The sequence below is a fragment of the Coregonus clupeaformis genome, chromosome 13 (genome assembly GCF_020615455.1).
Source record: "Coregonus clupeaformis isolate EN_2021a chromosome 13, ASM2061545v1, whole genome shotgun sequence".
Lineage (NCBI taxonomy): Eukaryota > Metazoa > Chordata > Actinopteri > Salmoniformes > Salmonidae > Coregonus > Coregonus clupeaformis.
Window position 1 is genome coordinate 50,250,892 of NC_059204.1, and position 288,358 is coordinate 50,539,249.

Genomic DNA, 288,358 nt, shown 5'->3' on the forward strand with positions numbered 1-288,358 from the left:
AGATATTACTGCACTGTCGGAGCTAGAAGCAAAAGCATTTCGCTACACCCGCAATAACATCTGCTGAACACGTGTATGTGACCAATAAACTTTGATTTGATTTGATTTACTAGGTATAACCTTCATAAGTAAGCTTCAGTTCATATTTCAGTTCAGAAGTGCGGCAACAATGAATTGATCACAAAGGGTGGTGGGAGCCTCGTCCCATGCAAATACTTATACCCCTTTCACACCACGAACTAGGGTTTTACCCTGTATATTTGAATTGGGTTTAACCCGTATCAGATCCATTCATACTTAACCTACGACACAGGTAATAAGCATGCAGGGCCGTTCATGGAAAATACCTGTTCAGCACACAAGTAGTGCTGTTGCGCTTGGACATTACTGACTACGGGTCAGTGAACACAAATCGACCCATACAGACCAACGGCTCACCCATTTTTTACACGTCTTATTAGGCAGGCCCTAAATCCATCTTGTCCCTCTGACCAGACAACTGAAAAGGTGAAAATGTAGATGCTGAAGATGAAGATCAAGATGGAGGCTTTGGAAGAAGAGTGGGACTTCCTCTGCAAAACTGTTAACCAGTTGTATGGTAAGATAATGTCAGTAGTCTGTTTCCATATGTGTCTGGGTTTTTGCCAACATAATTGCTGTCAACCCAATATGTCATTAAAGAAGAGAAGGTGTCTTATATCACAGACAGTCACTGATAATGACTGTAACCAATCATCTGTTGGCTGACATTAGCCTGAATGTTCTCTTTATTTCTCCTTTTACTGTAGGACAACGGGGTCAGACAATCTCCCTAGGACCAAGTCCTGCCTCTTCTGTCGGTAAGTTTGTTTGCATTGTTTAATGGCATCTTTAAAGTTTTGTTTTAAAGTAAGGGATAGAGAACTTTCACATACAATAAGAGCGATAGTAATAGATGAGGATAATGATGTTAGTTACAAGTTTGACTCTAGAGCTGTGTCTCTAAACCTCACTAGCTGTTAAATCATTCCTCTGACCTTGTTTCCTCAGACAGGGTTTAAGAAGTCTTCCTAAGTGTCTTGGTTTTGTTCACGCCAAATTAGGCAAATATGACTCTGTGTATGTGACGTGAACAAACTTGTAACTACCATCATGCCTGCGGACCTGGCATCTTTTCACTCCCTCCTCTCTACATTTTCTTCATCTGTTTCTGCTGCTAAAGCCACTTTCTACCACTCTAAATTCCAAGCATCTGCCTCTAACCCTAGGAAGCTCTTTGCCACCTTCTCCTCCCTGCTGAATCCCCCCCTCCTCCCTCTCTGTGGATGACTTCATCAACCATTTTGAAAAGAAGGTTGACGACATCCGATCCTCATTTGTTAAGTCAAATGACACTGCTGGTCCTGCTCACACTGCCCTACCCTATGCTTTGACTTCTTTCTCCACTCTCTCTCCAGATAAAATCTTGCGACTTGTGACGGCCGGCCGCCCCACAACCTTCCCGCTTGAACCTATCCCCTCCTCTCTTCTCCAGACCATCTCCGGTGACCTTCTCCCTTACCTCACCTCGCTCATCAACTCATCCTTGACCGCTGACTATGTCCCTTCCGTCTTCAAGAGAGCGAGAGTTGTACCCCTTCTCAAAAAACCAACACTCGATCCCTCTGATGTCAACAACTACAGACCAGTATCCCTTTTTTATTTTCTCTCCATAACTCTTGAGCATGCCGTTTTTAGCCAACTCTCTTGCTATCTCTCTCAGAATTACCTTCTTGATCCAAACCAGTCAGGTTTCAAGACTGAGACTGCTCTTCTCTGTGTCACGGAGGCTCTCCGCACTGCTAAATCTAACTCTCTCTCCTCTGCTCTTGTCCTTCTAGACCTGTCTGCTGCCTTTGATACTGTGAACCATCAGATCCTCCTCTCCACCCTCTCCGAGCTGGGCATCTCCGGCGCGGCTCACTCTTGGATTGCATCCTACCTGACCGGTCGCTCCTACCATGTGGCGTGGCGAGAATCTGTCTCCGTACCACGTGCTCTCACCACTGGTGTCCCCCAGGGCTCAATTCTAGGCCCTCTCCTATTCTCGCTATACACCAAGTCACTTGGCTCTGTCATATCCTCACATGGCCTCTCCTATCATTGCTACGCAGACGACACACAACTAATCTTCTCCTTTCCCCCTTCTGATAACCAGGTGGCGAATCGCATCTCTGCATGTCTGGCAGAAATATCAGTGTGGATGACGGATTACCACCTCAAGCTGAACCTCGGCAAGACGGAGCTGCTCTTCCTCCTGGGGAAGGACTGCCCGTTCCATGATCTCGCCATCACGGTTGACAACTCCGTTGTGTCCTCCTCCCAGAGTGCGAAGAGCCTTGGCGTGACCCTGGACAACACCCTGTCGTTCTCCGCTAACATCAAGGCGGTGACCCGATCCTGTAGGTTCATGCTCTACAACATTCAGAGAGTACGACCCTGCCTTACACAGGAAGCGGCACAGGTCCTAATCCAGGCACTTGTCATCTCCCGTCTTGATTACTGCAACTCGCTGTTGGCTGGGCTCCCTGCCTGTGCCATTAAACCCCTACAACTCATCCAGAATGCCGCAGCCCGTCTGGTGTTCAATCTTCCCAAGTTCTCTCACGTCACCCCGCTCCTCCGCACACTCCACTGGCTTCCAGTTGAAGCTTGCATCTGCTACAAGACCATGGTGCTTGCCTACGGAGCTGTGAGGGGAACGGCACCTCCGTACCTTCAGGCTCTGATCAGTCCCTACACCCAAATGAGGGCATTGTGTTCATCCACCTCTGGCCTGCTGGCCCTCCTACCTCTGCGGAAGCACAGTTCCCGCTCAGCCCAGTCAAAACTGTTCGCTGCTCTGGCACCCCAATGGTGGAACAAGCTCCCTCACGACGCCAGGACAACGGAGTCACTCACCACCTTCCGGAGACACTTGAAACCCCACCTCTTTAAGGAATACCTGGGATAGGATAAAGTAATCCTTCTACCCCCCCTTACCCCCCCCCATTTTAAAAAATAAATAAAAATAATACATATTGTAAAGTGGTTATCCCACTGGCTATAAGGTGAATGCACCAATTTGTAAGTCGCTCTGGATAAGAGCGTCTGCTAAATGACGTAAATGTAAACACAGCTAGTCATAAAGGTGTCCCTCACTCTCCCAGCAAAATGTTGACGTTTGAAGTGCAGCTAGCCTACTCCTGCACAGGCTAGCCGGCAAAGGGGTGTTAGATGGTCAACTTTGAGCTAGCATGAGTTAGCCTTGTTTCGTTGCTTGGGTTACCCTCCTGTCATAAAATAGTGCATTATGGGTAGAGTTGTGAAACAAGGTCCAGATGCAGTAGAAAAATATGAGGGACAATCTACATTTGACCTTTAAAACACTTAAATAAATGTGTACTTTTGGGAAATTTCAACTGCTTAGGGGTTCTGTAAGTGACCTACGTTGTTACTTTTGTGGATATTTTAGCATGGAACCTTGTCTTTAAGGGCAAGTTTAAGGTATAATGCACATTGGCAGTTGTCACTTTAAGGCTAAAACGCACCAACCGGACGGTTGGCTGACTGCTCCTCACCCCGCATAGGATAGAACAGACCAGAGTTAACCACAAAATCATTATATAAACACAGTGTTCACACAGCCCCAAAGTTAAGTTATCAAATCATTTGAACAGCTTGTTCTGCGCCTTGCCACGAGTGGAGCCAGCTGGCAATTCACATTACTACTACCACTTGGTTATCCAGCACCGTAATTAAGTTTACGCTACACTCTGATAATTTTGGGCCCAAAAACCCCATATGGCATATTTGATATAGCTTAAAGTATAAAATGAACAAATTACCTGAGTATTAATAGTAACTACTTAGTATTCTTTACTAGATAGTAATTATGTTATTAACATTTTAGTTTTATTGGAATTGCAACTATGTAATTACATGGTAATATTGTTTAGAGCCATAGGTTATTACACAGGTGGAACAAGGTATGGGGGAGGAGGCTTTAGAGGGAGGCGTCCTGTAATAACATGTGTCAAACTGTAATTACATTGCAATTACTATTTACCTACATTGTTGTTACTAACAGCATTACTATGTAGTTACTATATAACATCAACTTAAGGATAAGCGTTATCGTGTTTTCTAATTAAACATACTCAATCATTCTGTACATGCTGAAGTTGATTTGGTTTTCTAGCTTAAGCTTTATTTGAGTTATGGCAGAAGGAAAGATATAAATATGTATGTTTAGAATAAATGCAATTGTGTTCAGATTTCAGCAAGCACATTAATAAATTGCTTTATGTTTTATATGTTTACAGCCAAAACACCGGACGACATAGCAAGAAGGTCCTGGTGACGTACAAATAGAAGGGAAGCATATCCACTGCTTTCCACAGCGCCGGTGTGGATCGCAACACTGTGGCGATGAGTGCCCCTCTGGCAGACATCATGCTAGTGGCGCCGGTGTTCCTTCATTCACAGCCAGCGTTTGACAACTCTAAAGAGACTCAACCAAGGAGGATCACCAAAAATGCAACAGCAGAGGTGAGACGCTATAAAAGAGAAGAGGTGTAATTAACTGCTCCCTATCACTTATAAGTTCAAATAAACACTGATTATGCACACTCATTCACACACACACACACACACACACACACACACACACACACACACACACACACACACACCACACACTAGGTAGAGATAATGTGAGAGAAAGTAAGAGTAAGGTAAAGTGTGTTCCCGCTGTGTTAGTCTGTTTTCGGAAACGAGGCGCAGGGAACTACTCCATATCCCCTATAAATGTGATTTTGCACACATTTACGTTTAACTGTTAAGGATACAGCATGTTCTGGCTGTAAATTCTAATAAAAAATTATACAAAATATTGTGAGTGGTTGACTCTTGCTCTAGATGTGCAGTGGAGAGAGCAGTCTGTACACATTCCACGAAAGATAATCACAGAATTTACATTAAGTTGCTTGTTCCTGTGTAGAAACATTGTAATTACAATACTTTTCTTTATAACGACATTGTAATAACTGAAATTGTGATATACCCTGCAAAATATGTAATAATATTGGAAGTACACAGTAATTACACTTAAAGGTGCTGTAACAACGCGTTTCCTAAATTGAGATGGATTCCAATTGATCACAACTACAAGTACTGTACTGGGTGTCTGCCATCATTGTCACATAGTAACTACATAGTAATTACTTGAGTAATTCACAATGTGTTTCACTTTACATTAAGATGCTTGTTCCTGTGTAGAAACATTGCAATTACAATACTTTTCTTTATAACGACACTGTAATAACTGACATTTTGACATATCCTGTGAAAAATATAATTGCATTGAAAGTACATTGTGTTACACTTATAGGTGCTGTAACGGTTATTCTACATTGAAGTGTATTTTCAAATCAAATTGTATTGGTCACATACACATATTTAGCAGATGTTATAATAATATAATAATAATATGCCATTTAGCAGACGCTTTTATCCAAAGCGACTTACAGTCATGCGTGCATACATTTTTTTGTGTATGGGTGGTCCCGGGGATTGAACCCACTACCTTGGCGTTACAAGCGCCGTGCTCTACCAGCTGAGCTACAGAGGACCACGTTATAGCGGGTGTAGAGAAATGCTTGTGTTCCTAGCTCCAACAGTGCAGTAGTATCTAACAATTCACAACAATACACACAAATCTAAGAATGGTAAAACAATGGAATTAAGAAATATATCAATATTAGATCCAGCACATTTCCTGTTGCTGCAGGGTACATTTCCTGCTGTAGCAAACTGGCTCACATTAAGATCCTACATCTGTATAATATTATATGCCATTTAGCGGATGCTTTTATCCAAAGCAACAGTCATGTGTGCAGACATTTTACATAAGGGTGGTTAACTATGTTAGGGGGAGGAGAAAAGAGAGAGAAAAAGAGAGGAAAAGAGAGGAAAATAAAGAAAAGGGGAAAAGTGAGGGTTCTTCTCCATAATATGTGTTTATTAGAAATTATTTATTATGAGCAGTGTTTGTGGAAGGGGAAGAGTGGACCCAAAGGTCCCAAGTTCAAATGCCGCCTCAGCCAGAAATAAGATCTCTTAACAACCGCTATAGTCTCTAAAAGTGATCTTATAAGTATAACATATAGAAGTGTTGTTCTGATGAGGTTACCTTGCTCATGCAATGATTATCTTGAATCAGTTATTGTTTCTTGTTGACTGCATATTACCTGATAAACTGTATAAAAAATATATAAAGTATAAAAATGTAGCATATGACAATTTACTCTGAGAGCCACATATTTTAGTTATTAAATGTGAAGAATGATTGACCTACATATAAAAGTAATTCAAAGAATTGTATGAAATATAGAAAAATTTTTTATTCATGACAAATGGCCTGAAGGTAGTGAGTGGGCATTGCAACTAAGTGATTCTGAGTGACAAAACAGTATCCAAACATAGGACAGCATCCATCCAAACAGAGGAAAACACTCCTAAAAGTTCTGATTTCAGGAAGAAGATAAAGAAAGGGGTGGAGTACGGCTATATGGAAACTAGTGACGAGTTGCCACATCAGACCAATCAAGTATTTTGCATGGGTGGGGTTGGCTGGCAGTAGACAGGTATGGGGTGGCAGTAGATTTTGGCTCAGGAGGACATGCACTGGACGTGGTCTGGCCCGCTGTTTTTTTCATCAAACAAATCTGGAGAGCTCCACGATTCATCAGTTTCTCCCTCTGCACCCTCATGACGTGTCTGAGAGAGAAAGGGAGAAAGAAAGCAAGAAAGAGATAGAGAATGTTCAATCTCAACATACTGTAAATGTCACTGTAGCTACTACTGGAGAGAGAGAGATGTACTGGTTTGATTACTGGAATAGAGATGACACATGGAGGGTGGGTTATGGTGTGTTCCACTCGCCCTCTAGGGCCATATGTTTCTTATGTGCCTCACGATGAACCACAGGAGCTGTGTGTCGTACTGGTCTCAATGGCAAACCCTGGCCTTGTCACGCTCACACTTGTTCTTCTTCATCACCTGAACAACCACAACAACAGTTACATAAAAACTCAAGCTTTGGTATGCAGTATCCAAGCAGTGGTATGGGTTGCGATAATAGTGATACAGTGAGGGAAAAAAATATTTGATCCCCTGCTGATTTTGTACGTTTGCCCACTGACAAAGACATGATCAGTCTATAATTTTAATGGTAGATTTATTTGAACAGTGAGAGACAGAATAACAACAACAAAAATCCAGAAAAACGCATGTCAAAAATTTTATGAATTGATTTGCATTTTAAAGAGGGAAATTAGTATTTGACCCCTCTGCAAAACATGACTTAGTACTTGGTGGCAAAACCCTTGTTGGCAATCACAGAGGTCAGACGTTTCTTGTAGTTGGCCAGCAGGTTTGCACACATCTCAGGAGGGATTTTGTCCCACTCCTCTTTGCAGATCTTATCCAAGTCATTAAGGTTTCGAGGCTGACGTTTGGCAATTCGAACCTTCAGCTCCCTCCACAGATTTTCTATGGGATTAAGGTCTGGAGACTGGCTAGGCCACCTCAGAACCTTAATGCGCTTCATCTTGAGCCACTCCTTTGTTGCCTTGGCCGTGTGTTTTGGGTCATTGTCATGATGGAATACCCATTCACGACCCATTTTCAATGCCCTGGCTGAGGGAAGGAGGTTCTCACCCAAGATTTGACGGTACATGGCCCCGTCCATCGTCCCTTTGATGCGGTGAAGTTGTCCTGTCCCCTTAGCAGAGAAACACCCCCAAAGCATAATGTTTCCACCTCCATGTTTGACGGTGGGGATGGTGTTCTTGGGGTCATAGGCACCATTCCTCCATTTTGGTCTCATCTGACCACAACACTTTCACCCAGTTCTCCTCTGAATCATTCAGATGTTCATTGGCAAACTTCAGACGGCCCTGTATATGTGCTTTCTTGAGCAGGGGGACCTTGCGGGCGTTGCAGGATTTCAGTCCTTCACGGCGTAGTGTGTTACCAATTGTTTTCTTGGTGACTATGGTCCCAGCTGCCTTGAGATCATTGACAAGATCCTCCCGTGTAGTTCTGGGCTGATTCCTCACCGTTCTCATGATCATTGCAACTCCACGAGGTGAGCTCTTGCATGGAGCCCCAGGCCGAGGGAGACTGACAGTTTGTTTGTGTTTCTTCCATTTGCGAATAATCGCACCACCTGTTGTCACTTTCTCACCAAGCTGCTTGGCGATGGTCTTGTAGCCCATTCCAGCCTTGTGTAGGTCTACAATCTTGTCCCTGACATCCTTGGAGAGCTCTTTTGTCTTGGCCATGGTGGAGAGTTTGGAATACTTATTTCCCTCATTAAAATTCAATTTATAACATTTTTGACATGCGTCTATTTTTTTGTTGTTATTCTGTCTGTCACTGTTCAAATAAACCTACCATTAAAATTATATACTGATCATTTCTTTGTCAGTGGGCAAACGCACAAAATCAGCAGGGGATCAAAACATTTTTTCCTTCACTGTATGTTGAGGTTTGTATGAGTAGAATGATAAGTACCTTATGCCTTCCTGGCCCTTGAGCCCTGTGGGGTTTTTGACAGTGGGGGCCAACAGCTAAACGTCATGATCCAGACCACTGCAGACCCTGCGCCAGAATGAATCAGTTGGACGGGCATTTGATTTCCATAGGCGGGCCCATTTTTTCACGGGACCTCCTATGTGTGCACGCGCTTCCACACATTTTTTTTAATGGGTGTAATATTAAAAACTATAGGCAGCTCATGAGTTTCAAGTTTGGGAAGCTTACTATTTATCCTACTATTTCTACTGATCAGTTATGAATATTTATATACAGTATCTCACAAAAGTGTGTACACCCCTCACATTTTTGTAAATATTTGAGTATATCTTTTCATGTGACAATACTGAAGAAATGACCATTTGCTACAAGGTAAAGTAGTGAGTGTACAGCTTGTATTACAGTGTAAATTTGCTGTCGCCTCAAAATAACTCAACACACAGCCATTAATGTCTAAACCGCTGGCAACAAAAGTGAGTACACCCCTAAGTGTAAATGTCAAAATTGGGCCCAATTAGCCATTTTCCCTCCCCGGTGTCATGTGACAGGTGTGAATGGGGAGCAGGTGTGTTACATTTGGTGTCATCGCTCTCACACTCCCTCATACTGGTCACTGGAAGTTCAACATGGCACCTCATGGCAATGAACTCTCTGAGGATCTGAAAAAAAGAATTGTTGCTCTACATAAAGATGGCCTGGCCTATAAGAAGATTGCCAAGACCCAGAAACTGAGCTGCAGCACGGTGGCCAAGACCATACAGCGGTTTAACAGGACAGGTTCCACTCAGAACAGGCCTCGCCATGGTCGACCAAAGAAGTTGAGTGCACGTGCTCAGCGTCATATCCAGAGGTTGTCTTTGGGAAATAGACGTATGAGTGCTGCCAGCATTGCTGCAGAGGTTGAAGGGGTGGGGGGTCAGCCTGTCAGTGCTCAGACCATACGCCGCACACTGCATCAAATTGGTCTGCATGGCTGTCGTCCCAGAAGGAAGCCTCTTCTAAAGATGATGCACAAGAAAGCCCGCAAACAGTTTGCTGAAGACAAGCAGACTAAGGACATGGATTACTGGAACCATGTCCTGTGGTCTGATGAGACCAAGATAAACTTATTTGGTTCAGATGGTGTCAAGCGTGTGTGGCGGCAACCAGGTGAGGAGTACAAAGACAAGTGTGTCTTGCCTACAGTCAAGCATGGTGGTGGGAGTGTCATGGTCTGGGGCTGCATGAGTGCTGCCGGCACTGGGGAGCTACAGTTCATTGAGGGAACCATGAATGCCAACATGTACTGTGACATACTGAAGCAGAGCATGATCCCCTCCCTTCGGAGACTGGGCCGCAGGGCAGTATTCCAACATGATAACGACCCCAAACACACCTCCAAGACGACCACTGCCTTGCTAAAGAAGCTGAGGGTAAAGGTGATGGACTGGCCAAGCATGTCTCCAGACCTAAACCCAATTGAGCATCTGTGGGGCATCCTCAAACGGAAGGTGGAGGAGTGCAAGGTCTCTAACATCCACCAGCTCCGTGATGTCGTCATGGAGGAGTGGAAGAGGACTCCAGTGGCAACCTGTGAAGCTTTGGTGAACTCCATGCCCAAGAGAGTTAAGGCAGTGCTGAAAAATGATGGTGGCCTCACAAAATATTGACACTTTGGGCCCAATTTGGACATTTTCACTTAGGGGTGTACTCACTTTTGTTGCCAGCGGTTTAGACATTAATGGCTGTGTGTTGAGTTATTTTGAGGCGACAGCAAATTTACACTGTAATACAAGCTGTACACTCACTTTTGTGAGATACTGTAAATCATATTTTATTAACTTATTTTAATTATAAAACAATTAATGCATTTAAGGTATTCAGACCCCTTAACTTTTTCCACATTTTGTTACGTTATATTCTTATTCTAAACATGATGAAATTGTTTTTTCACCTCATCATTCTACACACAATACCCCATCATGACAAAGCAAAAACAGGTTTTCAGAAACATAGCAATTTTTTTTTTAAATAAAAAACTGAAATATCGCATTTACATAAGTATTCAGACCCTTTACTCAGTACTTTGTTGAAGCACCTTTGGCAGAGATTACAGCTGACTCTTCTTGGGTAAGTCTCTAAGAGCTTTACACACCTGGATTGTGCAATATTAGCCCTTCATTAATTTCATAATTTTTCAATCTCTGTCAATTATTAAATCTTGCTATAGATTTTCAAGCAGATTTAAGTCAAAACTCTAACTTGGCCACTCAGGAACATTCACTGTCTTCTTGGTAAGCAACTCCAGTATAGATTTGGCCTTGTGTTGTAGGTTATTGTCCTGCTGAAAGGTGAATTCATCTCCCAGTGTCTGTTGTAAAGCAGACTGAAGCAGGTTATCCTCTAGGACATTGCCTGTGCTTAGCTCCATCGTGTTTATTTTTATCCTGAAAAACTTCCCAGTATTTGCCGATGTCAAGCATACCCATACCATGATGCAGCCACCACCATGCTTGAAAATAAGGTGGCAGTTACTCAGTTATGTGTTGTGTTGGATTTGCCCCCAAAATAAGGCTTTTCGTTTAGGCCCAATGTTTTGGGGGGTTGCAGTATTACTTTAGTGTCTTGTTGCATACAAAATGTATGTTTTGGAATGTTATTCTGTATAATAGAACTAGAAAAATACATCTCGTATTTGAAATTTGAGAATATTTAAGTATACTTTTAATATATTAAAATATACTATTTTTTTGCTTGGGTCCAGGCAGTTTACCTGGGACCAGAGGTTGAGATAAAGAGTGAAGTGACAGATTGAGATTAGTGAGTGAGAATAAAACTGTGAAACTATACAGTTTTATTTGAGGGTATTACTTGTGCCCACCCATTTCCTCAAGCAGCGAGGCCCTTTTTATCATCATACACCCATCTTACCTCCCACCATCCCTCCCTCTCCCTCACCACTCCTCCTATGTCTCCCTCCATGAACTGGATGATGCGAGCGGAGTTTGTGGTCAGTGGCAGCACAGCCGCTGCCACTGACCACAAACTCACTGCAAGGGCCATAGAAATTCACCCCCTTTACTGTGAGATGGAGAAATAGAGAGGGATAAATAGGAAGAAAAGAGAGACTGGGAGAGCAAATATTACACTGGAATTCTAAGTTATAACATGGTAATACACTATTGTTCATGTTTCTTATAATTGACTAGGTCATAATCATTCCTTCCCCTTTTTGTCCCAGTACCTGCAGCTTGGGATGGCCCTTGTTTCTCCTGTGGTAATCTGCACCTTCAGAGCTCTGAATAGACAGACAGACATGGTTACTGATGGGAATGACAGACATGAGAAAAGAGTCAGCGCAATTAAGATATGAATAAAAGTGTTTTTAACTCATTGTGTTTTAGCTGTGCCGTCATGACTGTAGTGTACATTAAGCAGGTAATGTTTGTTTTGGACTAGCTGGACTACAGGTGAGATGGACAGAACTTCTTCAGTATGCCATCATTATCATCAGTCTTCCTCTGGTCATAGATCCTACAGAGGTAGAAGGTAAGGAGAGGTAAGAGAGAGAATCCAAGACAATTCACTTTTTACTTATGCCTTACAACACACCTGTGAGAGGGTCTCAGCTGACATAATAATAATAATAATAATATGCCATTTAGCAGACGCTTTTATCCAAAGCGACTTACAGTCATGCGTGCATACATTTTTGTGTATGGGTGGTCCCGGGGATCGAACCCACTACCTTGGCGTTTCAAGCGCCGTGCTCTACCAGCTGAGCTACAGAGGACCACATACTGGTTGCTCACACCCACAGCAAAGGGAAGAACAATAAGCAGTACATAACAAACCTAATGTAAACTAGGCGAATACAGCCAGCCTACAAGAATACATGGTGTTATTGGGAAATTGAGTCAGTAGTCACGCAATTAAGCTAATCAAGCATCATGGCAAATGAGTGAACTTAGGCTATATCAGATGGCCACAGTAGCTATCTTATACAGCTGTATCTATAGCTTTCCACTAAAGTTTTAGCTGGCTTGATATTTAACTTGTCATGTCAAAATGAATGTAGATTTCGATTCTCAGTAAATCTGACAGCTGCCAGTGTCACCAAAAAATTATTTCTAGCTTCTACTTCTGTCATGACAAATCAACTAGCTAGCTAACTTAGGTGCTACTGTCGAACTAGTGAACTCATTAGCTAGATATAGCAACTTCACGGAACTGAACAAACAGTTCGACAGTAGCACCTAAGTTAGCTAGCTAGTTGATTTGTCATGACAGAAGTAGAAGCTAGAAATAATTTTGTCATCCAAACGCAGATGACAATTTGATTGGTAGCTAGCTAGAGCCACCACAACTCCTGGCTATCTATCTACAGTATCTTGCTAGTAAATTGTCGATGACAATGGCTATCCTTTAGTTAAATTGGCAACTATTAGCATGCAACAATTTAATGAATTACAGTATGATTGATTAGCTATTACTCTTGGATCTTACCTTGTAATTTGAAAAGTGGAATTCGCCCCCACTTTCTCTATCAGGATTGCAATTGGTCGCGCTAGCTCCAGCCAACCAGCTTGCATTTTCATTCACATCATCCATAATTCAAAGATGGACGGGTGAGACGCTATTGTTTGTGTCCTTCTTCCAAAGAACAAGAAGCTATACATGATTGGCTTATGATACATGGACAACTGGATGGTGATTGGACAAGTTTGACAGCCTGACGTGAGTTAAGTGGCACCATGGTTTACCAACTGCGCTTCAGAGGATCAGGAAGGTACAGTAGGTTTGAACTTAATGTTTTGTAATACAGAAACATGCACTGAACATTGACATGTGTAACCTATAGAGCACGGTTAGTGGCGTTGGCAGAAAGCGGATGTTTCTGGTTTTCAGGGATACAGTTTTTTCAACCTAACTTCCGTTTCCTCTGAAAAATGGAAGTGAGGACACCGCTCCGTTTTTTTCTACGCCTGCTACAGTACACTAGGTTACCTACACCAGTGGAGGCTCCTCAGAGGAGGAAGGGGAGGACCATCCTCCTCAGTGAATTTTATAAAATTAAAAATGGAAAAACATAACAAAAGTTATGATCTTTCGGTAAACTATACTAAATATAATCACGTCACCAAATAATGGATTAAAACACTCTATTTTGCAAAGGTCTACACTAGCCTCAACAGCACTCTGTAGGGTAGCACAACGGTGTAGCCGGAGGACAGCTAGCTTCCATCCTCCTCTGGGTACATTGACTTTAATACAAAACCTAGGAGGCTCATGGTTCTCACCCCTTCCATTGACTTACACAGTAATTATAACAACTTCCGGAGGACGTCCTCCAACCTATCAGAGCTCTTGCAGTATGAACTGACATGTTGTCCACCCAATCAAAGGATCTGAAAGCATAAGCTACAGCTAGCTAGCACTGCAGTGAATAAAATGTGGTGAGTAGTTGACTCATAGACAGGGAAAGACAAAAGTTGAACAGTTTTGAAGAAATACATTTCTTCCAAAATGAAGGAGAAGCAATAGTGAAATAGAGAGAGAGATTGTCATTTTTTTTCACTTTCAGTTTCACTTACTTAGCTAGCAAATGCAGATAGCAAGTTTAACCTACTCAAACACTCTGCTCAAACAGAGGGATGCTATGTTAGCTAGCTAGCTGGCTATGACTAGCCAACACAACACTGGAACTCTTCCAAGTCAAGATAAGCTTTTGGTTTTACTAATTTATTGCAACCGGGGCCCGCTGGTGTAACTGCTTACTGTCTGTACACTGTAACGTTACTGCATGATTGTAGCGGGTTTACTAACACGTTGGTTCTATTAGCTATGCTGACTATGACGTGTACAGACTATGACGTGTACAGACACTATGGCTGTGTTAAGCTGTTTGGCTTGGAAAGGTTTTTTCGCCTGGTCGCATACAGCTTATGTGTTGTGCATTGATTTGATTTGATTGAAGTCCACAAGCGAAGGGACAAGGTGAGAGGAGGACAGTGCATAGATGTGAGAAGGAATACAATGTGGCTGCTATGAAAGTGAACTGTGTTTACGAGGGATCAGGGGTGTATTAATTCCGCAGATTCTGTTGAAAAAAAGTTTCTTAAACGGAAGCAAACGGAACAAAACGGGGATAAACATACCTGAATTTGTCCAATAGAAACTCTTGTTTGCAACTGTTGGACTAATGATTACACCCTATATCAGCTAGATGCAGGCAAGAGTGTGCAAGGCGGTATTGAATGTAACTGTCTGCCAATGTGTCACTGTCTGTCACCTCAAATGTTTCTCTCGACCTGTGTGCACCTACGTTGTAAACTTTAATTCACAGGCTAGGTTGTAGCAACCTCATGATGGGTATAGGTAAATTTGAGTATCATGTAGTAGCCTAAACCTATCACTGTTACATTGATCTAGGTGAATGGAATATGAATGACAGTCACCTAATATGCTGTAATAGAAATAAGGCCATGCTCATGAAAAAAAAAAAATGTCATCCCTTATCTTAAACGGCACTGACCGCCACTGACCTACACAGTTAAGGACAATGTTAGCTAGTTACAATCATTTAGCTCAAGGGAACAACAAACACAACAAACGTAACAAACTGCCTGGGTTTTTGTGTCTGCCTGGATGTTTTTCTGTGCGCTGCTTGGTGTGTCAATGCATTGCAGTTAAAGACCAGTCCTGCCTGGTTTTCTGTCTGCACAGAAATAATGATTTCAAATGTTTTTCAATCTCTCCCTCTCACCCGTTCTCTCTCTCATTCCCCCATCTCTCCCACCTCTGAGTTCTCTCTTTCCTCTCTCTGGCCCCCTCATTTCTATTTTTCCTCTTTCCCCCTGTTTTTTTCCTTCCTTTCTTTTATCCTCCTTCTTTCATCCAGTTGAACTCGATTGCCTTTTCTTTTCATTACTCTCCAAAAACCACTTCCTTTCTTCCTCCTCTCCCGTCTCCCCCCCACCATGTTCTCCAACACCCTTTCTCCCTCCCTTTCTCCCTCCCTCCCCACACCTCTTTAACACTTCAGAGCCCACCTATCTTTCTCTCATTACTGTACCTTTCCATCAATTCCTCCTTTCTTCCCCTCCTGTTACTCTATACCTCCATACATAATTCCTCCTATTTCCTCCTTCTTCTCTTCCTCATCCTCCTTGTCTCCTCTCTCTGTCCAATCATACATGATGGCATGCCCTGCCAGTGAATTGCCCAGTGAAGTGGCAGGTCTAGGAGGGCATCAAATAAAACACTGAAGAGGTGAGCTCTGTTTCTCTCACAGGTAGATGCTCTTATACACAATAAAGACCTGTGCAAGAAGATAGAGTCAACAGATGAATAGATGTAAATACACTATATGACCAAAGGTATATCAAATTCCTGCTCTTCGAACGTCTCATTCCAAAATCATGGGCATTAATATGGAGTTGATCCCCCCTTTGCTGCTATAACAGCCTCCACTCTTCTGGGATGACTTTCCACTAGATGTTCGAACATTGCTGCAGGGATTTGCTCCGTTCAGCCACAAGAGCATTAGTGAGATTGGGAAATGATGTTGGGCAATCAGGCCTGGCTCACAGTCGGAGTTCCAATTCATCCCAAAGGTGTTCGATGGGGTTGATGCCAGGACTCTGTGCAAGCCAGTCAAGTTCTTCCAAACCAATCTAGATAAACCATTTCTGTATGGACCTCGCTTTGTGCACGGGGGCATTGTCATTCTGAAACAGGAAAGGGCCTTCCCCAAACTGTTGCCACAAAGGTGGAAGCACAGAATCGTCTAGAATATCATTGTATGCTGTAGCGTTAAGATTTTCCTTCACTGGAAATAAGGGGCCTAGCCCGAACCATGAAAAACAGCCCTAGAACATAATTCATTCTACACCAAACTTTACAGTTGGCACTATGCATTGGGGCAGGTAGCGTTCTCCTGGCATCCGCCAAACCCAGATTCGTCCATCAGACTGCCACATGGTGAAGCGTGATTCATCACTCCAGAGAACGCGTTTCCACTGCTCCTGAGTCCAATGGCGGCGAGCATTACACCACTCCAGCCAATGCTTGGCATTGCCCATGGTGATCTTAGGCTTGTGTGCAGCTGCTCGGCCATGGAAATCCATTTCATGAAGCTCCCGACAAACAGTTATTGTGCTGACATTGCTTCCAGAGGCTGTTTGGAACTCGGTAGTGAGTGTTGCAACCGAGGACAGACGCTTCAGCACTCGGCGGTCCCGTTCTATGAGCTTGTGTGGCCTACCACTTCGCGGCTGAGCAGTTATTGCTCCTAGACGTTTCCACTTCACAGTAACAGCACTTACAGTTAACCGGGGCAGCTCTAGCAAGGCAGGAATTTAACGAACTGACTTGTTGGAAAGGTGGCATCCTATGACGGTGCCACTTTGAGTTCTTCAGTAAGGCCATTCTACTGCCAATGTTTGTCTATGGAGATTGCGTGGCGGTGTGCTCGATGTTATACACCTGTCAGCAATGGGTGTGACTGAAATAGCCGAATCCACTAATTTGAAGTGGTGTCCTCATACTTTTGTATATAAAGTGTAGCTTTAGTAATCACACATGCATACACACAGACACAGAGACATGGGCACACACACAGAAGACCACAGGCACACACGCACGCATGCACACACACACACTGTAAAAAGGTCTGTCCTGCTCCCCTCCTCTCTACCTAACTTTCCCTCACAGTCCCCTTAGTTTCCCTTAAGTCCTGTTAGTTTAGCTCCTCAGCCTACCTTAGTTGTCACTCACCCATAATAGCCCTGCTATCCCAACCAATCAGAGCGCTTGGACATGTGCATCTGGACACTGCACGCCCTCACTCAGGCCAGAGACTAATCGTTGTCTGAAGAGTGAAGGCGTAATGTTATTCTAAGGATTATTAGTGTGAACATTATTACGAATGCTCTGGAATGTTGTGCGTACATCTACCTGTAAGTTGCAACTGCTGTGCAGTAATTAAGTACCAGTAATTAAGTTTAGTTCCTCTAATACGTTTGCGTGCTGTTTTCTACTGTATTGCCATACTAGTCTGTAATGTTATTGTGTTTTCCAATACTGCTGCGCATATTTTGTATTGAGTTTATTGCATTTTGCCTATAATTGCATTGGTTCCACAGTGCCCTGCAAAAGTATTCATCCCCCTTGGCCTTTTTCCTATTTTGTTGCATTACAACCTGTACTTTAAATTGATTTTTATTTGGATTTCATGTAATGGACATACACAAAATAGTCAAAATTGTGAAAGAAATAACTTTAAAATTATTTTAAATAAATAACGGAAAAGTGGTGCATGCATATGTATTCACCCCTTGCTATGAAGCCCCTAAATAAGATCTGGTGCAACCAATTACCTTCAGAAGTCACATAATTAGTTAAATAAAGTCCACCTGTGTGCAATCTAAGTGTCACATGATCTCAGTATATATACACACATGTTCTGAAAGGCCCCAGAGTCTGCAACACCACTAAGAAAGGGGCACCACTAAGAAAGGGGCACCACCAAGCAAGCGGCACCATGAAGACCAAGGAGTTCTCCAAACAGGGCAGGGACAAAGTTGTGGAGAAGTAAAGATCAGGGTTGGGTTAAAAAGAATATCCAAAACTTTGAACATCCCACGGAGCACCATTGAATCCATTATTAAAAAATTGAATGAATATGGCACCACAACAAACCTGCGAAGAGTGGGCCGCCCACCAAAACTCATGGACCAGATAAGGAGGGCATTAATCAGAGAGGCAACAAAGAGACCAAAGATAACCCTGAAGGAGCTGCAAAGCTCCACAGCGGAGATTGGAGTATCTGTCCATAGGACCACTTTAAGCCATACACTCCACAGAGCTGGGCTTTACGGAAGAGTGGCCAGAAAAAAGCCATTGCTTGAAGAAAAAAATTTGCAAACACGTTTGGTGTTCACCAAAAGGCATGTCGGAGACTCCCCAAACATATGGAAGAAGGTACTCTGGTCAGATGAGACTAAAATTGAGCTTTTTGGCCATCAAGGAAAACACTATGTATGGCGCAAAACCAACACCTCTCATCACCCCGAGAACACCATCCCCACAGTGAAGCATGGTGGTGGCAGCATCATGCTGTGGGGATGTTTTTCATCGGCAGGGACTGGGAAACTGGTCAGAATTGAAGGAATGATGGATGGCCCTAAATACAGGGACATTCTTGAGGGATACCTGTTTCAGTCTTCCAGAGATTTGAGACTGGGACGGAGGTTCACCTTCCAGCAGGACAATGACCCTAGGCATATTGCTAAAGCAACACTTGAGTGGTTTAAGGGAAAATGGAATGGCCTAGTGAAAGCCCAGACCTTAATCCAATTGAGAATCTGTGGTATGACTTAAAGATTGCTGTACACCAGTGGAACCCATCCAACATGAAGGAGCTGGAACAGTTTTGCCTTGAAGAATGGGCAGAAATCCCAGTGGCTAGATGTGCCAAGCTTATAGAGACATACCCCAAGACACTTGCAGCTGTAATTGCTGCAAAAGGTGGTTCTACAAAGTATTGACTTTGGGGGGGCTGAATAGTTATGCACGATCATGTTTTCCGTTTTATATCTTATTTCTTGTTTGTTTCACCCCAAAAAATATTTTGCATCTTCAAAGTGGTAGGCATGTTGTGTAAATCAAATAATACAAACCCCCCAAAAATCAATTTTAATTCCAGGTTATAGGGCAACAAAATAGGAAAAATGCCAAGGGGGATGAATACTTTCTCAAGCCACTGTATTTGTTTTCTTGGTAAACATAGCCTTTCATATGTGCACGCTTCCGCAGTGCTTTTCATAGTGGCCTTTGCTAGAGTGTTTTATTGCGCTACCATGGGCGAGCTTCTGGAATCTTCGAGAAAGGTTTCCAAGCCGATTCTCGGGAGCTCACATACACAGAGAGATTTATGATTCTGTGGCACCCAGGCAGATCAGATAAGATCTCAGCCCGGCAGATTCAGATAAGAGCTGCACCATGTCGGGTGTCATAAATCTTCTCTTGTCTAGCTCAGTAATTTGTCTATCTGTCTCCAGCGAGATGTGAATGTTTAGGTTAATGTTTATGCTGCTGTGTTTATAGCCCTTTACAGTTGTGTTTTGTGTCATGCCATATGCCATTCATTCATGTATAAAACCTACTTAAATTGCACAGTTATAACACCTAACTAATACTGTTTGTATGCTGTGCATATCTTTGCCTGACAGAACCACAACAGTTCAAAACTGCTATTCCAAGTCCAATTGTCAATCCAATCCATTGTAAATAACCAAAGTGTGTGTGAGTGTATAAAAGAAAAATGAATAAAAATCCTGAAAGGAGAAGCATCCACCTTGTTCTAATTGGACATCCTGTAGGGTCAGAACCCAAGTCAGAGTCAGCACAAGTGTACTAGCGGGTGAGGGCATACCGGCCAACCTGTTTTCCTGGTCCTTCAAGCTGGATTTATGACTAACTACAGGTAGGATGGCTTGGTATTCATAAAATTAGCCTTCTCTCTGCCCCAGGAGTCAGAGGACTCTTCCTGAACAGCTTGCAGTGTATATCCTCACAGACCAGAGGCGGCGGTCACCACCACACCAACGAAGCTGCCACACTGAAGAGGACGCTGCGGACTGCCAGGTGCGGCGGAGAGCTGAGGACCGTGACTGCTTGTCATCTCCAATCAGTAGGATCCTGAGATGGACAGAATAAGGTGTGAGATTGACGAGTTGCACCGCCAATAGGAACAACTGCTTGCTACTATGCAGGCGATGAGTGCGGAGTGCAGAACAGAATCATTAGATAGATTATCAGGAACGTCAGAATGCCTATGATAAAGAAATCCTACTCTGACAGGTAAGAGAGGTCCAGATGCAATGGCGATGCCTAGAACAGCCATCTCCACCCTCAGAGCCATATTCCCGCCAACAAGCTCAAGAGGAGAGCAAGGATGAGGACTAGTGGGAAAGGCCTGGGCCAGCACCAGCACTCCGAGCCTCAAGGCACTGCCGACCAAGAAGAGTGTGGTCAGACCAGCGTCGGCCTCCCAACCACATTCCATCACGCAGGAGGCCCCTAGAGAGCAAGTCCCATATCCAATCGGACAGCATGTACATATTACCTCAATTACCTCGACTAACCTGTGTCCCCACACATTGACTCTGTATCCCCTGTATATAGCCTCGCTACTGTTATATTACTGCTGCTCATTAATACTTTTTTTATTTTTACTTATCCATTTTTTTTACTTAACACTTATTTTTCTTAAAACTGCATTATTGGTTAAGGGCTTGTAAGTAAACATTTCACTGTAAGGTCTACACCTGTTGTATTCGGCGCATGTGACAAATACAATTTGATTTGATTTGATTTGAGTAGGGACGATTACCCAGCCTCCTGGTTGGAGCGTTCCACACCTCCACCGATAGGTTGGGTCCACCACTACACACAGAGGCAAACCGCCTACTTCTCTGACTGGTGTTACTCCAGGACCACCTATGTAGAGCATTTAAAACCCCTGAGGAGGGCTACTATGCCTCTAGTGAGTCCAGCTACTCCCCCGTCGAATGCCGCTCTAAAGTCTCCCGACAAGAGTCCACGACATCGCCACAACACCGCCGAGAGGGCTACTACCTGTCAAGACAGCCCTGAAACACCCCAGGCCAACGTCATTCCAGGGCGCAGCGAGACGATCAGCACCAGATCTCACCAAGACCAGCATGCAATAGACCTGCTGGAGGCCAAGACCGTCAGGGTGGAAGTCCAACTTTACGCGACTCCCCTCCTTAGTGTCAAAAACAAACCCCAGTTGCGAGCCCCTAAGGAAGTCGTGCTCCCATTGCTGATGGCCACAGAGAAGAGGCTGGTGAAGTCACCAGCGCAGGCAGCTGCCTACCAAGCAGAGATCTAGAAGTTGGAGCAGGCCGGCTACGCTGTCAAGCTAGCGCCAGGCGCTGAAGAGGACACTGCCACCCACAAGCCATGTACATCCCACACCACATGACGCATAACGGCAAAAATTGTGTGGTGTTCCAGTAGAACTTGTTCCAGTAGAAAGGGGACACATACTGGGCTCCTATCTGCTTGCAGTGCTCCTGCAAAACTATTAACCCCTACAAAAATGTTGATTTAATTATAATCCACATAGTAATTCACATTTCCTGTTGCTGCAGGACTATTTTCTGTTGTAGCAAACTGGCTCAAATTAAGATCCTACATCTGTAGTTGTCACTCACCCATCATCCTAGCAAACAGGGGACGTCCTAAGGACATTAGGCAATGCTCCCATTAGGTCCATTTAAGGGTTTTGGTGAGATGTTATCCCACTGACGTTCTCAGAACATTCTAGGAACATTAAAACATGGCGTTAACCTCGGGACCATAAGAGGACATTCAGTACATGTCCCGGTTTGCTCGCAGTATAAGGTTATAATAAAGTATTTTGATGTCCATTAGGGAATGTTACGAAACATATGGGACATTATCCATGGGACATTCAATGACCACAAGGGGACGTTTCATTATGGTCAAGAGGATGTCACATGATGGTCCCAAGGGAAAGTTCTCTGGGGGACCTTTGTGTAGTTACCTGTAAGTTACCAGGACGTTACTAAGGACCATATCAGGACATTTTTAGGACGTTCTCAGGACTTTAATTTTACTAGTCTTCAGGACATCGTGTGATGGTCTCAAGGGAACGTTCTCTGGTGGACCTTTGTCTAGTTCCCTGTAAGTTACTAGGATGTCATTGAAGACCAGTCGTTTTACCAGTCGTCAGGACGTCACGTGATTGTCCCAGGTGTCCCAAACCATTATAAGTAAAGTAATGAAATGGAATGGGGGTTTTAAGGTAAGTGGTAAGCTGGTCATCTGAAATAGTGTAAAAACCTTTAATCAATGACAACATTTGACATGATCACTTAGTACCGACTTTCCAATATGACTCCACCTGGGATTTCAACTCACAAACTCAGGATTTGGAGTACACTTTTTCCGCTGTCTTTCCGCTGCGCCACAAAGTCTGCAGCAGTCTCTGAAGTCCCCAACACATTAATTACCTATAATACATCTCTGCACTTTCAACAGAGCTGAGAGTCACTTTGAGGTGCAAAGTGTAGGAATACAGGTGAAATCAATCATTAACACAGACATGGAGGAGTAGCAGGAAGATCAGATGCCGTGAACCAAGAGGTTGTGAGTTCAAATCCCAAGTGAGGACATGCTGAATAATAATGACTGTATAAATAAACATACACAATGTAATCATGTATGTCAAATATGTAAGATGAAAACACTGTATGTTAACCCTTTGATGTGTGAGAGCACACTGGTGTGATCTTTCCACAGTGGTCACTGCAGCATACACTCAAACCAGCGTGATTAGAACATCTAGTTACGATTGATGCAACAGTCAGTGTTTGAGCTCGCCACACTGTTTTTCACAGAAACATTTTGCACAAACATATTCTTTACAACGTTATGCCCTCAATGTGAGCAGTTTGTTTTTGGTTACAATGTTCAGACAATCACAGAAGTAGAAACAGCATAACACAATTCTCATCCAAATCGGAAAATGTAGGCTACATTAGTCCTAGCGCTAACTGAGGAAAGAGTGAGCTAACACAAGCGGTCATATTTAATTAACTTTCGGCTGACAGAAACCATAATATGAATTAGCTAATAGCAAATACTATTTATAATTCATCACATCACAGGTGAGCTCACCCGTGATTGAAATAATTGAGTAAAACACTTTCTAAAAGTTGAAAGTAATCCGACGGTGGGTAGTTTGTGGGCTCCGCCATGTTTGTTTTTCTGCATCAACCAAAGAAAAGAAGAGGTGACAAGATGAATTGGGTCTGTTTGCAGTTTGCATGTTGAAGAGGGTGTGTCGTCTACCATCATTCACTTCCGGAAGTTTACTCGAAAGACGAGTGAACCATCCTTTCACCTCGTTCTGTTCTAAAATCTTTGGTCTGACAAACGTTTAAGTGACACCCAGAAAACATTGTATGATGTCAACAAATATGTCTCCACACATAGCTGGTAATTAGCTTAGCATTAACTCAACATAATCAGTACAACCTTCAAAAAAGTATTTTACACACATCATACAGTGCCTTCAGAAAGTATTCATACCCCTTGACCTATTCCACATTTTGTTGAGTTACAGCCTGAATTCAAAATGTATTAAATATATTTTTTTATCTTACCCATCTACACACAATACCCCATAATGACAAAGTAAAAACATATTTTTAGAAATCTTTGCAAATGTATTGAAAATACAATTCTGAACTACAGTGACGGGCCTGCGTTCTTGAGCAGGGGGGACCTTGCGGGCACTGCAGGATTTCAGTCCTTCATGGCGTAGTGTGTTACCAATTGTTTTCTTGGTGACTATGGTCCCAGCTGCCTTGAGATCATTGACAAGATCATCCCGTGTAGTTCTGGGCTGATTCCTCACCGTTCTCATGATCATTGCAACTCCACGAGGTGAGATCTTGCATGGAGCCCCAGGCCGAGGGAGATTGACAGTTCTTTTGTGTTTCTTCCATTTGCGAATAATCACACCAACTGTTGTCACCTTCTCACCAAGCTGCTTGGCGATGGTCTTGTAGCCCATTCCAGCCTTGTGTAGGTCTACAATCTTGTCCCTGACATCCTTGGAGAGCTCTTTGGTCTTGGCCATGGTGGAGAGTTTGGAATCTGATTGATTGATTGCTTCTGTGGACAGGTGTCTTTTATACAGGTAACAAGCTGAGATTAGGAGCACTCCCTTTAAGAGTGTGCTCCTAATCTCAGCTCGTTACTTGTATAAAAGACACCTGGGAGCCAGACATTTTTGTTTTTTTTGTTGTTATTCTGTCTCTCACTGTTCAAATAAACCTACCATTAAAATGATAGACTGATCATTTCTTTGTCAGTGGGCAAACGTACAAAATCAGCAGGGGATCAAATACTTTTTTCCCTCACTGTATCTACAAAGTATTAACACCTCTGAGTCAATACATGTTAGAATCACCTTTGGCAGCGATTTAAGCTGTGAGTTTTTCTGGGTAAGTATCTAAGGTTTGCACACCTGGATTGTACAATATTTGCACATTATTCTTAAAGACATTCTTCAAGCTCTGTCAAGTTGGTTGTTGATCATTGCTACAGTATATATTTTGCCTTATTTTTAGGTTACTGTCCTGCTGAAAGGTGAATTTGTCTCTCAGTGTCTGTTGGAAAGCCGAATGAACCAGGTTTTCCTCTAGGATTTTGCCTGTGCTCTATTCCGTTTCTTTTTATCATAAATAAACTCCCAAGTCCTTGCCTATGACAAGCACACCCATAAAATGATGCAGCCACCACCATGCTTGAAAATATGTATTATGTTGGATTTGCCCCAAACATAACGCTTTCTATTCAGGACATGAAGTTCATTTCTTTGCCACATTTTTAGCAGTTGTGCTCTAGTACCTTATTGCAAACAAGATGCGTGTTTTGGCATGTTGTGGAATATTTCCTTCTTTTCACTCTGTCATTTAGGTTACTATTGTGGAGTAACTACAATGTTGTTGTTCCAACCTCAGTTTTCTCCTATTACAGCTATTAAACTCTGTAACTGTTTTAAAGTCACCATTCACCTCATGCTGAAATCCCTGAGCGATTTCCTTCCTCTCCAACAACCTACCAATAGGTGCCTTTCTTTGCGAGGCATCGGAAAACCTCCCTGGTCTTTGTGGTTGAATCTGTTTTTGAAATTCACTGCTCGACTGAGGGACCTTGCAGATAATTGTATTTGTGGGGTACAGAGATGAGGTAATCACTCAAAAAGCATGTTAATTAAACACTATTATTGCACACAAAGTCCACGCAACTTATTATGTAACTTGTGAAGCTGATTCTTACTCCTGAACTTATTTAGGCTTGCCATAACAATGGGGTTGAATACTTATTGACTCAAAACATTTCAGCTTTTCATTTTTTATTAATTTGTAAACATTTCTAAAAACATAATTCCACTTTGACATTATGGGGTATTGTGTGTAGGCCAGTGACACAAAATCAAAATGAAATCAATTTTAAATTCAGGCTTTAACATAATTTTTTGGGGAAAAAGTCAAAGGGTGTGAATAATTTCAAAGGCACGATGTGTGTCCATTACAATCTATGCAAGAATCGGAATGCATGATTTGTTACCAGTACTTGAAAATTTGAATAAAACAGTAAATGAATAAAATATTACCACACAAAACATAAGAAACGGCTCCCTCCCTATCCTGTACCCTATCCTGTACCAAACTCACTAAAAGTGGCAGTAATAAAGCTTCTGCTGAAAAGGCAAACCTTGCCCCAGAAAATGGAAAAACTGTTGGCCTATATCGAATCTCCCATTCCTCTGAAACATTGTAGAAAAGCTGTTATGCAATAACTCACTGCCTTCCTGAAGACAAATAATGTACACGAAATGCTTCAGTCTGGTTTTAGACCCCATCATATTACTGACACTGCACTTGTGAAGGTGGTAAATTACCTTGTAATGGTGTCAGACCAAGGCACTGCATCTGTCCTTGTGCTCCTAGACCTTAGTGCGTAAAAGTTGTTGCCTGGTTTCGATCGTAGCTGTTGTAAAGATATCAGTTCGTCTCTAGGGGTGGTTTGTCATCTGACAAATCAATTGTACGTTTCGGTGTTCCTCAAGGTTCCGTTTTAGGACCACTATTATTTTACATTTACATTTACATTTTAGTCATTTAGCAGACGCTCTTATCCAGAGCGACTTACAGTTAGTGAGTGCATACATTTTATACTCTACCTCTTGGTGATGTCATTCGGAAACACAATGTTAACTTTCACTGCTAGTAATTATAATACAATATCAAGATACAGCAATAAAACAATATTATAATGAAGTAACATATTAACCCTGCTATAAAAATAATAAGTTGCATTGACCGCATCAGTACAATAGACCACAATTGAGTATAACACCATAAAGGTTCTGAAATTACTACCTTGCATGTCTACGGTTGAAACGGAATACACACAATTACATTTACGTCATTTAGCAGACGCTCTTATCAATTATTATTATTATTTTTTTTTTTTTGGGGGGGGGGGGTAAGGGGAGGTAGAAGGATTACTTCATCCTATCCCAGGTATTCCTTAAAGAGGTGGGGTTTCAAGTGTCTCCGGAAGGTGGTGAGTGACTCCAATGTCCTGGCGTCGTGAGGGAGCATGTTCCACCATTGGGGTGCCAGAGCGGAGAACAGTTTTGACTGGGCTGAGCGGGAACTGTGCTTCCGCAGAGGTAGGGGGGCCAGCAGGCCAGAGGTGGATGAACGCAATGCCCCCGTTTGGGTGTAGGGACTGATCAGAGCCTGAAGGAACGGAGGTGCCGTTCCCCTCACAGCTCCGTAGGCAAGCACCATGGTCTTGTAGCAGATGCGACCTTCAACTGGAAGCCATTGGAGTGTGTGGAGGAGCGGGGTGATGTGAGAGAACTTGGGAAGGTTGAACACCAGATGGGCTGCGGCATTCTGGATGAGTTGTAGGGGTTTAATGGCACAGGCAGGGAGCCCAGCCAACAGCGAGTTGCAGTAATCCAGACGGGAGATGACAAGTGCCTGGATTAGGACCTGTGACACTTCCTGTGTAAGGCAGGGTCGTACTCTTCGAATGTTGTAGAGCATGAACCTACAGGATCGGGTAACCTCCTTGATGTTAGCGGAGAACGACAGGGTGTTGTCCAGGGTCACGCCAAGGCTCTTTGCACTCTGGGAGGAGGACACAACGGAGTTGTCAACCGTGATGGCGAGATCATGGAACGGGCAGTCCTTCCCCGGGAGAAAGAGCAGCTCCGTCTTGCCGAGATTCAGCTTGAGGTTGTGATCCGTCATCCACACTGATATGTCTGCCAGACATGCAGAGATGCGATTCGCCACCTGGTTATTAGAAGGGGGAAAGGAGAAGATTAGTTGTGTGTCGTCTGCGTAGCAATAATAGAAGAGACCATGTGAGGATATGACAGAGCCAAGTGACTTGGTGTATAGCGAGAATAGGAGAGGGCCTAGAACTGAGCCCTGGGGGACACCAGTGGTGAGAGCACGTGGTGCGGAGACAGATTCTCACCACGCCACTTGGTAGGAGCGACCTGTCAGGTAGGACGCAATCCAAGAGTGAGCCGCGCCGGAGATGCACAACTCGGAGAGGGTGGAGAGGAGGATCTGATGGTTCACAGTATCAAAGGCAGCAGACAGGTCTAGAAGGACAAGAGCAGAGGAGAGAGAGTTAGCTTTAGCAGTGCGGAGAGCCTCCGTGACACAGAGAAGAGCAGTCTCAGTTGAATGACCAGTCTTGAAACCTGACTGGTTTGGATCAAGAAGGTCATTCTGAGAGAGATAGCAAGAGAGTTGGCTAAAGACAGCACGCTAAAGAGTTTTGGAGAGAAAAGAAAGAAGGGATACTGGTCTGTAGTTGTTGACATCGGAGGGATCGAGTGTAGGTTTTTTGAGAAGGGGTGCAACTCTCGCTCTCTTGAAGACGGAAGGGACATAGCCAGCGGTCAAGGATGAGTTGATGAGCGGGGTGAGGTAAGGGAGAATGTCTCCAGAAATGGTCTGGAGAAGAGAGGAGGGGATAGGGTCAAGCGGGCAGGTTGTTGGGCGGCCGGCCGTCACAAGTCGCAAGATTTCATTTGGAGAGAGAGGGGATAAAGAAGTCAAAGCATAGGGTAGGGCAGTGTGAGCAGGACCAGCAGTGTCATTTGACTTAACAAACGAGGATCGGATGTCGTCAACCTTCTTTTCAAAATGGTTGATGAAGTCATCCAAAGAGAGTGAGGAGGGGGGGGGGAGGATTCAGCAGGGAGGAGAAGGTGGCAAAGAGCTTCCTAGGGTTAGAGGCAGATGCTGGAATGTAGAGAGGAGGGAGTGAAAAGATGCCAGGTCCGCAGGGAGACTAGTTTTCCTCCATTTCCGCTCGGCTGCCCAGAGCCCTGTTCTGTGAGCTCGCAATGAGTCGTCAAGCCACGGAGCAGGAGGGGAGGACCGAGCCGGCCGGGAGGATAGGGGACATAGAGAGTCAAAGGATGCAGAAAGGGAGGAGAGGAGGGTTGAGGAGGTAGAATCAGGAGATTGGAGGGAGAAGGATTGAGCAGAGGGTAGAAATGATAGGATGGAAGAGGAGAGAGTAGCGGGAGAGAGAGAGCGACGGTTGTGACGGTGCATTACCATCTGAGTAGGGGCAGAGTGAGTAGTGTTGGAGGAGAGCGAGAGAGAAAAGGATACAAAGTAGTGGTCTGAGACTTGGAGGGGAGTTGCAGTGAGATTAGTAGAAGAACAGCATCTAGTAAAGATGAGGTCAAGCGTATTGCCTGCCTTGTGAGTAGGGGGGGACGGTGAGAAGGTGAGGTCAAAAGAGGAGAGGAGTGGAAAGAAGTAGGCAGAGAGAAATGAGTCAAAGGTAGACGTAGGGAGGTTAAAGTCACCCAGAACTGTGAGGGGTGAGCCATCCTCAGAAAAGGAACTTATCAAGGCGTCAAGCTCATTGATGAACTCTCCAAGGGAACCTGGAGGGCGATAAATGATAAGGATGTTAATCTTGAATGGGCTAGTGACTGTGACTGCATGGAATTCAAATGAGGAGATAGACAGATGGGTCAGGGGAAAAAGAGAGAATGTCCACTTGGGAGAGATGGGATTCCTGTGCCACCACCCCGCTGACCAGATGCTCTTAGGGTATGCGAGAACACATGGTCAGACGAGGAGAGAGCAGTAGGAGTAGCAGTGTTTTCAGTGGTAATCCATGTTTCTGTCAGCGCCAAGAAGTCGAGGGACTGGAGGGTAGCATAGGCTGAGATGAACTCTGCCTTGTTGGCCGCGGAACGGCAGTTCCAGAGGCTGCCGGAGACCTGGAACTCCATGTGGGTCGTGCGTGCAGGGACCTCCAGGTTAGAGAGGCAGCAGCCACGCGGTGTGAGGCGTTTGAATAGCCTGTGCGGAGAGGAGAGAACAGGGATAGACAGACGCATAGTTGACAGGCTACAGAAAATGGCTACAATAATGCAAAGGAGATCGGAATGAAATGAACTAAACATCTGGGAAAGCAAGAGAGCGGGGCCTCCCTCACTTACGTTTCACTGAAACACCCAAATATAATTCTCCCAACTTCCACCTCAGAAACTATAATTGTTGTAAACTACAGTGGTTCAATGTTTTCTAGGAATAGACTAACTTAGTTTACTCAGCTAGCTAACTTGGTACAGTATTCTTCCGTGAAAACCGTCCAGGGCACTGAATCCTATGACGCCACAGCCAACTAGCATGCCAGCCTCCAACAACATGGTTTAGCACCAATATTCGGCCACAACAAACCACCAGTGTGTCAACACTCCAAGCAGATCATTCGTGTCCGTGTCTAACGTTGTGTAAAGTTCTGGGTTAGTCCCGACAGCTTGAGCGAGTCCGTCGTCAACTTATTCAGCAAGTTAGTTAGCTAGAATAGTTAGCATACTAGCTAGCCATTGCTTTCTGCCAACGAAAAAATCCCTCCTCCCACGGCACGAACACACAGAGAGAGCCAAGCTAACGTTAACTAGTCACCCATGTCCCGAATTCCCTTGAACGACTATGGTTACCAGTATGTAAAAACAAAACACAAATGTAGGTTATAACTTACCCCTAGCAGCTACTATTAGCTAGCCAAGTGCAAAGCTAGCCACTGAATCGACTCAGCCAGTTCGCGTCTGTTCGCTAGGTCGTTCCAGCTATTGTTTAGTTAGATATCCAGGTAGCAACAAGCTAGCTACATTTCGAGCACAGTAGCTACTAACTACCTAACGTTAACGCTTCAGACAATGAGGTTAGAAAAACAGCTGAATGGTAGGCATCTAGCTGGCGTAATTACAGGTACTCTCAAGCGTGAAACAACTATCCATAGTTGCTAATAGTTACCAGTAGCTACCCGCTAGCTAGTCCAGGTAGTGGGTTAGCTGGCCTCGTGCTTCACCGGGCTCAGCCGAATACAATACTTACCTACAATGATTGCATACAATAACTATAATAACCTACGATAACTACCTACAATACCTAACTACAATCTAAATACATGGTTTAAGCTTTACTCAACACCATATAAGCCATACAAGCCAAGCTTACCTCCCAAGCTTACCTCCTGCCAGAGAGAGACACAACCTCACCCGACGACTTGTTAGTTAGTAACATTGTGCTCCATACATAGCTACATACAGTGTGCTACAGTAGAGACGACATAACACGATATAAAGAAACTATTACGATAATGTAATAAGGCATTTACTTTGATAGGAAACCACACATGCCCAAAGTAATCATTAGTAAGGAAAACAATAATGAAGGCAATGCGGGCGCCAGCCAGAAAATGCACCGGGGGGGAAAAGTTCAGGCAGGTTGTGTTCTGACTGGAGATGCCAAATGTCAGAATAATTGACTTGGGGAAACACTGGGGGAGTGTTTGAGCTCTCATCGAAGAGAGAAGTTTGTCTGGCTCATCTAGCTCATCTAGCTCATCTTAAAATAGCAAGGGCAGCGCGGGTTAACTGTCCTGTTGCGTATCAATAGAATTTTGGAACAGCGAGCGCATTCTGACATTACGCTCACAAAATAAACTCATGCTGGGGGGACTGTTAGAGATATTTGGAACTCACGCATGAAAAGGTTAAAAGTACTTTTTGTGTTTGTCTGTGTGTGGTGTCCCTAACATTGCCAACAGACAAAGACCTGTGAATGGATCAGTGGTTCACCAATCAGGGCCTTGATGGGCTTGGCAACAGTAACAAGGGGTGATGTGTAATGAAACTAGGGTGCCCATGCCCTTCGTAGAATACAAGGAACAAGCCGGGTACTAAACAAAAAACTCCAGGGGACCATGACACAACATCCCCAGAACGTCCTAAAATCGTCCTCAGGGACATCCCCGGACAAACCAGGAACTAGACAAAGCCTTGAGGGCCAAATTGTATCTATGATCGTTTGTTTTCCATTCATGCTTTTAATATGTTCTATTTATATCTGGAAATCAACCAATGACATCAAGCCACACCCGGCCATGATTACAGACACCTGTGTGTCCTTCCAAACTATATAAATTAGTGACCCGAAGTGTTTGTCATTATACCCTGATGAAGACAGTTTATCTGTCGAAACGTTGGTTATTAAATGATTGCATCTGAGCTCCTAGTGTGTGAGGCTCTTCTTTTCTTTTTCAAATGTTCTACTCTGCTAGCCAGCACCTCGCCTAAACAGCTGTGCGTTTCTTTCGCCTCCAGAAAGCCTCCAGGGGACCCAGGAAAAAACGGGGAACTAGACAAAACTTCCAGGGTACCATGACACAATATCCTGACCGCTTTAGGAAGACCATTTCGACAGATATCTGTTTGCAGGGATAGCCCTGCTATCTCCAACAAATCAGAGCGCTTGGAAACGCGCATCTGGACACTGCGCCAGCCCACTCAGGCCACAGAGTAATCGTCGTCCGATGTGTGTGCATCTACCTGTAAATTGCAGTGGGTTTATTATTGAGGGGAGGGGGGGGGTTATGCTGTGCGGGGGAGTGAGGGCATACCAGCCAACCATTTTTTCACACACATACACACACACCCTACCGCCCAGTCACGTATTCCAGCAATGGCCAAGAATTTCGTGGCTGAGGGATCAAGGTAAGTCTTCTGAGTAACCACGGCAACTCTGACCACCAACAGAATGCCAGGTGTCTGAGTTCCATGCTTCAGGCCCAGCAGGGTTTCCCATCCCTCAATGAAGGGGTTCCCATGCTGCCCCATACCCCTGTAAGCCTCCCCGGCCCTCCCTAGATCAGGGATTAGAGACAGAACAGGGTACGCCACTCCACCACATTTTCACACCACTCTGGGCAGAGAAACATGCAGATAGAGAAATTTCTGGATTTAGAGACAAAATGTAGTCTGAAGTCTGACCATACCACCATGGTTTATGTGGGGTAAAAGCATAGTTGGGTAGAAGATTGTGCTTTCACAAGATAAGACATTAACGTAGACCTGAACCTGAACTCCCATTAATTTTAACTTGAGCTTGAATGTGAACACCTTGTCCTGTGTATATCCCAGACTTAGTTTCCCTCTTGCCTTTATAGAGACTGTATAATGACTCTGTGGTCCTCTGTAGCTCAGCTGGTAGAGCACGGCGCTTGTAACGCCAAGGTAGTGGGTTCGATCCCCGGGACCACACATACACAAAAATGTATGCACGCATGACTGTAAGTCGCTTTGGATAAAAGCGTCTGCTAAATGGCATATTATTATTATTATTATATAATGGCTTCACCAGTCTGGCATTCACCGGGATTGCATCCCAAATGGCACCCTATTCCCTATTTAGTGCACTACTTTTGACCAGGGCCCCACAGAGCCCCTCCCTGGTGCTGGTGCTGGTCAAGGAGGGCTGTTTTTGTTCCGAGGTCTTCTGCGCTGCGGTCCGTCCGACCGACCCGGGGCTCTTTTGGCCGGGCTCCACGTGGCACAAAAGGGATGCAGCATTCCTGATGTCTGAGGCTAATCTGTGGTGTCAGCTCGTGTTAACGCCGCGCAGCCAAATCTGAGGGCACACAGGGCCGTGGAATATTAAAAACCCCACCGGCAGAATTCCTCCAGAGGACGGAGGGCGGTGCAAGGGCCAGGGAGAGGAGAGGAAGAGTGAGAGGCTGGGGATCAGCGGTTGGGCAGGACAGGTATACTGTCATGGACAAAAGGCGAGGCGAAGTAAGGAGAGAGGGAGGAGGGGCGAGGAGAGAGGGAGGAGGGAGGAGATGTGATGGAGGGAGGAGGGGTGAGGTGAGGAGAGAGGGAGGAGAGGCGTGGCAAGGTGAGGAGACAGGGAGGGGGGGCGAGGTGAGGGAGGAGGGAGGGAACGCATATCAAAGACTAGACTAGGACTAAATTAGCCTTGTGTTTTTTATCGTTTTGTTCCTTCAGTTGATCACCCAGATTCACTGGATTCCACTTCCCAAATGTTTTCTGCATGCTACCACAAATGTGTCCCAGTCACAAGTTAAACATCCTGATTAATTTTAAGCATACTATCCTGATAGTTTCTGTTAGTATCCTGTTATCCTGCAAGTTCTATCATTCTTCTCTCCTTGTTTTCATAGGGCAGGTAATGTGACAGACGGAGTGAGTGACTCATTATCAGGGTGGTGTCACCAATGTCAGTGGCCGTGCCCTGATAGCCATACTAGTGTACTACATACTTAAACTGCATACTATTTACTCATTGTCACATACTATTTAGCACATAGCATTTAGTAAAAAGTATGCAATGTCACTCAGCCAATCAGTGGCTCCTGATTGGCTGAGTAGGTGAGGCGGGGCCGAGTGCGGGTGGATTTTTCCAAATTCAACAGATATGCGTCGCATGGACCAGCCTCATAATAGCTCATTTCCAATTTGATTAATTTCTCTAAACTCTGAAAAGAATAGGAATTATGTAATAGGCCTACTCAGGCTGGTTACAGGCAGACTATCACATTCAACCTATATCGTACTAGACCATGTAGCCCATCTATCATATTAAAAAAGGACTGAAGACAGAAACAGATCATTTGGTTCCATTTCAACATATTTATTAGTGAAACCAAAGTGTGCATCGAATTCTACTAGATGAAGAGCCGAAATGAGTATAACATCCTGGCGGTTAAACCATACTCGATTTTCGAAATTTTGCATACTACTAAACATTATATTTTCGCATACTGAGAATGTGTCATGGGTGATTGCGTTCTTTCCCGCTTTTTGTTGATTCCGGTAGGGCATCCTCATATCTAATTGATCAGCTGTTGTCAAAGACGAAATGGGAATGAGATCCGGGCATTTAAAGTATACTCGATTTTCGAAATGTTGCATACTATTAAACTTTATTTTTTCATATACTCAAACAGCCTACTATTTATGACACAGGTATGGGCATTCGGGCACGGCCACTGATCAGAGAAAGAGAGAGAGGGGGGAGAAGAAAGAGGGAGAGCAGAGGTGAAAGCACAGAGAATAGTGGGTATGGGGGACAGAGGTGAGTTACTGATGTCAAGTGAATGAGGCTTTGTCAGACTAAGTATATAAGACTACAGTGTGCTCTTACTCCATGCCAATAAGACTGGCCCCTCAATGCAGTCTTTGTACCAATGAATCGTCATTGACACTGAGGGTCAGAGCTCAGCAAACACCAGGTTCAACCTCTCACTGTATGTAAGTTACACTGTGTCCATTCTCAAAACACACATAGTTTTATATTACATTTACAGTATATCAATATACATATATACGGAATACAGTATAGTATAGGCACATATACAGTACAGTATTAGCAGAGCCAGATAATACCCATGGTACTATTGTAGTACAAACAGCAAAGCACCAGCAGAGATCCCACCAGGAGAAAAGCTATCCTAGCCATCAGTGTGGGTTGTGACTGCATGTGAGGGATAGCTTGTCTCTGGCCCTGTGAGGTGTTTGGCAGTTCACAGTACAGTATGAGACTCATGGAATACAACATAGCTTCACACACAGGGGCATGAAAGAGGTGACAAGGACTTGCTGAGTGCTGCCACTGTAACAGCAATTGGTGCTAGTTTACTTACCAGCCAAAAGACAAACACATGACAGACCCCTGGTACTATAGGCCAAGGCAGGCCTTCAACAAGATTCTAACTCTCCCCAGTCACAGAGGGAGACAGGCAGGCAGGCAGAGAGGCGGGACCAGCAAGGCAGACAGGCAGGCAGGCAGGCAGGCAGGCAGATGGGCAGGTGGACGGATGGACGGACAGACAAACAGACAGGATACTAAGAACACTGTAAAGGAAGGGAGTCTGTCAGAATAATGGTTACTGTGTAACTTGTGAAAAATAAGACACTATTTCTGATTCATGCGAAAGCAGAAAAAAACTTCCGTCATAATAATAATAACCAGACTTATTTTCCCTTGCACTGTAAAACCCTAAACTTTTGAGGAAACCTGTTGCACTTAATATACAGTGCATTCGGAAAGTATTCAGACCCCTTGACTGTTTATACATTTTGTTACATTACAGACTTATTCTAAATTTGATTAAATTACTTGTTTCCCTCATCAATCTACACACAATAATGACAAAGCGAAACACAGGCTTTTTGGATTTTTTGCAAATTTATAAAAAAGAAAGAAGAGAAATACCTTATTTAAGTATTCAGACCCTTTGCTATGAGACTCGAAATTGAGCTCAGTTGCATCATGTTTCCATTGATCATCTACAACTTGATTGTGTCATGGCACAGATCTGGGGAAGGGTAACAAAAAATTACTGCAGCATTGAAGGTCCCCAAGAACATAGTGGCCTCCATCATTTTTAAAAGGAAGAAGTTCGGAACCACCAAGACTCTTCCTAGAGCTGGCCACCCGGCCAAACTGATCAATCGGGGGAGAAGGGCCTTGGTCAGGGAGGTGACCAATAACCCGATGGTCACTCTGACAGAGCTCCAGTTCCTCTGCGGAGATGGGAGAAACTTCCAGAATGATAACCATCTCTGCAGCACTCCACCAATCAGGCCTTTATGGTAGAGTGGCCAGACGGAAGCCACTCCTCAGTAAAAGGAACATGACAGCCTGCTTGGAGTTTGCCAAGAGGCACCTAAAGGATTCTCAAACCATGAGAAACAAGATTCACTGGTCTGATGAAACCAAGATTGAACTCTTTGGCCTGAACGCCAAGCGTCACATCCGGCGGAAACCTGGCACCATCCTTACGGTGAAGCATGGTGGTGGCAGCATCATGCTGTGGGGATATTTTTCAGCAGCAGGTACTGGGAGACTAGTCAGGTTCGAGGGAAATATTAACAGAGCAAAGTACAGAGAGATCCTTGATGAAAACCTACTCCAGAGCACTCAGGGCCTCAGATTGGGGCGAAGGTGCACCTTCCAACAGGACAATGGCTTCGGGACAAGTCTCTGAATGTCCTTGAGTGGCACAGCTAGAGCCCGGACTTGAACCCGATTTAACAATTTGTTTAATCAGCTGTGTTTGCTAGGGATGGAGAAAAGGTGTGACACCACTCCGGCCCCAGAGTACTGGAGTTGCCCATCCCTGCTGTAGGGGTCCATATTTGAGTTCTATCAGCTTGAAAATGTTGAATAATGCCCCCACTAAGCCATGCCTCCAATAAAATTGTCCAGTACGTCTTGCCTTTTCAAGTGAATTGTTGAGTTACCACCCATGACTGTATTTGTTAGTATTTGTTAGTAACAGAGACATGGCCTTCACCAAGTGAGTTCCTAGGTGAATGCTATCATTATAATTAAACTCTTTATGACAATACATTAAATATCTCACAAGGCCTTATTTTGAGGCCTAGTATTACCCTAATACAGTAGCCTGAAACTCATGGTTTACAGGCCACATTAGGCCTGCAAGTATGGTTGCAAAATTCCAGTAACTTTCGCAAAATGTTCAGATTTCCTAGAAATCCTGTTTGAAGGATTTTCAGGAATCTTCCAATTGGGATTTCTGGAAAACCTGAGAATTTGAAAGTGAGTATTGCAAAGTGATGTGTAATTCCTATTGGAATCCAGCCAGAGATAGGATATCCAACAGTTTACATTTTTATTCACCCACAACCTGCATTCATAATGACTGCCAGGGTTCCCAGTATGAAAAAAATATATTTAAAAAAATAATGAATGCACTCACTAACTGTAAGTCGCTCTGGATAAGAGCGTCTGCTAAATGACTAAAATGTAAATGTAAAAAAAATGTAAAAATGCTAGGAACCGTGGAACAACCATTTCATTAACCTCTAAAAGTCTAAGCCATTAACTCTGGCCTTTGCTACTATAGCCCATAGAAACACATTGAATAACACATTCATAAATGGCAAAAAAAGACAGTAAAAAAATGGATCATAAGAAATAAGGTTTTGAAATGTTATCTAGGAGTTCAGGAAATATTAGTTATTTAACCCCTTGTTTTTGTTGGCACAAAACTACCTCCATACTTCCATTTGTTTGTATGAGTTACCTTCAGACGAGTTGTAGAGCAAAACGGAGAACACCATCGTGTTCGTGAGAGTGATCATAATAGTTTGTAGGCCAAACCATTCGGACGATACAGACCTGAGAAGACCTATGGTTCTGGATGTCTCACGGTCTGACAAACATCACTATACCTCGGCCACCTTCCACCGCTGATGCGGAAGGCTGACATAGGCGGATGCGGTGGTGTCACGATCGTTGAGAGACGGGTCAGACCAAGGTGCAGCGTGAAAAGCATACATGTTTATTTCCTCAATAAACATACAACAAAACAACATAACGTGAAGTCCAAAGGGCTATACACACACACACACACACACACACACACACACACACACACACACACACACACACACACACACACACACACACACACACACACACACACACACACACACACACACACACACACACACACACACACACACACACACACACACACACACACACACACACACACACACACACACACACACACACACACACACACACACACAAGCCTACCAGGAACAATATCCCACAACTAAGGTAGGCAACATAGCTACCTAAGTATGATCCCCAATCAGAGACAACGAGCGACAGCTGCCTCTGATTGGGAATCACACCCGGCCAAACATAGAAATACATATTCTAGATCCTAAACATAGAATCTAATAACATAGAAATTCACACCCTGACCAACCAACAAGAGTTCTCTCGATCAGGGCGTGACAGGTGGATTGACTCACGGGTGTGTCAATAGACTGTTATGCAAAAAAATCTAACTAAATAATTGGATTTGTTTGAAAAAAATTATGTTATTTATCTTTGTGTAGCATAAGATTAATCAATCAATCACTCAATGTACATGCAAAAACACAGATATTAAAAACAATTTTTAAAAATCTACCTGCAGTAGTGCATGATGGGTAAAAACACAATTTTCTATCATAACTTTTTTTTTTTTATGTATGATGTGACTTCTCATTTAGTTTTGTAAGTTCCCACATGTAAGTCCTCACATTTTGGTGTACAAAGCACTCTGTGAAAGCCATAGGATTCCTAGCCTTATAGTGCCAAAAAGCTCTATCTACTCTTTGTTTCAACTTTCAGCGGTGCGGACTTGAAGTGTCAGGTTTCAGACCCCACATTTGCATAGGGAGTGATGTGTCATATTTTCTGGCCTATCCAGACAAATAATACATTTTCTCTTCCTCTGAGCGAGTGAGCCCAGTCTGGGAGACGGCATATGAATGGTGACAGTCTAACCTAACGAGTCCAGCCATTTTGGTTTCATCTCGCTGTGATATTCTCAGCCGGATTTAAAGCTCTGAACATGAAAAAATACTAAATAATTTCATAGAATTGGTCACAGACAGACAAAATCACTTCCTGCTTAAAGCTGAAATTGTAACAAGTTTGCACACATTTGAATGGTGTTTCTGTGCCACTCAGTGGACATTGAGGGGAAAATTCTCTGTCGTCAGTTATATGAAATAGTGCCAATATTGTACTGTCACTAAGTATGATATATTTACAGTTATCAAATTCACTTTTGTTGAATACGAAAAACATCATTTATGATTCAATTTTTCATATTTTCATAATATTTGTACTATGTACCTGAGCTTGTGTCCTCAAAAGTAAGTACACCTCAGCAATTTATAACTATTTTTACCAGAAAGGTGAGTTCCAGACCTTTCTAAAACTATGCAACAGTACCAGTTATTGTTAATAGCCAATTCATGAACAATTATTACGTTTGAGTATGTCTCTTTAGGCGGAAATCAAAATGTTGCCTTATCATTCAAGATGACTTTTCATTGACTTTGAGTACAACTTACTAGAAGTATTTGAGTTAAAAATGCCTTTGGGTTTACAGTGTGTGTATCCACCAGGGCATGTTTTGAGGTCAATATTACAATTCATACAATCATGCATGAGAAGTGGAATGAGCCTGTAATGTAAACTGTGTATTGAGAGAGAGAGAGAGAGAGAGAGAGAGAGAGAGAGAGAGAGAGAGAGAGAGAGAGACTCCTGCCCTCCTCCCTCCGTCTCCAGCAGGGCTGGCTGTCTGGCCATACAGTATCTCAGGGAAGTGATAGCCTTCCCTGTGCCGCGTTTCAGCATTCCTCCTTCCTCCCTCCAACCTCTTCCCTCCTCCTCCCTCTCTTTCCCTCCGTCCCCCTCCTCCTCCCCAAGAGAGGCCCCATGGCAGTGCAGCACCATTGGGTCAACGAGTGCAGACCATTACCCACAAGTTACCCATTACCTCTGGCGCAACCCAAATTTGAATATGCAGCGCTGCTCCTTTAAGACGCTGAAACAGGAGTCGACTGAATGCACTTGGACTGAGACAGAGAGGCAGCCAAGATGGAGAGAGAGAGAGGAAGAGAGATTGAGAGAGAGACAGAGAGAGTCCAGTAGGGGAGGGAGGGAGGAAAAAGAGAAGCTCATTCCTTCCCTGCCCCCCGCTACAAAGCTGTTAAGTTGCCATTATTCATGTGGTAATATGGGTGTCGGTTTGCTCACTGCACCACTTGCAGAGAAAAGGAGTATTGTTGCTAGGATAGGAGAGGCGCAGGAGGGCTCTCATTGGGCCATTGAACGCTTCCTAGTGGCCAATGAGAGCCCTCCCTAGCATCAGTAGGACAGTGGAGCAGAGCAGCCCGCACATGCAGACCTGATTAATATGTCAGACATGTTTTATGGGTTATAGTGAATCAGAGACTAGATGTATTGAAAAGACTGCGGTAGGGAGGGATGGTGTGGATGTGTGTGCGTACATGCAAATGTATGCATGGATGTGTAGGAATGCATGCATGTATGTACAATGTGCCTATGGCCTATGGATGTACAAATGTGTGTGTCCACAGTTTGTAAGTGTAGGTGTGTTTGGATGTGTCTGTCCATGTTCCCGAGTGCTTGTGGAGAACCTGGGTTTATGTACTTCCAATAGCTAACACACATGTAGGCACACGTAGGCTGATACACACATACATGGACCGCAGGCACGCACACCTACACACACAGACACACACGCAGACACACACACACTACTATACTGTGTCATGTCTGGGATCCTCACATGAGCTTAGTCATGAGTGCTGCACAAAGAGATACAGATGTCAAATCATGAGCATTAGGAGGTCATGTGCTTTGTGGGTAATTACATTTTCCGTGTCATCGCACTGACCAGATCCAGATTCCTTTGCCTAAACGAGAAAGGAGGCACATGGGGTCGAAATACTTCCTCGATTATTCATCGACCTTATTTAGAAAAGTTCCATTTATACTCAAAGTTCTTTGGGTTTGGCACCTTCATCTCTGAGCCCACATCTACATCCCTCTGGGCAGCTCAGCTCTGGTCTATGTCCATGGACCATTCCTTCCCACAGAGTACACCTCAGGGCCAACTGGCTACAAGACAAGTTGGTAGGCTATAGCTCTCACTGTGATGAAGACCTCACTCTCAACCCTGTCTGTCGCTATGGCCTGGATAATAACAATATATCACAGACTATTATACTTTTTTTAACTTAGAGTTGTAAGTTTAAATGTACTCATCGAGCCCTGTTGGCAGTTTGAAAATACATGAGACTACAGATCCCTCCTTTACTTACAAGAAGCGTTTTATTGCCATTTTATAGATGTCTCATCAAGCTGGTCCTGTTCTATTTTTCCCAACTTGATTTTCATAAAGTTACATAATGATAGTGATATTAACCTGAGTGAGTGCTGCTCATTCCCAAAGCTACCTTCTTACAGAGAGACATGCATCCTTAGAAAAAGGGTTCCTAAAAGGGTACTTTGGTTGTGCCCATAGGAGAACCCTTTGAAGAACCTTCTTTGGTTCCATGTAGAACCCTCTATGGAAAGGGTCCTGGAACTAAAAAGGGTTCTACTATGGGGACAGTCGAAGAACCCTTTTAGGTTCTAGATAGTACCTTCTTTTCCAAGAGTGTAGATGTACTCCTATTATAATCTCTCAATAGTTTGTCTGTTTTGTCCTCCTCTGCATCACCACGGCAACACCCGTTATGTGAGACAGTTACAGCTCTTTCTGTCTGAAAGGTCAAGGGTCGAGTGTCAGGGATCAGGGTCAAGGCCATGAGGTCGCATGTGCCTGTTTCAGTAAGATCACTTGACTATTCCTTCCCCATTTACAGAACAGGACTATATATACTAGTACAATTACATTACAAATGTTGTACATTATTAAGTCTTGCTAGAAATTATTTGTATGCCAGTATACTGTATGTGTAATATAATAATATAGTAGTATAACAGCAATATAATCACTCTAAACAAAGAATACATGTTTATTATTTTTAATAACAGTTATACCATTGTGTGTGCTCTGTTCTAAGAAGCTCCAGTCAAGGCACATTTCTATAGCACTCCCCAAAGTTTGAATGGCAGATAACAGTGAATGTGCTTATTTGGCAGAAAAGATGCAGCCAGCATTATTAGCTAGATTTAGAGCTTTGATTCTTAAGTGGTCGCATTCCGGAGCTTAAACTAGCGGTGAGGAAAACGAGAGAAAGCGTTCAATCCTTTTTCTCTCTTCTTTTGTTCTCTCCTCTGTGGACATGTGCTTCCGTTCTGTGTGGCGAGATGTGTATGTGTGTGTGTGTGTGTGTGAGGTGGTGGTAGGACGGCAGTAGGGGGGCTCCCAGTGCAGGTGTTTGGCTGGGATTTGCAGGGCAGCAGGGTACAAACACACACACACACATATACACACACACAGAGCTGTGGTTACCTCCAGCTTCACCTCCTCAATGCTTTACCACCAGATCCTGAACCTCATTCTGCTATGCTGCTTCCTTTTATTATTTCTGGCCCTCTCTCTCTCTCTCTCTCTCTCTCTCTCTCTCTCTCTCTCTCTCTCTCTCTCTCTCTCTCTCTCTCTCTCTCTCTCTCTCTCTCTCTCTCTCTCTCTCTCTCTCTCTCTCTCTCTCTCTCTCTCTCTCGCTCTCTCTCTCTCTCTCTCTCTCTCTCTCTCTCTCTCTCTCTCTCTCTCTCTCTCTCTCTCTCTCTCTCTCTCTCTCTCTCTCTCTCTCTCTCTCTCTCTCTCTCTCTCTCTCTCTCTCTCTCTCTCTCTCTCTCTCTCTCTCTCTCTCTCTCTCTCTCTCTCTCTCTCTCTCTCTCTCTCTCTCTCTCTCTCTCTCTCTCTTTCAAGTTCAACACCATCCCTCAGCTGCCTGAACACATTCTAGTACGGGGCATCTGTACGTTGAGCCTACTCTACTTTCATACATGAGAGAGTAAAGTCTTTGTTTGATACTTCATAGTCAGACTTACAGGCACAGACTGATCTTCTTCACACACATTACAGACATCAGCCCTGCACATCTGCTCACCCACCCTGACCTCTAGTGGCTATATAGTGAATCACACTGTAGTAATTCAAATTCTTTGCTGGAGGATCCTGAGGTTAGATTCAAATGGGTTTTCATGGAGATCTTATCCATAGACCCATTTATACCTGGTGCTAACATGGGTCCTTTGTCTTGATTTTGTCCACATTCTGATTGTGTCCAAAAATGTGGGCACAAAAATGTGGGCACAATCAGAATGTGGATCAGGACAAAGGACACGTTAGCACAGATATAAGCAGGGCTCATGAAAGTAATGAGTTGCCATGAGTGGTATCAGATCAATCACTATTTATAATGTGTTGATTGAGAATGGAAGTAGTGAATGTATGAGGAAAATGAGAGGCAGAGTTTTCGCCAGTCGTCAACAAAGCACCTTTCTGTCTCTGTCTGTCTGTCTGTCAGACAGATGGCAATGTGTGACCAAGGCTCACCTCTCTGTCTGTCTTTGATGATGTAGATATATGGCAGTGTGCGACCAAGGCTCAGTTCTCTGACTCATCCCAGCACTCTGTGTCTGTCTGTCTGTCTGTGTTTGTACCCTGCATTCTGATATATGGGTGACAGTGAGAACTCAAAATAACCAGGGAAAAAAGAGAAGCACTGTGTAGAAATGGAAGAACAAATACAGAATAGAGGAGACTGACTCTTCAGTCCTGGGTCATTCCACGAAAAGAGTGCCTTTGATATTTTAAGTAGAAATTGTGCACCAATATTGCATTTCAAAAGCCTGTTATAGTAAGACCAGGCACCACACACTCATTGTCTTTTCCCCCTTAATCATATCACAATCACCTTTTACTAGTTGAATGTAAATACAAATATAATGTTAAAAAAATATATATATATATATGTTATCGCCTCATTTGCATATTTGTATAACATATTTCAGATTTGTTTTAATTAACAAATTATTCTATTGAATATGCCCATATTTGCATACTGCACAAATACATTTTTCGGGACACTGGATGAAGTCAGCCTAAATATTTTGGTTACATTTTATTAAGACACCCTAGGATCGGACTTGTCCAGAGCAGATTGTGGATGAATACTTTTTAATCTTTCTATCTGTCAAATACTAAAGACATATAGGTAAAATCAATTTTTGGGCACATTGTTTAAAATAACATTTTATCTAGACATTTTTTTGGGACAACATATCAACAATTACCTCTGGACAAGTCTGGAGACTATATCTAAGGATAACCACACAACATTTGATGAATGCAGATGCTTCTGAAGCTGAGAAAAATTAGTTGGTGTGTGGGAAGAGTCTGACTTTCGGGAAATGGCAGTTAAAGACAAATTTAGACTACCAAACAACAAACGCCAATTTAGACCCAATCAAATCAAATTTGATTTGTCACGTGCGCCGAATATAACAGGTGTAGACCTTCAGCAATGCAGTTTTAAGAAAGAATACCTGGGGGTAGAAGCTGTTTAGAAGCCTCTTGGACCTAGACTTGGCGCTCCGGTACAGCTTGCCATGTGGTAGCAGAGAGAACAGTCTATGACTAGGGTGGCTGGAGTCTTTGACAATTTTTAGGGCCTTCCTCTGACACCGCCTGGTATAGAGGTCCTGGATGGCAGGAAGCTTGGCCCCAGTGATGTAGTGCCTTACGGTCGGAGGCCGAGCAGTTGTCATACCAGGCAGTGATGCAACCAGTCAGGATGCTCTTGATGGTGCAGCTGTATAACTTTTTGAGGATCTGAGGACCCATGCAAAATATTTTCAGTCTCCTAAGGGAGAATAGGTTTTGTCGTGCCCTCTTCATGACTGTCTTGGTGTACTTGGACCATGTTAGTTTGTTGGTGATGTGGACACCAAGGAACTTGAAGCTCTCAACCTGCTCCACTACAGCCCCGTCAATGAGAATGGGGGCGTGCTCGGTCCTCTTCTTTTTCTTGTAGTCCATAATCATCTCCTTTGTCTTGATCACGTTGCGGGAGAGGTTGTTGTCCTGGCACCACACGGCCAGGTCTCTGACCTCCTCCCTATAGGCTGTCTCGTCGTTGTCAGTGATCAGATGACTGTTGTGTCATGAGTGAACAGGGAGTACAGGAGGGGACTGAGCATGCACCCCTGAGGGGCCCCCGTGTTGAGGATCAGCGTGGCGGATGTGTTGTTACCTACCCTTACCACCTGGGGGGCGGCCCGTCAGGAAGTCCAGGATCCAGTTACAGAAGGAGATGTTTAGTCCCAGGGTCCTTAGCTTAGTGATGAGCTTTGAGGGCACTATGGTTTGAACGCTGAGCTGTAGTTAATGAATAGCATTCTCACATAGGTGTTCCTTTTGTCCAGGTGTGAAGGGGCAGTGTGGAGCGCAATAGAGATTGCATCATCTGTGGATCTGTTGGGGCGGTATGTAAATTCGAGTGGGTCTAGGGTTTCTGGGATAATGGTGTTGATGTGAGCCATGACCAGCCTTTCAAAGCACTTCATGGCTACAGACGTAAGTGCTACGGGTCGGTAGTCATTTAGGCAGGTTACCTTAGTGTTCTTGGGCACATGGACTATGGTGGTCTGCTTGAAACATGTTGGTATTACAGACTCAGACAGGGAGAGGCTGAAAATGTCAGTGAAGACACTTGCTAGTTGGTCAGCGCATGCGCGGAGTACAGGTCCTGGTAATCCGTCTGGCCCTGTGGCCTTGTGAATGTTGACCTGTTTAAAGGTCTTACTCACATCGGCTACGGAGAGCGTGATCACACAGTCGTCAGGAACAGCTGATGCTCTCATGCATGTGTCAGTGTTACTTGCCTCGAAGCGAGCATAGAAGTAATTTAGCTCATCTGGTAGGCTCGTGTCACTGGGCAGCTGGAGGCTGTGCTTCCCTTTGTAGTCTGTAATAGTTTGCAAGCCCTGCCACATCCGACGAGCATCTGAGCCAGTGTAGTACGATTAGATCTTAGTCCTGTATTAACGCTTTGCCTGTTTGATGGTTTGTCGGAGGGCATAGCGGGATTTCTTATAAGCTTCCGGGTTAGAGTCCCGCTCTTTGAAAGCGGCAGCTCTACCCTTTAGCTCAGTGCGGATGTTGCCTCTAATCCATGGCTTCTGGTTGGGGTATGTACGTACAGTCACTGTGGGGACGACGTCATCAATGCACTTATTGATGAAGCCAGTGACTGATGTGGTGTACTCCTCAATGCCATCGGAAGAATCCCGGAACATATTCCAGTCTGAGCTAGATAGTGTGGTCTACAGCTTATTTTGAGATACTCTACCTCAGGTGAGCAAAACCTCGAGACTTCCTTAGATATCGTGCACCAGCTGTTGTTTACAAATATACATAGACCGCCACCCCTTGTCTTAGCAGAGGCTGCTGTTCTATCCTACCAATACAGTGTATAACCCGCCAGCTGTATGTTAGTCATGTCGTCGTTCAGCCACAACTCGGTTAAACATAAGATATTACAGTTTTTAATGTCCCGTTGGTAGGATATACATGCTTGTAGTTCATCCACTTTATTATCAAGCGACTGTACATTGGCCAATAGTACCGATGGCAAAGGCAGATTAGCCACTCGTTGCCAGCTCCTTACCAGGCACCCCGATCTCCTTCCACAATATATTTGTCTCTTTCTACTGCGAATGACAGGGATGAGGGCCCTGTCGGGTGTCTGGAGCAAATCCCTCTCGTCCGACTAATAAAAATTATCCGTCCAGTTCAAGGTGAGTAATCGCTGTTCTGATGTCCAGAAGTTATTTTCGGTCATAAGAGACGGAAGCAGCAGCATTATGTACAAAATAAGTTACAAACAATGGGGAAAAAAACTAACAAAATAGCACGGTTGGTTAAGAGCCCATAAAACGGTGCCATTGCACTCTTCAAAGTAAGTTACTAAATATAGTTCAGTTTGTAAAACTTTATGAAATGGGCTTTTAAATCATGTGTAATTTAATATAGTGAGTTTTTAAATTATTGATGTACGTCCATTTTAAAGTGGTTGAAATTCATTACCTCTACAAGATCGGTGTCCCTATACTGGGACGGTTGCTGCTCAATATGCGGTATGTGACTAGAATGAAGATGTAAACATCAGCCAACTTTCCGGGACATAGACATGTCTTATATGGGTAGGAAGCTTATATTAATGTTAATCTAACAGCAGTGTCCAATTTACAGTAGATATTACAGCTAAAAAATACCATGCTATTGTTTGAGGATTGTGCACAACAACAAAACACTTTTGTCACGGCAACTGGTTTGATACATTCACCTCTGAAGGTAAATGTACTTACATTCTGTAATCTTGCTCTGTCATCCTGAGGGTCCCAGAGATAAAATGTAGCATAGTTTCGTATGATAAAATCCGTCAGTGTAACGCTTTGAACACACCGATTGCGTCATTGCACAAAATAGTATGCAGCATCATCTAGATATGTGTGCAACAAAAGTTCAACATTCACCTTCTGCTACCATTTCTTTCAACCCGTTTACGCATACAGTTTGACACATACGTTCGATAAATCCAAGGTATGCACCACACAGAACGCACTACAACTGCCTCTGCAACGCAATGCTGCAAGGCAAACGCAGCGTTCCATTGGAAATGAATGTACTTATGGTGTACCAAAATGCAATGGCACAGTCGGTGTGTTCGAAGCGTACGCATTTACCTATGTAACACTTCCGCATCTGCGGTGAAAGGTGACAGAGCTAGAGCGGTGTTTGTCAGACCATGAGACATCCTGAAAATCGTTCTTCTCACAAAATCAGCTGTAGCGTCCGAACGGTTTGGCCTACAAACTACTATGACCCCTCTATCGAAAGATGAGGCTCTCACGAACACGATTGTGTTGTCCCTTTTGCTTTACGATCCCAAGCGTTTTGAGACTCGTCTTAAGTTGGTACAGGTAATCTGACAACTTCTGTCTTTAGCGTCCAAACAGTTTGGGCTATACACTAATATGACCCCTCTGTGTAAAGGTGAGATGCTCACGAAGACTCGTCTGAAGGTCCCTGTACCAGTCGAACAAATGTTTTTTGGAAGTATATATGGAGACTGTTTATTGACAAAGATGAGGGGTTAAATATATGAAGAAAAAAACAAATGTTTCCTGACCTTTCTTATATCTCTCAGATATAGGATAGACACTTAAGAACAAACTTCCTATAGAATTTACTAGCTGTTGTTCCATGAAGTGAATCTGTTATTCATTGCGTTTGTATGGGCTAATAGCAGTAAGGCCAAATACATTTTTTTTTCTTTTTGGGATACTTCAAGGGGTTTTAAGCAAATTGAAACTCCTGAACTTATTTAGGCTTGCCATAACAAAGGGTTTGAATACTTATTGACGCAAGACATTTCAGCTTTCAATTTTTATTATTTTGTAAAAATCTAAAAACATGAGTCCACTTTGACATTATGGGGTATTGTGTGTAGGCCAGTGACACAAAATATCAATGTAATCCATTTTAAATACAGGCTGTAACACAACAAAATGTGGAAAAGGTCAAGGGGTGTGAATACTTTCAAAAGGCACTGTAGATACAAGTTACAATGTGATCATATAGTTTTACAATGTGTTCAATCAAAACCTCAAAATAAAATACAAAACTTCTGTGTGATCGTATAGTTTTAGCTACCATAGTTGGGCTGTGAAGGTCATGGAATTTTTGGTGATGGTAATTGGCCAGCCAAATGACCGCGGTCACCATAATAACAATTGGAATAGCAAGAAACGAAAACTTTTTAGACACACATTTTCTCCTCTCCTCCACTCCTGGCTGCCTGTGCTGCCATAAAAATAGAAGGAATTGAACGGGCATCCCCATTCAAGTCGTTGATGCCATAATGGGTGGACTGCGAGGGATCAACAACATTGCATTCACTCCATATTACTGGCCTGTATGACAAAGGGAAAAGAAAGAAGCCGGTGTTAATAAATCCACTCCAAATCATCCATTCTGTTTGCAACAAGGCTGTTAAGTTATAATGCAAGGCAACACAGCAAATAAATGTACTTTTTGGCCTAAATTAAAAACTACAGGGTTGGGCCAAATCCAATGCAACAGAACACAGAGTGAAAATGTCTCTATTTGCAAGTATTGTGGTGGCAGTTTGTCAGGATCAAAATAAATATGAAAGGAGCAAAGCCCAGGTAAAAATATGAAAACCTAACCCTGAGAAAGTTGTATTTTCCAGCGAGTCAATTACACACATTTTAATGCCAAAGACACACCGCAATGGCTTTCCAAGAGGAGTTTAGTGTTCCTGAGTGGTCTAGTCTCAGTCCTGACTTAAATCCGCTTGAAAATCAGAGACAAGGTCTAAATGTCACTGTCCATCAATGATCCAAAATCAAATTTACTGAGCCTGAGCAATTTGGACAAGAACAAAAGACACATGTTGCCCTAAGAGTTGAACAAAGTTGGTAGAATCTTAATGAAAATGATTCACAGCTGTAATGGCGGCCAAAGGTGCATCCGCCAAGTATTAACTCAGGAGAGTGTAGACTTATCCAATTATGATATTTCAGTTTTTTTTTAGTTGTTCTTAATTTGGAAAATGTTTTATAACTTTCTTTCCCTTTTCAAATGTGGAGTAGGTTGTGTAGATCTGTAGGGGAAAAACATGTAATTTAATCCCTTTTCAGATTTAATTTACAGCAGCAAAATGTGAAGGTGTAGACTTTCTACAGGCATTGTATGTGCTAAAATACAGGTATGTGCTGTGATTTGTTGATTCAACTCAACTGACATTACAAAGAATACATTCCATTGCATGAGCCACATCAGTTAACATCATTTGAATGAACATTCTACATTACCATGGAAATTATTGCATCACAACACCAAGCAGCCATTGAGCCCCATAAAACCTAGTGGTCAAACACGGAAATGGTTCCAATCGTTTTTCACCATTCATTTGATCCATTGTGGATTTTAGAAAAACTTCAAATAAGGGCTGTGTTTTGTGTAGGCTTATCTTGGACAAGGTGACTTGTATAAATATATTTGGCTCTATTTACTCTCAGATTTGAAAATGCTAATTAGTATAAAAGTAGAAATCATGCAAGACTACGAATCCCTGCAAGCTTCTGCATGTCATCTCTAACTGACACCTTTGCTGTCAGCTAGTTACAGTTGAAGTCGGAAGTTTACATACACTTAGGTTGGAGTCATTAAAACTCGTTTTTCAACCACTCCACAAATTTCTTGTTAACAAACTATAGTTTTGGCAAGTCGGTTAGGACATCTACTTTGTGCATGACACAAGTAATTCTTCCAACAACCCAATTCCAGTGGGTCAGAAGTTTACATACAGTAAGTTGACTGTCCCTTCAATCAAAAGAAATCAGCTAAGACCTCAGAAAAAAAAATGTAGACCTCCACAAGTCTGGTACATCCTTCGGAGAAAAGTCAAAATGCCTGAAGGTACCATGTTCATCTGTACAAACAATAGTATGCAAGTATAAACACCATGGGACCACGCAGCCATCATACCGCTCAGGAAGGAGACTTGTTCTGTCTCCTAGAGATGAACGTACTTTGGTGCGAAAAGTGCAAATCAATCCCAGAACAACAGCAAAGGACCTTGTGAAGATGCTGGAGGAAACAGGTACAAAAGTATCTATATCCACAGTAAAACAAGTCCTATATCGACATAACCTGAAAGGCCGCTCAGCAAGAAAGAAGCAACTGCTCCAAAACCGCCATAAAAAAGCCAGACTATGGTTTGCAACTGGACATGGGGACAAAGATCATACTTTTTGGAGAAATGTCCTCGGGTCTGATTAAACAAAAAATGAACTGTTTGGCCATAATGACCATCGTTATGTTTGGAGGAAAAAGGGGGTTGCTTGCAAGCCGAAGAACACCATACCAACCGTGAAGCACGGGGGTGGCAGCATCATGCTGTGGGGGTGCTTTGCTGCAGGAGGGACTGGTGCACTTCACAAAATAGATGGCATCACGAGGAAGGAAAATTATGTGGATACATTGAAGCAACATCTCAAGACATCAGTCAGGAAGTTAAAGCTTGGTCGCAAATTGGTCTTCCAAATGGACAATGACCCCAAGCATAACTCCAAAGTTGTGCCAAAATGGCTTAAGAACAACAAAGTCAAGGTATTGGAGTGGCCATCACAAAGCCCTGACCTCAATCCTATAGAAAATGTGTGGGCAGAACTGTAAAAGCGTGTGCGAGCAAGGAGGCCTCCAAACCTGATTCAGTTACACCAGCTCTGTCAGGAGGAATGGGCCAAAATTCACCCAACTTATTGTGGGAAGCTTGTGGAAGGCTACCCAAAACGTTTGACCCAAGTTAAACAATTTAAAGGCAATGCTACCAAATACTAAATACTAAAACTTCTGACCCACTGGGAATGTGATGAAAGAAATAAAAGCTGGAATAAATAATTCTCTCTACTATTATTCTGACATTTCACATTCTTAAAATAAAGTGGTGATCCTAACTGACGCAAGACAGGGAATTTTTACTAGGATTAAATGTCAGGAATTGTGAAAAACTGAGTTTAAATGTATTTGGCTAAGGTGTATGTACACTTCCGACTTCAACTGTAGCTACCTTGATCCAAAATGAAAGATATATTGATTTAAATTTATTGTTCCATATTTTATTGAACTAATATTTGTTGTTTTATTTATGCATTAGGTCTTGTATCATGTACAGGATACTATCCTAGTAGCAGTCAGATATTTATAATGTTCCATGAATACTAGGCTAGTTTTTTGCAAATAAGTTATATAGCTAGCTAGCTATCTACCTACCTAGAAGATATTGGCAACATACCCTTATTTTACCAGATCTTCTTCTTTAGCCGGTGGAGGTCTTTATTTAATCAGTTATAATTTCTGCCAACTACATGAACAAGGTGAAATCTAGTTCAATTAATGGTGTCACAATACACTGCTGTAATACAGCAATTCAGAACTAACTTGTTGACATGTTCTGTTGCAGATTCAAAGCCAGATTAAATCATTGCAGAATGTATCCATAATCATGAATGCATAAACATGTTTATTTGACAAGAATGCACCAATCACCCATCAATCACATCAAACACCTGAACTCCAACAATTACGTTGTTTTAAAGTAATCAAAATAGTAAACAATACATACACATGCCTTTTATACATAACATATAAACATCTGAATTTAAGTAAACATTACATTATTTATTCATCAATGCCACAAACCCGGGACATCGTAAATCACCATATTAACTATTATTACTATCAAAGAGCGCACAGATTCTTCTGCTTTTCCATTTTAGGAACTAAAACAGCATATTATGATTTTGGTGGGTGAGTTACAAATGAAAAAAACTGGATGCATAAGGTAGGTTTCATATAAAATACTAGGTCAACTTCAGCAGAATGAGAAACACACTTAACAGACTCAAAACAAGGAAGCCATGCCTAAACGCAGCTACACTACCTGACCAAACGTATGTGGACACCTGCTCGTCGAACATCTCATTGCAAAATCATGGGCATTAATATGGAGTTGGTCCCCCCTTTGCTGCTACAGCCTCCACTCTTCTGGGAAGGCTTTCCACTAGACGTTGGAACATTGCTGCGGGGACTTGCTTTCATTCAGCCACAAGATCATTAACGACGTTGGGCACTGATGTTAGGCGACTAGGCCTGGTTCGCAGTCAGCGTTCCAATTCATCCCAAAATTGTTCGATGGGTTTGAGGTCAGGGCTCTGTGTAGGCCAGTCAAGTTCTTCCACACCGATCTCGACAAACCATTTCTGTATGGACCTCGCTTTGTGCAAGGTGGAAGCACAGAATCATCTAGAATGTTATTGTATGCCGTAGCATTAAGATTTCCCTTCACTGGAACTAAGGGGCCTAGACCGAACCACGAAAAACAGTCCCAGACCATTATTCCTCCTCCACCAAACTTTACAGTTGGTACTATGCATTGGGCAGGTAGCATTCTCCTGGCATCCGCCAAACTCAGATTTGTCCGTCGGACTGCCAGATGGTGAAGCGTGATTCATCACGCCAGAGAACACGTTTCCACTGCTCCAGAGTCCAATGGCGGCGAGCTTTACACCACTCCAGCTGACGCTTGGCATTGCGCATGGTGATTTTAGGCTTGTGTGCGGCTGCTCGGCCATTGAAACCCATTTTATGAAGTTCCCGACTAACAGTTCTTGTGCTGATGTTGCTTCCAGAGGCAGTTTGGAACTCTGTTGTGAGTGTTGCAACAGAGGACAGGTGAATTTTACGCGTTACGTGCTTCGGCACTCGGCAGTCCCGTTCTGTGAGCTTGTGTGGCCTACATTTCACATTTACATTTTAGTCATTTAGCAGACGCTCTTATCCAGAGCGACTTACAGGAGCAATTAGGGTTAAGTGCCTTGCCTACCACTTCGCGGTTGAGCCGTTGCTGCTCCTAGACATTTCCACTACACAATAACAGCATTTACAGTTGACCAAGGCAGCTCTAGCAGGGCAGAAATTTGATGAACTGACTTGTTGGAAAGGTGGCAACAGGTGTGGCTGAAATAGCCAAATCTACTAATTTGAAGGGGTGTCCACATACTTTTGTATATATAGTGTATATCAACACCCTTCTTGTCAATTTTACAGGTCCATGTTGCTGCTGTCAATTGTGAGCTGCACATTTGCCACTGCATTCAGTCTGAACCCCAGAATATGCAGGAGCAGAACAGCATTACACAGGTGGAAAAAAGGTAGCTAAAACAGTACACCACAACACTTTTAAACGTGTCACGGAATCTAGATGTTATCAAATCAGGAGAAGAACATATGAATGAAGCAGCATAGGGAAAATGGGTGATGTTAGGGTGGGTTTATTGAGATAAGATGGAGAGTTCCAAAGTGTCTGCAGTTGAGGGACCAAGGGGCATAAAATACATAGTGTGGAATAAGCGGTAGCTAGAGGTATGGTTGGCCATGGAATAAACATAAAATGGGGTGCTGGTGTGCTTCTGCACCCCTTCTAGGTCTTTGTCACAAATATCCGGCCCATGTCTAGTCATACTCAGGTGTCAGTGAATCACAACAATAAAGACAATGAGTGACCACAGCATTTCCACAAATTAAGCCATAGACAATACATCTTAAGCATTGAGGACAGCATTTTGTTGACAACATGGTGGTTTACACTATGTCTACTGTGTGTGAATGATTGAAGAGTCTTACCCCAGCTGTAGGTCCATTGAGTGTGTGTGGTCACTTAGGCCTGCGCATCAACCAGTACTGGGACCATTGGAGACATGGGATGCTTGCTCTCAAAGTGCTGCTTGAGTGTCTTCGGGTCTGAATCTATAAAGGTCAAGTACAAAATGGAGGAAGTTAATCTGTGGTTTAGATTGAATTCAAAGTTGACACAAATGATAAACTAAGCAATAGGATGCAACGAACTACCACACTGTAACACTCTGGCTCTATGGACGTTTATATTGAGCCAGGGTTGTTCATTTTCTTGTGTTTGGGTGTATTTCATTTGGTGGTGTTGGGGATGGGTGAGTTTCATTTTGTTTGTGTCATGTGGTGATTGGTCGATGACTCCCAATCGGAGGTAACGAGTGTCAGCTGTCGGCTCGTTATCTCTGATTGGGAGCCATATATATTCTGTGTGTTTTCTCCTTTGTTTTGTGGGTTATTGTTTCTTTGTTGCTGTTAGTCGTATTTCAGTTTAGAACTTCACGTATCGTCATTTGTTGTTTTCTTCGTGGTTGCTTTAAGTTAATAAAGTCATCATGTTCACTCGCAACGCTGCGCATTGGTCTCCTCCTTCAGACGATCGTGACAGAATAACCCACCACAAGAGGACCAAGCGGCGTAACAAGCGGCAACAGGACCTACCTACGCAGGATTTATGGACGCCTCCTAAGGATTTTGGACATGGGAGGAGATTCGGGCTGGAAAGGGTCCTTGGGCACAACCGGAGGAATATCACTGCCCTCGTGAAGAGCTGGAGGCAGCTGCAGCCGAGAGGAGGTGGTATGAGGAGGAATATCACCGCCCTCGTGAAGAGCTGGAGGCAGCTGCAGCCGAGAGGAGGTGGTATGAAGAGGAAGCGCGGAGTCGAGGCTGGAAGCCCGTGGTTACTCCCCAAAAATTTTTTGGGGGGCACATGGCTTGGCGCCTGGGCAGCAGGAGGCTGCCACAGGAAGAGCTGGAGAGAAGGCTATCGGATTACGGGAGCCATTGGCGAGTAGAGGGAGGGAAGTTGTTGTGGCACGGCATGAGAGACTGAAGTGTGTTCCCAGTCTGGTCCGGTCCGTTCTTGATCCCCAGTTAAGGCCAGTGGTGGGTGTTCCCGGTGCGGACCGGTCTGTTCCTACTCCACGCACCAGGTCCACGATGTGCGTCGCCAGCCGGCCAGAGTCTGCCGTCTGCCCTAGGGCGTCTGAACTGCCCGTCTGCCAAGCGCTGCATAAGCCGCCCCGTCTGTACTGAGCCTGCAAAGCCGTCCGTCTGCCATGAGCCTTCAGAGCCGTCCGCCAGACAGAATCATACACCTGCTATGGAATCAGCAGGAGCCGACGCAGCCCATACTAGACTGGAAGCTCGGGTTCGGGACCAGAAAGAGCAGATCCTGCAGATGGGAGCCGCCCTGCTGGAGGTGATGACTGCAATCCGAGGCTGGGGTCCGCCTCCACCGCCAGCCTCCCAGCCAGCACCATCAGCTAGCCATGAGCAGCGAGATCCGTCAGCCAGCCATGAGCAGCCAGATCCGTCAGCCAGCCATGGGCAGCCAGATCCGTCAGCTAGCCATGAGCAGCCAGATCCGTCAGCCAGCCATGAGCAGCCAGATCCGTCAGCCAGCCATGAGCAGCCAGATCCGTCAGCCAGCCATGAGCAGCCAGATCCGTCCAGCCAGCCATGGGCAGCCAGATCCGTCAGCCAGCCATGAGCAGCCAGATCCGTCAGCCAGCCATGAGCAGCCAGATCCGTCAGCCAGCCATGAGCAGCCAGATCCGTCAGCCAGCCATGAGCAGCCAGATCCGTCAGCCAGCCGCGAGCAGCCAGATCCGTCAGCCAGCCATGAGCAGCCAGATCCGTCAGCCAGCCATGAGCAGCCAGATCCGTCAGCCAGCCATGAGCAGCCAGATCCGTCAGCCAGCCATGAGCAGCCAGATCCGTCAGCCAGCCATGAGCAGCCAGATCCGTCATCCAGCCAGGATTCGCCAGAGCCGTCGAGCCAGGATCCGCCAGAGCCGTCCAGACAGGATCAGCCAGAGCCTTCCGCCAGACAGGATCAGCCAGAGCCTTCCGCCAGACAGGATCAGCCAGAGCCTTCCGCCAGACAGGATCAGCCAGAGCCTTCCGCCAGACAGGATCAGCCAGAGCCTTCCGCCAGACAGGATCCGCCAGAGCCGTCCAGCCGAGATCCGCCAGAGCCGTCCAGCCGGGATCCGCCAGAGCCGTCCAGCCGAGATCCGCCAGAGCCGTCCCAGCGGGGATCCGCCAGAGCCGTCCAGCCGAGATCCGCCAGAGCCGTCCAGCGGGGATCCGCCAGAGCCGCCCAGCCGGGGATCCGCCAGTGCCGTCCAGCCGGGATCCGCCAGAGCCGTCCAGCCGGGATCCGCCAGAGCCGTCCAGCCGGGATCCGCCAGAGCCGTCCAGCCGGGATCCGCCAGAGCCGTCCAGCCGGGATCCGCCAGAGCCGTCCAGCCGGGATCCGCCAGAGCCGTCCAGCCGAGATCCGCCAGAGCCGTCCAGCCGGGATCCGCCAGAGCCGTCCAGCCGTGATCCGCCAGAGCCGTCCCGCCAGGATCCGCCAGAGCCGTCCCCGCCAGGATCCGCCGAGCCGTCCCGCCAGGATCCGCCGGAGCCAGCCAGCCAGGATCCGCCATCTAGTCAGGTGCTGCCCCTTAGCCCGGTGCTGCCCCTTAGTCCGGTGCTGCCCTTTAGCCCGGTGCTGCCCCTTAGTCCGGTGCTGCCCCTTAGTCCGGTGCTGCCCCTGAGTCCGGTGCCGCCCCTTAGCCCGGTGCTGCCCCGTAGTCGGTACTGCCCCTTAGCCCGGTGCTGCCCCTTAGTCCTGTACTGCCCTTTAGTCCGGTACTGCCCCGTAGTCCGGTGCTGCCCCTAGTCCGGTGCTGTCCCTTAGCCGGTGCTGCCCCCTTATCCCGGTGCTGCCCCTTATCCCGGTGCTGCCCCTTAGGCCGATGCTGCCCCTTAGTCCGGGGTTGCCCCTTAGTCCAGGTGGGGTTAGGTGGAGGGTGGTCATTGGGAGGAGGCTACCGAAGCAGGTTGTGACTGTGGTGGGGTGGGGATCACGACCGGGGCCAGAGCCGCCACCATGGACAGACGCCCACCCAGACCCTCCCCTAGTCCTGATGTTGGTGCGCCCGGAGTTCGCACCTTTAGGGGGGGGTACTGTAACACTCTGGCTCTATGGACGTTTATATTGAGCCAGGGTTGTTCATTTTCTTGTGTTTGGGTGTATTTCATTTGGTGGTGTTGGGGATGGGTGAGTTTCATTTTGTTTGTGTCATGTGGTGATTGGTCGATGACTCCCAATCGGAGGTAACGAGTGTCAGCTGTCGGCTCGTTATCTCTGATTGGGAGCCATATATATTCTGTGTGTTTTCTCCTTTGTTTTGTGGGTTATTGTTTCTTTGTTGCTGTTAGTCGTATTTCAGTTTAGAACTTCACGTATCGTCATTTGTTGTTTTCTTCGTGGTTGCTTTAAGTTAATAAAGTCATCATGTTCACTCGCAACGCTGCGCATTGGTCTCCTCCTTCAGACGATCGTGACACACACCTATGAAAGATTATACCACACAGGCCAGTACAATAGCCTACACATGGAGATGAACCTAAAGGCACATACAGTACCAACCAATATTATTCACCCAACAGACAGAGCATGTGTGGACCAGTGCTGCCTTGGCTGCAGTCTTCTGGTTCGCAGCTGCTCCCTTCTTTGCAGCCGCCGCCATGGCCTTAGTGAACAAGTTCAAGTTCAACTTGAAAGTGGAGCATGCGTTATATATCAATACCACATGTTTGATTATGTGTGTGTGTGCAAGTGTGAGAGTTAGGCTACATGGAGGGGATTATTAGGTAGTTTGGTTCATCATGCTGACCCTCAGTCTTCGCTTGAAGTTATTGAGGGGTGATGAGGTTTTAGCAATGCGAAAATAAGAATTCCAGAGTATGGTACCTCTGTATCTGTTAGAGAATTGACTATGTGAGGTGCGGCATTGGGGAGGGTGAAGGTTATTGCAGTGTCTTTTGTTATATAGATGGATTTCAGAATTAACCTGGAAGAATCCATTGAAGGGTTTAGGTAAACTGTCTGGGAGGTATGAGTATTTGTAGATGAAAGTACATAATTGGCGTACATTAAAGTTGTAAATAGACAAGATATTGAGTTTCTTAAACAGATGGAGCCAGGTAATTAGAGGATTTCATTTGTATGATGAGTAATTTGTGTAGGTAGGAGGCATATGTACTGGTCCAGACAATATTACAGTAAATGAGATATGGGTAAATTAAGCTATAGTATAGAGTTAGGAAGCAAGCTTGATGAACCAAACCACTAATCTTTCTGATGATACCAACAGATTATCACTTTGCTACAGACAAATTGAATATGATCTGTCCAGGATAACGTTTCATCAATTAGAACTCAGAGGAATCTAGTGGATTTGGATGTGACTTGTTCCATTTCATTCCCATCAATTGAGATTCTGGCTTTTATTTCTTACTCTTACTAGTGAATAAAATTAAGTTAGATTTTTTAACATTTAAAGACTATTTGTTTCTCTGGAACCATTCAGAAAATGTGGCCATACCAAAGTTCGTTTCATTAATTAGTGAATCACAATTCAGGAGACAAAGGACTGTGAGACATAGGTTTAACCCTAGACAAATGAAAAGTGGGATGTATACGGAGGGTACAGGGCAACAGAAGACGAACAGCAGAGGGGCTAATGATCTTGGAGATGGGGAAAGGGCCGATAAAACGGGGGGAAAGTTTGCGGGACCGAGTGGACAGCCTTACCCTCTGCCCGAGACGATACCGGGGAGCCGGGGTCCGGTGGCGGTCCGCCAGTCGTCGATACCTGGAGGTGGTCTTGAGAAGAGCCGACCTGGCTCTCTTCCAGGTACAGCAACAGCGGTGGATGAACATCTGGGCCGAGGGTATGCCGACCTCTTCCTTTTGCTCTGGGAAGAGCGGGGGCTGATCACCCAGGGAACAATCAAAAGGCGAGAGACCAGTGGCAGAGCAGGGAAGGGTGTTGCAGGCGTTCTCAACCCACTCGAGTTGCTGGCTCCCGGTGGTGGGGTTGGCGGAGACAAGGCAGCGAAGAGTCGTCTCCAGGTCCTGATTGGCTCGCTCCGACTGGCCGTTAGACTGGGAGTCCATGGATCCGGAGGATGTGCTGCACCATGAGCTGGGCCATCTCTTTGGAAGAGGGTAGTTTGGGAAGAGGAATGAAATGGGCGGCTTTGAAAAACCGGTCCACCACAGTAAGGATGACGGTGTTGCCATCAGATGGGGGGAGACCAGTGACGAAGTCCAGGGATCTGTGTGACCAGGGATGGAGAAGGACAGGAAGGGGTTGAAGGAGACCAGCCGGAGCTTGCCGAGGAGTCTTATTCTGCGCACAGATCGGGCAGGCGACGACGAACACGGAGACGTCAGGGACCATGGTAGGCCACCAAAAGCATTGTCGCACAAAGGCCAGGGTCCGACGGGAACCTGGGTGGCAGGTAAGCCTGGAGGAGTGGGCCCACTTCAGGACCGAGGGGCGGACAGCGTCAAGAACAAACATCCGTTCGGCTAGGAATGCTGCTCCTCACGGACCTGCTTCTCAATTCCCCAGCTGAGAGCCATGTCGGACGTGGAGCACGTGTTCTTGGCCTGAGCGGGAGAAAACAAGGAAGACATCAAGGTAGATGAAGACAAACCGGTTCAACATGTCGCGGAGAACCTCATTAACCATGACCTGGAACACAGCTGGAGCGTTGGTTAGACCAAATGGCATGACCAGATATTCGTAGTGACCGCTGGTCGTGTTGAAGGCAGTCTTCCACTTGTCCCCTTCCCGTATCCGCACCAGGTGGTAGGCGTTCCGCAGGTCCAACTTGGAGAAAACGGTGGCCCCCTGGAGCGGCTCGAAGGCTGAGGCGATGAGTGGTAGTGGGTAGCAGTTCTTTTGGCCTTCTCCACAAAGAAGAACCCTGCGCCGGCGAGGGAGGCAGAAGGCCGGATACACCCTGCAGCCAGGGAGTCCTTGATGTAGGTCTCCATAGCCTTGTCTCCGGACCCGACTGTGAATACAGTCGTCCCCGGGGTGTTGTGGTGCCCGGGAGAAGGTCGATCCCGCAGTCATAGGGTCGGTGCAGAGGAAGCGAAGTGGCCCGGGCCTTACTAAAAACCTCCCAGAGATCCTGGTACTCTGCGGGAATGGAGGGGAGGTCCAGGGCAACTTCCGAGCCCACAGGAATACGTCACAGGGCAGGCTGCGCCGACTTCAGGCAATGGGCGTGGCAGAACGGGCTCCAGCCCATGATGGCACCAGCAGTCCAGTTGATGAGAGGATTGTGTCGCTGGAGAAGACAATCCCAATACCATGGGAACCTGAGGGGACTTAATAATCAGGAATAGGATAGCCTCACTGTGGTTCCCTGACACTCGTAGGTTGATGGAGTGGTATTGTGGGTGACCCTGCCTATAGTGAGACCGTCCAGCACTCTAATGTCCATGGGAATGGAGAGGGGCTGAGTTGGGATTTCCAGCTCGAACGCCAGGGTAGCGTCCATAAAACTCTCATCGGCCCCGAGTCGATGAGTACCTGGGGAGATTTCGACTGGTTCACCCACAACAGGGTGGCATGGAGAGGGCTGTGAGTAAGGGGAGAGGGAAAGTTCTCCGTATGGCCCACCAGAGTACTCGCTCCTACCGGTGAGCCTGGTCTTTTTAGTGGACAGGAGGACATGGAATGACCAGTAGTCCTGCAATACAGACAACTGTTAGTGTTAAGCCTGCGTAAACGTTCGGCTGGAGACAACCTAGCTCTGCCTAGTTGCATCGGCTCGGGAAGAGACGAATCGGCGGACTTCGGAGACTCTCTGGGAAACTCGGGTAGCCTCGTATTCTCTTGGAGACGGAGACGTCGGGGACTTCTGGGATGCCTCGGAGGTGGAATCCTTGGGCTGGCGAGTGGAATCAGACCTCCTCTCCTTCCTACGTTCCTGCAGCCATCCATCGATCCGGATAGTCAAGGTGATAAGCGAGTTGAGATCCGTAGGTAGTTCCCGGGCTGCTAGCTCGTCCATAACTTCCTCCGATAATCCGTGCAGGAAAGTGTCGAACAGCGATTCCGGGTTCCATGCACTCTCAGCCGCAAACATGCGGAAATCCGCTGCCTAGTCTGCCACACTGTGGGAGTCTTGCCGAAGCTGGAGTAACTTCCAGGCAGCCTCTCACCCGGACAATGGAGAATCAAAAACCTTCTTCACCTCGTACACAAACTCCTCCAGACTGAAACACACAGCAGACTGTTGTTCCCACACTGCCGTAGCCCAGGCGAGAGCCCTAACGGACATCAGCGTGATGAGGTACGCTATCTTTGAGCGGTCCAAGGGGAAGGAGGAGTGCTGCAGCTCAAAGATGAGGGAACACTGAGTGAGAAACGCCCGACAGCTTCCCGACTCTCCAGCGAAGAGTTCCGGTGGACGTAAGCGGGGTTCTCGGGAAGCCGGGGTGGCCGGGCAAGACGCGCTGTTGACAGCCAGGTTACTGAGGGTCTAGGAGGTTACCATCATGGTAGGCTGCCTAACAGACAACCCGCGGAATTGCTCCAGCAATGTATTCAACTCACGGTCATGGCGTTCGGTCAAGGTCTGGAAACCCTCCATAAGACTACGAAGCCACCTCATGTCTCCCAATGGTGGCTCCTTGGGAGGAGACGGCATTGTGGAGCTGGTCTGAGTCTGCTGGGTCCGTCATGGCCAGTTCGTACTATCAAGGCTCAGGATAAGACCCAGATGCAGACAGTTCAAAATAACAAAAGTTTATTTACAAAAACAGGGGGCAGGCAAACGACAGGTCAAGGGCAGGCAGAGTTCAGTAATCCAGAGCAGAGTCCGAAAGGCACAGTAACAGCAGGCAGTCTCAGGGTTGGGGCAGGCAGAATGGACAAAAACAGGAAAAACAGGAAAACAGGGACTAGAGAAAAACAGGAGTATAGGCAAACCGCTGGTAAGCTTGACGAGACAAGACGAACAGGCAACAGACAAACAGAAAACACTGGTATAAATACACAGCAAAGCACCCCCACACCATAACACCTCATCCATGCTTTACGGTGGGAACTGCACAAGCAGAGATCATCCGTTCACCCACACTGTGTCTCACAAAGACACAAATGTTGGAACCAAAAATCTCAAATTTGGACTCCAGACCAAAGGACACATTTCCACCGGTCTAATGTCCATTGCTCGTGTTTCTTGGCCCAAGCAGGCCTCTTCTTATTATTGGTGTCCTTTAGTAGTAGTTTCTTTGCAGCAATTCAACCATGAAGGCCTGATTCACACAGTCCCCTCTGAACAGTTGATGTTGAGATGTGTCTATTACTTGAACTCCGTGAAGCGTTTATTTGGGCTGCAATTTCTGAGGCTGGTAACTGTAATGAATTTATCCTCTGCAGCAGAGGTAACTCTGGGTCTTCCATTCCTGTGGCGGTCCTCATGAGAGACAGTTTCATCATAGAGCTTGATGTTTTTTGCGACTGCACTTGAAGAAACGTTCATATTGACTGACCTTCATGTCTTAAAGTAATGATGGACTGTCGTTTCTCTTTGATTATTTGAGCTGTTCTTGCCATAATATGTATACCCCCCTACCTTGTCACAACACAACAAATTGGCTCAAATGCATTAAGGAAAGACATTCCACAAATTAACTTTTAAGAAGGCACACCTGTTAATTGAAATGCATTCCAGGTGACTACCTCATGAAGCTGGTTGAGAGAATGCCAAGAGTGTGCAAAGCTGTCATCAAGACAAAGGGAGGCTATTAATTAATAAAATATATTTAGATTTGTTTAACACTTTTTTGGTTACTACATGATTCCATATGTGTTATTTCATAGTTTTGATGTCTTCACTATTATTCTACAATATAAAAAATTGTAAAAATAAAGAAAAACCCTTGAATGAGTAGGTGTGTCCAAACCTTTGACTGGTAGTGTATGTATAATCATGAAAACCGTAATAATGCAATTTAGAAAGTAATATTTCATGATCAACCGTGCCAAACGCTTTGGATAAATCTAAAAAGATGCCAAGAGCGAATTTCATTGTTTTTAAGAGCTGTAAAGATTTTGTCCACAAGTTGCAAAAGAGCCATATCTGTGGAGTAGTTTTTATGAAAACCATATTGGTGCTCATATAGAATACAGTGTTGAAACCATATTAGTGCTCATATAGAATACAGTGTTGAAACCATATTGGTGCTCATATAGAATACAGTGTTGAAACCATATTGGTGCTCATATAGAATTCAGTGTTGAAACCATATTGGTGCTCATATAGAATACAGTGTTGAAACCATATTGGTGCTCATATAGAATACAGTGTTGAAACCATATTGGTGCTCATATAGAATACAAATGTTGATTTAAATGTTTCAACATTCTCTTATACACCAATTTTTCTAGGATTTTAGAAAAACATGGTAGTACAGATATTGGGCGATAATTTGTAAAAGATCTTGGATCCCCAGATTTATAGAGGGGGATAACTTTGGCAATTTTCAAATATTTAGGTACAATACCAGTTTACATAGATTTGGTGAAGATATACGTTAGAGGCTCAATAATCGAGGAAGACATTGTTTTCACCAAAGAGGCATCAATCTCATCATGACCTGCTGCTGATACCTTTAAGTTACCAATTACCTCCATCACCTCCATTACATCAGGACGATCAAACTGAAGCAGAGAAGCCAGGCTAATGTTGCTAACTAACCATGAGCTAGCTAGCTAGATAACAGGCATTTGCAATTTAAAACTTGCCCAAGACAGTTCACAGAATTGTCCATTTAAACAACTTTAGACAATTTATTAACTACTAAATTTAGCTGGCATTAGATAGTTAATCCAGAGATTCTTACCTTTGCCTTGATTTGGCAGTCTAGTCCAGATCATCATGGCCCTGGTGATTGACGTAAAGCTTGACAAAGGCATTTGTAGTTCTGTATGATAGCCACATTAGCAGCTAATTATCATTTCATTTTTGGGGGGTAAATACAGGTGAATACATTGATAAAAGTCACCTTGTCCGAGAGAGATTTACACGGATATCAAAACGTTACGCCCGGGTAAGCCTACATGAAACATCGACCTTATTTGAAGTGTTTCTAAAATCCACAATGGATAAAATGAATGGTAGAAAAAAGATTGGAACCATTTCCATGTTTGACCGCTAGGTTTTATGGGTATTATGACTCATATTGTGGGGCTCAATTGCGAGTGTACCCATGAGTCAGTGGAAGCTGGTGGGAGGAGCTATAGGAGGACGAGCTCATTGTATTGGTTGGAATGGAATAAATGGAAGAGTCAAACGTGGTTTCCATATGTTTGATGTGTTTTATACAGTTCCATTTATTCCATTCCAGCCATTACAATGAGCAGTCCTCCTATATCTCCTCCCAACAGTCTCCTCTGCCATGAGTTTACCAGTCAAAATGCAAGTCAAGCCTGTTCTTTTCATTCTATGTGTGCCACTGCTTCATTGTTGGGGGTGTTGCCTAAGCAACCAAAGGCTCATTTGCTACAACACCTTGCTGGCACTGTAGTTGCGTGCCTATCTTTGTTTGCTGAAATCCATACTTTTTCAATAAACCTTAATCAAATACAACCACCAACTGTTTGCTCATTGCTGTTGCTCTAAGATTGGAACTCAGCGCACGTGCCAATTGAATCTCAAATAGGAAACAGTCGGTGGTTGTATTTGATTAACGTTTGTTGAAAAAGCCTGGTCTCGGCTCCACACCGTTGGTGAAGTTCATCATAAACTTCCTTCACCATGGAGTGGAGTTTAGTCCGCTAGCTGACAGAATACATTAATGATGAAAATATACATTTAAATACATGAATGACATACCTGGAAATAATGCCAAGAGTGTGCAAAGCTGTCATCAAGGCAAAGGGTGGCTACTTTGAAGAATCTCAAATATAAAATATATTTTGATTTGTTTAACACTTTTTTGGTTATTTCGTAGTTGTGATGTCTTCACTATTATTCTACAATGTAGAAAATAGTAAAAATAAAGAAAAACCCTTGAATGAGTAGGTGTGTCCAAACTTTTGACTGGTACTGTATATATATATATATATATATATATATTTTTTTTTAAATATATATTTAAAAAATATATATATAGATATAGGGATTGGAAATTATGCAGAAAATTACATTGATGGAAGCTACAATCTATCTGCAATATTAAAGCTGATCTACCCCCTAAAACATATACATATATATAAATAAATAAAACATGGGATTTGGGATAAATGCAGAAAAAAAGGTCAGAGGTTAACATAGGCTTAGAATATCTCAAATGTTTTGTTCTATGATATCATATCAGTCAGTTAACATAAACTTTATGAAGACTTTATTTTCGGCGTTTGTCCAAAACCCCACAAAAAACGCCATTAATTTTCCCATAGGCTTTGTCCAAAAAGACGCAATTACTATTTCTCTAAGTATAAGCAAGTGCCTACCTCGTCGAGCTGCGACGAAGTAGGCCTATTCGTTTAGCACTTATAAAATGGATTCTGTCAGAAATTCAGATAGATGTTAGTTCAGATAAATTCAGCAAGATGTTGAGGCCTTGACTTTACTCTTCTTTAAGCCACCACAGAGAGAGAGACAGAGAGAGAGAGAGAGAGAGAGAGAGAGAGAGAGAGAGAGAGAGAGAGAGAGAGAGAGAGAGAGAGAGAGAGAGAGAGAGAGAGAGAGAGACGGTTAGCCTACCATTTCAAGTATTTTATTAGGCCTCTGTGGTCTAAAAAGGAAGGAAAATACAATCACAAGGATCCACTTTTAAAGGCAATATACCGACACACAGACCCTCGCAATATCAGCTATACTGAACAAAAATATAAACGCACCATGTAAAGAGTTGGTCCCATGTTTCATGAGCTGTAATAAAAAATCCCAGAAATTTTCCATACACACAAAAAGCTTATTTCTCTCAAATGTTGTGCACAAATTTGTTTACATCCCTGTAAGTGAGCATTTATCCTTTGCCAAGATAATCCATCCACCTGACAGGTGTGGCATATCAAGAAGCTGATTAAACAGCATAACCATTACACAGGTGCTGGGGACAATAAAAGGCCACTCTAATATGTGCAGTTTTGTCACATAACACAATGGCACAGATGTCTTAAGTTTTGAGGGAGCATGCAATTTGCATGCTGACTGCAGGAATGTCCACCAGAGCTGTTGCCAGAGAAATTACTGTTCCTTTCTCTAACATAAGCCGCCTCCAACGTTGCTTTAGAGAATTTGGCAGTACGCAGAACCGGCCTCACAATCGCAGGCCACGTGTGCTGATGTCAATATTGTGAACAGAGTGCCTTATGGTGGCGGTTGGGTTATGGTATGATCAGGCATAAGCTATTGACAACGAACACAATTGCATTTTATCGATGTCAATTTGAATGCACAGAGATACTGTGACGAGATCCTGAGGCCCATAGTCATGCCATTCATCCGCCGCCATCACATCATGATAAGGTGACCAACAGATACAGTTGAAGTAGGAAGTTTACATACACCCAAATACATTTAAACTCAGTTTTTCACAATTCCTGACATTTAATCCTAGTAAACATTCCCTGTCTTAGGTCAGTTAGGATCAACACTTTATTTTGAGAATATGAAATGTCAGAATAATAGTAGATAATGATTTATTTCAGCTTTTATTTCTTTCATCATATTCCCAGTGGGTCAGAAGTTTACATACACTCAATTAGTATTTGGTAGCATTGCCTTTAAATTGTTTAACTTGGGTCAAACGTTTCGGGTAGCCTTCCACAAGCTTCCCACAATAAGTTGGGTGAATTTTGGCCCATTCCTCCTGACAGAGCTAGTGTAACTTAATCAGGTTTGTAGGCCTCCTTGGTCGCACACGCTTTTTCAGTTCTGCTCACACATTTTCTATAGGATTGAGGTCAGGGCTTTGTGATGGCCACTCCAATACCTTGACTTTGTTGTCCTTAAGCCATTTTGGCACAACTTTGGAAGCATGCTTGGGGTCATTGTCCATTTGGAAGACCCATTTCCGACCAAGCTTTAACTTCCTGACTGATGTCTTGAGATGTTGCTTCAATATATCCACATGATGCCATCTATTTTGTGAAGTGCACCAGTACCAGTGAAAAGCACCCCCACAGCATGATGCTGCCATCCCCGTGCTTCACGGTTGGGATGGTGTTCCTCGGCTTGCAAGCCGCCTCCTTTTTCCTCCAAACATAACAATGGTCATTATGGCCAAACAATTCTATTTTTATTTCATCAAACCAGAGGACATTTCTCCAGAAAGTACGATCTTTGTCCCCATGTGCAGTTGCAAACCATAGTCTGGCTTTTTTATGGCGGTTTTGGAGCAGTGGCTTCTTCCTTGCTGAGTGGCCTTTCAGGTTATGTCGATATAGGACTTGTTTTACTGTGGATATGGATAATTTTGTACCTGTTTCCTCCAGCATCTTCACAAGGTCATTTGCTGTTGTTCTGGGATTGATTTGTACTTTTCGCAACAAAGTACGTTAATCTCTAGGAGACAGAACGCGTCTTCTTCCTGAGCGTTATGACGGCTGCGTGGTCCCATGGTGTTTATACTTGCGTACTATTGTTTGTACAGATGAACGTGGTACCTTCAGGCGTTTGGAAATTGCTCCCAAGGATGAACCAGACTTGTGGAGGTCTACAAGTTTTATTCTGAGGTCTTGGCTGATTTCTTTTGATTTTCCCATGATGTCAAGCAAAGAGGCACAGAGTTTGCATACATCCACAGGTACACCGCCAATTGACTCAAATTATGTCAATTAACCTATCAGAAGCTTCTAAAGCCATGACATCATTTTCTGGAATTTTCCAAGCTGTTTAAAGGCACAGTCAACTTAGTGTATGTAAACTTCTGACCCACTGGAATTGTGATACAGTGAATTATAAGTGAAATAATCTGTCTGTAAACAATTGTTGGAAAATGTACTTGTGTCTTGCACAAAGTAGATGTCCTAACCGACTTGCCAAAACTATAGTTTGTTAACAAGAAATTTGTGGAGTGGTTGAAAAACAAGTTTTAATGACTCCAACCTAAGTGTATGTAAACTTCCGACTTCAACTGTACATATATGCATTCCCAGTCATGTGAAATCCATAGATTAGGGCCTAATTCATTTATTTCAATTGATTGTTTTCCTTATATGAACTGTAACTCAATAAAATCTTTGAAATTGTTGCATGTTGCGTTTATATTTTTATTCAGTATACATGGGTCTATTAGCCTACTGAACTTTTTTTATTTATATATATTGTAATTAGCTCATGTGCTTTTCTTCACGAGGAGGGGATACTATATAATGTTGTTGGGTCTGTAACCATGTTTTGTCTTCCTCTTAACAAACATGGTTACAGACTCAACAACATTATATAGTATCCCCTGCTCATGAAGAAAAGCACATGAGCTAATTATATAATACACAAAGTAAGCAACACAATGAAATGGATCATTTCAACATTGCCTAAAATTATGCATAAGATACTAATGAGATGTAACAATTGAGATGTACAAACTATGGCATAAGTGAACGATGAGCGGATAAGAGGCAAGCCGTAATTTAGATTAAGACATTGAGCAAGCTAAGACGGACGTAGTCGACATGCCTATTTGTTCAGCTTACTAACAGCTTACTACACAACATAAACTTGGTATGACTTTCTTAGCTATAGTATACATACACAATATATACACAAGACACCCATTCAATTTAGTGGATTCGGCTATTTCACCACAACTGTTGCTGACAGGTGTATAAAATCGAGCACACAGCCATGCAATCTCCATAGACAACCATTGGCAGTAGAGTGGCCTTACTGAAAAGCTCAGTGACTTTCAACATGGCACCGTCATAGGATGCCACCTTTCCAACAAGTCAGATCATCAAATTTCTGCTCTACTAGAGCTGCCCCGGTCAACTGTAAGTGCTGTTATTGTGAAGTGGAAACATCTAGGAGCAACAACAGCTCAGCCATGAAGTGGTAGGCAACACAAGCTCACAGAACGAGATCGCAGAGTGCTGAATCGCGCTCCGCGTAAAAATTGTCTGTCCTTGGTTGCAACACTCACTACCAAGTTCCAAACTGCCTCTGGAAGCAACATTAGCACAAGAACTGTTCGTCGGGAGATTCATGAAATGGGTTCCCATGGCCGAGCAGCCGCACACAAGCCTAAGGTCACCATGCGCAATGCCAAGCGTCAGCTGGAGTGGTGTAAACCTTTCCGCCATTGGACTCTGGAGCAGTGGAAACGCATTCTCTGGAGTGATGAATCACACTTCACCATCTGGCAGGCCGACGGACGAATATGGGTTTGGCGGATGCCAGGAGAACGCTACCTGCCCCAATGCATAGTGCCAACTGTAAAGTTTGGTGGAGGAGGAATAATGGTCTGGGGCTGTTTTTCATGGTTCGGTCTAGGCACCTTAGTTCCAGTGAAGGGAAATCTTAACGCTACAGAATACAATGACATTCTAGATGATTCTCTGCTTCCAACTTTGTGCCAACAGTTTGGGGAAGGCCATTTCCTGTTTCAGCATGACAGTGCCCCTGTGCACAAAACGAGATCCATACAGAAATGGTTTGTCGAGATCAGAGTGAAAGAACTTGACTGGCCTGCACAGAGCTCTGACCTTAACCCCATTGAACATCTTTGGGATGAATTGGAACGCAGACTGCGTGCCAGGCCTAATCGCCCAACATCAGTGCCCGACCTCACTATTGCTCTTGTGGCTGAATGGAAGCAAGTCCCCGCAGCAATGTTCCAACATCTAGTGCAAAGCCTTCCCAGAAGAGTGGGGGCTGTTATAGCAGCAAAGGAGGTACAGTACCAACTCCATATTAATGCCCATGATTTTGGAATGAGATGTTCGGCGAGCAGGTGTCCACATACCTTTGGCCATGTAGTGTATCTCCCTGGCACATTACATCATTTATGCAGTAGCATACAAGACAGTCCAACATCTAGTGGAAAGCCTTCGCAGAAGAGTGGGCAGAATGATCATTACACAGGTGCACCTTATGCTGGGTATATTTTTTTAAACATAATTTGCAAACTGATTTGTGACATGAATAAATGCTAAACAGGTGCCCCACCTGCCCCATCTGCCCTGAATGACGGGTTGCCACTGTGTACCATTATTATCAGTGGATTAGTGGATCTTGCAAGCACTGACCATAATGTAAGTATTAGAGTTTGATGAGACTGACACGGTGGCTGTGGCTGTAAATGTAGCTGCATTAACTTGACGGTATTTTCTTTAACACACCTGATAGTCACTATATGGTTTTTCTTCTTCCATCCCCTACATTGAGTGTGAGAACTGCCAGCAGATAGCTGACACGAAGGAATGTTGCTCACAAAATTAGTTGTGGTGTGTATAGAATTTGTAATTTTCCTCTGAATATCATATTTTTTTCCATTCCATTGTGTGGGTTACAAATTGTACGAATCAATGGGGGTCCTGCACACCGTAGGGTGCCCGGGTGCCTATATTAGGGTTATGGCTTTAATAAAAAAAGGTTTCTGTCAAATGATGTCTCCATTATTTCTCTCCTTTATTTCTCATGAGTGTTTCTGTTGATCAATATTTTGGCTATGCTATTATAAATTATCAAATAAATATCTGATCAATACATACAATTCTGAACACAGTCATTTATAATGCAGAGGCACCAATAAATTGTCCAGTACACTTATTGTATGCTGTTTTCATGTAAATTCCTGTATGTCTAAGTTTCTAAGGCTTTACTTAGTCTTGTGAAGAAGTGTATCAGTGAACTGTATTCTGTAATTAGTTACAAAACAATAGAAATGCAATTGTGTATTGATGCTGTCTGATATCCAACAGTCCATGACCAGCTCTGTTGACCATGAGAGCATTTTGCAGAGAAAATGATCGTCAATCATTGTGGCCTATTGTTTACCTTGTTACCTATCAATGACCACAAGGGTATTTCAAAGAGCTGTCAGTGAAGGCAAGCTCATGAATATAAGCTCCCCACCCAATCAGCCTGTTCTTTCAGGCTTCCTTATAGTTAGAGATGAGAGAAAATGTGCAATTTCTTCAATTTTGAGCATTTTAATAGTGTACAAATAATATGGGTGATGTTTTGGTCATTCAAAGGCTATTTTCACTTGGGAAATAGGATGACTCTGCAGGACCTTTAACAATTAAAATAAACTTTAAACACTTCACTTCAAAGAATCAACACTTCATCACATCAAAATGTACAAATAAGCTACTCGTATGTAAAGATTAGATATCTTAGTCTAAACAACAATAAATAATTGTTTAGTAACAAGTAGGCTATTATTACTAAAGCATCATTTCGGGTGAACAAAAAACCACTGCGACGCGCACCACTGGCTTGGTGCGAGGGACAGGAACAGGCCGGACCGGGCTGGCGAGGCGCACCACTGGCTTGGTGCGAGGGGCAGGAACAGGCCGGGCCGGGCTGGCGACGCGCACCACTGGCTTGGTGCAAGGGGCAGGAACAGGCCGGGCCAGGCTGGCGACGCGCACCACTGGCTTGGTGCGAGGGACAGGAACAGGCCGGACCGGGCTGGCGACGCGCACCACTGGCTTGGTGCGAGGGGCAGGAACAGGCCGGGCCGGGCTGGCGACGCGCACCACTGGCTTGGTGCGAGGGGCCGGAACAGGCCGGACCGGGCTGGCGACGCGCACCACTGGCTTAGTGCGGGGAGCAGGAACGGGCCGAACCGGACTGCGAAGGCGGACTGGAGGTCTGGAGCGGAGAGCTGGCACAACCCGTCCTGGCTGGCTACCCACTTTCGCACTACACGTGCGGGGCGCTGGCACAGGACGCACTGGGCTGTGCACGCGTACTGGCGATACAGTACGTAGAACCGGCGCAGGATATGCGGGACCGAGGAGGTGTACTGGAGACCAGGAGCGTTGAGCCGGCACACCCCGTCCTGGCTGGATGCCCATCTTCGCACGGCACGTGCGTGGTGCAAGCACAGGACGTACAGGACTGTGCCGGCGCACTGGCGACACAGTACGTAGCTCTGCATAACACGGAGCCTGCCCAGTTACACGCCTCCTCGCGTGAGTATGGGGAGTTGGCTCTGCTCTAACACTAGGCTCCGCCAACCACCCTTTTAGCCCCCCAAAAAAATTTTCTTGGGGCTGTCTCTCGGGCTTCTTCCTCGGCCGGCGCCTTCTGCATTGCCGCTGCTCCTCTCTATACCGTGCCTCCACTGTCTCCTCCCAAGGACGGCAATCCATCCCGGCCTGAATCTCCTCCCATGTCCAGGAACCCTTTCCTTCCAGGATCTCCTCCCATGTCCAGGCTGTCTGCTCCTGGACACGCTGCTTGGTCCTCATTTGGTGGGATCTTCTGTCACGTTCGTTTACAGACGGGACGGACCAAGGCGCAGCGTGATATGCGTACATGTTTATTAAATATTATCCACAACGACAAAATAACAAACGAAACGAAACGTGAAGTCCAAGGCAGCACAACACAACATACCTTACACGGAACAAGATCCCACAACCCACTAGTGCCAATAGGCTGCCTAAGTATGGGCCCCAATCAGAGACAACGAGCGACAGCTGCCTCTGATTGGGAACCACACAAGCCAACATAGATCTATACATACTAGACTGTACAACATGGACAAACACAGCAAGGAAAATACACACCCTGACTCAACATACAAGCGTCCTCTGAGTCAGGGCGTGACATGGAACTGGAAAATCTTTTCATAATGTCCTCCCACAAAATGACCTGCCCTATCCAGTACAGTAGCCTACACTCTCCTTGACTGACAGCTGGAGCTGCATTTTTACCCTCTTCCATGGCTGTTATCTACAAATGCATTTGGAGACTGTGTTTTTAATTTACAATGATTACATCAAGATAGCTAGCTGATGACATTTAATTAACTTAACTAAACAGTGTGTAAAGTTATCTAGCAGCTCAGTTGATTTAGCCTACAAAGTGACCTACTATAGCCAGCTAGCTAGCTAATACTAAATAGTTTAACATTTAAAAATTGTATTTACTTACTTGAATAGGTTACCCTACTGCCACCGTTTTTTGGTGTCCTTACAAAAACAAAATCATTATTTTCATTATTTTCGGTGGTAGAAAAGCTCAGCCTGCAGCCATGTGGATTAATTGAGACAAGGAAAAAAGTATGTTTGTCACCAGAGCGGTTTAAAACGTGTTGTGACGTTTGACTTTTTCAGCGTAATCCACTTTCAATTTCAATAAATATAAATTGCAGACTGTCGGCCACACTTAATAACTTGAAAACTAGCACTTCAAACTAACATAGGCAACAAATAACCGTAAGGAAAAAAGTAACGCACATAACACACAGCACCCCTTCTACGGGTGTCTGGGGGAGGTTTCTTGAAATGTAACATCCAATCAAAATCCATTTTTGTAATACAAAAATTCTCCAGACCTCCAAGGGAGGTGTGACAACAATGTGATGTGAGACTAAGCTAATCCTAACCCTAACCCTTTTCCTAACCTTAACATCATTCTCCTAACCTGCCATGTTAATTATCCTAACCTGCTACGCATTATAGCTAAGCCTAACCTTTATCCTAACCTTAACCTCATTCTCATAACCTATCACATCAATTCTCCTAACCTGCCACTTTAATTATTCTAACCTGCTATGCATTTTAGCTAAGCCTAACCCAAACCCTTTTTCTAACTTTAACTTAATTCCCCAAACCTTCCACATTAATTATCCTAATCTGCCACGTTAATTATCCTAACTTTCTATGTTAATTCTCTAAACCGGCTACATTAGTTCTCTTAACCTGCTATGTAAACATTAAGCTGACCCGTGGTGCACCTGGCTATGGCCGGTCTAACCCACTGAGGTATAATAAGAATTGGACACACTGTTGTTTTCAAGGTAATCTAATCTACTCACGTTCGCATAGGCCGATTCATGAACCGTCTATATCTGGGTTGCATCCTGTTAATACTGAACAACATCACATGAGCACTAGCACTCAGCATGCACAGGGAGCAGAGCGAGCATCCAAAAACATTACAGACATTGGATGAATATAAAATGTTAATATCTTCAGCTGTGAGTGATTAAAAAAAATCAATTTATATAAAAAAAAAACCATCTGAAATACCACATTTACATACGTATTCAGACCCTTTAACTCAGTACTTTGTTGAACCACCTTTGGCAGTGATTACAGCCTCGAATCTTCATGGGTATGACGCCACAAGCTTGGCACACCTGTATTTGGGGAGTTTATCCCATTCTTCTCTGCAGATCCTCTCAAGGTCTGTCAGGTTGGATGGGGAGCATCGCTGCACAGCTATATTCAGGTCTCTCCAGAGATGTTCGATCGGGTTCAAGCCTGGGCTCTGGCTGGGCTACTCAAGGACATTCAGAGACTTGTCCCAAAGCCACTCCTGTGTTGTCTTGGCTGTGTGCTTACGGTCATTGTCCTGTTGGAAGGTGAACATTCGCCCCAGTCTGACGACCTGAGCACTCTGGTGCAGGTTTTCATCTGTACTTTGCTCCGTTAATCTTTCCCTCGATCCTGACTAGTCTCCCAGTCCCTGCCGCTGAAAAACATTCCCACAGCATGATGCTGCCACCACCATGCTTCACCGTAGGGATGGTGCCAGGTTAACCCCAGACGTGACGCTTGGCATTCAGGCCAAAGAGTTTAATCTTGGTTTCATCAGACCAGACCAGATAATCTTCTTTCTCATGGTCTGAGTAGGTGTGTAGGTGTGTCCAAACTTTTGACTGGTACACTTAGGCTGTAATGTGCCTTTTACTGAGGACTGGCTTCCGTCTGGACACTCTACCATAAAGGCCTGATTGTTGGAGTGCTGCAGAGATGGTTGTCTTTCTGGAAGGTCCTCCCACCTCCACAGAGGGACTTTGGAGCTCTGTCAGAGTGACCATCGGGTTCTTGGTCATCTCCCTGACCAAGGCCCTTCTCCCCCGATTGCTCAGTTTGGCCGGGCGGCCAGCTCTAGGAAGAGTCTTGGTGGTTCCAAACTTCTTCCTTTTAAGAATGATGGAGGCCACTGTGTTCTTAAGGACCTTCTGTGCCTCGACACAATCCTGTCTCGGAGCACTAAGACAATTCCTTCCCTCAATTTCGGGTCTGAATACTTATGTAAATAAGGTATTTCTGTCTTATTTAAATAAGGTATTTCTAAAAACCTGTTTTCACTTTGTCATTATGGGGTATTGTGTGTAGATTGATGAGGGAAAAAATAATTGAATCAATTTTAGAATAAGGCTGTAACGTAACAAAATGTGGAAAAAGGGAAGGGGTCTGAATACTTTCCGAATGCACTGTATGTGGCCTTGTATGGAAATTGTCTTTCTGGGCCAGGCGTCAGTTCAACTGCAGTACCAAAGCAAAACTGTGATTCTAAACCGGAACCCTGGCCGCTTGGTCTAACCTATGTGTGTCAAACTCATTCTATGGAAGGTCAAGTGTCTACGGGTTTTCGCTCCACCCTTATACTTGATTAATGAATTAAGGTCACCAATTAGTAAGGAACTCCCCTCATCTGTTTGTCTAGGTCTTAATTGAAAGGAAAAATCTAAAACCTGCAGACACTCGGACCTCCGGGAAATGAGTTTGACACCCCTTGTCTAACCAATAATGGAGCGCTGACGTTACACCCATCGGTGTTGATCCAGCCATTTATGTTACACCCATCACTGTTGATCCACCCACTTATTTTGCAACACCCACTTTCAGACACACTCTAAGAATGCAGTTACCCATTAAAACCTAGCGGTCAAAAACAGAAATGGTTCCAATCGTTTTTCCACCATTCATTTTTCCCATAGGGGAGTTTAGAAACACTTCAAATAAGGGCTGTGTTTAATTTAGGCTTACCCTGGCTTGACATTTTGATAACTGTGTAAATCTCTCTGACTTCCATCAATATAATGTGACTTTTAAAAATATATTTGGCTGTATTTATCCCCCCAAAAATGAAATGCTAATTAACTGCTAATGTGGCTATCATACAGAACTGCAAATGACTGTCTTAAGCTTCACGTCACTCACCAGGGCCACGGTTTGGATGAGATTGAGGCAAAGGTAAGAATATCTGGATTAACTATCTAATGTTAGCTACATTTAGTAATGAATAAATGGTCAACATATGTTTAAATTGACAATTCTGTGAACTGTCTTGGGCATGTTTAAACGTACACAATACCTGTTATCTAGATAGCTAGCTCATGGTTTTGGTTACTACATGATTCCATATGTGTTATTTAATATTGTTGATGTCTTCACTATTATTCTACAATGTAAAAAATAGTAAAAATAAAGAAAAACCCTTGAATGAGTAGGTGTGTCCAAACTTTTGACTGGTACACTTAGTGTACAACACATTAGGAACACCTTCCTAACATTGAGATGCACCCCCTTTTGCCCTCAGAATAGGCTCAATTCATTGGGGCATGGACTCTACAGGTGTCGAAAGCGTTCCACAGGGATGCTGGCCCATGTTGACTCCAATGCTTCCCACAGTTGTTGTAAGTTGGATGGATGTCCTTTGGGTGGTGGACCAGTCTTGATACACACAGAAAACTTTTAAGCAGCATTGCAGTTCTTGATACACTCAAACCGGTGTGCCTAGCATCTTCTACCATTCAAAGGCACACATACACGATCCATGTCTCAAGGCTTAAAAATCTTTCTTTAACCTGTCTCCTCCCCTTCATCTACACTGATTGAAGTGGATTTAACAGGTGACAGCAAAAAGGGATCATAGCTTTCACCTGGATTCACCTGGTCAGTCTATGTCATTTACATTTACATTTACGTCATTTAGCAGACGCTCTTATCCAGAGCGACTTACAAATTGATGGTCCTGTACTTTATACTGTTTACATTAACAATATAAAAAAGTACCTGTACTTGTGTGCCAATGATACTGTTGTGTATGCTATTGCCCCCATGGTTGACCAGGCTCTATCTGAACTACAGTCTGCCTTCACTGTATTACAGGAAAACTTTATTGACCTGAAATTAATATTGAATGTAGGTCAAACTAAGTATAGTTGTTATCTAGAGCACATAAAAATAACTCTGCTTTAACCATACGTACTTTGGATGGTGTCCATACTGATCGTGTCCCTGTTTACAAATATCTGGGCAGCTGCATAGATGAAAAGCTGTCTTTAAAAAAAAACATATTGATGATTTAGTTAAGAAGCTGAGAAACAGGTCCTGCCTCTTGCTAAATAGTACAAAGCAGATTATTCCGTCCTAGACTGTGGCGTCATCATCTATTTGAACGCAGCTACCACTTCATTAAAGTCGTTAGATGCAGTTTATCATAGCGCACTGCGCTTTATTATGGATGACAATTTTAGTACTCATGTAATTCAGGGCTCATCTGTAAAAGAGACCTTGGTCTCAGTATGACTCCCTGATAAAATAAAGGTTAAAAAAATAATAAGAAGAAGAAATGGAAAGAGCAGGTGTTGCTAATGTTTTATACACTCAGTGTAAGAAGGGAGCAGCTGCAGACCAGAAAACTGTAGCCAAGGCAGCACTGGTCCACACCTGTCCTGTCTGTCAGCTGAGTAGTATTGGTTGGTCCTGTATATATGTCTTTAGGTTCCTCTCCATGTGTAGGCTATTGTTATTTGTGCTGGTCTAATTCATAAATGGAAAAGCAGAATAATCTGTGCACTCTCGGATAGTAATAACAGTTCATATGGTGATCTTTGATGTCCGAGGTTTGTGGCATTGACTAATAAATAATTTCATCTAGACTTCAAGTCAGATGTTTATATGTTATGTATGAAAGGCATATACAGTGGGGAGAAAAAGTATTTGATACACTGCTGATTTTGCAGGTTTTCTTACTTACAAAGCATGTAGAGGTCTGTAATTTTTATCATAGGTACACTTCAACTGTGAGAGACGGAATCTAATTAGCATTTTATTGCATGACATAAGTATTTGATACTGTACATCAGAAAAGCAGAACTTAATATTTGGTACAGCAACCTTTGTTTGCAATTACAGAGATCATAAGTTTCCTGTAGTTCTTGACCAGGTTTGCACACACTGCAGCAGGGATTTTGGCCCACTCCTCCATACAGACCTTCTCCAGATCCTTCAGGTTTCGGGGCTGTCGCTGGGCAATACGGACTTTCAGCTCCCTCCAAAGATGTTCTATTGGGTTCAGGTCTGGAGACTGGCTAGGCCACTCCAGGACCTTGAGATGCTTCTTACGGAGCCACTCCTTAGTTGTCCTGGCTGTGTGTTTTGGGTCATTGTCATGCTGGAAGACCCAGCCACGACCCATCTTCAATGCTCTTACTGAGGGAAGGAGGTTGTTGGCCAAGATCTCGCGATACATGGCCCCATCCATCCTCCCCTCAATACGGTGCAGTCGTCCTGTCCCCTTTGCAGAAAAGCATCCCCAAAGAATGATGTTTCCACCTCCATGCTTCACGGTTGGGATGGTGTTCTTGGGGTTGTACTCATCCTTCTTGGCTGTATTCCTTTGGATCATCCAGATGGTCATTGGTCAAACTTCAGACGGGCCTGGACATGCGCTGGCTTGAGCAGGGGGACCTTGCGTGTGCTGCAGGATTTTAATCCATGACGGTGTAGTGTGTTACTAATGGTTTTCTTTGAGACTGTGGTTCCAGCTCTCTTCAGGTCATTGACCAGGTCCTGCCGTGTAGTTCTGGGCTGATCCCTCACCTTCCTCATGATCATTGATGCCCCACGAGGTGAGATCTTGCATGGAGCCCCAGACCGAGGGTGATTGACCGTCATCTTGAACTTTTTCCATTTTCTAATAATTTTGCCAACAGTTGTTGCCTTCTCACCAAGCTGCTTGCCTATTGTCCTGTAGCCCATCCCAGCCTTGTGCAGGTCTACAATTTTATCCCTGATGTCCTTACACAGCTCTCTGGTCTTGGCCATTGTGGAGAGGTTGGAGTCTGTTTGATTGAGAGTGTGGACAGGTGTCTTTTATACAGGTAACAAGTTCAAATAGGTGCAGTTAATACAGGTAATGAGTGGAGAACAGGAGGGCTTCTTAAAGAAAAACTAACAGGTCTGTGAGAGCCGGAATTCTTACTGGTTGGTAGGTGATCAAATACTTATGTCATGTAATAAAATGCAAATTAATTACTTAAAAATCATACAATGTGAATAGACTCTGAGATCATAAGGCAAATAGGAAAAACTGCAAAATCGGCAGTGTATCAAATACTTGTTCTCCCCACTGTATATGCGTTGTTTACTATTTAGATTTCTTTAAAACAATCAAAATTGTTTGATTTTGACATGATTGATGGGTGACGGTGCATTCTTGTCAAATAAATATGCTTATTCATTCATGATTATGGATACATTCTACAATGATTTAATCTGGCTTTGAATCTGCAACAAGTTAGTACTAAATTGCTTTAATGTATCAGTGCATTCTGACGCCATATAGTTGGCAGAAATTTTAAGGAATTAAAAAATTGCTTAAATACTGTAGCTCAATTGGTAGAGCATGGCGCTTGTAACGCCCGGGTAGTGGGTTCGATCCCCGGGACCACCCATACGTAAAATTGTATGCACACATGACTGTAAGTCGCTTTGGATAAAAGCGTCTGCTAAATGGCATATTATTATTAAAATAAGGGTATGTTGCTAACATCATCTAGGTAGGTAGCCAAGTAATTATTGCAAATTGTAAATATATGACTGCTACTAGGATAGTATTCTGTACGAGACCAAATGCATAAATAAGCCAACAAATATTAGTTCAATCAAATATGGAACAAATGAAAATGTTCAATATCTTTCGTTTTGGATCAAGGTAGCTAGTAGCTAGTTAGCTGACAGCAAAGGTGTCAGCTAGAGATGATGAGCAGGAGCTTGCAGGGATTTGTAGTCTTGCATGATGTCTACTTTGACACTAATTAGCATTTTCGAATTCGGAGAGTAAATAGAGCCGAATATATCGATAAAAGTCTCCTTGTCCGAGAGAGATTTACACGGTTATGAAAATGTCACGCCAAGGAAAGCCTACATGAAAAACAGACCTTGTTTGAAGTGGTAAAAAAAAATTGGGACCATTTATGTATTTGACTGCTAGGTTTTATGGGTATTATGATACATCCACTGTGGGGTTCTCTGGTAAATGAAATTAAAAGCCAATTTATGCTTGATCCAAAAAATGTGGTCGGAGGCTTCGTATGAAAGCCCTGATGTCTGCGGAGGGTACGGCCATTGAAGACGTTGGATTGACCATACAGAGCCTTTTAGCTGGAGATTAAATCCTGGTTTTTGCAACCACATAACTACAGTACCACATTACGCAAGTAGAGGTCACTCATAACACATTAATTACATGAAAAACAAATATTTTTCGAGAAAGTCACAACTTAACAGGGACATTTCTAACACTGTTAGACCTGGACCACCAGGACTCTTTCAAGGCTTCTCTGAATGCCTGTTTGATGTCAGGGATTAGAAGACATATGATTGCTTTCATTTACAGGGGACATGCATGTAGGTTGGTAGGCAGAACATTCAGCACTGTACAATAATAACATGGAACTCTCAACAAGGTAGGAACATATGATGACTGAGTTTTTCCACAGAACTGATGGCTTTTTTTTATTGGGTAGGATAGAGAGAGACAGGAGAGGCAAGAAGAGTGTACTGAAAGACCAGTGGGTCAGATTTCAATTCATACCTGCAGACTCGCAGTGCTACATAGTGTTCTAGAGGAAGCAGCTTAGACTGTTAGAGCGGCTAGACTACACCAGGCCACTGGTGGCTTTATTATAAATTATATTGATCTCAATTGATCTATCAATAATATAAATGACTGATAAAGGTCAGAAAAAAGATTATAAACTTTTTATAGTCACACTTTTTATTAAAATGTACCACAGAACACAGTAAAACAATTTGTATAAAATGTACAAAAAATACAAAAGATTCTTAGTGGTTAAAGATTAACCCTTGACTTTGGGATATGCATGCATAACTTAATGTACAGTAAGGCATCAGATACTGCACTGAAAAAAAAGTAATTAGTTCTGCTAACAATTATTTTTGTGGAAACCAGTTGCCTAGAACCATTCAAGTTACCCAACTCAAAGTGTTTCAGTGTTCAATACTTAAAGTAATAAAGTGAAATCACCACCCATATGGTCATCTTTTTAAGTTGTAAATACTTAAATGTTTTGTGTTTTATTAACTTGTTGAAACTAAATTGCATGATGTATTCTGATCTATAATGATTGAAGTTACTTGAACATGGATATTTGTTGTAGTGAATGTACACATTTACGGTCCCTTGTACTTAAATGATTAACCTTTCTACATTTTTTTTTTGTGCAAGTAGTAAGTAGTAAGTAGTTCTAATTAGTAATTTTCAGTGGTCGTGTCTTAATGTTTGACATTGTTGTATGTATTTGACGATTTGTAATTTTAACCCACCTTAGCCGGCATTGTCGAGCACAGTGCTCATTCCTCTAGCAGTAAGTGGAGGAAGGGTTCTAAGCATTACATTAACCTTGTTGATGGTTGGAATGGCTTGTCTCATTATTGAACATCAATTTGCCTGACGGTTTTGATATCCGTTCATCATGATCAATTACACCTCATAGCACAACAAACGGCTTAACACTTGATTAAAATGACGGTCATCCATGATTCACGAAATTATATTTTGAAAGAGGAAGCAAAATATTTTAAGCATATGTTTTCTTTTCAGAATGATGTTAACTGTACGTATTTCTTTCCAAATAATAATAATGTAAAATTAACAGAAAGACCTGTGTGAAGGCCAACTTACAGAGGAGGAACTTTTTGAGGCAATTCAATATTTTCAGTCTGGAAACCAACAGGGCTTGATGGTATACCAGTAGATGTATATCAGACCTTTTTTGATGTACACATACAGTGGGGAAAAAAAGTATTTAGTCAGCCACCAATTGTGCAAGTTCTCCCACTTAAAAAGATAAGAGAGGCCTGTAATTTTCATCATAGGTACACGTCAACTATGACAGACAAAATGAGAAAAAAAATTCCAGAAAATCACATTGTAGGATTTTTTATGAATTTATTTGCAAATTATGGTGGAAAATAAGTATTTGGTCAATAACAAAAGTTTCTCAATACTTTGTTATATACCCTTTGTTGGCAATGACACAGGTCAAACGTTTTCTGTAAGTCTTCACAAGGTTTTCACACACTGTTGCTGGTATTTTGGCCCATTCCTCCATGCAGATCTCCTCTAGAGCAGTGATGTTTTGGGGCTGTCGCTGGGCAACAAGGACTTTCAACTCCCTCCAAAGATTTTCTATGGGGTTGAGATCTGGAGACTGGCTAGGCCACTCCAGGACCTTGAAATGCTTCTTACGAAGCCACTCCTTCGTTGCCCGGGCGGTGTGTTTGGGATCATTGTCATGCTGAAAGACCCAGCCACGTTTCATCTTCAATGCCCTTGCTGATGGAAGGAGGTTTTCACTCAAAATCTCACGATACATGGCCCCATTCATTCTTTCCTTTACACGGATCAGTCGTCCTGGTCCCTTTGCAGGAAAACAGCCCCAAAGCATGATGTTTCCACCCCCATGCTTCACAGTAGGTATGGTGTTCTTTGGATGCAACTCAGCATTCTTTGTCCTCCAAACACGACGAGTTGAGTTTTTACCAAAAAGTTCTATTTTGGTTTCATCTGACCATATGACATTCTGATGGTAGGCTTTGTTACTTTTGTCCCAGCTCTCTGCAGGTTATTCACTAGGTCCCCCCGTGTGGTTCTGGGATTTTTGCTCACCGTTCTTGTGATCATTTTGACCCCACGGGGTGAGATCTTGCGTGGAGCCCCAGATCGAGGGAGATTATCAGTGGTCTTGTATGTCTTCCATTTCCTAATAATTGCTCCCACAGTTGATTTCTTCAAACCAAGCTGCTTACCTATTGCAGATTCAGTCTTCCCAGCCTGGTGCAGGTCTACAATTTTGTTTCTGGTGTCCTTTGACAGCTCTTTGGTCTTGGCCATAGTGGAGTTTGGAGTGTGACTGTTTGAGGTTGTTGACAGGTGTCTTTTATACTGATAACAAGTTCAAACAGGTGCCATTAATACAGGTAACGAGTGGAGGACAGAGGAGCCTCTTAAAGAAGAAGTTACAGGTCTGTGAGAGCCAGAAATCTTGCTTGTTTGTAGGTGACCAAATACTTATTTTCCACCATAATTTGCAAATAAATTCATTAAAAATCCTACAATGTGATTTTCTGGATTTCTTTTCTCATTTTGTGTGTCATAGTTGACGTGTACCTATGATGAAAATTACAGTCCTCTCATCTTTTTAAGTGGGAGAACTTGCACAATTGGTGGCTGACTAAATACTTTTTTCCCCCACTGTATAACCATTATTAGCATGTTTTAATTACTCCTATAAAAATAGTAGACTTTCAGGTACTCAACAAGGCCTGATTTCATTACTACTGAAACCCAGGTGGTAAGTTTAAAGATCCATTCAATAAAAAAAACTGGAGGCCTCTTACTCTTCAATGTTGTGATGCGAATATCCTGGTGAAATGCATAGCACCTAGAATAAAAAAGGTTTTACCATATATTGTTCATCCTGATCAGACAGGTTTTTTACATGGACGATACATTGGAGATAATATACGACAATTACTTGTAAAAATTGAACATTATGAAACATCAAAGATACCAGGCCTGGTCTTCATAGCAGATTTCGAAAAGGCGTTTGATAAAGTACGACTAGAATTTATATATTAATGCCTGGATTACTTTAATTACTTTAATCTCTTATACAATGGGTTAAAGATATGTACAGCAAACCCAGGTGTAAAATAGTAAATAATGGTTACTTAGAAAGTATTGATGTTTTAAGAGGAGTAAAAGAAGGCTGTACGTTGTCTCAATATCTATTTATTATGGCCATCGAAATGCTAGCTATTAAAATTAGATGCAACAAGAACATCAAGGGGTTAAAAACCAAAAAGTGTCAATGTATGCCGATGACTCAAGTTTTTTCTTAAGTCTGCAATCTGGATCCCTGTCTCATTGAAGATCTTAATCTCTGAACTAAAACCTAATTATGACAAGTGTAGCATATTACGTATTGGATCGTTAAAAGTCAGTGTTTACACTACCTTGTAGTTTACCAATAAAATGGGCGGAAGGTGAAGTAGACATACTTGGTATTTATATCTAAAAAAATATAATGAACTTACCAGAACCAATTTCAATAGAAAGTTTGCAAAAATAGATAAGATTCTGCAACCACGGAGAGGTAAATACTTGTCTCATTATGGAAAAATCACATTGATTAACTCTTTGGTCCTGTCACAGTTTACCTACTTACTAATGGCGTTGCCTACTCCAGACAACATTTTTTTTTTATCATATGAGCAAAATATATTTCACTTTATTTGGAATGCTAAGCCAGACAAAATTAAACATGCCTATTTATATAATGAATATGAGTTTGGAGGACTAATATTATTCAATATTAAAGCATTAAACCTCTCACTAAAAGCTTCACTCGTACATAAATTATACTTAAACCTTCTCATTTCCGACTAATTGAAAATGAAACTTTTTTTAAAAGTATCGTCCTTTCTTTAACAAGCCATACTAAACTGAGGGTGGTCTATGGTGATAAGGGAATTGGGCTGAGAGTGGCTGAGGGGTGGGATTAAAGAGTTTATGTTTGGTCATGTATTATTATTATGTGATTGCTGTATATAAAAGTACCATGTATGTAAAATGTATATGTAAAATGTGTACAGTGCATTCAGAAAATATTCAGACCCCTTCACTTTTCAACATTTTGTTTTGTTACATCCTTATTTTAAAATGCATGAAATAAAAAAAAATCCTCTTTAATCTAAACACAATAGCCAATAATTACAAAGGGAAAATAGGTTTTTAGACATTTTAGCAACAAAAAAATTACTACAAACAGAAATACCTTATTTACATAAGTATTCAGACCCTTTGCTATGAGACTCGAAAATTGAGCTCAGGTGCATCCTGTTTCCATTTATCATCCTTGAGATGTTTCTACAACTTGATTGGTGTCCACCTGTGGTAAATTCAATTGATTGGACATGATTTGGAAAGGCACACACCTTTCTATATAAGGTCCCACAGTTGACAGTGCATGTCAGAGCAAAAACCAAGCCATGAGGTCGAAGAAATTGTCCGTAGAGCACTGAGACAGGATTGTGTCGAAGCACAGATCTGGGGAAGGGCACCAACATTTCTGCAGCATTGAAGGTCCCCAAGAACACAGTGGCCTCCATTGTTCTTAAATGGAAGAAGTTTGGAACCACCAAGACTTTTCCTAGGGCTGGTCGCCCGGCCAAACTGAGCAATCGGGGGAGAAGGGCCTTGGTCAGGGAGGTGACCAAGAACCCGATGGTCACTCTGACAGTGCTCAAGAGTTCCTCTGTGGAGATGGGATAACCTTCCAGAAGGACAACCATCTCTGCAGCACTCCACTAATCAGGCCTTTATGGTAGAGTGGTCAGACGGAAGCCAACCCTCAGTAAAAGGCACATGACAGCCCTCTTGGAGTTTGCCAATAGGCACCTAAATGACTCTCAGACCATGAGAAACAAGATTCTCTGGTCTGATGAAACCAAGATTGAATTCTTTGGCCTGAATGCCAAGCGTCACATCTGGAGGAAACCTGGCACCATCCCTACAGTGAAGCATGGTGGTGGCAGCATCATGCTGTGGGGATGTTTTTCAGCGGCAGGGACTGGGAGACTAGTCAGGATCGAGGGAAAGATTAACAGAGCAAAGTACAGAGAGATCGTTGATGAAAACCTGATCCAGAGCGCTCAAGACCTCAGACTGGGTGCGAAAGTTCACCTTCCAACAGGACAACGACCCTTAGCACACAGCCAAGAAAACACAGGAGTGGCTTCGGGACAAGTATCTGTATGTCCTTGAGTGGACCAGCCAAAGCCTGGACGTGAACCCGATCGAACGTCTCTTGAGAGACCTGAAAATAGCTATGCAGCGATGCTCCCCATCCAACTTGACCGAGCTTGAGAGGATCTGCAGAAAATGGGAGAAATACAGGTGTGCCAAGCTTGTAGCGTCATACCCAAGAAGACTTGAGGCTGTAATCGCTGCCAAAGGTGCTTCAACAAAGTACTGAGTTAAGGGTCTGAATACTTATGTAAATGTAATATTTCAGTTTTTTATTTGTAATAAGTTTGCAAAAATGTCTAAAAAGCTGCTTTTGCTTTGTCATTATAGGGTATTGTGTGTAGATTGATGAGGACAAAAAACAATTTAATACATTTTAGAATAAGGCTGTAACATAATTTTTTTTCGAAATAAGTAAGGTGTCTGAATACTTTCTGAATGCACTGTATGTAGCAGAAAAGCTGTAAAAACTCAAAAAGATATGAGTCCTCTGAAGTGGGTTGATAAAAAAAATATATGCCGGACTCTGATGTGTCTCTGACTGGTTATGTTTTTAGATCTGACAGAGTTGACAGAGGAGGGGGTGTCACTGTATACATAAAGAGCAATTTAAATATTTCTGTATCCATTACCACCTCTCTCCCTAAGCAATTTGAATATCTAGTCCTAAATGTTGACTTGGTAATAATGCCCATCTGACGCTAGTGGGAATATATCACCCTCCCTCTGCCTCCATATGTGATCTTAGCAAATTGTCTGACCTGCTGTATAACTGTGCTAAATCCGAATTATTAATAGAGGGTTATCTTAATCTGGATTGGTTGATGCCAGTATCTGATGGGCTGAAAGATATTTGTATTGAGCTTAATCTCATTTAGCTAAATTAACTAAACCAACTCGCCCCAACTTTAAACTCCCTGAAAAATCTACTATTTTAGTTATTATTCTAACAAATGCCCCTCATAAGTTTACAGCCAATGGGATTTTTGCTAATGAGTTCAGTGATCATTGTCCTGTTGCCTGCATAAAAGACGTTAAACTACCTAAATCTCGCTCACGCATTATTACAAAATTATTTTCTGGGAATTTTAATGAGAACAATTTTTTGTCTGAGCTGGGGTTGACTAACTGGTGGGTTTGTGTCAATTATCACTGACTCATATCAGGCCATAATTGTTTTATTTTCCTGTTTAACTATGTTGCAGATAAACATGCACCATACTAAAAACTTTGGGTAAAAGACAGGTCTAATTATTGGTTCACACATTAATTTTCTGAGAAATTACAGGAAAGAAATGTGGTTTGAGCTAAGGCTAGACTGACTTATTCTAAGTCTGATTGACAGTCCATACATTTGAGAAATACAGTGAATTCCAAAAGTATTGGGACAGTGCCACATGTTTTGGTTGTTTTGGCTCTGTACTCCAGCACTTTGGATTTGAAATGATACAATGGTTAAATTGGAGACAGTCAGATTTAATTTGAGGGTATTTTCATCCATATCGGGTGAACCGTGTAGAAATTACAGCACTTTTTGTACATAGCCCCACCATTTTAGGGGACAAAAAGTATTGGGACAAATTCACTATTATTATTGTGTATTAAAGTAGTAAAAAGTTAAGTATTTGGTCCCATATTCATAGCACGCAATGACTACATCAAGCCTGTGACTCTACAAATTTGTTGGATGCATTTAATATTTGTTTTAGTTGTGTTTAAGATTGTTTTGTGCCCAATAGAAATGAATGGTAAATAATGTATTGTGTCACTATAGAGTCACGTTTACTTTAAATAAGAATATAATATATTTCTAAACACTTCTATTGTATATTAATGTGGATGGTACCATGAATACGGAGAATCCTGAATGAATCATAAATAATGATGAGTGAGAAAGTTACAGACACACAAATATCATACCCCCAAGACATGCTAACCTCTCACCATTACCATAACAGAGTAGTTATCATTTTCTTTGGGGGGAGTATGATATTTGTGCGTCTAACTTTCACACTCATCATTATTCTAGATTCATTCAGCATTATCTGTAATCATGGTAGCATCCACATGAATGTAGAAGTGATTAGAAACATATTCTATTCTTATTTACAGTAAAAGTGACTTCATAGTGACACAATACATTATTTACCATTCATTTCTAATCTGAACCACAACCAAAACAAACAGCAAGGGCATCCAACAAATTTGTAGAGTCACAGGCTTGATGTAGCCATTGCGTGCTATTAATATGGGACCAAATACTTAACTGTTTACTACTTTAATACACAAGTGAATTTGTCCCAATACGTTTGGTCCCCTAGAATGGGGGGAATATGTACAAAAAAGTGCTGTAATTTCTAAACGGTTCACCCAATACAGATGAACATGAAATTAAAGCTGACAGTCTACACTTTAACCTCATAGTCATTCTATCATTTCACGCTCAATCAGAACTTGAGACCTCTGTGGCATTGTGTTGTGACACAAAACTACACATGTTAGAGTGGCCCTTTATTGTCCCCAGCACAAGGTGCACCTATGTAATGATAATGCTGTTTAATCAGTTTCTTAAAATGCCACACCTGTCAGGTGGATGGATTATCTTGGCAAAGGAGAAATGTTCACTAACAGGGATATAAACAAATTTGTTCACAAAATGTGAAAGAAATGCGCTTTTTGTGTTCATTGAACATTTTTGGGATCTTTTATTTCAGCTCATGAAACATGGGACCAACACTTTACACCTTGCTTTTATATTTTTGTTCAGTATAGATAACTACCGTCCAATTTCCAAATTATCTTGCCTTTCCAAAGTTATTGAATCCCTGGCCAACTCTCAGCTAATAACTTTTTTAACGTCTCATTCTATTCTTAATGTATACCAGTCGGGTTTTAGACCTGGACATAGCACCGTTTCAGCTGCTACACTTGTTTTAGATTATGTGTTCAATTTCTTAGATCATAAAAATCATTGTGCTTCCTTATTAATAGACCTTCCAAGGCCTTCGATACTGTTGAAAATCACGTTCTCATTAAAATATTGACTGAAATAGGCCTGGATCAGGCTTCTTACAAGTGGTTTGAGAATGATCTGTCAGACAGGACACAGGACCTGGATATTACAAAACGTGTACCGCAGGGGTCGGTATTGGGACCTGTTCTCTTTACTTTTTATATAAATTATATTAGTCTATCTGTTAACTTGTAATATTCATCTGTATGCCATTGACATTTCTGTTGACCAGGCTATGTAAGAGCTGCAATCTGACATTGTTACCTTACAGAAAGCCATGGTTGGTTTAAAACTTGTACCTAATGAGGGCAAGACTAAATACATGTTGTTCATTGAATGGTTCTCCCATCGATCGGGTTCCCACCTATAAATATCTGGGCATTTGGATTGACAAAGATTTCATGTTTTAAAAACATATGGAAGAGCCAGTTAAAAAGCTAAGATTTAAAGTGGGCTTCTTTTTTAGAAATAGATCTTGCCTCTTCCTAAATAGCAGGAAGCAGATGGTACAGTCATTTTGCGGCCAGTTCTTGACTATGGTGACACCATTTACCAGATTGCAGCAGCCACTACTCTTGAAACTTTGTATGCCGTCTATCATAGCACCATTCGTTTTTTATCACAGGTCACAGTTTTAACACTCACCAACTGCATCTTGTATCAAAAGGTTGACTGGTCCTCATTAAAGTCCCGTAGATCACTTCATTACTCCCTTTTTGTTTATAAAGCTATACTACACAAGCTTCCAACTTACTTAACTTTATTGTTAAAGTATAAAAACATGATATATCAAACCTGTTCACAGGGTTGGTTAACTCTTGAGGTTCCTCGGCTCTCCACTAAGCTAGGTAAATCTGCCATTGCTGGATCAAACTTCAAAATATATTACAATTGGATGTTCTGGTGACTCTCTGGCAATTTACAATATTGATTGGGGAATTTCTTACTGAGGAATATAACTGTTTTTCTTGAATATTTGTGTTGTGCTGTATTTTAGTTTGTTACATTGTATTACATTTTAATTCGATTTTGTCTCATTAATTGTATATGCAAGGCTCCCTTGTGAAAGATACCCTGGTCTCAATGGTGACTCCCTGTTTAAAAAAAGGTAAAATAAAATATAATACAAAAATCATTAGAAAAATGTAAGGAAAAGTATTAGTCAATAATGTATAACATTGTATAGTTGTTGTATTTGTTCTGATACTACTGCAGTCTTTTGACTTTAAGCAACCTACAGTCGACATTCTGACTGGCATAATTTGGCATATTATTATCATACAGGCACATTTAACAATCTTCTGTCCGGTCTGTGTGCGAATAGAGACAAAAGATTATGCATGTTTTTTGAATCTTTGTAAAGCGCATCAGCGCTTTGTGGAATCTCTTCTACTGAACATGTCACTTAATTACAGTCATTTTAATATTATGAAGAGTGGCTCGGTCTGATTTACTTCATACTGCACTCGCCCGCTCCCGTTGGATTTCTGTCTGACTCCCACCTGCTACCAAGAACTGGTCCCGAACCCAGTCCTTCAATGTTATTTTAGGCGTGTGTGACAGCTCGCTTGCCAGTCATTTTCCCAGTCATTTTGCACCCTATAGGCAGGGGCGGTGTGTTCATTAGGGCGATAAACCTGGCTAGCAGTTTGCGATGTAGCTAATGCAGTCTTCTGCTACCCCTGCTTACTCTTTCACCCTGAAGGTGGCACGGCAGACAGCACCGCTTGGACAGCGACTGGTGTAACGGACATGCACCATCTTTCAGAAAAGATTAAGAAACATGAGCTGTCAAAGACCCACATGGATAGCTGTTTGAGATTGTCTGCTTTGGGGAGAGTGAACATTGCCACTCAACTGGATGAGGGATACAGGCTAGCTGTCCGCCGCCACAACGATGAGGTTAGCAAGAACCGCCACATCCTCAGCCGGCTAATCCAGTGTGTGAAGTTTTGCGGAGTGTTTGAGTTAGCTTTGCGAGGCAAAGATGAAACTGAGGGCTCCACCAACCCTGGTATTTTTCTTGGACTTGTCAACTTTGTGGCACAATTAGATGAGGTGTTTTATGGAAATGCATATTGTTTATGCAGTGTTGAGGAATGTGAAAGAACACCCTTGATTATTTTTGCTTTTGTAAGCCAACACTTTTGAGATCAGTCAATAAATGCTTCTGGTATTGACTTATATGCTGCCCCTGTCTTCATGTTGTTGCTGGACATATATTTTTTAAAATGTGTGTAGGTCACCTAAATCATCAGAAAAATTGCCCCCCCTGAGAATTTTTTCAGGAGCCGCCACTGCCTATAGGCAATATCAAAATGCACAAACATATCCTAAGAAATAGGTTAAATTACCAAAGATTCTCGTGTGACTCAATATATTAGGCTTACCCAGTATTACTGGGCTATACCAGCCAATAGTCTAGACCTAGTATGAAGAGAGCAAAGTTGGAGAGAGAGCAGACACTTGCACTTTCTCTTGAGCTATGTTTTATAGCCCATCTTTCAGGAGCAGGATGATTTTCAAACGGAGAGAAATATGGGTGATCAATATTTATTTCTAGGCAATGTAGTAAACTATAGCCTAATCATATTTAGGACGTTCATTTCCTTGGAGGGAAGGGGGTGATTGGTAGGTCAGTAATGCAGATCTAGGCGGTGGGGTTGAAGGCCCCATGGAAACCATAGGGAATGTTGACAGGCACCTCGGCTCTCCCCAGCTCCTCCCATGTCTTGGCATCCAGAACCAGGAGGAATGTACTCTTATCCTGCACAGAGAGATAGAACCTTCAAGATGCATCTACATCAACACTGTAGAACATTCTAGATTAACCTCTATCAACACTCTAAAACATTCAAAATGAATCTCTATTAATATCATATCAGTATGGCAAGGTTCTGAAATGATGTAACTTGTGTCTAAAATAACTGAGGTTGATGCCCTGTGAATGTCACCATATGACCCTAATGAATGGGTGAAAAAGGTGATCAACCTGAACAGGTGTGAATATGATTGATGACAAGTTCAAGTTTTTTTAAAATTGACAATGGTTGTCAAAACCACCATGTTTAAAATAAAAATGCACATTTTCTTACATGATGTTAGACCTCAGTCTCTGCTTCACAGCTCTGTATGGGTTTTGACTGACAGCTGTTCTGAACTTGAGCACCGCGGGCTGCAAGAAAGTTGCCCCCATCTCTCCCGGTAATTGGGCTACTTTTGGAAAATGTTTTGTTTAGAGCCCTACTGATAAATCGGGTGACCAATATTATCAGCTGATATTTGCCATTCACAGAAATATGTGTATCGGTCTTTATTCCACAGATAAAGCGCAGATATTACTAGTTAGTTTTCAGAAATCTGCTATCTGGCACAGATCTATGATGCTGATGATGACATCTAGTGGTGACTTTACGAACTTGTGAACAGTGCAGTTTCAGATTTACTTATAGACAAAGTTCAATTCATTCAGCCCTTCTTGTTTATTAGTGTGCTTGTGGTGCTTCAACATAAACAATTCTGCATTCTTATCCACTTCCAAAAATAGGTACACCTTAAAAATATTTCTAAAAAAGTGTTTTGTATTTACTTTCGTATTTATAGAGGATATAAAATGCATTCAGAAAGTATTCATACCCCTTGACTTATTCTACATTTTGTTGTTACAGCTTGAATTCAAAATGGATTGAATACATTTCTCACCCATCTACACACAATACTCCATAATGACAAAGTGAAAACATGTTTTTTAGACATTTTTGCAAATGTATTAAATTAAACAAAGAAATCTAATTTACCAGTCAAAAGTTTGGACACACCTACTCATTCAAGGGTTTTTCTTTCGTTTTACTATTTTCTACATTGTAGAATAATAGTGAAGACATCAAAACTATGAAATAACACATATGGAATCATGTAGTAACCAAAAAAGTGTTAAACAAATCTAAATATATTTTATATTTGAGATTCTTCAAAGTAGCCACCATTTCCCTTGATTGTGGAGTAACTACTACAATGTTGTTGATCCATCCTCAGTTTTCTCCTATCACAGCCATTAAACTCTGTTTTAAAGTCACCATTGGTCTCATGGTGAAATCCCTAAGCGGTTTCATTCCTTCCAGCAACTGAGTTAGGAAGGACGCCTGTATCTTTGGAGTGACTGGGTGTATTGATACACCATCCAAAGTGTTATTAATAACTTCACCATGCTCAAAGGGATATCCAATGTCTGCTTTTTATATTTTTATCCATCTACTATGAGGTGCCCTTCTCTGCGAGGCTTTGGAAAACCTCCCTGGTCTTTGTGGGTGAATCTGTGTTTGCAATTCATTGCTCGACTGAGGGACCTTACAGATAATTCTATGTGTGGGATACAGAGATTAAGTAGTCATTCAAAAAGCACGTTAAACACTATAAGTGCACACAAAGTGAGACCATGCAACGTATTATGTGACTTGTTAAGCACATTTTTACTACTGAACTTATTTAGGCTTGCCGTCACAAAGGGGTTGAATACTTATTGACTCAAGACATTTTCATGTTTTATTAATTTGTAAAAGAACATCTAAAAACAGAATTTCACTGTAACATTATGGGGTATAGTGTGTAGGCCAATGACACAACCTCTCCGGCTGTAACACAACAAAATGTGGAAAAGGTCAAGGGTTCTGAATACGTTCTGAAGGCACTGTAGTTGCTTTTTAGTGGTTATCATGTAAACCACAAATAAAATATTCTTAAATGTACATTTTAATATTTAGTTAATAAATCATAATTTGGAGCAGATGTTGTGTAATAAAAACATTTTGTTATGCATTCCATGTCTAAAAAAATCTTATATCGGCAGGTGTATTGGTAATTGGCGACTTTTGCCTCCCTAAAATCCCAAATCGATTGGGCTCTAATTTTCTTGTCTGAGTGAGGGGAATGCTGTAAATTACAAGGATTCTGTGCATTTTGGAAGATGAGATGTTGAGGATTATAATAAATACAGCTTTGATGTCATACAAGCATGTGCCAAACAACTGAGTCCAAATGTGCACTTCACATTTCCATATTATAAAACTCAAGTAATACATAGTGTCAACATTGATGATCACTACCTTTGATGTACAGTTACAAGATGAGATGATGTTATCTCTGGGTTGTCCTGAACAGAACAGCCTATGTTTGTTGTATTGTGAATAAAATTTGCTGTGGGCCACACATCAGAATACACTCATGACTCCATTCTATGCACACCAAAATTACAATCTGCTTCTCTGAATTACCTTGTGAAAGCTTAACACTGTAAGATCATATTTTATAATTTAGCTAGTCATGTGGGCGATAGAATGACCCATGACCTTTACCTTAGTGGGCGTGACCACCACGGACAGGATGACCCCATCGTCCTCCTCCACGGCGTCCGGCGAGGGAACAAACACAGGCTCTGAGGGGAACAAACCCTTCTGGTACCACACCTTGAGACAGAGAGACAGCAAGGATGCAAACTGGTGAGGATCCAAAAAGGTAAACATGGAAGAATCTTTGTAAAGCGGAAGAAAAAAAAGTTGCCTATTTTCAAAGAATAACAAGTACATAATACACATTTTATTAATCTCAATACTCCTAACTTTCCAAACCACAATAGACCAAGAAAATAGTGTCCTGGGTAGGGGGGAGTTGGGCTCTTTGGTCTGCGTTTAAGGTTTATCATGACATGTAACGATAATCTCAGTCTTCCCATACAGTAATACAAAAAGCACAATCACATCTGTTATTTATTTTGCCAAAATACCTTTTGTCTGTTTTGTTTGGGATTTTTTTCGGACTTTCACTCTCGTAACCACACTTTTCCCGCGCTACATACTGCTATATCGGTCCACTAATATAGGACAAGTAAAGGGCCTGTCACGCTCTGGCTCCGGGACTGTGTATTTTGAGCCAGGGTGTGTTCATTTGGTTGTGTTTGGTATTGGTTGTGTTGTATTTGGTTGTGTTTCCTTGTTTGGTCGTGTGACTCCCAATCAGTGGTAACGAGTGTCAGCTGTCGGCTCGTTATCTCTGATTGGGAGCCATATTTAAACTGTCAGTGTTCACCTTAGTGTTGTGGGTTTTTGTTCCGTATCAGTCATTGTAACTGAGGACTTCACGATTCGTCATTGTTTGTTGTTTTGTATTGAGTACTTTAATTGAATAAAGTCATGTTCGTATCGCACGCTGCGCCTTGGTCCACTCACTTAGTAGACGTTCGTGACAGGGCCCACTACATTACTTTTGTACAAAATATACACATTTAAAAGAAAATATATACAGTGAGGGAAAAAAAAGTATTTGATCCCCTGCTGATTTTTTACGTTTGCCCACTGCCAAATACAGAGGCAATCACAGAGGTCAGACGTTTCTTGTAGTTGGCCACCAGGTTTGCATACATCTCAGGAGGGATTTTGTCCCACTCCTCTTTGCAGATCTTCTCCAAGTCATTAAGGTTTCGAGGCTGATGTTTGACAACTCAAACCTTCAGCTCCCTCCACTGATTTTCTATGGGATTAAGGTCTGGAGACTGGCTAGGCCACTCCAGGACCTTAATGTGCTTCTTCTTGAGCCACTCCTTTGTTGCCTTGGCCGTGTGTTTTGGGTCATTGTCATGCTGGAATACCCATCCACGACCCATTTTCATTGCCCTGGCAGAGGGAACGAGGTTCTCACCCAAGAAATGACGATACATGGCCCCGTCCATCGTCCTTTTGATGCGGTGAAGTTGTCCTGTCCCCTTAGCAGAAAAACAGAAAAAAGCATAATGTTTCCACCTCCATATTTGACGGTGGGGATGGTGTTCTTGGGGTCATAGGCAGCATTCCTCCTCCTCCAAACACGGCGAGTTGAGTTGATGGCAAAGAGCTCGATTTTAGTCTCATCTGACCACAACACTTTCACCCAGTTCTCCTCTGAATCATTCAGATGTTCATTGGCAAACTTCAGATGGTCCTGTATATGTGCTTTCTTGAGCAGGGGGACCTTGCGGGCGCTGCAGGATTTCAGTCCTTCACGGCGTAGTGTGTTACCAATTGTTTTCTTGGTGACTATGGTCCCAGCTGCCTTGAGATCATTGACAAGATCCTCCCGAGTAGTTCTGGGCTGATTCCTCACCATTTTCTTGATCATTGCAACTCCACGAGGTGAGATCTTGCATGGAGCCCCAGGCCGAGGGAGATTGACAGTTATTTTGTGTTTCTTCCATTTGTGTATAATCACACCAACTGTTGTCACCTTACCACCAAGCTGCTTGGCGATGGTCTTGTAGCCCATTCCAGCCCTGTGTAGGTCTACAATCTTGTCCCTGACATCCTTGGAGAGCTCTTTGGTCTTGGCCATGGTGGAGAGTTTGGAATCTGATTGATTGATTGCTTCTGTGGACAGGTGTATTTTATACAGGTAATAAAATGAGATTAGGAGCACTCCCTTTAAGAGTGTGCTCCTAATCTCAGCTCGTTACCTGTATAAAAGACGCCTGGGTGCCAGAAATCTTTCTGATTCAGAGGGGGTCAAATACTTATTTCCCTCATTAAAATGCAAATCAATTTATAGCATTTTTGACATGCGTTTTTCTGGATTTTTGTTGTTGTTATTCTGTCTCTCACTGTTCAAATAATCCTACCATTAAAATTATAGACTGATCATGTCTTTGTTAGTGGGCAAACATACAAAATCAGCAGGGGATCAAATACTTTTTCCCCTCACTGTATATATATACAGTACCAGTGCAAATCGTCAGGTTAGCCATGATTAGCTGTTCAGGAGTCTTTTAGCTTGGGGGTAGAAGCTGGTAAGAAGCCTTTTGTGCCTAGACTTGGCGCTCCGGTACCGCTTGCCATGTGGTAGCAGAGAGAACAGTCTATGAATAGGGTGGCTAGAGTCTTTGACAATTTTTAGGGACTTCCTCTGACACCGCCTGGTATAGAGGTCCTGGATGGCAGGAAGCTTGGCCCCAGTGATGTACTGGGCCGTACGCACTACCCTCTGTAGTGCCTTGCGGTCGGAGGCTGAGCAGTTGCCATACCAGACGGTGATGCAACCAGTCAGGGTGCTCTCGATGGTGCAGCTGTATAACTTTTTGAGGATCTGAGGACCCATGCCAAATCTTTTCAGTCTCCTGAGGGGAATAGGCTTTGTCATGCCCTCTTCACGACTGTCTTGGTGTGTTTGGACCATGATAGTTCGTTGGTGATGTGGACACCATGGAACTTGAAGCTCTCAACCTGTTCCACTACAGCCCCGTCGATGAGAATGGGGGTGTGCTCAGTCCCCATTTTTTTCCTGTAGTCCACAATCATCTCCTGAGGGGCCCCCGTGTTGAGGATCAGCGTGGCAGATGTGTTGTTACCTACCCTTACCACCTGGGGGGCGGCCCGTCAGGAAGTCCAGGATCCTGTTGCAGAGGGAGGTGTTTAGTCCCAGGGTCCTTAACTTAGTGATGAGCTTTGAGGGCACTATGGTGTTGAATGCTGAGCTGTAGTCAATGAATAGCATTCTCACGTAGGTGTTCCTCTTGTCCAGGTGGGAAAGGGCAGTGTGGAATGCAATAGAGATTGCATCATCTGTGGATCTGTTGGGGCGGTATGCAAATTGGAGTGGGTCTAGGATTTCTGGGATAATGGTGTTGATGTGAGCCATGACCAGCCTTTCAAAGCACTTAATGGCTACAGATGTATGCAAATTGGAGTAGGTCTAGGGTTTCTGGGATAATGGTGTTGATGTGAGCCATGACCAGCCTTTCAAAGCACTTCATGGCTACAGGATTTGTGTTGTAGACATTGATGATGATGTGCTCCGGTGGCTAGCTGGTAAGGTGGAAGCACACCAAGATTTTAAGATCTGCATCACCAGGGCCAACATTGTCCAAAGAGGTCTAACACAGTGGCAGAGGCAGAAGAAAGGGTCCCCCATTAACAAACTTGAGGTGTTCTTTATCGGTAAAGCAGGAACTGGCAACGGTGCTTTAAATAAATAAATGTTGACTGGTGTTGGAGACTCTGATTTGAGCACGTTTAATCTGTTTATACTTGCAATTATACTGAACAAAAATATAAAACGCAACACGCAACAATTTAAAAGATTTTACTCAGTTCCAGTTCATAGAACGAAATCAGTCAATTCAAATGAATTCATTAGGCCCTCACAAGACTGGGCAGGGGCGCAGCCAAGGTTGGGCCTGGGAGGACATAGGCCCACCACTTGGTAGCCAGGTACAGCCAATCAGAATGAGTTTTCCCCACAAAAAAAAAGAGCTTTATTAGAGACAAAAATACTCCTCAGCACCCTCAAAACTTGAGACATCTGTGGCATTGTGTTGTGTGACAAAACTGCACATTTTAGAGTGGCCTTTTATTGTTCCCAGCACAAGGTGCACCTGTGTAATGATCATGCTGTTTAATTAGCTTCTTGAAAAAAATAATGTTTTAGAGTTAATTTCGTGCAATTGTACACATTTTGCCATGGGGCAGAGAAAATAATTAGCTGTTTCACAGCATAATTCCTGCAATTTAACACATTCTTTTAAAATGTTTGTCATTTAGCAGACACTCTTATCCAGAGTGACTTCCATACTGGTCTCCTGTGGAAATTGAACCCACAACCCTGGCGTTGCAAGCTCCATGGTCTACCAACTGAGCTACACAGGACCATTGGGTGGAGAGAAATGTTTGCAGTTTTTAATATGATATCTGAATGAGACTGACTAACAAAATCAAATTCGACCATGATAACAAGTTTAGATAGCTGGCCTCTAAACAAATGTATCAATGAAAAAAATGTTTTGCGTACATGGGCTAATTGACTGACTATCATTGATTGACATAAGAGAAACTGCTGATACACAAGCAAATATCGAAATTGCACCTTGTGTATTCTACTATTCTAACTCACAACAAGTCGAGACCCTGACTGAGAAATGTTTGCAGTTTTTAATGATATCTGAGTGAGATTGACTAACAAAATCAAAAGTTGAGACCCCGACTGAGTTGGGGGGAATTGATCCCAGGGCCTTCAAAAGGGATGAGAGTTGACCGTGATCAGTATACGTTTCAGCGCAGAAAATATCCTCTCAACGGATTCTGTTGACTTGTCCACAGAGCCAGTCTTTCCGTAGATACCACTCAGATTGAAATGATCATGTTATTTTCTGTCCATTCCTTTGATGTAGGTCCCTAAGCTCAGATGCTGGTCTTCCATTCCTTATCACCCCGTTTCGCTAGAAAATCCAACTTTTAACTGTTTCAGATGCTATATGTTAGCCATCCTGATCAGCTTACTTTTAACTAGCAGTAAAACAAACTGAACCGCCAAAAGGCGGCAGATGAAGAGTGACATCCATAGGTAGGACAGAGCTCTGCCTTCCCTATCACATGTCATGGGATGTGGACTTGAGTTGTGTCTGACTGTTGGATTATGCATCTGATTCAGAGGAAGAGAATGCTGAGGACCAAGTACAAGAGGAAAAGCAGGAACAAGATGAATGGGAAGAATACGCATGTCTGGACCAAGAAGAAAAACCAGAAGACAAGAAAGAAGAGGCCTTCCACCAGTCTGTCCCAAAAGTAATGCAGTGCATTACTGGCCAAGGGCACAAGCCTCTTATTTCCGAACAACAACATTTCAAAATTGTTATCAAATTCGATCATGGATGCAAAGAACGGATGCCAGTGCATCACGTCTGTTAACCCCTTGTTAGTGCGTGTACTAATACCATCACATTTCCTGCAGTACATATGGATACCTATGATGAATTCAGAGCAATAAAGATGGTTAGGGGTTATCACAGTGTTGTTTGAAATGTGAGGTCCAGGACCTCAGCAGGGGTTAAATGAGTTGTATTATGAGACACTAGTAACCTATGGTGTTCTTTGTACAAGTCTGTTCATTTCACGAGAGGCTACACACTGCTTTCATGTCCTGAGGTTGAAGTGATGTTGGTAATGTTGGCCACCGTTACACCCTATTTTCACATGGCCCTCTAGTCTCAAATAGCCAGAAAGCGTCAGAGTGGGAGTGCTGATCGAGGACCACCTGTCCATATAATCTTATCCATTATGATATGAAAGGCAAAACTGATCCTAGATCAGCACTCCTACTCTGTGACGTTTCTGAATACAGGCCCTGGAATTACCTGGTCTAAACCTCACAGCCTGAAGAGAGTATTATCTTTCCGTGCCTATATAATGTGTTGAATTCATGGGAAATGGGAATGCTCTTTGCCTTCTCTTCATTAGAACATTTTACATTAGTAATTCAAATGGTCACAGTTCGACTTGAATGCTGTTATTCATTCTCAAGTAATGCTTCCATCATTCTTTGTACAAGCCCATGTATTTCTTGTCTAACGGTTACATAGTACCCTTATGTCCTGAGGCTGACCTTATCTTGGAATTGTTGGCCACCTTTACTCCTGGAGTTATGGAGTCTAAAACTCACAGACTGAAGAAAGTATTACTGTTCCATGTCAATGCAGTGTTCCAATGCAGTAACTCAATGGAAATGTGACTGCCTTCTATTCATTTGAAAATGTTTCATCTCCTGACAATGATCTTCTCATGAATGGTCATAAAGGATATTACTCTCCAAGATGAGATTATTAATGTGCATATAGTGGGCATTGACACATTGTTTTGTAAAGCATTAAAAAAATATATATATATATCATGGCTGGATTATTTTATATTCATATACACTTCTTTTTTTACATGTTGCAATGATATTGCATGGGTTGGTTTCTTTGAGCCTACTCTGTGTGAAGTAGAACATATACTTAACAAAAATATAAACGCAACATGTAAAGTGATGGTCCCATGTTTCATGAGCTGAAATAAAAGATCCCAGTAATGTTCCATATGCACAAAACGCTTATTTCTCTTAGATTTTGTGCACAACTTTGTTTACATCCTTGTTAGTGAGTATTTCATATTTTGCCAAGATAATCCATCCACCTGACAGGTCTGGCATATCAAGAAGCTGATTAAACAGCATGATCACTACACAGGTGCACTTTGTGCTGGGGGCAATAAAAGGCCACTCTAAAATGTGCAGTTTTGTCACACAACACAATGCCACAGATGTCTCAAGTTTTGAGGGAGCGTGCAATTGGTATGCTGAGTGCAGGAATGTCCACCTGAGCTGTTGCCAGAAAATATAATGTTCATTTCTCTACCATAAGCCACCTCCAATGTCATTTTAGAGAATAAGAGAAACCGACCTCACAACCGCAGACCACATGAAACCAAGCCAGACCAGGACCTCCACATCCAGCTTCTTCACCTGCGGGATCATCTGAGACCAGCCACCCAGACAGCTGATGAAACTGAGGAGTATTTCTGTCTGGAATAAAGCCCTTTTGTGGGGAAAAACTCATTCTGATTGTTTGGGCCTGGCTCCCCAGTGGGTGGGCCTGGCTCTCCAGTGGGTGGGCCTATGCCCTGCCAGGCCCACCTATGGCTGTGCCCCTGTCATGTGAAATTCATAGATTAGGGCTTAATGAATTTATTTCAATTGGCTGATTTCCTTATATGAACTGTAACTCAGTAAAACAATTGAAATTGTTGCATGTTGTGTTTATATTTTTGTTCAGTATAGATATTGAGACCCCAGTGATGACTCCCCTCAACATAGCATAAGCACCAGGGACATGGCTTTTAATCTTCTTTCCATTAAGCTTTTCCATTTGCAGAATCTTCCTTTGCTTAGCCCGGCTACCACAAAATATGAATAATCTACCATTTCCAATGAACCTGGCTAATTTGACTTCACCTATCTCTTTCTCTATAGCATTGGTTAGTCGGATAGGGTGTAAATGAGGCCCTGTGGTCTCATCAAACACCAACCTTCTTCATGCTTTCTTTACTAGATGCTCCCCCGCTTTCAGTATTATGATCTCTCTTCTTCCTATGTCTTTCCACTACAGACCATTCCGGTCCTTGAACCTGAGCCTCCCGCTCCATATCACCAGAACTGACACCCATGCTGTTTGTATTCCAGCACAGCTGTTGCTTCTCCAACCTTTTCTCCATTTCATCCGCACTACTCGCCGCAATTTCGGCTGTCAACTTCAACACTTCTCACGCACCAACAACTCATTCACCCAGTTCGGACTCCGCACTCTGAATTCTCCAGACATGAAGTCATTCAAACAAAACTCAAATCTTGCACGCCACAACACAACCCCCAAGCGAGCATTTTCTCCGGTCTCCCATGTCACCAATGAGGCCCAATCGCGATCACCGATTAGCCCGAGGCAATAGGTTATGCTGTAACTCCAAGGCGGTGGCTTATTGGACACGCCCATTCCCCCTAACCCCACATCAATAGAGTACCAAAACTTGGTGGAGAGAAAAGATGACTTGAAAAAATTGTCATCGCAAGGACAAGAACCGAGAGTGAAAATAACTTGTTTGACCAAATAAAAAAAATTGTAAGCAAACATCGACTTTCAAAATAATTTTGAATACATTTGAATTCCACACAAACAATTTTTTTTAAACATTTTCAGTTTCAACGTGCATTACTGGGAGACACTTCACGCCACTTCGATACAACTACATGATTCCATATGTGTTATTTAATAGTTTTGATGTCTTTACTATTATTCTACAATGTAGAAAATAGTACAAATAAAGAAAACCCCTTAAGTAGGTGTTCTAAAACTTTTGACCGGTAGTGGAGATACAACATTTCAATGGTGTTAACACACAGTAACCAAAAACCTGATCTAATTTGCATATTCATACTGGGTTTGCAACAAACAGAATGTGGATGTGAAAATACAGTGGGGAGAACAAGTATTTGATACACTGCCGATTTTGCAGGTTTCCCTACTTACAAAGCATGTAGAGGTCTGTAATTTTTATCATAGGTACACTTCAAATGTGAGAGACGGAATCTAAAACAAAAATCCAGAAAATCACATTGTATGATGTTTAAGTAATTAATTTGCATTTTATTGCATGACATAAGTATTTGATACATCAGAAAAGCAGAACTTAATATTTGGTACAGAAACCTTTGTTTGCAATTACAGAGATCATACGTTTCCTGTAGGTCTTGACCAGGTTTGCACACACTGCAGCAGGGATTTTGGCCCACTCCTCCATACAGACCTTCTCCAGATCCTTCAGGTTTCGGGGCTGTCGCTGGGAAATACGGACTTTCAGCTCCCTCCAAAGATGTTCTATTGGGTTCAGGTCTGGAGACTGGCTAGGCCACTCCAGGACCTTGAGATGCTTCTAACGGAGCCACTCCTTAGTTGCCCTGGCTGTGTGTTTCGGGTCGTTGTCATGCTCGAAGACCCAGCCACGACCCATCTTCAATGCTCTTACTGAGGGAAGGAGGTTGTTGGCCAAGATCTCGCGATACATGTCCCCATCCATCCTCCCCTCAATACAGTGCAGTCGTCCTGTCCCCTTTGCAGAAAAGCATCCCCAAAGAACGATGTTTCCACCTCCATGCTTCATGGTTGGGATGGTGTTCTTGGGGTTGTACTCATCCTCCTTCTTCCTCCAAACACGGCGAGTGGAGTTAAGACCAAAAAGCTCTATTTATGTCTCATCAGACCACATGACCTTCTCCCATTCCTCCTCTGGATCATTCAGATGGTCCTTGGCAAACTTCAGACGGGCCTGGACATGCGCTGGCTTGAGCAGGGGGACCTTGCGTGCGCTGCAGGATTTTAATCCATGACGGCGTAGTGTGTTACTAATGGTTTTCTTTGAGACTGTGGTCCCAGCTCTCTTCAGGTCATTGACCAGGTCCTGCCGTGTAGTTCTGGGCTGATCCCTCACCTTCCTCATGATCATTGATGCCCCACGAGGTGAGATCTTGCATGGAGCCCCAGACCGAGGGTGATTGACCGTCATCTTGAACTTCTTCCATTTTCTAATAATTGCGCCAACAGTTGTTGCCTTCTCACCAAGCTGCTTGCCTATTGTCCTGTAGCCCATCCCAGCCTTGTGCAGGTCTACAATTTTATCCCTGATGTCCTTACACAGCTCTCTGGTCTTGGCCATTGTGGAGAGGTTGGAGTCTGTTTGATTGAGTGTGTGGACAGGTGTCTTTTATACAGGTAATGAGTTCAAACAGGTGCAGTTAATACAGGTAATGAGTGGAGAACAGGAGGGCTTCTTAAAGAAAAACTAACAGGTTTGTAAGAGCCGGAATTCTTACTGGTTGGTAGGTGATCAAATACTTATGGTCATGCAATAAAATGCAAATTAATTACTTAAAAATCATACAATGTGATTTTCTGGATTTTTGTTTTAGATTCCGTCTCTCACAGTTGAAGTGTACCTATGATAAAAATTATAGACCTCTACATGCTTTGTAAGTAGGAAAACCTTCAAAATCGAGATTGTATCAAATACTTGTTCTCCCCACTGTATGAGCTTGCGGCAAATTGTTCCGGGATGCTTCCAAGGCCCTCCCCGGCCCTCCTTTTGGCAAATCTGAACACGACTCCATTTTGCTTCTCCCTTCCTATAGGTAGAAACTCAAACAGAAAGTACCTGTGCTAAGGACTATCCAACGCTGGTCTGACCAATCGGAATCCACGCTTCAGCATTGTTTTGATCACGCGGAATGGGATATGTTCCGGGTAGCTTGCGAAAATAATTTAGACGAATACACTGATACGGTAACAGAGTTGATCAGGAAGTGTATAGGAGATGTCGTACCCACTGTGACTATTAAAACCTACCCTAACAAGAAACCGTGGATAGATGGCAGCGAACCACCGCATTTAACCATGGCAAGTTAACTAGGAATATGGCAGAATACAAACAGTGTAGTTATTCACTCTACAAGGCAATCAAACATGCAAAACGTCAGTATAGAGAAAAAGTGGCGTCACAATTCAAAGGCTCAGACAAGAGACGTATGTGGCAGGGTCTACAGACAATCACGGACTACAAAAGGAAAACCAGCCACGTCGCCGAGACCGACGTCTTACTTCCGGACAAGCTATACACATTATTCGCCCGCTTTGAGGATAATACAGTGCCACCGACGCGGCCCGCTACCAAGGACTGTGGGCTCTCCTTCTCCGTGGCCGACGTGAGTAAAACATTTAAACGTGTTAACCCTCGCAAGGCTGCTGGCCCAGACGGCATACCTAGCTGCGTCCTCAGACATGCACAGACCAGCTAGCTGGTATGTTTACGGACAAATTCAATCTCTCCCTATCCCAGTCTGCTGTCCCCACATGCTTCAAGATGTCCACCATCGTTCCTGTACCCAAGAAAGCAAATGTAAATGAACTAAACAACTATCGCCCCATAGCATTCACCTCTGTCATCACGAAGTGCTTTGAGAGACTAGACAAGGATCATATCATCTCTACCTTACCTGCCACCCTAGACCCACTTCAATTTGCTTACCGCCCCAATAGATCCACAGACGATGCAATCGCCATCACGCTGCACACTGCCCAATCCCATCAGGACAAGAGCAATACATATGTAAGAATGCTGTTAATTGACTATAGCTCAGCATTCAATACCATAGTACCCTCCAAGCTCATAATTAAGCTCGAGGCCCTGGGTCTGAACGCAGCCCTGTGCAACTGGGTCCTGGATTTCCTGACGGGCCACCCCCAGGTGGTGAACACCTCCACTTCGCTGATCTTCAACACTGGGGCCCCACAAGGTTGCGTGCTCAGCCCACTCCTATACTCCCAGTTCACCCATGACTGCGTGGCCCCAGTCACGTCAGTATAGAGAAAAATCACAATCACGCCTTCAACTCAATCATCAAGTTTGCAGATGACACAACAGTAGTAGGCTTGATTACCAACAATGACGAGACAGCCTACAGGGAGGAGGTGAGGGCTCTGGGAGTGTGGTGCCAGGAAAATAACCTCTCACTCAACATCAACAAAACAAAGGAGATTATCGTGGACTTCAGGAAACAGCAGAGGGTGCACCCACCTATCCACCTCGACGGGACTGCAGTGGAGAAGGTGGAAAGCTTCAAGTTCCTTGGCGTACACATCACTGACAAACTGAAATGGACCACCCACACAGACAGTGTGGTGAAGAAGGCGTATCAGAGCCTCTTCAACCTCAGGAGGCTAAAGAAATTTGGCTTGGCACCTAAAACCCTCACAAACTTTTACAGATGCACAATTGAGAGCATCCTGTCGGGCTGTATCACCGCCTGGTACAGCAACTGCACCGCCCGCAACCGCAAGGCTCTCCAGAGGGTGGTGCGGTCTGCCCAAAGCATTCCCGGGGTTAAACTACACTGCCCTCCAGGACACCTACAGAACCCGATGTCACAGGAAGGCCAAAAAGATCATCAAGGATATCAACCACCCAAGCTACTGCCTGTTCACCCTGCTATCATCCAGAAGGCGAGGTCAGTACAGGTGCATTAAAGCTGGGACGAGAGACTGAAAAACAGCTTCTATCTCAAAGCCATCAGACCGTTAAACAGCCATCACTAGCACATTAGAGGCTGCTGCCTGTAGACATAGACTAGAAATCACTGGCCACTTTAAGAAATGGAACACTAGCCACTGAGCTACAGGGTGGTCCTCTGTAGCTCAATTGATAGAGCATGGCGCTTGTAACGCCAGGGTAGTGGGTTCGATCCCCAGGACCACCCATACGTAAAAATGTATGCACACATGACTTAATCGCTTTGGATAAAAGCGTCTGCTAAATATCATATTATTATACATATCTTGCATTACTCATCTCATATGGATATACTGTATTCTATACTATTCTACTGTATTTTAGTCCATGCCGCTCTGACATCGCTTGTCCATATATATGTATATATTCGATATTAGATTTGTGTGTATTGGGTATATGTTGTGAAATCGTTAGATATTACTTGTTAGATATTACTGCACTGTCGGAGCTAGAAGCACAAGCATTTCGCTACACATGCAATAACATCTGCTAAACACGTGTATGTGACCAATAAAATTTGATTTGATTTGATGATAGACTTAACAATTGCATGTGAGATTTGGTTCTGGGTGCTGAGATTATCCTTGCCATGACTTGGGTACAGCAAAGCTCTCTGTGTGTATGACAGCAGTAAAGCAGTCTGTGACAGAGTAGCATCAAGAGAGAAGCACACATAAGAATACTATTGTTACAAAACTCACCTTGACTTTCTTTTCCTCCAGGTCGATCTTGAGGAGTGAGTCTCCCACTAGGTGCCTGAAGCCACATCCGTAGAAGTAGCGATAGGGCCGCGTGTTGAACTTGCTGTAGTTGATCTGGGGGAACTCCAGACCGCCGTACTCATAAAGGTCCTCTCCATGGAGATCCTCAAACTGGCACACCACCTGACCAGGACACAAAAAGACCAAACTGATTAATGGCTGAACAAGAGTTAATAAAAGGTAAAAACCGGCAACTTAATTTCCTTCAATGATTTAAAGAAAGCTGAAACTTTTCAACACAAGCTCCTTCATCAGTGATTGAGTGGCTATTTACGGTTCCCACAGAAGTCCACATGTACTGTAATGGTAACTGCCAAATTAAAGGAAACACTTGAGTAAATGTGCTGCAACAGAATCGCATGTTCTCTTCTGCTTTATCATGGTTTGAACAAGGTGTGTAATTCCAGTCCACATAATACAGTAGGATATAATGCAATAAAGTACAGTAATATAGTTCACAGTCAAAAAGATTAGCCTACTGGAGCTAATTTCATTTATTTATTTACCCAAGAGAGCATATAGCTAGCTACATATATGGTATTTTATGTTTTTCTGTCTTGCATAATGTGCAGTAGCCTATATCATATATGTATTGGCTAATGTCACAATCATCTGGGCTTTTTTGGGCTTGGGCTCATTAAATGCCTTTAATGTAGGTGTCACGATCGTCTTCTTGTGAGATATTGGACCAAGGCGCAGCGTGTGCAAAATACATCTCTTTATTTTGGAAGAGAGAAAAACACGAAACCGAACACTATCCAAAACTAACAAAACAACAAACGACCGTGAAGCTAAATAACGTAAGTGCACAGACAAGCAACAAAACGTTCAACATAGACAATTACCCACAAACACATGATGCCCATGGCTGCCTTAAATATGGCTCCCAATTAGAGACAATAAACCACAGCTGTCTCCAATTGAGAACCAATCTAGGCAGCCATCAACATACAAACACCTAGACAAGATATTACCCCATTAAACCTACAAACCCCTAGACAAACCAAAACACATACTTCACCATGTCACACCCTGACCTAACTAAATTATTAATGAAAACAAAGATAACTAAGGCCAGGGTGTGACATAACCCCCCCCTTAAGGTGCGAACTCCGGGCGCACCAGCATAAAGTCTAGGGGAGGGTCTGGGTGGGCGTCTGTCCACGGTGGCGGCTCTGGCACTGGTCGTGGTCCCCACCCCACCATAGTCACTACCCGCTTTCGTAGCCTCCTCCAAATGACCACCCTCCAACTTAACCCCACTGGATTAAGGGGCAGCACCGGACTAAGAGGCAGCACCGGACTAAGGGGCAGCACCGGACTAAGGGGCAGCACCAGGATAAGGAGCAGCACCGGGATAAGGGGCAGCACCGGGCTAAGGGGCAGCACCGGACTAAGGGGCAGCACCGGACTGAATGGCGGATCCTGGCTGGCTGGCTCTGGCGGATCCTGGCTGGCTGGCGGATCCTGGCTGGACGGCTCTGGCGGATCCCGGCTGGACGGCTCTGGCGGATCCCGGCTGGACGGCTCTGGCGGATCCTGGCTGGACGGCTCTGGCGGATCCTGGCTGGACGGCTCTGGCGGATCCTGGCTGGACGGCTCATGGCTGGCTGACGGATCTGGCTGCTCATGGCTGGCTGACGGATCTGGCTGCTCATGGCTGGCTGACGGATCTGGCTGCTCATGGCTGGCTGAAGGATCTGGCTGCTCATGGCTGGCTGACGGATCTGGCTGCTCCTGTCTGGCGGAAGGCTCTGGCTGATCCTGTCTGGCGGAAGGCTCTGGCTGATCCTGTCTGGCGGAAGGCTCTGGCTGCTCCTGTCTGGCGGAAGGCTTCGGCTGCTCCTGTCTGGCGGAAGGCTCTAGCGGCTCCTGTCTGGCGGAAGGCTTTAGCGGCTCCGGTCTGGCGGACGGCTCTGAAGGCTCATGGCAGACGAGCGGCTTTGCAGGCTCAGTACAGACGGGCAGTTCATGCAGCGCTTGGCAGACGGACAGTTCAGACGGCGTTGGGCAGACGGGCAGTTCAGGCGCCGTTGGGCAGACGGGCAGTTCAAGCGCCGTTGGGCAGATGGGCAGTTCAGGCGCCGTTAGGCAGACGGCAGACTCTGGCCGGCCGAGACGCCCTAGAGGCCTGGTGCGTGGTGCCGGAACTGGAGGTACCGGGCTGAGGACACGCATCTCAGGTCTAGTGCGGGGAGAAGGAACAGGGCATGCTGGACCCTGGGGACGCACATAAGGCCTAGTGCGTGGTGCCGGAACTGGTGGTCCCGGGCTGAGGACACGCATCTCAGGGCTAGTGCGGGGAGCAGGAACAGGCCGGACCGGGCTGGCGACGCGCACCGTAGGTTTGGTGCGAGTGGCAGGAACAGGCCGGGTCGGGCTGGCGACGCGCACCGTAGACTTGGTGCGGGTGGCAGGAACAGGCCGGACCGGGCTGGCGACGCACACCGTAGGTTTGGTGCGAGTGGCAGGAACAGGCCGGGTCGGGCTGGCGACGTACACCGTGGGTCTGGTACGTGGAGCAGGAACAGGTCGGGCTGGGCTGGCCACGCACACCGTAGGCTTCGTACGTGGAGCAGGAACAGGCCGGGCTGGGCTGGCGACGCACACCGTAGGCTTTGTGCGTTGAGCAGGAACAGGCCGGGCTGGGCTGGCGACGCACACCGTAGGCTTTGTGCGTTGAGCAGGAACAGGCCGGGCTGGGCTGGCGACGTTCACCGTAGGCTTCGTACGTGGAGCAGGAACCGGCCGGGCTGGACTGGCGACGCACACCGTGGGCTTGATGCGTGGAGTAGGAACAGGCCGGTCCGTACTGGGAACACACACCACTGGCCTTAACCGGGGATCAGGAACGGGCCGGACCGGACTGGTAACACACCTCAGTCTCTTACGCCGTGCCTCAACTGCTTCCCTCCCTCTACTTGCCAATGGTTCCCGTAAACCGGTAGCCTTCTCTCCACGTCTCCCTGTGGCAGCCTCCTGCTGCCCAGCCGCCCAGCCATGTGCCCCCCCAAAAAACTTTTTGGGGTTGCCTCTCGTCCTTCCGACGATGGCCCTGCTGACGCCGTTGCTCCTCTCTCAGTCGCCTCTCCACTGTTTCACACCATGGCCGTCGATCCATTCCATCCAGGATTTCCTCCCAAGTCCAAGACCCTTTACCTTCCAAAATCTCCTCCCATGTCCAGACCCTTGGCTCCTGGACACGCCGCTTGGTCCTTTGATGGTGGGTAATTCTGTCACGATCGTCTTCTTGTGAGATATTGGACCAAGGCGCAGCGTGTGCAAAATACATCTCTTTATTTTGGAAGAGAGAAAAACACGAAACCGAACACTATCCAAAACTAACAAAACAACAAACGACCGTGAAGCTAAATAACGTAAGTGCACAGACAAGCAACAAAACGTTCAACATAGACAATTACCCACAAACACATGATGCCCATGGCTGCCTTAAATATGGCTCCCAATTAGAGACAATAAACCACAGCTGTCTCCAATTGAGAACCAATCTAGGCAGCCATCAACATACAAACACCTAGACAAGATATTACCATATTAAACCTACAAACCCCTAGACAAACCAAAACACATACTTCACCATGTCACACCCTGACCTAACTAAATTATTAATGAAAACAAAGATAACTAAGGCCAGGGTGTGACAGTAGGGCTCATAAAATGTATTTAATATAAGTCTCATCAGGCTCAGGTAGCATCAGGTTTGAATTTTCATGCTGATCAAAGCTAATCAAATCCAGACATATTTACAGTGGCTTGCAAAAGTATTTACCCCCCTTTTGCAAGCCACTTTTTTCCTATTTTGTTGCCTTACAACCTGGAATTAAAATTATTTTTGGGGGGGTTTTGTATCATTTGATTTACACAACATGCCTACCACTTTGAAGATGCAAAATATTTTTTTATCGTGAAACAAACAAGAAATAACACCAAAAAAAAGAACTTGAGCGTGCATAACTATTCACCCCCCCCAAAGTCAATACTTTGTAGACCCACCTTTTGCAGCAATTACAGCTGCAAGTCTCTTGGGGTATGTCTCTATAAGCTTGGCACATCTAGCCACTGAGATTTTTGCCCATTCAAGGCAAAACTGCTCCAGCTCCTTCAAGTTGGATGGGTTCCACTGGTGTACACCAATCTTTAAGTCATACCACAGATTCTCAATTGGATTGAGGTCTGGGTTTTGACTAGCCATTCCAAGACATTTAAACGTTTCCCCTCAAACCACTCAAGTGTTGCTTTAGCAATGTGCTTAGGGTCATTGTCCTGCTGGAAGGTGAACCTCCATCCCAGTCTCAAATCTCTGGAAGACTGAAACTGGTTTCCCTCAAGAATTTCCCTGTATTTAGCACCATCCATCATTCCTTCAATTCTGACCAGTTTCCCAGTCCCTGCCGATGGAAAAACATCCCCACAGCATGATGCTGCCATCACCATGCTTCACTGTGGGGATGGTGTTCTCGGGGTGATGAGAGGTGTTGGGTTTGCGCCAGACATAGTGTTTTCCTTGATGGCCAAAAAGCTCAATTTTAGTCTTATCTGACCAGAGTACCTTCTTCCATATGTTTGGGGAGTCTCCCACATGGCTTTTGGCAAACACCAAACGGGTTTGCTTTTTTTTTTCTTTAAGCAATGGCTTTTTTCTGGCCACTCTTCCGTAAAGCCCAGCTCTGTGGAGTGTACGGCTTAAAGTGGTCCTATGGACAGATACTCCAATCTCCGCTGTGGAGCTTTGCAGCTCCTTCAGGGTTATCTTTGGTCTCTTTGTTGCCTCTCTGATTAATGCCCTCCTTGCCTGGTCCATGAGTTTTTGTGGGCAGCCGTCTCTTGGCAGGTTTGTTGTGGTGCCATATTCTTTCCATTTTGTAATAATTGATTTAATGGTGCTCCGTGGGATGTTCAAAGTTTCAGATATTTTTTATAACCCAACCCTGATCTGTACTTCTCCACAACTTTGTCCCTGACACGTTTGGAGAGCTCCTTGGTCTTCATGGTGCCGCTTACTTGGTGGTGCCCCTTGCTTAGTGGTGTTGCAGACTCTGGGGCCTTTCAGAACAGGTGTATATATACTTAGATCATGTGACACTTAGATTGCACACAGGTGGACTTTATTTAACTAATTATGTGACTTCTGACGGTAATTAATTGCACCAGATCTTATTTAGGGGCTTCATAGCAAAGGGGGTGAATACACATGCACGCACCACTTTTCCTTTATTTATTTTTTTGAATTTTTTGAAACAAGTAATTTTTTTTCATTTCACTTCACCAATTTGGACTATTTTGTGTATGTCCATTACAAGAAATCCAAATAAAATAAATGTAAATTACAGGTTGTAAAGCAACAAAATAGGAAATACGCCAAGGGGGATGAATACTTTTGCAAGGCACTGTATATGCTTTATAATGCTTTTGAATGACAGTTCCGGTTTGGGTGGGAAATACGGGGTTTATTCTCGCGATGGAACATTTGTAAAATACCAGGAAAATATTCAACCTTCCTCCATACTGCATACAGTCTTGTCACATTACTGACTTGGCATGATTTGTCATATATTTATTTATTTATTTATTTGTTTGTCTGTAGGTCAGATATGTTATAGAGCTATAGTACTTGGAATAAGTCCAAACACACAACTGTAATGTTGGGAACAACTATCATGTTGCAAAAAACTGTCGTCAACAACCAGACTTGGCAGGGGAAAAGTTCCAGAGCATGTAGGTAGGTTGTACTTCATTCACCACAGTAAGATAACAAGTGCACTGGAACTCTCCACAAACACTTGTCACACTTGAGAAGGTCGAAAACATGTACAACAATAAGAAAAATAAAAGACGTTGACAGTTAAGTACAGTAATTCCACCCCACCTTGATCTTTCTAACACATGAACAAAGGGTGTTGGAAAGACAAAGATTACTTATTGGTCAATTGCACACAAGGTCCAACCGAAATTTGACTTCCGCTTTTAACCCAACTCCTCCGAAAGACACAGATACATACATACTTACAGTACATATACAGGTTTTGGAGTGGTGCAGGGGCCTGCCACACTGGGCACGCGGGGAGCTGTTGTTTTGGGGGGGTTAAGTGCCTTGCTCAAGGAAATGGCATCTACTGTAGGATTAGATACCAGCATCCCTCCGGTTGCCAGCTCACTTCCCGACAGATCTTTCCAGTTGGACAAGGATTTGAACTGGCAATCCCCCAGTTGCAGACTCGCCAGAATAGCTAACAAAATACTTTGACAGTTCAGTACACTCATCCCCCCTGGCCATATCTTTCTCACACACACAAAAGATCGCAGAAATACAAGGACACAATCAGATTACAGAAACATGCACATTTCTAAAATACCAAACTATCACTAACAACAACACATACAGACAACAGAAATATGCAAATTTCCAACATACCAAAATATCACTAACATCAACACATAGATAACAGAAACTTGCTAATTTTCAGTATACCTTATCATTGGCTGTTTTGAAAGAAGTGGCAGAGCTGGCGGGACGTGTGTTGAGGTTCACACCTGTCGGTGTGTCGTTGGTCACATTGAGGGGCAGAACAAAGCGCCGGGGGAACGCTCTGTACATGTTGTTGTACACCTGAGGAACAAATACAGCGCACGTGAACATCACATCATCACAATGTCACAGCATAAATATGTGTGGTATCAATGGGTGTGTTTTGAGTTTGAGTGTGTTTAGATTTCTGTGTGTTGTTTGTGTGTATGTGTGTGTGTCGGTGTGTGTTAGTGTGTGTGTGTGTGTGTCTGCGTGCGTGCGTGCGTTTCGTGCTATCTAGAACCTAAAAGGGTTATTTGGCTGTCCCCATAGGAGAACCCTTTGAAGAACAACACCGAACAAAAATATAAACGCAACAGTGTTCATCCCATGTTTCATGAGCTGAAATAAAAGATCCCATAAATTGTCAATTTCCTTTGCCAAGATAATCTATCCACCTGACAGGTGTGGCATATCAAAAAGCTGATTAAACAGCATGATCATTACACAGATGCAACTTGTGCTTGGGACAATAAAAGGCCACTCTAAAATGTGAAGTTCTGTCACACAACACAATGCCACAGATGTCTCAAGTTTTGAGGGAGCATTCAATTGGCATGCTGTCTGCAGGAATGTCCAAGAGTGCTGTTGCCAGATAATTTAATGTTAATTTCTCTACCATAAGCCGCCTCCAATGTCGTTTTAGTGAACTTTAGTACGTCCAACCGGCCTCACAACCGCAGACCCTGTGTATGGCGTCGTGTGGGCGAGCGGATTGCTGATGTCAACGTTGTGAACACAGTGCCCCATGGTGGCTGTGGTGTTATGGTATGAGCAGGCATAAGCTACGGACAGCAAATACAATTGCAATTTATCGATGGAAATTTGAATGCACAGAGAAACCGTGACGAGATCCTGTGGCTCATTGTCGTGCCATTCATCCACCGCCATCACCTCATGTTTCAGCATGATAATACACAGCCCATTGTCGCAAGGATCACTACAAAATTCCTGGAAGCTGAAAATGTCCCAGTTCTTACATGGCCTGCATACTCACCAGACTTGTCACCCATTGAGCATGTTTGGGATGCTCTGTATCGACATCTATGACAGCATGTTCCAGTTCCCACCAATATCCAGCAACTTCACAAAGCCATTGAAGAGGAGTGGGACAACATTCCACAGGCCACAATCAAGAGCCTGATCAACTCTATACGAAGGAGATGTATCGTGCTGCATGAGGCAAATGGTGGTCACACCAGATACTGACTGGTTTTCTGATCCACGCCCCTACCTTTTTTTAAAGGTATCTGTGACCAACAGATGAATATCTGTATTCCCAGTCATGTGAAATCCATTGATTAGGGTCTAATTTATTTATTTCAATTGACTGATTTCCTTATATGAACTGTAACTCAGTAAACTCTTTGAAATTGTTGCATGTTGAGTGTATATTTTTGTTCAGTATACTGTAGTTTTGGTTCCAGGTAAAACCCTTTTGGTTCCAGGTAGAACCCTTTTCGGTTCCATATAGAAACCAAAAAGGGTTCTCCTATGGTGACAGCTGAAGAATCCTTTTGGAACCCTTTTTTCTAAGATTGAATGTGTTCGTGCATGTGTGTGTTTGTGTGTGTTTACTTGTGTGTGTGCCTTCAGAAAGTATTCACACTAATTGACTTAATCCACATTTTGTTGTGTTACAGTCTGAATTCAAAATGGATTATATATTATTTTTCTCTCACCCATCTACACACAATACCCCATATTGACAAAGTAAAGACGTTTTTTAAATGTTTTGCTAATGTATTGAACATTAAATACAGAAATATCTAATTTACACAAGTATTCACACCCCTGAGTCAATACTTTGTAGAAGCACCTTTGGCAGCAATTAAAGCTGTGAGTCTTTCTGGGTAAGTCTTTAAGAGCTTTCCACAACTAGATTGTGCAACATTTCCCCATTATTCTGTTCAACATTCTTCAAGCTCTGTCAAATTGGTTGTTGATCATTGCTAGACAACCATTTTCAGGTCTTGCCATAGATTTTCAAGCAGATTTAATTCAAAACTGTAACTTGGCCACTCAGGAACATTCACTGTCTTCTTGGTAAGCAACTCCAGTGTAGATTTGGCTTTGTGTTTTAGATTATTGTCCTGCTGAAAGGTGAATTCATCTCCCGGTGTCTGTTGGAAAGCACACTGAACCAGGTTTTCCTCTAGGATTTTGCCTGTGCAAAAAAACCTCCCCAGTCCTTAATGATTACAAGCATACCCATAACATGATGCAGCCACCACTATGCTTGAAAATATGGAGAGTGGTACTCAGTAATGTGTTTTATTGGATTTGCCCAAACATAACACCTTATATTCATGACAAAAAGTTAATTGCTTAGCCAGATTTTTAGCAGTATTACTTTAGTACCTTGTTGCAAACAGGATGCATGTTTTGGAATATTTTGTGACAAAGCATCTCAATTTAATACATTTTAAATTCAGGCTGTAACACAACAAAATGTGGAAAAAGTCAAGGGGTGTGAATACTTTCTGAAGGCACTGTATTTCCATGCTGACCTGATCGAGAGCCTCCCCTGACTTGCGTAGGTTCTGGATGAGGTAGTTGTTGATGGCTTCTCCGCTGTCAGAGCAACAAATGTCCAGCATCAGGAAGCAGTCCTCCTCATAAGCATTGATCTGGTGGAACACTGACAGAGCCTTGGTGTGGAACTTTACTGAACTGGTCTAGAGGAGACAGAGGAGAGAGGGGACAAACATTACTGAGCTGGTCTGGTGGAGATAGAGGAGAGAAAGAGAGAAAAACATTACTTTGCTGTGTTGGTCTAGAGAAGATAATAGAGTGTGGGACAAAGATTAGATCAAATAAAATATCATTTATTGGTCATTTAGCAATTTAGTAAGTAGCTCAGTTACTAGCTGTATCATTGATTCAGTGTATTACTCACTGGTGAACATGACTGCTATATGTGCTACTTTTATGATAATTAGACACATTATGATACAGTATCATAGATTAGCGCTTCTGTACTTCCCATACAGTCAAGCAATTATCTTTTCATATGAAAAATAACAAAGCCCAAGGCCAAAAAGAAAATAAATGTACTCTTGGAATTATCTTGTTCAAATGACTTAGTATCTCGTTTGAATGACTTAGTAGAACATTTGTATTTTTACTAAGTCGTTCAAACGAGATACTAAGTTGTTTGAATTACTTATTACCTTGTTTGAGCAGTTTACAGTACCCTGAAAAAGTATTTGCCCCCTTTCTGATTTTCTCTATTTTTGCATATGTTTGATACTGAATGTTATCAGATCTTCAACCAAAACATAATATTAAATCAAGGGAACCTGAGTTTACAAATAACACAACAAAATGTTTTATCCTTAACATATATATATTTTTTACAAAGTTATGCAACATCAAATTAAGTGTCAGAGTTGAGTGTTGGGGTGGTGTAGAATCAGGCGCAGGACACACAGAGGTTTCGAACAGCGTCTTTAGTAAAGTCCAAAACAACGAGCCATACACGGCAACAGGCTACAGGCGAACTTTACGCACAACAGTAAAGTAAGCTAAGGCGCACAAAGTGCGGAACTCTCTCTCAAAACAACAAAAGTCAGAGAGAACAGAATAAACGAACTAACACACAACATGACACGGAACAATTATACACAACACCTGACCAAAAACAAGAGAACTAAATAGGACGCCTAATTAAACACTAATAAGGAACAGGTGTAGCAAAACAGACAAAACCAATCAAACATAGAAACATAGAACGGTGGCAGCTAGTACTCCAGAGACGACGACCGCCGAAGCCTGCCCGAACATGGAGAAGGAGCAGCCTCGGCCGAAACCGTGACAGTACCCCCCCCCCCTTGACGCGCGGCTCCAGCCGTGCGCCGACCCCGGCCTCGGGGACGACCAGGAGGACGCGGAGCAGGGCGCGTGGGATGACCACGATGGAACTCGGCCAGAAGAGACGGGTCTAGGATGTCCCTCCTCGGCACCCAGCACCACTCCTCCGGGCCGTACCCCTCCCACTCCACGAGATATTGAAGACCCCCCATCCGGCATCTCGAATCTAGGATGGACCGAACAGTGTACGCCGGAGCCCCCTCGATGTCCAACGGGGGCGGAGGAGTCTCTTCTATCTCATAGTCCTGGAGTGGACCAGCTACCACCAGCCTGAGGAGAGACACATGGAACGAGGGGTTAATATTATTGTATTCAATGGGCAGTTGTAACCTGTAACACACCTCGTTCAATCTCCTCAGGACTTTGAATGGCCCCACAAACCGCCGACCCAGCTTCCGGCAGGGCAGGCGGAGGGGCAGGTTTCTGGTGGAGAGCCAGACTCGATCTCCAGGTGCATACACTGGCCCCTCACTGCGGTGGAGATCGGCGCTCGTCTTATGTCGACGGATGGCCCGCTGCAGGTGGACGTGTGCAGCGTTCCACGTCTCCTCCGAGCGCCGCACCCACTCATCCACCGCAGGAGCCTCGATCTGGCTCTCATGCCAAGGTGCCAGAACCGGCTGGTACCCTAACACACACTGGAAAGGGGTTAGTTTAGTGGAGGAGTGGCGGAGAGAGTTCTGTGCCATCTCGGCCCAGGGAACATATCTCGCCCACTCCTCCGGCCGGCCCTGGCAATACGACCTCAGAAACCTACCCACATCCTGGTTGACCCGTTCGACCCGCCCATTACTCTCCGGGTGGTATCCCGAGGTAAGGCTCACCGAAACCCCCAACCGTTCCATAAACGCTCTCCAAACTCTGGAGGTAAACTGGGGGCCTCGATCAGACACTATATCCTCGGGTACCCCGTAATGCCGGAAGACGTGGGTAAATAGAGCCTCAGCGGTCTGTAGGGCAGTAGGAAGACCCGGCATGGGAAGGAGACGACAGGCCTTCGAGAACCGATCCACAACGACCAGGATGGTGGTATTCCCCTGGGAGGGGGGAAGGTCTGTAACAAAATCCACCGAGAGGTGAGACCAGGGTCGTTGTGGAACAGGCAGGGGTTGTAACTTACCCCTGGGCAAGTGTCTGGGCGCCTTACACTGGGCACACACCGAGCAGGAGGAGACATAAATCCTCACATCCCTGGCTAACGTTGGCCACCAGTACTTTGTGCTAAGGCAGTGCACTGTCCGGCCAATACCTGGATGCCCAGAGGAGGGTGACGTGTGAGCCCAATAAATGAGTCCATCCCGGACCTCGAGCGGGACGTACGTCCGACCCACCGGACACTGTGGAGGGCTAGGGTCGGTGCGTAACGCCCGCTCGATCTCCGTATCGACCTCCCATACCACCGGTGCAACCAGACAAGACTTAGGTAGTATGGGAGTGGGCTCAACGGACCTCTCCTCCGTGTCATACCGCCGAGACAGGGCATCTGCCTTCCCGTTCTGGGACCCAGGGATGTAAGTGATCTTAAACACGAACCGGGCTAGAAACATAGTCCACCGAGCCTGGCGAGGATTTAGCCTCCTAGCTGCCCGAATGTATTCCAGGTTACGGTGGTCAGTCAAAATGAGAAAAGGGTGTTGAGCCCCCTCAAGCCAATGCCTCCACACCTTTAGGGCTTGTACCACGGCTAACAGCTCCCTGTCCCCTACGTCATAATTACGCTCCGCCGGACTGAGCTTCTTCGAATAAAAAGCACAGGGGCGGAGTTTAGGTGGTGTGCCGGACCGTTGTGAGAGAACGGCCCCGATACCGGCTTCAGACGTGTCCACCTCCACTTGGAATGGTAAAGCGGGATCCGGGTGCGCCAACACCGGAGCCGAGGTAAACAGGTCCTTCAGTCTCCCAAAAGCCCTGTCCGCCTCCGCTGACCACCGCAAGCGCACCGGACCCCCCTTCAGAAGGGACGTTATGGGAGCTGCCACCTGTCCAAAGCCCCGGATAAACCTCCGGTAGTAATTCGCAAAACCCAAGAACTGCTGCACCTCTTTAACCGTGGTTGGGGTTTGCCAATTACGCACGGCTGACACACGGTCAACCTCCATCTTCACCCCTGACGCAGACAACTGATAACCCAAAAAGGAGACCGACTCCTGGAAGAACAGACATTTCTCTGCCTTGACATACAGGTCATGCTCCAACAACCTCCTCAACACTCGGGCGCACCAGGGCTACATGCTCGGCTCGGGTAGAACTGTACACCAGAATATCGTCTATGTACCACGACTACTCCCTGCCCCTGCATGTCCCGGAAAATCTAATCTACAAAGGATTGGAAGACTGATGGCGCATTCATTAACCCGTATGGCATGACGAGATACTCGTAATGACCGGAGGTAGTACTAAATGCTGTCTTCCATTCATCGCCCTCTCTAATGCGCACCAAGTTATATGCGCTCCTGAGGTCCAATTTTGTGAAGAACCGTGCCCCGTGTAATGACTCCGTCATAGTCGCAATCAGAGGGAGAGGATAACTATATTTTACAGTAATCTGATTGAGACCGCGGTAATCAATACACGGGCGCAAACCTCCATCCTTCTTCTTCACAAAAAAGAAGCTCGAGGACGCGGGCGAAGTGGAAGGCCGTATGTATCCCTGTCTCAGAGACTCGGCAATGTATGTCTCCATCGCCCTCTTCTCCTCTTGTTACAAAGGATACACATGGCTCCGCGGGAGCGCAGCTCCTGCCTGGAGGTCTATCGCACAATCCCCCTGTCTATGAGGCGGCAACCGCGCCGCTCTCGTCTTGCTAAACACGTGTGCCAAATCCTCATACTCGGGGGGAATGTGCAGTGCGGGCATTTGGTTCGGACTCTCCACCGAGGTCACCCCTACGGAAACACCCAGACTCACACTGGGCAGACCACCCCTTAAGAGCCTTCTCTCGCCACGAAATAGTACGATCATGGGTAATCAACCAGGGAAGCCCCAGTACCACCGGATACGCAGGAGAGTCGATCAGATAGAGCTGAATCGTCTCCTCATGACCCCCCTGCGTCTCCATCCTAAGTGGCACTGTGACCTCCCTAATCAACCCGGATCCTAACGGACGGCTATCTAGGGCATGTACCGGGAAAGGATTATTTACCGAAAGGAGAGGGATCACTAACTCTACACAGAATTTACGATCTACAAAATTCCCAGCTGCGCCTGAATCTACTAGCGCCTTATGCTGGGAACGAGGTGCAACCTGTGGAAAACAAACAGGTATAGTTATGTGTACGACAGAAAGCTCTGGGTAAGTGGGGCGCCTACTCACCTGGGAGGACTCCCCAATGCGTGGCCTGCCTTCTCTTCCACCAGGAGACCCTCCCCAGCACCTAGCCGCGGTGTGCCCTCCACGGCCACAGTTGGTGCAGGGGACGGCCCCGATCAGGCTCCTTCTCCTCCGTTCTCTAGCGCCAGCACCTCCGAGCTCCATAGGCCTCGGCTCGGAGGTGCTGGAGGGTGGAATGGGCGACCCCCACCCGGGACGCCCGCGAGTGGCGAGCAGGGTGTCCAGCCGAAAGGCCATGTCCACCAATTGGTCAAACGACAGCGTGGTATCCCTACACGCCAACTCTCTCTGGACGTCCTCACGGAGGCTGCAGCGGAAGTGATCTATGAGGGCCCGCTCATTCCACCCTGCATCTGCCGCTAGAGTCCGGAACTCCAGCGCAAACTCCTGAGCGCTCCTCATCCCCTGCCGGAGGTAGAATAGACGCTCCCCCGCCGCCTTCCCCTCTGGTAGATGGTCAAACACTGCACGGAAGCGGCGGGAGAACTCCGCATAGGTGATAGTAGCGGCGTCCATTCTCCTCCATTCGGCGTTGGCCCACTCCAACGCCTTGCCGGTGAGACAGGAGATGAGGGCGGAAACGCTCTCGTGTCCCGAGGGCGCCGGGTGTACGGTGGCGAGGTAGAGTTCAACTTGCAGCAGGAACCCTTGACACCCGGCATCGGTGCCGTCGTACGCCCTCGGGAGCGAGAGCCGAATCCCACTGGGTTCCGGAAGTTGGACAGGCGGACTCATCGATGGTGCTGGTGTGGTAGGTGGGGGCGTGGGTACCCCGCTGGTCCCCCATCGATGGAGGGTGTTCATAACTCTATCCAGAGCGTGTCCGATTTGATTAATCCTGTCCTCCTGTCCACGAAGACGCTCCTCAATGATTTTCACTGGGTGCTGTAGCTCCTGCTGATTCCATAACTGGTGTGTAATTATGTCAGGGTTGAGTGTTGGGGTGGTGTAGAATCAGGCGCAGGACACACAGAGGTTTCGAACAGCGTCTTTAGTAAAGTCCAAAACAACGAGCCATACACGGCAACAGGCTACAGGCGAACTTTACGCACAACAGTAAAGTAAGCTAAGGCGCACAAAGTGCGGAACTCTCTCTCAAAACAACAAAAGTCAGAGAGAACAGAATAAACGAACTAACACACAACGTGACACGGAACAATTATACACAACACCTGACCAAAAACAAGAGAACTAAATAGGACGCCTAATTAAACACTAATAAGGAACAGGTGTAGCAAAACAGACAAAACCAATCAAACATAGAAACATAGAACGGTGGCAGCTAGTACTCCGGAGACGACGACCGCCGAAGCCTGCCCGAACAAGGAGAAGGAGCAGCCTCGGCCGAAACCGTGACATTAAGTAATTGCCCCTTACACTCAATAACTGGTTGTGCCAACTTTAGCTAGAATGAATGCAACCAAATGCTTCCTGTAGTTGTAGATCAGTCTCTCACATCGCCGTGGAGGAATTTTGGCCCACTCTTGCATGCAGAACTGCTTTAACTCAGTGACATTTGTGTGTTTTCAAGCATGAACTGCTCATTTCAAGTCCTGCCACATCTCTATTGGGATTAGGTCTGGACTTTGACTAGGCCATTCCAAAACTTCAAATTTGTTGCTTTTTAACCTTTTTCATGTAGACTTGATTGTGTGTTTTGGATCATTGTCTTGCTGGATGACCCAGCTGCGCTTCAGCTTCAGCTCACAGACGGATGGCCTGACATTCTCCTGTAGAATGATCTGATACAGAGCACAATTCATGATTCCTTTTATTAAGGCAAGTCATCCAGGTCCTGAGGCAGCAAAGCATCCCCAAACCATTACACTACCAGCACCATGCTTGACCGTTGGTATGAGGTTCTTACTGTGGAATGTAGTGTTTGGTTTTCGCCAGACGTAATGGGACCCATCTCATCCAAAAAGTTGACCCAAGTTTGCCAAAAAGCACCTGGAAGCACCAGGATGATCATCAAGACTCTTGGAATAATGTTCTATGGACAGATGAGTCAAAAGTATAACTTTTTGGATGACATGGGTCCCATTATGCCTGGCAAAAACCAAACACTGCACTCCACAGTAAGAACCTTATACCAATGGTCAAGCATGGTGTTGGTAGTGTGATTGAGTGTAAGGGGGCAATTACTTGTTCATACAGGGGGATTGGGTGTTGCATCGGTTTTTTAAATGAAATAAGTATGTAATTGTTGTGTTATTTGTTCACTCAGGTTCCCTTTATCTAATATTAGGTTTTGGTTGAAGATCTGATAACATTCAGTATCAAAAATATGCAAAAGTAGAGAAAATTTGAAAAGGGGAAAATATTTTTTCACAGTACTATAATATGCAGCTTGTCAGACCGTGTAATTGGTGATGCAGCCATTCATTCACTGATTCCATCCATTGATATGATTATTCATTGACAGTTCTTTGATAGCCTAAAGCAGGGCTGCTTTTGAATACCAGAGCATGCAAGTGGGCGAGTGTGGAGCTATGAGCAGAGCGTAATTCAAGCAGATTTAAACAATGGTGTCAGCCTTCTCTCCTGCTCCAATTTCACTCCAGTACTGCTCAGCCACAAGCTCTGGGCATGCTCTGCCTAGCATTTTTCATTTCCTTTTTCACTGTTCTTTTAATTAATGTGACCCCACCCACGGTGGCCTACTGTATATCTAGTTGATATTCTACTTTCTATCAAACAACTGTCAATGAATAATCATATTAATGGATGGAATCAGTGAATTAATGGGTGCAGCAACCTTTGCACGGTCTGAAGAGCTGCATAAGAAACTAGGCCTAATTAGACAAAATAACAATTAAGTAGTTCAAATGACTTAGTTTAAAAAAAAATCTTAAGTCGTTCAAACGAGACAATAAGTCGTTTTGAACGAGATAATTTAAAAACGTTACGTTTTTATATATATTTTTGCTTTGGGCTTCAGGGCTTCCGTAATATAACCATATTAGTTATTTATTTGCATTATAAAGGCCTTTAAAAGCCTTGTCCTGTCCACCTCTCACCTGTCCCGTGTGTTTGTCAACCAGGTGGAAGACAGTATCTTGCTTGGGGTCCCAGTAGACCCCCTCACTGATCCCCTTCCCCCTTAGCTTGGCTGTGACAATCTTCAGCAGGTCCATCTTGATAGGCTGCTCTATGAACACCACATAGTTCTCTGACATGGCTACAGGAAAAAGGGAAAATACATGTCAAACACATTGTTTTCATCAGGGTTGGGGTCGATTTGAATTTAAGGTTTTTAAATTTTTCTATTAAAATCACTTCCTGAATAGACTTTCATTAATATTTTTTTTTGCTGCAGAAAGAGAGGAAGAGATACATATACCTGTAAATACACAAGGCATTTTCACAATGATTGTCATTGCTGAGATACAGTTGTGTAGTGACATTGTGAGATTGTGTGTACATGGGTACAGGGAGGGTTAACCTTTTGACGCTTAAGTTCTAAATATTAATAACGGCCTTACCTTGAGTTCTTTTTGCACGCGGTTCCAGAATTTGATTGTTGCATTTTGACACTATTCTCTACACTCCTCATTGTATCAACACCACAATGTCTGCTTCAAATTAGGCTTTCTAAAACTTTATTCCTATAGTAGTAGCAGCGAGTATCTACTGTATAGTATTATTGATAATTGTATAATTATTATTAGCATCTATATTACATGTATTATTATCTGAAAGAGGCTTTGGTATTAGCCTGTCTGAGGGGTTGAGCACGTGAGATAGGGCGGGAAACCTGAGGCGCTGAGTCCGGTTTATTTGATAACGTAGTGGTGAACAAACAAAGTGAGAGTGAGGTATGAGCATATATTACATATGCCGATCATGGCGAAGGGAAACGCTGGCATCCTAAATACTAGGCTACAGCGGTGGCTACATTTCATCATCATGTCAACATATTATCACCACTGGACATGTAGCCTGCAGATACATGCCTCGTCACCAAGCGAGGAAGATATTTAGCATCAAATGCGATGAGTATTATGGCTTGGATAGGTTTTAGTCTGGTCGAGACGGAGGAGAATGAGAACAGAGTGGTGGACAAAGTTATGTAAACAACAAAATGAAGTAGTTTGTGCCGGTGATCAGATTGAATGGTGCGTGTGTGTAATCAGCTAAATTGTATGCAGAGACCGTGGCATGAGTGAAGCGAGGTTGTAGATATAATGGGTTATTTTAAACTATGGAGCTAAACAGGATTATCTAGGTTTATGCTTTAGCGCCATCTACGGGCTGAATGTTACGTGGGTGGCCCAGTTAGCTCTCCTTCCAAAACGTGGTTACATTTGTATAAACTTCAAGTATTAGAGTATATTTCTAGGAAAAGTCGATGTAATGTAACAACTCAAATCGTGCTCTTTAGTCTACAGGAGTCTACAGGTTAGGCTAAAGGTTGTTGGCTGATTGAAATAATCAAATCATATTTTCCCTAGCCAACAACTATTTGGCCAAATGATAAAACATAATTGTGAGAATGCATTACAAATCAAGGAATAACAAAAGTTGATTACATACTTTTATTTTTCTGTTTCATTTCAGAAATGGAGCCCAGGAGTCAAACAAAGTATTTAATTTCAGGTAAACAAACGACATCTATTTTTTGGGAACATTTCCCCAATCCCCGCCCCCCCCCATCAAACACCTCAAGTCATACATTTCAATACATTTTACAATTATATATTTTAAAATATCAGCATAAAGCAACAATTGTATCAGCCACTATAAGCCTACTTTCCACTTAGTAGTGCTTCAGGGTGTGATACTCGCCAAAGCAAGGAACTGCACACAAGGCTGTGTCACATGGCTCACACATATACTTGGTCAACTTCCTTTGTTTCTGTCGTTGGGTAGATGTTAGACAGACCTTGCAATGCCTCCTTGTGCTTTTTCCTTGCAGGTTGGTCTGAGGGACATCACTTGGTAAGTGGCATCCAGTGAGGCGTAGAGGATTGTCAGAGGCAGACTGGCCCCCAGCAGACGGATGACGATGAGTGTGGTGGTCCTCAAGGAGCTGCTGCATCAGGTTTATCCTGTACTGCTGGTACGAGATCACCTGTCCTGTGACCTGCCAGTGGATAATGTGGCTGTTGAGGAGAGCTATGTCTATTAGGTTGAAAAATAGCTTATTGTACTATTTAAGGCATTTTCTGTCACACTCAACAAAACTGTTCTGCATGTCCACTTTGTCAACTGCTCCCATGTTCTTGTTGTACTCCAAGACACAGTCTGGCTTCATTTTCCTCTCTCTGGTGACATATCTACTTTTACTGTGTCCGACATTTTGGAGGTATGCACAGTGGACAGAAAATGGACATCACGTTTGTCATGCCATTACACTGCCATTATCTCCCCGTTCATTTGGAACTCCACCTCCCCCTTGCTCATTTTAATTTTGAATATTGGCATCCCCTTCCTGAAAAATGTCATTGTGCCACAGGCCCCTGTGTTCTCCCTCAGATGGTACTGGAAAAGGATAGCGCTACTGTACCATTTGTCCGCAAATACAGTGCCCCTTTCTGAGGTAAGGCTGCAGCATGGTGATCACCACTGATCCAGATATGCCACAACCCTCAAAATGCCTTATATCTGTGGTGGTACCGGTGTAGATGATCAGGTCCTGTACATATCCTGTCAGACAGTCACATAAAACAATGGGATGTATTGCCGTAATGAAAGTCTTCCTTTCCAAGCCATGAGAGACTCATCAATGCACAAGTCCATGTGAGGCACAAACACTCTTCCAAATGCCCTGGTGAAGCTGCCCTAGACATTCCTAATTTTGTGAAGGGGGTCAGTGAGGTTGGCAGTGGCGTTGCTCACAAAGTGGAGTGCTCTCAGCAAGACAAGGAAGTGCTACTGGGAGAAAAGGGTTGGGAAAAAAGGGGGTCTGCCGCATGGAGTCAGTGGTCCAGTAGTCCCTCACAGAGCCCTTCTTCACTAGCCCCATCAGCAGCACCGTGACCAGGAAGGTATACAGTACATTTCAGTGATGGTAGTGTTCACCCATTTTGAGAGCTTCCCTTTTACACCAGGGGCAGTCTTTTCTTTCAGTTCATGAGAATACCTGCAAACAAATGTGCATATTTAGTAGGCTAAAGGCATTCTGAATTTTGATACTTTGTAGAGAGCCTTGGGTTTTTCTGTAATATGATGAAGGGCATACCTGTTGGTTTCCTGCACCACACTCTCCACCAATTCCTCATTAAAGAACAGTTTAAAACCCTCTGACTCTGAGTGGGTAGGCAGGGTGCTTTGTACGCCAGACAGGGTGTCGTTGAAGTCTATCTCTGATGGTGTGAAGTGACAGGATCTCCAGCAGCAGGGACCATGCTTCTCAACTTCTCCCTCACAGCCTATAAGATTGGCTGCAGCACCAGCATCTTGGGGAGGTGAGGGATGCTCATTGCCTGCAAGGTTGGTGTGGGCACCATTTTCCTCAGACATCTCACGCTCACAGTCCAGAAGGTTGGGGGGGGGGGGGCAGATATTCCTCGTCACTATCTGATTGATCCGACTCACTCTCATATACAGATTCTTCATCAGAATTACCAAATATTTATTGTACAGTGAGGGAAAAAAGTATTTGATCCCCTGCTGATTTTGTAAGTCTGCCCACTGACAAAGAAATTATCAGTCTATAAGTTTAATGGTAGGTGCATTTGAACAGTGAGAGACAGAATAACAACAAAAAATCCAGAAAAACGCATGTCAAAAATGTTATAAATTGATTTGCATTTTAATGAGGGAAATAAGTATTTGACCCCCTCTCAATTAGAAAGATTTCTGGCTCCCAGGTGTCTTTTATACAGGTAACGAGCTGAGATGAGGAGCACACTCTTAAAGGGAGTGCTCCTAATCTCAGCTTGTTACCTGTATAAAAGACACCTGTCCACAGAAGCAATCAATCAATCAGATTCCAAACTCTCCACCATGGCCAAGACCAAAGAGCTCTCCAAGGATGTCAGGGACAAGACCTACACAAGGCGGGAATGGGCTACAAGACCATCGCCAAGTAGCTTGGTGAGAAGGTGACAACAGTTGGTGCGATTATTCGCAAATGGAAGAAACACAAAAGAACTGTCAATCTCCCTCGGCCTGGGGCGCCATGCAAGATCTCACCTCGTGGAGTTGCAATGATCATGAGAACGGTGAGGAATCAGCCCAGAACTACACGGGACGATCTTGTCAATGATCTCAAGGCAGCTGGGACCATAGTCACCAAGAAAACAATTGGTAACACACTACGCCGTGAAGGACTGAAATCCTGCAGCGCCTGCAAGGTCCCCCTGGTCAAGAAAGCACATATACATGCCCGTCTGAAGTTTGCCAATGAACATCTGAATGATTCAGAGGAGAATTGGGTGAAAGTGTTGTGGTCAGATGAGACCAAAATCGAGTTCTTTGGCATTATCTCAACTCGCCGTGTTTGGAGGAGGAGGAATGCTGCCTATGACCCCAAGAACACCATCCCCACCGTCAAACATGGAGGTGGAAACATTATGCTTTGGGGTTGTTTTTCTGCTAAGGGGACAGGACAACTTCACCGCATCAAAGGGACGATGGACGGGGCCATGTACCGTCAAATCTTGGGTGAGAACCTCCTTCCCTCAGCCAGGGCATTGAAAATCGGTCGTGGATGGGTATTCCAGCATGACAATGACCCAAAACACACGGCCAAGGCAACAAAGGAGTGACTCAAGGAGAAGCACATTAAGGTCCTGGAGTGGCCTAGCCAGTCTCCAGACCTTAATCCCATAGAAAATCTGTGGAGGGAGCTGAAGGTTCGAGTTGCCAAACGTCAGCCTCGAAACCTTAATGACTTGGAGAAGATCTGCAAAGAGGAGTGGGACAAAATCCCTCCTGAGATGTGTGCAAACCTGGTGGCCAACTACAAGAAACGTCTGACCTCTGTGATTTGCCACCAAGTACTAAGTCATGTTTTGCAGAGGGGTCAAATACTTACTTCCCTCATTAAAATGCAAATCAATTTATAACATTTTTGCGTTTTTCTGGATTTTTTGTTGTTAATCTGTCTCTCACTGTTCAAATAAACCTACCATTAAAATTATAGACTGATCATTTCTTTGTCAGTGGGCAAATGTACAAAATCAGCAGTGGATCAAATACTTTTTTCCCTCACTGTATCTCCTCATCAGCGAGCCGTTTCCTTTTGAAATCGGACATTATCTCTATGCTCAATGGCTATCAGTGAGGACTTAGATTGTAACTATGTTTACTCTGGGTTGCCAGCTCAGACCCCCTTTCCTGGGGTTTTATTTTTATTCAGTTATAAACTGCTCCTGTGTTTGCCCCCCATTTATTGATAAATCCCCCATCATAGTAATATTTCCTCCATCATATTCCCCCACGATACCTTCCCCCATTTCCACCCCCCATGCACTTGAAACCCCCCCACAAATTAAATGAACCCCCCCACAAACACCCCTGAAATGTTTTCAACCAAATCTGGCAACCCTGTTCGCGCAACGGTTAGGCTAGGCAGTAGGCTTTTATTTGGGTGATGATATGTGAGGTTTGTAATCTAATGTCAGGGTACATATTGTACCTCACGGATATGATAGAGACGTACAGTGACAGTATCTAAGGGAAGTCATGTGTTGCATCCCGAATGGCACCTTCTTCCTTATATAGTGCACTACTTCTGACCAGCCCTGGTCAACAGAAGTGCACTATAAAGGGACAAGGCTGATATTTAGGACACAGCCATGATTATGTTTTGGCTCTTATTGCATGGGTACTTGACATGTTGAAGTGTTTGGTAGGTTTACCGAAGCTGTGGTAGTAGGAGGGCCTGACCTTGTCTGAAGGGACAATAGAGCAGAGCACTTTGGCCCCCTCCAGGGTTTCCTCAGGGTTGTTCTTCATAGGGGGCACTTTGATTATGTTATACAAGGCACCTGAAATGACAGGGACACAGTTAGTACACAACCTCTCACAGTGTTGTAATATTGTGTCACAACACTGGTGTATACAATACATAATCACCTAAACTCACAGGAACACTGTTTCTACACAACCTGTCACCCTGTGATATTGTGTCAGAGCCACGTAAAACACACACTTGTATATAAACAAGAAATATTTGTATACAAATACTTATATACAATAAATAAATTGTATCTCACAGAGATTATATAATATGTTTTCAGAAATTAACACCCAGTGTGTTCTCATTGCTCAACACAAACACCACTGTTGTCTATGGGGTTGTCATGACAGCTTGGTATGTTTGAGGAAGATAATTACCCCCTCACCCATCTGAGCTAGGCAAAACATAAATAAAGTTTATATAATATATTTTACTGGTTTAAATCCACACTATTAGTTCTATCTCAAGTCGCACTGAGGTTTAAGATGCAGAAATAGACACAGACTTGTGTATATTGCGATATTTGCCTTAAAGGGACACTTCACCAATTTATGTCTCCTGCACCATACCAGTGTCTACAGTAATGTTCTACATTCTGAAGAAAGGTCCTAAGAAAATGACCTCCTATGTTGTCAAAGGTAAGAAGCGGTGAAGTGCCCCTTTAAGTGAGCTTGATGAAAACCCCATCATGGCTCTACGGTGCTACCATTCTGGTCGTATATGCTCCTAAATATTTGGCTGTGCTACCTGGAATTTTAATTTGGGAGCACCAGTGCCACTAGAAAAAAAATCTAACATAACATTTAGTAGCTCCCTTATAAAAATTAATTTCTTATTGGTTTGTGGCAAATTTGCTGCAAACTAAATAATGTACCACAAAATGTTGCCATACAGTGGGTGAAAAAAGTATTTAGTCAGCCACCAATTGTGCAAGTTCTCCCACTTAAAAAGATGAGAGAGGCCTGTAATTTTCATCATAGGTACACGTCAACTATGACAGACAAATTGAGAAGAAAAAAAATCCAGAAACTCACATTGTAGGATTTGTAATGAATTTATTTGCAAATTATGGTGGAAAATAAGTATTTGGTCACCTACAAACAAGCAAGATTTCTGGCTCTCACAGACATGTAACTTCTTCTTTAAGAGGCTCCTCTGTCCTCCACTCGTTACCTGTATTAATGGCACCTGTTTGAACTTGTTATCAGTATAAAAGACACCTGTCCACAACCTCAAACAGTCACACTCCAAACTCCACTATGGCCAAGACCAAAGAGCTGTCAAAGGACACCAGAAACAAAATTGTAGACCTGCACCAGGCTGGGAAGACTGAATCTGCAATAGGTAAGCAGCTTGGTTTGAAGAAATCAACTGTGGGAGCAATTATTAGGAAATGGAAGACATACAAGCCAACTGATAATCTCCCTCGATCTGGGGATCCACGCAAGATCTCACGCCTTGGGGTCAAAAAAATCCCAGAACCACACGGGGGGACCTAGTGAATGACCTGCAGAGAGCTGGGACCAAAGTTACAAAGCCTACCATCAGTAACACACTACGCCGCCAGGGACTCAAATCCTGCAGTGCCAGACGTGTCCCCCTGCTTAAGCCAGTACATGTCCAGGCCCGTCTGAAGTTTGCTAGAGTGCATTTGGATGATCCAGAAGAGGATTGGGAGAATGTCATATGGTCAGATGAAACCAAAATAGAACTTTTTGGTAAAAACTCAACTCGTCGTGTTTGGAGGACAAAGAATGCTGAGTTGCATCCAAAGAACACCATACCTACTGTGAAGCATGGGGGTGGAAACATCATGCTTTGGGGCTGTTTTTCTGCAAAGGGACCAGGACGACTGATCTGTGTAAAGGAAAGAATGAATTTGGCCATGTATCATGAGATTTTGAGTGAAAACCTCCTTCCATCAGCAAGGGCATTGAAGATGAAATGTGGCTGGGTCTTTCAGCATGACAATGATCCCAAACACACCGCCCGGGCAACGAAGGAGTGGCTTCGTAAGAAGCATTTCAAGGTCCTGGAGTGGTGTAGCCAGTCTCCAGATCTCAACCCCATAGAAAATCTTTGGAGGGAGTTGAAAGTCTGTGTTGCCCAGCGACAGCCCCAAAACATCACTGCTCTAGAGGAGATCTGCATGGAGGAATGGCCCAAAATACCTGCAACAGTGTGTGAAAACCTTGTGAAGATTTACATAAAACGTTTGACCTGTGTCATTGCCAACAAAGGGTATATAACAAAGTATTGAGAAACTTTTGTTATTGACCCAATACTTATTTTCCACCATAATTTGCAAATAAATTCATTAAAAATCCTACAATGTGATTTTCTGGATTTTTTTTCTCATTTTGTCTGTCATAGTTGACGTGTACCTATGATGTAAATTACAGGCCTCTCTCATCTTTTTAAGTGGGAGAACTTGCACAATTGGTGGCTGAAAAATACTTATTTTCCCCACTGTACATTTGCAAACTTTTGCCACTAGTGGTAAATCTGCGGCAAACCTTTTGCAACTATAATATGTATTGCCACTAGTGGCAAACAGTTCGCCAGAGTTTTTTTTCTGGCAGACATTTCTCTCAAGATTCTATTTGTATCTGTGGCAAACCTGTGGCAACAACATTTATTGCCACTAGTGGCAAACAGCTTACCAAAAGCCATTTCTGGTGAACACATGAGGCGGTGTATAGAGTTGAAGGGGAAAGAGGCCACAGTGCTGAAGAAGATATGGCGGTGGATGCACCGCAACCAGTTACAAATGTTATACGTGATCTGGATACACTTATTGTGAAAGTCGATTTTTTTGCATTTATAGCCACAGTTATTAAACTTCCTAATAAACTTTTAAATTGTATTAGCTAAATGATGCCTAGTTAGCAATGTCATGTTTTATGGGATAGAGTGAAACACATTTTGTTGATACCATTTTCGAACTGTCAGCGCCACTGACTGACTGGCTAGCGCTTAGCTAGCTAACATTAGCTATCATATTTTTGATATTTAATAGGAATATGCATGTGAATATGCTAGTGTCATGCTTCAGTAGCATGTTAGCTATTATACCAGCTAATGTATCTAGCTAGCTATCAACAATATGAGTATATTTGACATCAAAGCAAAACTTTACTTTTGTGATGGATACCCTTCTCGTGGTGTTGAAGAGGCTTGACATGGAAATATGCTTGTGGTGCACTCACTCATAACACTTTTTTTGAGTGATAAATGAATCTATCATCTTCAAGATTGATAAGGTAAGTAAATGCATGTATTCTCATAAATGTAGCTCATACATTCATTGTTTGTAACAATTAGATATTTCTTTGCTTTAAGTTAGTAGCTATCTCATCTTGATCAAGTATTGTTCCTTCGCTCTTTCTAGTTTGCAATCAGTTAACTACAAGGCAAAAATACAGATTGAGGCCTTCAAGCAAACTGAGGACAGAGAAATGTGTGCACCAGACAGGTTGGGTCATGCAAACAACTTTGAGATGTAAGGTACATTCTAAAATATGTTGGGTTGTTATCACACTAATGGTGGTTTGTTGTGACCAAGTGTTGGTGCTAAACGGTGTGTTATTGTTATTGGATGCTAGCTTGCTAGTTAGCTATGGTGTCATAGTTAGCTAGCTGAATAAAGTGGGTTGAGTCTATTCCTTTAAACATTGAACCGCTGTGGTTCACAACAATTCTGATTTCTAAAGGTGGAAGTTGGGAGAGTTTTTGTTCGGGTGGTTCAGTGAAACAATTTTAGTTTCTGAGGTAGAAGTTTTTGGTGAGGGAGGCCCTGCTCTCTCCTCTCCCAGATGCTTAGCTCATTTCATTCCGATCTCCTCTGCATTTTTGTAGCCATTTGCTACAGCCTGTCAACTATGCCTCTGCCTATCCCTGTTCTCTCCTCTCTGCACAGGCTACACAAACGCACCACACCGCGTGGCTGCTGCCTCTCTAACCTGGTGGTCCCTGCACGCACCACCCACGTGGAGTTCCAGGTCGCAGGCAGCCTCTGGAACTGCCGTTCTGCTGCCAACAAAGCTGACTTCATCCCAGCCTATGCCAACCTCCAGTCCCTCGACTTCCTGGCGCTGACGGAAACATGGATCACCACTGAAAACACTGCTACTCCTACTGCTCTCTCCTCGTCTGACCATGTGTTCTCGCATACCCCGAGAGCATCTGGTCAGAGGGGTGGTGGTACAGGAATCCTCATCTCTCCCAAGTGGACATTCTCAGTTTTTCCCCTAACCCATCTGTCTATCTCCTCATTTGAATTCCATGCTGTCACAGTCACTAGCCCATTTAAGCTTAATATCCTTGTCATCTATCGCCCTCCAGGTTCCCTTGGAGAGTTCATCAATGAGCTTGACGCCTTGATAAGTTCCTTCCCTGAGGATGGCTCACCCCTCACAGTTTTGGGGGATTTCAACCTCCCTATGTCCACATTTGACTCATTTCTCTCTGCCTCCTTCTTTCCACTCCTCTCCTCTTTTGACCTCACCCTCTCACCGTCCCCCCTACTCACAAGGCAGGCAATACGCTTGACCTCATCTTCACTAGATGCTGCTCCTCTACTAATCTCACTGCAACTCCCCTCCATGTCTCCGACCACTACTTTGTTTCCTTTTCTCTCTCGCTCTCCTCCCACACTACTCACTCTGCCCCTACACAGATGGTAATGCACCGCCGCAACCTTCGCTCTCTCTCTCCCACTACTCTCTCCTCTTCCATCCTATCATCTCTTCCCTCTGCTCAATCCTTCTCCCTCCAATCTCCTGATTCTGCCTCCTCAACCCTCCTCTCCTCCCTTTCTGCATCCTTTGACTCTCTGTGTCCCCTATCCTCCCGGCCGGCTCGGTCCTCCCCTCCAGCTCCGTGGCTTGATGACTCATTGCGAGCTCACAGAACAGAGCTCCGGGCAGCGGAGCGGAAATGGAAGAAAACTAAACTCCCTGCCGACCTGGCATCTTTTCACTCCCTCCTCTCTACATTTTCTTCATCTGTTTCTGCTGCTAAGGCCACCTTCTACCACTCTAAATTCCAAGCATCTGCCTCTAACCCTAGGAAGCTCTTTGCCACATTTTCCTCCCTCCTGAATCCTCCCCCCCCTCCTCTCTCTCTGTGGATGACTTCGTCAACCACTTTGAAAAGAAGGTTGACGACATCCGATCCTCGTTTGTTAAGTCTAATGACACTGCTGGTCCTGCTCACACTGCCCTACCCTATGCTTTGACTTCTTTCTCCCCTCTCTCTCCAGATAAAATCCTGCGACTTGTGACTGCAGGCCGCCCAACAACCTGCCCGCTTGACCCCATCCCCTCCTCCCTTCTCCAGACCATCTCCGGTGACCTTCTCCCCTACCTCACCTCGCTGATCAACTCATCCTTGACCGCTGGCCATGTCCCTTCCGTCTTCAAGAGAGCGAGAGTTGCTCCCCTTCTCAAAAAACCAACACTCGACCCCACTGATGTCAACAACTACAGACCAGTATCCCTTCTTTCTTTTCTTTCCAAAACTATTGAGCGTGCCGTCTTTAGCCAACTCTCTTGCTATCTCTCTCAGAATGACCTTCTTGATCCAAACCAATCAGGTTTCAGGACTGGTCATTCAACTGAGACTGCTCTTCTCTGTGTCACGGAGACTCTCCGCACTGCTAAAGCTAACTCTCTCTCCTCTGCTCTTGTCCTTCTAGACCTGTCTGCTGCCTTTGATACTGTGAACCATCAGATCCTCCTCTCCACCCTCTCCGAGCTGGGCATCTCCGGCGCGGCTCACTCCTGGATTGCGTCCTACCTGACCGGTCGCTCCTACCAAGTGGCGTGGCGAGAAGCTGTCTCCGCACCACGTGCTCTCACCACTGGTGTCCCCCAGGGCTCAGTTCTAGGCCCTCTCCTTTTCTCCCTATACACCAAGTCACTTGGCTCTGTCATATCCTCACATGGCCTTTCCTATCATTGCTACGCTGACGATACACAACTAATCTTCTCCTTTCCCCCTTCTGATAACCAGGTGGCGAATCGCATCTCTGCATGTCTGGCAGACATATCAGTATGGATGACGGATCACCACCTCAAGCTGAACCCTGGCAAGACGGAGCTGCTCTTCCTCCCGGGGAAGGACTGCCCGTTCCGTGATCTCGCCATCACGGTTGACAACTCCGCTGTGTCCTCCTCCCAGAGTGCGAAGAGCCTAGGCGTGACCCTGGACAACACCCTGTCGTTCTCCGCCAACATCAAGGCGGTGACCCGCTCCTGCAGGTTCATGCTCTACAACATTCGTAGAGTACGACCCTGCCTTACACAGGAAGCGGCACAGGTCCTAATCCAGGCACTTGTCATCTCCCGTCTGGACTACTGCAACTCGCTGTTGGCTGGCCTCCCTGCCTGTGCCATTAAACCCCTACAACTCATCCAGAATGCCGCAGCCCGTCTGGTGTTCAACCTTCCCAAGTTCTCTCACGTCACCCCCCTCCTCCGCACACTCCACTGGCTTCCAGTTGAAGCTCGCATCCGCTACAAGACCATGGTGCTTGCCTATGGAGCAGTGAGGGGAACGGCACCTCTGTACCTTCAGGCTCTGATCAGTCCCTACACCCAAACGAGGGCATTGCGTTCATCCACCTCTGGCCTGCTGGCTCCCTTCCTCTGCGGAAGCATAGCTCCCGCTCAGCCCAGTCAAAACTGTTCGCTGCTCTGGCACCCCAATGGTGGAACAAGCTCCCTCACGACGCCAGGACAGCGGAGTCACTCACCACCTTCCGGAGACATTTGAAACCCCACCTCTTTAAGGAATACCTGGGATAGGATAAAGTAATCCTTCTAACCCCCCCAAATTGTAAAGTGGTTATCCCACTGGCTATAGGGTGAACGCACCAATTTGTGAGTCGCTCTGGCTAAGAGCGTCTGCTAAATGACGTTAATGTGCCCTTGAGCAAGGCACTTAACCCTAATTGCTCCTGTAAGTCGCTCTGGATAAGAGCGTCTGCTAAATGACTAAAATGTAAATGTAATGTTGTTTGCATGACCCAATTTTTGGGTTGCAGGCATTGGGTCAATAGTTGGGTTGTGTTCTGTAAATACAGAAAGGTTGGGTTGTTGGTGCTGGGTTATTAAGGTTGGGCTATGGATATTAGACCCAGCCAGCGGGTTAATTCTCCTGCCACCAGCGTGTGAATTCCACCAGAATACTTGCAAGTATTCTAGTTGTAGTGTGACTGAGTGACTGACGAGTGGAAAAAGGCTAACGTTATTTTGACATACTAATGGTGTTTTGGCTGATTTGAAAATGGTAAATAAAAAAACGTCTGGACTGTCGGACACAGTGTTTCACTCGTTAGCTAGGTTAGCTGGCTAGCTAACTTACATTAGCTAGATTTGACTTATTCTCTATCTGGGTTAATATAACCAAGCTATTTTTCAGGCTTATCTCATGCTTGCATGGTGATTGATTGAGTTAGCTAACGTTAGCGTTACTGTACTGGTTTTCAATGGTTTCTGACAGTGGCAGCTTTAGTCAGACTTGTGAAGTTGAGGATGGATGCAAATTCTGTTAGCTAGCTAAGGTTAGAGATTACCTTCAATTTGATGTAGCTAAGTTAGTTTTGCTAGCTGAGCAAATGGCCACGCTGGTGGCTTTTGCATTGGGTGGAGGAAGTCAAGTCAGACACAGTAGTTATTTGCTCTGATTCATGTGCAGTGTTGATTAGTCTGCAGTCCTTTAGCTCACGTAGAAGACAAGACCTGCATTATGACGTACTACAAACCCATGGCATGGTTAAACAGATGAGTATACAGACAATATTTACTTGGTTCCCAGCCCATGTCGGGGTGGAGGGGAACGAGGCAGTTGATGTACTGGCTAAACAAGCACTTAGTAGTGGGGATGTTGATGTTTTCGATGAGCAAGGCAAAAAGCCTGATATGGACAGTGGTGGTGCAGAGATGGCAGCAGCAATAGAGACATTAAGGGCAGGCATTTATTCCAGGTACAGAGGAAAGTAGGGGAGGGGAGGACGGCAGGAAGAGACAGCAGCGAGGAGGCTATATTTACAAGATTAAGGGTGAATAAGCCAGTTGAATAAGACTTTAAATATGATTGGAAAGCATACAACAGGAAAGTGTGATTAATGCCAGGATACAGACACAGTGGAGCATGTACTGATACAGTGTGGGCAGTATGAGAGGGAAAGAGTGGCTGAGATCCAGTATGAGGGACAAGGGGATACAGCAAATTATTTTAAAGAGTATACTGAGTATCACGTCATTCGATACGGTCAAAAATAGATATATATTTTTAATAGAAACAGGGCTGGCAGGTAGGATTTAGTTTTTCCCAGTCTCTGGCCCACACTCCAGTACAGTAGGTGACAGTAATGCACCATGATGTTGGATGCCAACCACCGATAACCCCCACTGAAGAAGTTTAGCTAGCTAGCTATGTTTCTAACATTTCAATACCTAAATACAGAGGTCAAGGCCAATGAATGGACAGCTTTGAAAAGATACGCTGAATGAGTGGAACCAGGCCTCTTTGATTCCAAAGTTTGAGGGTAAGTAAAACTGAGAAATGTCTTTCTGAGAGTGGGGACAGAGCTTTGTAAAACAGCATCTACGACTTCCACATTGTCATCGATAATCAATAGTACAACCTTATTGGAAACTTGAAAGACTTAACTTCACCAGAGCCTCTAAGAACCATGCAGCTACTTTGGGACTAGATACATTACATGCACAGCTACCATAGACAGTTTGGCCTTCATTTTACCATACTTGTTTTATTGGTCATTTGCACAGATATTCTGTCACAGTGACCAACCTGACACTGTGGTGAATTATTATTAATGAACTGTAGAGTTTAATGGACTATGAGGTAGAACTGGGTTAATCAAGAGCATAAAGTTAGAAATGTTTGTTACTGGGCCAGGAATTGTATTGGGTCATTTAATTTCACTGTGTGGGGAAGTAGAGAGGAAATCTGCCCTAGGGTCAGAGTGCTTGCTCTTACTTAAATCCATGGCTGTCTTATCTGATGAGACTGAAACTAATTTGTGGCTTTTGTCTCTCTCTTCAAACACAGTGAAGGGAGTGGCACCAGGGTTGAATAGAGTTTGGGCTAGACCTTTGTCTCCTTGGTATCTTCTTGATTGATTACAGCATGAGGGGGTGAGGTTTGTGTAATTTAGGGCCTTGTCATGTTTAAACTAAACATGAGTGTGTGTGCAAGACAGGGGAGCGAGTGATTGGTTGGAGTAATAGTTCAGCCGTCCTCAGGGACAAAGGAGGTGGGTGTGGAGTGATAAAGAGCGGGAAACTGAAGAGGGAGGGATTTAGAGCTAGAAGAGTGGGGGATGATGGTATATAATGTGACTTGAGGAAAACAGAAAGGGGTGCCACTCTGCAGACTGGTATCGGCTTTTTTGAAATTGTAATAAAGTCATTTCTTGATGCAACAAAAACTCTGTAAGACCTTATTTGTAATAAAGTATAGTGGCTATTTTCCACAACAGGACACACCAAGCTTGAGCAGTAGCCGGGTCTTGCCAGGTACATGTTGAAAGATTTGTTGTCTATTGAAAACTGATTGTTGAAAGGAATTAATCATTCATTGAATACTCTGTGGTCACATCAGAGTCAAATGAGAGAAGGCATCCCAATGACCAAGTGGCTGAACAACATCTGGCCGGCAAACCCGGTTGCTGAGTACATGAAGCAGACCGCGATCCAAAGGGCTCAGTGGACCAGACAGAATGGGGCCAAGACAGTCGAGATAGTCTGAGTATCCGTGTCTAAATTTTTTGCATTAAACTTGAATTTGATTCTGTTTGTGGAGATTAACTCGTTTTTGTTTTTTTAACACACATTTAACCCTTTTTTGGGGTAGGCACAAAACTACTATATCTTTATACTTTTTTAAAAACCACCTTCAGACGAGTCCTGTGACACCTTGTAGGGTTCATGAGTCTCCCCTTTCCATAGTGGTCATAATAGTTTGTAGGTCAAACTGTTCGGACGCTAGACGTTTTCATGAGAAGACAGATTTTCGGGATGTCTCATGGTCTGACAAACACTGCTCTATCTCTGCCACCTTTCACCGCATATGTGGAAGTGCGACATTGGCGGATGGAGAAGCATCTAATGCAAAAAATAACATACACTACATTACCAAAAGTATGTGGACACCTGCTCGTCGAACATCTCATTCCAAAATCATGGGCATTAATATGGAGTTGGTCCCCCCCTTTGCTGCTATAACAGCCTCCACTCTTCTGTGAAGGCTTTCCACTAATGTTGGAACATTGCTGCGGGGACTTGCTTCCATTCAGCCACAAGAGCATTAGTGAGGCTGGGCACTGATGTTGGGCAATTAGGCCTGGCTCGCAGTCGGCGTTCCATATCATCCCAAAGGTGTTTGATGGGGTTGAGGTCGGGGCTCTGTGCAGGCCAGTCAAGTTCTTCCACACCGATCTCGACAAACCATTTCTGTATGGACCTCGCTTTGTGCACAGGGGCATTGTCATGCTGAAACAGGAAAGGGCCTTCCCCAAACTGTTGCCACAAGTTGGAAGCACAGAACTGTCTAGAATGTCATTGTACGCTGTAGCGTTAAGATTTCCCTTGACTGGAACTAAGGGGCCTAGCTCGAACCATAAAATAACAGCCCCTGACCAATATTCCTCCTCCACCAAACGTTACAGTTGGCACTATGCATTGGGGCAGGTAGCGTTCTCCTGGCATCCACCAAACCCAGATTTGTCCGTCAGACTGCCAGATGGTGAAGTGTGATTCATCACTCCAGAGAACGCGTTTACAATGCTCCAGAGTCCAATGGCGGTGAGCTTTACACCACTCTAGCCGACGCTTGGCTTTGCGCATGGTGATCTTAGGCTTATGTGCGGCTGCTCAGCCATGGAAACTCATTTCATGAAGCTCCCAACAAACAGTTATTGTGCTGACGTTGCTTCCAGAGGCAATTTGGAAATCGGTGGTGAATGTTGCAACCGAGGACAGACGATTTTTGCGCTTCAGCACTACTCAGCGGTACTGTTCTGTGAGCTTGTGTGGCCTATCACTTCACAGCTGAGTCATTGTTGCTCCTAGACGTTTCCACTTCACAATAACAGCACTTACAGTTGACCGCGGCAGCTCTAGCAGGGCAGACATTTTACAATGAGATTTTCAGTAAGGCCATTCTACTGCCAATGTTTGTCTATGGCGATTGCTATGGCTGTGTGCTCGATTTTATACACCTGTCAGCAAAGAGTGTGGCTGAAATAGCCGAATCCACTAATTTGAAGGGGTGTCCACATACTTTTGTATATACAGCATAGTGTATCTCTAGCTTAAACTGACAGATTTAGATGGGGATTTGTTTATTATGTTACTTAGATTGACGCACCGATGCATCAATCGACTCTAGGGGGTTTTAATGCAATTTTCGCTAATAAATTATTGGCTGGGGTTAGATTTGGTTCTCTCAAATGTCTCAACCTCAAGGAAAAAAATACATCTTATTGTTTGGATTTGAAAATCCAACCAATGTAATAGAAGGGGGCGGCGCTCAGGGGTTGTGTGTGGCTGTGGGTTTTTAAATGAGAAAGACACAGAGGAGAGCCAACCAGTAAAAGCACAGCCCCCTTCATTATCGACGCTTCGTGTCAACAACATCAAAGAGCCATTCCAGACTCTGAAGTCAGGAGGACTTTAAGATTTAGGTGTTAGCCAGACCATTGATTAACTGCAATGGAAAAGTAAGCGTTTGTCTGGCTACAACAACACAATTTGAAGTCATATGGGGCAGAGTCTCACAAGCATTAGAAACAGCATTGGGTGTGAATACGGTGGGAACATGTGGATCTGAGCAAGCGTGATGTTATTCATGTTTGTGGATATGTACATTATGTAAAATTAACATTTTAATGTTAAGTTGTCAAAAAAAAATTGTAAAAATAAATATACAAAATATATAATTGTCTGCTTTGCTACAGATTGCTCAGGACTTCTACATTTTAAACCCGGACTGCTCGGGGAAACTCACTGAACTGGATCGCGGTCTTCAAGGACCAAAAAAATCGCTTTGCCAGCCCAGAGAGAAGCAGGCCCAAGATCTTCAAAGTACAGGTATAGTTTGAAATGACCCTGCTGGTGGTGCTGCGGATGCTCATTTATTTTCAGCCTGAAACAATCAAGTTATTCACTAAACATTCTTCTCTCCAGGTACACAAGGTGGCATCGCTTTAAGACTTCTGCCAGTGGTCCTCCCAACACCAGTCTACAAGATGGGCAGGAAGACCTTCTGACCCAGCTTCAATGAGACCAGAAAGTCCTTAATTGACTTGCAGCCTGTAAGTTTTTAAATAGTGGATAGGCATAGAGATTGATGGGGAAATTAGATGATGGCATTTTGTAAACCTTGAATGAAAGGAACAGCATTCCAAAATATGTTAAGCATTACTGCATAATCCAAGACATTAGATAGGTTTCAATCCAATTTGCGACAGATTTTCATGAAAATATTCTGAAATCTACATAAAACTATATGCACATTTTCCCATTGAAGATGTTTCCAGCAAACTGACTTGTTGCATGTAAAGGCTGTGTGAGCATGATGACATAGTGCACATAAAAATAACTTTTGCCGTTAAACCCCATTGCATTTTCAACTGTACTGATGGTTTTGTCACAAACTGTTGCGTTATATAGCAAATGTGCCCACTCTGGTCTGGCACGTGCACTCTAGCCAACAGCTCGCACATACAGTGGAGGCAGGCTGTCTATATTATACGATTAATATGGATAAGAGCGACATTATTTGTGTTTGTCAAACGGCAGCCAAACATCGATCATGTCACCAGAATAAGACCCTCCGTATTTATTGGAAAAGAGCATCAAGCTCATCACCTTGCACATTCACCATCCTGTGAATTTCATTTATTTAATATGCAGCCTAATAAATTGCATGATTTCCCGAGTCGTAGTGGGAGGACCACACAACATATCATCTCGTGACTCTAAGTTTACTTTGATATGATGGTTATTATATCAATATTTGCACATAAAGGAGTTTCCACCGCCATTTCTAGCATAACTAATTTTAACGACACTAAAAGACCCCACCATGTCGAATGAACAAATTGTCTCTAGGCTGGGGCTCATAGGTTAATTTACACAACACTAACCACATTTCCATCCAACCATTTCATGTTTCCATCAGCTTGGTCGTGACTTTTTTCATGCTTCAGGTAATTCATCCACATCAAATGGTTGGATGGAAATGTGGTTAGTATTATGTAAATGAACCTATGAGCCCCAGCCCCAAATGAATGGAAGATGTAGGTATCAAACTGGGATTGGTTGTTGATTGATGTAAATGGCTATAAAATTTACAAAATAAATTGTGTGTGATGGTATTGTCAGTGTGCCTCCATGCTTTGCACAAGTCCTCATATAATCCAAAATCAAATGATTTCTCTAACAGGTTGGGACCAACATGGTTGACTACCAGGCGGAGGTGACTAGACCCTACCCATTTGTGTTGGCTCTTGGGGACTGCTCACAGGTGTTTACAGTCATTAGTGGACCGGCATTGGAGCAAGGTACACTGCTTGGGGCACTGGATGTGTGCATCAAGTCCTATTATGTGTTTGATATCAACTTTCCCACTGTGCCCTAGCATGGGAATTCCTACAAACCACAGTGTATCAGCTGCCTGGAACAGAATCCCCCGCTGTAAGACTGTTGCGAGAATGTGTTTTTTCCACTGACCAATACATGTATGTACTGTGACAGGAGGAAGCACAGCTCTCTGGCTGATGTGTTCCTGGCTCTCATGAGGACCACCACAGGAATGGAAGACCCAGTGTTACCTCTGCTGCAGAGGATAAGTTAGTTACCAGCCTCAGAAATTGCGAAGATAACCCTATTTGGTAAAAGACCAAGTCCATATTATGGCAAGAACAGCTCAAATAAGCAAAGAGAAACAACAGTTGACCATTACTTTAAGACACGAATGTCAGTCAATCCGGAAAATGTCAAGAACTTTGAAAGTTTCTTCAAGTGCAGTCGCAAAAACCATCAAGTGCTATGATGAAACTGGCTCTCATGAGGACCGCCACAGGAATGGAAGACCCAGAGTTACCTCTGCTGCAGAGGATAAGCTCTTTAGAGTTACCAGTCTCAGAAATTGCAGCCCAAATAAATGCTTCACAGAGTTCAAGTAACAGACACATCTCAACATCAACTGTTCAGAGGGGACTGTGTGAATCAGGCCTTCATGGTCGAATTGTTGCAAAGAAACCACTACTAAAGGTCACCAATAAGAAGAGACCTGCTTGGGCCAAGAAACATGAGCAATGGACATTAGACCGGTGGAAATGTGTCCTTTGGTCTGGAGTCCAAATTGGAGATTTTTGGTTCAAACCACCATGTCTTCGTGAGATGCGGTGTTGGTGAACGGATGATCTCTGCATGTGTAGTTCCCACCATAAAGCATGGAGGAGGTGTTATGGTGTGGGGGTGCTTTGCTGGTGACACTGTCTGTGATTTATTTAGAATTCAAGGCATACTTAACCAGCATGGCTACCACAGCATTCTGCAGTTACACGCCATCCCATCTGGTTTGGGCTTAGTGGGACTATCATTTGTTTTTCAACAGGACAATGACCCAACACACCTCCAGCCTGTGTAAGGGCTATTTTACCAAGAAGGAGAGTGATGGAGTGCTGCATCAGATGACCTGGCCTCCACAATCCCCCGACCTCAACCCAATTGAGATGGTTTGGGATGAGTCGGACGGCAGAGTGAAGGAAAAGCAGCCAACAAGTGCTCAGCATATGTGGGAACTCCTTCAAGACTGTTGGAAAAGCATTCTAGGTGAAGCTGGTTGAGAGAATGCCAAGAGTGTGCAAAGCTGTCATCAAGGCAAAGGGTGGCTATTTGAAGAATCTCAAATATATTTTGATATTTTGAACACTTTATTGGTTACTACATGATTCATATGTGTTATTTCATAGTTTTGATATCTTCACCATTATTCTACAATGTAAAAATAAAGAAATACCCTTGAATGACTAGGTGTCCAAACTTTTGACTGGTAGTGTAATTCTGTAGTTGTCCCTTTAAAAATCCTAAGGTCAACATCCCCATAGTGTTCACATTTCTCTCATGTAAAATGTTGTAGCTACATAAAAAGATTAAACCATTTATTTGGGAAATATCCAGTCTTTGCTATTTTCTTCATTACCATGCTGATGATTCAAGTTGTATTGGATTTATTTTTTATCTGTTAAAGACATTGAATAGATGTTGTTTAGCATATTTACTACATTTAGTTTTAAGTTTTTTGCCGCAAATTTACCGCAACAGTTTGCTTCAAAACTAATTTGCTTGTAAAAATATTAGCTTGCGGCGAATTGGCCAAAGGTTTGCCACAACAGTTTGTCACAAGCCATTTTCTTCAGTAAGGGAGAACAGAAAGACAGAAAAAGGGAGAGCTTCTTTACCTTTTAAAGTAGCTAGGATTCATATAGGCCCAATGTAGGCTACATCTCAATCTTAAAAATATTTTATTCTGGTGCTCCTTAACACTGTATTTTGTAATTGCTGGCATTTTTTACCATTAATATGATTACTCTTTTTCATTGTGCTCCTACATTTCTTTGTGCTCCTACATTTTTCAACTTAGGAGCACATGTGCTCCTTGTAAAAAGTTTAACCGTAGAGCCCTGCCCATGTGGGCCCAGTGGAGCTTCTATGTAGACTGACCTTTTCTGCCATAAGAGTTACCCATGTTGTACGTAGTGCCGTCTGGTTCGGTGTGGGGATGGGCAGTGGCCATATTCACAGCAATAAACTTGGTCCAGTCCACCTGTAGTAGAAGAACAGGTCAGATAAAGTACACAGCTGTTACCAATGTATGTCAGGTCACATGTCTCAGAGGCTCAGTCCACCATCAAATGTGTCAGCAGATAGCCTAGCAGGGAGTAGTGGGAGTTTGACCAGAAAGTCAAATACAGATCACAATCTGTTCTCAATTTCCTATGGTTCCTCCAATTCAAATGACAAAAAAATAGTATTACATAATCAGGGTTTGAATTAAATGGTGTCTGGGCACCCCCCCCATAAGAATAAACATATCAATGTGAGCCCCCCCACAAAGATATTGACGTCGGACACCCCTACAAGACTTTGGGCACTTCCAAGAATCAATGTATATTTCAAACACTGCATAAGTTGTGTAAATAAGTACATTTGTGCAAGGGTATGATTGTGAAATGTGTCTGGTCACTGAGCTCATTGTTTTCTTTGGCTGACTTTTATCTCCTATTATTGTGTCTTCACTGTACCTTATCTCGAGTCTCCAGGCTCTCTGGGTCCACCCTGTACATGTAGTTGGTCTCAGTGCTGACAAAGCAGTCCCCCTTGTACTTTACAAAGCTAACACTGGCGTTGTCCGTTGCCTCTGCAGGGAGAAAACAGAAATAGAATGTAGAATATAATTATATTTCTATGGGGGGCAAATGCATCTTGTTGCTGTTGATACTTCTTCATTTTCCTTTCTGATGTAGGCCTACACAAAATAATGAGTGATTGACTTATAAAATTTTTGGACAAACTCTTTCTTTATAAACCTTGGTAAATGACTGTAGCCTGTGCATGGCTTGCAAGGTCAATTAAAGATTAAAGTTGCTTGCAAACAGTCATATTTCTTGCAAAGAGTCATATTTCTTGCAGAGTTGTGCTGCTTGCAAAGACTCCTATTGCTGCTTGCAAACCCTTGAGGAGAGCAAATGCCTCCCTTCTTCTTCCCCCCAGTCCCCCAATTTAATTTTACAAAACCTTCGACTGTAGCCAAGCCCCCAAGGCCTCAACCCGGTTTCCCGGGCCGCAGACCAGCTTGAGTTACAGTTTGAAGAGAGGCACATCTCATTTAGGAATTATTCATTGAATTGAGTTTACTTGCTCTGAAATAGTCCTAAAAAAAACGATCTTGAAGAAAGTCCTTTCTTTGTCACATTCCTCACTGTTAAACAGAAAAGATCAGCAGAATCTGGAAACCACACTCGAACTGACTCCACCAAATATTATTTTGAGATTACACCCTGAAATAGCACTGCAACATTGACAATAGGCAGGTTTCCATTGCTCCAGGTTTATTCAATGTAGAAAATATATTGCGACATATGTAATGGAAATGGCAGATATATACTGAACAAAAATGTAAAGTGTTGGTCCCATGTTTCATGAGATGAAATAAAAGATCCCAGAAATGTTCCATACGCACAAAAGGCTTATTTCTCTCAAATTTTGTGCACAGATTTGGTTACATCCCTGTTAGTGAGCATTTCTCATTTGCCAAGATAATCCATCCACCTGACAGGTGTGGCATATCAAGAAGCTGACTAAAGAGCATGATCATTACACAGGTGCACCTTGTGCTGGGGACAATAAAAGGCCATTCTAAAATGTGCAATTTTGTCACACAACACAATGTCACAGATGTCTCAAGTTTTGTGGGAGAGTGCAATTGGCATGCTGACTGCAGGAATGTCCACCAGCGCTGTTAACAGATAATTGAATGTTCATGTCTCTACCATAAGCGTCATTTGAGAGAAATTGGCAGTAGGTCCAACCGGCCTCACAATCGCAGACCACATGTAACCACGCCAGCCCAGGACCTCCACATCCGGCTTCTTCACCTGCGGGATCATCTGAGACCAGCCACCCGGAAGGCTGATGAACGTGAGGAGTATTTGTCTGTTTATTTTTTATTTTTTTCACCTTTATTTAACCAGGTAAACCAGTTGAGAACAAGTTCTCATTTACAACTGCGACCTGGCCAAGATAAAGCAAAGCAGTGCGATTAAAAACAACAACACAGAGTTACATATGGGGTAAAACAAAACAAAGTAAAAAAAAATACAACAGAAATACATATATATACAGTGTGTGCAAATTTAGCAAGTTATGGAGGTAAGGCAATAAAATAGGCTATAGTGCAAAATAATTACAATTAGTATTAACACTGGAATGATAGATGTGCAAGAGATGATGTGCAAATAGAGATACTGGGGTACAAATGAGCAAAATAAATAACAATATAGGGATGAGATAGTTGGGCGGGCTAATTTCAGATGGGCTGTGTACAGGTGCAGTGATCGGTAAGGTGCTCTGACAACTGATGCTTAAAGTTAGTGAGGGAGATAAGTGTCTCCAGCTTCAGAGATTTTTGCAATTTGTTCCAGTCATTGGCAGCAGAGAACTGGAAGGAATTGCGGCCAAAGGAGGTGTTGGCTTTGGGGATGACCAGTGAGATATACCCGCTGGAGCGCAGACTACGGGTGGGTGTTGCTATGGTGACCAATGAGCTAAGATAAGGCGGGGATTTGCCTAGCAGTGATTTATAGATGGCCTGGAGCCAGTGGGTTTGGCGACGAATATGTAGTGAGGACCAGCCAACAAGAGCGTACAGGTCACAGTGGTGGGTATTATATGGGGCTTTGGAGACAAAACGGATGGCACTGTGATAGACTACATCCAATTTGCTGAGTAGAGTGTTGGAGGCTATTTTGTAAATCGCCGAAGTCAAGGATCGGTAGGATAGTCAGTTTTACGAGGGCATGTTTGTTAGCATGAGTGAAGGAGGCTTTGTTGTGAAATAGGAAACCGATTCTAGATTTAACTTTGGATTGGAGATTCTTAATGTGAGTCTGGAAGGAGAGTTTACAGTCTAACCAGACACCTAGATATTTGTAGTTGTCCACATACTCTAGGTCAGACCCGTCGAGTGTAGTGATTCTAGTCGGGTGGGCGGGTGCAAGCAGCGTTCGGTTGAAGAGCATGCATTTAGTTTTACTAGTGTTTAAGAGCAGTTGGAGGCTACTGAAGGAGTGTTGTATGGAATTGAAGCTCGTTTGGAGGTTTGTTAACACAGTGTCCAATGAAGGGCCAGATGTATACAAAATGGTGTCGTCTGCGTAGAGGTGGATCTGAGAGTCACCAGCAGCAAGAGCGACGTCATTGATATACACAGAGATAAGAGTCGGCCCAAGAATTGAACCCTGTGGCACCCCCATAGAGACTGCCATAGGTCCAGACAACAGGCCCTCCGATTTGACACATTGAACTCTATCTGAGAAGTAGTTGGTGAACCAGGAGAGGCAGTCATTTGAGAAACCAAGGCTATTTAGTCTGCCAATAAGAATGCGGTGGTTGACAGAGTCGAAAGCCTTGGCCAGGTCAATGAAAACGGCTGCACAGTACTGTCTATTATCGATCGCGGTTATAATATCGTTTAGGACCTTGAGCGTGGCTGAAGTGCACCCATGACCAGCTCGGAAACCGGATTGCATAGCGGAGAAGGTACGGTGGGATTCGAAATGGTCGGTGATCTGTTTGTTGACTTGGCTTTCAAAAACTTTTGAAAGGCAGGGCAGGATGGATATGGGTCTGTAACAGTTTGGATCTAGAGTGTCACCCCCTTTGAAGAGGGGGGATGACCGCGGCAGCTTTCCAATCTCTGGGGATCTCAGACGTTACGAAAGAGAGGTTGAACAGGCTAGTAATAGGGGGTTGCGACAATTTCGGGCGGCTAGTTTTAGAAAGAAAGGGTCCAGATTGTCTAGCCCAGATGATTTGTAGGGGTCCAGACTTTGCAGCTCTTTCAGAACATCAGCTGTCTGGATTTGTGTGAAGGAGAAGCGGGGGGGGCATGGGCAAGTTGCAGCGGAGGGTGCAGAGCTAGTGGCCGGGGTAGTGGTAGCCAGGTGGAAAGCATGGCCAGCCGTAGCAAAATGCTTGTTGAAATTCTCGATTATTGTAGATTTATCGGTGGTGATAGTGTTTCCTAGCCTCAGTGCAGTGGGCAGCTGGGAGGAAGTGCTCTAATTTTCCATGGACTTTACAGTGTCCCAAAACTTTTTGGAGTTAGTGCTACAGGATGCAAATTTCTGTTTGAAAAAGTTAGCCTTTGCTTTCCTAACTGCTTGTGTATATTGGTTCCTAACTTCCCTGAAAAGTTGCATATCGCGGGGGCTATTTGATGCTAATGCAGTACGCCACAGGATGTTTTTGTGCTGGTCAAGGGCAGTCAAGTCTGAGGAGAACCAGGGGCTATATCTGTTCTTAGTTCTGTATTTTTTGAATGGGGCATGTCTATTTAAGATTGAGAGGAAATTACTTTTAAAGAACAACCAGGCATCCTCTACTGACGGAATGAGATCTATATCCATCCAGGATACCTGGGCCAGGTCAATTAGGAAGGCCTGCTCGCTGAAGTGTTTTTGGGAGCGTTTGACAGTGATGAGGGGTGGTCGTTTGACCGCGGACCCGTTACGGACGCAGGCAATAAGGCAGTGATCGCTGAGATCCTGGTTGAAGACAGCGGAGGTGTATTTAGAGGGTAAGTTAGTCAGGATGATATCTATGAGGGTACCCATGTTTACGGATTTAGGGTTGTACCTGGTAGGTTCGTTGATAATTTGTGTGAGATTGAGGGCATCTAGTTTAGATTGTAGGATGGCCGGGGTGTTAAGCATATCCCAATTTAGGTCACCAAGCAGTACGAACTCTGAGGATAGATGGGGGGCAATCAATTCACATATGGTGTCCAGGGCACAGCTGGGGGCTGTAATGATTGGCTGGGCCTGGCTCCCCAGTGGGTGGGCCTATGCCCTCCCAACAATGGCTGCGCCCCTGCCCAGTCATGTAAAATCCATAGATTAGGGCCTAATTAATTTATTTTAAATGACTGATTTCATTATATGAACTGTAACTCAATAAAATTGCATGTTGTGTTTATATTTTTGTTCAGTATAAGGAAATTATTTAAAGAACATTCTCTAAATAACATTTGTATCCGTTCAACATGGGTACATTTTTATTTTGTCAAACTTTCTATATTGCGACAAATTATGGAAACTGTGTTTTTGAATAAATTATGATTACCGACTCATTTTAAAGGTACGCAGGGGCATGTGATGTCACCGCGTAACTACAATGCTCCACTCCTCATTTAAATCTAAACGCCTACTGCTTGCAAAGTCCATTTTTTCAACTATAAAAATAATGTTTATTTGCAGGACAAGGATTGTCCTGACTTTCAAGAATGCCTGAATTGCTTCGCCTTCCTTTTCTGGTTGGCTGGCAAGTTTCACCATCAAATTATTTCAGATCTACAGGAGTGCAAGTTTCACCATGGCACGTATCGAGCCGATACTTTGGCACATAATAATTATTAGAATATGGCAAATATTCGTAAATTATTGCATTCTATCTATGTTGGCTTTCGCAGGCTACCTGAGACATGAAACAGATAGGTGAGAGGGCAAACAGGCTGTCGACAATTTATTAATGCGCAATTTGCCTAAACAGGTTACCAACATCGACAAGTTAATGGAATCATAGCTAGTTTGTTAGCTGTTAAAATCAGATCCAACAATAATATCAAGGGGTTAGAAATCCAGGGCTTAAAAACAAAGGTGTAATTGTACGCTGATGATTTATGTTTTATTTTAAATCCACAATTTGGATCACTCCACAGCCTCATAAAGGATCTAGATACTTTTTCTAATCTCTCTGGATAACAACCAAATTATGATAAGTGTACTATATTACGTATTGGTTCACTAAAAAATACAACTTTTACATTAACATGTAGTTTACCAATAAAATGGTCTGACGGTGATGTGGACATACTCGGTATACACATCCCGAAAGAAAGAAATGATCTCACTCCAATACATTTTTATAGAAAGTTAGCAAAAATAGATAAGATCTTGCTTCCATGGAAAGGAAAATGCATGTCTATATGTGGAAAGATCATCCTGATTAACTCTTTAGTCATATCCCAGTTTACCTATTTGCTTATGGTCTTGCCTACGCCTAGCGACCTGTTTTTTAAATTATCTGAGCAAAAAATATTCCATTTTATGTGGAATGACATGCCACCCAAAATTAAAAGGGCCTATTTATATAATGAATATGAATTCAGAGGGCAGAAATTATTAAATATTAAAGCATTAGACCTCTCACTAAAGGTGTCAGTCATCCTAAATGTATACTTAAATCCAAACTGGTTCTCTAGCAAATTAGTAAGAATATCTCACCCCATGTTCAAGAATGGACTTTTCCCCTTTATTCAGATTACAACCTCTCACTTTTGGTTATTTGAAAATGAAATCATCTCCAAAATATACAGTGAGGGAATTAAGTATTTGATCCCCTGCTGATGTTCTACGTTTACCCACTGACAAAGACATGATCAGTCTATAATTTTAATGGTAGGTTTATTTGAATAGTGAGAGACAGAATAACAACAACAAAATCCAGAAAAACGCATGTCACTCCTCTTTGCAGATCTTCTCCAAGTCATTAAGGTTTCGAGGCTGTCGTCTGGCAACTCGAACCTTCAGCTCCCTCCACATATTTTCTATGGGATTAAGGTCTGGAGACTGGCTAGGCCACTCCAGGACCTTAATGTGCTTCTTCTTGAGCCACTCCTTTGTTGCCTTGGCCATGTGGTTTGGGTCATTGTCATGCTGGAATTCCCATCCACAACCCATTTTCAATGCCCTGGCTGAGGGAAGGAGGTTCTCACCCAAGATTTGATGGTACATGGCCCCGTCCATCATCCCTTTGATGCGGTGAAGTTGTCCTGTCCCCTTAGCAGAAAAACACCCCCAAAGCATAATGTTTCCACCTCCATGTTTGACTGTGGGGATGGTGTTCTTGGGGTCATAGGCAGCATTCCTCCTTCTCCAAACACGCCGAGTTGAGTTGATGCCAAAGAGCTCAATTTTAGTCTCATCGGACCACAACACTTTCTCCCAGTTCTCCTCTGAATCATTCAGATGTTCATTGGCAAATTTCAGACGGGCATGTATGTGCTTTCTCGAGCAGGGGGACCTTGCTGGCGCTGCAGGATTTCAGTCCTTCGCGGCTTAGTGTGTTACCAATAGTTTTCTTGGTGACTATGGTCCCAGCTGCCTTGAGATCATTGACAAGATCCTCCCGTATAGTTCTGGGCTGATTCCTCACCGTTCTCATGATCATTGCAACTCCACGAGATGAGATCTTGCATGGAGCCCCAGGCCGAGGGAGATTGACAGTTATTTTGTGTTTCTTCCATTTGCGAATAATCGCACCAACTGTTGTCACCTTCTCACCAAGCTGCTTGGCAATGGTCTTGTAGCCCATTCCAGCCTTGTGTAGGTCTACAATCTTGTCCCTGACATCCTTGGAGAGCTCTTTGGTCTTGGCCATGGTGGAGAGTTTGGATTCTGATTGATTGATTGCTTCTGTGGACAAGTGTATTTTATACAGGTAACAAGCTGAGATTAGGAGCACTCCCTTTAAGAGTGTGCTCCTAATCTCAGCTCGTTACCTGTATAAAAGACACCTGGGAGCCAGAAATCTTTCTGATTGAGAGGGGGTCAAATACTTATTTCCCTCATTAAAATGCAAATCAATTTATAACATTTTTGACATGCGTTCATCTGGATTTTTTTGTTGTTATTCTGTCTCTCACTGTTCAAATGAACCTACCATTAAAATTACAGACTGATCATTTCTTTGTCAGTGGGCAAACGTACAAAATCAGCAGGGGATCAAATGCTTTTTTCCCTGACTGTAGCTATTTTTAAAACAAGCCATACAAAGTTGGTTACAATTTCAGTTTAATCCACCAGAAAAGACAGAACAAATAATACAACAAATATTGTGGTTAAACTCAAATTTACTAATTGATAAAAAAACATAATTTTTCGATAAAGTGTTTAAAAAAGGTATAATCTTTGTAAATTATATCATAAATAGGACTGGTGGAGTTATGTCATTGTGACACTCTGGCTCCGGGACTTTTGTATTTGAGCCAGGGTGTATTTGTTTTGTTGGGTTTTGTTGTGGGGTTTTGTTGTATAGGGTGTATTCGTTTGGTTGTGTTTTGGGTGAGTTATTTGTAGTGTCGTGTGACTCCCAATCGGAGGTAACGAGTGTCAGCTGTCGGCTCGTTATCTCTGATTGGGAGCCATATTTAAACTGTTTGTGTTCTCATGTGGGTTGTGGGTTTTTGTTCCTGTTTAGTCATTGTCACTATTGGACTTCACATTCGTCGCTTTGGTTTGTTGTTTTGGTTGCTTTAAGTAAATAAAGTCAACATGTTCTTTTCACTCGCTGCGCCTTGGTCTCCTTCACTCCTCGACGAACGTGACAGAAAAACCCACCGTAAAAGGACCAAGCAGCGTGTCAAGCGGCAACAGGACCTACCTACACAGGATTTATGGACGCCTATCAAGGATTCATGGACATGGGAGGAGATACTGGATGGAAAGGGTCCTTGGGCACAACCGGAGAATATCGCCGCCCTCGTGAAGAGCTGGAGGCAGCTAAAGCCGAGAGGAGGCGGTATGAGGAGGCAGCACGGAGTCAAGGCTGGAAGCCCGTGGGTACTACCCAAAAATTTCTTGGGGGGCTTAAAGGGAGTGTGGCGAAGTCAGGTAGGAGACCTGCGCCTACTCCCTGGACTTACCGTGGAGAGCGAGAGTACGGGCAGACACCGTGTTACGCAGTAGAGCGCATGGTGTCTCCTGTACGCAGGCATAGCCCGGTTCGCTACATTCCAGCTCCACGTATCGGCCGGGCTAGATTGAGCGTTGAGCCGGATGTCATGAAGCCGGCCCAACGCATCTGGCCACCAGTGCGTCTCCTCGGGCCGGCTTACATGGCACCAGCCTTACGCATGGTGGCCCCGGTTCGCCCACATAGGCCGGTGCGGGTTATTCCACCTCCCGTACTGGTCGGGCGACGGGGAGCATCAACCCGGGTAAGGTTGGGCAGGCTCAGTGCTCAAGGGGGCCAGTAAGCCTGCACGGTCCGGTATTTCCGGCGCCACCTCCCCGCTCCAGCCCAGTACCACCAGTGCCTACACCACGCACTAGGCTTCCTGTACGTCTGCAGAGCCCTGTGTCTCCTCCACGCACTAGCTGTATGGTGCGTGTCTCCAGCCTTTTCCCACCAGTGCCTACACCACGCACCAAGCCTCCTGTGTGTCCCCCGAGTCCTGTGCGTCCTGTTGCTGCTCTCCGCACTAGGCCTTATGTGCGTCCCCAGGGTCCAGCATGCCCTGTTCCTGCTCTCCGCACTAGGCCTTATGTGCGTCCCCAGGGTCCAGCATGCCCTGTTGCTTCTCCCCGCACTAGCCCTGAGATGCGTGTCCTCAGCCCGGTACCTCCAGTTCCGGCACCACGCACCAGGCCTACGGTGCGCCTCAGACGGCCAGAGTCTGCCGTCTGCCCAACGGGGCCTGAACTGCCCGTCTGCCCTAAGGCGCTTGAACTGGCCATCTGTACTGAGCCTGCAAAGCCGCCCGTCTGCCATGAGCCTTCAAAGCCGTCCGCCAGACCGGAGCCGCTAGAGCCTTCCGCCAGACAGGATCAGCCAGAGCCTTCCGCCAGACAGGATCAGCCAGAGCCTTCCGCCAGCCATGAGCAGCCAGATCCGTCAGCCAGCCATGAGCAGCCAGATCCGTCAGCCAGCCATGAGCAGCCAGATCAGTCAGCCAGCCATGAGCAGCCAGATCCGTCAGCCAGCCATGAGCAGCCAGATCCGTCGGCCAGCCATGAGCAGCCAGATCCGTCAGCCAGCCATGAGCAGCCAGATCCGTCAGCCAGCCATGAGCAGCCAGATCCGTCAGCCAGCCACGAGCAGCCAGATCCGTCGGCCAGCCATGAGCAGCCAGATCCGTCAGCCAGCCATGAGCAGCCAGATCCGTCAGCCAGCCGCGAGCAGCCAGATCCGTCAGCCAGCCATGAGCAGCCAGATCCGTCAGCCAGCCATGAGCAGCCAGATCTTTCAGCCAGCCATGAGCCGTCCAGCCAGGATCCGCCAGAGCCGTCCAGCCAGGATCCGCCAGAGCCAGCCAGCCAGGATCCGCCATTGAGTCCGGTGCTGTCCCTCAGCCCGATGCTGTCCCTTAGCCCGGTGCTGCCGCTTATCCTGGTGCTGCCTCTTAGCCCGGTGCTGCCCCTAAATCCAGGTGGGGTAAGTTGGAGGGTGGTCATGTGGAGGAGGCTAGGGAAGCGGGTGGTGACTAAGGTGGGGTGGGGACCACGACCAGGGCCAGAACCGCCACCGTGGACAGACGCCCCACCCAGACCCTCCCCTAGACTGTCATGCTGGTGCGCCCGGAGGTCGCACCTTTAGGGAGGCTGTGACACTCTGGCTCCGGGACTTTTGTATTTGAGCCAGGGTGTATTTGTTTTGTTGGGTTTTGTTGTGGGGTTTTGTTGTATAGGGTGTATTCGTTTGGTTGTGTTTTTGGGTGAGTTATTTGTAGTGTCGTGGACTCCCAATCGGAGGTAACGAGTGTCAGCTGTCGGCTCGTTATCTCTGATTGGGAGCCATATTTAAACTGTTTGTGTTCTCATGTGGGTTGTGGGTTTTTGTTCCTGTTTAGTCATTGTCACTATTGGACTTCACATTCGTCGCTTTGGTTTGTTGTTTTGGTTGCTTTAAGTAAATAAAGTCAACATGTTCTTTTCACTCGCTGCGCCTTGGTCTCCTTCACTCCTCGACGAACGTGACAGTCATACATGCAGCTAACAAAAATATATGCAAATGTCTGCTCTACCCAAACTTTATAAATGAAAACATAGCAATGTATCAACCTATGTGACATCAAAGATGACCAACCAACTATCTGGTAGAGAATGCAGCGATAACTACTAGAATTGTCACCTGTAAAAAAGTGCAGTGCGCTATGATAAACTGCATCTAACGGCTTTAATGAAGTGGCAGCTGTGTTCATATAGATGATGTCGCCATAGTCTAGGACTGGTAGGAACGTCGACCTAATAATCTGCTTTCTACTATTTAACGAGAGGCAGGACCTATTTCTATAGAATAAGCACTTTTTTCTTCACCACTTTCTTAACTAACTCACCAATTTGCTTTTTAAAAGACAGCTTTTCAACTATCCAGATGCCCAGATATTTGTAAGCACGGACACGATCAATATGGACAACATCCAAAGTACATATGCTTAAATCATCAGACTTGTTTTTATGTGCTCTAGAGAACAACATATACTTAGTTTTCCTGCATTCAGTACTAATTTCAGGTAAATAATGTTATTCTGCAATTAAATGAAGGCAGACTATAGTTCAGATAGAGCCTGGTCAACCGTGGGGGCAAAGGCATACACAACAGTATCATCGGCATACAAGTGCAGGTAAAATAATCTGGACAGACAAGTCGATATTGTTAATGTAAATAGTAAAAAGTAAGGGACCCAGAATCGACCCCTGCGGGACACCTTTCGTAATATCCAGGAAACCTGATTTAACACCATCAGTAGATATACATTGAGTTCTATCTGTCAAGTAATTTTTAAACCATTTACATGCAGCCTGGTCTAGGCCAATTAAGGAACGCCTCTTAATTAGCAATGAGTGATCAATAGTATCGAAAGCGTTTGACAGGTCAATGAAGAGGGAAGCACAATGTTGCCATTTATCCATACAGTTAATCACATAATTTATAACTAGGAATGCGCAGAGATAGTATTATGACCTGGACTAAAACCCGACTGATTAACATTTAGAATGCATTTCAAAGATAAGAAAGATCTTAGGTGAGAATGAATCAAGGATTCAAATACACTATATATACAAACGTAGGTGGACACCCCTACAAATTAGTGGATTCGGCTATTTCAGCCACACCCGTTGCTGACAGGTGTATAAAATCGAGCTCACTGCCATGCCATCTCCATAGACAAACATTGTCTGTAGAATGGCCTTTCTGAAGAGCTCATTGACTTTTAACGTGGCACCGTCATAGGATGCCACTTTTCCAACAAGTCACAGTTCGTCAAATTTCTGCCCTGCTAGTGCTGCCCCGGTCAACTGTAAGTGCTGTTATTGTGAAGTGGAAACGTCTAGGAGCAACAACGGCTCAGCTGCGAAGTGGTAGGCCACACAAACTCACAGAATGGGACCGCCGAGTGCTGAAGAATGTAGCACGTAAAAATTGTCTATCTTCAGTTGCAACACTCACTACAGAGTTCCAAACTGCTTCTGGAATCAACGTCAGCACAATAATTGTTTGTCCGGAGCGTCATGAAATGGGTTTCCATGGCCGATCAGCCGCACACAAGCCTAAATTCACCATGCGCAATGCCAAGCGTCGGCTGGAGTGGTGTAAAGCTCGCTGCCACTGGACTCTGGAGCAGTGGAAACACGTTCTCTGGAGTGAGGAATTACGCTTCACCATCTGGCAGTCCGACGGATGAATCAGGATTTGGCGGATGACAGGAGAATGCTACCTGCCCAAATGCGTAGTGCCAACTCTAAAGTTTGGTGGAGGAGGAATAATGGTCTGGGGCTGTTTTTCATGGTTCGGGTTAGGCCCCTTAGTTCCATCAGAGCCCTGAGCTCAACCCCATCAAACACCTTTGGGATGAATTGGAACGCCGATTGCGAGTCAGGCCTAATCGCCCAACATCAGTGCCTGACATCACTAATGCTCTTGTGGCTGAATGGAAGCAAGTCCCCGCAGCAATGTTCCAACGTCTAGTGGAAAGCCTTCCCAGAAGATTGGAGGCTGTTATAGCAGCAAAGGGCGGACCAACTCCATATTAACGCCCATGATTTTGGAATGAGATGTTTGACGAGCAGGTGCCCACATACTTTTGGTAATGTAGTGCATTTTAGCTAGGCAAGAATGTTTAGATATAGGCCGATAATTATTTAGGTCACAAGGGTCACCACCTTTGTTAAAGGGGAGTACTTGGGTCGCCTTACAAACCTTGGAGATAGTACCAGATAAAATTGGCAGGTTAATAATATGGGTTAATGATTCAGCAATCAGGGGGGCAGAGAGCTGCAGCAAGAATGGATCAAGCATATCAGCTCCAGTGGATTTTTTTGCAAGGCATCTAGCACATCACAGATAGTAAATTGTTGAAATGAAAATAAAGATTCACTAGAAGTTGATGGGTTGACCGTCCAGTCAACTAGAGGCTGGACGAGGGAAGAGCAGTCGATTGACTGACCAGGGTCAACTACACCACCTTTTCTCTCAAATAAAAAGCCTGCTGAGATAAAATTATGATTAAAATAATCACTTATCCCATTCTTCTTAGTTATGATGCCAGAGTCAGACAGAACTTGCTTAGGCAGGGAAGAAGAGGAATTTGTCCGCTTCAGTGCATTTATTGTTTTCCAAAATGTTGAAGGATCACCAGCAGAGTCAGAGATAGAGCTTAAAAAGTAGCTTGATTTAGCTTTCTTAATCAAATTTCAAATGATAAACCGGGTAGTCCCCTGTAGCTCAGTTGGTAGAGTATGGCGCTTGCAATGCCAGGGTTGTGGGTTTGTTTCCCACGGGGGGCCAGTATGAAAATGTATGCATTCACTAACTGTAAGTCGCTCTGGATAAGAGCTTCTGCTAAATGACGTAAATGTAGTTTTGCTCCTGGATGCTGATTGGCTGAAAGCTGTGGTATATCAGACAATATACTTGTTTACTGTTTTAATTATGTTTGTAACCTGTTTATAATAACAATAATTCATCTCAGGGGTTTGTGCTATATGACCAATATGCCACAGCTAAGGGCAATATCCAGGCACTCCGCATTGCGTCGTGCATAAGAACAGCCCTTAGCCATGATATATTCATGCCCCCAGTTTCTGGTCTGGAGCATGAAGTCACGTGCTCTGCAAAGCATCCCCAAACCATCACACCACCACCACCATGCTTGACCTTTGGTATGATGTTCTTACTGTGGAATGCAGAGTTTGGTTTTCACCAGGCAATACTGGAACCATGTCGTCCAAAAAGTTATACTTTTGAATCATCTGTCCATAGAACGTTCTTCCAAGAGTCTTGATGATCATCCAGGTGCTTTTTGGCAAACTTGAGTCAACTTTTTGGACGAGATGGGTCCCATTATGCCTGGCGAAAACCAAACACTGCATTCCACAGTAAGAACATCATACCAAAGGTCAAGCATGGTGGTGGTGGTGTGATGGTTTGGGGATGCTTTGCTGCCTCAGGACCTGGACGACTTGCCTTAATAGAAGGAACCATGAATTCTGCTCTGTATCAGATAATTCTACAGGAGAATGTCAGACTGAGCTGAAGCTGAAGCGCAGCTGGGTCATGCAGCAAGACAATGATCCAAAACATACAATCAAGTCTACATGAAAATTGCTAAAAAGCAACAAATTGGAAGTTTTGGAATGGCCTAGTCAAAGTCCAGACCTAATCCCAATTGAGATGTTGTGGCAGGACTTGAAACGAGCAGTTCATGCTTGAAAACCCACATGTCACTGAGTTAAAGCAGTTCTGCATGGAAGAGTGGGCTAAAATTCCTCCACAGCGACGTGAGAGACTGATCAACAACTACAAGAAGAATTTGGTTGGAGTCATTGCAGCTAAAGGTGGCACAACCAGTTATTGAGTGTAAGGGGGCAATTACTTTTTCACACAGGGGAATTGGGTGTTGCATAACTTTGTTTATGAAATAAATATGTAATTGTTGTGTTATTTGTTCACTTATGTTCCCTTTATCTAATATTAGGTTTTGGTTGAAGATCTCCATAACATTCAGTATCACAAATATGCAAAAGTAGAGAAAATTAGAAAGGGGGCAAATACTTTTTCATTGCACTGTAGCTAGGGAAGAGAGAGAGAGAGGGGGCCCTAATCTGCAGATTAGCCTGACTTTGTTGAAATTGTAATAAAGTCATTCTTGATTCTACAAAAACTCTGAAAGAACTTTGATTTTTAATAAAGTATAGTGATTATTTTCCACAACACATGGAGCTGTAGGCCTATGAGTCCTGTTTACTGTAGCTGTTTTAGCGTAACTTACTTATTGGCATATAGGCCTACTTCAATATACAGTATATCAATCAATCATTCATTCATTTGTGCATGTCATCACACAGCATACAAGTCATCCATGGCTTTAAATTCAGTCAAGCACTTTAGTTATAAAACGAAATAACAGAGAGAGCCTTGAATAATTGAACAATGAATAAACCGCAACATGTCGGCTAAAACGATTGAATTCACAAATGCATTTTACTGTTTTTAATATTGGCTGTACTAGAGACTTTAAAACCTTTTTTTGTTAGAACAGACTATATGGGTTTGATTATAATTTGTTTGTAAATTATTATTTTATTTGTTGTGCTGTTTATACTGTTAGAAATGTAGCTTAATTAAATTGATGAATAAATTATGGTGTTTCTATTCCAAGAAAAATGAAAATGCATTTTACAGTAGCCTACGTAGGCCTCAGGGTTTCCATTAGGAAAATATGGTGCTGTACAACGTGACCGGTCGGGACTAGGCCTAGGCTACTAAGCGACTGCGAGTGAAGAGCAAAATAACCCTAACATTTCCACAGCCTAATTTTAGGCTAACCAATACCCAAACGTAAATACAGTGAAAATAAAAGTCTGACTGATTTATCAAGTCCAGTCCCCATGCTTGTCTCAAAGCAGCGCGAAACTGTGCTGAAATAGTTGACCACACGCGGGTAGACTATTGCTTCAAATCCTATTATAACAATTGGATGACTTTGGGTGTTTCAGTAAGCAACAATTTGTTGCCTTCAATTGCATTAGCCTGCTTTATTCCAATATTTCTGTCATTCAGTGATATTTATTCCTTAGCAATTCGTTATGGATCCATCCAGATGTGGTTAGAAAACAGTGCATGTGGTGGGCTATGCAAAGAGATGGGTGAAGTGACATGCCTCGCAAACATCCATTAATACATTTAAAGTCCCTAAACTTGGCAAGAGTCATTGTCCTGCTGATAGCACATCATCAGTGCATGGCTTCTTTTGTATTCCAATTTATTGGAAAGGCTGCTAAAGTGTTTGTTTTTTTGTGTGCGTGTGGGACAGAGGAAGAGCAATTCTTACACTATTGTTCTAAATTCAATCACTCTCTTCTTCTTCATCCTCATCATTCAGTTCATTCAAACTCAGTTGTAATACATTTTGTCACTCCTGTTCAACAACTCCAAATCACTTTTGCATGTGCTCCAAGGGGATAACTTGAAATAACATGATATGGGTTAATTAAATAATCAAAAGTGAAAATTTGATTATTAATTAGCCTAGTGAATATACTGTAAGTATTTTAGGCATATCATGTGAATTAGGCCTCACATAAAACCATTGTCAAAAGTGCAAGAGATACTGTTGCATGACAAACAGGTGCTGTTAGATGACAATATAATTTATCTGCCAGTTTGGAACAGTGTAAACAATGCTAAATAAAGTATAAGTAATACCAGAGAGTCTGTTCTAATGATGTTTTTTTGCAAAGTTTAAAAACAGCCGGATTTGTGAAATTTCTTTATCCGACATTTTGCGGTTGCATGAGGCTTGGTGATCACAGAATCAGTAGGATATTAAACAAACACTCAAATATGCAACAGAAGCAGGAACAGCACAGGGCTGAGTGACTCACTCATTCCTGGCTTTCGTTCAAAATAAGTACAATTATAATGCAGGGTTAAATACACATTATTTCTGATTGTCTTTAGCATGCAGTCTCTCTCCTCAAGCTACAGCTAATTTCGTTTGAATTATTATGTGGATTATATATAATAAATTACTATATTTGTAGGTGTTGATGCATTTTTTGTTAGGGCAAATCTGGTCTGCGATATTGAGCTAGAAATGTAAAACTTTAGAGTACTTAAGCATTGAATACATTGCAAGTTTGCCCTTTTTTGGCCATTAGGCTATACTTTACAATATGACTCAACTCAGACTGACCACAACATCTATCGTTAGTCTAAACTGTGGCACAAATTGGGGGATGTTTCACACCTAGCCAAGCTATTAGATTGTTCTTTTGTAAATTAATGGAGGTGTGAATGTTTCAGTCAGTCTCTCTCCTATCGCACTAGAGTCCTGCATCAGGCACAAAAAAAATCAGCTGGCTAGTGGTCCCGGAGTTGAGAGAGAACTTGGGTAAATACAATGGCGCAATTACATTTGACATGTGGATTGACGATTTTCAAAAAATAGGATACTTGTGCCTTACAGCCCATTACATAAACGAAGAGTGGATGTTATCCACCACGGAGTGGGACAGTGCAGCTCAAAACTGCATATAACATAAGGCCAGCTATTGTGAAAGAATACTTGTGGATCTTGTTGATTTCCTCTATTGCTTCAAGAGGCCTACTGTCCACCTGGTAATTGTGTGGTTCCAAAGGATAAAGCGTCACCTTCAGATGGATGTGTGGTTTCAGAGAGAAGCCAGCTGCGAGCCTGCGTCCAGGCACGGTGGATGACATCCTTTTCCTGCACAGCAATTAGAAGAAATCCAGTGATGGACTGTTTTTGAAGTTATTGTTATAGTATATTGTTATAGTATATTTATTTGTTGTCTAATATTTGAAGGCTCTTTAAAGCGATTTGAGTTGTCAATGTGCCGCATTGCATTGTAAAAAAATAATAATCTGTTCTTATTTCATGGCATGGTTTCTTTTTAGCCAAATGTTGAATAGACATGAAGACAAATTAATTAATGCAGGAAAAGAGGAATAATAGCCTACTGTCTGTAGTCATAAAAACAATTAGGCTAAATACATTTTCATTATTTTCTTGGGTAACGGATCGGCTCTCGGAACTCATTAAGAGGCGGCTTCTATCTTCAATATAATAATTCATTCAGAAGGTTAAACACGTAGGTCTTAGGCCTGCAGTACATTAAATGAGATTACCAGGTTCATTTTTCATTAGGTTATAATAATACATGCCTTCTGGGAATGTTGTAAAGTCCAAAAGTTATGGATGGAGTTAGAAATTTGGCTGTCAGAAGTATTACAATGGAAATTTACTTTTAATCCGTCTGTCTGCACATTTCAAGACATGGCATATAAAGGTGCAGTGAGATACCCTATGGGTTGGACAATACTTTTCTCGTCAATCATCTTGAAAAAACCTATACTTAAAAACTGAAAATCAACCAGTGTCAGCCTTTAAATGATTTATCCAAATGTTGAAAGTGCATGTGGGCGACCGGAGAAACAAAATGGTGTAGTTTGAGACCATGTGGCGGAGAGTGATGCGGGAGCTGGAGATGTGGGTGTGAGCAGGTGGCTCTGGGCAGGTGTGATGTAGTTATCGTTTGTATGTGTGTTTTGTATTATCTAAAATGATAAAATAAAATCTTACCAAAAAAATGTATAAGGAAAAAGGACAAGCTTGCAACACACATCTGATTATTCATTATGAATAGGATTTATTTCATTTACATTCTTCATTGATTGTAACCACAATGTCACAAATAATTAGAATAGAACATGAATATATTTACTTGGTCGAAACATTTCTTTATTAAAAACAATCAGAAAGAATGTTGGTACTTACAGTGCCTTCAGACAGTATTCAGACCCCTTGACTTTTTCCACATTTTGTTAGGTTACAGCCTTATTCCAAAATTGATTAAATTGTTTTTTCCCCTCATCAATCTACACACAATACCCCATAATGACAAAGCAAAAACAGGTTTTTAGAAATGTTTGCTAATTTATATAATAAAAAACAGAAATATGACATTTACATAAGTATTCAGACCCTTTACTCAGTACTTAGTTGAAGCACCTTTGGCAGCGATTACAGCCTCGAGTCTTCTTGGGTGTGACGCTACAAGCTTGGCACACCTGTATTTGGGGAGTTTCTCCCATTCTTCTCTGCAGATCCTCTCAAGCTCTGTCAGGTTGGATGGGGAGTGTTGCTGCACAGATATTTTCAGGTCTCTCCAGAGATGTTCGATCGGGTTCAAGTCCGGGCTATGGCTGGGCCACTTTCAGAGACTTGTCCCGAAGCTACTCCTGTATTGTCTTGGCTGTGTGCTTAGGGTCGTTGTCCTGTTGGAAGGTGAACCTTCGCCCCAGTCTGAGGTCCTGAGCACTCTGGAGCAGGTTTTCATCAAGGATCTCTCTGTACTTTGCTCCGTTCATCCTTGCCTCGATCCTGACTAGTCTCCCAGCCCCTGCCGCTGAAAAACATCCCCACAGCATGATGCTGCCACCCCCATGCTTCACCGTAGAGATGGTGCCAGGTTTCCTCCAGACGTGATGCTTGGCATTCAGGCCAAAGAGTTCAATCTTGTTTTTATCAGACCAGATAATCTTGTGTCTCATTGTCTGAGAGTCTTTAGGTGCCTTTTGGCAAACTCCAAGCGGGCTGTTATGTGCCTTTTACTGAGGAGTGGCTTCCGTCTGGCCACTCAACCATGAAGACTTGATTAGTGGAGTGCTGCAGAGATGGCTGTCCTTCTGGAAAGTTCTCCCATCTCCACAGAGGAACTCTAGAGCTCTGTCAGAGTGACCATTGGGTTCTTGGTCACCTCCCTGAACAAGGCCCTTCTCCCCCGATTGCTCAGTTTGGCCAGGCGGTCAGCTATAGGAAGAGTCTTGGCGATTTCAAACTTCTTCCATTTAAGAATGATGGAGGCCACTGTGTTTTTGGGGACCTTCAATGCTGCAGAAATCTTTTGGTACCGTTCCCCAGATCTGTGCCTTGACACAATCCTTTCTCGGAGCTCTACGGACAATTCCTTCGACCTCATGGCTTGGTTTTTGCTGTGACATGCACTGTCAGCTGTGGGACCTTATATAGACAGGTGTGTGCCTTTCCAAATCATGTCCAATCAATTGAATTTACCACAGGTGGACTCCACTCAAGTTGTGGAAACATCTCAAGGATGATCAATGGAAATAGGATGTGCCTGAACTCAATTTCGAGTCTCATAGCAAAGGGTATAAAATACTTACACTACCGGTCAAAAGTTTTAGAACACCTACTCATTCAAGAGTTTTTCTTTATTTTTTTTACTATTTTCTACATTGTAGAATAATAGTGAAGACCTAAAAACTATGAAATAACACATGTGGAATCATGTAGTAACAAAAAAAGTGTTAATCAAATCAAAATATATTTTATATTTGAGATTCTTCAAATAGACACCATTTGCCTTGATGACAGCTTTGCACACTCTTGGCAGTCTCTCAACTAGCTTCACGAGGTAGTCACCTGGAATGCATTTCAATGAACAGGTGTGCCTTCTTAAAAGTTAATTTGTGGAATTTCTTTCCTTTTTAATGTGTTTGAGCCAATCAGTTGTGTTGTGACAAGGTAGGGTGGGTATACAGAAGATAGCCCTATTTGGTAAAAGACCAAGTCCATATTATGGCAAGAACAGCTCAAATAAGCAAAGAGAAATGACAGTCCATCATTACTTTAAGACATGAAGGTCAGTCAATACGGACCATTTCAAGAACTTTGAAAGTTTCTTCAAGTGCAGTCGCAAAAACCATCAAGCGCTATGATGAAACTGGCTCTCATGAGGACCGCCACAGGAATGGAAGACCCAGAGTTACCTCTGCTGCAGAGGATAAGTTCATTAGAGTTACCAGCCTCAGAAATTGCAGCCCAAATAAATGCTTCACAGAGATTAAGTAACAGACACATCTGAACATCAACTGTTCAGAGGAGACTGTGAATCAGGCCTTCATGGTCGCATTGCTGCAAAGAAACCACTACTAAAGGACAGCAATAAGAAGAAGAGACTTGATTGGGCCAAGAAACACGTGCAATGGACATTAGACCAGTGGAAATGTGTCCTTTGGTCTGGAGTCCAAATTGGAGATATTTGGTTCCAACCGCCGTGTCTTTGTGAGACGCGATGTGGGTGAACGGATGATCTCCGTATGTGTATTTCCTACCGTAAAGCATGGAGGAGGAGGTGTTATGGTGTGGGGGTGACACTGTCTGTGATTTATTTACAATTCAAGGCACACTTAACCAGCATGGCTACCACAGCATTCTGCAGAGACATGCCATCCCATCTGGTTTGGGCTTAGTGGGACTATCATTTGTTTTTCAACAGGACAATGACCCAACACACCTCCAAGCTGTGTAAGGGCTATTTTAACAAGAAAGATTTTGATGGAGTGCTGCATCAAATGACCTGACCTCCACAATCCCCCGACCTCAACCAAATTGAGATTTTTTTTGGGATGAGTTGGACGGCAGAGTGAAGGAAAAGCAGCCAAAAAGTGCTCAGCATATGTGGGAACTCCTTCAAGACTGTTGGAAAAGCATTCCAGGTGAAGCTGGTTGAGAGAATGCCATGGGTGTGCAAAGCTGTCATCAAGGCTATTTTAATAATCTCAATATATATTTTTATTTGTTTAACACTTTTTGGGTTACTACATGATTCCATATGTGTTATTTCATAGTTTTGATGTCTTCACTATTATTCTACAATGTAGAAAATAGTAAAAATAAAGAAAAACCCTGGAATGAGTAGGTGCTCTAAAACCTTTGACCGGTAGTGTATATTTTGGTAAGAACCCTCAGTGCTAAGGGTAAGACAGAAGTGGTAGTCCATAGCTGGTTGATCAGCGTGCTTTGGTAGCCCTGGTTCTGCACGTGATGGATTCCAACATTGTTGAGGACCGGGTAACATGACCAGAGATAACCAACTAGCTTGCTATGAAAATCGAATTCAACAATGCCAATATTGTTTTTAATTTGACTTTTGCTTTCAAAAGCAGCTCAAACATAGAACATGTAATGATGAACATCATAGCCATTGAATTATACCACACATTATAGGGAAATAATGCACGCTCTAGAATGCCCTTCAAGCCAATCAGAAACGAGTATTCAACAATGCCATGGTAAAATGGTGAGCAATGGCAGTAGGGTTTCATGGGAGCCACTACATACTAAATTATGAAGTACCTACGTGATCCAGATTGCCTACATCAGGGCTATTCAACTATATTCTTATGTGGGCCCAGATTTCTTTAAAGTTAATTTACATTTTTGACATGATTATTCTTCAGAAGAACTGTATCAAAAACAATGCGCACATCATATAAAGCAGTTAAATGTTGCTAAAAGTAATTAGGTAGTTATAAAATACAAAAACTGCCCTAACACACAGATACTGGACCAGCAAGCTAATTGATTCTCTATTTTAGGAAACAAAAGTGTACAAATTATTTAAAGTAAACTTTTAAATCTGGCTTTATTGCCATTATCTCAATAAAACGTATAAAATACACAAAGACTTCAGTCTGAAGGAAGTATGCTTTGAATTCATCGTCATAAGTTGAATTGTTTCTCACACTCTCTTCTAACGAGTCCTGCATGGCTTGTGAGCATCATATTGTGAAACAGAGGGCATGCATTTGTTTTTGAGAGTCCTAGGTTTAAGGAATGGGATCATATTAGCTTATAGCCCAAACGGTTAAAACGATAGAGCCAAATTAACAAGAAGAAGAAAAACCACAGGTTTGTCATGAATCTTGTTTTGGAGGCAGCTCTGCAGAGTGGTCACAAGCTGGCACAGCCACAAATGCATACAATCTGATTTTAAACCTATCCATAACCTTAACCACACTACTAACCCTAATGCCTAACCCTAACCTGAAATTAAGACCAAAAAGCTAATTTTTGTTTTCATAAATTTTACAATATTGCAAATTTTGACTTTGCAGGTGGACTATCTATGGGGAAATCGCTCAGTTCTGTCTCCAGGACAAGACTCATGACAATAAATGTCAACCTGCGCTAGCATCGGCTAAAACCGCTAGAAACCACACTAATAGGCCTAGTAGCGTTTGTCATTTTGGCACGAAACGTCAGATTTTTGTTCAGAACTGATCAAAGGGTTTGTCTAAATTCATAAAAGGGCCAGATCTGGCCCACGGGCCACCAGTTCAATAGCCGTGGCTACATACTAAAGTCTGGACTGAGTTCAGACTAAGAAGAGCATACTATTCTGTATGTTGCCTCAGAATAAAAATTATCCTGTTTTTGTGCATATATCACTGTATCAGATGAGAAGGGAGGCTGGACATTGAACCGGGTTTAAAAGCCTTCTTCCGTTTCATTTATTTGTATTTATTCATCAGTATTTATTTATTTTTGCTTCTTGAGGGTAATTGTTATTGCTTGGATAACCGTATCTACTGTTATGTATTTAGATGTTTATTTATTTATATGCGGTGCGCACAGCGCAAAACACCGGAATAATCATTGTAAGAATCATTATAATGTTTGTTTAACAATGTGTCAATTAATCCTGTAAGGGAATGGTCGGCAATTGTTGATTTGACAAAATAAAAGTATCCACTTCAGACGGGAGGCTGGACTGTGTACGTAATATCCGCATGATCCACATGGCCTAGTTTCTGAAATCTTGTGTGGAGTTAACTCAGTTTAGACAGAGTATGTGCATACTGTACTTGTTATTGTACAATGTCCATGACATCATCCTGAGCTGCAATGCATGCATAGCCTACATTTACTTTAGGAGTGAAGACAGAGACACTGAATGGTACAACAACACGCTGAGTAAGTTATGTCTCAGTCTAAAAGCTAGAATCATTGAGGAAATCAGGAACTGGTCAACTACTATGCAATAGCAAAACTATGATGAAATGTATAATGACAATGCTGTTACCGTAATAATTAAAGCTACTAGTGCAAATGTAAAGTGTTGCTCAATAGATCATTTGTACCGCTGCTTGGCTTATATCTACCCACTCTCCACTCTTTCTGTGACTGTGACTCACCTATCTTCTCGAAGCGAGAGAGGAAACGCAGGAAGAAGTTCTTGCAGGGGTCGGGCATGGCCACCGTGCCGAACTCTGACACCATGATGCGGTCCCTCTCGCTGTTCTTCTTGTAGGCATCACTCTGCAGGAAGCGGCTCCTATAGGTCACCTTGCCATCCTCGATCTTAAACTGGTGCAGCATGGCCATCCCATCAAACCAGTGGTTGTAGCTGAAGAATAAATGACAGTGGGGATAGGTTAGGACAAGTGTTAAAACCCCCTAAGGTCGATGTCCGCGGCCCTGCGGAAATCTAATCAGCATAATACAAATATCCCCATAAAATTCTGTCAATTTAAGCTAGAGACGTTATTTTTTTCTCAATCCACCGCAGCCGCCTATGTAACACTTCCGCATCTGCTGTGAAAGGTGATTTGTCAGACCATGAGACATCCTGAAAATCGGTTTTCTCACTAAATCGTCTGTAGCATCCGAAAAGTTTGGCCTACAAACTATTATGACACATCTATGGAAAGATGAGACTCACGAACACAATGGTGTTCTCCGTTTTGCTCTACAGTTCGTCTGAAGTAGGACTAGTCTGAAATCGGTACAGCCGATCTACCAACTTCTTTCTATAATGTCCGAACAGTTTGGGCTACACGCTAATATGACCCCTCAGTGTAAAGGTGAGACTCTCACGAACACCTACATGTTGGTTGTTTTGCTTTAGAACACCCACATGCCTCACAAGACTTGTATAAAGGTCCCTCGGGACCAGTCGAAAACATTTATGGAAGGATACAGTGCCTTTTTCCACATTTTGTTTTAAAATTCAAAATCAAATACAAAAATTATCCTTGGTCATAAAACAATTCCATATAGCTTAGTAGTAACCCCCCCCGGCTTAGACATGGCTTAGGCTCTTATGGGTTAAAGGTTAGGGCCTTTTGCAATTATGTTAGCACAGTTGAAAACTGTTGTGCTGATTAAAGAAGCAATAAAACTGGCCTTCTTGAGACTAGTTGAGTATCTGGAGCATCAGCAATTGTGTGTTCGATTACAGAGTCAAAATGGCCAGAAACAAAGAACTTTCTTCTGAAACTCATCAGTCTATTCTTGTTCTGAGAAATTTAGGCTATTCCATGCAAGAAATTGCCAAGAAACTGTAGACCTCCTACAACGCTGTGTACTACTCCCTTCACAGAACAGCGCAAACTGGCTCTAACCAGAATAGAAAGAGGAGTGGGAGGCCCCGGTGCACAACTGAGCAAGAGGACAAACACATTAGAGTGTCTAGTTTGAGAAACAGACGCCTCACAGGTCCTCATTAAATAGTACCCGCAAAACACCCGTCTCAACGTCAACAGTGAAGAGGCGACTCCGGGATACTGACCTTCTAGGCAGAGTTGCAAAGAAAAAGCCGTATCTCAGACTGGCCAATAAAAAGAAAAGATTAAGATGGGCAGTCTGAGATATGGCTTTTTCTTTGCAACTTTGCTTAGAAGGTCAGCATCCTGGAGTCGCCTCTTCACTGTTGACGTTGAGACTGGAACACAGGACTGATGGTTGCTGATAATGGGCCTCTGTACGCCTATGTAGATATTCCATTAAAAAATCTGCTGTTTCCAGCTACAATAGCCATTTACAACATTAACAATGTCTACACTGTATTTCTGATCAATTTGATGTTATTTTAATGGACAAAAAAATTGCTTTTCTTTAGAAAATAAGGACATTTCTAAGTGACCGCAAACATTTGAACGGTAGTGTGTGTCTGAACCCCATCCTTGTGTAGCCAACTTGTGCTTATTTTGTATTATTCTACTGATCTAATGGCTGCTGGTCTAAGTAGTTCCAATAAAATTGGCTAAAGGTGTGACTCACTGTTGGTTTCCGAACTCAAACTTCCCTGGGCCGTTGCGGAGGAGGCTGCCTCGGATCCAGTTTGGTATGGTCCCACACACCTCCGTGGCGATGGGCTCTGGGGTCTCCTCCACGGACCGCACCAGAGGGGCGATAGACTCCAGACCCTTCAGCTCTAGCTGGTTACACTTACTGAGCTCCTTTGGCTTGGTATCACTAGACGGTGTGATGGTCTCATCTGCACAAAAATAATAGAGACTTTATACATTTTTGTATCTCTTGAACCTCTAGGTCACCTATAGGCTGCTGTGAGTCCCACGACACACAAACCAAACCAAACCAGCACATTCAGTGACCTGCAGTAGGCTGGTTGTTGACCAGACCATGCTCATACAAATCATGAAGAAACATTCTGTTTTTAGAAAATAGGTCATGAATATGGACTTTGCATATGTCAAACTTTTCATTCATGGTTAGATTTATCCTGGTTCTACAAACAGCTGTGGTTTTGGATGTTGTTTTACCAAGTATATAGGTAAAGGCAAAGCCTAATAGCCCATTAATATCATACCTGCCTTTCACCGTATATACTGTACATAGCCTCACTCAATTATTGGTCCCACTTTACTACAACTAGAAGATGGTATGAATGCCCTAAGTCATATTGTATCAGGACATATGCCAAAAGTATTAATATTATAAATGTTTTTAAATGAGATGTTTAGTCAACTGATTTTTGTTTTTTTTGCATACAATGTGTAACGCTTGCTACACAGGTCTCACCTTCTGTGTACTATGATTCCCCCCATCTACTGCATCCTATATATTCTAGAACATCAGTTTGCCTACATATTCCATATGCACCAGCACAGTATGTTAAAAGTTTGAGGGTAAACAGAATGTTAACATTCAAACACAGTGTATACACAGAAGGTGGGATAAACGCTAAAGGGGTTGGTGCACGTGAAGGCACATTACTTTTACACACATTAGGTACTATAATTATAAACTGGGTGGTTCGAGCCCTGAAAGCTGATTGGCTGACAGCCGTGGTATGTATGACAAAACATTCATTTTTACTGCTCTAATTACGTTGGTAACCAGTTTATAATAGCAATAAGGCACCTCAAGGGTTTGTTTTATATGGCCAATATACCACGGCTAAGGACTATATCCAGGCACACCGCGTTAGCCGTGGTATATTGGCCATATGCCACACACCCTCGTGCCTTATTGCTTAATTATCAAATGTAATTATGAAGGCTGTTTGGACTTGGCAAGAGATTATTGCTCTGATTAACCTCAGTAAATACATCTTAGTTCCCCACACAAGGCCTCAGTCACAGTGAACTTGTATAACCCGGTTTATACACCAAGCAGATGCATGGTATTACCCCACTGGAAAAATCCCCACCACAAAATACTTTCACAAATCCTGTTGGGGCCCCTTGCTTGCCTTGCAAAAAAATTTAATGACTGAGAGGCAGAGCCATTAAAACATAACCCTGTCATATGATCTGTTTTTGATCTCTCTTTTATTTAACTAGGTCAAGTCAGTTAAGAACAAATTCTTATTTACAATGACTGCCTACCCCAGCCAAACCCGGACGACGCTGGGCCAATTGTGCGCCGCCCTATGGGTTCTACCAATCACGGCCGGATTGTGATTCAGCCTGGAATCGAACCAGGGTCTGTAGTAATTTTTTACAGATATATTAAATACATGTGGTGTTTATCCTGAACACTGCTGCACAAGAGGCTGGCGCTCTATTGCTACAGCTGCTGAGGGCAATAGTGTACAACTGCAGCCCGCAATTTGGGGCGTTCCTGAATGTGGGCATACCTGCATGAAATCCCCCCCTCGAGCACCCCATTGGTTCCTGCATGAACAGTAGGCTGATACTTCATTTCATGGACCCAAGATCCACAGGTAAGATTCTACAATTATTATTTGCCAATAAATTAAATGTAATACAATGGCAATCCGGGTTATATGTTAAAATCCTATGTATGAACTGCCAACATTATTATGCATATTAATTGATAATGATGGAAAATAAGATATGCAAGATATTTGAATAGATATATATTTTTTAATAGTTACAGTGGGTGGAACAAGTATTTGATACACTGCCGATTTTGCAGGTGTCACGCTCTGGCTCCGGGACTGTGTATTTTGAGCCAGGGTGTGTTCATTTGGTTGTGTTTGGTATTGGTTGTGTTGTATTTGGTTGTGTTTCCTTGTTTGGTCGTGTGACTCCCAATCAGTGGTAACGAGTGTCAGCTGTCGGCTCGTTATCTCTGATTGGGAGCCATATTTAAACTGTCAGTGTTCACCTTAGTGTTGTGGGTTTTTGTTCCGTATCAGTCATTGTAACTGAGGACTTCACGATTCGTCATTGTTTGTTGTTTTGTATTGAGTACTTTAATTAATAAAGTCATGTTCGTATCGCACGCTGCGCCTTGGTCCACTCACTTAGTAGACGTTTGTGACAGAAAAACCCACCGTACCAGGACCAAGCAGCGTGTCCAGGAGCCAAGGGTCTGGACATGGGAGGAGATTTTGGATGGTAAAGGGTCTTGGACTTGGGAGGAAATCCTGGATGGGATGGATCGCCGGCCATGGAGTAAAACAATGGAGAGGCGACTGAGAGAGGAGCAACGGCGTCAGCAGGGCCATCGTCGGAAGGACGAGAGGCAACCCCAAAAAGTTTTTTGGGGGGGGCACATGGCTTGGGCGGCTGGGCAGCAGGAGGCTGCCACAGGGAGACGTGGAGAGAAGGCTACCGGATTACGGGAGCCATTGGCGAGTAGAGGGAGGGAAGTAGTTGAGGCACGGCGTGAGAGACTGAGGTGTGTTACCAGTCCGGTCCGGCCCGTTCCTGATCCCCGGTTAAGGCCAGTGGTGTGTGTTCCCAGTACGGACCGGCCTGTTCCTACTCCACGCACCAAGCCCACGGTGTGCGTCGCCAGTCCAGCCCGGCCGGTTCCTGTTCCACGCACTAAGCCTGTGGTGTGCGTATCAGCCCTGTCCGGCCGGTTCCTGCTCCACGCACTAGGTTTACGGTGTGCGTCGCCAGTCCAGCCCGGCCGGTTCCTGTTCCACGCACTAAGCCTACGGTGTGCGTCGCCAGCCCAGCCCGGCCTGTTCCTGCTCCACGCACTAAGCCTACGGTGTGCGTCGCCAGCCCAGCCCGGCCTGTTCCTGCTCCACGCACAAAGCCTACGGTGTGCGTCGCCAGCCCAGCCCGGCCTGTTCCTGCTCCACGCACAAAGCCTACGGTGTGCGTCGCCAGCCCAGCCCGGCCTGTCCCTGCTCCACGCACAAAGCCTACGGTGTGCGTCGCCAGCCCGACCCGGCCTGTTCCTGCTCCACGCACAAAGCCTACGGTGTGCGTCGCCAGCCCAGCCCGGCCTGTTCCTGCTCCACGCACAAAGCCTACGGTGTGCGTCGCCAGCCCAGCCCGGCCGGTTCCTGCTCCACGCACTAGGTTTACGGTGTGCGTCGCCAGTCCAGCCCGGCCGGTTCCTGTTCCACGCACTAAGCCTACGGTGTGCGTCGCCAGCCCAGCCCGGCCTGTTCCTGCTCCACGCACTAAGCCTACGGTGTGCGTCGCCAGCCCAGCCCGGCCTGTTCCTGCTCCACGCACAAAGCCTACGGTGTGCGTCGCCAGCCCAGCCCGGCCTGTTCCTGCTCCACGCACAAAGCCTACGGTGTGCGTCGCCAGCCCGGCCCGGCCTGTCCCTGCTCCACGCACAAAGCCTACGGTGTGCGTCGCCAGCCCGACCCGGCCTGTTCCTGCTCCACGCACAAAGCCTACGGTGTGCGTCGCCAGCCCAGCCCGGCCTGTTCCTGCTCCACGCACAAAGCCTACGGTGTGCGTCGCCAGCCCAGCCCGGCCTGTTCCTGCTCCACGCACAAAGCCTACGGTGTGCGTCGCCAGCCCAGCCCGGCCTGTCCCTGCTCCACGCACAAAGCCTACGGTGTGCGTCGCCAGCCCGACCCGGCCTGTTCCTGCTCTACGCACAAAGCCTACGGTGTGCGTCGCCAGCCCAGCCCGGCCTGTCCCTGCTCTACGCACAAAGCCTACGGTGTGCGTCGTCGGCCTGGTCCAGCCCGTTCCTGCTACTCGCACCAAGCCAAGGGTGCGAGTCGTCAGCCTGGTCCAGCCCGTTCCTGCTACTCGCACCAAGCCAGGGGTACGAGTCGTCGGCCTGGTCCAGCCCGTTCCTGCTACTCGCACCAAGCCAAGGGTGCGAGTCGTCAGCCTGGTTCAGCTCGTCCCTGCTACTCGCACCAAGCCAAGGGTGCGAGCCGTCAGCCTGATCCAGCCCATTCCTGCTACTCGCACCAAGCCAGGGATGCGAGTCGTCAGCCTGGTGAGGCCCGTTCCGGCCCACGCATCAAGCCTAGGGTGCGTATCGTCAGCCAGGTCCGGTCCGTTCCTGCCTCACGCGCCAAGCCAGGGGTGCGCGTCGTCAGTCCAGATCCTACCAGCTGGGTCAGATCGGACCGGGGCGCTACGGGGGGATTGAAGAAGGGTGGTGGTCAAGCCCGAGCCGGAGCCGCCTCCGAGGAGCAACACCCACCCAGCCCTCCCCTATTTGGGGTGTAGGCGCGGTCGGAGTCCGCGCCTTTAGGGGGGGGTACTGTCACGCTCTGGCTCCGGGACTGTGTATTTTGAGCCAGGGTGTGTTCATTTGGTTGTGTTTGGTATTGGTTGTGTTGTATTTGGTTGTGTTTCCTTGTTTGGTCGTGTGACTCCCAATCAGTGGTAACGAGTGTCAGCTGTCGGCTCGTTATCTCTGATTGGGAGCCATATTTAAACTGTCAGTGTTCACCTTAGTGTTGTGGGTTTTTGTTCCGTATCAGTCATTGTAACTGAGGACTTCACGATTCGTCATTGTTTGTTGTTTTGTATTGAGTACTTTAATTAATAAAGTCATGTTCGTATCGCACGCTGCGCCTTGGTCCACTCACTTAGTAGACGTTCGTGACAGCAGGTGTTCCTACTTACAAAGCATGTAAAGGTCTGTAATTATTATCATAGGTACACTTCAACTGTGAGAGACGGAATCTAAAACAAAAATCCAGAAAATCACATTGTATGATTTTTAAGTAATTAATTTGCATTTTATTGCATGACATAAGTATTTGATCACCTACCAACCAGTAGGAATTCCGTCTCTCACAGACCAAGTTAGTTTTTCTTTAAGAAGCCCTCCTGTTCTCCACTCATTACCTGTATTAACTGCACCTGTTTGAACTCGTTACCTGTATAAAAGACACCTGTCAACACACTCAATCAAACAGACTCCAACCTCTCCAGAATGGCCAAGACCAGAGAGCTGTGTAAGGACATCAGGGATAAAATTGTAGACCTGCACAAGGCTGGGATACAGGACAATAGGCAAGCAGCTTGGTGAGAAGGCAACAACTGTTGGAGCAATTATTAGAAATTGGAAGAAGTTCAAGATGACGGTCAATCACCCTCGGTCTGGGGCTCCATGCAAGATCTCACCTCGTGGGGCATCAATGATCATGAGGAAGGTGAGGGATCAGCCCAGAACTACACGGGAGGACCTGGTCAATGACCTGAAGAGAGCTGGGACCACAGTCTCAAAGAAAACCATTAGTAACACACTACGCCGTCAAGGATTAAAATCCTGCAGCGCACGCAAGGTCCCCCTGCTCAAGCCAGCGCATGTCCAGGCCCGTCTGAAGTTTGCCAATGACCATCTGGATGATCCAGAGGAGGAATGGGAGAAGGTCATGTGGTCTGATGAGACAAAAATAGAGCTTTTTGGTCTAAACTCCACTCGCCGTGTTTGGAGGAAGAAGAAGGATGAGTACAACCCCAAGAACACCATCCCAACCGTGAAGCATGGAGGTGGAAACATCATTCTTTGTGGGATGCTTTTCTGCAAAGGGGACAGGACGACTGCAACATATTGAGGGGAGGATGTATGGGTTCATGTATTGCGAGATCTTGGCCAACAACCTCCTTCCCTCAGTAAGAGCATTGAAGATGGGTCGTGGCTGGGTCTTCCAGCATGACAACGACCCGAAACACACAGCCAGGGCAACTAAGGAGTGGCTCCGTAAGAAGCATCTCAAGGTCCTGGAGTGGCCTAGCCAGTCTCCAGACCTGAACCCAATAGAAAATCTTTGGAGGGAGCTGAAAGTCTGTATTGCCCAGCGACAGCCCCTAAACCTGAAGGATCTGGAGAAGGTTTGTATGGAGGAGTGGGCCAAAATTCCTGCTGCAGTGTGTGCAAACCTGGTCAAGACCTACAGGAAACGTATGATCTCTGTAATTGCAAACAAAGGTTTCTGTACCAAATATTAAGTTCTGCTTTTCTGATGTATCAAATACTTATGTCATGCAATAAAATGCAAATTAATTACTTAAAAATCATACAATGTGATTTTCTGGATTTTTGTTTTAGATTCCGTCTCTCACAGTTGAAGTGTACCTATGATAAAATTACAGACCTCTACATGCTTTGTAAGTAGGAAGACCTGCAAAATCGGCAGTGTATCAAATACTTGTTCTCCCCACTGTATATATAGAGGTGACAGCATTGGAAATGCTTTTGGCGGTTAATCTGCTTCTGTTTTATGCGTGGCACTCTGTGCTGTTTTCGATGGATGGGTCCTGGACTCTCGGGGCCCTAGGGATCCGGAGGGATGTGGGTGGGATGCCGATCACTGGGTTGACGGCTCAACTTGGGATGGGGAGGGGCTTTAGCAGGGGAATTAGTGGAGAACAATTGAAGGGATACTTAGTAGCAATGCAAATATAATGGTACAGCTATATGGACACTCAATCATTACGGGGTTTTTTTATGGTAAATTTACAAACATATATAATGATAAATAGACTTGAAACTTGTATGTCATTATGGTGTATGGTGAAATAAGTATAGCCAGTTATAATTGTAATGGCTTAGCTGATAATAACAAAAGAAGAACAATATTTACATGGCTCAAAGAGAAGGAATATAATATCTATTGTTTACAGGAAACTCATTCAACAAATCTAGATGAAGTTGCGTGGAAAAAGGAATGGGGGGGGCGAAATATACTTCTCCCATGGGCAAAGAAATTCAAAAGGGGTGATGATATTAATTAATAGTAATTTCGATCCGAATGTGCATATTGTCCAAATAGATACGCAAGGTAGATGGATTATTTGAAATATGTTATTGGACAATAGACAGATATGGCTCATTAACATTTACGGACCAAATAATGATGATCCACACTTCTTTGACAATATAAATAATCAATTATCAACCCTGCAAGCAATTCAAGACAATAATATTATGGTGGGGGATTATAATACTGTTTTAAATAGCTCAATTGACCGTAAAGGAAATCACACCACAAACAATTACCCACATGCTCTTAAGGAAATCGTGAATGTCATGGATACACAACTAGTAGATATATGGAGGCTTAAATATCCTGATCTAGTGAGATATACATGGTGGAGACTAAATCAAGCTAGTCGTCTTGACTTCTTTCTTATCTCATTCTCGTTGGCACCAAAAGTTTAAAAAGTGTTGATAGGGGACAGAATGTGGTCGGACCATCATATAATTGGCATTTACATTACTCTTACTGAATTTCCACGTGGGCGAGGATATTGGAAATTTAATCAAAGCCTATTGGATGATCATTTATTTTTAACTAGGACAAAGGAATTTATAACTGACTTTTTCCGACATAACATAGGTACAGCAAATCCCCTTATTGTATGGGACACCTTTAAATGTGCCTTTAGAGGCCATGCAATTCAGTACTCATCTCGAAAACAAAAGCAATTTAGGTCAAAATAGTTTATACTAACAAAGGAAATAGAAAGTCTAACAGAACAGATAGATGGCAATAAAAACTAACATAGAGGCTCAGAATAAATTAGAGGAAAAACAAAAAGAAATGGAGAAACTTATTCAAGAAAGATCAAGTGTAATATATTATAAAAATAAAGCAAACTGGATGGAATATGGGGAAAAATGCACCAAATTATTTTTAAATCTTCAACATAGGAATGCTACCAAAAATAATTTAATGAAATTGGTTACAATTGACGGAGTAACCCATGATTCACCAAATTATATTTTGAAGGAGGAAACAAGGTACTTTAAGCATATGTTTTCGTTTCAGTCGCCTCCATCTCCTCTAACTGAAGCTAATTGTAGAGATTTTGTTTCTATTTATAATGTAAAATTAACAGCCAAACAGAAAGACTCATGTGAAGGTGAAATTACAGAGGAACTTCTGGATGCAATTAAAGACTTTAAGTCTGGGAAAACTACAGGGTTGGATGGCATACCAAACCTTTTGTGATATACTAAGAGGACCGCTATTAGCATGTTTTAACCACTCCTATGTAAATGGTAGATTATCTGACACTCAAGAAGAAGGTCTGATATCATTATTACTGAAACAGGATGGAAAATATAAAGTGGAAAATATAAAGATCCAGTCCATTAAAAAAATTGGAGGCCCCTTACACTTCAGTGTTGTGATGCAAAAATTCTAGCAAAATGTATAGCACATAGAATTAAAAAGGTATTGTCGGATATTATACATTCTAATCAGACAGGTTTTTTACAAGGAAGATACATTCGAGATAATATAAGGCAAGTATTGAAAACAATAGAACATTATGGAAAATCGGAGAAACCAGGTCTGCTATTCATAGCAGACTTCGAAAAGGCATTTGATAAAGTACGACTGGGGTTTATATATAAATGCCTGGAGCATTTCAATTTTGGCGAATCTCTTATAAAATGGGTCAAAATCATGTATAGTAACCCTAGGTGTAAAATAGTAAATAATGGCTATTTCTCAGAAAGTTTTAAACTGTCAAGAGGAGTGAAACAAGGTTGTCCACTATCGGCATATCTATTTATTGTGGCCATCGAGATGTTAGCTATTAAAATCAGACCCAATAATAATATCAGGGGATTAGAAATCCAAATCCAAATGGTGATGTGGATATATTCGGAATATATATCCCAAAGGAAATAAATGATCTCACTTCAATAAATTATAATAGAAAGTTAGCAAAAATAGATAAGATCTTGCTACCATGGAAAGGTGGGTGCCTGTCAATTTGTGGAAAAATCACCCTGATTAACTCTTTAGTATTATCCCAGTTTACCTATTTGCTTATGGTCTTGCCTACGCCTAGCGAACAGTTTTTTAAATTATATGAGAAAAAAATATTCAATTCTATTTGGAACGGCAAGCCAGACAAAATTAAACGGGCCTATTTATATAATGAATATGAATTCGGAGGACAAAAATTATTAAATATTAAAGCATTAGACCTATCACTAAAAGCATCAGTCATACAAAAGGTATACTTAAATCCGAACTGGTTCTCTAGCAAATTAGTAAGATTGTCTCACCCAATGTTCAAGAATGGCCGTTTTCCCTTTATTCAGATTACAACCACTCACTTTCAGTTATTTGAAAAGGAAATTATCTCCCAGATATCACTATTTCTAAAACAAGCCATAGAAAGTTGGTTGCAATTTCAATTTAATCCTCCAGAAACAACAGAACAAATAATGCAACAAATATTGTGGTTAAACTCAAATATACTAATTGACAAAAAAACATTTTTTTGTTGACAAAATGTTAAAAAAAGGTATAATCTTTGTAAATGATATCATCGGTAGGATTGGTGGAGTTGTCGCAAATGCAGCTAACAAAAACATGTGGAAATGTCTGCTCTACCCAAAATTACAACCAAATAATTGCAGCCTTACCGCAAAAATGGAAGAGGAAAGTGGAAGGAGGAGAAAGTAAGGAACTTGTCTGTCGGCCTTGCATTAAATAACATAATTGGTTAAGGAAAACTGTGATAAATAAAAAGGTATATCAGTTTCATTTAAGGACCAAAGGATTGACAGCCGTCCCATATACAGTGGGGAGAACAAGTATTTGATACACTGCCGATTTTGCAGGTTTTCCTACTTACAAAGCATGTAGAGGTCTGTAATTGTTATCATAGGTACACTTCAACTGTGAGAGAAAACAAAAATCCAGAAAATCACATTGTATGATTTTTAAGTAATTAATTTGTATTTTATTGCATGACATAAGTATTTGATACATCAGAAAAGCAGAACTTAATATTTGGTACAGAAACCTTTGTTTGCAATTACAGAGATCATACGTTTCCTGTAGGTCTTGACCAGGTTTGCACACACTGCAGCAGGGATTTTGGCCCACTCCTCCATACAGACCTTCTCCAGATCCTTCAGGTTTCGGGGCTGTCGCTGGGCAATACGGACTTTCAGCTCCCTCCAAAGATTTTCTATTGGGTTCAGGTCTGGAGACTGGCTAGGCCACTCCAGGACCTTGATAAGCTTCTTACGGAGCCACTCCTTAGTTGCCCTGGCTGTGTGTTTCGGGTCGTTGTCATGCTGGAAGACCCAGCCTCGACCCATCTTCAATGCTCTTACTGAAGGAAGGAGGTGGTTGGCCAAGATCTCGCGATACATGGGCCCATCCATCCTCCCCTCAATACGGTGCAGTCGTCCTGTCCCCTTTGCAGAAAAGCATCCCCAAAGAATGAATTTTCCACCTCCATGCTTCACGGTTGGAATGGTGTTCTTGGGGTTGTACTCATCCTTCTTCTTCCTCCGAAGATGGCGAGTGGAGTTTAGACCAAAAAGCTCTATTTTTGTCTCATCAGACCACATGACCTTCTCCCATTCCTCCTCTGGATCGTCCAGATGGTCATTGGCAAACTTCAGACGGGCCTGGACATGCACTGGCTTGAGCAGGGGGACCTTGCGTGCGCTGCAGGATTTTAATCCATGACGTCGTAGTGTGTTACTCATGGTTTTCTTTGAGACTGTGGTCCCAGCTCTCTTCAGGTCATTGACCAGGTCCTGCCATGTAGTTCTGGGCTGATCCCTCACCTTCCTCATGATCATTGATGCCCCACGAGGTGAGATCTTGCATGGAGCCCCAGACCGAGGGTGATTGACCGTCATCTTGAACTTCTTCCATTTTCTAATAATTGCTCCAACAGTTGTTGCGTTCTCACCAAGCTGCTTGCCTATTGTCCTGTAGCCCATCCCAGCCTTGTGCAGGTCTACAATTTTATCCCTGATGTCCTTACACAGCTCTCTGGTCTTGGCCATTGTGGAGAGGTTGGAGTCTGTTTGATTGAGTGTGTGGACAGGTGTTTTTATACAGGCAACAAGTTCAAACAGGTGCAGTTAATACAGGTAATGAGTGGAGAACAGGAGGGCTTCTTAAAGAAAAACTAACAGGTCTGTGAGAGCCGGAATTCTTACTGGTTGGTAGGTGATCAAATACTTATGTCATGCAATAAAATGCAAATTAATTACTTAAAAATCATACAATGTGATTTTCTAGATTTTTTTTTAGATTCCGTCTCTCACGGTTGAAGTGTACCTATGATAAAAATGACAGACCTCTACATGCTTTGTAAGTAGGAAAACCTGCAAAATCGGCAGTGTATCAAATACTTGTTCTCCCCACTGTAGATTGCAAAATAGTTGGGAAGATATTTTTGATGTACCGATCCCATGGCATAGTATTTATGAACTGATACGCAAATCGACACCGGATTCAAAACTTAGAATCTTTCAATTAAAATTATTATATAAAATTATTGCCACCAATAGAATGTTATTTATATGAGGGATACAATCTTCCCAGCTCTGCAGCTCTGCATTTTGCTGCGAAGAGACAGAATCATTTGATCATTTGTTTTGTTCTGAATAAAGGGAAAAAGGCCATTCTTGAACATTGGGTGAGACAATCTTACTAATTTGCTAGAGAACTAGTTCGGATTTAAGTTTAACTTTTGTATGACTGAAGCTTTTAGTGATAGGTCTAATGCTTTAATATTTAATCATTTCTGTCCTCCGAATTCATATTCATTATATAAATAGGCCCGATTAATTTTGTCTGGCTTGCCGTTCCAAATAAAATGGAATATTTTTTTCTCATTGGTAATTTGTTTTTGTAGCTTGTTTTTGGACACAGGTCCAGGAATGGCTAAAGGATTGCAATATTTACCTGGAGCTAACCCTGCAGATAGCACTACTGGGTGATCTGAAAAGTCATAGTCAATCGATCAATAACATAATAATACTATTAGCAAAAATGTGTATTTTCAATTCACAATCTGTAGAAACAATGAGAATAGAAAGGTTCAGTACTTTTGTAAGACATCACATTACATTTAAAGTATATATGGCAAATATAAATCCTATATGGATGGTGTTAAAAATAGATGGGAGGTGTTGAATGGTATTGAAGGATGGGACTAATAACAACTAACAACAAACAATAACAAGATAACTAATAATGTAGGCACGCTGTGTCCATAATAAGTGTATGGGTTGTAGGTTGGGAGCTTTAGTGAAGGAGCACAGTTAGAAAGATATGGCATATAGAAGAAAACCAGATGGACATCATGAAAATGATCGGATAGGTTGAGAGTAGAAGAAGTTCAGGAGAAAGAACAAACAAAATGTAATTACTGTAAAATTGACTGTGTCCATAAAATGTAGATAGTGGGTATGGGCTGGAAGTAGAGGCCTAGGCGTTGTTGTTCACTAGTTTACTGCAAGTGGGGAAAGGGTGGCGGGGTTGGAAAGTAATAAAGGGGAATATATATATTTTTTATTATTAAAAGGATATGTATGTATGTATGTATGTATGTATGTATGTATGTATGTATGTATGTATGTATGTATGTATGTATGTATGTATGTATGTATGTATGTGATGTATGTATGTATGTATGTATATATAAATATATAAAAACATGGGGGATTGGAAGTGATGCAGACAATTACATTGATGGAAGTTACAATCTATCTGCAATATTAAGCTGATCTACCCCCAAGAAAAATAATAATAATAATAATAATAATTAATAAATAGAAAAATAAAAACAGAAAAAAAGAAGAAGAAAGATTCTACATTGCAATATGAATGTATATATGCACTATAGGCTGTAGGTCTGTAGTGAGGTGATTTCCCACAGTTAAAGTTCACTATTATGAGCTACGATGCTAATATTTGTGTAAACTCTTCAGAATTGTAATCTGTGGATGTCACTGAGTAGACTAATACTCCATTTCATGGATCCAAGATCCATAGGTAAGGCTGTACATTGCAATATGAATTTTCAAATCATAGTAGACTGACTGGTGAGCTTAATGTGACTCATTTCACAATAAGTGCTATGAAGCTAATATTTGTGAAAACTCTTCACAGTTGTGTTCTATGGGTATCACTGAGTAGGCTGATACCCCATTTCATGGGTGCACAATCTCTAGTTTAGGCTGGACAGTCGAATATCTATGTTCAATATGCACAATAGGCTGAATGCTTAATGTGGCTAATTTCGCACTGGTTAGCAAAGACGCTAACCAGTGATAACCAATGTTTTCACTAGCGCTTTCTGTCTGCTATACAGCAGGTTACACACTCATTTTCAGTCAGGTAGCCTAGTTTTTGCCACTTAAATTAATTAGGTTACTTTTTTACAATTCGCAAAACAGAAAAAAAGTCAGCCGAGCCCTCTCTCGCTAGAATGAACGATATGAATTAAATAGGCTACTTTTCAATTCGCAAGTCAGAAAAAAAAATCAGCAGAGTCCTCTCCCGCTAGAACATGGATGGGCAACTCCAGCTCTCGGGGGCCTGATTGGTGTCAGGAACAGCTAACACACCGGAATCCAATAATCAACTAATCATGATCTTCATTTTAGAATGCAATTAGTTTAATCAGCTGTGTTTGCTAGGGATGAGAAAAAAGTGTGACACCACTGTCTCCCTCCAGCAGGTGTCATTTTTTCATTGTTTCGCCCACCAAGCAAGGAGTTTTGTATGGAGGTCAATGAGAGTGTCATATTTTGTAAACAAAAAAAATGATGGCTTATTTGCTGCATGAGGTTTATTTGATCTAATTAAAGTTTTATAATGCTTAAGTTGTTCGAGTGTACTGATAAGTACGACACGTGACATCCCGGCAACTTTGAGAAAAAAACACTTTATATCGGAGTTGTCTCGAGATGGCTATGCATATTCATGGTGTAACGCTAGTAGCATAGCATCTCTCCCCATTGAATACAGGCGTTTGACGTCAACAACACTCATCGAATATTCAAAAAAGGACAATAATGAGATATATCCACCAATTCATAGAAAGGATAAGCGGGAGCTAGACAGCCCGTCGTGCCGCTTTGTGGACAACGACTCCCATTGTGGCGCAGTGGTCTAAGGCACTGCATCGCAGTACTAACTGTGCCACTAGAGATCCTGGTTCGAATCCAGGCTCTGTCGCAGCCGGCCGCGACCGGGAGACTCATGGGCGGCGCACAATTGGCCCAGCGTCGTCCAGGGTAGGGGAGGGAATGGCCGGCAGGGATGTAGCTCAGTTGATAGAGCATGGTGTTTGCAACGCCAGGGTTGTGGGTTCGATTCCCACGGGGGGCCAGTATAAAAAAAAAGATGTATTCACTAACTGTAAGTCGCTCTGGATAAGAGCGTCTGCTAAATGACTAAAATGTAAATGTAAAAAATGTTAGGGCGGAGAGACGTAGGCCAATGTTCCCTCACATTTTTTGGAGGCACTGAGCAAATTTCAGGTCTGCTGAGCGCAAACCTGAACATTGTGAATATTCTGTGCAACTTCCAGCACGCATTTACTGTGAACCCTGAGGCTGTACCCGCTTTAAGTTACAGTTTTAACAGTGGCCACGTAAGCTACTGTGGCTATTTGATCATAATGTAGGCCTACCAGAGTGGCCTACCATCGAAAACAATGGAGAAAATGCATCCCATTACATTTTAACACGGAAATAGCTGTTCTATCATTCAGCCTACAGTAGCAGCCAATGTGTGGTGTTCAATGTAGGCCTACATTCCATTAGACTTTTAAAAAAAACATGCAGGGCTCGACATTAACCTGTTTATCCACTTGTCCTTCAGCCAAGGAGGTAACTGAAAATATTGTTTTTTATGTTGCAAGAAACCAAAATAAAAGCATTATTATTCCCATACCATTATTACAGAGATCAGACAAATTATGCTACCCTCTGCCTATTGGCTACTTAGCTTATTCAAGCCTGTCTTAAAATACAACACTGCCCCTTAAAGACAAAAAAAAAAACGTTTTACCTGACTTGCTTTTCAAAAATGTCTAGAAATGGACACGTTTTGTGTTCTTCACTCCCTTATTGCTGACTACAAATGATCTATAACAGGGCTAATAACTCACTAACTAGCAAAGGATATGAACAAAATGGGCACACTTGGCTACATGCAGCTCTTGCTTTGATCTCAAAACAAGCATATCTACTCATGATCACAGCTGTAAACACAGTCCAGTTCAAAGTAAATGGCACAGATCCAGATATGGCAATGATCTATTTGCATGCAGACCTACTGCAGCTCTGATTGGTTATGCCACACAGGTCTGTGTAGAGTATGGGTTGAGTCAATAGAATCCTACTGGGATGAGTTCTGCCTACAACAAAATATCTTGCATAGTTTGTTTTGTTTCTGTATGTTGCATTGAAAGTGGCTAATATTGTGTTGATTCAATCACAATTGCCACAGTAAAGGGAAACATTAATAGTATTAACTAACAGGGAAAACTCTAGAAAGTTGAGTGTAGTTCAATCTCGTGCTTCTCTCAGCGGGCTGATATTTCGTCTGTGTGCTGCACAGCATTCCCAGGGAGCTGAGTGGCAGTCTCTGGCTACTGCGTGACTGCACACGGCACAGCTTAGAGGGAACATTGATGTAGGCTATATTGTCAGTATATACACTACCGTTCAAAAGTTTGGGGTCACTTAGAAATGTCCTTGTTTTCCATGAAAACATACATGAAATGAGTTTGAATAGGAAATATAGCAAAATGAATAGGAAATGTAGTCATTGACAAGGTTAGAAATAATGATTTTTAATTGAAATAATAATTGTGTCCTTCAAACTTTGCTTTCGTCAAAGAATCCTCCATTTGCAGCAATTACAGCCTTGCAGACCTTTGGCATTCTAGATGTCAATTTGTTGAGGTAATCTGAAGAGATTTCACCCCATTCTTCCTGAAGCACCTCCCACAAGTTGGATTGGCTTGATGGGCACTTCTTACGTACCATACGGTCAAGCTGCTCCCACAACAGCTCAATAGGGTTGAGATCCGGTGGCTGTGCTGGCCACTCCATTATAGACAGAATACTAGCTGACTGCTTATTTTCCAATCAAATCAAATCAAATTTGTTTTGCCACATGCGCCGCATACAACAGGTGTAGACATTACCGTGAAATGCTTGCTCACAGCCCTTAACCAACAATGCATTTATTTTTTTATAAAAAAGTCAAATAAAACAACAACAAAAAAGTGTTGAGAAAAAAAGAGCAGAAGTAACATAAAATAACAGTAGGGAGGCTATATATACAGGGGGGTACCAGTGCAGAGTCAATGTGCGGGGGCACCGGGTAGTTGAGGTAGTATGTACATGTGGGTAGAGTTAAAGTGACTAGGCAAAAATAATTAACAGAGTAGCAGCGGCGTAAAAAGATGGGGTGGGGGGGCAGTGCAAATAGTCTGGGTAGCCATGATTAGCTGTTCAGGAGTCTTATGGCTTGGGGGTAGAAGCTGTTGAGAAGCCTTTTGGACCTAGATTTGGCACTCCGGTACCGCTTGCCGTGCGGTAGCAGAGACAACTGTCTATGACTAGGTTGGCTGGAGTCTTTGAAAATTTTGAGGGCCTTCCTCTGACACTGCCTTGGATAAGGGTCCTGGATGGCAAGAAGCTTGGCCCCAGTGATGTACTGGGCCGTACGCACTATCCTCTGTAGTGCCTTGCGGTCGGAGGCTGAGCAGTTGCCATACCAGGCGGTGATGCAACCAGTCAGGATGCTCTCGATGGTGCAGCTGTATAACTTTTGAGGATCTGAGGACCCATGCCAAATCTTTTCAGTCGCCTGAGGGGGAATAGGCTTTGTGGTGCCCTCTTCACGACTGTCTTGATGTGTTTGGACCATGATAGTTCGTTGGTGATGTGGACACCAAGGAACTTGAAGCTCTCAACCTGTTCGACTACAGCCCTGTCGATGAGAATGGGGGCGTGCTCAGTCCTCTTTTTTTCCTGTAGTCCACAATCATCTCCTTTGTCTTGGTCACGTTGAGGGAGAGGTTGTTATCCTGGCACCACACGGCCAGGTCTCTGACTTCCTCCCTATAGGCTGTCTCATCGTTGTCGGTGATCAGGCCTACCACTGTTGTGTCGTCGGCAAACTTAATGATGGTGTTGGAGTCATGCCTGGCCATGCAGTCATGGGTGAACAAGGAGTACAGGAGGGGACTGAGCACACACCCCTGAGGGGACCCCGTGTTAAGGATCAGCATGGCAGATGTGTTGTTACCTACCCTTACCACCTGGGGGCGGCCCGTCAGGAAGTCCAGGATCCAGTTGCATAGGGAGGTGTTTAGTCCCGGTATCCTTAGCTTAGTGATGAGCTTTGAGGGCACTATGGTGTTGAATGCAGAGCTGTAGTCAATGAATAGCATTCTCACGTAGGTGTTCCTCTTGTCCAGGTGGGAAAGGGCAGTGTGGAGTGCAATAGAGATTGCATCATCTGTGGATCTGTTGGGGCGGTATGCATGCTCAGAGTACACGTCCTGGTAATCAGTCTTGTGAATGTTGACCTGCTTAAAAGTCTTACTCACATCGGCTACGGAGAGCGTGATCACATAGTCATCCGGAACAGCTGGTGCTCTCATGCATGCTTCAGTGTTGCTTGCCTCGAAGCGAGCATAGAAGTGGTTTAGCTCGTCTGGTAGGCTTGTGTCACTGGGCAGCTCTCGGCTGTGCTTCCCTTTGTAGTCTGTAATAGTTTTCAAGCCCTGCCACGTCCGACGAGCGTCAGAGCCGGTGTAGTACGATTCAATCTTAGTCCTGTATTGACTCTTTGCCTGTTTGATGGTTCGTCGGAGGGCATAGCGGGATTTCTTATAAGCGTCCGGGTTAGAGTCCCGCTCCTTGAAAGCGGCAGCTCTACCCTTTAGCTCAGCGCGGATGTTGCCTGTAATCCATGGCTTCTGGTTGGGGTATGTACGTATGGTCACTGTGGGGACGACGTCATCGATGCACTTATTGATGAAGCCAGTGACTGATGTGGTGTACTCCTCAATGCTACTTTCCCAAAGCAGATCCTTTGTTTGCTCTCCCAAGGGCGCACACCACCCACCGCTTCCCAGTATATTACTCGTTAATGTTCAGTCTCTGGATAACAAAGTCGACGAGCTCAGGGCAAGGATTTCTTTCCAGAGAGAATGCGCAGACCAGCTGGCAGGTGTGTTTACGGACATTTCAATCTCTCCCTATCCAAGTCTGCTGTCCCCACATGCTTCAAGATGGCCACCATTGTTCCTGTACCCAAGAAAGCAAAGGTAACTGAACTAAATGACTATAGCCCCGTAGCACTCACCTCTGTCATCATGAAGTGCTTTGAGAGACTAGTCAAGGTTCATATCACCTCTACCTTCCCTGTCACCGTAGACCCACTTCAATTTGCTTACCACCCCAATAGATCCACAGATGATGTAATCGCCATCACACTGCACACTGCCCTATCCCATCTGGACTAGAGGAATACCTATGTAAGAATGCTGTTCATTGACTATTGCTCAGCATTTAACACCATAGTACCCTCCAAGCTCATCATTAAGCTCGAGGCCCTCGTTCTGAACCCCGCCCTCTGCAACTGGGTCCTGGACTACCTGACAGGCCGCCCCCAGGTGATGAAGGTAGGAAACAACACCTCCACTTCGCTGATCCTCAACACTGGGGCCCCATAAGGGTGCGTGCTCAGCCCCCTCCTGTACTCCCTGTTCACCCATGACTGCGTTGCCAAGCACGCCTCCAACTCAATCATCAAGTTTGCATACGACACAACAGTAGTAGGCTTGATTACCAACAATGATGAGACAGCGTACAAGGAGGAGGTGAGGGCTCTGGAAGTCTGGTGCCAGGAAAATAACCTCTCACTCAACGTCAACAAAACAAAGGAGATTATCGTGGACTTCAGGAAACAGCAGAGGGTGCACGCCGTATCCACATCAACGGGACCGCAGTGGAGAAGGTGGAAAGCTTAAAGTTCCTTGGCGTATACATCACTGACAAACTGAAATGGTCCACCCACGCAGACAGTGTGGTGAAGAAGGCGCAACAGAGCCTCTTTAACCTCAGGAGGCTTAAGAAATGTTGCTTGGCACTTAATAGCCTCACAAACTTTTACGGATGCACAATTGAGAGCATCCTGTCGGGCTGTATCACCGCCTGGTACGGCAACTGCACCGCCCACAACCGCAGGGCTCTCCAGAGGGTGGTGAGGTCTGCCGAACGCATTACCGGGGGCAAACTACCCGCCAGGACACCTACAGCACCCGATGTCACAGGAAGGCCAAAAAGACATCAAGGACATCAACCACCCGAGCCACTGCCTGTTCACCCGGTATCATCCAGAAGGCGAGATCAGTACAGGTGCATCAAAGCTGGGACCGAAAAACAGCTTCTATCTCAAGGCCATCAGACTGTTAAATAGCCATCACTAGCACATTAGAAGCTGCTGCTGCCTATTGAAATAACTGGCCACTTTAAGAAATGGAACACTCGTCACTTTAATAATGTTTACATATCTTGCACTACTCATCTCATATGTGTATATACTGTATTCTCTAATATTCTACTGTATCTTAGTCCATGCCGCTCTGTCATTGCTTGTCCATATATGTACAGTATATATTCTTAAATTCCATTCCTTGCTTAGATTTGTGTGTATTGGGTATACGTTGTGAAATTGTTAGATATTACTTGTTAGATATTACTGCACTGTCGGAGCTAGAAGCACAAGCATTTCGCTACACCCGCAATAACATCTGCTAAACAAGTGTATGCGACAAATAAAATGTGATTTGATTTGAACATCTGCTAAACACGTGTATGTGACAAATACAATTTGATTTCTACAATCGTTGGGTTATTTGATTTGATTTTTAATACATGATGAGACTAATGATGATTTGAAAAAGTCACTTGAAAGGCATGAGCTATGCTTTGTTTCTTGCGCATGCTGTACACACTTCAAAAGTCTCTCATTCCCAATTTGACAAGCACTTGATAATGCCTCGAATTTCGGCGGCATCCCCTTTATGGCCGTGATGCATCTTTTAAAAATAATAATAAAAATAATAAAAATGTATGCCTTTTGCGGCCAGGAGTTCTGCGCAATCCGAAGTGTCTCTCACTCACATGGCTCTCCATCACGTGATTGGGTTTTTCTCACAGGATACAAGTAAAGACAGACACATCGGAGACGCAACTGCGCTCGTCCTTTTCCAATTCCGAGGTGCTATTAAAGATATTGGAAGAACTGTCCACATTTACTTTTTGTCAGCCAACAAGATGAGTAGGCCTACTATATTTATTTCTCAACTTTCTTAATACTAAGCACATTGCTTCTCTTTACAACAGAAGTCCTCCATTTGCTATTTAAGTGCATAGATGACATGTATTTTTTCCCCCTGCTTCGAGACAGGTGCATGATAATGGTCCATTCTAAATCAAAACAAATTTCTGATATAGAAATAAAAATATATACAGGTTAAAAGTAATGACTAAATGTTCCACCCTTAAATATAGTTGTGAAATGTTCTTGTTTTAAGTATGATTAGTACTTTCTTAGTAGTGACTAATTATTACACTCTGAAACTGTGTGAAAAGTGTTAGAATCTTAGAGAAAGAAGGGAGAATAATAGACAGAACCGAGTAAGAAAAGAACAGAAGCGAGCAGAGTATTTAATAGCCACACTAGGTGAGATAGCAGGTAAGGGTAGAAACCCAGGAAAGAGTGAAGGCTACAACGGGGGGAATAAGTGCTTTAACTGTAACAAGGGGGGTCATTTTGCAAGAGAGTGTAAGGCACCTTGTACTTACTGTAATAAGACAGGGCATCAATCCCGACACTGCAGAAACATAGGAAAAAGCAGACAAGGGGAAGGGAAAAAAAATAAGAATAGGAGGGATATGAGAAATCTTGTTGGAGAAAAAGGTCACGTGTACGGGGTTGAGCATATGACGTCAACACATTGTATTTCGGTCAAGCTTCAAGGGGGTAATTAGATTTGAGAAATGTTGAAAAGTAATGTTAGATGGAAAGTCAGCAATAGAGGATAGAGATTGTACAGGGTTTACTGTGTGAAAAAAGTAATAGAAATTGGGTGATGAGAAATGTTGAATTGCATTGTTTAAGCTAGAATGGTATTAAATTCATGCTTTCTAGTTATGGGTATGCAAATATGTTATTCGTTTTTGGTGGAGTGTGGATAGAATTTACTAATGCCAGGATTTAGTAAACGAAGCAGAGAGGTGTAGTGAGAGCAGTGGAAGGGATACCCCACCCTAAGACGGGGTACACCAGTTCAGAAGAGATATGGAAGGGCTGACCGCCAGCTTTAAGCTGAATACAGGGGAACTAGAGAGAGCAGTCAGACAGATAGTGTTGAAGGACTGGGCGGCAGTAAGGGGAAACTGGGTTCCCGGAGATGGGAACGCGCCGGTGTTAGAGTGGGAAGAGGGAGGGGTTAATGGAGATAAATTGGCACAACTCTGTGATAATCTGAGAGAATATTATCACAGACATGCCGACTTCTCCAAAGTCCACGAGTGTAAGCAGGGAGACAGTGAGACTATTAGTCAATACCTATAGAGACTGAGAGATGTGTTCAATGCAAACAGTGGATTTATTAAACAATAGGTTTATATTTTAATAAATTAATGCAACAGGTTTAAATCAGTAGATTACCGGAAGGTGGTTATGGGCTTGTTATTTATGGGTTTAGTAAATGTAATGAAACATTGAGTATTCCGATGTGTTCTGAGGGGGGGGTTTATTTGTTTGTTTCTTTAATTCCCAGGACTGAGGAAAATCCCCTACAGTATATGTTAAGGGACAGTAGGAGACAACGTATCAATAAAATAAAAAAATAGATACCTGGAATAAAATATCACTGCTTACTTATATGAAGTAAGGGATTATAGTGACAAATAAGTGAATATGACATTAAGAAGGGTGACAGGAACACTATACGGGGAAACATATATTTCCTATGTTCTTGATTATATTTTACATTTTGGCCATTTGGCAGACGCTCTTATCCGGGGCGACTTACAGTTTGTGAGTGTATATATTTTCATACTGTAAAGAAAGGAACAATCCTACGACATAATGTCTGGCATAAGGATAAATTATTAAATTTATTAAAGTCACTGTTTTGATATGCGGAAATATTGACACATGGGTAAAACAATGTGTCAATAGGGGGGATAGGTTAGATGGTAGAGCAGGTTAGGAAACACTTTGTGGCCTATGGTATAACGAATTACAAATATATACAGTGGGGAGAACAAGTATTTGCTACACTGCCGATTTTGCAGGTTTTCCTACTTACAAAGCATGTAGAGGTCTGTAATTTTTATCATAGGTACACTTCAAATGTGAGAGACGGAATCTAAAACAAAAATCCAGAAAATCACATTGTATGATTTTTAAGTAATTAATTTGCATTTTATTGCATGACATAAGTATTTGATACATCAGAAAAGCAGAACTTAATATTTGGTACAGAAACCTTTGTTTGCAATTACAGAGATCATACGTTTCCTGTAGGTCTTGACCAGGTTTGCACACTGCAGCAGGGATTTTGGCCCACTCCTCCATACAGACCTTCTCCAGATCCTTCAGGTTTCGGGGCTGTCGCTGGGCAATACAGACTTTCAGCTCCCTCTAAAGATTTTCTATTGGGTTCAGGTCTGGAGACTGGCTAGACCACTCCAGGACCTTGAGATGCTTCTTACGGAGCCACTCCTTAGTTGCCTTGGCTGTGTGTTTCGGGTCGTTGTCATGCTGGAAGACCCAGCCACGACCCATCTTCAATGCTCTTACTGAGGCAAGGAGGTTAATGGCAAAGATCTCGTGATACATGGCCCCATCCATCCTCCCCTCAATACGGTGCAGTCGTCCTTTCCCCTTTTGCAGAAAAGCATCCCCAAAGAATTATGTTTCCACCTCCATGCTTCACGGTTGGGATGGTGTTCTTGGGGTTGAACTCATCCTTCTTCTTCCTCCAAACACGGCGAGTGGAGTTTAGACCAAAAAGCTCTATTTTTGTCTCATCAGACCACATGACCTTCTCCTATTCCTCCTCTGGATCATCCAGATGGTAATTGGCAAACTTCAGAGAGGCCTGGACATGCGCTGGCTTGAGCAGGGGGACCTTGCGTGCGCTGGCTTGAGCAGGTGGACCTTGCGTGCGCTGCAGGATTTTAATCCATGACGGCGTAGTGTGTTACTAATGGTTTTCTTTGAGACTGTGGTCCCAGCTCTCTTCAGGTCATTGACCAGGTCCTGCTATGTAGTTCTGGGCTGATCCCTCGCCTTTCTCATGATCATTGATGCCCCACGAGGTGAGATCTTGCATGGAGCCCCAGACCGAGGGTAATTGACCGTCATCTTGAACTTCTTCCATTTTCTAATAATTGCGCCAACAGTTGTTGCCTTCTCACCAAGCTGCTTGCCTATTGTCCTGTAGCCCATCCAAGCCTTGTACAGGTCTACAATTGTATCCCTGATGTCTTACACAGCTCTCTGGTCTTGGCCATTCTGGAGAGTTTGGAGTCTGTTTGATTGAGTGTGTGGACAGGTGTCTTTTATACAGGTAACGATTTCAAACAGGTGCAGTTAATACAGGTAATGAGTGGAGAACAGGAGGGCTTCTTCAAGAAAAACGAATAAGGTCTGTGAGAGCCGGAATTCTTACTGGTTGGAAGGTGATCAAATACTTATGTCATGCAATAAAATGCAAATTAATTACTTAAAAATCATACAATGTGATTTTCTGGATTTTTGTTTTAGATTCCGTCTCTCACAGTTGAAGTGTACCTATGATAAAAATTACAGACCTCTACATGCTTTGTAAGTAGGAAAACCTGCAAAATCGGCAGTGTATCAAATGCTTGTTCTCCCCACTGTATATATATATTTTAAAGTGTTTGGAAGACCTTACATTTTTATTTATTTTTATTTTATTTCACCTTTATTTAACCAGGTAAACCAGTTGAGAACAAGTTCTCATTTACAACTGCGACCTGGCCAAGATAAAGCAAAGCAGTGCGATAAAAACAACAACACAGAGTTACAAATGGGGTAAAACAAAGTCAAAAATACAACAGAAATACAATTAATATACAGTGTGCAAATTTAGCAAGTTATGGAGGTAAGGCAATAAAATAGGCTATAGTGCAAAATAATTACAATTTAGTATTAACACTGGAATGATGTGCAAGAGATGATGTGCAAATAGAGATACTGGGGTACAAATGAGCAAAATAAATAACAATATAGGGATGAGGTAGTTGGGCGGGCTAATTTCAGATGGGCTGTGTACAGGTGCAGTGATCGGTAAGGTGCTCTGACAACTGATGCTTAAAGTTAGTGAGGGAGATAAGTGTCTCCAGCTTCAGAGATTTTTGCAATTTGTTCCAGTCATTGGCAGCAGAGAACTGGAAGGAATTGCGGCCAAAGGAGGTGTTGGCTTTGGGGATGACCAGTGAGATATACCCGCTGGAGCGCAGACTATGGGTGGGTGTTGCTATGGTGACCAATGAGCTAAGATAAGGCGAGGATTTGCCTAGCAGTGATTTATAGATGGCCTGGAGCCAGTGGGTTTGGCGACGAATATGTAGTGAGGACCAGCCAACAAGAGCGTACAGGTCACAGTGGTGGGTATTATATGGGGCTTTGGAGACAAAACGGATGGCACTGTGATAGACAACATCCAATTTGCTGAGTAGAGTGTTGGAGGCTATTTTGTAAATGACATCGCCGAAGTCAAGGATCGGTAGGATAGTCAGTTTTACGAGGGCATGTTTGGCAGCATGAGTGAAGGAGGCTTTGTTGTGAAATAGGAAACCGATTCTAGATTTAACTTTGGATTGGAGATTCTTAATGTGAGTCTGGAAGGAGAGTTTACAGTCTAACCAGACACCTAGATATTTGTAGTTGTCCACATACTCTAGGTCAGACCCGTCTAGAGTAGTGATTCTAGTCGGGTGGGCGGGTGCAAGCAGCGTTCGGTTGAAGAGCATGCATTTAGTTTTACTAGTGTTTAAGAGCAGTTGGAGGCTACTGAAGGAGTGTTGTATGGAATTGAAGCTTGTTTGGAGGTTTGTTAACACAGTGTCCAATGAAGGGCCAGATGTATACAAAATGGTGTCGTCTGCGTAGAGGTGGATCTGAGAGTCACCAGCAGCAAGAGCGTCGTCATTAATATACACAGAGAAAAGAGTTGGCCCAAGAATTGAACCCTGTGGCACCCCCATAGAGACTGCCATAGGTCCAGACAACAGGCCCTCCGATTTGACGCATTGAACTCTATCTGAGAAGTAGTTGGTGAACCAGGCGAGGCAGTCATTTGAGAAACCAAGGCTATTTAGTCTGCCAATAAGAATGCGGTGGTTGACAGAGTCGAAAGCCTTGGCCAGGTCAATGAAAACGGCTGCACAGTACTGTCTATTATCGATCGCGGTTATAATATCATTTAGGACCTTGAGCGTGGCTGAAGTGCACCCATGACCAGCTCGAAACCGGATTGCATAGCGGAGAAGGTACGGTGGGATTCGAAATGGTCGGTGATCTGTTTGTTGACTTGGCTTTCAAAAACTTTTGAAAGGCAGGGCAGGATGGATATGGGTCTGTAACAGTTTGGATCTAGAGTGTCACCCCCTTTGAAGAGGGGGATGACCGCGGCAGCTTTCCAATCTCTGGGGATCTCAGACGTTACGAAAGAGAGGTTGAACAGGCTAGTAATAGGGGTTGCGACAATTTCGGCGGCTAGTTTTAGAAAGAAAGGGTCCAGATTGTCTAGCCCAGATGATTTGTAGGGGTCCAGATTTTGCAGCTCTTTTAGAACATCAGCTGTCTGGATTTGTGTGAAGGAGAAGCGGGGGGGGGCATGGGCAAGTTGCAGCGGAGGGTGCAGAGCTGGTGGCCGGGGTAGTGGTAGCCAGGTGGAAAGCATGGCCAGCCGTAGCAAAATGCTTGTTGAAATTCTCGATTATTGTAGATTTATCGGTGGTGATAGTGTTTCCTAGCCTCAGTGCAGTGGGCAGCTGGGAGGAAGTGCTCTTATTTTCCATGGACTTTACAGTGTCCCAAAACTTTTTGGAGTTAGTGCTACAGGATGCAAATTTCTGTTTGAAAAAGTTAGCCTTTGCTTTCCTAACTGCTTAATAATGCCACAGTAATGGTCTGTTCTGGTCCTGCCACAGTTGGCAGGACCAGAACAGGCAGACATAGAACTAGAGAATACACTAGCAGAACACATTTGAAAATGGTTTGTTAACAATACCCGTATTTCTAAGAATTTGTGTCCTACAGGAGAATTAAAGGAGAAGGTGATTCATAGTATATAACCTGGAGACTGGGTGTGGATCCAATCGTTGAGGGAAAAGGGTTGAAAGCAGACACGCTGGGAGGGACCATACCAAGTCCTATTGGTAACTGCCTTCGCTATAAGAATAGCTGAGAGAGCCACTTGGGTCCACGTTACCCACTGCAAAAAGGTAGGCCCACATACCAACACCGTTGAACACACACATAGTTAAAGAGAAGAACTGACCCACTAGAGTTCGGGGGTAAACTCTGTTAACGAAGAAACCCTACCCCGACCTTTCATCACTTTGGGGTGTTTATAGAGGTGTGGGTATGGGGAAGTACCAGGCAGGTGGGTTAGGGACAGGATTGGGATGGCGGTTTTGGGGATTTTGGGGGACTCTGAGCTGCATCATCGTGTTAACCATATTATGGATTAATCCAGGTCAACCTAAACAGGGAAATGATTAATAAAATAATTCCAAGGCACTGATTCGATTTCGTAGAAATACTGAAACCAAGAAAAACTATTAAAATAATCATTCCCCCAATAGTCTAAGTCAGTTTAGGACAAGATGGGGGATTCAAGATACCATTCGACTTCTCCCATGAAGAGATACGAGGTTTTGGGGGCTTTGGTAAAAAGGGGGCGTGTACAAGAAAGTTAGGTCCTAGAAGGTATGGTAAATACATTTGCACTGGGGAACGCTCATGTCCTTGGGCAAGGGTGTTTAAACATACCTGGGGAACATACTATGAGAATGGGATGGACGCAGTACACCGATGGGGAATTAAACAAACCCATGATGAATGTAAAACGGAACTGGTGATAACGGTAAAGTCAATTATGCAAGATGACATAGCAAGGAACTATTGGGCCTGTGTTGATGATTTCGGGGCAGATATATGTTTGAGGTTCATTTTTCAGGAGAGAAATGAATCTTCCACCTCCGAGACACATCAGCAGGTACATCCAATGTTATCACCAACTAGTCTAACACCCCTTGGAAGGCCCTCAGAAGGAATCCTAAATAGTACTAAACCACCAAGGGTAGAACATTTCCTCTTGCAGGAAATGAACCAAGGAGAAGTAGAAGGAATTTCAAATGAGAACATCTGGGTAAGGTGGAAAACTACACAGCAGGGGCGTTGGATCAAACTAATTGTTATGCCTGTTCAACAGGTAGGCCAACCCTTCTAACTGCACCTATGCCTCAGACCATGTTCTCTTGTGTGATAGATTTGGGATAAACCAAACCTCACCTACAGTGGGGAAAAAAAGTATTTAGTCAGCCACCAATTGTGCAAGTTCTCCCACTTAAAAAGATGAGAGAGGCCTGTCATTTTCATCATAGGTACACGTCAACTATGACAGACAAATTGAGAAAATCACATTGTATGATTTTTAATGAATGCTGGAAAATAAGTATTTGGTCACCTACAAACAAGCAAAATTTCTGGCTCTCACAGACCTGTAACTTCTTCTTTAAGAGGCTCCTCTGTCCTCCACTCGTTACCTGTATTAATGACACCTGTTTGAACTTGTTATAAGTATAAAAGACACCTGTCCACAACCTAAAACAGTCACACTCCAAACTCCACTATGGCCAAGACCAAAGAGCTGTCAAAGGACACCAGAAATAAAATTGTAGACCTGCACAAGGCTGGGAAGACTGAATCTGCAATAGGTAAGCAGCTTGGTTTGAAGAAATCAACTGTGGGAGCAATTATTTGGAAATGGAAGACATACAAGACCACTGATAATCTCCCTCGATCTGGGGCTCCACGCAACATCTCACCCCGTGGGGTCAAAATGATCACAAGAATGGTGAGCAAAAATCCCAGAACCACACGGGGGGACCTAGTGAATGACCTGCAGAGAGCTGGGACCAAAGTTACGAAGCCTACCATCAGTAACACACTACGCCTTCAGGGACTCAAATCCTGCAGTGCCAGACGTGTCCCCCTGCTTAAGCCAGTACATGTCCAGGCCCGTCTGAAGTTTGCTAGAGTGCATTTGGATGATCCAGAAGAGGATTGGGAGAATGTCATATGGTCAGATGAAACCAAAATAGAACTTTTTGGTAAAAACTCAACTCGTCGTGTTTGGAGGACAAAGAATGCAGAGTTGCATCCAAAGAACACCATACCTACTGTGAAGCATGGGGGGGGGAAACATCATGCTTTGGGGCTGTATTTCTGCAAAGGGACCAGGACGACTGATCTGTGTAAAGGAAAGAATGAATGGGGCCATGTATTGTGAGATTTTGAGTGAAAACCTCCTTCTATCAGCAAGGGCATTGAAGATGAAACGTGGATGGGTCTTTCAGCATGACAATGATCCCAAACACACTGCCCGGGCAACGAAGGAGTGGCTTCGTAAGAAGCATTTCAAGGTCCTGGAGTGGCCTAGCCAGTCTCCAGATCTCAACCCCATAGAAAATCTTTGGAGGGAGTTGAAAGTCCATGTTGCCCAGCGACAGCCCCAAAACATCACTGCTCTAGAGGAGATCTGCATGGAGGAATGGGCCAAAATACCAGCAACAGTGTGTGAAAACCTTGTGAAGACTTACAGAAAACGTTTGACCTGTGTCATTGCCAACAAAGGGTATATAACAAAGTATTGAGAAACTTTTGTTATTGACCAAATACTTATTTTCCACCATAATTTGCAAATAAATTCATAAAAAATCCTACAATGTGATTTTCTAGATTTTTTTTTCTCATTTTGTCTGTCATAGTTGACGTGTACCTATGATGAAAATTACAGGTCTCTGAACTTTTTAAGTCGGAGAACATGCTCAATTGGTAGCTGACTAAATACTTTTTTCCCCCACTGTGTGTGTGTGTGTGTGTGTGTGTGTGTGTGTGTGTGTGTGTGTGTGTGTGTGTGTGTGTGTGTGTGTGTGTGTGTGTGTGTGTGTGTGTGTGTGTGTGTGTGTGTGTGTGTGTGTGTGTGTGTGTGTGTGTGTGTGTGTGTGTGTGTGTGTGTGTGTGTGTGTGTGTGTGTGTGTGTGTGTGTGTGTGTGTGTGTGTGTGTGTGTGTGTGTGTGTGACCTGATGGTCAGGAGAGCAGTTTTCAAGTGGAAAACTACAACCCGCCTAAAGAGGGGTGGGATTATTGTATGACGTGTGCGTATAAAAATATTGTACAACCATTTTGTGGCAGAATTCTCAATTATTATTATTTTTTGGTCATTTAGCAGACACTCTTATCCAGAGCAACTTACAGGAGCAATTAGGGTTAAGTGCCTTGCTCAAGAGCACATCAACAGATTTTTCACCTAGTCAGCTCAGGGATTAGAACCAGCAACCTTTCAGTTACCAGCACAACACTCTTAACCACTAAGCTACCTGCCGCCCCAGTTGTTGTCCCCTACATATGAATAAAGACCTGACTATGCAGACTGGGACTCTGTCCATTTCTTGATCCAAAAGCATTACAACCTTTTGGGAGACGCACAGAGACACTGAAATAGTTAGTTAAATAATTCTCATAACAAATTCACACATATGTTATTTAGTAAATGTAAAAACAAGATTAAATCAAGAATAGTCTGATGGGTGACAATATTTGCCTATCACTTGTGAATTATTTATTATCACTTGTGAATGATGCCCAGTGTAAATCAAGAAACAATGCACACCTCATGTAGCCTAGCCCATAGGCCTATGTGTTTTGATAAGGTTTGTATCACAACGAAAGTGGCCAAATAACTTCTTAAAATGAATCACATTAATCCGCTTTACAACGGGTGTAGAGGGATGCCGCCGGGAATTTCGAGGCAGTTGTGAATGAGAGACTTGATGAAGTGTGTACAGCCTGCACAAAAAACAAAGCAGAGCTCATGCCTTTCATTATACTTTTTTCAAATCATCATTAGAGTCGCATTATGCAGCCTTAGAATGTATTAAAAATCAAAACATATTGACCAACATTTGTATCACAACTAAAGTTTCATAAATCATTCTAAATTAAGCATATAGGAATAAGGGTTTCTTTGTTAACCGCTCAACACAGAATAGCCGCTTTGTTCAATTGTATTCTTCATACTATAAAATACTATAAAATATTGCCACAGAAATCTAAGCAAATCTTGTCTGCTAAATGAACTAGTGTAGCCCACAGCCATATGGCATAGCCAGATCAGGGCCTAACATAAGGACAACTCATAGCATTCTATTCTGTTCTTCTGAAATAGACTACATTTTCTTCATATCATGTTTCTTTAGATTTGTCTAAAATAAATAATGGATTTATTGTGATGGTGTAGGCTATATTACATGGATTTATTAGACTGTTTCAAATGTAGATGTTCCAAAGGTTTGCATCTGTGGCTTGTAGGCTATGTGTGCAAGCCAGAAGATGCTAAATGTGTTTATATTAATTAACGGTACAGTTCCGTAAGACTGGCTGACAAAATGTAGTGACTGCCACAGCCCTATCAAGGGGTGCATTGCAAATGCCCATAAGGTTAATGCCATCATACTGTATGCCAGTGGTTCCCAACTCAGGCCCTCAAGAGTTGAATCAGGTATGTTTGTCCAGGGCTACAACAAAAATGTGTGCTGTTGTGGGTACTCAAGCAGTGGCGATTTTAGCATGTACATTTTGGTGGGGCAAATACATGTATTTTTTTTTTTATGCATGCCAACAAGGCCACTAAACAACACAACACTAAACAATACATTAATTGCACTGTAACAGTGACAAACAGTGGCCACAAACTGTTTTGGCCTACATAAAGCTGTCCCAATAGCAGAGCTTTCTTTTCAGCACCATGGAGTGAATCTTTATCACTGCTACACCTGGCTATCAGCAGAGCCTTGTCTGGCAGCGAAACAGTTCATTCAGCCTCATTTACTGCCTTTAAAAAAACATAGCTGATATGAACGACTTACTTAAATAAATGTGGTTTCTACTGACAATTGAGATGTACAAACTATGGCATAAGGGGACAACGAGCGGATAAGAGGACATTCGTAATTTCGATTAAGATATTAATGAACGAGCTAGGACGGACGTAGTCAATATAACTATTTGTTCTGCACTCTTGAAAAGTACAGCGACAGATTTCAGAACATGGGCCATTCTTACAGTATTCTCCCTGTACACCAAGTTAGAACCGTAGGATAAATAAAGGGGTCATATAAGCAGACAATGAAAGCTCTTACAATATTCGATGATTACATTTCTCTAAAACAGGCTATAGGCTACTTGTGCACCACCAAGTCAGACTAGTAGGCTAAGTTTTAACGGGGAAAGGGATCAAATTATTAGGGTGAGGCACATGGGCTACTCCACTTACTACACAACATACACTTAGTATTACTTTCTTAGCTAAAGTATATATTTAAGAATGATGGAGTGCATTCGGAAAGTAACCAGACCCTTTGACTTTTTCAACATTTTGTTACGTTACATCCTTATTCTAAAATTGATTAAATTGTTTTTGTTCTTCATCAATCTACACACAATACACCATAATGACAAAGCGAAAACAAGTTTTTCAAGATTTTAGCAAATGTATATATACATAAAAAACATAAATACCTAATTTATATAAGTATTCAGACCCTTTACTATGAGACTCGAAATTGAGCTCAGGTGTATCCTGTTTCCATTGATCATCCTTGATGTTTCTACAACTTGATTTGAGTCCACCTGTGGTGCATTCGTAAAGTATTCAGACCCTTTGACTTTTTCCACATTTTGTTTACGTTACAGCCTTACTCTAAAATGTATTCAATTGTTTTTTCCCCTCATCAATCTACACACAATACCCCATAATGACAAAGCAAAAACTGGTTTTTGGACAAACTGAAATATCACATTTACATAAGTATTCAGACCCTTTACTCAGTACTTTGTTGAAGCACCTTTGACAGCGATTACAGACTCAAGTCTTCTTGGGTATGATGATACAAGCTTGGCACAGCTGAAGAAAAATAACATTCTTCTCTGCAGATCCTCTCAAGCTCTGTCAGGTTGGTTGGGGAGTGTCACTACACAGCTATTTTCAGGTGTCTCCAGAGATGTTCGATCGGTTTCAAGTCCGGGCTCTGGCTGGGCCACTCAAGGACATTCAGAGACTTGTCCCAAAGCCACTCCTGCATTGTCTTGGCTGTGTCCTTAGGGTTGTTGTCCTGTTGGAAGGTGAACCTTCACCCCAGTCTGAGGTCCTGAGATCTCTGGAGCAGGTTTTCATTAAAGATCTCTCTATACTTTGCTCTGTTCATCCTTGCCTCGATCCTGACTAGTCTAATAGTCCCTGCCGCTGAAAAACATCCCCAGAGCATGATGCTGCCACCACCATGCTTCACCGTAGGGATGGTGCCAGGTATCCTCCAGACGTGACGCTTGGAATTCAGGCCAAAGAGTTTCATCAGACCAGATCATCTTGTTTCTCATGGTCTGAAAGTCCTTTAGGTGCCTTTTGGCAAACTCCAAGCGGGATGTCATGTTCATTTTACTGAGGAGTGGCTTTCGTCTGGCCACTCTACCATAAAGGCCTGATTGGTGGAGTGCTGCAGAGATAGTTGTCTTTCTGGAAGGTTCTCCCATCTCCACAGAGGAACTCTGGAGCTCGAGTGACCATCAGGTTCTTGGTCACCTCCCTGACCAAGGCCCTTCTCGCCCGATTGCTCAGTTTGGCCGTGCGGCCAGCTCTAGGAAGAGTCTTGGTGGTTCCAAACTTCTTCCATTTAAGAATGATGGAGGCCACTGTTCTTGGGGACCTTCAATGCTGCAGATATTTTTTGGTCAGAGTACATTAGGCGGATCCCAGAGTAATATGATTCTGCCAGATTCGGGAAGAGCTCGGCCCGCATGAAGCCCCCTGGCGAGTCCGAGTCCATGCCGAGTCCCCCGGGTCTCAAATGGAATAGGCCCGAGCCCAGTGTCTTGACTGTGTCCAGACCCTAACCTGCTTTTGTGTGCTCTGCCAGCAGTTTCTTTGCCAAATGTGCTAAGCTGAATCATGCAAATGCTTCTGAAAAAGAACATTACTCTAATATGTTATAATTGCAATGGTTCTAGTATCTTATATAATATAATAATATGCCTTTTAGCAGACGCTTTTATCCAAAGCGACTTACAGTCATGTGTGCATACATTATTACGTATGGGTGGTCCCGGGGATCGAACCCACTACCCTGGCGTTACATGCGCCATGCTCTACCAATTGAGCTACAGATGACCACAATGGGTGCATGGACCAGAAACACTATGCACACGTTTATATAGATTTGTTTCTGTTTATTGAGTAGCATTTAGATAACTGGTCAGAGACAGTTGTGATAACTGGTCAGAGACAGTCAAGATAGTCGTGAGGAAGGCACGACAACACCTATTCCCCCTCAGGAGACTAAAAAGATTTGGCATGGGTCCTCAGATCCTCAAAAAGTTATACAGCTGCACCATTGACAGCATCCTGACTGTTTGCATCAGCGCCTGGTATGGCAACTGCTCGGCAGGGCGCTACAGAGGGTAGTGTGTACGGCCCAGTACATCACTGGGGCCAAGCTTCCTGCCATCCAGGACTTCTATACCAGGCGGTGTCAGAGGAAGGCCCTAAAAATTGCCAAAGACTCCAGCCACCCTAGTCATAGACGGTTCTCTCTGCTACCGCACGGCAAGCGGTAACGGAGCGCCATGTTTAGGTCCAAAAGGCCCCTTAACAGCTTCTACCCCCAAGCCATAAGACTGCTGAACAGCGACCCCCCCCTTATTTTTTTATGCCGCTGCTATTCGCTGTTAATTATCTATGCATAGTCACTTTACCCCTACCTACATGTACATATTACCTAAATTACCTCTACTAACCTATATCCCCTGCATATTGACTTGGTACCAGTACCCCCTGTATATATAGCCTCATAATTGTTTTTTTATTGTGTTACTTTTTTTTACTTTCATTTATTTAGTATATGTTTTCTTAACTCTTGTTTTTCTTAAAATTGCATTGTTGGTTAAGGGCTTGTAAGTAAGCATTTCACAGTATTCAGCGCATGTGACAAATAAAATTTGATTTGATTTGATTTCAACCGAAAACTAGATATCTGGCAAAATAATATGTATTTTTCATGAGTAAAAAAGACATCATGAAGAAGATGTCTTAATCTGGTTGTGATCTGGTTATACGACATCCCGACCAGATTTCAACCAGTAAAATATGTCTTTATCACGTGCCCACTGGGATGTTTTCTGGCACATTTCTGGAATATGCAATTACGAAGTGCTGGCGCATAGGCTTACTGTGGCTTACTGTGATTTGAACTGACTGAATAAAGTCAATCTCATATATCCTTGCCATTCATAAATCATACAACGTAGTTATATGTTCATGGTATCGCATCGGGACAAGTAAACTAAGATATTGTTTTGTATTTTCGACTTGCCTGACAGTAGCTATGTTTCCATCAACTGTCCAGTGAATTTTGGCCGACATTTAGGGTGTGTTTGTAAAATTCACTCTGACTATATACTCTGATTTCAGAGCACTCTTGTCTCTGGGTGTGTTCGTAAATTCACTCTGGCTATCTACTCCGATTTCAGAGCACTCTCATCAGAATAACTGATGAATTTACAAACTCGCAACACCTGTTGAAAATGACTGGTGTCAACTTCGGCAAAAAAACGTAATTAAATTGTTTCCAGCAGCACAGTTACAGTCACCAACTCTCTAGATAACATGAAAACAGCCTAACCAGCTCTGCTATGGCGAATAAAATGGTCAGAGTGAGGTGTTCTCTCATTTGTGTTTCGAAGTAGCTAGCAAACTAGCCAACATTTGCCAGTTAGCTTAGGTGCTCAGAGGAGGCTCCTCAGATGAGGAAGGAAAGGACCATCCTCCTCAGTGAATGTCATGAAAATACATTTTCCAAGTTATCCTTTTTTAATAAAACTATACTAAATATATTCACGTCACCAAATAATTGATTAAAACACACTGTTTTGCAATGAAGGTTTACAGTAGCCTCAACAGCACTCTGTAGGGTAGCACCACGGCGTAGCCAGGGGACAGCTAGCTTCCGTCCACCTCTGGGTACATTGACTTCAATACAAAACCTAGGAGGCTCATGGTTCTCACTCCCTTCCATAGGCTTACACTAATTATGAAACTTCCGGAGGATGTCCTCCTACCTATCAGAGCTCTTGCAGCATGAACTGACATGATGTCTCCTGAGTGGCGCAGTGGTCTAAGGCACTGCATCGCAGTGTTAACTGTGCCACTAGAGATCCTGGTTCGAATCCAGGCTCTGTCGCAGCCGGCCGCGACCGGGAGACTCATGGGCGGCGCACAATTGGCCCAGCGTCGTCTAGGGGAGGGAATGGCCGGCAGGGATGTAGCTCAGTTGATAGAGCATGGTGTTTGCAATGCCAGGGTTGTGGGTTTGTTTCCCACGGGGGCCAGTATAAAAAAAAAAAATTATTCACTAACTGTAAGTCGCTCTGGATAAGAGCGTCTGCAAAATGACTAAAATGTAAATGTTGTCCACCCAATCAAAGGATCAGAGAATGAATCTAGTACTGAAAGCAAAGCTAGAGCTAGCTAGCACTGTAGTGCATAACATGTGGTAAGTAGTTGACTCAAAGAGAGAGAAAGACAATAGTTGAACAGTTTTGAACAAATTAAGTGAGAAAGAGAGAGAGAGTGAGATATTGAGTGATTGTTTTTCCACTTTAACTTAATTAACTTTACCAACACAAAAAGATCCCACTTTGCGTATTTTGTTTTGTCTACATTTGGAAAGTTTACAGAAAAATGTTGTTTTTCCATCAGATCTGTCATGGATTTGTTTTTATCCGACATGTACTTTACTTAAATCAAAAGGTTGGAGGGTAACCTGGTTAGTGACGTTAAAGTGAGTGACTCGTAAGTAATCTACCGAATTGCATCGGTAAGAGAGCCCATTATCTGCTGATAATTTATGAAAACATTCAATGAAGATGGTTAATCATCCTCACTGCAGGAACAATAGGTAGGCTAGTTGATCTATAGTCTCACTCTGGTCCAACATACAGTGAGGGAAAAAAGTATTTGATCCCCTGCTGATATTGTACGTTTGCCCACTGACAAAGAAATGATCAGTCTATAATTTTAATGGTAGGTTTATTTGAACAGTGAGAGACAAATTAACAACAAAAAAATCGAGAAAAACGCATGTCAAAAATGTTATAAATTGATTTGCATTTTAATGAGGGAAATAAGTATTTGACCCCCTCTCAATCAGAAAGATTTCTGGCTCTCAGGTGTCTTTTATACAGGTAACGAGCTGAGATTAGGAGCACACTCTTAAAGGGAGTGCTCCTAATCTCAGTTTGTTACCTGTATAAAAGACACCTGTCCACAGAAGCAATCAATCAATCAGATTACAAACTCTCCACCATGGCCAAGACCAAAGAGCTCTCCAAGGATGTCAGGGACAAGATTGTAGACCTACACAAGGCTGGAATGGGCTACAAGACCATCGCCAAGCAGCTTGGTGAGAAGGTGACAACAGTTGGTGCGATTATTCGCAAATGGAAAAAACACAAAATAACTGTCAATCTCCCTCGGCCTGGGGCTCCATGCAAGATCTCACCTTCTGGAGTTGCAATGATCATGCGAATAGTGAGGAATCAGCCCAGAACTACACGGGAGGATATTGTCAATGATCTCAAGGCAGCTGGGACCATAGTCACCAAGAAAACAATTGGTAACACACTACGCCATGAAGGACTGAAATCCTGCAGCGCCCGCAAGGTCCCCCTCCTCTAGAAAGCACATATACATGCCCGTCTGAAGTTTACCAATGAACATCTGAATGATTCAGAGGAAAACTGGGTGAAAGTGTTGTGGTCAGATGAGACCAAAATCGAGCACTTTGGCATCAAATCAACTCGCCGTGTTTGGAGGAGGAATGCTGCCTATGACCCCAAGAACACCATCCCCACCGTCAAACATGGAGGTGGAAACATTATGCTTTGGGGGTGTTTTTCTGCTAAGGGGACAGGACAACTTCACCGCATCAAAGGGACGATGGACGGGGCCATGTACCATCAAATCTTGGGTGAGAACCTCGTTCCCTCAGCCAGGGCATTGAAAATGGGTCGTGGATGGGTATTCCAGCATGACAATGACCCAAAACACACGGCCAAGGCAACAAATGAGTGGCTCAAGAAGAGGCACATTAAGGTCCTGGAGTGGCCTAGCTAGTCTCCAGACCTTAATCCCATAGAAAATCTGTGGAGGGAGCTGAAGGTTCGAGTTGCCAGACGTCAGCCTCGAAACCTTTATGACTTGGAGAAGATCTGCAAAGAGGAGTGGTACAAAATCCCTCCTGAGATGTGTGCAAACCTGGTGGCCAACTACAAGAAACGTCCGACCTCTGTGATTGCCAACAAGGGTTTTGCCACCTAGTACTAAGTCATGTTTTGCAGAGGGGTCAAATACTTATTTCCCTCATTAAATTGCAAATCAATTTCTAACATTTTTGACATGCGTTTTTCAGGATTTTTTTGTTGTTATTCTGTCTCTCACTGTTCAAATAAACCTACCATTAAAATTATAGACTAATAATTTCTTTGTCAGTGGGCAAACGTACAAAATCAGCAGGGGATCAAATACTTTTTTCCCCTCACTGTATGATGAAAGAAAACAGATGTAATTGTTTTAAAAGCTAATGATAAAGTACTTTCAAAGATATTGATATAGGTCTACCGAATTAATCAGTGTTGACAATGGAGTAGTCAACTGCTGCTTTCTGTTTAGCAAATCATATGATTAACACCTGCTTCAAACTTCACTCATACCTGTATTGCTGATAGCTGAAAATGTCTCAAAAGGAATCTTGAAATCAGCACTCTTACAAGATTCTTAAAAAAATTATTGTTGTTAAACAAGTAATACAAAATAAAATGACATACTGCAATTCACAAACAGAATGTCTTTCACTAATTTAACTGATGTGGTTCTATCTTGTCTTAACAGGTATGGACCCAGAACTTAATTGAGCATCTGCTCTGTTTATTTTAGAGACCCATTTTTACATTTGAATAAGTGCCCATTACAAAATGTGTTTTGTAACCTTTAATTAATTTCTTCAAGATAATTTGGGCTATTTACTTAATTTATTTTTTTATAAAATACATAATTTGAAAAACAAACAATTGTGGCAATTCATATCTTACTTTAATCTCAAGAGAAGACAGGTTAAATGTAAAACAAAATAATTAAATATTCTCTTACTTAGAAAATAGTCCTGATCATATAGGCCTAGACCAGCGTTTCCCAAACTCGGGACTCCTAGGGGTGCACAGTTTGGTTTTTGCCGTAACACTGCACAGCTGATTCAGATTATCAAAGCTTGATGATTAGTTTATTATTTGAATCAGCTGTGTAGTGCTTGGGCAAAAACCTAAACGTGGACCCCTTGGGGAAACCCTGGCCTAGACAAAACCCCAAAAAACTAACAATACACTAAATTCATACATTTTCAGTCATTTAAATTGTACATTCAATACCACAGCAAATGCATCCAATCTGGGAGGTAAACTCAATAAATGATTCCATAATTTTGCTATATATTTCGTTCGGATGGAATCAAAGCATTAGAATTGCCCATGCTACAGATGTCTATATTGATCTGCTAATACAGCACTATTAAAGGCCCAGTGCACTACTTTTGTGAAAATTGTTTAACTAAGTGTATTTCCATTTGAGTGTTTACCAGCATTTGTAACTTGTATTTTAGTAGACACTCTCATCCAGAGCAATTTACAGTAATAAGTGCATACATTTTCATAATTTTGTACTGGTCTCCCGTGGAAATTGAACCCACAACCCTAGCATTGTAAGCACCATGCTCTACCAACTGAGCCACATCTTCACATCACATCACATTATCACAAACCACTTGATGTCTCAATGTACTCAATTACTGTATTGTGCGTTGTTTTTCTTCATGGGGATGGAAAGTCTACAGGTACAAACCTAGATGACCAGAATATGTACAATACAGTAATGTACATTTATATTAAGTGGTTTGTAAGGATGGTAAAATAATACTGCACAAGAAGTGCTTGTTTTCTATGTTATTTGATCAAGAAAAACATTGAATTTGATGTGGATGTTTTGAGTCTTTGCCCATAAATTTGCACCATTTGAGGTAAATGTTTGAGGACAGGGTTTTGTTCTTTCTGGATTCCATTAGAATGACGATCGCAGTGAAAGGGACAGGGCAACAACTCTTACAATTCCAACAATTGAATCCTGCAGGATACTGTTCTTAATTATACAACTACCTTTTTTGCGAAAGTAGAGATGCTGATTTTTTTTGTGTGCCAAAATAGAGCTTGTTCGGAAAAAAAAGTTTAACCCCTGCCATGGGGATCCTGGCTGGCTACTTTTTCTATGTGGCTGGCTACTCCATGTGCTTGTGGAAAATGAAATGGTGTTTCAGCCTACTCAGTGACACCCACAAAACACAGCTATGTAGCATTTACACAAATATTAGCATCTTAGCTCTTATTGTGGGAATCAAAAAACCAGTGCGAAATGAACCACATTTAGCATTTAGCCTATTTTACGTATTGAACATACAAATTGGACTTTACAGCGTAAGCTATGAAATAGGATATGGAGTATCAGCCTACTCGGTGACACCCACAGAACACAACTATTTTTGCACAAAAATGAATACTCACACAAGTATCCGAATACCAATGTCCATTTTGATATTCCAATATTCCAATAACGTACACATCCCTATATTCTAATAACGTACACATCCCTATATTCTATTTTATGAACAGATGTTTCTGCATTAAAGCATACACTGAGACAGTGTTTACAACATATACAGTGCCTTCAGAAAGTATTCATACCCCTTGACTTATTCCACATTCTGTTGAGTAACAGCCTGAATTCAAAATGGATTAAATATATTTTTTTCTCACACATCTACACATACTACCCCATAATGACAAAGTGAAAACAGATGTTGTGCAAATGTATTGAAAATGAAATACAGATATATCTCATTTACATAATTATTCACACCCCTGAGTGAATACATGTTAGAATCACATTTGGCAGCGTTTACAATTGTGAGTCTTTCTGGGTACGAAAAGGTTTGTAAAGAGGTTTACAAACCTGGATTGTACAATATTTGCCCAAGGTGGTTGTTGGTCATTGCCAGACAGCCATTTTCAAGTCTTGCCATAGATTTTCAAGCAGATTGAGGTAAAAACTGTAACTCGGCCACTCAGGAACATTCGCTGTCTTCTTGGTAAGCAACTCCATTGTAGATTTGGACTTGTGTTTTAGGCTATTGTCCTGTTGAATTAATCTCCCAGTGTCTGGTGGAAAGCAGACTGAACCAGGTTTTCCTCTAGGATTTTGCCTTTGCAAGCATACCCATAACATGATGCAGCCATCACTATGCTTGAAAATATGGAGAATGCTACTCAGTAATGTTTTTTATTGGATTTGCCCCAAACAAAATACTTTGTATTTAGGACAATTGCTTTGCTTTGCCACATTTTATGCAGTATTACTTTAGTGCCTTGTTGCAAACAGGATGCATGTTTTGGAATATTTTTTTATTTTGTACAGGCTTCCTTCTTTTCACTCTGTCAATTAGGTTAGTATTGTGGAGTAACTACAATGTTGTTGATCTATCCTCAGTTTTCTCCTATCACAGCCATTAAACTCTGTAACTGTGTTAAAGTCACCATTGGCCTCATGGTGAAATCCCTGAGCGCTTTCCTTCCTCTCAGCAACTGAGTTAGGAAGGACGCCTATATCTTTGTAGTGTCTAGGTGTTTTGATACACCATCCAAAGTTTAAGTAATAACTTCACCATGCTCAAAGGAATATTCAAGGTCTGCTTTTTTTATTCATACCCTTCTACCACCAGGTGCCCTGATTTGCGAGGCATTGGAAAACCTCCCTGGTCTTTGTGGTTGAATCTGTGTTTTGAATTCACTGCTCGACTGAGGGATCTTACAGATCATTGTATGTGTGGGGTACAGAGATGAGTTCGTCATTCAGAAATCATGTTAAAAACTATTATTGCACACAGAATGAGTCCATGCAACTTATAATGTGACTTGTTAATCACATTTTTTACTCCTAAACTTATTTAGGCTTGCCATAACAATGGGGTTGAATACTTATTGACTCAAGACATTTCAGCTTTTAGTTTTTAATGAATAAAAAACCAATTTGAAAAACATAATTCCACTTTGACATTGTGGGGTATTGTGTGTAGGCCAGAGACACAAAATCTCAATTTAATAAATAAAAAATTCAGGCTGTAAAACAACAAAATGTGGAAGAAGTCATACTTTCTGAATGCACAATATACTCCCATTGCAAACAAGAAGTAAACCTACAGTACAGCCAGCAGCCGTTACTATAGCCTCTATGACCAACATGTCTTATCGTTCAGTCAAACAGGCTATTCCAGACTGCTGGTGTAGCTATATTTCTATATGCCATCTGTTTTCAGTAGGGACAGGAAACACACCCACACAGAGGGAAACAACAGTCACATGCAGCTATAATATGCAATAATATGTAGACTTTGAAACAACAGTAATAGGCCTATGTAAAAACGGTCATATTCAACTGTAGCCTAGGATACAACAGTAATATGCAGCTGTAGGCTATAGATGAAGAGAATACAAATATATAGGTTTAACCTTTAAAGAAAAGGAGAATAACCTTACCTGAGACCTCAAGCTTTACTGGTGGCATGGCTTGACTTAGAACACTGCTGCTGCTGTGTGAGGAATTCTGTGTGTGGAATACAGTTAGCTACAGTAGCCTGCTGTCCTTTTATAGAGATATCTTTTTTGCTGGTTGCGCTCTACACTGTTCGGTAGTGAGCTGCACACTGTACTGCCAGTCAATATGGAGGCGGTGCGTTATATAATCCTGGTATGTAACCCATTGCTGAGCAACAAAGGGACAGGGAGGGGAGGGAGAGTGGAACGAGAGCCAGCATAATTCAGGGAGGAGAATACAGGGACAGTTATAGAGCAGTCCACTTTCTGACCTCCACACCAGAGTTGGGGGTTAATTTCAATGTATAGATACAGAGAACCATTGCGAAGGGTACTATTTCATTGTAGTGCTTGTTTTAATTAGATGTTGGTAGTGGGAGAAAAGCATTTTTCGTACAATTTTCGGTTTACTTTCTGAATTGAATGAAATGACTGCTTCTCACAGGCAATACTGACACACAGATTATGTTGTAGTTTCAATCATTTTTGCATTTTTTTTGTATGGCGTTTCCTAGGATATGTAGTGCTTTTAGGCTTGAACTTGAACCTTTAGGCTAAGTCATGTTGTAGTGGGAAGTGATTATGACCTAATTTGGGCTATTTGTACAGCTTCTCTCACAGGGACAAGGGTCAAAAGAGTCTCATTGCTTTTTCCCACACACGCATCTCTACTATTAGTATTAAACTATTCTCTAATGGAACTATAATAAAACATACATAATAGTTCTCTGCATCTATACATTCACTGGAAATGTAAACCAATATATTGTGTATTTTTTAAATCAATTAGAAGGATGCTGGCCTGTTCAAATTATGGATATCTGAAAAATTAAAATACTTGTGTAATAAAAGTGTTATGATTTAACTGGATAGAACCCAAATGCAGACAAGTACACCAAGCCAGAGAAGTTTTAACAGGTTTATTATAATGTTCAATAGTCCAGGTTTCCAATAAATGGGGAAGAGCAAGTCCAGGTTACAGGGAGGGTACAGATCCAGGTCAGGGCAGGTGTGGTACCGTAATGTCCTAGTGTCCGTGGTGAGTCCAAAGGAGAGGCCCGATAGTGGAGAGCAGGATGGTGGTGGCAGGAGTGAAGCGGAGGCAGGAGTCAGGTTCCAAATATCTGTGGCACAGGAGAAAAAGTAAATAAACAGTCCAAAAAAACACAAGAGCGAAAACAAACAGGTTGAGTCGGCAGCGAGACTAACATGGTTGTCTTGACTATGATCTGACGATGAGTGGAAAGTTTGACCGGGTCTTAAAGGCTGAGGTGATTATGGTGAATGAGCTGCAGCTGGAACCCTGACTCCCGCACACCAGACTTCACTCCTGCAATCAAGGACAGACAGAGGGGAGGGGGAGAGCAGAGAGAGAGCTACCTAGCAGCAGTAGGCCTAACAAAAAGAACAAAATCGACATAGAGATTTAATGGACATAGAGAATAGACCAGTGGCAGTCAATGTGCGCTGGGGGCTTCACTTTCCCTGGTTCAGAAAGTGGGTCAAACATATATATGGCCGGACATACAGTGGGGAAAAAAAGTATTTAGTCAGCCACCAATTGTGCAAGTTCTCCCACTTAAAAAGATGAGAAAGGCCTGTAATTTTCATCATAGGTACACGTCAACTATGACAGACAAAATGAGATTTTTTTTCTCCAGAAAATCACATTGTAGGATTTTTAATGAATTTATTTGCAAATTATGGTGGAAAATAAGTATTTGGTCAATAACAAAAGTTTCTCAATACTTTGTTATAAACCCTTTGTTGGCAATGACACAGGTCAAATGTTTTCTGTAAGTCTTCACAAGGTTTTCACACACTGTTGCTGGTATTTTGGCCCATTCCTCCATGCAGATCTCCTCTAGAGCAGTGATGTTTTGGGGCTGTCGCTGGGCAACACAGACTTTCAACTCCCTCCAAAGATTTTCTATGGGGTTGAGATCTGGAGACTGGCTAGGCAACTCCAGGACCTTGAAATGCTTCTTACGAAGCCACTCCTTCGTTGCCCGGGCGGTGTGTTTGGGATCATTGTAATGCTGAAAGACCCAGCCACGTTTCATCTTCAATGCCCTTGCTGATGGAAGGAGGTTTTCACTCAAAATCTCACGATACATGGCCCCATTAATTCTTTCCTTTACACGGATCAGTCGTCCTAGTCCCTTTGCAGAAAAACAGCCCCAAAGCATGATGTTTCCACCCCCATGCTTCGCAGTAGGTATGGTGTTCTTTGGATGCAACTCAGCATTCTTTGTCCTCCAAACACGACGAGTTGAGTTTTTACCAAAAAGTTTCATCTGACCATATGACATTCTCCCAATCCTCTTCTGGATCACCCATATGCACTCTAGCAAACTTCAGACGGGCCTGGACATGTACTGGCTTAAGCAGGGGGACACGTCTGGCACTGCAGGATTTGAGTCCCTGGCGGCGTAGTGTGTTACTGATGGTAGGCTTTGTTACTTTGGTCCCAGCTCTCTGCAGGTCATTCACTAGGTCCCCCTGTGTGGTTCTCACCGTTCTTGTGATCATTTTGACCCCACGGGGGGACCTAGTGAATGACCTGCAGAGAGCTGGGACCAAAGTAACAAAGCCTAGAGATCTTGCGTGGAGCCCCAGATCGAGGGAGACTATCAGTGGTCTTGCTTGTCTTCCATTTCCTAATAATTGCTCCCACAGTTGATTTCTTCAAACCAAGCTGCTTACCTATTGCAGATTCAGTCTTCCCAGCCTGGTGCAGGTCTACAATTTTGTTTCTGGTGTCCTTTGACAGCTCTTTGGTCTTGGCCATAGTGGAGTTTGGAGTGTGACTGTTTGAGGTTGTGGACAGGTGTCTTTTATACTGATAACAAGTTCAAACAGGTGCCATTAATACAGGTAACGAGTGGAGGACAGAGGAGCCTCTTAAAGAAGAATTTACAGGTCTGTGAGATCCAGAAATCTTGCTTGTTTGTTATTGACTAAATACTTATTTTCCACCATAATTTGCAAATAAATTCATAAAAAATCCTACAATGTGATTTTCTGGAAAAAAAATTCTCAATTTGTCTGTCACCCCTTGAAAACGAATGCACGCATTTTTTCTAAAATTACTTAGAATAAAATAATGAAATTAAATATGCCTTATTATGCTGTACAGTCATTCTAAAGTGCCTTTGAATTTAGTTTTATAAACACGATTTTGGCCAGTCTTTGGTTTGAGGATCATGCGGCGAGCTATGCAGGCCTAGATTGTTAATTTAGCCTAGCAGATGCTCTTATATTCCCATGCAATAATCACAGTCAACGCAAATAAATTTTTAACAACAATATCATGGAATAAAATAAAATACGTTTGAAAAAGATACTTTCCCAAATGAAAAAAAGTTACATGTGTGCCAAGCTTGTAGCGTCATACCCAAGACGACTTGAGGCTGTAATCGCTGCCAAAGGTGCGTCAACAAAGTACTGAGTAAAGGGTCTGAATACTTACAGTACCAGTCAAAAGTTAGGACACACCTACTCATTCAAGGGTTTTTCTTTATTTTTTACTATTTTCTACATTGTAGAATAATAGTGAAGACGTCAAAACTATGAAATAACACATATGGAATCATGTAGTAACCAAACAAGTTTGAAACAAATCTAAATATATTTTATATTTGAGATTCTTCAAACAGCCACCCCTTGCCTTGATGACAGCTTTGCAAACTCTTGGCATTCTCTCAACCAGCTTCATGAGGTATTTACCTGGAATGCATTTCAATTAACGGGTGTGCCTTCTTAAAAGTTAATTTGTGGAATTACTTTACTTCTTAATGCGTTGGAGCTAATCAGAAGATAGCCCTATTTGGTAAAAGACCAAGTCCATATTATGGCAAGAACAGCTCAAATAAGCAAAGAGAAACATCACTTTAAGACATGAAGGTCAGTCAGTCTTCTATCAAACCACTTTCCATGACCACATTCTGTTATGGTCGCACAGTGCTCAAAACCGTGCCAGGTTGACCATCGCACCAGGTTGACCATCGCACCAGTTTCTAAACTCAGCCTCTCCCTCACTGTAGTAGTTGCAGTATTTGAGAGACAACCTCCAGCTGTCAACATCATCATACAGCCCTATCCAGACACTATTTATTATAAACTCTGAAGTTTTCATCCATCAACAGTTTGTCCATATACTCCATTTTGTCTATAGTGGACAGGTCAGTGTACTTCTCTCTGCAGTAGCTCTGCGCTTGGGTCAAAGTCTTGAGCTCGGTAAAAAAGTGGTATTGATGAGGACGGTCTGGAGAAGGTAGAAACAGCCCTGTCAGAAACAGCCATTGTCTGGCTGATATGTTGAATTGATCCGGTCTCTCTCTGGTTCTATCTGCGGACTGAGGACTCCCCTCTTGGTGTGTCTGTCTGGTGTCTTTGGACCACTATGCAGAGATCTCTTAGAGAGCTGACATGCAAAGCATTTTTCCCCTTCCACAGGTGTGGACAAGGTGGTCACCACTCAAGTCATCCATCAGTGACACATTATGACCAGTCACAACCATGTTAGCCTTTTAGGCAAATATCAGTTGACTGTGATTGATATGGTTACCCAGGTCTTTGGGGCGGTTTCACGGGCACAGATTTAGCCTAGTCCTGGAATAAAAATAAAAATAAATGGAGAATCTCCATTGAGAGTGCTTTTTAGTGCAGGATTAGGCTTAATTTGTCCGGTAAACCGCCCCTTAATAAGACATTCTGTAGGACCAAGTAAATGTGCCATAATAGCTGAGCATGGAATGATGATACACTATATATGCAAAATTATGTGGACACCCCTTCAAATTGTGGATTTGGCTATTTCAGCCACACCCGTTGCTGACAGGTGTATAAAATCGAGCACACAGCCATGCAATCTCCATAAACAAACATTGGCAGTAGAATGGCCTGACTGAAGAGCTCAGTGACTGTCAACGTGGCACCGTCATAGGATGCCACCTTTCCAACTAGTCAGTTCGTCAAATTTCTGCTGTTATTGTGAAGTGGAAACGTCTAGGCGCAACAACGGCTCAGCCGCAAAGTGGTAGGCCACACAAGCTCACAGAACAGGACCGCTGAAGCGCGTAGCCCGTCTGTCCTCGGTTGCAACACTCACTACCGAGTTCCAAACTGTTCCAAAATATGGGAAGGTTGTCAAACTTTTTTTTTTGCTTTGGGGAAGGCTGTGTGGTTTTTAATTGGGCCCTGGGGAGGGTAGTGCATTTTTTCCCTGGTTTACATTCACTCTTCTGCTCGTGTTTTCCCTATAAACAAAGGCTGGACCTACTTTTCATATTACCCTAATAAAGTTTAGAAACGTTTGTGAAGGTTTGGTATGGTGTGGCTATTATTAAGCTTTAGCTACTGCAGGCCTACGATATGAAGGCGCTCCAACTGACTCCGACAGTTGAACTTGAACTGTTTCAGGCCTACCAGAGTTACTACTATAATCTAACAATGTAATGCTTATCTTTATGCAAAATATTCAAATAAAACATGTACAAATTACCCTCCATCTGTATGTCTATATCTGTATAGCACACGCAGTAGCCATTTGACATAAAGAAATGCATGTCGGTGTTGTTGTCTCTATCTCTCTAGGGTTAGGCCTAAGCTTCTCTTTATTTATATAGGCTAATATATACAGTATCTCACAAAAGTGAGTACACCACTCACATTTTTGTAAATATTTGAGTATATCTTTTCATGTGACAACACTGAAGAAGAATTTGCTGTCCCCTCAAAATAACACAACACACAGCCATTAATGTCTAAATCGCTGGCAACAAAAGTGAGTACACCCCTAAGTGAAAATGTCCAAATTGGGCCCTAAGTGTCAATATTTTGTGTGGCCACCATCATTTTCCAGCACTGCCTTAACCCTCTTGGGCATGGAGTTCACCAGAGCTTCACAGATTGCCACTGGAGTCCTTGTGACACTCTGGCTCCATGGACTTTGATTATTGAGCCAGGGTTGTTCATTTTCTTTTGGGTGTATTTCTATGTTGGTTTCTAGGTGTTCATTTCTATGTTGTGGTGGTTCTTGATTATTCATGTGACTCCCAATCGGAGGTAACGAGTGACAGCTGTCGGCTCGTTATCTCTGATTGGGAGCCATATTTAAACTGTTGTGGTTGCACTGTGTTTTTTGTGGGTTTTTGTTCCGTTTTCGGTCTGTTGTACCGTGGACTTCATTTGAGTCGTCTTTTGTTTTGTATTTGGTTACTTTGATTAATAAAGTCATGTTTCTTGGACACGTTGCGCCTTGGTCATACTTGGACGACATAGACGACCGTGACAGAAAAACCCACCACAAAAAGACCAAGCAGCGTGTCAAGCGGCAACAGGACCTACCTACACAGGATTTATGGACTCCCATAAAGGATTCATGGACATGGGAGGAGATTCTGGATGGTAAGGGGCCTTGGGATCAACCGGGAGAATATCGCCGTCCTCGTGAAGAGCGGGAGGCAGCTAGAGCCGAGAGGCGGCGATATGAGGAGGCAGCACGGAGGCAAGGCTGGAAGCCCGAGAGTACTACCCAAGAATTTCTTGGGGAGGAAGCGCCAGGTATGGAGAGAACGCTGGTGGATGTCCTCCTCGGCTGGGGACATATTACGCAGGAGGAGGCCGTCCGGTACCGGAGGGCGATGAAGGGGGAGAACCTGGCAGGAGAGGAGCAACGGCATCAGCAGGGCCATCGTCGGAAGGACGAGAGGCAACCCCAAAAAATTTTTTGGGGGGGGCACATGGCTTGGGCGGCTGGGCAGCAGGAGGCTGCCACAGGGAGACGTGGAGAGAAGGCTATCGGATTACGGGAGCCATTGGCGAGTAGAGGAAGGGAAGTTGTTGCGGCACGGCGTGAGAGACTGATGTGTGTTACCAGTCCGGTCCGGCCCGTTCCTGATCCCCAGTTAAAGCCAGTGGTGTGTGTTCCCAGTACGGACCGGCCTGTTCCTACTCCACGCATCAAGCCCACGGTGTGCGTTGCCAGTCCAGCCCGGCCTGTTCCTGCTCCACGCACAGAACCTACGGTGTGCGTCGCCAGCCCAGCCCGGCCTGGTCCTGCTCCACGCACAGAACCTACGGTGTGCGTCGCCAGCCCAGCCCGGCCTGTTCCTGCTCCACGCACAGAACCTACGGTGTGCGTCGCCAGCCCAGCCCGGCCTGTTCCTGCTCCACGTACAGAACCTACGGTGTGCGTCGCCAGCCCAGCCCGGCCTGTTCCTGCTCCACGCACAGAACCTACGGTGTGCGTCGCCAGCCCAGCCCGGCCTGTTCCTGCTCCACGCACAGAACCTACGGTGTGCGTCGCCAGCCCAGCCCGGCCTGTTCCTGCCACTCGCACCAAACCTACGGTGCGCGTCGCCAGCCCGACCCGGCCTGTTCCTGCCACTCGCACCAAACCTACGGTGCGCGTCGCCAGCCCGGTCCGGCCTGTTCCTGCCACCCGCACCAAGTCTACGGTGCGCGTCGCCAGCCCGACCCGGCCTGTTCCTGCCACTCGCACCAAACCTACGGTGCGCGTCGCCAGCCCGGTCCGGCCTGTTCCTTCTCCCCGCACTAGCCCTGAGATGCGTGTCCTCAGCCCGGTACCTCCAGTTCCGGCACCACGCACCAGGCCTACGGTGCGCCTCAGACGGCCAGAGTCTGCCGTCTGCCCAACGGCGCCTGAACTGCCCGTCTGCCCAACGGCGCTTGAACTGCCCGTCTGCCCAACGGCGCCTGAACTGCCTGTCTGCCCAACGGGGCCTGAACTGCCCGTCTGCCCAACGGCGCCTGAACTGCCCGTCTGCCCAACGCCGTCTGAACTGTCCGTCTGCCAAGCGCCGCAGGAACTGCCCGTCTGTACTGAGCCTGCAAAGCCGCCCGTCTGCCATGAGCCTTCAGAGCCGTCCGCCAGACCGGAGCCGCTAGAGCTCTCCGCCAGACGAGATCAGCCAGAGCCTTCCGCCAGACAGGATCAGCCAGAGCCTTCCGCCAGACAGGATCAGCCAGAGCCTTCCGCCAGACAGGATCAGCCAGAGCCTTCCGCCAGACAGGATCAGCCAGAGCCTTCCGCCAGACAGGATCAGCCAGAGCCTTCCGCCAGACAGAATCATACACCAGCTATGGAATCAGCAGGAGCCGACGCAGCCCATACTAGACTGGAAGCCCAGGTTCGGGGCCAGCAAGAGCAGCTCCTGCAGATGGGAGCCGCCCTGCTGGAGGTGATGACCGCAATCCGAGGCTGGGGTCCGCCTCCACCGCCAGCCGCCCAGCCAGCACCATCAGCCAGCCATGAGCAGCCAGATCCGTCAGCCAGCCATGAGCAGCCAGATCCGTCAGCCAGCCGTGAGCAGCCAGATCCGTCAGCCAGCCATGAGCAGCCAGATCCGTCAGCCAGCCATGAGCAGCCAGATCCGTCAGCCAGCCATGAGCAGCCAGATCCGTCAGCCAGCCATGAGCAGCCAGACCCGTCAGCCAGCCATGAGCAGCCAGATCCGTCAGCCAGCCATGAGCAGCCAGATCCGTCAGCCAGCCATGAGCAGCCAGACCCGTCAGCCAGCCATGAGCAGCCAGATCCGTCAGCCAGCCATGAGCAGCCAGATCCGTCAGCCAGCCATGAGCAGCCAGATCCGTCAGCCAGCCATGAGCAGCCAGATCCGTCAGCCAGCCATGAGCCGTCCAGCCAGGATCCGCCAGAGCCGTCCAGCCAGGATCCGCCAGAGCCGTCCAGCCAGGATCCGCCAGAGCCGTCCTGCCAGGATCCGCCAGAGCCGTCTAGCCAGGATCCGCCAGAGCCGTCTAGCCAGGATCCGCCAGAGCCGTCCAGCCAGGATCCGCCAGAGCCGTCCAGCCAGGATCCGCCAGAGCCGTCCAGCCAGGATCCGCCAGAGCCGTCCAGCAAGGATCCGCCAGAGCCGTCCAGCCGGGATCCGCCAGAGCCGTCCAGCCCGGATCCGCCAGCCAGCCAGGATCAGCCAGAGCCAACCAGCCAGGATCCGCCATTCAGTCCGGAGCTGCCCCTTAGTCCGGTGCTGCCCCTTAGTCCGGTGCTGCCCCTTAGCCCGGTGCTGCCCCTTAGTCCGGTGCTGCCCCTTAGTCCGGTGCTGCCCCTTAGCCCGGTGCTGCCCCTTAGCCCGGTGCTGCCCCTTAGTCCGGTGCTGCCCCTGAGTCCGGTGATGCCTCTTAGTCCAGTGCTGCCCCTTAATCCTGTGGGGTTTAGTTGGGGGGTGGTCATTTGGAGGAGGCTACGTAAGCGGGTAGTGACTATGGTGGGGTGGGGACCACGACCAGTGCCAGAGCCGCCACCATGGACAGACGCCCACCCAGACCCTCCCCTAGACTGTATGCTGGTGCGCCCGGAGTTCGCACCTTTAGGGGGGTACTGTGACACTCTGGCTCCATGGACTTTGATTATTGAGCCAGGGTTGTTCATTTTCTTTTGGGTGTATTTCTATGTTGGTTTCTAGGTGTTCATTTCTATGTTGTGGTGGTTCTTGATTATTCATGTGACTCCCAATCGGAGGTAACGAGTGACAGCTGTCGGCTCGTTATCTCTGATTGGGAGCCATATTTATACTGTTGTGGTTGCACTGTGTTTTTGTGGGTTTTTGTTCCGTTTTCGGTCTGTTGTACCGTGGACTTCATTTGAGTCGTCTTTTGTTTTGTATTTGGTTACTTTGATTAATAAAGTCATGTTTCTTGGACACGTTGCGCCTTGGTCATACTTGGACGACATAGACGACCGTGACAGTCCTCTTCCACTCCTCCATGACGACATCACAGAGCTGGTGGATGTTAGAGACCTTGCACTCCTCCACCTTCCGTTTGAGGATGCCCCACAGATGCTCAATAGGGTTTAGGTCTGGAGACATGCTTGGCCAGTCCATCACCTTTACCCTCAGCTTCTTTAGCAAGGCAGTGGTCGTCTTGGAGGTGTGTTTGGGGTCGTTATCATGTTGGAATACTGTCCTGCGGCCCAGTCTCCGAAGGGAGGGGATCATGCTCTGCTTCAGTATGTCACAGTACACAGTACCCTCAATGAACTGTAGCTCCCCAGTGTCAGCAGCACTCGTGCAGCCCCAGACCATGACACTCCCACCATCATGTTTGACTGTAGGCAAGACACACTTGTCTTTCTACTCCTCAGCTGGTTGCCGCCACACACGCTTGACACCATCTGAACCAAATACGTTTATCTTGGTCTCATCAGACCACAGGACATGGTTCCAGTAATCCATGTCCTTAGTCTGCTTGTCTTCAGCAAACTGTTTGCGGGCTTTCTTGTGCATCATCTTTAGAAGAGGCTTCCTTCTGGGACGACCATGCAGACCAATTTGATGCAGTGTGCGGCGTATGGTCTGAGCACTGACAGGCTGACCCCCCCACCCCTTCAACCGCTGCAGCAATGCTGGCAGCACTCATACGTCTATTTCCCAAAGACAACCTCTGGATATGACGCTGAGCACGTTCACTCAACTTATTTGGTCGACCATGGCGAGGCCTGTTCTGAGTGGAATGTCCTGTTAAACCGCTGTATGGTCTTGGCCACCGTGCTGCAGCTCAGTTTCAGTGTTTGGCAATCTTCTTATAGCCCAGGCCATCTTTATGTAGAGCAACAATTCTTTTTTTCAGATCCTCAGAGATTTCTTTGCCATGAGGTGCCATGTGGAACTTCCAGTGACCAGTATGAGGGGGTGTGAGACAAATGACACCAAATTTAACCACCTGCTCCCCATTCACACCTGAGACCTTGTAACACTAACGAGTCACATGACACCGGGGAGTGAAAATGGCTAATTTGGACCAATTTGGACATTTTCACTTAGGGGTGTACTCACTTTTGTTGCCAGCGGTTTAGACATTAATGGCTGTGTGTTGAGTTATTTTGAGGGGACAACATTCACTACTCTACATTGTAGCAAAGTGTCATTTCTTCAGTGTTGTCACATGAAAATATATACTCAAATATTTACAAAAATGTGAGGGCTGTACTCACTTTTGTGAGATACTGTATGTATATATATATTAGAGAGCTGATGTTGGTGGCATGCAACAACACCGACATGCATTTCTTTATGTCAAATGGTGTCACGCCCTGACTCTGGGGACTCGTATATGTTGAGTCAGGGTGTGTATGTTATATGTTGTGTATTTCTATGTTGGGTTTCTATTATGTGTAGATCTATGTTGGCCGGTGTGGTTCCCAATCAGAGGCAGCTCTAGCTCGTTGTCTCTGATTGGGGAAATACTTAGGCAGCCTATTGGCACTAGTGGGTTATGGGATCTTGTTCCGTGTAGGTATGTTTTGTGTTCTACCTTGAACTTCACGTTTCGTTTGTTTATTGTTTTGTCGGTTGTTTATTCATTAAAATAAACATGTACGCATATCACGCTGCGCCTTGGTCTGACCCGTCTGTAAGCGAACGTGACAGAAGATCCCACTAAACGAGGACCAAGCAGCGTGTCCAGGAGCAGACAGCCTGGACCTGGGAGGAGATCCTGGACGGTAAGGGATCCTGGACTTGGGAGGAGATTCAGGCCGGGATGGATCGCCGTCCTTGGGAGGAGACAGTGGAGGCGCGGTATAGAGAGGAGCAGCGGCAACGCGGAAGGCGCCGGCCGAGGAAGAACCCAGAGAGACAGCCCCAATAAAATTTTTGGGAGGGGCTAAAAGGGTGGTTGGCGGAGCCTAGTGTTAGAGCAGAGCCAACTCCCCGTACTCACACGAGGAGGCGTGTGACTGGGCAGGCTCCGTGTTATGCGGAGCTACGTACTGTATCGCCAGTACGCGTGCACAGCCCAGTGCGTCCTGTGCTTGCACCACGCATGTGCCGTGCGAAGATGGGCATCCAGCCAGGACGGGGTGTGCCGGCTCAACGCTCCTGGTCTCCAGTACGCCTCCTCGGTCCCGCGTATCCTGCGGCAGTTCTACGAGCTGTATCGCCAGTGCGCGTGCACAGCCCAGTGCGTCCTGTGCCAGCGCCCCGCACGTGTAGTGCGAAAGTGGGCAGCCAGCCAGGACAGGTTGTGCCAGCTCTCCGCTCCAGACCTCCAGTCCGCCTTCGCAGTCCGGTCCGGCCCGTTCCTGCTCCAGCCCGGCCCGGCCTGTTCCTGCCCCTCGCACCAAGCCAGTGGTGCGCGTCGCCAGCCCGGTCCGGCTTGTTCCTGTCCCTCGCACCAAACCAGTGGTGCGCGTCGCCAGCCCGGCCCGGCCTGTTCCTGTCCTCGCACCAAGCCAGTGGTGCGCGTCGCCAGCCCGGCCCGGCCTGTTCCTGCTCCCCGCACCAGGCCAGTGGTGCGCGTAGCCAGTCCGGTACGGCCCGTTCCTGCTCCCCGCACCAGGCCAGTGGTGCGCGTCGCCAGTCCGGTACGGCCCGTTCCTGCTCCCCGCACCAAGCCAGTGGTGCGCGTCGCCAGCCCGGTCCGGCCTGTTCCTGCCTCTCGCACCAAGCCAGTGGTGCGCGTCGCCAGCCCGGCCCGGCCTGTTCCTGTCCTCGCACCAAGCCAGTGGTGCGCTGCCGCCAGCCCGGCCCGGCCTGTTCCTGCTCCCCGCACCAGGCCAGTGGTGCGCGTAGCCAGTCCGGTACGGCCCGTTCCTGCTCCCCGCACCAGGCCAGTGGTGCGCGTCGCCAGTCCGGTACGGCCCGTTCCTGCTCCCCGCACCAAGCCAGTGGTGCGCGTCGCCAGCCCGGTCCGGCCTGTTCCTGCCTCTCACACCAAACCAGTGGTGCGCGTCGCCAGCCCGGCCCGGCCTGTTCCTGTCCTCGCACCAAGCCAGTGGTGCGCGTCGCCAGCCCGGCCCGGCCTGTTCCTGCTCCCCGCACCAGGCCAGTGGTGCGCGTAGCCAGTCCGGTACGGCCCGTTCCTGCTCCCCGCACCAGGCCAGTGGTGCGCGTCGCCAGTCCGGTACGGCCCGTTCCTGCTCCCCGCACCAAGCCAGTGGTGCGCGTCGCCAGCCCGGTCCGGCCTGTTCCTGCCTCTCGCACCAAGCCAGTGGTGCGTGTGTCCAGTCCGGCACGGCCCGTGCCTGTTCCACCGGTGCCTGGTCCGGCACCGGTCAGCTGCTCCACTCCGGAGCCAGAGCAGTCCGCTCCACCGGTGCCTGATCCAGCTCCGGTTAGCTGCTCCACTCCGGAGCCAGAGCAATCTGCTCCACCGGGGTCCAGTCCAGCTCCGGTCAGCAGATCCACTCCGGAGCCAGAGCAGTTCGCTCCACCGTCGTCGGGTCCAGCTCCAGTCAGCAGTTCCAGTCCAGACCCAGACGTCAGCCCCTCTCCAGGTTCGTGGTCTCTCACACCAGGGTCCAGACAGGGCTTGGTACTTAGTGGGAGGAAGGAGAGGGCAAGCAGCGCGCAGAGGTCCAGACCAGACCAGGGGCGCAACAGGGAGGCAGAGAATCGGTGGTTGTCACGCCCGGAGCCAGATCAGCCTCCGAGGCGGAATGCCCACCCGGCCCCTACCCTGTTATGTTTATGTTGTGCGGTCGGAGTCCACACCTTTGGGGGGGGGGGGGTACTGTCACGCCCTGACTCTGGGGACTCGTATATGTTGAGTCAGGGTGTGTATGTTCTATGTTGTGTATTTCTATGTTGGGTTTCTATTATGTGTAGATCTATGTTGGCCGGTGTGGTTCCCAATCAAAGGCAGCTGTAGCTCGTTGTCTCTGATTTGGGACCATACTAAGGCAGCCTATTGGCACTAGTGGGTTGTGGGATCTTGTTCCGTGTAGGTATGTTTTGTGTTCTACCTTGGACTTCACGTTTTGTTTGTTTATTGTTTTGTCGGTTGTTTATTCATTAAAATAAACATGTACGCATATCACGCTGCGCCTTGGTCCGTCCCGTTCATCAACGAACGTGACAAATGGCTACTGCGTGTGCTATACAGATATAGACATTCAGATGGAGGGTAATTCGTACATTTTCGATTTGAATATTTTGCATAAAGATATATTTAATAACATATTTATGTCATACAGTGGACCCCTAAGCCTATAGGCCTATGCATGCAATGCCATGATACATTTAGTGCTCAAATCTCTGGCAGCTGAACCGTGAGGTGAACTATTATTGTTTTAGGAAAGTAACCTAAACCGCTCCCCATCCAACCTGACAGAGCTTGAGAGGATCTGCAGAGAGGAATGGGAGAAACTCCCCAAATACAAGTGTGCCAAGCTTGTGGCGTCATACCCAAGAAGACTAGAGGCTGTAATTGCTGCCAAAGGTGCTTCAACAAAGTACAGAGTAAAGGGTATGAATACCTACAGTACCAGTCAAAAGTTTGGACACACCTACTCATTCAAGGGTTTTTCTTTATTTTTACAATTTTTTACATTGTAGAATAATAGTGAAGACATCAAAACTATGAAATAACACATATGGAATCATTAAGTAACCAAACAAGTTTGAAACAAATCTAAATATATTTTATATTTGAGATTCTTCAAAAAGCCACCCCTTGCCTTGATGACAGCTTAGCAAACTCTTGGCATTCTCTCAACCAGCTTCATGAGGTATTTACCTGGAGTGCATTTCAATTAACAGGTGTGCCTTCTTAAAAGTTAATTTGTGGAATTACTTTACTTCTTAATGCGTTTGAGCCAATCAGAAGATAGCCCTATTTGGTAAAAGACCAAGTCCATATTATGGCAAGAACAGCTCAAATAATCAAATAGAAACTTTAAGACATGAAGGTCAGTCAGTACGGAAAATGTCAAGAACTTTGAACGTTTCTTCAAGCGCAGTCGCAAAAACCATCAAGCGCTATGATGAAACTGGCTCTCATGAGGACCGCCACAGGAATGGAAGACCCAGAGTTACCTCTGCTGCAGAGGATAAGTTCATTAGAGTTACCAGCCTAAGAAATTGCAGCCCAAATAAATGCTTCACAGAGTTCAAGTCACAGACACATCTCAACATCAACTGTTCAGAGGGGACTGTGTGAATCAGGCCATCATGGTCGAATTGCTGCAAAGAAACCACTACTAAAGGACACCAATAAGAAGAAGAGACCTACTTGGGCCAAGAAACACGAGAGATGGACATTAGACCCGTGGAAATTTGTCCTTTGGTCTGGAGTCCAAATTGGAGATATTTGGTTCCAAACACTGTGTCTTTGTTAGATGAGGTGTGTGTGAGCGGATGATCTCCGCATGTGTTGTTCCCACCGTAAAGCATGGAGGAGGAGGTGTTATGGTGTGGGGGTGCTTTGCTGGTGACACTGTCTGTGATTTATTTAGAATTCAAGGCACAATTAACCAGCATGGCTACCACAGCATTCTGCAGCAAAACGCCATTCCATCTGGTTCGGGCTTAGTGGGACTATCATTTGTTTTTCAACAGGACAATGACTCAACACACCTCCAGGCTGTGTAAGGTCTATTTTACCAAGAAGGAGAGTGATGGAGTGCTGCATCAGATGACCTGGCATACACAATCCCCCGACCTCAACCCAATTGAGATGGTTTTTGATGAGTCGGACCGCAGAGTGAAGGAAATGCAGCCAACAAGTGCTCAGCATATGTGGGAACTCCTTCAAGACTATTGGAAACAGTGTTGCCAACTAATTTTCACGGGAAGTTGCTAGAGGCAGGTCGATTTGTTGCTAAAATTTGCTAAATGACGTTGTGATGTCACTGTGTGATGACGTCATTACATAATAATGTAAAACTGTGTCATTACGTAAAATACACAATAACGTTACTCAAATTGACTGGCCATCTCGCCGACAAATATGATTTGACATTTGTTAGTTTAGATTTGTTTGTTTATTATCACATATTTTTATTTGTAAAAGTAATATAAACACAACACATTTTTATATGATCAGATATTTTTCTTTTTAAAACACACATTTAATTATTGAACAATTACATGTTACACATTATTGAACAATTCTATTTTATTTCTTTTCTTATTAATTAGTAAACCTAAACATTCTGAACAATTATAGTTTTAAGCAGTGTATTGGTAGTTAGTTAACATGCTACCAAACTGATCAACAATTATAGGTACTAGCTAATAACAAGGTATATATGCTATCTTATTGAATAAGCAACTTGACTCAAATAATGATGTGTGCGCTAGGCATCTCTCTCCAGCTCTCTCCAGGTTGTTATGCTGCTTGGCTGGCCTGCTGCTGCCTGTGCACAAGTTGAGCGCCTGCTCTTGACATCACTCACAATGCACTTTTGCATCCAGGCACCTGTGTTGTGACTGAGTGTGTGACAGAGAAAATCGTTTTTGTGTGTTTGTGTCACGATCGTTGATTAAGTAGTCAGACCAAGGTGCAGCGTGGTATGCGAACATGTTTATTAAACTGGATAAACACTAGACAAAATAACAAACTCAACGAAACCGTGAAGTCCTATGGGCTATACACGAAACCAGCCTACATGGAACAAGATCACGAGGTGTACCGGACTGGGAACTGTCGTTAGAGATCTCCGACTGTACCAGTCTTTTACTCTCCGCGCCCAGTCCTCCTCCAGTGAGGACTCCTCCTTGAGCCCCCACGAGTGCAGTGGTCGGAGCTCTTCTCTATCGATCACAGACCACCATTTTAGCCCCCCCCAAAAAAAAAAATCTTGGGGCTGTCTCTCGGGCTTCCTCCTCGGCCGGCGCCTTCTGTGTTCCTCTCCTGCCTGGGCCTCCTCCTTCGCCCAGGGTCCTTTTCCTGCCAAAATCTCCTCCCATGTCCAAAAACTCTTCCCGAATTGTGTCCAAGGTGTCTGCTTCTCCCGGACACGCTGCTTGGTCCATTGTTTGGTGGGATCTACTGTCATGATCGTTGAAGAACGGGTCAGACCAAGGTGCAGCATGGTATACGAACATCTTTATTAAACTGGATAAACACTAGACAAACTAACAAACTCAACAAAACCGTGAAGTCCTATGGGCTATACACGAAACCAGCCTACACGGAACAAGATCCCACAAACAAGGACTGCAACCAGGCTACTTAAGTATGATCCCCAATCAGAGACAACGAGCGACAGCTGCCTCTGATTGGGAATCATACCCGGCCAAACATAGAAGTATAACAACTAGACTCTAAACATAGATATACAACAACATAGAACTAAACATGCACACCCTGACCAAACTAACTAGAGTTCTCGAGGCGTGACAGTTTGAGTCACTTTTCAAAAGTTGCTAAAAGTTCCAAATACATTTTTTAAAGTAGCAAAATTTGTTGCTAGGTGCTGTTTGAAAAAAAATGTTGCTAGGGTAGTCTGAAAAGTTGATAAATCTAACAACAAAATTGTTGGCATCAATGATTGGGAAAGCATTCCAGGTGAAGCTGGTTGAGAGAATGCCAAGAGTGTGCAAAGCTGTCATCAAGGCAAAGGGTAGCTACTTTGATGAATCTCAAATATAAAATATATTTTGATTTGTTTAACACTTTTTTGATTACTACATGATTCCATATCTGTTATTTCATAGCTTTGATGTCTTCACTACTATTCTGCAAAGTAAAAAATAGTACAAATAAAGAAAAACCCTAGAATGAGTAGGTGTGTCCAAACTTTTGACTGGTACTGTAGGTATTCATACCCTTTACTCTGTACTTTGTTGAAGCAACTCGTCTTGGGTATGACGCTACAAGCTTGGCACACCTGTATTTGGGGAGTTTCTCCCATTCTTCTCTGCAGATCCTCTCAAGCTCTGTCAGGTTGTATGGGGAGCATTGCTGCACAGCTATTTTCAGGTCTCTCCAGACATGTTCGATCGGGTTCAAGTCGGTGCTCTGGCTGGGCCACTCAGGGACATTTAGAGACTTAGCCCAAAGCCACTCCAGCATTGTCTTTGCTGTGTGCTTAAGGTTATTCTCCTGTTGGTAGGTGAACCTTTGGCCCAGTCTGAGGTCCTGAGCGCCCTGGAGCAGGTTTTCATCAAGGATTTCCCCCAGAAGTGACACTTGGCATTCAGGCCACAGAGTTCCATCTTGGTTTCATCTAAACAGAGAATCTTGTTTCTCATGGTCTGAGAGTCCTTTAGGTGCCTTTTGGCAAACTCCAAGTGGTCTGTCATGTGTCTTTTACTGAGGAGTGGCTTTCGTCTGGCCACTCTACTATAAAGGCCTGATTGGTGGTGCTGCAGAGATGGTTGTCCTTCTGGAAGGTTCTCCCATCTCCACAGAGGAACTCTAGAGCTCGGTTAGAGTGACCATCGGGTTCTTGGTCACCTCCCTGACCAAGGCCCTTCTCCCCCGATTGCTCTGTTTGGCTGGGCGGCCAGCTCCAGGAAGAATCTTGGTGTTTCAAAACTTCTTCCATTTAAGAATGATGGAGGCCACTGTGTTCTTGGGGACCTTCAATGCTGCACAAAGTTTTTGGTACCCTTCCCCAGATCTGTGCCCTGACACCATCCTGTCTAGGAGCTTTACGGACAATTCCTTCGACCTCATGGTTTGGTTTTTGCTCTGACATACACTGTCGACTGTGGGACCTTATATAGACAGGTGTGTGCCTTTCCAAATCATATCCAATCAATTGAATTGACCACATGTGGACTCCAATCAAGTTGTAGAAATATCTCAAGGACGATGAATGGAAAAAGGATGCACCTGAACTCAATTTTGAGTCTCATAGCAAAGAGTCTGAACACTTATGTAAATTAGGTATTTCTGTTTTTGCAAACATGTCTAAAAACTTGTTTTCGCTTTGTCATCATGGGGTATTGTGTGTAGATTGATGAGGAAAAACATTTATTTAATCAATTTTAGAATAAGGCTGTAACGTAACAAAATGTGGAAATAGTAAAGGGATCTGAATACTTTCCGAATGCATTGTATATGGTGACACCCCCTCCTCTGCCAACTCTGTCATATCTAAAAACATTATAACCAGTCAGAGACACATCTGAGTCTCGCATAGACTTCTTTAAATAAGATTCAGTTATAACCCGAATGACTGCGTTGGTTTTATTGAGTCTATCATTTTCCTTGCTTATAATTAAGAATTACACAGACTCTCATTGAGTTCTACACACTGTAAAAAGAAACTGCCTAACTCATTAAATAAATTGAGGAGTGGCTACTCAAACACCTCCAACGCTCAGTAGAACTCAAATCATAAACGTGGGACTAACTCATATTTTAAACATATTTCTTGTCACTTAATGTTTTTGAGTACTGTTAACAAATATTAGGTTGAGTAAATATAACTTCATTTGTGTTCTGCTAATCTAAAGTTAGAGTTTATACAAGTTATGATTATTTAATATTTTAAAGTCCATCTAACATTTATTAAATACTTTGTTCTTACTTGATTCTATTATGTTTTGCTTCTTTACTTTAAAAAATAAAGTAGTAGCCAGACACATTGATATTTGAGTAAAGAACACTTGATTTATCTGTGTTGTACAGACATAGAATTACGTTTTTGCAAATAATGAATACTTAATAGTGCCAGTGGCTTTGTTTTTAGAGGATTGTGGGTAATTCAACATTTTTAGACTGATACTTTTACACAATGCTGTGTGCATGCTTGAAGAAAGAAAAGTATATTTCTAAAACAGTATTAAGCAGTTTGTTGTGCTATGAGATGTAATTGATCATGATGATCGGATAAAAAAAAAACGTCGGGCAAATTAACTTTCAACAATGAGACAATCCATTCCTACCATCAATAAGGTCAAGTGCATCACTCTTAATGGCAGAGGCTAATGCAACTTCATGTAATGCTTAGAACCCTACCTCCACTTACTGCTAGAGGAATGAGCACTGTGCTCAACAGTGCCTGCTAAGGTGTATTAAAATGATAAATCGTCAAATACATAAAACAATGTCAAACATTAAGACAAGAAATCTGAAAATTACACAAAAAAACATAAACATTAGCAATGAAGGTTAATCATTTAAGTACAAGGAATCGTAAATGTGTACACATATCCATGTTCAAGTAACTTCAATTGTTATCGTTCAGAGTACATCATGCAATTTAGTTTAAAAAACATAATAAAATACAAAACAGTTAAGTATTTACAACTTAAAAAGATGACCATATGGGTGGTCATGTCACTTTATTACTTTAAGTATTGAACACAGAAATACTTTGAGTTGGGTTACTCAAAGGGTTCTAGGCAACTGGTTTCCCCCAAAAAATTGTTAGCAGAACTAATTACTTTTTACAATGCAGTATCTGATGCCTTGCTGTACATGAAGTTATGCATGCATTTCTCAAGGTCAAGGGTTCATCCCTTAAAGCTTTAACCACTAACACATTTTTGTATTTTATGTACATTATTTTTATACAAATATGTTCTGTGGTAAATTTGTATAAAATGTGTTACTATAAAACGTTTATAATTTGTTTTCTGACCTTTATCAGTCATTGATATTGTTGATATATAAATGTAATTCAATTCCAAATCAAATCAAATCATTATTTGTCACATACACGTGTTTAGCAGATTTAAAGCGGGTGTATTGAAATGCTTGTGATTCTAGCTCCGACAGTGCAGTAATATCTAACAAGTAATATCTAACAATTTCACAACACACAAAACTAGAAAGGAATGGAATTTCAGAAAAATATACATATATGGACAAGCAATGACAGAGCGGCATGGACTAAGATACAGTGGAATATTATAGAATAGAATGCAGTATATACATATAAGAAGAGTAGTGCAAGATAGGTAAACATTATTAAAGTGACTAGTGTTCCATTTCTTAAAGTGGCCAGTGATTTCAATAGGCAGCAGCAGCCTCTAATGTGCTAGTGATGGCTATTTAACAGTCTGATGGCCTTGAGATAGAAGCTGTTTTTCATTCTCCTGGTCCCACTTTGATGCACCTGTACTGACCTCGCCTTCTGGATGATAGCGGGGAGAACAGGCAGTGGCTCGGTTGGTTGATGTCCTTAATGATCTTTTTGGCTTTCCTGTGATATCGGGTGCCCTATGTGTCTTGGAGGGCAGGTAGTTTGTCCCCGGTAATGCGTTCAGCAGACCGCACCACCCTCTGGAGAGCCCTGCGGTTGCGGGCGGTGCAGTTGCCATACCAGGCGGTGATACAGCCCGACATGATGCTCTCAGTTGTGCATCTGTAAAAGTTTGTGAGGGTTTTAGGTGCCAAGCCGAATTTCTTCAGCCTCCTGAGGTTGAAGAGGCTCTGTTGCGCCTTCTTCACCACACTGTCTGCGTGGGTGGACCATTTCAGTTTGTCGGTGATGTGTACGCCAAGGATCTTGAAGCTTTCCACATTCCACCTTCAATTGAATTGATAGTAAAGCCACCAGTGGTCTGGGGTGGTCTAGCCTCTAACTGTCGAAGCTGCTTCCTCTAGAACACTATGTACCACTGCGAGTCTGCGAGTATGAATTGAAATCTGACCAAGTGGTCTTTCAGCACACTCTTCTTTCCTCTCCTCTCTCTCTCTATCCATGTCCCCTGTAAATGAAAGCAATCAGATTGCTTATAATCCCTGACATCAAAGTGGCATTTTGAGAATCATTTAGAGAAGCCTTGACAGAGTCCTGGTGGTCCAGGTGTAACAGGGTTATAAATGTCACTTTTAAGTCGTGACTTTCTCCCAAAATATATATTTTTCATGTTATTCATGTGTTATGACTGACCTCTACTGGCGTAGTGTGATACTGCAGTTTGGTGGTTACATTCTGGTCTTTGCAGTCTCCAGCTAAAAGGCTGTGAATGGTCAATCGGACGTCTGAAGTGGCTGTACAGCATTTACTGCGATGCAGCCTCCGCAGACGTCAGGTCTTTCATACTTCTTGCGCTGGACCTCCCACCCCCTCCTACCATCAACCATTGTCAATGTTATACGGACCCATCCGCATTGTTACAAAATGTGAGATTTATTTTAGTCAAGAAGTAGCAAATATTCATTGTTTCATAAATTCATTGTGTGAATTGTTTGCCTTGATTGTTCATGTCTATCTATTCCCCCATTACATATATTACCAGTAGTAGTACATTTACCGTTAATTCCTATAATTTCTAATCTACAATATTTGTTTGGTTATGGTAATTTCTGTTAATGCATTCAATATATTATTATTCCAGTCTTTTACCGTTCTCATTGTCAGAGTGGATACGTTGTTTGCAGAGCGCACAACCTATGCAACACTTGTGAGAAACAAGTCTTGGTTTATTACGAGTTTTGTCAAATTAGTAATTGTCTTTGTTGAATCTTTCCAGCTCTCTCCATTTAGATAACCACTCAGCGTGAAGGGGAAAATGTCATGCTCTGATCCAGTGGAAACTTCATAAAATAGGCCTACCTGATGAGCTCTTGTCCCTTGCGCAAATAGCCTACTGCTGTGTCTGTCCCGAGCTCACTGGCCCAGGAAACTGAGGGCCCAGAATATTTAATACAATGTTGCAAGTTTGCTAGCATAAGCTTCAGTCTGGATCCAAGTTGATAGTTGATACAATGTTTCAAGTTCGTTGCAGACAGGCCATGTGTAGCCGATGTGATTTATTGGATATGTACTTTTATCAGGATATGTTCTACCTGCAGGCTGCAATGTTTTTATTTATTGGCTTTATGTAGGCTTTTTTTACATACAGTACTTGGCAATGGCAATAGAAGTTACTTTTTAGATTTGTATCATTTTCATTTAGAATTTTGATTAACCACATGACAATGATTTTGAGATAGGAAGACGTTATTATAAATTAAATGAAACTGTTCCAAGAAAATGTGCATATGAAAACTATAACTGGCATGATACATTGATAGATAAACTGGCATTCCACATGGAAAGGTTGCAGACTCCTCCTATTACCGGCAACTTCAGGAGAGTAATGACAGAATCAGCAAACAACCAGCGAGAGCTGGAGCAGGAGCGGAAGGAGAATGGTCAGTTGGGTTAAGGCTTTTTTCTTCTGGTTATCTCTGACTCCCTCTTCAGTCATTTGTGTCTTATTTCATCAAACAGTTCACTTAAAGGATCAGACAAGCATATAGTTGATCATATAAAAACACATAGGGTGTGTCTATATATGGAAGACTACACGTTTTACAATTGGTCGAAAGAACAGAAGAAAGGATGACCAATATTGTTTTTAGGCGGGGACATCCCTAGTGTGGAATAATGGATAGCTAGAGGGATGGTTGGCCATGGAATAAACATAAAATGCTTTTGCACACGTTTTAGGTTGTAATCACAAATATCCTGCCCGTGTCCAGTTATAATCAGGATATTTTTGTGTCCCTCAATGTCATTCCATCTCAGTTGCAGCATTCAAACCGTGGTCATTGTGTGTCTGAATCACAACATTAAAGACAATGAGTGATTATAGCATTTCTACAAATTGAGCCATACACAATACAACTTAAGCATTGAGGACAGCATAATGTTGACAACATGGTGGTTTACACTATGTCTACTGTGTGTGAATGATGGAAGAATCTTATGCCAGCTGTAGGTCCATTTGAGTGTGTGTGGTCACTTGGCCTGTACATCAGCCAGTAATGGGAACATTGGAGACTTGGAATGCTTGCTTTCAAAGTGCTGCTTGACTGTTTTTGGGTCCACGTCTATAAAAGTCAACTACAAAATGGAGGAAGTTAACAATCTGTGGCTTATATTGAATTCAAAATTGACACAAATGATAAACTTAGCAATAGGATGCAACAAACTACTACACATGAAAGACTGTAATACACAGGCCAGTACAATAGCTTACACATGGAGAGGAACCTAAAGGCATATACAGTACCAACCAATACTACTCACCCGACAGACAGGGCAGGTGTGGACCAGTGGCGCCTTGGCTGCAGTCTTCTGGTCTGCAGCTGCTCCCTTCTTAGCAGGAGCCGCATTTGCATCAGTCAACATGTTCAACTTTAACTTGAGAGTGGAGCATGTGTTATACACTTATATATACCTGGTCTTTCCATTTCTTCTTATTATTATTATGATTTTTTACCTTTATTTTATCAGTGAGTCATACTGAGACCATGTTCTCTTTTACAGATGAGTCCTGAATTAAAAATTACACACATCAAAATATAAATACAAAATGCAAGCAGAAAGAAAAACACGGTCATAAAAAATAACACATTTATCAGTAATAAGGTCCTCAATCAGCTTTCTGAATTGCCCTAGAGGTACCAAATCATAAAATGTAAGAACATTTTGAAGATTGCTCCATAAATAAGGTGCAAGAAAACTAAAAGCTGATATGCCTAACTCAGTAGAGATCAAAGTAATTTCTAGAGTTAACCCTCCCTGAGACCGGGTGTGGTAACTCGAATGTCTAAAGTTTAGTAATGATGTTACTTTTTGTAAAAGGGCTTTATAAATGAAAACATAGCAATGTATCAACCTACGCGACATCAAAGAGGGCCAACCAACTTACTGGTAGAGAATGCAGTGATGAGTACAAAAATGGGCACCATGATTACTGCATCTAATGTCTTTAATGAAGTGGCAGCTGCATTGATATACAGTTGAAGTCAGAAGTTTACATACACCTTAGCCAAATACCTTTAAATTCAGTTTTTCAAAATTCCTGACATTTAATCCTAGTAAAAATTCCCTGTTTTAGGTCAGTTAGGATCACCACTTTATTTTAAGAATGTGAAATGTCAGAATAATAGTAGAGAGAATTATTTATTTCTGCTTTTATTTCTTTCATCACATTCCCATTGGGTCAGAAGTTTACATACACTCATTTAGTATTTGGTAGAATTGCCTTTAAATTGTTTAACTTGGGTCAAACGTTTCGGTATCCTTCCACAAGCTTCCCACAATAAGTTGGGTGAATTTTGGCCCATTCCTCCTGACAGAGCTAGTGTAACTGAGTCATGTTTGTAGGCCTCTTTGCTCGCACATGTTTTTTCAGTTCTGCCCACAAATGTTCTATATTATTGAGGTCAGGGCTTTGGGATGGCCACTCCAACACCTTGACTTTGTTGTACTTAAGCCATTTTGCCACAACTTTGGAAGTATGCTTGGGGTCATTGTCCATTTGGAAGACCCATTTGCCACCAAGGTTTAACTTCCTGACTGATGTCTTGAGATGTTGCTTCAATATATCCACATAATTTTCCTTCCTCATGATGCCCTCTATTTTGTGAAGTGCACCAGAACCTCCTGCAGCAAAGCATCCCCACAGCATGATGCTGCCACCCCCGTGCTTCACGGTTGGGATGGTGTTCTTCGGCTTGCAAGTACCCCCCTTTTTCCTCCAAACATAACGATGGTCATCATGGCCAAACAGTTCTATTTTTGTTTCATCAGACCAGAGGACATTTCTCCAAAAAGGACAATCTTTGTCCCCATGTGCAGTTGCAAACCGTAGTCTGTTTTTTTATGGCAGTTTTGGAGCAGTGGCTTCTTCCTTGCTGAGCGACCTTTCAGGTTATGTCGATATAGGACTCGTTTTACTGTGGATATAGATACTTTTGTACCTGTTTCCTCCAGCATCTTCACAAGGACCTTTGCTGTTGTTCTGGGATTGATTTGCACTTTTCTTTTTTTCTTTTTTTTTGTGTGTGTGCGGGGGGGGTAGATCAGCTTAATATTGCAGATATATTGTAACTTCCATCAATGTAATTGTCTGCATCACTTCCAATCCCCCATGTTTTTTTATATATATACTCCCCTTTATTCCTTTTCAACCCCGCCATCCTTTCCCTACTTGGGGTAAATTAGTGAACAACAATGCCCTCTACTTCCAGCCTATTCTTACTATCTAACACCTTATGGACACAGTCAATTTTACAATAATTATATTTTATTTGTTTTTGCTCCTGAATTTCTTCTACTGTCAACCTCTCGATCATTTTCATGATGTCCATCCGGTTTTCTTCTATATGCCATATCTTTCTAACTGTGCTCTTTCCCAAAAGCTCCCAACATACAACCTTTATACTTATTATGGACACAGTATGCATACATTATTAGTTATCTTGTTATTATTTGTTGTTATTTGTTATTAGTCCCATCCTTCAAATCCATTCAATAACTCCCATCTATCTCTTAACACCATCCATATAGGATTTCTATTTGCCATATACAGTAGGGGAAAAAAGTATTTAGTCAGCCACCAATTGTGCAAGTTCTCCCACTTAAAAAGATGAGAGGCCTGTAATTTTCATCATAGGTACACGTCAACTATGACAGACAAAATGAGAGAAAGAAGTCTAGAAAATCACATTGTAGGATTTTTAATGAATTTATTTGCAAATTATGGTGGAAAATAAGTATTTGGTCAATAACAAAAGTTTCTCAATACTTTGTTATTTACCCTTTGTTGGCAATGACACAGGTCAAACGTTTTCTGTAAGTCTTCACAAGGTTTTCACACACTGTTGCTGGTATTTTGGCCCATTCCTCCATGCAGATCTCCTCTAGAGCAGTGATGTTTTGGGGCTGTCGCTGGGCAACATGGACTTTCAACTCCCTCCAAAGATTTTCTATGTGGTTGAGATCTGGAGACTGGCTAGGCCACTCCAGGACCTTGAAATGCTTCTTACGAAGCCACTCCTTCGTTGCCCGGCGGTGTGTTTGGGATCATTGTCATGCTGAAAGACCCAGCCACGTTTCATCTTCAATGCCCTTGCTGATGGAAGGAGGTTTTCACTCAAAATCTCACGATACATGGCCCCATTCATTCTTTCCTTTACACGGATCAGTCGTCCTGGTCCCTTTGCAGAAAAACAGCCCCAAAGCATGATGTTTCCACCCCATGCTTCACAGTAGGTATGGTGTTCTTTGGATGCAACTCAGCATTCTTTGTCCTCCAAACACGACGAGTTGAGTTTTTACCAAAAAGTTCTATTTTGGTTTCATCTGACCATATGACATTCTCCCAATCCTCTTCTGGATCATCCAAATGCACTCTAGCAAACTTCAGACGGGCCTGGACATGTACTTGCTTAAGCAGGGGGACACGTCTTGCACTGCAGGATTTGAGTCCCTGGCGGCGTAGTGTGTTACTGATGGTAGGCTTTGTTACTTTGGTCCCAGCTCTCTGCAGGTCATTCACTAGGTCCCCCCGTGTGGTTCTGGGATTTGTGCTCACCGTTCTTGTGATCATTTTGTTCCCACGGGGTGAGATCTTGCGTGGAGCCCCAGATCGAGGGAGATTATCATCAGTGGTTTTGTATGTCTTCCATTTCCTAATAATTGCTCCCACAGTTGATTTCTTCAAACCAAGCTGCTTACCTATTGCAGATTCTGTTTTCCCAGCCTTGTGCAGGTCTACAATTTTGTTTCTGGTGTCCTTTGACAGCTCTTTGGTCTTGGCCATAGTGGAGTTTGGAGTGTGACTGTTTGAGGTTGTGGACAGGTGTCTTTTATACTGATAACAAGTTCAAACAGGTGCCATTAATACAGGTAACGAGTGGAGGACAGAGGGGCCTCTTAAAGAAGAAGTTACAGGTCTGTGAGAGCCAGAAATCTTACTTGTTTGTAGGTGACCAAATACTTATTTTCCACCATAATTTGCAAATAAATTCATTACAAATCCTACAATGTGATTTTCTGGAAAAAAAGATCTCCATTTGTCTCTCATAGTTGACGTGTACCTATGATGAAAATTACAGGCCTCTCTCATCTTTTTAAGTGGGAGAACTTGCACAATTGGTGGCTGACTAAATACTTTTTTTCCCCACTGTATATTTCAACCGTACTGTGATGTTTTACAAAAGTTATGAACCTTTCTATTCTCATTGCTTCTACAGATTGTGAATTAAAAATAAACATTTTTGCTAAAAGTATTATTATATTATTGATCGATTGACTATGACTTTTCAGATCACACAGTAATGCTATCTGCAAGGTTAGCACTAGGTAAATATTGCAATCCGTTAGCCATTCCTGGACCTGTGTCCAAAAACAAGCTATAAATGGACAGAACCAAAACAAATGATCCAATGATTCTGTCTCCTCACAGCAAAATCTGCAGAGCTGGGAAGATTGTATCCCCCATATAAATAACATTCTATTGGTAGCAAGAATTTTATATAATAATTTAAATTGAAAGATTCTAATTTTTGAATCCGCTGTCGTTTTGCGTGTCAGTTCATAAACACTATGCCATGGGATCGGTACGTCAAAAATCTCGTCCCAACTATTTTGCAATCTATATGGGACGGCTGTCAATCCTTTGGTCCTTAAGTGAAACTTATATACTTTTTTATGTATCACAATTTTCCTTAACCAACTATGTTCTTTAATGCAAGGCCGACAGACAAGTTCCTTACTTTCTCCCCCTTCCACTTTCCTCTTCCACTTTTGCGGTAAGGCTGCAATTATTTGGTTGTAATTTTGGGTAGAGCAGACATTTCCATATGTTTTTGTTAGCTGCATGTGCGACATAACTCCACCAGTCCTACCGATGATATCATTTACGAAGATTTTACCTTTTTTTAACATTTTGTCATAAAAAAAAAGGGTTTTCAATTAGTATATTTTAATTTAACCACAATATTTGTTGCATTATTTGTTCTGTCGTTTCTGGAGGATTAAATTGAAATTGCAACCACCTTTCTATGGCTTGTTTTAGAAATAGTGATATTTGGGAGATTATTTCCTTTTCAAATAACTTAAAATGTGTGGTTGTAATCTGAATAAAGGGAAAAAGGCCATTCTTGAACATTGGGTGAGACAATCTTACTAAATTGCTCGAGAACCAGTTCGGATTTAAGTATAAGTTTTGTATGACTGAAGCTTTTAGTGATAGGTCTAATGCTTTAATATTTACTAATTTCTGTCCTCCGAATTCATATTCATTATATAAATAGGCCCTTTTGTCTGGCTTGCCATTCCAAATAAAATTGAATATTTTTTTCTCATATAATTAAAAAAACTGTTCGCTAGGTGTAGGCAAGACCATAAGCAAATAGGTAAACTGGGATAATACTAAAGAGTTAATCAGGGTGATTTTTCCACAACTTGACAGGAATTAACTTTCTATTAAAATGTATTGAAGTGAGATTATTTATTTCCTTTGGGATATGTATTCCAAGTATATCCACATCACCATCAGACCATTTTATTGGTAAACTACATGGTAATGTAAAAATTGTATTTTTTTGTGATCCAATACGTAATATAGTACATTTGTCAAAATTTGGTTGTAATCCAGAGAGGTTAGAAAATGTGTCTAGATCCTCTATGAGGCTGTGGAGGGATTCTAGTTGTGGATTTAAAAGAAAACATGAATCATCAGCGTACAATGACACCTTTGTTTTTAAGCCCTGGATTTCTAATCCTCTGATATTATTATTGGATCTGATTTTAATAGCTAACATCTCGATCACCACAATAAATAGATATGCCGATAGTGGACAACCTTCTTTCACTCCTCTTGACAGTTTAAAACTTTCTGAGAAATAACCATTATTTACTATTTTACACCTAGGGTTACTATACATGATTTTGACCCATTTTATAAGAGATTCTCCAAAATTGAAATGCTCCAGGCATTTATATATAAACCCCAGTCGTACTTTATCAAATGCCTTTTCGAAGTCTGCTATGAATAGCAGGCCTGGTTTCCAATATTTTCCATAGTGTTCTATTGTTTCCAATACTTGCCTTATATTATCTCCAATGTATCTTCCATGTTAAAAAGCTGTCTGATTAGAATGAATAATATCCGACAATACCGTTTTAATTCTATGCGCTATACATTAGGCCTTGAAATACATCCACAGGTACACCTCCAATTGACTCAAATTATGTCAATTAGCCTATCAGAAGCTTCTAAAGCCATGACATCATTTTCTTGAATTTTCCAAGCTGTTTAAAGGCACAGTCAACTTAGTGTATGTAAACTTCTGACCCACTGGAATTGTGATACAGTGAATTATAAGTGAAATAATCTGTCTGTAAACAATTGCTGGAAAAATTACTTGTGTCAGGCACAATGTAGATGTCCTAACCGACTTGCCAAAACTATAGTTTGTTAACAAGAAATGTGTGGAGTGGTTGAAAAACGAGTTTTAATGACTCCAACCTAATTGTACGTAAACTTCCGACTTCAACTGTAGATGATGTTGCCATAGTCTTGGACCAATAGGAACATTGACTGAATAATCTGTTTTCTACTATTTAGCGATAGTTAGGACCTGTTTCTCAGCTTTTTAACTAACTCATCAATATGCCTTTGAAAAAATACAACTTTTCATCTATCCAGCTGCCCAGATATTTGTAAACAGGGATACAATCAATATGGACACCATCCAAATTACAAATGCTAAATCAGCTTAAATTGGAGGGTATTTGAAGTAGGCTACCCACCCCTCACCCACAGACACAAACAAATATTATCAAGAATGCCTAACTTCACCATTTATGTTAGCTAGCTAGTTGACTAGCAAGCCAAAGAAAGCTAAAATTGTTAGGAATTTCTCATGCATTTACATGGCTAGGGGGATATGTAGCCATGAAGCCATCTAGCTAGGCTAGTGTTGCTAAGTAGATAGCTAACCATGAGCTAGCTAGATAGATAACAGATATTGTGTAAGTTTAAAACTTTCAGGAAGGGAGGAGCATGAGCAGCTGAGCAGGTAAGTGGCATGGCGGAGCGACACTCAAAAATACAAACAATTCTGATAAATATGTTATATTGCAATAGGCTGTGCTCCAGGAAGCCCTACTAATTAAAGTTTACCAATACCTTGCGGTGAGGTTAGGAAAACATTACAGAAAATTAGCTATAAACAACTTTGGCGACGGTGGATCCATCACATGACAGCCTGTGGGATCTGGAATCTTTCATTGATCAACACTACTATTCCTTAACTCAGGCTGGTCATAAGAGCCAAGACACCGGAGTCTCTGCTAAACAGCTTGTCAAAAGATTTAGGAACTTGTGAAGGAACATTTTCTGTTTGTGCTTTTCTAATAACCAATTTCTGTGTTCATGCAAGTGACTGATTACACAAATCCTCACTATCAGTATCTGCAATTTGGTAGTACGCCCAGAACCTTGTTTTGAGAACGAAAGGATATCTCAGTTTCAAGGTCTCAGCTTGGAGAGAAGAAGCCTCGTGAGGTATTGGTCTGTCACATGCATGAACCAGTATTGGTCTGTCACATGCATGAACCAAACGTTAATGATGAATTAATTATGAATAATGAGTAAGCTGAATCATGCAAATATTACTTGTCTGTGTAAGCATTATATAAGAGAACTAAAGGGATTGGCGATTCTAGCATGTAAATCTTGGTGGGGCAAACTCCCCCCCAAAAATGTGTTGATGCATGCCAGCAAAGCCACTACACAACACAACACAACACTAAACAATACATTAATTGCACTATAACAGTGACAAACGTTGCCCACAAACTATTAAGGCCTACATAAAGCTGTCCCAACAGCAGAGCTTTATTTCAGCACCATGGACTGAATCCTTACCACCGCTACACCTGGCTATCAGCGGAGCCTTGTCTGGCAGTGAAAGTGTTCATTCAGCCTCATTTACTGGCTTTACATTTTTTTTGCTGTTATGGCTGACTTGCTTAAACAAATGTTTCTACTGACAATTGAGATGTACGAACTATGGCATAAATGGGCCGACGAGCAATCCGTAATTTCGATTAAGACATTAATGAACGAGTTAGGACGGACGTAGTCAATATAACTATTTGTTCAGCACTTCTGAAATGTACAGCGACAAAATTCAGAACATGGGCCGTTCTTACAGTATTCTCCCTGTACACCAAGTCAGAACCATAGGATTAATAAAGGGGTCATATAAGCAGACAATGAAAGCTCTTACAATATTCGATGATGACATTTCTCTAAAACAGGCTATAGGCTACATGTGCACCACCAATTCAGAACAGTAGGCTAAATTATGAGGGGAAAATGGACCAAATTATTAGGGTGAGGCACATGGGCTACTAACAGTTTACTACACAACATACACTTAGTATTACTTTCTTAGCTACAGGATACATATCTCCCTGGCATATTACATAATTTATGCAGTTTATGCAATTTATTACAATACATTTTTGGACTCACCTTGTTGTGCTGTGTTCACTTGAACAGGAAGGTGGCGCGGTTGTCCTTCGTGGGCAGAGTTTGTCATCAAATTTTGTCATCAAAGTCTGGAATTCTCTGGATTTATGGTGCTTTCAAGACAACTGGGAACTCGGAAAAAACAAGGTTGAATCCTGATGACGTCAGTGATCTTCAGGTCGAGCTATAGAAAGAGGCCCGAGTTCCCGAACGTGCAATTCCGAGTTGGATGACCATTCAAAACGTATTTTCCCAGTCGGTGCTAGTTTTTTTTCAGAGTTTCCAGCTGTTTTGAGCGCGGCAGAAGTCATGCTGGATTGACAGCATGGCCAATGTTGAATGTTTATCCTTTTATACTTTTATAAAAGATTGACTTCGTGTTCAGGCAGTCCGCATTGCGTCGTGCCAAAGAACAGCCCTTAGCCGTGGTATACTTTTATTGGCCAATGACCTTGAACCTTCTTGGATGGGCACATCTAATGTAACTCTACGGCAGCACCCAAGGGGCTTGAACTTTCGAGCTCAACCCGTAGATTTTGCGGTGACGTATTGCCCCCATGAGTGATAGAACACTGAGCCAATCACGGCGCAACTAGAGAACATTACCAACCGCTACGTTCCGCATTTTCTGCTGGCTGCCCCACCACCACAGAAAGCACTGAGCTAGGCTGAAACACCTGCATTTTGGAGCTGCCTTACTCAAGAAAGCAAAAAAGAGACCATGTTTGTATGCAGCTTTATTAACTCAATGATAAAACATTTTTACATTGTTTGCAAACTGATATGTGACACGTATCAATGCCAAAATAACATGCAAAACAGGCAACAAAACAGGTGGGGCTTAAAACATGTGGGGCTCTGCGTCTAAGTTTGACTGTGACCTCTCCAGCTTGCTGTTAATAAACAATGATTAATTTAAGATTGACTTCGATTGTCCCTGTGTAGAATTTCTACGACAAACTCATCCACTGACACTGTTGATTTAAGCAATAATACACAAAGGGGTATGGTATATGGCCAATATACCACGGCTAAGGGCTGTTCTCACGCATGACGCAACACAGAGTGCCTGGATACAGCCGTTAGCCGTGATATATAGACCATATACCACAAACCCCCAGGGTGCCTTATTGCTATCATAAACTGGTTACCAACGTAAATGTATATTTTTTTGTCATACTCATGGTATATAGTCTGATATACCACAGCTTTCAGCCAATCAGCATTCAGGGCTCGAACCCTGTTTATAATTATGTAATAAGGCACGGGGGGTGTGGTATATGGCCAATATACCACGGCTAAGGGCTGTTCTTTGGCACAACGCAATGCGGACGGCCTGAACACAGCCCTTAGCCATGGTATAATATATTGGCCATATATCACAATCCCCTGAGGTGACTTATTGCTATTATAAACTGGTTACCAATGTAATTAGAGCATACCCGTGGTATACGGTCTGATATACCATGGCTTTAAGCCAATCAGCATTCAGGGCTCGAACCACCAAGCTTATAATTGTAAATAAATCCCTTTTGCGCATGTGCATAACTATAGATACATTTGACAGGAGAGTTTGAGTGATGAAAGCTGGACAGAAGAAACGCTTGGACAAACAAATGTTAGGTTATTTAAGTGATAATGCCCGAGAAACCGGTGTTAAGTTAATAATTATAACGAACTGGCAACAGACAAACAGAGAACACAGGTATAAATACACTGGGGATAATGGGGAAGATGGGCGACCCTTGGAGGGGGGTGGAGACAATCACAAAGACAGGTGAAACAGATCAGGGTGTGACAGAACCATGGCAAAGTTGAATTACCATCATTAAACCAGATTTTATTCTGTAGCCTATGCCTATTGAAATGACAAGTCAATCTCGCAAATGGGCCATTTTTAACTGTATGTAGTCTTAACATCTGGCACACAATAATGGCACAATTGCCAGAAATTATACAACGGGTGGGTGTAATCCTGAATGCTGATTGGTTAAAACCGCATTCCAGCCGATGTCTGTTCCACAAGTTACTACCGGCTAAATCTATGACATTAAAATGCTTATTTCCTCTGTTCCATCTGACTGCGCAATCCACTGTCTCATCAGCCCAGCCAAGCAATTTACCACCATAAAAAGCATCAAGACATGATCTCACATTTCTTTTAGACTAACATTTAGTTTTCAACAGCAGATATTTGTATAAACCTAGCTGTCTTTCCGACATTTGCAAAATTGTTTCAATATTCAAATTCAATCTCCAGGTGTCCTGCGTGCATCTTGTCGGGACGAGACAGACAGACAGGCAGGCAGGCATCAAATCAAATTTTATTTGTCACATACACATGTTTAGCAGATGTTATAGCGGGTGTAGCGAAATGCTTGTGCTTCTAGCTCCGACAGTGCAGTAATATCTAACAAGTAATATCTAACAACTTCACAACATATACCCAATACACACAAAACTTGTAAGGAATGGTATTTAAGAATATATACATATATGGACAAGCAATGACAGAGCGGCATGGACTAAGATACAGTAGAATATTATAGAATATAAAATAATGCAGCATCGTTTCTCAACCAGTCGAAATCATGAATCAGCTGGCATAATTTGTATGGATATATACAAATAAATGTCAATTGAAAAAAGGTAAAATGAAGTGCAGCTAGTTTGCAGTCTTTCCAGCTACAGTTTGAAGTGATTGTGTTAGCTGTGTTGTTGGCGAGCTCCTCTGAACAATAGTGTACTGACGAGTGAGCACATTCTCTATGCCTGGCGAAATCACGCCTCACTGGCTCGTTGTTATGGATGTATCCAAATAAATGTCACTAGAAAGCAGCTTAAACAAATGCAAATTAATCTACTTTGCTGTTATTCTGGCTGCAAGCAAAGGATAAGAATGTTGCCAGCCAGTATGGCAATGGAACATTTAGAACGAACGACTGGGTCGTGTCCATAGATACAGAACAAAGAACGAACAACCAGCCGGCCTGGGTAGCAACCCCATATTTGTGTCGGGACTATATCTTATGGAAAGATGAAATATTATGAATAAATTCATCAAAATAACGTTTTTAATGACAATATGTCAATCATTATTTGAATATGTTGGTAACCCGTTGTATAAAAGTGATAATGCCCTCGAAGCCGGTGTTTGGAGGATATATTGGAGTTGCCAGTGTTTGGAGGATATTATATTGACTTCGTCTCGGGCCTAACAACACCCGTGCCAATATCCTCCAAACACCGGCTTCGAGGGCATTATCACTTAAATAACCTAACATTCGTTTGTCCAAGCGTTTCTTGCTCAGAGATTTCGAGATCCTCTGTCCAGCTTTCATCACTCAAACTCTCCTGTCGAATGTATCTATGGTTATGCACATGCGCAAAAGGGATTTATTTACAATTATAAGCTGGGTGGTTCGAGCCCTGAATGTTGATTGGCTTAAAGCCATGGTATAACCTCCCGAGTGGCGCAGTGGTCTAAGGCACTGCATTGCGGTGCTAGCTGTGCCACTAGAGATCCTGGCTCGAATCCAGGCTCTGTCGTAGCTGGCCGCGACCGGGAGACCCATGGGGTGGCGCACAATTGGCCCAGGGTAGGAGAGGGAATGGCCGGCAGGGATGTAGCTCAGTTGGTAGAGCATGGCGTTTGCAACGCCAGGGTTGTGGGTTCGATTCCCACGGGGGGCCAGCATGATTATTATTATTTTTATAATGTATGCACTCACTAACTGTAAGTCGCTCTGGATAAGAGCGTCTGCTAAAATGTAAATGTATATCAGACCGTATACCACTGGTATGACAAAACATTTATTTTTACTGCTCTAATTACGTTGGTAACCAGTTTTTAATAGCAATAAGTCACCTTAGGGTGTTGTGATATAAGGCCAATATACTGTACCACGGCTAAGGGCTGTGTTCAGGCAGTCCGCATTGCGTCGTGCCAAAGAACAGCCCTTAGCCGTGGTATATTGGCCTATACCACACCCCCTCGTGCCTTATTACTTAATTATAAACAGGGTTCGAGCCCTGAATGCTGATTGGCTGAAAGCTGTGGTATATCAGGCCATATACCATGAGTATGACAAAAAAATACATTTACGTTGGTAACCAGTTTATTATAGCAATAAGGCACCCTGGTGTTTTGTGGTATATGGTCTATATATCACGGCTATCGGCTGTATCCAGGCACTCTGTGTTGCGTCATGCGTGAGAACATGCGGAGCGTAGCGGTTGTTAATGTTCTCTAGTTGTGCCGTGATTGGCTCAGTGTTCTGTCACTCATGGAGACACTACGTCACCGCAAAATCTACGGGTAGAGCTCGAAAATTCAAGCCCCTTGGGTGCTGCCGTAGAGTTACATTAGATGTGCCCATCCAAGAAGGCTCAAGGTCATTGGCCACAGGTAAAAGTATAAAAGGATAAACATTCAACATTGGCCATGCTGTCAATCCAGCATGACTTCTGCCGCGCTCAAAACAACTGGAAACTCGGAAAAACAACTATCTCCGACTGGGAAAATACATTTTGAATGGTCATCCAACTCGGAATTGCACGTTCGGGAACTTGGGCCTCTTTCTATAGCTCCGACCTGAAGATCACTGACGTCATCAGGATTCAACCTTGTTTTTTCCGAGTTCCCAGTTGTCTTGAAAGCACCATAAATCCAGAGAATTCCAGACTTTGATGACAAAATTTGATGACAAAATTTGCCTACGAAGGACCACCGCGCCACCTTCCTGTTCAACTGAACACAGCACAACAAGGTGAGTCCAAAAATGTATTGTTTGCTGCTGCATAAATTATGTAATATGCCAGGGAGATATGTATACTGTAGCTAAGAAAATAATACTAAGTGTATGTTGTGTAGTAAGCTGTTAGTAGCCCATGTGCCTCACCTTAATAATTTGGTACCTTTTCCCCTCATAATTTAGCCTACTGTTCTGACTTGGTGGTGGAAATGTAGCCTATAGCCTGTTTTAGAGAAATGTCATCATCGAATATTGTAAGAGCTTTCATTGTCTGCTTATATGACCCATTTATTTATCCTACGGTTCTGACTTGGTGTACAGGGAGAATACTGTAAGAACGACCCATTTTCTGAATTTTGTCGCTGTACATTTCAGAAGTGCTGAACAAATAGCTATATTGACTATGTCCGTCCTAGCTCGCTCATTAATGTCTTAATCGAAATTACGGATTGCCTCTTATCCACTCATTGTCCCCTTATGCCATAGTTCGTACATCTCAATTGTCAGTAGAAACCACATTTGTTTAAGCAAGTCAGCCATAACAGCAAAAAAAATGTAAAGTTAGTAAATGAGGCTGAATGAACTGTTTCACTGCCAGACAAGGCTCCGCTGATAGCCAGGTGTAGCAGTGGTAAGGATTCATTCCATGGTGCTGAAAAGAAAGCTCTGCTGTTGGGACAGCTTTATGTAGGCCTTAATAGTTTGTGGGCAACTTTTGTCACTGTTATAGTGCAATTAAGGTATTGTTTAGTGTTGTGTTGTGTTGTGTAGTGGCTTTGCTGGCATGCATCAACAAAAATTGTTTTTGGAGTTTGCCCCACCAAGATTTACATGCTAAATCACCACTGCCCGGGGCAGTCCCTTTAGTTCTCTTATGTAATGCTTACACAGACAAGTAATATTTGCATGATTCAGCTTACTCATTATTCATAATTCATTCATCATTAACGTTTTGTTCATGCATGTGACAGACCAATACTGGTTCATGCATGTGACAGACCAATTCCTCACGAGGCTTCTTCTCTCCAAGCTGAGACCTTGAAACTGAGATATCCTTTTGTTCTCAAAACAAGGTTCTGGGCGTATACTGCAGATACTGATAGTGAGGATTTGTGTAATCAGTCACTTGCATGAACACAGAAATTGGTTATTAGAAAAGCACAACAAAAGAACACAGAAATTGGTTATTAGATAAGCACAAAATGTTCCATCACAAGTTCCTAAATCTTTTGGCAAGCTGTTTAGCAGTGTCTTGGCTCTAATGGCCAGCCTGAGTTATGGAATAGTAGTGTTGATCAATGAAAGATTCCAGATCCCACAGGCTGTCATCTGATGTATCCACCGTCGCCAAAGTTGTTTATAGCTAATTTTCTGTAATGTTTTCCTAACCTCACCGCAAGGTATTGGTAAACTTTCATTAGTAAGGCTTCCTGGAGCGCAGCCTATTGCAATATAACATATTTATAAGAAATGTTTGTATTTTTTAGCGTTGATCCGCCATGCCACTTACCTGCTCATGCATCTACATATCCCTAGCCATGTAAATGCATGAGAAATTCATAACAAGTTTAGCTTTCTTTGGCTTTTATAAATCAACAGTCTAGCTTGTTAGTTAACTAGCTAGCTAACATAAATGGTGACGCTAGGCATTCTTGGTAATATTTGTTTGTGTCTGTGGGTGAGGGGTGGGTAGCCTACTTCAAGTACCCTCCAATTTAAGATGATTTAAGCATTTTTACTTTGGATGGTGTCCATATTGATCGTATCCCTGTTTACAAATATCTGGGCAGCTGGATAGATGAAAAGCTGTATATTTTCAAAGGCATATTGATGAGTTAGTTAAAAAGCTGAGAAACAGGTCCTAACTATCGCTAAATAGTAGAAAGCAGATTATTCAGTCAACGTTCCTAAAGGTCCTAGACAATGGCAATATCATCTACAGTTGAAATCGGAAGTTTACGTACACTTAGGTTGGAGTCATTAAAACTTGTTTTTCAACCACTCCACAAATTTCTTGTTAACAAACTATAGTTTTGCTAAGTCGGTTAGGACATCTACTTCGTGCATGACACAAGTAATTTTTCCAACAATTGATTACAGACAGATTATTTCACTTATAATTCACTGTATCACAATTCCAGTGGGTCAGAAGTTTACATACACTAAGTTGACTCTGCCTTTAAAATTCCAGAAAATGATGTCATGGCTTTAGAAGCTTCTGATAGGCTAATTGACACAATTTGAGTCAATTGGAGGTGTACCTGTGGACGTATTTCAAGGCCTACCTTCAAACTCAGCGCCTCTTTGCTTGACATCATGGGAAAATCAAAAGAAATCAGCCAAGACCTCAGAAAAAAAAAATGTAGACCTTCACAAGTCTGGTTCATTCTTGGGAGCAATTTCCAAATGCCTGAAGGTACCACGTTCATCTGTACAAACAATAGTATAAACACCATGGGACCACGAAGCCGTCATACCGCTCAGGAAGGAGACCTGTTCGATCTCCTAGAGATGAACGTACTTTGATAAGAAAAGTGTAAATCAATCCCAGAACAACAGCAAAGGACCTTGTGATGATGCTGAAGGAAACAGGTACAAAAGTATCTATATCCACAGTAAAACAAGTCCTATATCGACATAACCTGAAAGGCCGCTCAGCAAGGAAGAAGCCACTGCTCCAAAACTGCCATAAAAAAGCCAGACTACGGTTTGCAACTGCACATGGGGACAAAGATTGTACTTTTTGGAGAAATGTCCTCTGGTCTGATGAAACAAAAATAGAACTGTTTGGCCATAATGACCATCGTTATGTTTGGAGGAAAAAGGGGGTGCTTGCAAGCCGAAGAACACCATCCCAACCATGAAGCACGGGGGTGGCAGCATCATGCTGTTGGGGTGCTTTGCTTTAGGAGGGACTGGTGCACTTCACAAAATAGAGGGCATCATGAGGAAGGAAAATGATGTGGATATACTGAAGCAACATCTCAAGACGTCAGTCAGGAAGTTAAAGCTTGTTGGCAAATGGGTCTTCCTAATGGACAATGACCCCAAGCATACTTCCAAAGTTGTGGCAAAATGGCTTAAGGACAACAAAGTCAAGTTATTGGAGTGGCCATCACAAAGCCCTGACCTCAATCCTATAGAACATTTGTGGGCAGATCTGAAAAAGCATGTGCGAGCAAGGAGGCCTACAAACCTGACTCAGTTACACCAGCTCTGTCAGGAGGAATGGGCCAAAATTCACCCAACTTATTGTGGGAAGCTTGTGGAAGGCTACCCGACACGTTTGACCCAAGATAAACAATTTAAAGGCAATGCTACCAAATACTAATTGAGTGTATGTAAACTTCTGACCCACTGGGAATGTGATGAAAGAAATAAAAGCAGAAATAAATAATTCTGACATTTCACATTCTTAAAATAAAGTGGTGATCCTAACTGACCTAAGACAGGGAATTTTTACTAGGATTAAATGTCAGGAATTGTGAAAAACTGAGTTTAAAAGTATTTGGCTAAGGTGTATGTAAACTTCTGACTTCAACTGTATATCAATGCAGCTGCCACTTCATTAAAGCCATTAGATGCAGTTTATCATGCGCCAATTTTTGTACTCATCACTACATTCTCTACCAGAAAGTCGGTTGGCCCTCTTTGATGTCACGTAGGTTGGTACATTGCTATGTTTTCATTTATAAAGCCCTTTTTCAAAAAGTAAAATCATTGCTAAACTTTAGACATTCGAGTTACCACAACCGGTCTCAGGGAGGGTTAACTCTAGAAATTACTTTGATCTCTACTGAGTTAGGCAAATCAGCTTTTAGTTTTCTTTCACCTTATATGTGGCGCAATCTTCAGAATGTTCCTACGTTTTATAATTTGGTGAATCTAGGCCAATTCAGAAAGCTGATTGAGGACCTTATTACTGATAAATGTGTTATTTTTTTATAGCCGTGTTTTTCTTTCTGCTTGCATTTTGTATTTATATTTTGATGTGTGTAATTTGTAATTCAGGGCTCATCTGTAAAAGAGACATTGGTCTCAGTATGACTCCCATATAAAATAAAGGTAAAAATAATAATAAAAAGAAGAAATGGAAAGAGCAGGTATACTGTATATCAGTGTATAACACATGCTCCACTCTCAAGTTAAAGTTGAACTTGTTGACTGATGCAAATGCGGTGGCTGCTAAGAAGGGAACAGCTGCGAACCAGAAGACTGCAGCCAAGGCACCACTGGTCCACACCTGCCCTGTCTGTCAGGTGAGTAGTATTGGTTGGTACTGTATATGCCTTTAGGTTCCTCTCCATGTGTAGGATATTTGTGATTACAACCTAAAACGTGTGCAAAAGCATTTTATGTTTATTCCATGGCCAACCATCCCTCTAGCTATCCATTATTCCACACTAGGCATGTCCCCGACTAAAAACAATATTGGTCATCCTTTCTTCTGTTCTTTCGACAAATTGTAAAACGTGTAGTTTTCCATATATGGAAACACCCTATGTGTTTTTATATTATCAACTATATGCTTGTCTGATGCTTTAAGCGAACTTTTTGATGAAACAAGACACAAATGACTGAAGAGGGAGTCAGAGGTCAAGATAACCAGAAGAAAAAACCTTAACCCAACTGACCATTCTCCTCCCGCTCCTGCTCCAGCTCTCGCTGGTTTTTTGCAGATTCTGCCATTACTCTCCTGAAGTTGCCGGTAATAGGAGGAGTCTGCAACCTTTCTCATGTGGAATGCCAGTTTATCTATCAATTTATCATGCCAGTTATAGTTTTCATATGCACATTTTCTTGGAACAGTTTCATTTAATTTATAATAACGTCTTCCTATCTCAAAATCATTGTCATGTGGTTAATCAAAATTCTAAATGAAAATGATACAAACCTAAAAAGTAACTTCTATTGCCATTGCCAACTACTGTATGTAAAATTAGCCTACATAAAGCCAATAAATAAAAATATTGCAGCCTGCATGTAGAACATATCCTGATAAAGGTACATATCCAATAAATCACATTGGCTACAAATGGCCTGTCTGCAACAAACTTAAACATTGTATCAACGATCAACTTGGATCCAGAATGAAGCTTATGCTAGCAAATTTGCAACATTGTATTAAATATTCTGGGCCCTCAGTTTCCTGGGCCAGTGAGCTTGGGACAGACACAGCAGTAGGCTATTTGCGCAAGGGACAAGAGCTCATCAGGTAGGCCTATTTTATGAAGTTTCCACTGGATCAGAGCGTGACATTTTCCCCTTCACGCTGAGTGGTTATCTAAAGGGAGAGAGCTGGAAAGATTCAACAAAGACAATAACTAATTTGACAAAACTCGTAAAATAAACCAAGACTTGTTTCTCACAAGTGTTGCATAGGTTGTGCGCTCTGCAAACTACGTGTCCACTCTGACAATGAGAACGGTAAAAGACTGGAATAATAATATATTGAATGCATTAACAGAAATTACCATAACCAAACAAACATTGTAGATTAGAAATTATAGGAATTAACGGTAAATGTACTAATACTGGTGATATATGTAATGGGGGAATAGATAGACATGAACAATCAAAGCAAACAATTCACACAATGAAGTTATGAAACAATGAATATTTGCTACTTCTTGCCTAAAATAAATCTCACATTTTGTAACAATGCGGATGGGTCCGTATAACATTGACAATGGTTAATGGTAGGAGGGGGCGGAAGGTCCAGCGCAAGAAGTATGAAAGACCTGACGTCTGCGGAGGCTGCATCGCAGTAAATGTTGTACAGCCACTTCAGACGTCCGATTGACCATTCAGAGCCTTTTAGCTGGAGACTGCAAAGACCAGGATGTAACCACCTAACTGCAGTACCACACTACGCCAGTAGAGGCCAGTCATAATACATGAATAACATGAATAACTAATATTTTGGGAGAAAGTCACGAATTAAAAGAGACATTTATAACCCTGTTACACCTGGACCACCAGGACTCTGTCAAGGCTTCTCTGAATGATTCTCAAAATGCCAATTTGATTGGGATTATAAGCAATCTGATAGCTTTCATTTACAGGGGACATGGATAGAGAGAGACAGGAGAGGAAAGAAGAGTGTGCTGAAAGACCACTTGTTCAGATTTCAATTCATACTCGCAGACTCGCAGTGGTACATAGTGTTCTAGAGGAAGCAGCTTCGACAGTTAGAGGCTAGACCACCCCAGACCACTGGTGGCTTTACTATCAATTCAATTGAAGGTGGAAGGTGGAACGCTTCAGGTTCCTTGGCGTACACATCACGGACAAACTGAAATGGTCCACCCACGCAGACAGTGTGGTAAAGAAGGCACAACAGAGCCTCTTCAACCTCAGGAGGCTGAAGAAATTCGGCTTGGCACCTAAAACCCTCACAAACTTTTACAGATGCACAATTGAGAGCATCATGTCGGGCTGTTTCACCGCCTGGTACGGCAACTGCACCGCCCGCAACTGCAGGGCTCTCCAGAGGGTGGTACTGTCTGCCGAACGCATTACCGGGGGCAAACTACCCGCCCTCCAAGACACATACAGCACCCAATATCACAGGAAGGCCAAAAAGATCATTAAGGACATCAATCACCCGAGCCACTGCCTGTTCACCCCGCTATCATCCAGAAGTCGAGGTCAGTACAGGTGCATCAAAGCTGGGACTGAGAGAATGAAAAAAAGCTTATATCTCAAGGCAATCAGACTGATAAATAGCCATCACTGGCCACTTTAAGAAATTGAACACTAGTCACTTTAATAATATTTACATATCTAGCACTACCCATCTCATATGTATATACTGCATTCTTTTCTATAATATTCCACTATATCTTAGTCCATGCCGCTCTGTCATTGCTTGTCCATATATGTATATTTTTCGTAAATTCCATTCCTTACTAGTTTGTGTGTTGTGAAATTGTTAGATATTACTTGTTAGATATTACTACACTGTCGGAGCTAGAAGCACAAGCATTTCGCTACACCCACTGTAACATCTGCTAAATCGTGTATGTGACAAATAAAATTAGATTAGATTTGATTTGGAATTGAATTACATTTATATATCAACATACTGTATTTCAATGACTGATAAAGGTCAGAAAACAAATGATAAACTTTTCATAGTAACATTTTATTTTATTAAAATAAGCTTTGAGGCAAGCAACACTGAAGCATGCAGCTTCTACCCCCAAGCCATAATACTCTTGAACAGCTAATCATGGCTACCAGGACTATTTGACCTGCCCCCCCATATTGTTACGCTGCTGCTACTCTGTTAATTATTTTTGCATAGTCACTTTAACTCTACCCACATGTACATACTACCTCAACTAGCTGGTGCCCCCGCACATTGACTCTATACCCCCCTGTATATACTGTATAGCCTCCCTACTGTTATTTTATTTTACTTCTGCGCTTTTTTTCTCAACACTTTTTTTGTTGTTGTTGTTTTATAAAAAAAAAAAAAAAAATGCATTGTTGGTTAAGGGCTGTAAGTAAGCATTTCACTGTAATGTGTACACCTGTTGTATTCGCCGCATGTGGCCAATACAATTTGATTTGATTTGATCATATCAGAAAAATATATCTAAACTGGAATTACTGAGCCTACCATTACAGATATCCACTGGCAAATCTTTACATAAATGAGATCATCAAAAACACATAAAAATGGTATTAGGCAGAATTGGCTAGCTAGTTTTCTTACCTGAGAAGAAGTGCCTTGCTGAGATTCCGCCATGTTGCAATGCCAGCTACCGAGGGATGTAAACATCACGTTGTATGTGTACCACCTTCCATTTAGCTAGCCAATCAATTGCATTGTAACAAAAAACAGTGCTATGATTGGTCAATAAGGCTGGCAATCATATTTGAGTAACATGCTATTGTATATTTGCGAGCACACAGAGATCATATTGCGCAAGCACAGTTTGATTCCGAGAGAGCACAGGCAAGTATACCATGAGCAGAGATGCGTGCTCAACCTGTCAGTTTGCTGCCAGCTCTTAGCAAACTGTTGAAAAAAATGGTGTTTGACCAAATACAATGTTACTTCTCCGTAAACAAATTAACAACAGACTTTCAGCATGCTTATAGAGAAGGGCACTCAACATGTACTGCACTGACACAAAACTGATGATTGGTTGAAAGAAATTGGTAATAAGAAGATTGTGGGAGCTGCACTGTTAGATTTCAGTGCAGCCTTTGAAATTATTGACCATAACCTGTTGTTGAGAAAACGTATGTGTTATGGATTCTGAGCTATCTAGCAAATAGAACTCAGAGGGTTTTCTTTAATGGAAGCTTCTCTAATGTCAAACATATAACGTGTGGTGTACCACAAGGCAGCTCTCTAGGCCCTCTACTCCTTTCTATTTTTACCAATGATCTGCCACTGGCATTAAACAAAGCATGTGTGTCTATGTATGCTGATGATTCAACCAGATATGCATCAGCAACCATAGCTAATGAAGTCACTGAAACCCTTAACAAAGAGTTGCAGTCTGTTTTGGAATGGGAGGCCAGTAATAAACTGGTCCTGAACATCTCTAAAACTAAGAGCATTGTATTTGGTACAAATCATTCCCTAAGTTATAGACCTCAGCTGAATCTGGTAATGAATGGTGTGGCTGTTCAACAACTTCAGGAGACTAAATTACTTGGTGTTACCTTAGATGATAAACTGTCATGGTGAAAACATATAGATTCAATGGTTGTAAAGATGGGGAGAGGTCTGTCCGTAATAAAGAGATGCTCTGCTTTTATGACAGCACACTCCACAAAGCAAGTCCTGCAGTCTCTAGTTTTATCTTATCTTGATTATTGTCCAGTGCTACAGTTAGTTCCTCCACCTGCAGACACGCCTGGAGGATAAGCCTGACCTCAAGAGAAGATGATTAAGAGTAAGAAGTCCATCCTCAGTAACCTGGTGCCAGATCTGTTTGTGCTGTCATGCCAAGTCCCATGGTCATTGTTACCCTATGAGTTGGCAAGACAGTACAAACAGATCTGGGACCAGGCTACATCCTCAGAAAGAGCAGGGCTATACAGTGCCTTGCAAAAGTATTCATCCCCATTGGCATTTTTTCTATTTTGTTGCATTACAACCTGTAATTTAAATGGATTGGTATTTGGATTTCATGTAATGGACATATACAAAATAGTCCAAATTGGTGAAGTGAAATGAAAAAAAATAACTTGTTTCAAAAAAATTGGAGTATCTCTCCATAGGACCACTTTAAGCTGTACACTCCACAGAGCTGGGCTGTATGGAAGAGTGGCCAGAAAAAAAGCCATTGCTTAAAGAAAAAAATAGGCAAACACGTTTGGTGTTCGCCTAAAGGTATGTGGGAGACTCTCCTAACATATGGAAAAAGGTACTCTGGTCAGATGAGACAAAAAATTAGCTTTTTGGCCATCAAGGAAAACGCTATGTCTGGCTCAAACACAACATTTCTCATCACCCCGAGAACACCATCCCCACAGTGAAGCATGTTGGTGGCAGCATCATGCTGCGGGGATGTTTTTCATCGGCAGGGGCTAGGAAACTGGTCAGAATTGAAGGAATGATGGATGGCGCTAAATACATGGAAATTCTTGAGGGAAACCTGTTTCAATCTTCCAGAGATTTGAGACTGGGATGGAGGTTCACCTTCCAGCAGGACAATGACCCTAAGCATACTGCTAAAGCAACACTCGAGTGGCTTAAGGGGAAACATTTAAATGTATTGGAATGCCCTAGTCAAAGCCCAGACATCAGTCCAATTGAGATTTTGTGGTATGACTCAAAGATTGCTGTACACCAGTGGATCCCATCCAACTTGAAGGAGATGGAGTAGTTTTGCCTTGAAGAATGGGCAAAAATCCCAGTGGTTAGATGTGCCAAGCTTATAGAGACATACCCCAAGAGACTTGCAGCTGTAATTGCTGCAAAAGGTGGATCTACAAAGTATTGACTTTGGAGGGGTGAATAGTTATGCACCCTCAAGTTTTCTGTTTTTTTGTATTATTTCTTGTTTGTTTCACACAACAACAAAAAATATTTTGCATCTCCAAAGTGGTAGGCATGTTGTGTAAATCAAATGATACAAACCCCCCAAAAATCTATTTTAATTCCAGGTTGGAAGGCAACAAAATAGGAAAAATGCCAAGGGGGGTGAATACTTTCGCAAGCCACTGTATAAGTGGAGGCCATCTTCATGTGATGGCTACCATACTCACTAAAGGTTGTGCATGTTCTCCATTGCAGATGTCAAGGTACCCAATAAAACTTTCCCACATCTTCCATTAGGAAATCAAGATATTGACAAGGTGGAGGTTCGGAAAAGGCCAGCTGGATACGTTTCTTAAAATAGGGATTTAATTGTTTATCTAACAAGAATAATAACTTCCTGTATTCAAATATGACTGTTGCATAGTAATCTGATCACTTTTCCTCCAGCAACTGTGCACGATTCCTGAGATGGCCCAGCGATGAGATGCAAGAGTTCCTGGCTCTTAACACAGACACCAGCACAGCCTTCGAGAAGAAAATGTTTGTTATGTCCAGGATTGATAAGGTGACCTACCATGTACAGTGTCACAACTTTCACAGTTAAGAGATAAAAGCAGTGCATGATAACTTGAGCCAAAAACATGTCAAGTGATAGATAGAGATAATGGAAGATGTGGTTTTTGGTTACCATTTTTTTCTAAAGCTAGCCATGGTGCTGGGTTTGTGCTGTGCATCCTCCTATCCTGTATCTGGTTATTGCTGTCTGCTGTAGATGATGACAAACGCTGTAGACATTCTGAAGACAGACTTCCCTCGTGCTGAGGATGACCTGGATGCAGAGCCTGCTGATTGGAGGAATGCCCCAGAAGGAAGGAAGAGGTGGGAGTCGTTCTCTTTCTCTCTCTCTTCTTTCTCTCTCTCTTCTTTCTCTCTCTCTTCCCTCTCTCTTTTTCTTTCTCTCGTTCTCTGTCTATTTTAGTTACCAAAAAATGTTAGACTTAGAATAACGTTATTTTTCCTGGGGGAACTTTCAATTTCGCATGTGTATTGATAACTACAGAGAGGTTTACAAAATGTTTTAATATACAATTTTTACACACCACGCGCTTCAGCACTCGGCGGTCCCGTTCTGTGAGCTTGTGTGGCCTACCACTTTGCGGTTGAGTCGTTGTTGCTCCTAGAAGTTTCTACTTCACAATAACAGCACTTACAGTTGATCGGGGCAGCTCTAGTAGGGCAGAAATTTGACGAACTGACTTGTTGGAAAGGTGGCATCCTATGACGGTACCACGTTGAAAATCACTGAGCTCTTCAGTAAGGCCATTCTACTGCAAATGTTTGCCAAACATTCTATTCTATTTTTGTTTCATCAGACCAGAGGACATTTCTCCAAAAAGTACAATCTTTGTGCAATCATGTGCAGTTGCAAACTGTAGTCTGGCTTTTTTATGCCGGTTTTGGAGCAATGGCTTCTTCTTTGCTGAGCGGCCTTTCACGTTATGTCGATATAGGACTCGTTTTACTGTGGATATAGATTATTTTGTACCTGTTTCCTCCAGCATCTTCACAAGGTCCGTTGCTGTTGTTCTGGGATTGATTTGCACTTTTCGCACCAAAATACGTTCATCTCTAGGAGACAGAACGTGTATCCTTCCTGAGCGGTATGATGGCTGCGTGGTCCCATGGTGTTTATACTTGCGTACTATTGTTTGTATAGATGAACATGGTACCTTCAGGCATTTGGAAATTGCTCCCAAGGATGAACCAGACTTGTGGAGGTCTACAATTATTTTTCTGAGGTCTTGGCTGATTTCTTTTGATTTGCCCATGATGTCAAGCAAAGAGTATCAGAAGTTTCTAAAGCCATGACATCATATTCTGGAATTTTCCAAGCTGTTTAAAGGCACAGTCAACTTAGTGTATGTAAACTTCTGACCCACTGGAATTGTAATACAGTGAATTATAAGTGAAATAATCTGTCTGTAAACAATTGTTGGAAATATTACTTGTGTCATGCACAAAGTAGATGTCCTAACCGACTTGCCATAACCATAGTTCGTTAACAAGAAATTTGTGGAGTGGATGAAAAACGAGTTTTAATGTCTCCAACCTAAGTATATGTAAACTTCCGACTTCAATTGATTGGTTGCTTAATTTTATGCTACACAAAGATAAAGAACATACCGTTTTTTAAACTAATCCAATCTGAGATGGTAGTTCCAGTTAATATGATTGAGGTAGTGTCAGTATTCAATCTTCCTTATCCTGGCAGTCATTCATAATGCAGGTTGCAGGTGATTAACAATTCCACTTGTTGGATATTACACATCACTTTGCAAGCCAGCATAACGTGACTTGCAGGCCTGATGTGGTGTGTAAACTGGTGATGTTATGTTTGATGCCAGAGCTCTGAGGCATGCATAGAAATCGCTAAGCAGTGTACTTTGAAGCAGTGTGCACGTGATCAATGACGACCAAAGCTTTGTTTCGTCAAACAACAACCTGATTGGTTTAGTAGAAGACAGAAAGGTTAGGCTACGCACATGCTACGGTTTGTGGAACATAATTTATAATATACTGAACAAAAATATAAACGCAACATGTAAAGTTTTGGTCCCATGTTTAATGAGCTGAAATAAAATATCCCAGACATGTTCCATATGCACAAAAAGCTTATTTCTCTCAAATGTTGTGTACAAATTTGTTTATATTTATATACTATTTATTTTGTGGGAAAACTAATTATGATTGGCTTGGCCTGGCTCCCCAGTGGGTGGGCCTATGCCCTCCCAGGCCCACCCATGGCTGTGCCCCTGCCCAGTCATTTGAAATCCATAGATTAGGGCCTAATGAATTCATTTAAATTGACTGATTTCCTTCTATGAACTGTAACTCAGTAAAATCTTTGAAATTGTTGCATGTTGCGTTTATATTTTTGTTCAGTACAATTTGGCTGCTCTAAATTCTTTTGACCAGCAGGTGCCACTAGTTTACACTGTTTTGATCAAAACCTTGAGTAATTAACCTTTTTGGACACAATTGGCTAGAAAACCTCAATGCTTCAGGAAGATTGGTTTCCCCATCACTACTGTAAACCAGGAGATTCCTAACACCAATGTGTTAGGGTATAACTATGCCCTCAATTATATATGTAATATATTGTCATAAATAATAACATTTAAAGGCTAATAAGGCTGGTGGAACGGTTCATAGAGGGTTGTAGTAAGAGCTGTCCAAAAATAAAAGGGTTCTCGGTAGAATCCTTCATAGACGGTTCTAGGAAGAACCTTTAGATGACAAAATGGTTCTTGGTAGAACCTTTTATATAGGGTTCTCGGCAGAAACTTTCATAGAGGGTTCTAAGTAGAACCATATACATAGAGGGTCCTAGATAGCATCTTCTGCAAAGGTATCTACCCAGCACCAAAAATTGTTACCTTATGGGTACAAACCCTCTATGAACACAGCATCTTTTTTTCTGAGTGTACATGATAGACTGTCATAAAGCTGACTGTCTCTATGTGGACTCTCTCTGCAAAACAGATATGTCAATATTATTACTTTCTAAATTAGATAATCTAAAATGAGCATACTCCACTCAGTTATGTTCAGAAGGTGGTATAACCTTGCACAGCCTCTGGAGGGAAGCACCATACCACTGTTTTGAGGATGCAGTGTTTACTATCTATCTGAGGCTATCTATCCATTTGCCTTTATTCTTGTTTCAGAACCATGGCCCAGTATTTGTATCATCTAGCACATTTTATATCTGTTTTGTATCTGTTGCTAGCATGCGTGACTGTATGTGTGAATCTGACTCTGACTCTGTGTATGTGTGACGGTGCTGCAGACACGGCCGTGGCGGACGTACCTCTGAACATCCTGTGTCTGCTGATGAAGGACCAGTGGAGCTGGCTGTGCACTGAGAACATCCAGAAGACCATCAGACTGCTGTTTGGCACCTTCGTTGAGAGGTAGCACACCAAATCATACCGTCATCTTCATAGAATAGAACAGAAAAACAGACCATACCCTTCCATCACCATGGACTTTAACAGTAAAGAACAGTTTATCATCTGTTATATTGCTGCAGATGCACTTGTGGCCCTTTGCTCCACTGGCAGCTAAAAGAAACAAGTAACTTTTCTTATACATATGTTATACACATAATACGTGTAGTTACGTGTAGTTATTACAAGGGTCATATGAAGTATGAAGGACCACATCTCTCTAGGGAAGTCTTGCTCCTAAGAGTGTAAAGTTGATTCTATGGGGTTGCCAGTCACTTACAATGAGGGAAAAAAGTATTTGATCCCCTGCTGATTTTGTACGTTTACCCATTGACAAAGACATGATCAGTCTATAATTTTAATGGTAGGTTTATTTGAACAGTGAGAGACAGAATAACAACAACAAAAATTTTATAAATTGATTTGCATTTTAATGAGGGAAATAAGTATTTGACCCCTCTGCAAAACATGACTTAGTACTTGGTGGCAAAACCCTTGTTGGCAATCACAGAGGTCAGACGTTTCTTGTAGTTGGCCACCAGATTTGCACACATCTCAGGAGGGATTTTGTTTCACACCTCTTTGCAGATCTTCTCCAAGTCATTAAGGTTTCGAGGCTGACGTTTGGCAACTCGAACCTTCAGCTCCCTCCACAGATTTTCTATGGGATTAAGGTCTGGAGACTGGCTAGGCCACTCCAGGACCTTAATGTGCTTCTTCTTGAGCCACTCCTTTGTTGCCTTGGCCGTATGTTTTGGGTCATTGTCATGCTGGAATACCCATCCACGACCCATTTTCAATGCCCTGGCTGAGGGAAGGAGGTTCTCACCCAAGATTTGACGGTATATGGCCCCGTCCATCGTCCCTTTGATGCGGTGAAGTTGTCCTGTCCCCTTAGCAGAAAAACACCCCCAAAACATAATGTTTCCACCTCCATGTTTGATGGTGGGGATGGTGTTCTTGGGGTCATAGGCAACATTCCTCCTCCTCCAAACACGGCGAGTTGAGTTGATGCCAAAGAGCTCGATTCACCGAGTTCTCCTCTGAATCATTCAGATGTTCATTGGCAATCTTCAGAAGGCCCTGTATATGTGCTTTCTTGAGCAGGGGGACCTTGCGGGCGCTGCAGGATTTCAGTCCTTCACGGCGTAGTGTTTTACCAATTGTTTTCTTGGTGACTATGGTCCCAGCTGCCTTGAGATCATTGAAAAGATCCTCCCGTGTAGTTCTGGGCTGATTCCTTACCGTTCTCATGATCATTGCAACTCCACGAGGTGAGATCTTGCATGGAGCCCAGGGCCGAGGGAGATTGACAGTTATTTTATGTTTCCAACTGTTGTCACCTTCTCACCAAGCTGCTTGGCGATGGTCTTGTAGCCCATTCCAGCCTTGTGTAGGTGTACAATCTTGTCCCTGACATCCTTGGAGAGCTCTTTGGTCTTGGCCATGGTGGAGAGTTTGGAATCTGATTAATTGATTGCTTCTGTTGACAGGTGTCTTTTATACAGGTAACAAGCTGAGATTAGGAGCACTCCCTTTAAGAGTGTGCTCCTAATCTCAGCTCGTTACCTGTATAAAAGACACCGGGAGACAGAAATCTTTCTGATTGAGAGGGGGTCAAATACTTATTTCCCTCATTAAAATGCAAATACATTTCTAAATTTTTTTAAATGCGTTATTCTGGATTTTTTTGTTGTTATTCTGTCTCTCACTGTTCAAATAAACCTACCATTAAAATTATATACTGATCATGTCTTTGTCAGTGGGCAAATGTACAAAATCAGCAGGGGATCAAATACTTTTTTCCCTCACTGTAGCTTAGTTATTCAGTGCACTTTCCCCTTATGCTTCTCCTGTCATAGAATCAACTTTACACTGTCAGGAGCAAGACTTCCCTAGAGGGATGTGGTCCTTCATACTTCATATGACCCTAGTAATAACTACACGTTTTGGTTAGAATGTGGTAAGAATATTTAACACTATTTGACCCATACAGCAATTTAGGTTAGCTAGTTGGCTAGGTGATGAGGTTGTGGTGAAGTTTCATACCGCTCTATGGATCTTGACAGGTCCTCACTTTATTTTCCTATAAGTAGCAGAACATCCAGACATTGGCTTTTTTCTCTCTGTATTTCCAGGAATGGTTTGCTGAGGGATTAACTAAGAGGATTTATCAGTAGTCGAATAATGCATGATGTGTTTAAATTTCGTTACAAAAACAACAGTTCTCTCCCTGTAATTGGATGTGATTAAATGTTCGGTTGAATAATTTCACATATTTTAAACAAAGGTCCTTGGCTTGAACGCAAACCTCTGTCTGTTCATTCAGAAGGGATCATTTCCCTCCTTAACTTGGTTATGTTAAATGCTATGAAATGAAGTATCATGTCAGGAGGGGAAAAACTAGTCTTGAGTGTTAAGCTTAGTTTAGTATCAGGCCTGATCACTGTTCATATAACTTTTGATTGATTGAGATATGTCAGGGAAAAGACAATAAAATGTTTTAGGCCACAGTTGATAGTAAGTGCATTCGGAAAGTATTCAGACCCCTTCCTTTTTTCTACATTTTGTTACATTACAGCCTTATTCTAAAATGGATTTAATAAAATAAAAAGCCTAATCAATCTACATACAATAAACAATAATGACAAAGCGAAAACTGGTTTTTAGAATTTTTGCTAATATTTTCAAAATAAAAAACTGAAATATCATATTTACATAAGTATTTAGACCCTTGCTATGAGACTCGAAATTGAGCTCAGGTGCATCCTTTTTCCATTAATCATCCTTGAGATGTTTCTACAACTTGGAGTCCACCTATGGTAAATTCAATTGATTGGACATGATTTGGAAAGGCACACACCTGTCAATATAAGGTCCCTGTCAGCGTCTGGGTGCAGTGGGTAAACGGAATCAGGCGCAGGACACAGAACTGAGAATTAAATGGCTTTACTCGACTCCAAGTAAATAATGCAAACCCTCCATGCAGGGAAGACCAAAAACAACAGCTCAACAGACGACGTAACAAGAATAATCACGCACACACTCAGGAGGGAAAACAGAGGTAATATAGGGAAACTAATAAGCCTAATGGGTAACAGGTATGAACAATACAGACAGAACTAGTGAGACACAGAAACATCGATCGGTGGCAGCTAGTACTCCGGTGACGACGACCGCCGAACCCTGCCCGAACGAGGAGGAGGGGCAGCATTGGCCATGTCCGTGACAGTACCCCCTGACATGCGGCTCCAGCCGTGCGTCGACACCGGCCTCGGGGACGGCCAGGAGGACGCAGAGCAGGGCGAGTCGGATGACGACGATGGAACTCCCTTAACAAGGAGGGATCGAGGATGTCCCTCCTGGGAACCCAGCTCCGTTCCTCCGGACCGTACCCCTCCCACTCCACGAGATACTGCAGGCCTCCAACCCGACGCCTCGAATCCATGATGGAACGGACCGAGTACGCCGGTGCCACCTCAATGTCCAATCGGGGCGGAGGAACCTCCCGCACCTCGGACTCCTGGAGCGGACCAGCTACCACCGGCCTGAGGAGAGACACATGGAACGAGGGGTTAATACGGTAATCGGGGGGAGCTGTAACCTATAACAAACCTTGTTCAACCTCCTCAGGACTTTAAAGGGCCCCACAAACCGCCGACCCAGTTTCCGGCAGGGCAGGAGAAGGGGCAGGTTTCGGGTCGAGAGCCAGACCCGGTCCCCCGGTGCATAACCCGGAGCCTCACTGCGGTGGCGGTCGGCACTCGCCTTCTGTCTCCTAATCGCCCTTTGCAGGCGTACATGGGCAGCGTCCCATGTCTCCTCCGAGCGCCGAAACCATTCATCCACCGCAGGAGCCTCGATCTGGCTCTGATGCCACGGTGCCAGGACCGGCTGGTAACCTAGTACACACTGAAAGGGAGACAGGCCCTGTTCGCCTCCGCGGACCACTGCAGGCGCACTGAACCGCCCTTTAGCAAAGAGGTTATGGGAGCTGCTACCTGGCCAAAGCCCCGGATAAATCTCCGGTAGTAGTTGGCAAAACCCAAAAATCGCTGCACCTCCTTTACCGTGGTAGGAGTCGGCAAATTACGCACGGCTGAAATGCGGTCACACTCCATCTCGACCCCTGACTCTGACAAGCGGTATCCTAAGAAGGAGACGGACTGTCTGAAGAACAGACATTTCTCAACCTTAACGTACAGGTCATGCTCCAACAGTCTACCTAGCACCTTGCGCACCAGGGACACATGCTCGTCGCGTGTAGCGGAGTATATGAGAATATCATCTATATACACCACTACACCCTGTCCGTGCAGGTCCCTGAAAATCTCATCGACAAAGGATTGAAATACTGAGGGAGCATTCATCAACCCGTACGGCATGACGAGGTACTCATAGTGACCAGAGGTGGTACTAAATGCTGTCTTCCACTTGTCCCCATCCCGGATACGGATCAGATTGTACGCGCTCCTGAGGTCCAATTTTGTGAAGAAGCGTGCACCGTGCAATGACTCCATCATACTAGCAATGAGAGGAAGAGGATAGCTGTATTTTAAGGTTTTCTGATTTAGACCTCGATAGTCAATGCACGGGCGTAAACCTCCATCCTTCTTCTTCACAAAAAAGAAACTTGAGGAGGCAGGGGAAGTGGAGGGCCGAATGTATCCCTGTCCCAGAGATTTGGTGACATAAGTCTCCATAGCCACAGTTTCCTCCTGTGACAGAGGATACACGTGACTCCTGGGAAGTGCAGCACCCTCACGGAGATCTATCGCACAATCCCCTCGTCGATGGGGTGGTAATTGAGTCGCCTTCCTTTTACAGAAGGCGAGAGCCAAATCTGCATATTCTGAGGGAATGTGCATTGGGGAGACATGGTTTGGACTCTCCACCGTGGTTTCCCCTATGGAAACACGTACACACCTTCCCGAGCACTGAGGTGACCATCCCTTAAGAGCCCTCTGTTGCCACGAAATACTGGGGTCATGGGTGGCTAGCCAGGGAAGGTCCAGCACCACGGGAAATGCAGGGGTATCAATGAGGAAGAGACTAATTCTCTCTTCATGACCCCCCTGTGTCTCCATCCGAAGTGGAGCTGTGACCTCCCTAACCATACCTGACCCTAATGGGCGACTATCTAGGGCACGTATGGGGAAGGGCACATCTAACGGCAATATAGGAACCCTAATCTATGCGCAACCAATCTGTCCATAAAATTCCCAGCTGCGCCGGAATCTACGAGCGCCCTATGATGGGAATGTGGGGAAAACTCAGGGAAAATAACATTAATCATCATGTGAGCAACAGGGAGCTCTGGGTGAGTTGGGTGCCTACTCACCTGAGATGATCCCCCAGAACCCTGCCTGCTGCCTCGATTCCATGAGGGTCTCTCCTGCACCGGCCCGCAGTGTGTCCTCTGCGGCCACAGTTGGTGCAGGAGACCACCCCCTTGCTCGGCCTCTCCGCATCAGCACTTCCAAGCTCCATAGGTGTGGACTCGGAAGTGCTGGGGGATGGACTGGACGGACCCTGATCTGGACGTCCGCGGGTAGCCAACAGGTTATCTAGCCGGATCGATAAATCTACCAGCTGGTCCAGGTTAAGATTAGTGTCCCTGCAGGCCAGCTCCCGACGAACATCCTCCCGTAGACTGCATCGGTAGTGATCCATCAGGGCCCTCTCGTTCCATCCCGCGCTGGCTGCCAGTGTCCTGAAATCCAGGGTGTATTCCTGTGCGCTCCTCCTTCCCTGACTGAGGTGAAACAGACGCTCCTCCGCCGCGCTCCCCTCAGGCGGATGATCGAAAACTGCCCGGAAACGGCGGGTAAAATCCTCATAGCGAACGGACTCAGCGTCTATTCCACCCCACTCCGCGTTGGCCCATTCCAGGGCTTTGCCCGACAGACAGGAGATGAGGGCGGACACGCTCTCGTATCCCGAGGGAGCCGGGTGGATGGTGGCCAGGTAAAGCTCCACCTGGAGCAGGAATTCCTTATACCCGGCAGCTGTCCCATCGTATTCGCTCGGGAGCGAGAGCCGAAGACCACTGTACCCAGGGGTTGAGGATCCTGATGGAAGAGAATTCGGCGAAAGAGGAGGTGTAGAAAACCCAACTCTCTCCCATCGATCCATGGTGTGGATCACTTGATCCAGAGCCGAGCCTAGTCGCTGCAGTATGGTCGCGTGCTGGTGGATGCGTTCCTCCACCGAAGCGCTGGGATCGGGCGTGCCTAATGACTCCATAACAGGGGCGTGATTCTGTCAGCGTCTGGGTGCAGTGGGGAAACGGAATCAGGCGCAGGACACAGAACTGAGAATTAAATGGCTTTACTCGACTCCAAGTAAATAATGCAAACCCTCCACGCAGGGAAGAGCAAAAACAACAGCTCAACATACGACGTAACAAGAATAATCACGCACACACTCAGGGGGGAAAACAGAGGTAATATAGGGAAACTAATAAGCCTAATGGGTAACAGGTGTGAACAATACAGACAGAACTAGTGAGACACAGAAACATCGATCGGTGGCAGCTAGTACTCCGGTGACGACGACCGCCGAAGCCTGCCCGAACGAGGAGGAGGGGCAGCCTCGGCCGTATCCGTGACAGTCCCACAGTTGACAGTGCATGTCAGAGCCAAAACCAAGCCATGGGGTCAAAGGAATTATCTGTTTTTCAGCGGCAGGGACTGGGAGACTAGTCAGGTTTGAGGGATTGATGAAAACCTGAGGGATTGAGGGATTGATGACAACCTGCTGCAGAGCGCTCAAGGCCTCAAACTGGGGCAAAGGTTCACCTTCCAACAGGACAACGATCGTAAGCACACAGCCAAGACAACGCATGAGTGGCTTTGGGACAAGTCTCTGAATGTCTTTGAGTGACCCAGCCAGAGCCCGGACTTGAACCCGATCGAACATCTCTGGAGAGACCTGAAAATAGCTGTGCAGCGACGCTCCACATCCAACCTGACAGAGCTTGAGAGGATCTGCAGAGAAGAATGGGAGAAACTCCCCAAATACAGGTGTGCCAAGTTTGTAGTGTCATACCCAAGTAGACTCAAGGCTGTAATCGCTGCCAAAAGTTGTTTAAAAAGTACTGAGTAAAGGGTCTGAATACTTATGTAAATGTGATATTTCAGTTTTTATTTTATTTAGCTAGCTATCTAACGGTTAGATACGGTACAGTAGGCTTTAGCTAACGTTAGCTTGCAAAGTTACAAATCACATCGCCAGATAGCAGCTGGCTAAATACAGTGGGGGAAAAAAAGTATTTAGTCAGCCACCAATTGTGCAAGTTCTCCCACTTAAAAAGATGAGAGAGGCCTGTAATTTTCATCATAGGTACACGTCAACTATGACAGACAAAATGAGAGAAAAAAATCCAGAAAATCACATAGTAGGATTTTTAATGAATTTATTTGCAAATAATGGTGGAAAATAAGTATTTGGTCAATAACAAACGTTTCTCAATACTTTGTTATGTACCCTTTATTGGCAATGACACAGGTCAAACGTTTTCTGTAAGTCTTCACAAGGTTTTCACACACTGTTGCTGGTATTTTGGCCCATTCCTCCATGCAGATCTCCTCTAGAGCAGTGATGTTTTGGGGCTGTCTCTGGGCAACACAGACTTTCAACTCCCTCCAAAGATTTTCTATGGGGTTGAGATCTGGAGACTGGCTAGGCCACTCCAGGACCTTGAAATGCTTCTTACGAAGCCACTCCTTCGTTGCCCGGGTGGTGTGTTTGGGATCATTGTCAGGCTGAAAGACCCAGCCACGTTTCATCTTCAATGCCCTTGCTGATGGAAAGAGGTTTTCACTCAAAATCTCACGATACATGGCCCCATTCATTCTTTCCTTTACACGGATCAGTCGTCCTGGTCCCTTTGCAGAAAAACAGCCCCAAAGCATGATGTTTCCACCCCCATGCTTCACAGTAGGTATGGTGTTCTTTGGATGCAACTCAGCATTCTTTGTCCTCCAAACACGACGAGTTGAGTTTTTACCAAAAAGTTATATTTTGGTTTCATCTGACCATATGACTTTCTCCCAATCCTCTTCTGGATCATCCAAATGCACTCTAGCAAACTTCAGATGGGCCTGGACATGTACTGGCTTAAGCAGGGGGACACGTCTGGCACTGCAGGATTTGAGTCCCTGGCGGCATAGTGTGTTACTGATGGTAGGCTTTGTTACTTTGGTCCCAGTTCTCTGCAGGTCATTCACTATTCCCACCGTGTGGTTCTGTGATTTTTGCTCACCGTTCTTGTGATCATTTTGACCCCACGGGGTGAGATCTTGCGTGGAGCCCCAGATCGAGGGAGATTATCAGTGGTCTTGTATGTCTTCCATTTCCTAATAATTGCTCACACAGTTGATTTCTTCAAACCAAGCTGCTTACCTATTGCAGATTCAGTCTTCCCAGCCGGGTGCAGGTCTACAATTTTGTTTCTGGTGTCCTTTGACAGCTCTTTGGTCTTGGCCATAGTGGAGTTTGGAGTGTGACTGTTTGAGGTTGTGGACAGGTGTCTTTTATACTGATAACAAGTTCAAACAGGTGCCATTAATACAGGTAACGAGTGGAGGACAGAGGAGCCTCTTAAAGAAGAACTTACATGTCTGTGAGAGCCAGAAATCTTTGTTATTGACCAAATACTTATTTTCCACCTTAATTTGCAAATAAATTCATAAAAAATCCTACAATGTGATTTTCTAGATTTTTTTCTCCTCAATTTGTCTGTCATAGTTGACGTGTACCTATGTTGAAAATTACAGGCCTCTCTCATCTTTTTAAGTGGGAGAACTTGCACAATTGGTGGCTGACTAAATACTTTTTTCCCCCACTGTATTTGACAGTATGCTTTTCCAACAGTCTTGAAGGAGGTCCTACATATGCTGAGCACTTGTTGGATGCTTTTCCTTCACTCTGCGGTCCGATTAATCCCAAACCAACTCAATTGGGTTGAGGCCGAGGGATTGTGGAGGCCAGGTCATCTAATGCAGCACTCCATCACCCTCCTTCTTGGTAAAATAGCCCTTACACAGCCTGGAGGTGTGTTGGGTCACTGTCCTGTTGAAAAACAAATGATAGTCCCACTAAGCCCAAACCAGATGGGATGGCGTATCACTGCAGAATGCTGTGTTAGCCATGCTGGTTAAGTGTGCCTTGAATTCTAAATCTAAATAAATCACAGACAGTGTCACCAGCAAAGCACCCCCACATCATCACACCTCCTCCTCCATGCTTTATGGTGGGAAATACACATGCAGAGATCATCCGTTCACCCACACCGCGTCTCACAAAGCCACGGCGGTTGGAACCAAAAATCTCCAATTTGGAGACCAGACCCAAGGACAAACCGGTCTAATGTCCATTGCTCGTGTTTCTTGGACAAGTGAGTCTCTTCTTCTTATTGGTGTCCTTTAGTAGGGGTTTCTTTGCAGCAATTCGACCATGAAGGCCTGATTCACACAGTCTCCTCTGAACAGTTGATGTTGACATGTGTCTGTTACTTGAACTCTGTGAAGCATTTATTTGGGCTGCCATTTCTGAGGCTGGTAACTCTAATGAACTTATCCTCTGCAGCAGAGGTAACTCTGGGTCTTCCATTCCTGTGGCGGTCCTCATGAGAGCCAGTTTCATCATAGCGCTTGATGGTTATTGCGACTGAACTTGAAGAAAGTAAAATGTTCCGTATTGACTGACCTTCATGTCTTAAAGAAATGACGGACTGTTGTTTCTCTTTGCTTATTTGAGCTGTTCTTGCCATAATATGGACTTGGTCTTTTACCAAATAGGGCTATCTTCTCTATACCCCCCCTACCTTGTCACAACACAACTGATTGGCTCAAACGCATTAAGAAGGAAAGAAATTCCACAAATTAACTTTTAAGAAGGCACACCTGTTAATTTAAATGCATTCCAGGTGACTATCTCATGAAGCTGGTTGAGAGAATGCCAAGAGTGTGCAAAGCTGTCATCAAGGCAAAGGGTGGCTATTTGAAGAATTGCAAATATAACATATATTTTGATTTGTTTAACACCCTCTTGGTTACTACATGATTCCATATGTGTTATTTCCTAGTTTTGATGTCTTCACTATTATTCTACGATGTAAAAAATAGTACAAATAAATAAAACCCCTTGAATGAGTAGGTGTGTCCAAACTTTTGACTGGTAATGTATACACAATTGATCTTGCAGAATGCGGGGACAGGCACTCGCTATATAGGCAGCATGCATGTTTAGTTTGAAAATGTCACTGCAAAATATCAAAACATTTTTTCTGCCCACACCTCGACAGAAATGTGATCAAAATTGCCATTGCTCTTTCTTCTAGGAACTGATTACTACTACACTCTAAAAAAAAAAGGGTTATTCAGTAACCCAGAGCTGGGTAAATATTGGACAGAGCACATGCTTGGTTATTTTGACTTAGCCAGTTGTGTTGTGTGAATAACCCAACATGTTGGGTTGTTTGGATTACCCAAACATGGGTTAATTTAACTTTAAAGTTTCCTTCTGTTTCATGCTGGGTTTTTATGTAATCCATAGGTTATATTCAGGAGGCATGGCCTATCAGGGGTGTAGCTTTCATATAGTTATTTCTGGCCTCCCATGAGAGTAAATGTCATTCTTGTTCATCATGTTAATTTTGTACACAATTTTCCTTGCATATTTTTGCACATTACATATTCTAATACAACATTAATAACATTATTATTTACATTTTGTAACACAGTGGTAACTATCCCACCATTAATAGGCTCTTGTGTAACTTAAACACTATTAGGATATGCATAGAATCCTGAGGAGCTCATGAACTTGTGTAATCCTCATTAAATTTACAAAAGTATCAGTCTTCAACCTTAAAATGTGATAACAACACAACTGAACAGATGAATCGGAATGCAATTTATTCTCACGGTTGGCCAAAAATAACTATCTGAAAGCCATGCCCCTACTAAGCCACACCTCCAGTCTTCTGATCTGACATGCTGGGTCATATATTAATAACCCAGCATCATCCTGGCTCTTTTTATAGAAAACCACCCAAAGCGCGGCTTAGTAGGGGTGTGGCTTTCAGATAGTTCTTTTTGGCCACCCATGAGAGTAAGTGTAATTCCTGATAATCTGTTGCATTGTCATCACGTGTTAAGTTTGGACATTGACAGGTTTGTAGCGTCAATGAGGCTTACATATGTGTATGAGTTCCCAATGTTGGATTACTTAACACTTCATTACCATATGCATCAATATTCAAGGCAAGGGGAATTTGCAGTGAACAAACTTAACATGATGACCAGGAATTACATTTACACTCACTGGTGGCCAAAAATAACTATCTGAAAGCCATGCCTCCAATCTTATGATAGGCTTCCACCGCTATAATATATTAGTAAAAATGTTTAAAATGTAACCCCTCTCACCACAAAAAGGTTCCTGTTTGAACCTTTACACAGGGGTTCCTCGAGGAACCTTTTTGAACTGAAAATATTCCCTCACAGTGGCAGTCTTTTAAACCCCAAAGGTTATTCGATGCACCTTTACTTCTAAGAGTGTAGCCACTTTCCAAGAATCACAGTGATTCTTGGCTTTTTCTTTTCTGTGAATTTACTATTGGGAGGCCGTGTCTGGGCAGTATCTCAGCATCTCAGCATCCAGCTACGGATTGACGTCAAAGTCTGGGGAACACTGGACGTTTTCAGTAATATGAAAACAGGTAGAAGTATGCACCCTGCATGAACTAAACCCCAGCTCTCTCCCATGGAATCTTTTTTACAAGCCAAGACTTTATCTGGCCAGACACACTGAATCAACAGCATGACACGTTAAAAGATTTAGAAATGCAGAGGAATCCATCTCCAGTTCACATGTGAAGACATTGACATAAATATTTGACCTAAAATTACTTTGGCAGACCTTATATTGGAGAGGGATGACAGGGACGTTGATAATGTCGGTCAACGAAGGTAGTCAGTCAGACTCCATTAGAATGTGGTGGTGCTTTGCTAATTGATGGTGGTGATGATGATGATGATGATGATGATGATGATGATGATGATGATGATGAAAATTAAGATGATTATGAAGATGATGATAAAGATGAAGATTATAATGATGCCATTTCAGTATGACCTTTAACCACAAGTCTGAAACTAATGTAACCCTGGGATGTAAAACGCAGCTCATAGTTCTTGTTCACTGTTATGTAATATCAGCACCCAGAACCAAATCTTGTATGCACGCTGGTCTGGCCAGCTACGTCTATCACGAGAGACTAACCATTAGGAAATGACTGTGAACACAAGACAGTACTCCATCTCACGTAGTTGGGAAACGTTGAATGTTGTTCCAACACCACAGGTTATCCCTCTGCTTCCGCCCTTTGAATTATCGGTCCCTAAACAGTGATTCTTGGTTCTGGTCTGAGAACAGTGTTGGGCTCAGTGTGGAGACTGTCTTTCCCAGGATGCCGCAGACAGGAGACTGTTCTGCACAGGATACAGTATGTGTGTGTGTGTGTGTGTGTGTGTGTGTGTGTGTGTGTGTGTGTGTGTGTGTGTGTGTGTGTGTGGAGTGTGTGTGTGTGTGTGTGTGTGCGCATGTGCCTGTGCACGTGCATGTGTGTCTGTGTGTCTCAGCAAGTGCTTGGTCCAAGTCCTCCAGCACCGTTCACAATTGGAAATGTATCTATTTTTATTGTTTATTTGGCATGGTGGCCATGGAATGTTTTTAAAACAGCAAAGCTATTACTCAATGGCGCTGGTCCATTTTATTACTGTGGAGCTTTTCAGCAATGAGTACACACTGTACTGTGCCTAAATGGAACAAGAACAAGACCGAACAAGGCCAGTGCACGCTCCCTAGTTCTCCTCCTCTTCCTTCTCCTCCCCCACCTATTTTAATTGGCGAGGGAATACGCTCTTGAACCGGAGTGATGTTTGTGAAGTCAATCAAAGAGAATGGTATAAGGTTTTGGTAAAGATGCAGTTTGATGAAGATATAGTTAGTATGGAGCTTCCCTTAAACTTGTTTGAGTGTTGTTGTTTCTGATTTCCCTAATATGACTTACCACTCAACACACCCCACTCTGCCCTAACAATATGACCTCTCCCCCCTTCTTCACTCTCTTATACTTCCCCACTGCCACCCATGATAGTAAACACTCAACAGATGAAGTCAGGCTCCCTGTAAACATTGTGGTTCTGTGTAAATATCATTATGTTCCCAAAACAGTGCCTGGGCAGGAAACCTAACTCCTAGAGGGGTTAATATTAGAGGTAATTCTGTGGCCGGGTTAATATTAGCAGTGTTTGCGGTATGCACTCTCACCCGTAAACTGTCAATGACATGAAGTCACCAGTTAATGTGGATGGTTTTATAATGCACACGTATCATCTCTCATCTCTTCATCCAAAATGGGGAGCAGTGGAGGGAGGCTGAAGTGACCTCTCTCTCTCTCTTTCTGAGTCTATCTCGCTCTCTCTCTGATTCTTTCTATGAGTCTCTCTCTCTCTCTCTCCCTCTCTATCTCTCTACATCACCACTTACTTGGCTGAATGGTGCTATTGGTGCCTTGACCTCGATCTCTGACTGGCTTGGCAGCCCAGTTCAAACAGAGGGCATGGTGGTGAAGTTCTCTGACCTAAAATGGTAGCAGTCTGTCCACTTGTTTGTGTCCCTCCGTGACTTGGCCTGTGTGTGTGTGTGTGTGTGTGTGTGTGTGTGTGTGTGTGTGTGTGTGTGTGTGTTAACAGAGCAGTGTGGTCCTGTCCTGTTGACTACTTTTAGGCTGATCTCCTGTGTTAGTAGCGACAAGCCCGATTCTCAGTAAGTCAGAGATTCCTGAATGTTTTAATCAGTTTGTGGAAGGTTCCTGTGACCCAAACAGCCCAAGCTTGGAGTGTCAGTATGCTGACAGGAGAGCTGAGGCCTGTTAGCTGGGCTAGAAGCTAGACTATGGCTATGTCTAAAATAACACCCTTTTCCCCATAAGGCCTTTGAAAAAGTAGTGAACTATGTAGACTGAAAAAAATAAAGATTCTTAAATGGTTCTTCCTCAGCTCTTAAGGTTCCTTGGAGAACTCTTGCCTGATAAAGAACCTTTGAGTTAAGTGTGGGGTTCTTGACGTGGCATCTACAGTTCTTCAGAATTCTAAAAAGTTATTGAAATATATGGAAGCCTGCAGATGTGTCCCTTTCATAGCCCACATCAAATTGGCCAATGTTGATTTTTTGTGTAACATTTCTAGTGTTGATTCAAGAGTTCAATTAACACTGTAAAGAGTTAAATGGACACTGAGTGGTGTTAATAACCAGAGTTGAACCAAAACCATAGCCCTCATTACCATATTTCCCAGCATGCTCTATTGCAGGTTGATTTACAGAATTGTTTGTTTCAATATCTATGTTTTTGCATGTACATTCATTCATTCATTAATATTATGCTACTCAAATATAAATAACATACATTTTTGTAAACTATTCCAATCGGTTACTAGGACTAATTGACAGTGTGGAAAAAGTACCCAATTTTCATACTTGAGTAAAAGTAAAGATACCTTAATAGAAAGTGACTCAAATAAAAGTGAAAGTCACCCATTAAAATACTACTTGAGTGGGGCCTCCCGAGTGACACAGCGGTCTAAGGCATTGCATTGCAGTGCTTGAGGCGTCTCTACAGACCTGGGTTCGATCTCGGGCTGTGTCGTAGCCGGCCACAACCTGGAGACCCATGAGGCGGCACACAATTGGCCCAGCGTGGTTAGGGGAAGGTTTGGCTGGCCAGGATGTCCTTGTCCCATCACGCTCTAGTGACTCCTGTGGCAGGCCGGGCGCATGAAAGCTGACATGGTCGCCAGTTGTACAGTGTTTCCTCCGACACATTGGTGCGGCTGGCTTCCGGGTTAAGAAAGCAGTGCGGTTTGGCAGGGTCGTGTTTTGGACCGTACAACTATTTAGTTTTAAATATACTTAAGTATCAAAAGTAAAAATATAAGTATAAATCATTAAAACATCCTTATAATTTATTAAGCAAACCAGACGCCATCATTTTATTTTTATTTATTTTATTTACGGATAGCCAGAGGCACACTCCAACACTCAGACATCATTTACAAACAAAGCATTTGTGTTTAGTAAGTCTGCCAGATCAGAGGCAGTAGGGATGAGCAGGTATATTCTCTTGATAGGTGCATGAATTGGACCATTTTCCTGTCCTGCTAAGTATTCAAAATGTAGTGAGTTGTTTTGGTTGTCAGAGAAAATGTATGGAGTAAAAAGTACATTATGTTCTTTAGGAATGTAGTGAAGTAAAATATAAATAGTAAAGTCAAGTACAGATACCCAAAAAAACTACTTAAGTAGTACTTTTAAGTTTTTTTACTTAAGTACTTTACACCACTGCTTATTGCACCATTACTGAAATGGTTGTTCCAGTTTAGATGTTTAAGGTAGTCTCATATCTTAGTCTTCCCAACCCTGGTAACTTAAAATTCACTTGAAAGGCAACCTGAGAAATATGCAAATAAGGCTTCAAACCCAACAGGGCTATTCAATTCCGGTCCTGGAGGGCCGAAACATTTCTGTTTTGGGATTTTTGTATGGTTCTTCAAAGAACCATCACATTTATCGTTCTTCAGAGACCCTAAAATGGTTCTCCTATGGCATCGCTCTCAAGAACCTTATTTGGTTCCAACTTGCACCTTTATTTTTAAGAGTGTAGGCTGTAGTGAATAGGGGGCCATTTTGGATATAGCCTATATCTGCCTTGTCTGGAAGCAGGAAACCAGTGTTTGTTCATTACACACTGACATGTGTTGAGCAGGTGCTTTATTGTATTGTCTGGCAGTAACAACTGTGCTGGAGTCTCACTGGAGCAAAGAGGAGAAAGAAGAGCTCTACATTGGTTTTGCACATGCTAGAATAGCACTGTTATTCTACACGTGATGGCATAATCTGAATACACTGGTACCTGCACAAAGTATGGCAGGCCTGATGGTGGAAGGTGTATAAAATGGATTTTTTTCCGAGACTTCAAAGCCGTAAAGCTGTTTGGAGATCATCTCTAGAAAATCTTTATTATATGGTTGCACGTAAATCATGTGTAAAACCTGAGAAGATTTGTTTGGAGATGTGTGGTTGTGTGTCCTGTAAGAGTGTTTTATTAGATATAGAGCATTTGGATGCGCAGAAGGAGAGGTTGGAGGAGCTGTCGTCGTTGTAACAGCTGCATGGTACAGACCAAGGTCATTATAGTAAACTAAAACTAATCATGAAAAAACTATTCCGTAAACTGAAATAAAACAATTAACAAACCCATTTGAAAAATGTTAGAACGCCTATTCGTTCAAGGGTTTTTCTTTATTTGTACTATTTTCTACATTGTAGAATAATAGTGAAGACATCAAAACTATGAAATAACACATATGGAATCATGTAGTAACTAAAAAAGTGTTAAACAAATCCAAATATTTTTTAGATTTGAGATTCTTCAAATAGCCACCCTTTGCCTTGATGTCTGCTTTTTACACTCTAGGCATTATAACAAAACTATTATTTTTGACTCCAAAACCATCATGAATTACTTTCAGTTTTAGTTTTTTCTTCTTCTAAACTTTGGCCGAAATTGTAATGGGGTTTTCAAGCTTTTTTTTCTAATGGGGTTTTCAACCTTCTTAATCTGGCAGGTAAATGTTGCCAGGAAATGGCGATGTTTCAAATAGGCCTAGCTTGTGCAGCACTATCACTAGCTAACAGGGAAGAAATCCATTACTTTCTGTCCCTATCACTAAAACTGAAACTAAATAATATAAAAACGAAACAGAAATGTTTTTATAAAACTCTAACTAAATAAAACATAGTAAATCGGGTCTGAAAACGAACTGAAACTAAAACAGAATTTCAAAACTAATAGAAATAACAACGAATATAAAACCCCAAAACTATAATAACCTTGGTACAGACTGCCGTCTGCAGTACTAGCACTGGGATCCATAAAGTTCCCGTCGCAACTTTCTACCACTAGCAGGCAACACACCGGTAGAAGCATGGTCACAGAACATTGAGGGTTCAGAGTAGCTGAATGAAATGACTTGATATTTAATATTGAATGGCATATAAGGCATTTTCCTTGAAATTTTAATTGTTTTTATGTCAACATTTCCCTCATAAGCTGTGCCATAGGCCTAGTCCAAGCCAATACAAAATAGATACATATTTGTTGCACCATTGCACTGGGTTCTGTGACTGGATATGACATTAGAGACCAGGCCATTGTATCTGGGTGTGTGATGAGCAGTTGGTTTGGGTCAGCCTGGGGTTGGGTTGGGTTCAGAATTCTAACACACAGGGCAGGGCTCCGCTTGATTCGTTCTTACATCTGGTCCCTGCGTCATCACCGGGGCAACCCTGTGGTGCCAAAGGGCATTGCACACAATGGGCCCACAGGTGGCTTGGACTTTTCAAGGTACTTTCCACAGACAGGCTGCCTGGGCTGTGTCTCTCTATCTGCCAACCCCATTCCCCAGTGTGAGCAGTCTGTCCAGTTCTTACAAGCCAGAAACCCGAAAATAGGGCCAGTGGCCAGGTTTCACCTTCAGGCTAGGCCAGACCACAGTGCTCCTGGGAAAAGTCCCGACTGTCCTGTGGTCTGGAACGGTGAGCAGCTGAGCTGTGTCTATTCACACAACCAGTGGGAGGGAGGCAGGGGAGAGATGAGAGAGATGGCACAGAGACAATAACATCTACTGGTAGTAGTAGTCATCCTGCAGACTATCTCACCCACAGTCTGTACAGTATTATCAGACAGAGGCAATGACTAAAAAACTTGACCAGTGCCAATGGATGTGTGGAAAGACATTATCATGAAAAGTACCTTTTGTTTACAACTGAGACATTAACATCAGGTATCTGGTATCTTCTGGTAGTCATCTTGGCTGCAGACAGCCTTAGGCAAGTGACATAATTTCAAGCAACTTGGCTGATACACGAAGCAACTCAAACGCAATTGAAATTGTATGCGACAGCCAATCAAATTGAACCTGATTTTGTTTTGTCATATTATTCCATATGGTTTGAGAATTCTAAACTCACCCAATGTCATCTGCTGCATTACATAGTGATTTCACAAATGATTTGTTTATCCAACTGTTTGGTTATTGTATAAGGTTCAATTTAGACAAAATGCTGGCTGTACATTTTAGCTAGCTAACCAAAATTAAATTGCTAGTACTGTTTTATCAAGCTATGTAGCTAGCTAGCAATGAGCTAACAACAAACTAAGCTAGCTAGCTAGCTAGTGCAGTTCATGTTGAACAATATCAGTTGAAACTGGTCAGAGAGGTCTGGATTCACTTAAAAAGTACATTTATTGACTGCCAAAGCATGTACATAAACCTTTACTAGCCCTGATTCCAATATTGAATTATACAGCTCCCGTTTGGCAAATGTCTCTTCTGTCTACCTTGATCACGGTTCCTGCAGCACTGACAGCTGTGTTGTTGACATAACAACTGGGTCAGAGTTCCGAACATTTGAATGGATCTTGTGACAAAAGCATTTGCTTTGATTGGCTGTTGCTTGCAACTAGTTACAAAAAGTTGAAAAGTTGCAACTGGTTGCAACCAAGTTGCAGATGTGTTGCAGGGAAGTATTTCACGAAGCAATCAAGAAGCAACTCAGTTGCAAGCTACCAAAGTTATGTGAAAGTTATTTTAACAGTGTAATCAAAAGTATTTCTGCTTACAAATTGTGTAATTGTGGTGTAAAGAACAGCAAATGAAAGAAAATGTTATGTGTTGCTAGGCAGCATGTCCAAACATTATGAATTATTTCACCATCATGTAAAATCCAATATTAAGAATGAACATATTTTCTTACCTGATTGATGCTGTTGATGTGAATAGACTTTACATCACATTTACAGTGCATTCGGAAAGTATTCAGACCACTTGACTTTTTCAAAAAAATGTACGTTAGAATTATTCTAAAATTGATTAAATACAACAATTTCCTCATCAATCTACACACAATACCCCATAAAGACAAAGCAAAAACAGGTTTTTAGATTTTTTTGCAAATGTTTTAAAAATAAAAAACAGAAATACCTTATTTACATAAGTATTCTGTCCTTAACTTTTCCTATAAAGTCTATAAAACAAACTGTTGTTGTTAGAAGCTTAATACCACAAACATAACTGGTGTTATAACCAGTTTTAGGATGGAATGTGATCTTTTTACGGTATCCCCCTGTTGCCCATCCGTCTCCCGACAGTAGGGCCTAATCCCCTCCTTCTCCTGATAGTTGAAGGTGTCATGACCAGTTGATAATCACCGCTATAATTGCCTCGAAACTGAACGTAACTATACCGAAACTAATTTCACACGTACATTGCATTCGGAAAGTATTCAGACCCCTTGACTTTTTCAACATTTTGTTACGTTAGAGCCTCATTCTAAAATGGATAAAAATAGTATTTTTCCTCATCAATCTACACAAAATACCCCATAATGACAAAGCGAAAACAGTAGCCTCCATCATTCTTAAATGGAAGAAGTTTGGAACCACCAAGACTCTTCCTAGAGCTGGGCGCCCGGCCAAACTGAGTAATCGGGGGAGAATGGCCTTGGTCAGGGTGGTCACTCTGACAGAGCTATAGAGTTACTCTGTGGAGATGGGAGAACCTTCCAGAAGGACAACCATCTCTGCAAAACTCCACCAATCAGGCCTTTATGGTAAAGTGTCCAGATGGAAGCCACTCCTCAGTAAGAGGCACATGACAGCCTGCTTGGTTTGCCAAAAGGCACCTAAAGGACTCAGACCATGAGAAACAAGATTCTCTGGTCTGATGAAACCAAGATTGAACTCTGTGGCCTGAATGCCAAGCGTCACGTCTGGAGGAAACCTGGCACCATCCCTACGGTGAAACATGGTGGTGGCAGCATCATGCTGTGGGGATGTTTTTCAGCGGCAGGGACTGGGAGACTAGTCAGGATCGAGGGAAAGATGAACGGAGCAGAGTACAGAGAGATCCTTGATGAAAACCTGCTCCAAAGCGCTCAGGACCTCAGACTGGGGCAAAGGTCCACCTTCCAACAGGACAACGACCCGAAACACACAGCCAAGACAACGCAGGAGTGGCTTCGGGCCAAGTCTCTGAATGTCCTTGAGTGGCCCAGCCAGAGCCCGGACTTGAACCCGATCGATCATCTCCGGAGAGACTTAAAAATAGTTGTGCAGTGGCGCTCCCCATCCAACCTGACAGAGCTTGAGAGGATCTGCAGAGAAGAATGGGAGAAACTCCCCAAATACACGTGTTGAGGCTGTAATCGCTGTCAAAGGTGCTTCAACAAAGTTCTGAGTAAGGGGTCTGAATAGTTATGTAAATGTGATATTTCCATTTTTTGTAAAAGTGTCTAAACTGTTTTTGCTTTGTCATTATGTGGTATTGTGTGTAGATTGGATGTTTTTATTATATTTTATCAATTTTAGAATAAGGATGTAACGTAACAAAATGTGGAAAAAGTCAAGGGGTCTGAATTCTTTCCGAATGCACTGTAATTCTTGTCTTGTATTCAGTTGGCTGAAATACAATACATTGGAAGATTGAGTCAAAATGTGTGATGGGAATATTTATTCTCAGACCGCTATTTGTAAAGACCTCTTAAAAACATACTTACAGTGCTTTCAGAAAGTATCCATACCCCTTGACTTATTCCACATTTTGTTGTCTTACAGCCTGAATTAAAAATGTATTAAATATTTTTATAAATCTACACACAATACCACATAATGACAGTGAAAACAGGTTTTTTGAATTTTTTTGCAAATGTATTGAAAATGAAATACATCAATATCTAATTTACATAACTATTCACATCCCTGAGTCAATACTTTGTAGAAGCACCTTTGGCGGCAATTACAGCTTTGAGTCGTCTTGGGTACTATAAGTCTGTATCAGCTTTGCCCATCTGGATTTGGGGATTTTTTCCCATTCTTCCTTGCAGATTTTCTCAAGCTCTGTTAAGTTAGATGGGGAGTGGCGGTGAACACCAATCTTCAAGTCTTCATCTTCTTTTGACAGATTTTCAATGGGATTCAAGTCTGGGATTTGGCTGGTCCACTCAAGGACTTTCACGTTCTTGTTCTGAAGCCATTCCAGCATTGCTTTGGCTGTGTGCTTGGGGTCATTGCCATGTTGGAACGTAAGTCTTCGCCCCCCAGTCTACGGTCGTTTGCACTATGAAGCAGGTTCTCATCAAGGATTTGCCTGTATTTGGCTCCATTCGTTGTTCCCTCTGTCCTTACCAGTCTCCCAGTCCCTGCCGCTGAAAAGCATTCCCATAACATGATACTGCCACCACCATGCTTCACGGTAAGGATGGTATTAGACAGGTGATGAGTTCTGCCTGGTTTTCTCCAGACATAGCGCTATGAATTCAAGCCAAAGAGAGAACATTTTTGTCTCATCAAACCACAGTATCTTTTGCCTTATGATCTCAGTCTTTCACATGCCTTTTTGCAAACCTCAGGCATGCTGTCATGTGCCTTTTTCCAAGGAGTGGCTTCCGTCTGGCCACTCTCCCATAAGTCCAGATTGGTGAAGTGCTGTTGTCCTTCTGTCAGGTTCTCCCATAGAACTCTGTAGTTCTGTCAGAGTGGTCTTGGGTTCTTTGTCACCTCCCTGACCAAGGTCTTTCTTGCCCGGTTGCTCAGTTTGGTCAGATGGCCAGCTCTAGGCAGAGTCTGGTTATTTCCTTATTTTTCTATTTTCCAATGACAGAGACCACTGTGCTCTTGGAAACTTTCAACACTCTAGAAATGGTCTTATACCCTTCTCCAGATATGGGCCTCATCACAATTCATGGCGATCTACAGACTTTATGGTATAGTTTCTGCTCTGACCTGCACTGTCAACTATGGGACCTTATATAGACAGGTGTGTTTCTTTCTAAATAATGTCCAAACAATTGAATCGTCCGGGTGGATTCTAATCAAGGAAGATCAAAATAAAATTGGATGCACCTGAGCTCAATTTGGAGTGTAATAGCAACAGGGTGTGAATACTTATGTAAATGAGATACAATATTTCTGTATTTTATTTTCAATAAATTAGTTCAAATTCATGTTGTCATTATGGGGTATTGTGTGTAAATGGGTGTGAGAACAAAATCTATTTAATCCATTTTGAATTCAGGCTGTAACACAACCACATGTGGAATAAGTCAAGGTGTATGAATACTTTCTTAAGGCACTGAATTTAGATTTTGTGTGTCTGGGGACCCGCCATATTGATTTTTTTATGGGATTGGCAAAAAGTGTCTTACTATGGGTCCGAACGCATTGACAACCAGTAACATATATTGTCAGTTTTAGGCAACAACACAACAGGCACAATTTCACAGTTTACACCATTCTGCCCACCTCACTTGCATGTGTAGCCTATCTGATGACAACCAATAAAAACATAGCAGTTTGAAGCAATCTCACAGCAGGTAATCACAGATATCTCAATATCAACAAAACAAACAATGAATGAAACATTTTACAGTCTGAAAGAGGGCTGGCATGGACTAATAAAATAATAAACGTGGTACAGCGTAGTAGCAGGAATATTCTTCAATTAGATTACTGATTAAATGTTAATAAACAGTGTACTCATATCCTCGCCTTATAAAATGTCAAACAGAAAACTACACAATGTCCTTAGATGTCCTCTTCTTTAGTAAATAAACAGAATGTCCAATTACTTCCATGGGAAACTTTTAGAACCAACTCAACTCACGACTCTCTTTGATGTCATCAACAATGTAAAAGTCCATCATTCCGGCGGCAAGCTTCCTCAATTGACCTCACGGCAATCCCGATGGCGAAATGACAGTCAATAGATGGTATGGAACAATCCTCTTCCAGGAATAGCACGTCCTCTTTCTCCAACTAAACCCCAAAGTAGGCTACATTTTTAATTTGGAAACCTCTCTACTTGTTACCGCCTTCTCACTCTCTCCTCCTGTCGCGCACATGCACACCTGCACATTCACTTGCACCTTTTCTCTTGGGTCCTTCTAACAGAGCCGGGACATCACCTGGCTAATAATGGACTTGGACAATCCTTGAAAGTAATAGCGAAAGCCACATCTCTCATCTCTGCCACATATGGATGGAATGCCCCTCTATGCTCAAAACATTCTTGTAAAGTGTGCCAGAATTTTGAAAATGTAAAGGGTTGTTTCAATAGTTGCCTTTTACCATGTGTCACAGATTTATACAGGTTTATACAGCCATGGACCAGCAAGCTCTATTGAGTCTGTCTGTCTGTCTGTCTGTCTGTCTGTCTGTCTGTCTGTCTGTCTGTCTGTCTGTCTGTCTGTCTGTCTGTCTGTCTGTCTGTCTGTCAGTGTGCCCCATTTCAAGCCATGTGCCTGTCCACAACCTTCCCATACACACCACCTGCCATAGAGATACACAGCAATTTAGACGCTTATGGATAACCTTACAGAAACACAGCCATTCACACTCATAACGGTGACCCGTAGAGTCCTATTAGAATGCCATGGGCATGATGTCACAGAGCCTGCTAGCTTGTATTAGTGTCCGTCTCCCCTCACAGTGACTGAGTGGGAGTTACATTAAGAGGCCTGACTGAGCCTCAGCCACAAGCCACAAAACTACAGATTCAGTTCTGGAACTGGAAGGTTCTGAGAAACAAGTAGAATTAATGGA

The 288,358-nt window shown here is 43.4% G+C and overlaps 1 protein-coding gene across 1 annotated transcript; it reads right to left on the reverse strand.

Moving 5' to 3' along the window:
- Positions 1 to 91,782: 91,782 nt before the first annotated feature.
- Positions 91,783 to 214,017, reverse strand: bco2a (beta-carotene oxygenase 2a). Its single transcript, XM_041894522.1, has 12 exons — positions 213,858 to 214,017; positions 171,643 to 171,859; positions 169,776 to 169,987; positions 146,492 to 146,607; positions 145,911 to 146,013; positions 130,046 to 130,174; positions 124,256 to 124,416; positions 116,541 to 116,708; positions 113,935 to 114,072; positions 107,385 to 107,567; positions 94,597 to 94,707; positions 91,783 to 92,012 (listed from the first exon to the last, which is right to left on the reverse strand). The coding sequence occupies exons 1-12, from the start codon at positions 213,883 to 213,885 to the stop codon at positions 91,896 to 91,898; spliced, it is 1,683 nt and encodes a 560-aa protein (XP_041750456.1). The 5' UTR covers positions 213,886 to 214,017; the 3' UTR covers positions 91,783 to 91,895.
- Between the last annotated feature and the right edge of the window lie 74,341 nt (positions 214,018 to 288,358).

Excerpts from the sequence above, each read along its gene's own strand:
- bco2a (XM_041894522.1), bottom strand. The coding sequence starts at position 213,885 with ATGCCACCAGTAAAGCTTGAGGTCTCAG. Across the intron at positions 146,608-169,775 it reads CTCTCGCTTCGAGAAGATAG|AGGCAACGGACAACGCCAGT; the intron begins GTGAGTCACAGT and ends TTCTCCCTGCAG. Across the intron at positions 114,073-116,540 it reads CAGGGGAGGCTCTCGATCAG|GTGTACAACAACATGTACAG; the intron begins GTCAGCATGGAA and ends TTTGTTCCTCAG.